The sequence below is a fragment of the Enoplosus armatus genome, chromosome 6 (assembly GCF_043641665.1).
Source record: "Enoplosus armatus isolate fEnoArm2 chromosome 6, fEnoArm2.hap1, whole genome shotgun sequence".
NCBI classification, from domain to species: Eukaryota; Metazoa; Chordata; class Actinopteri; order Centrarchiformes; family Enoplosidae; genus Enoplosus; species Enoplosus armatus.
Genome location: NC_092185.1, coordinates 19495045 through 19783402, shown reverse-complemented (window position 1 = coordinate 19783402; position 288358 = coordinate 19495045). Strand labels below are relative to the sequence as shown.

At 42.6% G+C, this 288358-nt stretch overlaps 4 protein-coding genes and 1 non-coding gene across 7 annotated transcripts; 2 read left to right on the top strand and 3 right to left on the bottom strand.

The window, feature by feature from the left end:
* Positions 1–50982: 50982 nt before the first annotated feature.
* On the bottom strand, positions 50983–51056 carry trnat-agu (transfer RNA threonine (anticodon AGU)). Its single transcript has one exon. It is a non-coding gene; the product is annotated as a tRNA-Thr (tRNA).
* Positions 51057–114080: 63024 nt separating this feature from the next.
* Positions 114081–175441, top strand: tspan9a (tetraspanin 9a). Its single transcript, XM_070907391.1, has 7 exons — positions 114081–114449; positions 159194–159385; positions 162073–162147; positions 169464–169565; positions 170018–170149; positions 171524–171607; positions 175370–175441. Exons 1-7 carry the CDS (start codon positions 114081–114083, stop codon positions 175439–175441), a joined length of 1026 nt encoding a protein of 341 aa, XP_070763492.1.
* A 7775-nt stretch (positions 175442–183216) lies between these two features.
* Positions 183217–195602, top strand: tspan33b (tetraspanin 33b). Its single transcript, XM_070907488.1, has 8 exons — positions 183217–183312; positions 187142–187199; positions 187837–187964; positions 188131–188205; positions 191654–191749; positions 192143–192275; positions 194114–194271; positions 195534–195602. Exons 1-8 carry the CDS (start codon positions 183217–183219, stop codon positions 195600–195602), a joined length of 813 nt encoding a protein of 270 aa, XP_070763589.1.
* A 589-nt stretch (positions 195603–196191) lies between these two features.
* On the bottom strand, positions 196192–206216 carry ttc38 (tetratricopeptide repeat domain 38). Its single transcript, XM_070907487.1, has 14 exons — positions 206187–206216; positions 205711–205788; positions 205494–205575; positions 204546–204717; positions 203391–203564; positions 200604–200679; positions 200100–200219; positions 199901–199960; positions 199630–199668; positions 199024–199105; positions 198446–198611; positions 197289–197448; positions 196736–196809; positions 196192–196364 (listed from the first exon to the last, which is right to left on the bottom strand). The coding sequence occupies exons 1-14, from the start codon at positions 206214–206216 to the stop codon at positions 196277–196279; spliced, it is 1401 nt and encodes a 466-aa protein (XP_070763588.1). The 3' UTR covers positions 196192–196276.
* Positions 206217–208278: 2062 nt separating this feature from the next.
* Positions 208279–251242, bottom strand: mical3a (microtubule associated monooxygenase, calponin and LIM domain containing 3a). Of its 3 annotated transcripts, XM_070906673.1 has the most exons (48): positions 250964–251242; positions 249738–249945; positions 249467–249583; positions 249219–249320; positions 248341–248496; positions 247909–248009; positions 246153–246410; positions 245859–245974; positions 245426–245552; positions 245149–245242; positions 244970–244999; positions 244240–244387; positions 241834–242030; positions 241580–241698; positions 241397–241459; positions 241081–241254; positions 240000–240101; positions 239523–239606; positions 237265–237366; positions 236732–236794; positions 236418–236531; positions 236169–236273; positions 235680–235793; positions 234819–234920; positions 233464–233571; positions 232846–233032; positions 231981–232075; positions 231662–231755; positions 228902–229097; positions 228202–228470; positions 227805–227897; positions 226972–227133; positions 226439–226501; positions 225101–225175; positions 224819–224932; positions 224649–224728; positions 222504–224559; positions 222307–222401; positions 221848–222024; positions 219767–219874; positions 218124–218217; positions 217204–217254; positions 216136–216186; positions 212798–212863; positions 211167–211208; positions 210032–210131; positions 208891–208964; positions 208279–208776 (listed from the first exon to the last, which is right to left on the bottom strand). In XM_070906673.1, exons 1-48 carry the CDS (start codon positions 251240–251242, stop codon positions 208592–208594), a joined length of 7710 nt encoding a protein of 2569 aa, XP_070762774.1. In that variant the 3' UTR covers positions 208279–208591. The 3 variants fall into 3 exon arrangements, with proteins under 3 accessions (XP_070762774.1, XP_070762775.1, XP_070762776.1); XM_070906674.1 differs by lacking the exons at positions 211167–211208; positions 239523–239606 and adding an exon at positions 220656–220706 and having other exon boundaries at positions 222504–224544; XM_070906675.1 differs by lacking the exons at positions 211167–211208; positions 221848–222024; positions 239523–239606 and adding an exon at positions 220656–220706 and having other exon boundaries at positions 222495–224559.
* Positions 251243–288358: the final 37116 nt, after the last annotated feature.

The following is a 288358-nucleotide window of genomic DNA, read 5'->3' as shown; positions in this document are numbered from 1 at the left end:
GAAAGGTTCAGCCCATGAATATTATTCATTTCTTTTCATTCCACCTGCTTATTGTGGTTCTTGCGCTGCAGCATTTTGGCCGCAGCAGCATCTGCCAGGTGCCACCGGGTAAGAAGGAGGCAGGTGGCTCGGAGGGCCCGGTGGTGGTGAACGCAATGTTCGTTGTGTCAACTCCATGTTGATGCATCGTTTCACAGGACGCAGCCGCCGTCTGCCAAGAGGAACAGTTAGGGCACTGCAGATGCTCTCTCATCTAGTCGAATGCTGTGGCCTGCCCTACACACACACACACACACACACACACTGTCACAAACACACAGATTTCCCACTGCTTTGATGGCTGCTGTTCCGATTACTCTTGCTAAGTTGAACAAATCCATCCGAAGTAAGTGAGGGAATGAAAGTGGCTCATTTGCTGCGACAGTCATGTCTGTTTTTCCAGAGTGGCACCATCACAGGTTGATTTCACAGTGCAGTCAACAGGAGACGATCAGGGACGCAGTCAGTTTATTTGAGAAAACACAGGACACCCTCAGCAACACCATCTGAATACAAAATGAACAAATGAAGATCTTTTACAGCTCAGTCCTCAAATAACAATAACAATATAGTTAACATTTAAATTCACAGTGTTCACAGCAAGTTGTTTATTATTTAAGGAGATTGCAACAGTTAACAGAAATGCCTTAACAACCGGACTTTAATGCAGCTTCCCAAAGACTGAGCATTTGTCACATTACTGACAATAAGGATCAACTCTTATCTTACGAGGGAGTGCTTTTTTATGTTCACCATCAAGAGGAGGAGGAGAAGGAGGAAGGAATCCAATTTCCATCTTCTGCATAAAGCTATTTCCAGGAGTTCTCAATCCTTTACTCCTCTAATTAATCTGAGTTTATTGCAATGTAAAAATAGAAAGTGTGTGTGTGTGTGTGTGTGTGTGTGTGTCATTGTACTTCTAACATGAACAGATTTGTTTAACCACATCTTATTGCCATGAGCTGCTCTCATTGTAACATATTGGATTTATTTGTCTTTGCTCTGCTGTCATGAGGTATTTGCTTCCACTGTGGTCACAGCCACCAGCGGTTTATGCAATAAAACTTCTCCCACTGACCCAAGACAGAAGTTAATGTGCTGGACTATGCTGGAGTGCTGCTACGCCAGAAAGCCTTTCCTTGGTATTTTCGGTGTGTGTGTGTGTGTGTGTGTGTGTGTGTGTGTGTGTGTGTGTGTGCGCATTTGTATGTATGTGTACTGGTGCGTTTTGTGTGTGTGTGTGTGTGTGTGTGTGTGTGTGTGTGTGCATCCATTTCTGTTGACACTGTGAAGATATGAAGGGTGTTAGATAGTCGCAGCATCATTAGAGACACTCAGATGACAGTTGTAATGAGTCAGCCATCACTCAGCGATTAGCATCATTAACCTCTGCTGCTGCTGTGGCTTCTCCAGGCTTCTGTGGTATTTCAGCCATGAACGGATTTTTGCATTGGAACGAAGCAGGGTTTTCACATTTGTTTTTCTTCCCATCTTTCCCTCTGTTTAATATATTTATCACACTCAACAATGAATGCTTTCTTTCAAAGCAGCTAGCATTATTTTACATACTTTACATACATTTTACTTTACATACATTTTACATACTTTACATACTCCAGGAAAAAAATGAAGGATAATTTACAGTTTAATAAAACTCGGGTCATATTTTTGACTTGGCCACCATTTGGAACCTAATTGGTGTTTGGGGTATGTTTACAGGCAACTTTTTTTCAAGTAGGTTACACATTATTGTGCCACACATACAGAGGTGGTCGGGGTGTTTAGTGCAGGACTTTGACTTTGACACTGAAGACTGGGATTTGTGTCCTCTGTCTGGCACATGGTTGCATTTAAGGTACAAAAAACATGTCGGTTAAGGTTAGGAAAAGATTGGAGTTTTGATTAAATATTGAAAAAACAAACACGTCCAGTGTCGTGATTCAAGGCATCAATCAAGGAACTGACTTTTTCGGTGTTTAACGAAGACGACAAAAAGCTGCTTAAACATGAAATGTCAATCCTGCTTGAGCTGCCAGGAGAGGATATGCAGCGTCATGTTCAGTATAAACATTTTGTGACTTCATTACTGTAATTAATAACGCATAAACAATACATAAACATATTTTTTTAGGAAAGAGGATTGATCATTGGTTATGATAATACTGTACTCACCAGTAGTGTAATAAAGTAATGGGAAAGAGATGGGAAACAGTTCAACCATACTGTCGCCAGTAAACCACTTTATTTGGAGATAGTACTGAAAGTGAGTGCACCCAAAATGTCAATAATAATATCTCATTGCACAGGAAAACTGCGCACACACCGCTACAGCAAGTACGGTAATGTTGTGTAAAATATGTATGAGCCTCTGTTTGTTTGCATCTGACTTCTTTTCTTCTCAGATATGATTTTAAATAGTTTAAATTGTAAATACTTTACCTGCCTTCCAGGATCTATTTTCATGTTTTCCCAGAGGACATGATAGATTCTATGTTATCTTTCCTTACTCATGCATCTGCCTGAGGCTTTCCTCCTCTGCTGTGTCTCATCCATTCTCACCTTGTGATATATTCTCTTAGAACAGTGTCTGCCGCCAGCTTTGCCCGAAGATTTAAGACCCCTGGTCTGACCAGTGGGTGATGTTCCCGGTGCCTACAGCTCCCCCATAAACACTGACCCCCTCATTCATTGTCACCCTGTCCCCCAAGCTTCATGGCCATATAGCAAGAACCATGACAGACAGACAGACAGACAGACAGACAGACAGTCTGGGGACAGGTCCCAGGCCCTCGGTCCCACAGCCTCAGCCGCTCATCCCTGATAGCACAGAGCTGCGCATGGGCTGCCAGCTGATAAATGAGCTGACAAGTCTTCTCCCCGTTACTCATTTCCCTCCTGAGGGAGGTACGGAAAAGAGAAAATATAGGAGCATTAGAAAGAGAGAAAGACTGAAAGAAAAAAAATGAATTGACTTTGCAGCAGGGCTATTTTTAGTACGCCCGTAATGTGCTCCATTAGTTTGAGAGGGTACAAGAGGGAGAAGAGGGCTGAGGGGGGTTAAGGAGGGGGACAGGTGGGAGAGAGGGATTGAGTTGAAGATAAAGGGATGGAAAAAAAGGTGAGGACCAGCATGAAAGAAGAGAAGAATGGGCTTGAGGCAGAAAGGTTAGAGATAAAAGGAATAATGAAGCAAAAAGGAAATAAAGCCATACACGAGGCATATCATTGAAAAAGCAGAGAGAGATAACCGTGCACATGACAAGAGAATACACTGCGTTTGCTTACAGTCATTTCTCAGACTAATTGCCTCTCTGCTGCTCCACAATGACTCCATCCAAACATCCACGCTGTTATTTTTCCTCTCTTGTTGAAGCAGAATTCTAATTCTGTCCCGCATTGTGCTGCTGTTGATGTACTGCATGTCTGAAGTGTGGTAAATAGATCTGACCGACACAAAAAAAAAGGTGTTAGGTGTGTTATCTTCCGCGACAGGTAATTACAAAAGACATCCTCTATACAAGGTCTTGTAAAGCGTTTTTCTTTTGGCAGTTGTCATCCCTACACCGTGTGTGATTTGGCTGCAAAAGCATTTTTCATCAAAAGAAAACTGATCTCTGAGATTAGGAGGCTGGTGTATCTTTCTCTTCACCACTAAGCCTTTGTTAGGTGACTATATATATATATAACTGACTCCCTTCACTGAGACATAGAAGAACATGTTTGGGGGGTCTGGGACCTATCAGACTCTACACAGACAGGACATGAGTGTATATAGGACAGCACAGACAGTGTTTGGAAATAAGGGTTTCTGTGTGTACCTTGGCTCATACAGGCTTGTTGTTCACAACAACACAATCTGCCCGATACTTTTCCGAGGTTGCTACTAGACGAGGCCCCAGTCAGCCATTTTGGGTCTGAGCAGCCTCAGATTTCCTGCCAACCCTGCGCTGAAGACACATTAGCAGTAAATAACGTGAAATGCTCTTCATCCTGGAGTTCCAGTCGGTCTTTAAATTGGAGTCTTCCTTGTCTAAGACAAGATATGGGTGATACAATCCTTTAAAAGGGCTTCTTATTGAAATAGGGAGAGGTCAGGGGAAATTTACGCTGGTATCGAGTGTACGTTAATGCTTCCTCAACATCTATCATACCGGCTTTTACAATACGATTTCGGACGAAGTCCAGTTTTCTAATCATGGTGAAAAGAGAGAGCTTCAATCTGTTGACAGAAGTCCCTGCCCCCTGCCCTCCTCGGACATGCTTCATCATCATAATTCATCTCACAATTATTGGATTTGGATGGTCAAAGACGGGATGTTGCACCAAAATATTTAGTGTCAGTTTTACCACCCTGGCCATGAATCTGCAGCTTTACTTGGATGTGTGTTAGAATAACTTGCTGTATTGTTTGACAAAAGCAGTGTGTTAAGCTGTTAACAGAGAGGCAGTGGGTTTGGGGTTAGAGAGAAATGTGTGTGTGTGAGGGGGGCTTGCATTAGATGTTCTCAGTTACAAACAGAACACACAAAGATGTGGTCTGCTGCCCACAAACACAACCCGGTAACCTGTCAAAGTGTCTCAAGCTGGATCCCAACAAACAACAAGTGGCCTCATGCTCTGATGAACCTGAATGAAACACAAACACATTTCTCAAAGCGTCTCTGTCATCTCTGCAGGAAGTATCAGGGTTCATTTTACAGCACAAGCAAAACAAATTTGAAAATGGTATTTGTACTTTTTTTTTTACAACATTTAAAGCTGCACTAATCAGTGTTTTCATATTAACAATTGGTCACATGACTGAGGAATATAAAAGGTGTCACTCTTGAAAGGAGCTGCTTGGAGTGACGAAGCTACACAGAATTATCGTCTGACTCTGCGGGTCCCCTTAGCACTACAGGGCATTTTAGCTTCTTTCAGCTCAGTGTTTTGGTTTCGCAGCCTGTCCTGCTCTCTTCGTGGTCATTTGACAGCAGTAGTATCAGTGCAGGGAACATCCCTCAGTATTAATGTGGCACGACACAATCCCAACTCATGATGTATTTTCAGCAGTGTATTTAATACACCACTAAGAAGGTGTGTGGTTTCACCATTGTAAATACATTAAATGACCGCACTTACATCGCACTTTTGTGCTTTAACGAACGAAATGCTTTACAATTGGCCTCTCATTCAACGATTCACACCTACACACTCACACACTGATGGTGGTCTGCCCAAGGATTCTTCAACATTTGGCCAGGAGGAGTCAGGGATTGGACAACCGCCTCTAACTCCTGAGCCATTTAATAAGATCGTTATCAAGTCAAGTGTTGACATGTTCATATTTTAAGATGTGAGTTCTCTTTGCTCCTGCCAGAAACTCTCACCAGAAACTCTCACCTCTCTCAACTTATCATCAATTATTGCAAACATTTCTGGTTTCAGAGAGTGTTTGACAGATTAAATGTTAACGCCTCGATTCATGTTTCTTCTTTAGCCAGCCAAGAAACACAGGCTTGCTTCATTTGTGGATATTATAACAGCATGTGTGTTGGTCCGATTACAATTGCTGTTGACATCTTGTTTATCCCTTGTTTCTGTAACCATGGACTTTCCTTTATTTTGGCTATAAACACACATCTAAAATGTGGGCGTAAAAAGAAGGTGTAAAAATGCAAAAAAAGAAAGGATGGAAAATTCGTGTAAGTATGTCTGTCTCACTAGCTGGGTGGAACTTGTGAGGCTGGTGTAGCAAAGGATAAAAGTAATTCAGGATCACAGATAAGCAGGGGACCCTGCAGGCCTTTTGTAAGAAGCTGCTTGTAAAAGCTGTTTGTACATCTCACCAGATGTTCTGCTGCTCTGCTTAAAGGTTGTAAATAACGTCTTCTTGTTGGTCTCTCCATACTTTGCAATGGTTCATCATCAGCGTCCTCTGATGAAACTGCCCTAAACACTAAATACTTTTGATGATTGGGTTTAACGGAAATTCCTTTGGTATCCTTTGGTATCAAATAAACAACATGTTGTTGTTCTCAAAAATCAATCGTTATGTAGCAGTGAAGTCAAATCCAGGACAGGAGGAATATTTTTCAAAAGAAAATTTGAATCAGAAACAGACTGAGACTTTCATCCCTCGCAGCCACTACAATACCCATCATCGACTCATCCCCGTTCCCTTTGGCACCACCTGGTAGCCAAGTGGAAACACATTGTGATTAAATCTGTCCTTTATCCTTTCTGTTTCCACTCTCATTGCCACTCCTGCCTCCCGCTCTCTCTGTTTCTCTCTCCATTTGCTGTTTATTTAGACTGTCTTCTCTCTGTCTGGCACGTTGGATGAAATACTAATCCAGCGGTCTGGATCTCTGGTCCCATTCTCTTTGTTAATGACAGTGCCATGTGTCACTTAGGGCGTCAGGGCAGAAGAGGGAGCAGGAAGATGTTTTCAAACACAGACAAGTCATTGTCTGGTCAGAGTTTCCACCTGAGACACACATACAAATATACCTGCATTAATACACACACTTAGTCATGCCTAAATAATATAAATGATGTCCTTTGTTGAGCTTGTACGTGGCGTTTCACACATTTTTAATGAGCAGGAGTACAAATGATGTTGGGCTGCTGGTTTATAGGCTGTGTTCATTTCCTGTGTGCTGGCTGGCTGCCTCTCTGCGGTTTTCTCAAAGGTTATCTGAAGTGGTGTCTAATGGAAACAAAAGTGGTGCTGGGAATTTTATAAACAACAAACTGTGGAAAATGAGACAATCTTCTTTGCATTGCCAGATGGCTCTTGAGACAAGCATTTACAATTGGATTCACAGTTGATTGCAGATTCAAGTCTGCTGCTGATTTCCACAAAATCCATACATACAGCATTTCTCAAGGCTCTTCACACCACAGGGAGATATTTCCAAAAAGTTGAAAAGAAGTTGAGAGTATACTGGAATGAGGAGAATCCAGCAGTGGGATTTGGATTGCAGATGCCCTGACTGAAGTACTAGCTTGAATGGAAGGCAGGTTCAGTCTGAAGATAGAATAATGCTCATCATTTTATAATCTACTTCATTTACAGCATGTTATGCAACTCCATTCATAGTGCCTTGCATTAATGTGCCCCCTGATATCCGTGCTGGAAGAATTCAAAGCATTGATAAGGCCTGTAATCTAGAGCTGGGCACCACAGCCAGATTTGAATTTGCTATTTTATGATGGCATCTTCAGAGTCTGTAGGAATAGCTGCATTATTTATAGCCATTCGTCAGCCATAGATGAAATGTTTTCTGTATTACAAAAAACTACATGAATAAGGGCATGACTCTGGGAATGGCAAATGTGCCACCATAATGTCACTGTTCATAAACATGACAACCTAGATATATATCAATTTTAAATTAAATCTACAGCATTTAAATAATAAGAGCAGGAGGAGAGTAGGAGTCTACCTGATGGTGCTAAATAAAATATTAAGGGGGTCACCATAGTTATCACAGTTCATCCTGATTTAATGACAATCCATTGAACAGTTTCAAATAAAAAAACACAAATGTCAACCTCATGGTGGCGCTACAGGAAAATTCAGAGGATCCCCAAAGTCTGTAGGAGTGTTCCTCTGGGGACCATTAATGACTGTACCAAATTCCATGTCAGTCCATCCAATAGTTGTTGAGATATTTCAATCTGGACCGAAGTGGTGGACCAACCGACTGACGCCATCCAGAGAGTTTGAATGCTTTTTTTCTGCTGTTAGAACTGGTCATTGTTAAAATACATTGTAATGTCTTGTATCCAAGCTGACCACAGCCTCTATTCTCCCTGAAGCCAACAGCCATCATTCAAGTCTACAAGGAGGGAGTGTTTCTCACTCAAAAGGCTGATTGTGGGCAGAGTATCACTTTAAACTCCAGTACAGTGAATCTTATGAGTAGAAATTGGGGTATTTGTCTTTCCTTCTAGTGTGCTGGGCAGCTGGCTCAACAGAAAAAGTCTCCCAAATCATACAGTTTGTGTTTATGCTTCTAGTTCGTCACACTGTTGGACTTGCCCCTGGGCTCGACTGGAACTGCTTGCTTTTCTGTGCACTCCAACATCATACAGCTGCTTGATAAATATAGCAGTTGGGAGTCCAATGGGTCACTGCAAGGGCAACTGCAGACAAGAAGCTGCAATGCCAAGCATCTTCCCCCAGCCTCTCCCTGTCTTTCCTGGTCTTCCGCTGCCCCCCCCCCCCCCCCCCCCCCCTGCGTCCGCTGGTCTATTACTGTCTCCACCTGCCTTTTCCCTCCCCTCCTCTCTCTGTTTCCTCTGGTCCATTGATGTCTCCCCCTGCCTCTCCTTGTTTCCATTCCTTCCCTCACTTCCCTTTGGCACTTTTTGGGCACCAGTGGCTGGATGCCGGTTCTTTTTACTGTTTCTAAACTGAATCTTCTGAAGCTTAAAATGCCATACTTTAGTTTGAAATGTTTGTTTACTTGCAAATCAAGGTTTAAAAGACTCTTCCTATTTCTGGGCTAGCTTTTATACACACTAACACAATAGACTAGTGTATACAGGTAAACACTTAAGCCAGAGAGCCACCAAGCCAGCCTTAATTTTGTATACAAAAAAATCTCAAAAGAAAACTGTTACTTTAAAGGTGGAATCAATTGTATGACGAGACTCCATTCATGTGCCTCTGAAGCAAGAATTGAATGAAATATTTATCAGCACAGTGATACTCAACAGACATCTCTGTAGCTCAAAGCTGAGCCTTTATCTAAAGCACTGTGATCCTTAAATGTATTCCACAGATTTTCCCACTCAGGCTGTGGGGAGAGCGATTATTTTAAATGGGAATGAAGTATCTTTATTATGAAGCAGGAGGATAAAGCTAAAGAGCACTGACCATGAAGAACCCTTGCTCCACATGTTTCACATATATCTTCAAGTTTAACTCGCACGTTTCTCTAATGAGCGCCAGAATCACTGCTTCACCACTAACACACCCGTAAACCAACTGTGTGCTCCACCACATATTGCCCATGAAACGTATTGTACTTAGGAAACAAAATATAGTGAAATAATCTGATATGTATTTATACATTAGGTTTAATATTGTTCACTGCAGTGAGCTCTAATATTGTGTAACAGATGATGTTAATGGCTTTGTAATTTATTTATTTATTTACATTACGCCTCATCAGCCTTAGAGACAAAGAGAGTCAATCTGGGAGTCCCCATGTGTAAACAAACCCTGTGTGTGCGTGTGTGCGTGTGTGTGTGTGTGTGTGTGTGTGCACATATGGAGTGCAGCTTGTATGTTTGAACAGTCATGTTCACTCGAAGACTAATGGAGGGCGACTTTATACAGTTCGTGGAGGAACTCCTGAGGCACTCTGTACATGGTACAACTTGTTAGAGTCACTTACACCCTCATAATGCACAGATTGAAATATCTCAACAACTGTTATATTACCATGAAATTTGGTACAGATATTCATGGTCCCCTACAGACTGACAAATGTCAGTGATCATTTGACGTTTACTGTAGTCCCACCAGATTTGTGGTTTTAAGTGAAATTTCCAAACATCTATTGCATGGATTGCCATCAAATTTGGTACCCACATTCATTTCTTCATCAGGATGAACTGTAATAACTTTGGTGACCCCTTAACGCTTTATTTAGCACCATCAATAGGTCAAAGTTTCAATTCATCCAATACTTTGCTTCATGACTAAATACTTGCAAAACTATGACATTCCCATCTGCATCAGTTTATGTTTAGTGCTAATCAGCAAATGTTAGCATGCTAATATGCTAAACTAAGATGGCGCACCCACTTAGCGTCAGCATGTTAGTATTGTCATCGTGAGTATGTTAGCATTAAGCTGAAAGCACTGCCTCACAGAGCTACCAGCATTGCCGTAGACTCTTCATGTTCTGTTATTTTGTACTTTTAGGGAATTTGAGAAAATTAAGTCTTACTGCAACTAAAAGGTGTATGCATACACAGGGACATATATCCACACAACAAGCTAAGGTAAGCCACACAGCCTCCTACATCTCCCCAGGAACTACTCCTGACATGCTGGGGGGGGTTTTTCTTTTAGAAAAGAGTTTTCGCTAGAGGTTATAACACTATTTCATCTCTAACAGACCTGAACTTCTGTTCAGCCCTTATTGGGCCCTGGAGGACCTTTCCCTTAGTTCTTTTAATGTCTGTCAGGTGATATGTCACTGAAACTATGTATGATTAGTTTTGCATTTCAAGTGCTCTATTTTTGCACCTTGATCTCCTTGTAGCCTGCACAGTTTCATTAAACTGATGGGAAGCAGTTGTCTACTGTAAATAGTGGTGAAGACAGACAGTTTTACTGTGGCTATTTGATTATTTCTATAATAGCTGTTTTCTCATTTAATTAATAATTTCTGAAAATATTCCTTGTATGTTCAATGATTTTATAGTCCAATATATTTTAGCTGGAATCAGATGGAAACATCAAATATGCCTGCCTCTAGCATTGCTGGATTATATACCTTTGTAGAGAAAAAACAAGACTTACATGTCTCAGTTTTGAACTTCGACTCTCTCGGCTGGTGTTGCAGTGTCTGCCCAAATCAGGGCAAAAGCCTCTGCTTGAGATTTCAGAAACACTTGAGTCTCTAAGCAGCCTGCCTCATAGCCTGTATTATTACCCAGGTGATATGAGTTAGACCGCTTGAAATAGGAGAGATTTAACCTCGCCCTCTCTCCCTGGCAAAGTCACTTCGCCTGCCAGTAACACTTTTTAATTTCAGGTCCAAATGACAATAGAAAGGGGTTTCTGGAAACATGCACTGTTTCAAGGTTGTTGTCCCACAGCCGGGTACGTTTCTGCACACAGCAGTCACCAGCATTCATGTCAGGAAATTAGAAAACCGGGACTGTCTCGCAGCATTGTGACTGAGAGAGAGCAGATTTCTTTCTATGGTTGATACTGTGTAAGGGAACCATAAATGTTGCAAGAAAGAAAAAGAGAGAGAGAAAGAAAGGCTGAAGACTGTGCACTGGGGGAAAAGCAGAGAGAGAGTTTGGTTACCAGTGCAGGGAATGAAGAGCTAGATGGTGTTGGGAAGATAACAGAGTGAGCTAGAGAGAGTAAAGCAGACATGGACCCAGAGAGCAGACAGAGCGAGAGACAGCTGTGGGCCCAGAAGTCTTTGTTATGAGGGACTCATAGAGCTGTAGTTCTGTCAGCACAGGCTGTCGAACCTGCCGGCCCACCAGCAGTTACAGCCCACACAGGGCTGGTGGTCCTCAACATGGCCGCGTTTTACTGCCACTCACACACATGCACAGCCGAACCTATAGGGTCCGGCAGGGAGAATAGGTTTCCTCATAAAGGAACATTCCTACCCTTTATATGCCATGTGTTAAATATTTAAAGGCAAGTGTCTATTTCTTTGATCACAGAAGTCATTAGGGAGGTAATACTGCGTTCACCTGCTCATGTTAGCTTGGTGAAAGACAGTGATACTGTGAGGAATTGAAATGCCTCATTTTTTTTTTCATTTCTTTGTGAGGCTGATCCCACTTCAAAAATCCAGGCCTATTTCATTGTCATGTTTAAAAATGTATTATTCTAGTAAAACAGTTATTTGTGTACTTAGAAGGTTTTGTTGGGCTTTAGTGAAAGATGCTGAATATTTAGCATAACAGTGGGAAAGATAACATTGTGGCTGATACATTGTCTTGTGCCAGGTTCTAAGTAGTCAAACATTTCTCGAGGGGAAGAAATGTTTGATCTTATGTGGTGGGGTGTTATGACCCCTGAGTCGCAATTTGTATTTGAGTGTGACTGTCCATTTCTGTGCCTTTCCCCCTCCCTGCCTGAGGGTGATGCTGTCTTGCTCTGCTTTCTCAGTAGGTTGTGTTGCAGGTGACTGATGGCACCTCCTTCAAAATGGCACCTGCTGATGCCGGCTTCACTCCGTCCTTTTCCCTGACTCCTAACCAGACCGTGCTGTGCTGCCAAAGGACAGAACCCTTAAATGTCACTAGACTGAGATCTGTTGTAGTCCATGGGATAATTGGGGAAATAGCAGCCCAGGTAGCTGTAGGGGGGGAAAGAACTTTTTCTTTATATTCCATTTTCTCCTGTTTATGTTAGGGATAAAGGTAAGAGCCCTGTGTTTTCTTTTGTTTCCTTTTGTTGACAATAGGTAAGTTAGGCTGTTTTGTTCTTTAACTTCCTGATGTCTCCATTTGTGCTGAACTAAGCTAACCGGCTGCTGACGGTAGCTTCATATTTAGCATGAGACTAATGTTGATCCTCCCATCTTACTCTCAGTAAGTGAGTGAATAAGTGTATTTCCTATGCGGGCTATCCATATCAGAGTGGATGGGCTTATGGTCGTGTTTGGATATGAGTGCACCATAAACAGGGAAAATGTTATATAACCCCATCCATGACAAAGCAGAAAACTGTACACTTCCTCATTTTATTTTGTATTTGTATCTACCCATTGTGTATTCATATTTATTTTTGGGAAAATAATGATAGTGGACTTCACCTATTATTTCTTCTGTCAAGGACATTCCAATAAAGCAAAACCTTCAGCCATCTGGGCTTCAGACCTTAACTGTGGGGCTGTCTGGTTTGACCGTGGAGCCGTGACACGTCAGGTACAGTCCTTCACACTACACTGCTGGATACTACGGGCTGGTTAGCAAAAACAACACACAGACGCTGATACAGATATGTACCTATCAAATCATCACATCAGTGGAGCTATTTTTACCAAAAAGTCTTCTGCATGTAAACAATGTCACTCTCATCAGCCAGTGTTTAAAGTGCTCAAAAGAAGAATAACGGCCGCCTGTAGTGTAGTAGGAACAAACTAGTCTCATTCTAGCTCTTAAAAGGATTATTTACTGCTCAGTTTTATCCTGCAGATGCTCTGTTACTCAACGTCATAAAATCTGGCTGTGGTCAGATGCTCTTTCTCTCCATAGTTTTACAATTCCACTACTGTACTTACGTGATTAAATGTATTATTCAGCAGACAGCAAAAGAACTTAGATTGAGCCATAAAATAGGCTTTTTATTAGGGAACATTTGTATGCAGACATGGCATTTAATGTCTTTTCACTAAGCTGACACCATTTACTGAATCATTATATGTAATTCGTTTTATTTTATGCTGTTAAAATGTCATTGTTACTGCTTATTGCTTTTAATTATTGCATTTTTGTAGCAATATTACAATTGCGTCACTGATGTAAGACCTCAAATGAAAACATACTGAAGCAGATTTGTTTAATTGGAATACTTTTGGCTTGATTTTTTTTTTTTAACACGCAAAACTTCTAATACTATGATGGGCATCTGTTACCTGTTTTATTGGAGTGAAGCCTTTGGCCAAATAGCCAAGTGAACAAAATTGAAGAAAAAGCGTTAATAGGGGTTACTCATGTCTTTGATTGTCATTTCAATAGTTTGACCCATTGACCCTATTCAAACCTGCTGGAGTTACACAAGGCCAGGTCAAAGCACTCGTGCTGTTTCCTTCACTGGATCAACCTACAAGCTCTGCCTGGTTAAACTCCAGAGGTTTAAAGAAAACTGCTTTTACACTAAAGCCACACTTGCATAACCGCTCCAAAAACTACTTTGTTTGGTGCACTATGTGAAGTTTTTCTGTACATCAATATGTTGACTTTGATTGAAGATGCAATACAATTGTCTGTTGGGCCCCTGAAATAAATAAATGTTTGAGATGCTTCTGAAGATGGATTGCGGTCGTTTATCCTTGCTGTAGTGTACCATCACCATTCACAACAACTCACACATCACAGACACGGCTAATGAATGAAGTTACAAAAAATTAACTACCGTCACATTTGCTGCTGCCAGCAGAGCAGCTAACAGCATTCTGGATGTTAATTGTCACTTGAAGCAAACAAGAAACTGTGTTTATGTCACTTGATAAACAGGAACATTTCTGTTCTGTGCAAGACAGAAAGACGACATCATGATTAAAAGAACACTGGTTATTTCATTCTGTATGCTCGTCTTGGTGCTCCCAAAAAGATTTGAGAAAGAAGCATTTCAAAATAAAAACTGTGGAACTATTATTATAAGATCTCTCACACTGCAGTACATGCTGAGTGACGTTGACCAGGACATGTTCCAACCCATCTCTGACGCCAGCTGTGAGTCTGCGGAAGTAGGGACAAGTCCATATATTAACCTTGCGGTGACTTTACCAGGAACAAATTATTTGATGGATATGCTGCTGCTGCTGCTGCTGCTGCTGCTGCTTGCGGCTTGGGACCAAAGATGTGGAGGAATATAAGGCAGCATCCTACATGCTGAGATGTTTCAACATATCCTGCAGAGTATGAAACCCCGCATATCACTTCATATATTGCAAAATATGAGTATGTGGCAAATAAATCCACAAATCTAGAATCTTAACTCTGAGCAAAAAAGGGAGTAAGCTTTTCGCAAAATGTCAAACTTAAGGTAACCTTTGTAGCACTGAACCATTTTTATTTATTATTTTTTAATATTAACCTCTTTCACTGAGACCTTCATATTTTATTCCACCAAGGTGAGCAGGCTGGCCTTTTTTGGCTGAAGATGCACACAAAAAAAGGCTGTCTTTGAAAGGAAAGCATTCCCATATGGTTCCATCCACACTGATTAATCAGGTTGATGTAGATAGTGTGTGCTCTGGCTGGCGCCCCTATTGTTTGTTACACATGGATCCATTTAAAGGCCACTCTGTTGCTCAGCCGGCTTAATGCTCTATTTAAACTTTTAACAAGCGACACTGTGGATATGGAACAGCTTGTCAATCAGAGCGTATTCCGAGGAGAGGGGCCAATAGCCCTTGAGGAAGAAACCAAGAAAAGTGGAATACATTTATTGATGATAATGCTAACCTGCTCCCAATCCTGTTCAAGGTCTCTTAGTCGTTTTAGTTTGTGTGTTTGTATTCTGATATAAGAGAGCATGTGGGATGACTAGAGCTGCGGGGGAAAGGAAGCCTGCTCTCCTCTGCTTGGCTCTCATCTTTCCGAACTGTCACCTTTTATCGCACAAACGCACACAAACCTGTGTGCGCACACACACGCAGCATCACTGTCACCAGCAGATGGGAGCTGAGCAGCTTCATTAATCCTACTCCAGAAGGATCAGATAATTAGATGCCTTAATTGGAGTTTAAAGACTTTAATAAGTAAAATGCCACTTTTCGTCTCCCACATTGTCCCCACTGAAGCAGTTCATGTACTCGGTTCATGTTCACTGTGAGTCTTAGACTCATCATGCAGGAGTGAACATCTAGCCACATTCACTAGTGGAGCATGAGAGGATTGTTTTTGTGTTGTATTTTATGTTAAATTTGCAATGCCCCCTTATAATGCTAGTTACCATTGTAAGGGGGCATTACAAATTTCCCAAAAGGCAATTGATGAGATTAACCTGGGTTTAATTGGATTTATTCAAGTGCTTGTTGTCATTGATAGAGACCCATAATTTGGCCGGAGCTCTTTTCTATCAGCCAGGGCATTGTAATCGTAATGAGTCAAGAAAAAAGGGCCAGATCACCCCTGGTGTCGTATTTGCATGCACCAGGGCAGAGATACAAATAATCAAATGAAGAGAAAAGTTAATAGGCAGCCAGAAAACACCAAAAGCTCATTAAACTTTCTTCCCTGCAGGCAGATGTTAATGCAGGAGAAAACATACTGTGGGCTCTATGTGTCAGCTAGCTATTGCCCCCACTGTATTGGCATGGGACCTGCAGGGACCTCGTTCTGCTTTCTGAAAATATCACAGCTTCTCAGCATGTAACACCATTAACTGGAACACACCTTGAACAACCGCGAGAGCAAAGTATAAAACTGGAGAACAGATGTTATTTGGTATGTGCATAATGATGAGGCTGAATACAGTTTTTACTCATTGATATAAATATCACTATCCACCATGTGTGTATGGCCGCTGACAAACTGACAATTATTGACATGGAAATATTATGTTTGAATTTTTTTATGTATTTCTGGTATTAGTTCATGCATTCATCACTGTTTGATGAATGGGATCTATTTACTCACACCAGTGATTGATGCTGTTGTCACTTGAGAGGACATGTAAACAGACCCTAGTTAGACAGTGAAGAATAGCGTCTCACATGCCTCCCGTGCACCTCTGTGTACACACCAGGTGATGGTTTCAAGCACCATACTTCGAGTAAGACCTGCATAATGGGGCAGTAATTGCAATTAAAAATTCTGTATAAAGTTAAATTAATTGATTGTAATCACAAAGTGGAGTTGTGACCTGAGATTTTTTTTAGACACTAATACCATTTAGCTTAGGTAGTCATTATTATATTTATTTACTTATATGAAGCTGTATTTGAAAGTGAATTTGGCACAATGCTTGACTACTGTGACAGTCCACCACTCTTAATAGCTTGTTTAGAGGCACACTGAGATGAGATGCATCTTTTATAAAGTAAATACTCTGTGTGGATAAGAATCCGGCCATTATAAATCCAGGTCTGCTCCCAGGTCCTCGTTTGTGTGCCTTGACTTGAATCCAGCTGACATCTGTTGTGTCCTGAGGTGAAAACTGCGCTCATGCAGTTGTTCTGTGTGAATTAACCGCAGTGTCCTGCTTATACAAATGTTATTGCTCACTTTTCTTTTCTGCTCTAATTAGCAATGGTGGAAAGGTTAACAGATACCAGAATACGATCACGTTTCCAGAATGGTTGCGTTTTTTACCCTCTGCATGAAGCTATTCACATATACACAAAAACTTGCACACACATACACAACTTCCCTATCAATTACTCGTTTCACAGCTGTGTACATTCAACTGTCTTCTTAGAGAAACTCACATGTATCTTGACTGCAGTGATTACAGTGTCTCACAGTGGTGTCCGGTTCTGCTCTAAATTCAATATACAGTTTACTCAAGCAGGAGCGGAAAATGCGCTGACATGAAATTGGCAAATGTAAGTAAATTGTTAATGATGTGTGTAATCAGCCGATCACTCAGTGTTGATCTTACTAATGACAGCGAACAAAGGAGTCTGGGAGATGGTTAGTTCATGGGATCATGCAGGTAATCACCAGCATTCACTATATCGTATCGGCGAGGTTCGTGTCGAGCCATGTGTCAGTATTTAGAATCTTTTTTCAAGCAGCTATGAATTTAGCAGCTATGAATTTACATACAGTAGAAGACACTTTTTGGCATGCTTCACTGTTACTGTTCACTGTTATTTTAATACAGTGTGTGATATAAATAGTGCAGCATGCTTAATGTGAAACATAACATGACCAGTACATTTTGAAATTGAGAACATCAGACACCAACGGAAGGTGTGGATTAACTGTTAGTTCCCGGACAGTGTAACCGGACATACAAGCTATAAATTGAATGTTTGATGAAAACTGAAAAAGGGATAAAAAAAAGCTTCTCTGTGAGAACCACGGAGATTTAATTTTAAATGTGTTGGATATTTGCATGAATCTGAACATCCAAATCAATTAAAAAAGGGTACAAGCGTTTGTTTAATGGTCATTTTACAAAGCAAGGTTGTTAATGAAATTAATCCCTTTGTGCCACACACACACAACATGACACAAAACATAACAAAAAACAACTATTCATTTTGATGGAGTGAGGGGGATGAATTGAAGAGTCTCACAGCCTGGGGAAACTAGCTGCTCTGGAGTCTTGTGGTACGGCACCAGATACTTTTATCGCCTGCCAGACGGCAGCAGGGTGAACAGGCTGTGGCTGGAGTGTCTGGGGTGTCTATTGTCTCTTGGTATCCTTCAGGCTCGACACAGGCAGCTCGCCTCACTGATATCCCTGATGCTCAGTAGATTGTTTTGGGCGCTTTTAGTCACCCGCTGCAGAGCCCTGCGGTCCTGGGCCGAGCACATGCCATGCCCGTTCGTAATGTTTCCAGTCAGTATGCTTTCTATTGCTCCTGTGTAAAAGTTGGCGAGAACTTGGCACAGGAATTTTGCCCTCTTAAGTTTCCTTTAAGAAGTACAGCCATTTCTGAGCTTTAGAGGACATAAATGTTGAGTCTGAGGGACAGCTGCAGGGGAAACGAGAGAGGACATGAAATGAGACCAAGAAAGCACAGAAAATAAAGAGATGTGGAGAAGTGACAGTTAAGGTAAGAGTGAGGGAGTGAGAGAGAGAGACAGCAAGGCAGCAATGTTGTGTGTTGTGTGTGTCTGTGACAGAGGGAGGGGGAGAGAGAGTGCAAAAATGTCATATCCATGCTGGAAAGACAGTTTTGATATTATAATAATAATAATAATAACAGTACATTTTATTTGTATAGCACCTTTCAAAACATAATTACGGTGCTTCACAACAGCAAAATAAAAACAGAGTCCAATAAAATGACCATAAAAGAAAAGCATTATAAAATGGAACATAAAAGTAAGAAATATATATTAAAAGGAAATTGAATTGATTATTAGACATACACAGCAAGGAACTGATGAAGTAAACACACATTTTAAAAACCGCTGATTCTTGGTCCCTGCGTCATCCAGGAAAATCATGGAACATAAAACCTGTTGGGTGTTGCTTGCTTACTTAATGTCTAACGCTCACCCATTCCTCGCATGTTGAACACAAACACAACGTAGAAAGAAGCAAATCTCCCAGCCATGTAGCCTTCAAGGTCACCTGCTTTAGTAAGACACTTTAGTTGTAACATCACTGCAAGTCATTCGAGTATAAACAAGTAAAGAACAGTGTTTCTGTTTTGGGTGGATGCCTTGTAAACACGCAAGTAGAAGCGCAATGCAGTGTGTAAGAGACCTTCACAAACAAAGAAGACAATGCAGGCTTCTTCTTCCTAGTTTATCAGACTTGTTCACAACATACTTGGCGATTTTCTCTCTGTCTACAGGTTTGATCCCCAGCCTGAAACCGTCTGAGCCTGACCTGGTCCAAATAGGTCAGGTTTGTTTTATTGTGCTACAAGTTACTGTAGTCTAACTGCACACAAATATTGTCTTTACTAATGTACATTGAAAACATGGTGACAGGGATTTCATTGTCGCCTGAAACAGTAATTCAACTTCAAAAGAGACATCACCCACGCTCGCCAAAATGTCTGAGTGCTGTGTATTTGCATATGTGGTTGTGTATATTTGTGCCTCTGGTACTCTACATGCCTGACAAGGACACTTTCTTATAGGAGAAACTGGCCTCTGGACTCGGCTGCTAGTCCATTAGTAAACTGCCAGTTTGTTATGGTGGGGAGGTGGACTGTTTCTAGAGGGGGTGAGAGGACCTGATTGGATTGGCCATTACTGAAGCCCACCTCAACTCTACCTGCTGATGGTGTATTGCTCTTTCTAACAGTGCATTCATCCTGCTCCAGTCTCATTTCCTGATTGCTCTGAGTTTGTGCTTTTGCCAAAATCAAGAAAGACCTCAGCTTCAGACAGAAAGGAAGAGGAAAAGAATAAAGCATCAGATGTACTTGTCATTAGGGAGAAAGCCTGAGGAATGAAGGAACTTTGACATTATTGCCGGTTGTGTGTGTGTGTGTTTTGTGGTCTTGAAAGTGCAAAAATCTGTTAATAAAGAGGTGGGGCTGTACAGCACTCCCATTGTATGCCATTGTATGTTTGAATTGGGTTCAAGTTAAGAAAAAAGTATTCCAGTTTATGTGAAAAAAGGCCTAAATGCTGGGTCACAGTAGGATTTAAAACAGAGAGATTTGGCAGTGAATCCAATTCATCCCAATGGAATCCTTGTAATTAGTGGATTCGAAGTATGTGAATCTTTTGCAGTGTTTTGCTTGGGTGACCTGTGCTGTTGACCAATAACAAGCCGTCTTGACATTGCTGACCTTTGAGAGTCAGAGAAGCTGTTTCACACCATCCACTTGATTTTAACCTCTGCAGCACCTCCACCCTCTGTTCCATATTAGATAGGAAGAAAGCTGGCAGCACTATTTTGCATGAACCTCAATGAGTAGTTGTAGTTTTCCATTTCCCTAAATTACATGTTTTTCCGACCCCAAACACCATTTCAAAAAGGTTCATGCCTTTTAGCAACCACCCTAAAATAGGAGCAGCCCCTATTTTACTTCAGTTTATTCTGATGGTGACTGCAAAGGGCTTCAATGACGGCATGTCAAGTGCTGACTTTGGCATCAGAATAAACGTGCCGGGAATGATTAATGACAAGATGGCCATCTAGGAAAGCCTGCAATGCAACAGCGATCACTCTGCAGCCTGTTTGTGAATGAAATCAGCTTCATCCTTAAAGCTAGAATTACTCTTTTACTCCTCAGTTCTGCTTTCATTAAACCTAATAAGATTTTTAGTTGAGCACCCCACATTCCTAATGTATTATACTAAATCAATATCTCTTTAGGTCATATTGCAGTGTATTGCCAGGCACCATGTAATGTATTTCTACCATTATAATGCTATTAGGAGTCTGTCTGTGCTCTAATATGATTAACTGGAAAGTCTTGACTTACTGGGGGTTCTGCAGTGTAAAAGGGGAAGGGATAGCTAACCCTGTCCTATGACGGAAGTTCAGAGCGGATGATTTGTTGCAGCCTGCGAACCTTTTATCATCAAGTCTAACTTCTGATCTGGACAAGTCATACATTACGTAATTCTTCCCTAAAAGTCTCAGGGCATCGCTCTTTTATTCCACCGAAGAGCTTTATGGCTGCGGCCCTCCAAGTACTTGGCTATGTGAGACCGTAATCTAAACAGCCGAGGCCCCTCCGGCGAGCTGTGACAACTTATTATCTAGCCATGCCATCTGTATCAAAGACAAGGAGAATGTACGCTGCCGTCCTCAGGCTGTAGCAACAGACTCATTACGGCTTACATATACACTACTGTATGTTTACAGAGGGTGATTAGTGGTGCATTGCTGCCAAGGTACCCCCCTGTGTTCCAGATGGCTGGGTTTCAGACGCTCCTTATCATGCACATTCAGACACTCGTGATTTGGGCCCCACAGACAGACAGACAGACAGACAGACAGACAACCAGGCAGCACTTTGACGATGTCAACCGCGAGGGACCCTTGTTAATGCTCGGTAGATAGTAGTAGTAGTTATAGTATTTGCATTATTCCCTCAAATTGCAGCACAAAGAGATGACGGTTTGGCAATAATGTCGGTAAATATTATCTGGAGAGTGAAAATTCTGCCTGTTAGCTTGTTTTGAAGATGGTATTATAATTATGATGGTCTCAGTTTTTAGTGTTAATTCAGGGTCAGTCTTAAAAATGCCATTCTGCAAGAAACATTTCACTCTCCTCAGTATTACAATAGACAGATGTTACCTTGAATTCAGAGGCATGATGTGCGGGAACTCTCCTGTCATTCTGAGTTCTCCCTGTGGTTAGATTAGCCTGCTCGCAGACGTTTAAGAAAGAAGACAGAGTTGAGATGCTCAGGTGAGTCATGAGAAGGCAGTAAATGAACAGTGGTGTGTAAACTGCAACAATCTGTCAAAACTCCTAATTAGCCCCACAGTGGGAAAGGCTGGTTCACCCTTCACCTGACCTCGTGCCATAATTGTTCTAGCACCTGAACACATATGCACCATACTGCTCACTTCTCCTTGTGTGTGTTCACCACCCTTTCTTTTCCCTCTAGTTTCTCTTTCTTAACAGCTAATTACTGCTCCACTGGAATAACCACAGAGTCCCAGTTCCCATAGTAACTATAATGTGCATGCTTTCACGCCATAAAAAGTCTCCCTGGTCATCCACCCACCTCATTTTATGGAGAACGCTGGCTTTCACGGCACTGTGACAGATATCAGATTTTACATGGGTTTCCTGGTGTGTTCTTCACAAAATACATGGAAATGTTTTTACAGTAGAGGACGCTTAAAGGGGGAAATGTGCAGGGCCTGGAACCAGGGAGCTTCAATACATGGGAGCCTTAAGATGCAGCAGGCTAAACCTTGTTGGATTTACACTTTGCCTCTTTTGGAAGTTGACAAAGTACAGACGTTTATAACTGACTATCTATAATCTCCTTTTGTCTTTTCAGACAATCGATCAGCTTAGTCAACATCCTGAGGGAGGCCACGTCCCGCTACAACACTGAGTCACTTTATCAAGTCATCTGTTGTACAACATAAGAAACGGTGTCTACAGATGATTGATGTGGATGACGCAGTGTAAATACATCAGTCATTAAGCTTCTCAGTGCATCTTCACATGGTCTCACACACTGAGAGCACAACCTCTGCTCTAATTGCACAAAGATGGTAGAGTGGATGTTGTTTATTTGAGGCTGTTGGTGGACTGTGATGGGTTTATTTGTTTTCAATCAACCTGTGTTTATATCTCTGCCATGTGTTAGAAATGCTGTACTTAAAATGTGGATCTGTCCTCCATTCATTACTGTGTCTTTGATGGCGTTAACTTGCGGCGCCAGCAGAAGCTTTGCTTAAGTCGTTTCACATCATAAAGTGATAGAGCAACAACAGAATCATTTTAAAGTTGTAAACCTCAAGACAGAAAGTGTTTTTAATACTACAGCAAACACTTATGCTGCTACTTTGTCAGTTAAGAATAACTGCAACCGTGATCTGAATTCATGGTGCGCACAGTGAGAGTAGTTTTCTACCCAACAGCAGGACACAGTAAAGCTGGTTACCTTACAGAGGAGCAGCCTGTTGCTTGCAGCACTTCATCTCAAAGCACACTGTGGTTGCTCCTTCTTGTTCCATTACTCCCTGTGATATTTAAAACCTGCCAAAAAAGATTGTTGTCTGGTTTTGTAGATACATTTTTGTTGAACAATTGCAGTCAGAGCTAACATTGTGGTTCCTGTGACTGCTTTACAATAAAGTTACCATGTGTTTGGCCAGCAGTAGGAAATGTCCGGTTTGCATTAGCAGTAACTTAACACAGCTCTGATACAGGGTTTAGAGAGTGCACACTAAACAGCAAGGCTGAAAGAAAATTAAAAACAGTAACACTGAATTTCTTGTGAATCCCACATGCGTAGGTTGGCAATTTCAATCCAGCACAGAAATGGGGGACCCCACCAGTAACAGTACAGATAATATAAAGAGGTAATTAAATAATGTAAATCATTGAATGGCTATTGCTGAAAAATGCCTTCCGTAAATAGTACCAAAAAGCTAAAACATTGTAAATGTATGTCAAAGTGGGATTGTCATAAATTGGGGTGTGAGGCTTTATTCCCAGCAGAATTGCTTTTGATGGTCACACCAGGAGGCTGGAAACTGGCTCATTGTCTATGTCACTTACACCACTGGCAAATTCTTGCACTTCATTCACAGGGCTATTGTTGAGAAATAGATATCTTGAGATGCTGCTGCCTTTCCCTCTGTTCAATCTCACTCACGGTCGGTCAATTTCATTCTGCTGTGTTTCAGTGCACCAATAACCCATGAAACAGACACCACTGTGGAATCACCTCAGAAATACGCAGAACAGAAAGTCATGGCTGTTCTGTTTCCCTGGCAGAAAATTGCAAAACAAGCATTCACGGAGGTCTCAGCTCTGTTATTGCAGTGTGCTGAGTAGTGTCTAACCACTCTATGATAGCCTGCAGAGGATTGTTATTAAGCAAACTGCTCTCCGCCTGTCACTTGCAGGTGTTTAACGGTGGCTTATGGCTTCTTGGGAGCTTCCCTCGAGGGAAAAGCCTGTTATCCCTCATCAAACTCTGCCACCAAATACGCATTTCATTCAGCCTGAAATCGATTTTGCATGTTATTTTCAAGGAAGTACATTTCAGGTTTACAGTTTAAAGAGTTTAAAGAGGAGGTGATCAGTAGGTGTCTAAAGCAGTTAAGTTGTTTTTCTTCTGCTGCATTTATGAAGCTGCATTAAGGGATTTTTCGTCATAGAGGACAGACAGAAGACTCCAAAACAAACTCACAACAACAAGGATACAGTACTGTATGCCAACTCAACTACGGTATGGCTAAGGTGAGAGAAAGATCGTGGTTATGGAACCAATGGTTAAGGTATGGGTAGGGGTAGGCAACTAAAACGTGGTAAAGGTTAGGGAAAGATCTTGATTACAGTTAATAATAAGGCAAAAAAGTTAATTGCAGGTCTGTGATGCAAAGCGAACATCAGTCCTCTACATGGACGTTTTTGGTGCTACACACCCATCCATCAACCTGACCTTCACACTTTTCACTTTGCTACATGAAGGTCAAACTGCTTCCTGCATTGGCACAGAACACTGGCCCTGGACGTAATTTGTGTAGTGCGAAATATCAATTAACATGCCTACTGAAACAATACAGCTCTCATTCTTTGACTGCTGCCAGTATCACATTTTTCATATTCAGTCTGTCCAGCTAAATTGGCACCCTAATGCAGGATCAGAGCAGGTGGCCGGTGCGATGATGAAAACCAACCAGCGGATGGAACGGGTCGATGGCAGAGGGAGGCCAGGAGCAGCTGCAGCAAATCTTTTTTGCCTAATCATGCGGCTGGTGAAGAATTTATCAGCAGTTTGCCACATCGGGATCCAAGTCCTTGACCTCTCCGCTGGTCTTCATGGCTGCCCATTACTGCTGCAAAATGAATGAAGTAGACACTCATTGCGAGTCATGTCATAGTTTTAGAAGAATGTCTTCAGGAGGTCTTGGGAAAACTGTTTGTCCCTGTTATAGTTACTGATTTACTGTTAATATGTCAGCCTTTACTGCCTGTATTAAGAACATTGGTTTGGTGGATGTCAATTACACATGTTTTGAAGCCCAAAGGCATATAAAGGGCCACAATTTTCACTTACCTCAGGGTTCATTTGTGACCAGGATGATTGATGCGTATTACTGTAATAGCTTTTAAAGTAGCTTCCCACAGAGGGAGTGTCAACTGCGAGCATATAGAGCCTCGTTGTTCACAAATTGCTGGATGTTAAAACCAGGGAAATGCTGTATGTAATATAATATGAGCAAAGCTGGAAATTATGTGAGCTGCCATGGTGAGGTCCCTGTTGAGATTTTGAGTCATAAAACCAAAGCCCTTTTCCACCCTGCAATCAACAGTTAGTGTTAAGGTTTAACTACTGAGGGAAAGCCTTGGGCCTTTGGTCCCCAGGACACTCCCAGAGAGGGGAGCAGTGGCATATGGACACAGAGGAGGCCAAGGATTTGCAGGAAAGAAAGGATGAAAGAAAACCCATCCCAACCCATATAATTTCTATGAATTGAAATTCTATACTACTGCATAGCTAGTTGAGAAAGTGATGGATCTGGTATTATTTGCCCCTGAGTTCATTTCTCACACAATGACACTGCTGGGATGCTCATTACCACACACTGTGTTGGAGACCTAAATGTGTCCTGAGCCCAGCTGCGATTCTGTGTCCATCTCCTTTTGGTCACTGCAGGAAATCTTCAGCGCTGAAGGTCCTGATTGACTATTGACCCACTGATTTGCACGCCACCCTGCAGTGACTGGTGAGGGCTGACAGCTCTTTTCTTGTTGAGCTGTGCTGTGCGAGACGCATGATACTGGGCTGCAAATACAAACGTGACGTCTGAAGGGCATTGGTTTAGACAGCCGAGGTGTAACAGTAGTGCAAGGCTCAGTGAATAATTAATGACAAGGTTTCACTGTGACTTTGATCCTTTGCAAGTCGCACAATGTCATGTCAAATAATAGTTATTTGAAAATAGTGTGGTGTTTATTGAAGTTTATGGTAATACCGTCTCACGCATCAAATATTGTTTACAGGTCTAGTACTACTGCATATGTGAAAGAAGTTATTTATGTCTCTTCAGTCTGCGTTGTTTGGGCCTGAAGACTACAAGTTTGAAATCTGGAGGCTGTGGAGATAGAAAGAAGGGAGCTTACCAGACCTCTGTAACCCGCTCCTCATCTCTGCTTGAGTCTAGAGACCGGAGGCTACATTAGCCGTTACTAGCATAACACACCCGAATCTCTGATGGAGATTCTGTTGACAGGTGAGTTGCATTGTGGGTAATGTATGCACTGGGCAAGAAGGAAGAGTGTTTGGAATAAAAAACACAATATATTCAGCTGTATGAATTTAGATGCTTTTTTTTTTTAAATCAGTGGAGTACTAACTAACTTTAGTCTTTAGTCTATTTAAACACATGATGCTCTAGATTTTGTAGTGCACACACCATTTTTATAGAACAAAACAAAGCGACCAAAAAAATATTTAGTGGTGGGAACAATAATTTAATACTTTGGCTAAACTGGACAATTGTTTCTACTTTAATTATTATGCATTATGTGCGATGTCTCTCCATCATTACAATTAATCCAACAATTGTTTGTGTGTTATGAAGCGTTTTGTTTTTTGACCTTTCGAAAAAATAATCAAGGGTGTCAGTTCTCCAATGCTTGTCTCAAGTACCTCAGGCATACACAGCATTAATCTACTACATAACCCTCACAGCTATAATCCACAAATGCTTTTCAGCCTAAAGCAGCCTGGTGTCCCTTAAACAGAAGCAAGACAAACAGTCAAGCATTCAGACAGGACTAAAGCCTGACTGAGAACTGGAGTGTCTGAGTTCACTTTGTTCAAGGACTGTCCACTCCTGTCTGTCCTCTGACAAAGCTGGAAAGACCATCTTACACCTGTGCCAGCCACCAGTCCACACAGAGGACCTGGCCGCTACAACGGCAAACACACCCTGATTGGACTTGGATTAAATAACAACAAGGACTTCAGGTTGGAGACCACCAAACTGATATTGCATGCAGCCATCTATCATTCATAACCTAATCATGATGATAAGCTCCATAATGGTAATAATATCTTACAACTGCTGTCCCTGCTGTTGTGCAAAGTGTTTTCCCACCTGTCTAATACTCCAAACTCAGGAAAGTGTTTAGATGTAGACGCACCTGTTTAATACACTATGATACTAGACTACATATTTGAAAAATTGCACTGTGAATCTTTTCATGATTGCAGTGATGAATGACTTTATGCCACTTGCTAGACTCTCCAATGACGCCTAAAGAGAAATCATCGCTCATAAGCTGACCACATGTCAGTTTTCTCAGAAGTCTGAATCCATTTTTTCCCCCAGCATGCTGTGCTGTGTGTGTTCATCTGTGCATTGTTCTTGGTGAGAGTGAAATGCACAACAGGCTTCACTGATTATCATGCGCGTGCAGGTACTGTAATTAGTACTGGCTCTCTTCCATGTGCGTCCCATGCTGGCTATTAAGTCATTAACCCAGCATGCTCCACCTGGGCTGCTCTCCCATGCTGTATATATTACTGCTGCTGAGAAGAGAGGCCAAATTAGCGTCATATTATGACCCTTGCTGTGATGCAAATTAGTGGTCATATCCAGATGTGCAGTATAGGTTGTTGTTGTTTTCTTTTTCTTTTTTTGACAGCCACCTGATACACACTGCTGTGTGTATCTCCCCTCATTCACTACAAGAAATGACTGGGGAATGCATGATGCATAACTCTGGGAATTGTCATTCCTGACCAAAACCCAGGCTGGGAATGTTTGTTAGCTGCAGTGATTCCAAATTCATTAGATGTCAGCAGATGAATTCTCATGCCAGCGGGAGAGAAGCAATTACCGCACACAATGGATAAAACCTATTAGAATAAAAACCCTTTGCATTTAAAAGACTCTATGCCACGTGTTAGCTTGTAGAAGAAAAATGGGGGCATAAATCCTTTTTTGGTGCAGAGGACACCATCACAACAATGTTACTGACATCCATATTAATAGCAAGTAATGTGTTTTGGTATTTACAGCTAATGGCTACCAAAACAGGAAGAAATAGTTTGACATCTTGGGACATACACTTATTCACTTTCTTTCTGAGAAAGACATGAGGAGATCGATACAACCCTTACATCTATTTGTGAAATATGAAGCTATAGCCAGCAGTCGGTTAGCTTAGCTTAGCACAAAGACTGGAAACAGGGGGAAACAGCTAGCCTGGCTCTGTCAAGTGTAAAAATGTCAACGTGCTGTTTTACGGAGGGTTTATGTGCCAAACTAGCTTTTGCTTGGGAGCTGTAACTTCCTGGAGTCTCCCCTGGTTGCCTGGCAACTGCTCCCAGGCCAAGAAATAGTCTGGCACATAACCCCATGTAAAACGGCAACTTGTCGTTAATTACACTTTGGTTTTTATATGGATTAAACAAACAAGGCATAGCGTGTTAGTTAGTGAGCTTTAGAGGTGCTGGTAGGTGGATTTTGTTACCTTTGGGCAGAGCTAGGCTAGCTGTTTCCCCCTGTTTCCAGTCTTTATACTAACATGTATACATACATACATACATACATACATCTATACATGTATGAGTTTGGTATTGAACTTCTCATCAAACTGTGTAAGTGTAAAATGTAGAACTATTGCTGGAACATTGTAGTATTACTACTGGTCTTAAGAAACACTGATGGGAGAGGCTGGTACAGAGAAGAGCTTTTAAGTGCACTGTCATTACATAAAGTTTAAACACATCAGGTCTGCTTTCAGTTCAAATGATCCCATCAGTCAGGGGACCAGCATGTGCATTTTAATGATTATGTCTTTTAAATGTATCTCAGTAACACTCTTGGTTAATAGCAGTGTAGCCATGACAACAGGGGAATCCACAGACACTCATGATGAGTGATGAGTTCAAGTTACCCACCCATACAATAGGCTTTCTCCAAGTGTCCTTATAGAAAAACAACATAAGATGAATATATTTTTGAAGGTTGCAGCGGTAGCTTAAGTAAGGAGCTTGAACTCAATGTACTTTCTCTTCCTGTTTGTGTTCTGATTATGGCAATCGAGGGACTACAGTAGCTCCAGCAGACACATGAAGGTGCAGTGAGGAGGGAAAACTGGATATTAATGGTTGGAATTTAAAATAATGGGCAAATTTCCTCTATCTGTTGTGTCATTCTCTTACTGCACGTACACCGTTCCCCATGTTTTGCTTTCTCCTAATAAATAAATTTGCTTGAACAGAGTGTGCTTATGTGCGTTTCCTCACCCCAGTTGCAGTATGTTCCCAGAGCAACAGTTTGGGCTAACATGTTGGCTTTGATGCCTTTAAATCTCCTCCTCATACTCTTTACTGGCTTTAATCTGTTAATTAAACACATGGCAGAGAGGAAGCCTGATGGCTGGGTAAACACCAGGCATGTTTGTGATATAGGCAAATGAACACTGTATGGACTTCTCCAAATAGACTTTCCTATCGATTCATGAAGTAATTAAATCAGACTCAAGGGAGTGGAAAAAAGCCCAAATGCTGCTTAAATGACGGATTTGTAGCTCATCTCTTTTGAAAGCAAACACTGGAGGCTTGCAACCAAATTGAAAAAAAAAAGAATCGTGTGTATATTATTATTATTTATTAGCAAGGAAATTACATTTACTCATTACATTTACATTACCGCGGCCCCTGTGGTCAGCTGCCAAAGATTTCTTTTTTCTATCTGCCAAATTAATGCAATATAGTTCGACCACAGGGACTCACTTCAATAAATCAAACTGGTATTAAGCTTTTTATGGGCTCCCCTGCCCCTGTAATTCTCACATGAAGCTCCGGGGCTCTGACGCGCCTGTAGGAGTCAGTAAAAGCCCCCTCTTCTTCCTCAAACTTCCTTTCCTCCTTGACCAACCAGACAACTCTGTTCCCAATTCATCATCAAACGGAGACACATAGCGGCCACCGAAAGTTGCCAGGAAGAGAGGTCCGATGCTGTGGAAATCCCTGACACTTTTTTTCTTTTTTCTTTTGGCAGGACAGACGCGGAATAAAACACTAAATATTTCCGACCGGGAAAGTTTTGGGCACGAGCTGCTGTGTAGAAGTTCGCGTGTCCAGTGACTCGTGTCTGTTCCCGGGCTGCGCGCTCCTGTCCCCTGTCTCCTGACAGGTTTGCAGCCTCTGAACCGGTGAAGAAACTTCGGGGGAGGTTTACCAGGTGAGACGCTGCTTTCTCTCAGGCTGTGTATTGACGGCGGTGTATTGTTTCAAGCCCATGTTCGGCTCAGCGTGCTGACATCGCAGCCCAGTGTGGCGTCCAACTTTACCGTGTGGCGTATGCGACGAGAACACGGTGCTCTCGGTGAGCTCTGAGCGGTGCCAGCCAGAGCGTTTTACATCTGCGTGACCGGTAAAAAAACAAAAAAAATGAAACAACCACAATATAATGTCGTTATAATGAGCAGGCGAATTGGAGTTTGTAGTGACCATATGGTATTTTTTAGCTGCTGTGGGAATATTACTGTCATAGTACTGCAACTGTAAGTTGTTATAGAGTGACTTATGAGTGTTAAGTGGTTTTAGAATCCTTTCAGAAGGACTATAATATCAGCCTAATATTATTTTATGACCCCAAGCTGCTTCTTTTTGGCAGGCAATCATGAGTTTGTCACATGCCAAGAAGCTTTGAAGAGTGACATAGGCCTCATACAGAAAAATCAGTTCACTTGTTCATTCTGTCTATTCTGCTGTGTGTTATGACAGCATCAAAGTCCTACATTTAAAAAAACAAGTTACTTTGCTCCTGTTATATGTGGTATGAATGAAACATTCTGCATGACACATTTTTCCGGTGTGAGTTACATTTTAAGTGGATCATGTAAGTCTGAAGGAATGTCAAGAATCAAAGCATAACTTCTGAGTCCTCTCAGAGGCAACAGCTGAATGAGGTGCTGCTCTGATCCATGAGAGCAGCACGCCTCTTTCAACAATATGCTCATCACTGGAGTTCCCCACTGATTGTCTCTTTCTTTTCAGCACTGTACAGCTTGTGTGTCTGTTTGACACTCTGGTGATGAGCCTAATCACTATAATTGTGTTTGCTGGTGACTCAGCATCACCTAGGGTGGCTTGGAAATGTGAATAAAGCTTCTTTTTTTTTTTTCCCCCATCTCCAGACCTCAGTGCTGCCCTGCCAGTGAGGTTGTTTCTAGTCCTGATTTCCTCTCAGTTGGCCTCAGTGGTTTAAGAGCTCCAGTAAAAGCAGAGCGGTGACTGAAAGTGAGAGGTTAATGACGCTTCGTGGTGCATCCCATTCATTGATGAATCTACCAGATGTGGAGAAAGCTCTGCATGCCTTGATGCACCTCAGCAGTTTACTTGTTTGCCACCGTATAGCTTGTTGACATCTATGGGTTGTAGCTGTAGTCTGGTTGTATTGTAGATGCTGCAAAGCTACAAGGTTTTATCCCTGGCTCAAGTGTCTTCACAGGAAAAAAAGGCAGTCTGTCTTTAATTCATCACATGCATTGGTTAAGATTGGATAACTCTGGGGCCATATCAAAACAGCAGCTCCTTTTTTACCTCAACCGCCATGGTGGTATGCTGTGGATCAGGTCTATTCTGGTGTATGGGAAGTCTTGCACCATCCGACCTCACATTCCTGCTTCTCTCATGGCATGGGGTCAGTGCCCCCCCCCCCCCCCCCCCCCAGCCCTCCTCCATGTTAATGACTCATGTTAATGTTGAGAGGAAATATGTTCATTTTCCACTTAATTTCACTCTTGTGGTTAATTTTTCACCAATTTTGAAGGGTGCATTTTCTTTTTGGCTGCCCTCCAACCATTTAAATCTACTACAATTTATTTCATTACAAACAAGGGCTTGCAGTGAATTAGATGTTGAAGTGTTGGATCCATTTCCCAGTCATATCTTACTTGCCATACCCACCAGTAAGCTACACTCAAAGGAGGGGGAAAATTAGTGGTTTGAGGACTCAGCTCTGTAGTGAGGCCTCGGTTTACATAATGAAACCAACATACAGTCACTGACATCAAAGGTTGCAATCAACAGCTAAGTCTCTCCATGACTATTTTGAATCGGCAACAATCATAACCTCTGTCAAGAGATTTTCCTCTGGGACCCACTGGCTGATTCTCTGCTGCTGGTAAACAAAAGCAGCAATGTGAGCCTCCAACTGTGTTTACTTCCTCAGCTTTCTCTGTCCCACACAGTCGCCACAGAGCTCGGCTCTCTGTTCCTGCCCCTTCATGAAAGTTCCTATTCTCTGGGACGAGGGGGGCAGGACTGTCCGTGCTTGGCCGATCTCATTCCACCCGGCCTCACAATGGATGAGCTGTGCTGCTATATCAACATTTATTTCTCTCTTGTCTCTCCCCTCCTTTTTTTTCTGCCACTTTAATCACTTCCCTCTGGGCCAATCAGCAACAGGAAGAGCAAGGCTGTGCATTGCTGTCTTTGTCTGTGTGAGATATCGCTGGTTGTGGGCTGCTGACCAGCGGGTGCCATGACTCACTCTGACTTTACATGTAGTGTCAGATAAGCCTGTGCTGTAGTCCTTATTTCAGGCTTGCAGGCGAGGCTACCCATCTTTTTATTTGTGCCCTGCTCAAGCTGTGCATTCATGAGATGCAGATCAGATATCTAACTCCCAGCCGTATACACACTGTGAGCAGCACATTCTGTGCCTATATTTTGACCTTGCCATGTAAATGGCAGGCGGTTGTTTACAGTCAAGTCTATTTCCGAGCCAGGATCCAGCCGGCTCGGGCTGAAGGTGCAGCAGATTCCTCTTACCAAAACTGAATTCTTGCCTGAATTTCAGATACACTTTCTGTGGGTGGGAGACATTTGATTGCCCAGCTTGGACTATTTCAGTCATTTTGTTTTATGTGTGTCATTGCCAAAACATCTCACCATGGAAGAGTTGATCTGTAAAACCTTATCAAGACATTAAAAGAGCCACTGACAAACTGCAGTAGGCCCTCCTGCTAGTTTGAACCTATCATAAGCTGTTGAATTTCACCACCATAAACTTGATGCATGTTAGAGTACATGCCATCCATACATGTCATCTTTGCAGTAAAGCACCATGTGGAAGTGAGGTCCGGACTGCTGCTGTCTGCTCTGCTTTCACACTGCACACACATCATGCAGTTTTGTTTGAGTGCAGAGTGGGATTTGTAATCACAAGTCAGACTTGTTGACTTTAGCTGGCAGGGCTTCCTCTCCTGACGGCCTGTGTAGCTTATAGCGTCGGCCACCTTTGTCTGTGTTGGTAAGCTGATGTGTGGGAATTTTATCTGATCTCTAAGTCAGGACCCACCAATAGTGGAGACATAAAGAGCTAAGATGATGTAGCCAGAGTAACCTGTTAATACTGCTTTTTGATGTTGGGGAAATGTTGATGTTGTTTGTCTGTCTTTTTTTTGGACAAAATGTGAACTTCCCCTTGTGGCAAACTTTTCCCCGTCCGTCTTATCAGATGATGTTGCACTGGGTCATTTGTGTTTTCAGTATTAAAGAAAGTAGCCGGGGGGAACACATTTCTCTTCACTACCAGCTTATTAATGCAAATGTTGAGCAACGGTGGAGCTCAGATTGCGAAAGCGAGCACCTGGTTGTAATTAATGACATTTTTGTGTCATTGAACCACATAACTTCCTGTAAATATGGCCCATGTTCTTACCCATGAATCAATTTCAGTCAAAAGCAGTGGTGTAAGTCATAATGTGACTGTCACAGCTGAGCTGAGAGCTGTAGTGTAGAGTTTCCTTTTGGGAAGAGTGGGTCATATTACTGTAGCCATACATTATGTGTGATGGGATGGTGTTGATTTTACTTGTCATTAGTTACTTTAAATTTGGAAAGGATGCCTGTTTCATGTGACTGGACATATACTGTATTTGACTCTTGTAGCCTGTTAAAAATACTTGTTAAGTCTGTGATTCTAGCCGGTCCAGGACTGGGCGGATCTCATTATCCTGCTCCAGACCATTTTGACCATTATGTGCGAGAGATGGCTCCAGTGACTATAAACCGGACTTTGATCATGGAATATATATAAATGTAATGTCTTGGCTTTCAGCTTTTTAACTGCACTGTGTAAAATGCGACAGCTTATTCAGTGCAAGTTATGTCATGCTCTGGAGAAAGGGACAAAGCAGCTGTTAACAATTCAGAACTTTTGCTATTTAGAATATATTACATTAGATTGCACACTATTGTTTTTGGAGATGTCTCTGGAATCTGTCACAGGCATCCTCTGTTTCACATAAGAGGGAATAAATATGCATCAAATAGTTTCTGAAATATAGAGATGCATGTCCACCAGCCTCCACCTCAGTGCGTTAGCTTTAAAACACATTTTAAGGCAGATTGAGGAAACTACTTGTTCTGTAGCCTGTAACATAACCTGTGGATCCCTCAACTGTCTGATAGAGGGCATGAAATAATAATGCCCAATAAAAATATATTTTAATTTAGAATGTATTCAAATATAACACCTCAAACTGCAGCCTTAAACGTGACCATTGAGCTAAAGCAACTTTTTGACAAAGGACCACAATTTATTGAAAGGCACTATTTATTACAGGACTTTTGTATAGTCAAAAGCAGCACTTTTTTTTTTAAAGAAAAGGTTTGTTTTGGAAGGATTACACTATTATTAGGTGTGACAGGGGCTGGCATCAATCATAGCCATTCAAATGTGCTACTCTAATCCTCTTTCAAGGCAACGCTCTCCTGTATACAACAGACTGTTTTGTAATGGAAATTACAAAGACTGGCTTATCACAAGTGGAACTCTGTTCTGAGATGCTAATGCTGTGTATGAGATTGCAGGTATGCCACCAAAGGCGAGCAATGTCCTTTTTTGTGTTGAATTGTCGTCTTCTGTGTGTAAACAACAATCCACACATTCAGCTGCACCCTATCACGTTGGCAATGTGAACTATAGGGCTCTCTCTGTTGCAGTACAGCAATGCTGCAGGTGCAATATTTCGAAGACAACCTGTTACAAGTCAGTGACAATGACAGTGTCATCCAGATGTTATGTTCCCAGCAACCTGACATTTTTTGAATGAGGATCTTTGGGAAGTTCAGTCCCGAAGTGGAGAGAAAACTTTTATATCCTGAAGGTCTTTCACAGGGCTGTGTGAACTGCTACGTGAGCTGTTGCTTGTTCCCCTGGAAACCGTATTCCGATGATTAGCAGTGTGGCTGTTTCGCATCGTGCTGTGTAAAATACCCTACCACTTTGGGCACAAAATCACTGACATTTGTGTAAATAGTCTTCTGTCCTTTTGATATTTGTGTGTAAGTATTGGGCTACATGCTGTACATTTAAAAGAAAAAGTAACAACTTTAACCACACCCCTCAAATTAAAGGCTACAAATGAAAGACCTACCTGTACGGCCACCCATGGACAGCCAACAAGATGTGGTCAAACCAGTATTCCTTGAAAGCAAAATTACTGCCTCACCTTTCTCTGTTCCTCCCCTGAACACTTAAGTCCACCTAAAGTGCGAAGGCGGTAAAGATGACATGCCATGATATGTACACTGTACAGTACTATTCCAGAAAGAAAAAAGAGTCTATGGACCTCGTATTAATACCAACCATTATTACCAACAATGATACATTTATTTTGCTGAATAATGACCCCATTAATTCATTATTACTGTAATATGACCTACTGTCAACCTGTTATAAGCCGCCAAACATCTTTGGATTTCACTTGGAGAAGCACTCTGAGTTGCAGCAACCTAAATGTTGTCTGAGAGAAAACAAGAGAGAAAAGAAAAAAACATTTCCTATTGAGCCACCTTTTGCTGGCACAGATTTTTTTTTGGGGGGCGGCCCCTCCTGTTCTGTCTTGTCTGGTCTCCTAAATGCTTGTTGGTACAATAAAAGAGATCCTGAAAGAGTAATTCGTTGCTGGCTTTGAACCTGCTGTGATTAATTGTACACAAGGGACCCTCATTGGCAGGGCAGAGCTGGCTCTCCCCCTGCCTCATGCCAGTGCTCTAATCAAAACTCACCTTTGTGAGTCACTACAGAGCCTGGTGCCGCTTGGATTCAAACCTCGCCATGGCAATTGCGCTCTTTAAACACGATCCTCTCTGCTTTAGATGCTTATTGGCCACTTCATTGGTGACACACTGTTTTTGAAACCCGGCTCTTCCATCAGCAATAAGCGACACATCCATTTGTTGCTAAACATGTCTGGAGCTCATTACATTTTTACAGCTTGTTTATGGGAATTCTGCCCCTTTTTGTTCTACATGCGATGAATTTGGGGAGGATGATGGATTGGACCGGCCCCACTCTTCATCCATTTATCAAGCTATTGCGGAGATGAGTGCAGAATCTTGAGTTAAATTAATTGTAAAACATGCCTGATTCGTAGACGTTTTTCCACAGAGGGTTGTAAGTAACTTTAAATCAAAGAGTACCATTAAAAGGAAAATCTTGTTGCCCTAAATTAGACATATTATCAAGCTCTATGCATGCTCAAATTTTTAGTAGGCTACTAAATGATGCTTTTGCAAAAGCAAGTACTGAAGTGAAATTCTTTGGTAAATAGCTGGTCTAAATTCAAGTTTGTGGTAAAAACCTTTATCATTACTCCTCTATATTAACCTGCCAACACACTGAACACTGGAGAAAACATTGCCGTCTGGTTTCAATGAAATATTTAAAGATCACAGATGGACATAAAATATTTTGGATGTAGTTATTTCAGAGCATCTGGAGCCACACAACATTAAAGGCTGCATTTCCTCTGGCCACACTATACCATCAGTGGAGCACAGGCTTCTGTGTCATGGGTCATTTGCTGTCCAATTTCACTTTGATTTGTATTCATGTCATGTTATGGTAAGCTGAACATGTGTTGAAATCATACATGCTTCTGCACCTTCTTGCCGGTTGACTGCCTGTGACATGTTAGTGGAATGGTGCAATCATCTAATCATCAAGGCTCTTTAGATCTGATCTCAAGAAAGCTTTTTTCTGTTAGTATGTTTTTAGCCATGCTAGCGGCATGGCTTTAGGGATGGCACTCTTGTCCAGACTGAAATATCTGTACAACTACAGGGTGGACTGCCATGAAATTTGATTAGGGATTGGTACCGGAACCAGTATTAAACGGGCCCCGGGGCTGAATTATTAAAGACTGTGGTATCTAAAAGCTCCAACATTATCGGTTCGGCTGTCGGTATTGGAGAAATTCAGAAAATAGATTTCCTATATATTTAGGCTACATAATGTTATCTTGTACCTTTTTTCTGAACAACTCCATTTCTAATTTGCAATAAGATTAAGACATTCATCTATCTCTCCCCTGTCATATGAGCGAGGGTCAGAGACCCTGCTCTTAGCGTCAGGGTCGGAGAACTAAATGCTCAAAAGTCTGGTTACACGAGTCGATGCTGACAATGCTCGTTGCCGCAAGTGCAACGAGACTTCCGTGTAAGGGCGGAAACACGAGCAATCTCTCCATGTCTCGCTTCATAAAAAGTAACCATTAGCCAGCTGATTATTTAGCTATAAATATGAGAGCGTTCATAACATCATAACTTCAGCACGATCGTCCCGGCTCTTCTTCAGGACAAGCTCTCCCAGCTGAACGTGCCTGACCCCACCTGCAGGTGGATCACAGATTTCCTGTCTGACAGGAAGCAGCACGTGAAGCTGGGGAAACACGTCTCAGACTCGCGGACGATCAGCACCGGCTCCCCTCAAGGCTGTGTTCTTTCTCCTCTACTCTTCTCCCTGTACACCAACAGCTGCACCTCCAGTCACCAGTCCGTCAAGCTCCTAAAGTTCGCGGACGACACCACCCTCATCGGACTCATCTCTGGAGAAGATGAGTCTGCCTACAGGTGGGAGATTGACCATCTGGTGACCTGGTGCAACAACAACAACCTGGAGCTTAACGCTTCAAAGACAGTGGAGATGGTTGTTGACTTCAGGAAGAGCGCAGCCCCACCCGCCCCCATCACCCTGTGTGACTCTCCAGTGGACACTGTGGAGTCCTTCCGTTTCCTGGGCTCCATCATCAGCCAGGACCTCCGGTGGGAGCTGAACATCAGCTCCCTCATCAAGAAAGCCCAACAGAGGATGTACTTCCTGAGGCAGCTGAGGAAGTTTAACCTGCCACAAACAATGCTGGTTGACTTCTACACTTCCATCATAGAGTCCATCCTCACCTCCTCCATCACCGTCTGGTACGCTGCTGCCTCCACCAAGGACAGACGCAGACTGCAGCGTATCATCCGCTCTGCAGAGAGGGTGATCGGCTTCAACCACCCATCTCTTCAGGACCTGTACTCCTCCAGGACTCTGAGGAGAGCAGGGAAGATCGCTGCCGACCCCTCCCACCCCGGACACCATCTGTTCGACCTCCTCCCCTCTGGCAGGAGGCTGCAGTCCATCAGGACCAAAACCTCCCGCCACAAAAACAGTTTCTTCCCCTCTGCAGTCAACCTGACGAACTTACATTGACCCCCCCCCCCCGAACACAAACACTACTTATACGTTACATCACCCCTGTCCCCCCTGCGTTACATTAACGCACCCACCCCCTACTGGACACTTTACCTGGACACTTTACTTTATTTTGGTCACTGCACTGTTGTTATTTATCTTATCTTATTTTTATTTTTATTCTTATTCTTATTTTAGCTTTTATATTCTACTTATCTGTTATCAAAACAATAGCACCTTCAGACCACAGCAAATTCCTTGTAATGTATGTTACTTGGCAATAAACAGTTTCTGATTCTGATTCTGATTCAAAAAGAACGATAAGAGTACCATTAAAGTACCGGATCGATCAGCAGTATCTGTAAGAGTTGTAGTAGGGTTAAAATCTTAATGATACCCATCCCTAAATTTGGTACAGGCATTAATGGTTCCCAGAGGACGAATCCTACTAACTTTGGTGATCCCCTTACTTTTCTTCTAGCCCCACCATCAGGTTGACATTTTTTTCTCTTAGTGAACTATCTTGACAATTATTGGAAAGTTTGCCATGACATTTGGTACAGATATCCATGATGCCAAGAAGATAAAGTCTAATGACTGGCAATCCTCTGACTTTTCATCAGAATTTCAATTTGTCCAATTCTTTGGTTTATGGCCAAATTCCTGCAAAACTAACGGCATTCCCATCAGCCTCAGCTGTAGTTTATGTTTTGTACTTATTAGCAATTGTTAGCATGCTAACGGGCTAAACTAAAATGGTGAACATGGTAAACATTATACCTGCTCAACATCAGCATGTCACTGTGAGCATTCTAGCATTGTCGACGTAAGCATGACTGTAGAAGCTGTCTTGTTAGTTGGTGTTTGGTTGTTTTTCTCTGACTTGCTCAGCTGAAAAATGGATGTCCTTGTATGACCCCTAAAAGTAGATGATTGGTGGTTGGGCTCAGTGTGTACTTGTAAGAAGTATTGTAACAGACTTGACTCCAATTTTTTGGCTACATGCATATGTTTTTATATAAAGTGACCCCAAAAGATTGCAAGCATGAAACGGAGAATCTGAGGCCGACAAACGGTGAAAGTGAAAGAATCTGAGAGTTCGATGAGTGACGTGTTTATTTACCCTGTGGCGGGCTGCAAGCAGATCCTTTGGCAAAGTTATTCCTGATCTCTCACATCCTGTAGCCTCTGACCTCAGGGACAGAGACACAGTTTGACAAGTGTGACGCTCCAAAGAGTCGGTGACAGTTTAACCTTTTGATGTTAAAGAACGGGGATGGGTGTGGATGTTTGATAGGTGTGATATTAACATTTGATATGTTTTGACATTTTCTGAAAGAAACTCCAGGGAATGAATACATTTCCCTAAAGATTACCTTCAGTTTAAATATATCTATGTCTTGTTATTTCAAGACAGTTACAATGGATTTCCAATTTCCTGCTCTGCGTTATTTTTATTTACACAAAAGCTACTCAAAGCATTTCATGTTTATATAAGAAGAGTGAAGTTATTTTTTGCTGTGGTCCACTAACTGCATAATAGGCCAAACGGGCAGTTTGGGGATTTTCTAGGCCTTGGCCTCCAAATGCTTTGAAAAACATTTAGTGAATGAGAGCAAACATGTATTTCAGCCCTACAGCTTAATTAGCGTGTCTCCTGACTGATTTTGGATTTGATGTGTTAATATTCTAGTATGTGTGTTTGGGTTTTGGATGTTGATGATGCCATTAAATGTTCTTGAAACAGTTTCAGCGCAGTGAGAGAAACTTGTCTTTGGAGAGAAGCAGTTAATTCCATGTAATTGACTGTCAAGTAGATTATTTTAAACCTCCAACAAGCCTTACCATCTTTTTGTAAATTAAGATTTAACACACTACGTCCTCCAGCTGCCACTTGGCTGGATGCCAGGTCCATCCCTGAGGTGTGGACACCAAACACTTGAAATGTCCTTAGTGGTTTCATGCCTGTAAATAGAAATAGTATTAAAGCTTAACACCAAATTTCAATAGTCACATGTTTCTGCATAAACATCGCAGTCTTTTCGATTGTTTACAGGCTGTATTGTTGATTTCTGTTCAGTATGAAGAAGTGGCTATCTCAGTTTATTTTATTTGGGGGAATGCATCCACATGTCAGTACTATTTTGAGAAGTAGTGAAGCCTTTCGATTGAGGGCAATGAACCAGAGTATTGTGTTGAATAACTGCCTCTTTCCCCACATTGTTGTTACAAAATAAGATTCTTCAACCAAGCATGCAGGGATACCGTGTAGAAAAACCAGACATAGCACAGCAAATTGCACTTTTAATGCTCAAGCTTGACAAGCTCTCAGTGTGTCGCTGTATTGAGTGGAATGGAAATGGCTGTTGGTGGACTCTGTTAAATTGTCATCCTATTAAAATCTGCTTGAGCCTTTTGCCTTTTTGCCAAGAACATTTAGAACATCTTTAGGCCACGCTCAGTTGCCCAGGATGTTTATAAATGGTTAGCTCTGAAAACAATGTTTCTCTCTCTCTCTCTCTCTCTCTCCCGCTCTCTAAAACAGGAACATTTTAGTGCATATTGTTGAAAGCTGCACTGAGCAACTTTGCACACTGTTGGCTGCAAAAACGCATTCACTGCCACTGTTGAAAAACCTGACTTTCAGTAGTGAAATAAATTCTAATCTGAAATAATTGGGTTCTGGACAAACTGTATAAATTCATGAAAAACTCCTTTGCGTGATTTGAGGTTAGAGTTGCACATGCTTGCAGGGTGCTGGTGATGCACACAGGAGGTTCTTGTTCTTCCAGTCCTGGCCCACAGACTGCTCTGCATTTGTTGAATTGACGCAGTCTGCTTGACCCATGAACCTCTTCCCTCCTCCTCTCTTTGCCTTCTCTCCAAACGCCACTGGAGGGCGGTAACAGGGGACCCCCCTGCCCTTGCTCTGAGCTTGTTTGACACCTGCATTCACATATTTTGAGAGATCCCAGATTAACATGCAAATCAGATGGACCGCGAGCAGGCCTGCTGAATAGACTGGCTTATTCTCAACTCCTTTCGAAAAGCAGTTTTCAGGTTCATGATTGGTGCTACAAAAGGGACAGCAGTGAACAGTGTGAATGTGCTCATTGTGGGTGTGAGGACACTTGATGAAGTGCAGGTGAGATTTTAAGATCCTTATTATCCTTTTTGGAGAGAAGACAAAATGGTAGCCACCAGTAGGTCACGCAGGCTGGCACTGGTTTCTGCCTGAACTGTGTGAAAGCTCTGGGAGGGTGTTTCCACGAGCATTGTTCTTCTTTTATGTCCCAAGTTTCTGACTGGCCACACTGTCTAAAGCCCTCAGCTGTGGGAGCGCTGCTGGTCCAAATTCTGACTGATACAGCTCATGTTGGATGAGATCCTCCTGCCACTGTCCGGCTCTTGTTAGTGTCTCAATGCAGCACACAGTGAAATACTGTATGTTGTCACTTTAACATCTTTCCTGCATTGTGTAACTTGGGTTTCTTCCCAGGAAGATGTAATTGTAACACAGCCTAATGTAGCTCTCTGAAGAATCTAGACGGACTGCTGCTCTCTGCGTTTGAGTTTTTGGGGATCGCTTGTAAGCATGAAATTGCCTCCATGCCAGGCAGGTCTGTCTAATTACATATCAGAGATATTTGACTTCCATTATGACCGTGAAGCCTGAGAAGAGATAACAATTACAGGAGTGTGTGCAGTGATTTTTTTATTTATTTTTTTAACTGCTCGACTGTCACACATAAAATTCTCCTCTTAATATTTCTCCCCATGTCTCATAGAATTTCCATGCTAATTATACACAGAGCACACATTGGTCCTTCCCCAGAAATAAGTGCATACGGACAAATGTTGTTCAAGGCCAAATCCAGCTTTGGCAAGGAAACTTGTGTGCTTTGACAGTAGCAGCTTCTCATGGCTAATTCACAGTAGGAGTACCGCTCATATACAGTAAGTGGATGTATGATGTTTGCAGATGTTTTCACGAAACTCCTACAAACGATCATAAGAACATCACTGGTGTCATGAAAGACGCAGTACTGGGCTGAATCACGTCCAGGTTTTGCAAAAAAAATAGTTCCCCTGTTAAACCCAGTTTCCACTGCTGACTGAGGTTTGTTTTGATAATTTGGTTTGTGGTAGAGTCAGGCTGCTGTTAGCCACAGGCAGTGGTTGAGGCGTAATACTGAGACACAGGCTTGTTACTGAGAGCTTTTTCAACAACCGCTCTGTCCCTCTTGGGTAGTCAGTGCGTCGTAATAACCCCCGAGGGACTCCAGACTTTGTTCTTCTTCACCCAGGGTAACTGTTAATGTCCTGCTAAATCAATTGCAGTTCTCGTCACTGTGTGCATACATGTTCCCATTTCACTGCTCAGACTCACTAGTATGCATGTAAAGCCATTTGGCTGCTTCGAATGCTCAATGCATTCATACTTATGTGATTTATTGGTCTGTGTGTATTTCCATGATACATCAAGTCAAGACATATTGAACTCTGAGGCGTCATCAGTTCCAGTCGTATTTTTCACAGGTTTTATTTTATAAACACACCAAAAACCATATGACACTTCTTATCACTTCTCTTATAACGAGCCTATACGTCTTTCAGAGACCCTGCGTGTCCAATGATAAATCAATAAATCATTGTCTGGATGAATATTTGGAAAGAAAAACAAAAGAAACTCTGTATCTAGATTATCAACTTTTTTCAATTTCAAATTTTTCTTTTTCACATAGGTCATATACCCAGGTGATTAGCCTTTGTCGACTGGTATTGCCTCTTCCTCTGTGCATTTTGTATATCAGTCAGGTTCCAGCATGGACAACTTTTGCAACAAACATTTCTTTTTCTAAACTGAATCAAATCATCAGTCAATCAATAACACATGGTTACTCTACTTACTGTTGAAATCCATATAGTAGTTTGTGTTTGGCATTTCGATCGGTTATAACTGATTGCAACGAGAGAACATTACCATTACATTTTTTGCTCTGCTCTAAAAAATATGACTTTGTGCATGGGTGACAAGTTTGAAAAGCAGTTTAATAGTCATGATAAACCACCAAAATGTGTAATCACTGAGCTTTGAACACATCAAAACAAATTTGTGGGTAAATTTCCAAGTTGTTGAGTCATGAGGTCATTTAGTAATGAAGTTGTGTTTGCAGATGACATTAAGGCAGCACAAGCTAATAAATAGCTCACAATAACAAAGATGCTAGCGACACGTTCAGGCAGAAAGATGCAGAAGAGGAGAGAACAGCACATATAGTTTATAGTACAGAATCTGTATATCTGTATGTGTAGTAACAGCTGGTAGTTCATTAATAAACCCTTTAAATTTCATGCTATCCCTGATTGATCCGCTCTGCTCAGTTCAAATTGCATTTTATTGTACAAAAAACTGTCTGGATATTTTATCTAAAATGTAAACCGGTACCAAATCATCCTTGCCCCCATTTGCACGGCAGCCTAGGGGATTTGAAATTGATGGTGTGTCACTATGCAGATGTCTAGACCAGCCAGTGAGCGCTCTAGGAGGCGCGTTGATCAGTAACAGCTGTGTGAGTCTTCTCTTTGTGCTGCACTTTCTTGTTGAGCAAAAGTCTGGTCCTGAAGGCCTTGATAGAAACATTGTGGTGTCACAGCAGGCCAATACAATGCCGAGTGACGCACCAGTATGACAGAGGGTTTTTACAGTGAGACGTTCAGATGGACCAACCAGGTCGCTGTTAATGTCAGTCTGCCTTGAGGCCGACAGGACTGTTGTTTCTTACAGAGGTCATGAGTGGCTTTGGGCATCAATTAGGTGTTTCCTGCTCAGCAGCCTGACCTGCTGTGACCCCCATCTTATGTTTTTCTTTCTCTCGCATACCCATGGCTGTATTTTAGACGAGCTGGGTGTGTAACTAAAGCCACAGCAGCGTGCAATCCTAAAGGCCATATGTTCTGAGATGCAAGTGCAGTTGCTAAAGTTAGTAATCTAATTTCTCCGGTTGCACTCTCGGCATCATGATCAATTATTTATGGAAAGAAAAAGTTCCCAGTAATTGATGTAAGTTGTATGCCGCGCGTGTGAGTGCTTGGAGCTGCCAAATCCTTTCTGTGATTGATCACAACCACATTTGTGTTGGTGTTCATCCAAAAGCTGTGTGTGTGTTGGTGCCTCTTGGCGTTGACTGTGTGTCATTAAAATGGAATGCCTGGCTACTTGAAAAAAGCTTTAACTGCTGCTTGAGTGTAAATCAATGTTTTGTGCTTCCTTTCATAGCTGTCCGTCTTGTGCGGAGGAACACACACCCTGTGATTGATATGGCTGAAGAGAATGCACTCACAAAGGAGACATGTAGCAGTGTGGTCGCACTGCAACTCTTTCACACATTGCATTCATGGCCTCTATGCTTGAAGTCACACAGCCCACACGGTAGCTCTCCATGTGATCATATTTGACAATCTGATCAGGATGCCTGCCTGGGAGAATATATATAGAGTTTTATCTCGCCTCACTCAGTCTTCCTGTTTGGAACGTGGACTTCTCCTGAGGCCACAGAGCTGTCTGGCTCAGTCTGGCCGCACTGCAGCACTTTCTCAGGGTAAAATTTCAGTCCTAATAACCTCAGATGTGCAGGCAGGGCCGGGGGCACACAGGGATTCAGGCGCTCGAATATATGTGTTCGAGCTGACGTCATCGAACGTCCTGTTTGTCCAACCAACCGTCCTGTGTCTCCCTCAGAATAAAACTGAATAAATAGGCAAAATAAAACTATATATATATATATATATATATATATATATATATATATACAGTCTCCAGGGTCTACAACTTTGGTTAGATAATAAACCTACATACACTTTACTCATTTTCTTCTATTTTGAAGTTTAAGTTCTTTTCTCAGGTCTGTGTATTGTTGTGTTTGGATAGTCAGAAAAATATAGTGATATTCAGTTTCATATTCCTCTCTGTTCTTTATGCAGCCTAAGTGTTGTGAAATCCCGCTGGCAGATTCCAGTGTCACAGAGAAATTGAAAAATAAAAGATTGATGGGCAAAGCCTTAAAAAAGAGGCGGGCCCCTGGGATCTAGAGACGGGAGAAAGAAGAGGCAAAAAGGCAGAGGCAGTACTAAGAATATACTGAAGGAGCTTCTCACGCTCTTGCCTTTATCACAAGAAGCCGAAACCTCGAGGGGATATCTCACAGATCTGCCCACTATACCCATTTATACTGAGAGCTAGGGGATCCAACTTTCACCCGGAGTGCTGTCAGTAGTATGAAATCAGTCCAGCTTTACAAGCATCCCTTGTCAAATGCTCCGTCAAATATTCAGCAGTAATTAGTAAAGGTGCAACTGGAAGTCGGGCATTGATATCCAGGTGGCTGAGGCTTGTCTGACGTGTGATTTGCAGACAGTGTAATTGTAGCAGGTTTTGACGTGACTCACAGTGAACCTTGAGTTGAAATGTAACGTAGCTCAGCAGACAGACTGTCAGGGTCACTCTTTGCGCATCACATGTCTATGTGAATGCCAAACTTCAAGTGAACATTTACAGCACACGGCCTGAGGGCAGGGTTTTCTCCTTTTTTTTTTTTTTCTTGTCATTATCTGAAGTGGCTGCTTCAGATGTTTGACTTCAGACATGTTTTCCTTTGATACGTCCATCCTCAATGTCAGATATCCACGATTCACAGAGAAGGGTGACTTTTAAAAGAGAAAATATCAGCTCGGGGCTCTGTGTGTTTTTAGAATGGCGTTCCGTTGACTTGAGCAGTAATTCAGATCTTTGATCAATTTTGCCCCGCAGCCCTTAATGAATCGGCCCACAGATTCTAGATTAGATGTTGTTCTCAAGACGTCTGCTAAGTACCAGCTCCAAAAACAAAAGCAGTGGAGTGTGATCCCCCGCTTTTGTTCTTCTTTCTTTTTTATCACACATGGAAGATTGAAAATTCATTTTCATTTTCCAACATTTACTTGCACCCCACAAGATTACAGTTTTGAAGCCACAACAGAGAATTAAAACGAATGACTTGTTGACTTTGTGCATTTGGCAAAAGCAACTGGAAAACTGAATAAATAAATGCCACATTCCAGCTAACATTTGATTCTTGTTTCATTTTTTCCCTTTGCCTTTGTATTTGGCTTGCCTCTCTCATCCTATGCTTCCCCTCCTGCCTGCTCCTTCTTCCTCCTTTTATTTTATTTTTGGTCCCTCCATAACTCTTTCCAGTCATCTGTCTCGCAGCAGAACCAGACAGCAAAATGTTAAGTGGAGCACCTTCCTCTGCCTTTTGTTGGTGGCATGTCTGCCTGACCAGAAATTCAATGAGTGCGGCAAGTGGAAAGCCTGCAGGTTGTAGACACGCTCTGCAGCTTCGGAGAGGCCAATGGCTCTGGTTTTGGACGGGCTGACGTCGCGTGGAAAAGAGTTCCACAAGAAAGCAGACTGAGTGGCTGTCTGGTGCAGAGCCTGTCGCAGCAGATGGTGGTCTGTGGTTTGGTGTGAGCTCATAGGACAGATTCTAGTCTCGCCTGTGCTGTCAACCTGCATTTTCCACATAGACACTGACTCATGAACGCAGCATCCTGCTATGCTCATTATGGGCCACCTAATGTATGAAACACTGTGATATACTCATCTTTAGCATGCTTAAAATAGTTGTCTGTGACTATGATTATCAGGACTATTTGATCTTGTGACAGTTAGTACCATAGTGGTCAGAAATGTGCTATGGCATGGACTATAATTTTCCTGACTATTCAGTGTGTGTATGGTCATCTGGTATTGTGTGCCATTTCTATGTGTTATTGTGGCATTGTGTTTGATGATGTTTTTTAATGGGAATGAAAGTGTACACATACTCGCACAAATATCCAAACGGCTGGTTTGTGGTCAGGGCTGCTGTTGTGTTGTATAGCGTTCACTATTCCACTCTGCCGCTCTGTCGTTCACAAGCTCACGTAACTGTGTATGACTGTCACTTAGCTCTGTCATTACCCACCTTTTAACAGCCCACTCCCTAGCTGTGTGTGCCATTACCAGCCTGTGAATTTTTTACAATTAGCAGTTGATTTTAATCTGAGGCGTCGTTTCTCAGCCCCTGTTTTTCTTCCTCTGTTTGACAGGCTGTCACAGGCGAGCCGGAGAGCCCACCGCTTCTGTTTCCGACCACATCTGAGCCGGTGAGAAAAGTACGCCATGCTACCCTCCGGCTTGGTTTGCAACTCCAGCCTCGGGATTCTGTCTTTACCCTATCAAACCGCAATCACTGCTAAGTGGCTGTTTGTTTGTAAAGAATTTCTCTCAAGTGATGCTGATGAACCCCTTTTCCTTTAGGTCACTTCATTTAACACAAGTTTTTGAGAATCAAGAACGGATGTGCTCATGAATAAGATTGAAGTCGGGCAAATTCAGGAAATGGAGACGTATTAAGGAATGAGATCAAGTGGGCAGAATCCCAGAGCCTTTGACCCCTATAGTGGGTTGTTGTGGGTATTTCCCAGTTTGCTTGAGGGTGTTGTAATAGAATAGACAATAGACCTTCCAGGAAACATGCTCCTGGGACTATATTACAGATTGTTCTGGTATGGGTGTGCTTCCTGTCCGCCTACCTCCAAACCTTGGGGTGGGTGACTGCAGGAAATAACCCCTTACGCACACACACACACACACACACACACACACACACACACACACACACACACATGCTCACACACAAGTCCTATGCCTTAAATTTTAGGGCCATAAACTGTGTGACTTTCAGCGTAGCCTGTACCAGTAATTGGTTACTGATTAATCAGTGTCATTTGTATTACTAATGTGTATCAAAGGGAAAATACCACATAGACTATAGCAAATATCAGTTAGGCTTGGGTAACACTTTGAAGCACCTAATCAGCACCTGAATATACATACAATACATTCCATTACAGCAACTCCACAGAATACACTGTAGGCCTGAGTCGACATAGAAACAACTAAAGTCGTCGTCTCAACAGTCACTGAGGGAGATGACAGAAGCTGACCTAACCTCTTTCACGCTGCCATCCTGAGGCTGAATGATGAGGTGTGCCAACATGAAGAAGGAGGCAATCTGGATCAGGACTATCCATGCAGGTGTCAGCCAGCGCAGAGTGTGAAAGCTGGATGCTGCTTTTCATTCTGGGTCACGCTGTTCAGGATGAAGAACCTCCGTCAGCTGCGAAGCCTCTAAGGGTCCTTTGCTCCAAAAAACCTGTTCCTTAAATGTTCCGAGCTCAGGTCAAACACCTTGATCGTAATCAGGCTCAGTGGCTTCCGCCTGGCTTGGTGATGGTAGTGGACTTGTGCAGAGTCTGTGCAGCGACTTCTGGCAGGTGCTGTGGGCTCTGCTGCAAGAGGCATTATGTCAGCCAACGTCTAGATGTGTTTTTGTTTTGTATTTAATTTGTGGCATAGTTGCAGAAGTGTTTTCGGTATTTAGTTGTTTCTAAGGGAGTCGTAAAGACCGCTCACATCAACCACGCAAAAAGCTTCATAGACGGCTGCAACTGTAGACTGTTGCTGTTTTCTATTCCAGTTCAGTGGCAGTAACATCTGGGCCCTCGGTTAGCTCTAAGTAATAAAGGAGGTCGTCCATGGAGACTGGCTGGTCTGGACAGGCTTTTTCTGGAGGGAGAAAAGGGGAATTAATAGCCCATGGTTGTCTCTGTAAATCCCTGTGAGGCTGGGTAGATGTTCGGCTTCAGGGGAAGCTTTTTTTTGGTCACGCTTATTCACTTTGCTTTTTTAAATTCGGCTCATCGCTTTCTCTGTAGAGGGGTCCAACAAGGACACAAGTTAGTAGTCTGGTCTTTATATTCAGGCTGAATTCCTTCACTCTGCTAAATTGGTTCACTTTTGGTGAAAAAGTCTAATAAAATATATAATAAGAATAATTGGTCTAATAAGAGAAATCCTTTTTATGTTGGTACTTTAGCTTGAATCAGTGTTTGTGTGTGCGTAGTTGTGTGTACTGCCAGGTGGTGTGATAGTGTGTTCACGCTGTGTGCCTCTGCTCTGCTCGAAGCTCAGGTTTCATTTTGTGCCTTTCACAAGTGAGACTTTGAACACATCAAGTCGTTATTCCAGAGTTGGCAACTGACAATATTGGTTAGACAAGGATAAAGGAAAATATGATTCATTTTGTGAAGGTTTAGCTTGTAGCCCACTCTGGATTAGTGACGTGGTTTATGAGAGGTTTTTCTGATCAATTGATCAATGACTGATTAAACCATTTGTGAAGAATATGATGATATTGGTACCTTCATTGATCGGAGCGTCTCTATATGGTGCACAGCTGGTTAGAGTCAGCTGTACATCGTCACATTCGTCTTGCCTTTCATCACTCTAGCTCAACATCAATCTTTTGCTTCTGTTACATCTGGTTCAGCTGTACTTTGTCAGCTTCAGTTGTTCTGTTCTTTGCCGTAACAGTGTCGCTGTAGTTGATAAACTAGCGCTTAAGAGGACCAACTAAACAGCTGAAAGTGAGAAAGTACAGCTGAACTTTGTGAAGAGCTAACACTGATTATAACAGAGCTAAAGGCAGCTGTCTAACCATAGTGAAAGTTCGTAACTGTTGGCTTCCATTCCATTCAATCACTAGCACAAAAACCTTTTTTGCTGAATTATACATGCATTTAACAGTTTTCTTTTATTCTAACATGAGCTGAATGTAGTCTGTGACATTGGTGAGGATGATTCCTGGCTTTCAGTTTGAAGAGTAACAGGTTCAGCTGAAATGGAAAGTGTTGAAGGGTTCAACCAGCACCACTCAGTACACAGTAAACCCTGAGAGGGGAAAGGGGGAGTGGGTGAAGGGGAGGATGAAGGAAGCGGAGGTTGAAGGAGAGGGAAAAGGGCACTGTATTTCGCAGCCACAGTAATGTTCTTTCTGTAAAAACATCAAGGCTTTGCTTCACTGCGCTTCACAGCACGGCTCCCCAGCCTCTGCGTTTGATGGCTGTGTTAGCAGACCACAACACAACACAACGCGCTTGCTTTTGCAGGGTCAAGCGGTTTCAAAGAGGATCCTGGCCTTTAATCAAACTATAAGGGAATGTTGACTTGTCTTTTGTAAAAAGGTGTTTTTTGTTGAACAATAGATGCATCTCTATATCATGAAGTCTGTTTGTAAGATAACATGTCAGTTTGATCTTTCAAAGTTGTTGTTTGCATCTGTCATGGTTCAGTGTCAGAGGTGGTAGTGTGATTGTAGTTGTTTAAGGCCTTGTGGATTTTTGGCCTGTAGAAGCTCATGTCGACCTTGAATGGAAGGGTGCATCTTTTATCCTGCTGGAAATGGACATTTACAGTTCAGTTATTTTTATTACTATGTATAGTTTGCCCCCTGAAATTATATAACCTTTGAACAATCACATTTTTTTTTTTTAAATGCACTGATGACACTTTGTTTTGATTCTCCATTTTGCTAAATATTTAACATGTCTTTCTTGCCAAAGTAAGGATTTCTTTGCATATATTGAGAAATGAAAGCTCACTCTTCCTAAATAATTCTGCTAAGTTTATGTCTACATATCAATGCTTGTAGATGTTATGATGATACTTCTTTTACTAGACTGTGGTTGTTTTTTGGTTTTAACATCAAACTGGGCCAAAGTAAGATTTCTTTGCACTCTTTTCAGAATCAGAATCAAAAATACTTAATTGATCCCCAGGAGGAGAAATTACACAAAAGGCACTGCTGAGATTCGAACTCAGGATCTCCTGTTTACTAGACAGGCGCTTTAACCAACTAAGCCACAGCACCCTTCCTTTCCTTTGTCCTTACATTAGACTTCGCACTGTCCTGTCTGCACACCTTCCTTTGAAATATTCACAGTGACTCTCTACCTGCAACTCTAGACGACGATATAATATATGGAAGCTAAGTTACAATTCCAAATATTCAAGCGTGCCTAATGAGCTCTCAGAACGGACACAGATGAGCAGGTATTAATCTCCCACAACTGCTTCAGCTAATATTGGTCTTATCAAATGACTGATTGTCTTCCTCTTCCTCTGCAGCAGGAATGGTTTGCCCTTGGAAGTGCCCTCTGCTGCTCTGACTCCAATTGGAAAGAGTGTTTGTGGTTATGTGTTTCAAAAACCATTTAGGGGAGAGGGGAGATTAAGGGCCTAAAGCAGTAGCAATAAAAGAAAACAAATATTAAACGTATAAGATAAGATAAATGGGATGCATTCAAATTGAGGAAACATAAAGATTATCATGGTTAATGGTGTCTCTGCCTGTAGATGAGTGTTTCACTATACAGTTTCTCAAACTTTTCAGAAACTTTTTAAAATTCATTATAGCTTGCATGAACTCACTGCAGCACCTGCTAGCCCAATGACCGGGCTTCATTCACTCTCTGTTGAATCAACTGAGCTAAAAGTGGTACCTCTTTCGATTTCTGCCACTCGAAACCTTCTCTCACTGCTTGTGTGCCGGTGGTGGTTGCTCAGCATTTAGGCTCGGCCTCCCTTGTGGACCTGAATAGCATATAAAAGCCCAGCAGAGTCACTGAGGAGTGACGTTTAAGTGGCAAGTGGAGAGCTCTTAACAATGCCTACGAGCATTTCTCTGCCACTTTCTCTCTCTCCGTCTCTATCTCACTGTGGTAGAGAGAGAGAGAGAGAGAGAGAGAGAATTAATATTCATGCCCACTGTGTCACCGAGCCTCCTGCATACTGTCTGACACAGTTTACTGTTGGGAGTTTTCCGAATCGTGACCTAATGGCTCTACTGTCTAGAACTGTGTGTCTCAACTTGTGATTAAACTGATTCATGTTAGAAGCCCCGTCATACCTGTCAAACGCACAGCATAACATGGTATAGCAGCACAGATTGAGATGCGTAGATTGTTGATGAAGTTTTGGATTGGCAACACTGCAGAAGTCAGTGTTGAATCCTAGTCATCTGACCAATTCATACCAATGACATGAGCTTAATTGAGGCTGACCTTGGAGAGAGGGTACCTCATAATCAAAAGCCCGTCTTATGTTTCGTGTTGCTCTAAGGCTTCACCCAGACAAATAGGGAAAACTGCCATATAAACAGTTAGATCAAATATGGATGCTGGAGAAGCACGTCTCATTAATCAGGGACATGCATAGTCATGCACCCTGTTATACGGCAGAGGAAGTTACTGCTCTGAATCATCCGACAAATCACTGTAACTTTGCCTCAGATCAGCACTCTCGTTCTGACATAATTATGCCCACATTTTCTGCTAGCTTTGATAGTAATAGGGCTGCAAGCAGAGGCGGGGGAGGGGGGAGACCGCCCTTCAGTCAGAGTACCATGACAACCATATCCCATATTCTGTGGCAGCCATGTCGATGTGTACCAGTCAAGGGACAATTTAAAACTCTAATCATGTCATGTTTCCATCCAAACCAGAGTCGAGATGTGAATTAGTTCATTGGATAAGTAACTACTTTGACATTTAGCCATATTAGCAATATTAATGTTGAAGGCACAACAGCACTGATGAACATGTTTCCTTGCAGTGTGCGCCATCTAGTGCATTTTGAGCAGTATAACATGAATGGATTTTTCCGAGCATAACTAATGGCCTATACTGCTGCTTTTCAGCGTACGTCTTTCACTTGATTACTAAACACTCTGCTATACTCCTGATTGAATAAGCTGTAGCCCCTGCACTAGAACACAGCCATAACTGGAAAGGTAACTGGACTGTGTGCGAATGGGCCGACCGTGCATGCAGCCTGTTACAGTCGCTCCTGTCTGTTTTCTTATTTTTTCTTACTTTTTTTCTTTATTCCTTTATCATAACTTCGTATTTATTGTGTAATTTCCCCCCAGGGATCAATAAAGTATTTCTGATTCTGATTCTGTAAAAACAGTTTGCAGTTAAATAAAGAAACTTACCTCATGAACAGCGCCTCCTGAAGAAATTCGATTTTAAGATGTTATCCAACCCTCGAAGCTCTTAAGTTGTTGTTGAGTGCCAAACCTCTAACTTCATTAAACAACACTAAGGAGAGGTCACACTTTGATCCCCCCCCACTGAACAGAGTGGCTCGAAGTTCTGTCAGATGTGTGTGGTAGGTGTAACCCACAAAATCAATAGTGTTCAAAATCAAAAATTCCCAAAAGGTATCTGAGGAGAGAGATAAAGAGACTGAGAGGGGGAGGGACAGAAAAAATAGAAAGACTGGGAGGGATGGAGCAAATGAGGGAGGAAGAGGGAGAGATTGTTCACTGGTGGATAATTGGAGGTTGGGACTGCAGTTCACATGGTGCTGAAACAAGCTGTTCCCAGCGGCCATTTTATCCAGATCACCTGAGAGGTACTAGACCAGTGTCACTGACTTAAAATCAATTTTCTGACAAAATTGCTTCAAGAACAAATTATCTCTCGGCCACGGCTGTTATGAGCCCTGTGTACTTGTCAATGCCACTAGAGGTCAGTGTGACCCTGACGTGTGCACATGAAGGAAGTGAAGATGTCATGTACTGCTTGGATGGGTAGGAGGGGAGTTTGCAGCACGCTTTATGGTCATGTCTGCAGAATGACTGCATGGTGCAAAACTGTGGCTGCTTTCTCTCACAAAACAAAATCACTTTCTCTCTTTTTTTCCCCCTCCTCTGGCTCTGTTTCTTTATCTCTTCCTTCCCTTGCATTTCAACCTGGGACGGGTTCAACCTGTTTATGCAATTTGCATAAGCTGGCTTCAGAAATCTGTGCTTACCCCTGTGTATTGCTCAGTCACAGTGAGCTGGCTGTTCAAACGGAATAGCTAATGACTCCATTGCCCTCATTGACGCATGTCAGTCTATTTCAGGCTCAACAACTAACACTCTCATACATGGCCAAGTAAGAACTGGTGATCTGCGTGCTGGATCGGCCGCGCAACGTCAGCCTGCCACTTAGGTTAGTCAGGAAAGTGGCAGGGCACTTTATCCTCAAGCCTATGAACCATCACGAAGTGTGTATTCTTGCCTCGTGTCATCCTGCTGACAGCACTCCGATGGAGGGACTGGAATATGAAACATGTGATCTGACCTGATGTGGCAGGAGTGGCCTTTCTTCACCCCCCCCATCCTCCACCATCTCTCTGCCCATAACGGGAGCCATTCTTCAGCCCCATCTCCTTATTGATCCCCATTTGGCCTGAGTTCATTCTCCCCTCTCCGTTACCCGCCATCGGTCTCAGCAGTCCCAGTCTCTAAGCTCGTCCACCGCTGACCCCTGTTCTCAGGATGAGAGGAGTCGTAATTGGAGGGGGAACGAGGTTGAGGAGGCGGTGGAGGTGGGGGAGGGGTTTGAGAGTCAAGCCATAGAAGGGGCGAGAACGAGCGAGGAAGCGTGGAAATAAAGAGACAGAGAAAGGGACTGGGCAGCTGGGTAGAGACGCATGGCATTAACTGGACTGAATGCTGAATGCAGGGGCAGGAAGGGCACTGCCAGCCGCGGAGGCTTGTGGCCGGCTTTCACATGACTATCTGTATGCTGGGACGCTGGGAGAGTAATAGAATCCCAACGTGATGTGCCGGGATGCTTGGGGAGGGGTAAATTTAGCCACAGCCGCAGGCAGGAAGGCAGCTCCGCAGGGCTGGGTGGGATGGTAGCAGCTCTGGGGCCTTCTCTGACTACCCCTCTGGAAGAGTCGCGGAGGGCACTGCTGCAATCACAATATGAATCACCTCCTTTCCATACCTTAGCAGGCTTAATAGCCAAATGGTGAGATGTATCGCATTGCAATGTCATGGCAGTGGGGGTGGGGGGTGGGGGGGTAAGTCAGCCACACTTTATTTCCAGGCTCTGTTAGGGGAGCATCTGTTGGTCTGTGCAGCTATTGGATTTCAAAAGCAATAGCGCATGTCATAAACCGATGTTCTATGAAAGAATAGATTCTTCATGATTGATATACAGATGTTTCTCTGATGTTAGTCATTCAGCCAGTTTAGCCACAATAAAGCATTTTTTTTGCCGGCAGGATGTAGCGTCTCTGAATGTCAGTGGTTTTGTCCTTAAATACATCACATATTTGTCCCTCTGCATTGAGTCCTATCTGAGCCCTGTTGCCTACCCCCATCCCATCTCCTTATATATATATATATTATTACTTCCTTAAACGATACAGGTGAAGATCAAAGGAGGGTGTCCTGACTTTGGAGTGCTTGTATTCAAGTCCATGCAAATCTGTTGTTCTGCACTTTGAAAAGATTACCTTTTCTCTTCACAGAGGGGTTGACAGTTTGTCATTGAATAAGGCTCTGCGCTCTCTCTAATGTTGTTATTGATGAAGGAAGTTGTTTTGATAGGTTTGATACTTAATGTGAAAAGGAATATGAAGCTATTGTTTTTATTTTTAGGAAATCTGTTTATACAGTATCTCTCTTGTTCAGGTGTGACATGCCAAAATAAAAGCCTGTCATCGTTCCCTTTCTTTTTAAAAGTGTTAGACCAGATTAAGGTGCGCTTGTAAACATCACATGTCAGATTATAGTAGTATTCATGTTTTGTTTTTTTATCCACTCAAACATTAGGGAAGTTAATACCGTCTTTTGTGCAGGAGTTTTAAAGGAGTCAAAGCATGTAACTCACTGATGCAGTAAACTAAAAAAAGAGCTCATAATTAGCTCAGAGAGGTTTGCTCCTCACCAGTTTGTAGTTTTTATGATCATTTATCTTCACGATTTAGCTTTAATTACTTTGCTGAAGATCAAGAACCACAGCAGGCCATTTCCCTCTGTGATAGTTGTTATCACATAAAGCTGGCATCTAAACAATCAAACATTTATCATTTCTTGCTATTTACTGCAGAAAAACATCCTTTAATCTATACAACATCTGACCATGGTATTATCAAGTCCTTTGAGCCAATTACCTTTGTGTTCGTACTCTATTAAGTCCAAACTGTCTCCATTTGTGGTCGATCATCCACATGGTATTCTTTTTCACTAACCGTTGTCAGACTCTAATGCTTGTTGTTTATAATTGCAGGTTTATGGTATAGCTGTAATATGTCAGATGACGGGCTGTGGTCCTGAATAACAAACACTGCCCATCTGTGCACTTTGTGGAAAACTATGGCACAAATGATTTAGCCATTCAAAGCGAATAGTACTTTGGCCATAAAAAGAATAATTCAGTGTTAACCAAATGTTCCCCACTTTTCTTTTGTTGAAAAAGCTAAGGATGCAGACTTTACAATAGCTGGAGGTTTAGATGAAACACACTGAGTGTTGTGTGAGTGAACGCAGTGTCAACAGCATGCCTTATTTATCTTCCTTGGTTCTTATTTGTCTTTGGCAGGAGTGAGTATTTGCCTCCTTGGCCTGAATCTTAATTTCAAATCTTTCTGACAGCCCTGAACAATAGCTGAGCCCGGCTATTGGCAGTCTCATTGTCATTTGAATATTGGCTCGTTCTTGCTGGAACTAAGTGATTATGATTTTGCTTTAAGAAATAATGGTTAAGATAAAAAAACAAGTAGAAAGTAAACCCTCCATCTGCATTTTGTGGTAATACATGGCCATGATTGTTTTGCTTTTGTAATGTCCTGTAATCCTGTTTTGTGATGAACAGATGATGCAAACACTTGGCACTTTTTTGCTTCATTACATGTGGATTGAAGTATCCAGGTGGGCTGAACGAACCCTCATATTCACAAGGAACACTTTTTGCAAATGCTGGATAGGAAAACAAATAGACGGGTTGTATTACTGCTAATCTACAATATGTTCACTCACCAGTTGTGTAATTTTTATTTTTTTTTGTCATTTTATTTGTCTTTAGAGGGTAGGATCAAAGTAATGTGGGGAAAAAATCCTATTATTTGGCTTTTTTTTAATAATCCACCACAAACGTCTTGCCCCTCAGGAAATAAATGTCACTTCTGCAATAATTCACATGCTGCCTTCCCCTGCGTTTGACACATTTTGACAAACATAAACAACAAGTTGAGTGAAAACAATGCATTACAGATGAAATGAATTCTATTTTGTGACGGTCGCATAGCAGGTAAAACCCTTTCTCCATCTTTGGTACAGGCTGAGCCAGGGAGATGTTGTTCTGCGGAGAACATGGGGCAGTTTTTGGTGTTTCCAAAGGCTATGAGGCTATTCAAATGTTCTGCATTATAAGTCACGCTAATGTGGAGCATCAAACAACAAGTATAAAACATTTTTTTTGTCACCTTTTATGATGTTATTATGTTGTTAAGAGCAGACATGCAAATTATACAGATATAGTGTAAACATACTATTATTACTGGAAACACATTTAGTCTCTGTCATTGATTTTCTGTTACCTCATCCTTGGCAGCCCAGAGTACGAAAGGTTTTTTTTATTTAACTAGTTGAATCAAGGCTTTTAGCCTTTTTAATGCTAATACTCATCAACATTTTATTCAATGTTGAATCTTTTATGCATATTTTTTATCAACAGTATAAAACATGTATTTTAAGCTCTTAGTATGTTCCTCATTTATTTGATGTGTTTTTAAACATTTGTAGGCTGCTGTGTTTTAGGACTAACAAGCTCTTAGTACATGATGCTTTTAGATGACAATACAGAACACCATTGTAATATTTATAAGATGGAAACAGTAACTCTTACTCTTCAAATGTGATGAAGCATCTATTTGAAGAAAGTGTCTGACTATTTTTGTAATTAGTTGTCATCAGTGAGAATCTAAAACTTAAATTCTTGTGTCTTAGCATGTGGCTTGTGCCCAGTTGAGTGATCCCACTTGTGTGGGTGTGGGGAGGGGGGCGGCTGTTGAAGAAGCCGTGATTGCATAGCTCATCATCAGCTGCCCTGTTTGTGCTTTTGTCCCTGCCATGACTACATGAGACTGGCCAATTCCTTTAATAACTCATTGTCTAGACTGACTCTTCCACACTGTGGATTCTGGCCTGTACAGCACTTGAGCCACAGGTGTAGAAAGACCTTTTTTTAGATGTCTCCAGCTCATTGTCTTGCCACTCAACACAACTGGTCAGCGCCTGGGTGGTCAGTGATGGACTGCAGCACTAAATGGTCAGGGATCAGGAGTTTTAGGACTCTCAAAGTAGCGCACTGTTGTTTATTATCTCAATGAAAGTTAAGTGTGCAAAGCCAGCATGTAACAGTCCACATGGACAAATCAGTGGGCGGTAGACAGGGAGCCAGCAAACCTACCTTAGTTTACAAGCTGAGAAATATTAAGGTTAATGAACAAGCCACCAAATGTACTTGGCTGAAAGATGCCACAAAATCATAGCTGAGTATTGATAGAGGGCATCAGTATGTAATACTGTTTTGACAACACAAACATGATGTGACTGAAAGTCACCCAGCCAGCATCTTAAATTTGTTGTTGTTATCAGCTAAATGTAAGCCTGTTTCACACAGGGATGAGGCTTCCGATGTAAAGCTCCCTCCCTTATTTTTAACAGTTTGGCCCTCAATCTCTGCCTGTGTTGTCAGTGCCAGACAGTGAATTAATATGCATTAAAAATAAGCGCTCAGGTGTGGAAGAAGAGGCCTGGTATTTTTTCGAAGAGCAGCGTGAGTGATGAGGGGTAGGACTGGTCTTGGCACTTTGAGTCAGCCTTTATTCAGTGTGCACCTTCTGTCATCATGCGCCCGCCACTTCCTTCATCTCTGTCACGCACAGAATGCCGTAACTCCGTTAGCGACACGCACAAAGAAATACAGACCGGTCTCCCTTCAAAACACACACACATGTGCTATACTGTGCGTACCTTTTCAATACAATTGCCTACCATCTGGGGCCACTATTGTGTGGCACTTTGATGGATATTAACACTGTGATTTATGCTCTGAATTCTGTGCTAAATTGCCATTCAGGAGATTCTCTAATAGCTTGTTCCTGGCCACACGCTAGACCTCTTAGAAGGTTTCTTGTCTCCATAAGTCATCTTTGCAGTCATATGTTTCTACTTCTTAGCAGCTGCAACAGGTATTTTTCCCCCAGAGGCTGTCTTTTACTATCACCTTAGAGAATTTGCAGGATACAATACTGAATGATGACTGTGACATGTGGCTTAAGAATTGAATCCTTTCCAATGAGAAAAGCAGACCTTCTCTATCCTTGGCCACAAGGTGTGTGTGTGTGTGTGGGACTAAGGATAGAGGGCGTCGTCTGCTGTGCAAATTGAAAAACCCCTTGAGGCCCGTATAGATAAAATCAACATGACACATAAACATGCGCACCTGGAGAAAGAATAGTCAACCCAGTCATAGACGTACAGTACAGTACAGTACTACATAGCACAGTGTGTCTCGAGCCCCCTCAAGAGCCCCCTGTGGAGCTCAGAGAGGCATTTTGGTCACCAGGACACCTAAAGGACAAACAGTGGCCAGGTGCCAGGGAGACGGCAAGGCGCCTAATTCATCACTACCCCATGCTGAGCGACAGATTGGAATGACACTCACACATAGTGTGCCGTACCCATGCCTTCTCTCTCTCTCTGTCTCTCTGTCTCTCTCTCTCTCTCTCTCTCTCTCTCTCTCTCTCTCTCTCATTACATGGAATAGCTTGGAAGAGGCTAACATGGCAATATCATAATTAGCGGGGCACATTAAAATTGGAGCCATGAAGCGTGTCATTACAAATCCTCTGCTGCAAGCCACCTTCGTCTCTCCAGACTCCCACATGAGAAAACTAAAAGTGCTAACAGCCTCACTGTGGATTTATCATGGCATCACTGCAAGCCTCTATCTGTTTTGCAGCCTGCTTTCTCTCTGTCTCTGCTGTCCTCCTCCTGCAGGGAGATGAATAAGCAGCAGGACTGACTCGGGCCCATCAGTCAATCTGTCAATCCTCGAGGGGTGATCAAAGCCGCCGGAGAGGACCTGTCCCATCCGCAACATGATTTAGCCATAAGAGGGAGAGGATCCAGACATGTCTGTTCTTCACTGTGTCTGTCAGTGCTCTGATAAATAAGAACCACACAGATGGGGGCGTTAAGAAAGGGGGCTTGAAATGCGGCGTCTCTGTGCAATTGTCTTCTGCTGTTATTCCTTTTGCGAATGCATAGTAAAAAGATGAAGGCAGAGAGAGCGTGCGGGACAGGTTGTGTGATGATGTGTGGACGTGCCTGAGAACTGGATCTCCCTCAGTCACAGAGCAGCTGCGGAAGTGGATGAATCTCCCTCTTGCTCTCTGGCTGCCTGCTCAACACTCATCATCAAATGATGTAGCTCTCAATCACCTGACCTTACTTGCGGGACTTTCCAATTTGCTGTTATCTACCAAACTTACTGCAGTGAATTCCCCTCTTATCTTCTTCTATCTCCTTCCCCTCCATCTTGTCCAATGAATCACAGCGTGTGTGTATATATATATATATATATATATTTTTTTTTTTTTTTCAATTTCCATTTTTGAAGTGTACCATCAGACTGCCCATGTATCCATCCAGCAGTGGCTCCAGTATTAATATCCCTGCCAAGACACGCTTCCTCAAGCTATATCTCATCTCAGCCCTTATCAACTGCAAGCCTAAATAATTCTGTGATGTTTCATGTGCGTCTGCAATTAATCATGCAGACGTTGTCCCTTTTTATACAAACAAACAGGCAGCAAGAAACAACAATGCCATTTCCAATGTGTCTTTGCTACGCAATCTGACTCCAGATTCTCTCATTTAGTGTAGCCTGCTGGTGGTCTGTGAGTTTATTGGAAGTCCAGTCGTCCATTTGTAGTGGAAGACTTACAGAGACAAGGTAGTCCCTGTGGAGCGTTCAGTTGATGTGTCTTTGTGTTTTTTTGAGAGGGTAGCAGACCAGTTAAAACCCTCTGGAGCTGGCTTTGGCGCATAGTGCAACCCATTACATGTCAAAGGTCACATACTTTTCCCATATGTACACTACACTACTTCCCATTGCTTCACCGCCACTTGCCCTCAATTTCCTCTTTTTTAAATCTCTCTCTCTGAGTCCATTTCTCACCTTACTTCCTCCTGGTTTGTGCTGTTTTTACCTCAATTTCACACTTTCCTCTCTCTTAAATTCCCTCCCTCTTAAATCCTTAGCGCTTGTCTGCGTGCACTTCATCTTTCCTGTCACATTCTCCCGTGTCTGCTGACACAGTGCCGAGCGGATGCCTGACACCTGGGGTTGGCAGCGTCTTCTTTCCTGCCTAGCATGGCCCGGAGAATGAAAGGCGAGAGGGGAAGGGGAAGGCGAGGGCGAGCCTCGTACCCCTGCCTCAGCTGGGAAGGACCAGTGGGGATTTGTTGAGATCTAAACACCTGCAGGGGGCTTGAGAACATTGCCAAAATGTTCACATACACACAAACATGGGAGCTGGCACGGTCACACATTGTCACAAGTTGGAATTCCTCTGCGTCTCAAACAAATGCACACACAGAAAGGATATCCATGATAGGAAAACATTTACATGCTATGTATCTCTTCTGCCTACCAACACCAGCTGTCAGTGAAGAGATGGTGAAGGTCGTTAATACCTTTCTGCAGCGCCCCCTGGTGTGTGGATGCCGGCGCTAGGCATTAAAAAACTCTTTTAACATTTTCTTTCACCACCAAAAAGTAATTGACTATCACAACAACAAGAACAAGCTGTTTTCACATAACCCAATTGAAAATTTTCCCTTCGACTTCCACTAAATGTAATTTGATCAGAACCCCCTTGCTCCATAACATGTCATGTGCTTTTTCAACATCAAAAAAACACTGCCTCCACTGTCTCTTTATTTACTTGAGCTTTCCTTATCTCATCCTCCAGATACAACGCTGAATGCACAGAGCCCCTTCCTCTTCTTAGTCTGCTTTGGTACTTTGCCACCATACCTCTTTTCCCAAAAAATTAGTCTCTCATTTACCATCCGTTCCATCAATCTATGGACATGTGATGTCAAGGCAATAGGTCTACAGTTTGCCGGCTTACTAGCATCTTTCCCAGATTCAATTATCATAATAAGTATCGCCTCTTCTTCCCTCTCCTCTCCAAATTATTGGAACGGTGTACTGTAACAAAAGTATTCACCATTAACTCAACCTTTTCCTTATTAGTTACTGCTACTTAATCCCCCCCCAAACCTCTTCTACCTGATTAGTCTTCCCAATGGAGTCCCAGTCCTCCTTACAACTGAGCTTGTTCGTACGGAGCCATATTCTTTGAAATGATGTGTTCTTTTTACTAGTTTAAATGCTGTATTTCTGATTCTCACTGCTACTTTACATTTGTTGTGGAACTGCTTTCCTCTTTGTTTTGCATTTACTTTTAGGAATGGACTTTAATTGATATTAGCTGATATTATACCATGTCTTATTTTATTATCAAATGAGTATATGTCCATATTATAATCAACCTGACTCAGGTATCTATCACTTTCTTACTGAAATTACCCAATTAGTATTCTCAAATATCCATTTACTACCTCTGTCTTCTGTAGTCAGTGATGTAGAAATATTCACTTTGTATAAGACTGCATCATTTCACTTTGGTTCCTTCTTGATATACCTTCTGATGTGGAAAAAACTTCAGTCGTTAGTCAGAGAAGATCTTGCTACGGCTTGTATACATATTACCTGTCCAACATTATCTGTTCCCTCACTCTCCCATAATGTGTTACGCACATTAAAAACCCCTCACCAGACAACATTATTTCTATTCTGTCCTTCTATTTCCTCAAGCTTGTTTAATTCTAATTCCTTCTACATGGGTTGTAGTAATTTATGCCTGCTAGTTTTTTCCTCTCACCTCACACTTCCGCTATCACGTACTCCTGTGAACTTCATACTCTGTAGGGACATGCCCTCCTCATCCTCCACCATCTTCCCTATTTTGCCTGTAAACCACATGACCTAACGACCTAAGTTAAGCAAATCTTGTCCATTCGCAATAAGGCGTCTGGTATTCCACTGAAGAATTTAAATGATTAGTACTATCAGCCCACAGATGCTCTTTCTTGACTTGATTGTACGCCGTAAGCTCATCCCTTACTTTTTCCCATTTCAAACCTATCGTATCCAAGTGGTGCGCTGCTGGATCTGGATCCTTTCAGTTTTAGATTTATTATCAGATATTGCATTTATCACCCCTGCTTGTTCTCTATTGATGCATTTTTACTGAACCTCCTTCTCTTTTGCTGCAATTTGTCATTTGTTACATTCTCCCCCGTTAATCTGTCCCGCCCTCTTAACTGCCTCTGCATAAGATACTTTTACTTCGCTCTCAGCTGTAGCACCCCTCGTCTCACCACTTCACAGCCCCCATAAGCAACATTGTGATCACCTCCACAGTTATAACACTTTGGTCTCACTCCCTCTCCACACTTAACATATACATGTTCCCCACCACACCTAGCACATCTTCACTTTCCTTAGTATACCTCACATGCCCAACTTCCTGGCAATTGTAACTCCTCAGAGGCTTTGGTATGTTCCCTCTTACAGTTATTCACAAATCCAAAGTGTAGCTCCTTTGGGAGAACCTTTGTCTCAAATTCTTACAAAATTGTTTCAGTCCTTTTTCTTGACTCTCCTCTTCAGCACTTTTAACTGAACTTCTCTTACCCTCAAGTTCTCCATTAATTCTGTCATATTAACACTGTGGGGTACTCCAGAAATCACTCCCTTGGGACCGCCGGACCTCTGCTTCCCCACTCTTGCTACTTTGACTTTTCCAACACTAATCATTTTCTTTGGCTTCTCCATCTGCACTTGAGTGTTACAAGCTATTAGCATGTTTCCATCTCCCAAAACTCTCGCATATTTCATTTCTCCAACTTGTCCTTTAATAATTTTGCTAGCTTTAGCAGATGGACTTTCTTTACTCTCCCCTCTCCCTCAAATGTTATCACTACATTAAGCAATCCTGCCTTTGAGTCCTTCTCTTCACGCATCTTCCCTCACCCTCCGTTCTACCTGAGCTATCTGTGTCCTTTTTTTTTTCCTCTTGTGGCTACTCGCCTTCATGGATCTACTCTTCCCACTCACTCTCCCTCCTCTCATTACTACAGTTTCCCTCTTCCTCACTAAACTCCATGCTATTGCTGTCAACATCTATCTCCCTCCCTGCCATCCTGTCAGAGTTAGTAAGGAACAGTGTAAGAACATTGTTCAGAACCTATACAGGCTGTCAGTCGATATCCCTACCCAATGTTCCCCACAATACCCAATCCTACATCTCCTGATGGTGGCAAATCCAAAGTCAAAGTCGTTTAATCCATCAGCAAAAAGTCAAAAACAGAAACGCACAACTATTCAAACCCCCGCAACGATGACCACTTGTAAAAATAGCCAATCACAATGCACCTAGATAACAAGATAACAACCGACCTTGATTGGCAACTTTTTCATTCAACACATATATAAGTATATATACATATATGTATGTATATGTATGTGTGTGTGTGTGTATATATATATATGTGTGTATATATATATATACACATACATATGTGTGTATATATGTATATATATATATATGTGTGTGTGTGTGTGTGTATATATATATATGGCATGCCTGATAGGTTGGTTTGGTCACTACCCTGAATATGTGCTGAATCCAAACTTCTATCTAAGTAAAAATCAGAGTATCTGTAGTGCTTATATATTTTCTAGCTTTTTGTTCACCAGAAGACATGGCAATATTAAGTTTAAGTTAAGTTTGTCTTGGTTGGGAGCGTTCGAGGAGATTTTTAGGAATTTGGATCTGATGGAGAAAGCATTGAAGGCTGAGGAGGACGCATTTATGGAGGGCAAAGCTGTCCTTGACATGTAATTAATCATGTTTAGGAGATAAACATATTATTCTTGTTAGTATATTTTGTGCATGTGGATTTAATGGTATACGTGTCTTTTAAGCATTTAACTATGGTTCTGTGATGTTTACACGAGAAGCCCAAAACAGCTGCTGCGGGAAGGATTTAAATGAAGGCAGCTCTGGAGTTTATTTGGACCACACGGATTTCATCAGCACAATGACAGAACTACACTCAGCAATGTGGGTATAAACATTTATCAATGTGAGTTGTTTTCTCTCAACACGTTGTCCATGCCCTGTAGTGGTGCTAAGAAACTGTGTGAAAGGTCCTTTTATAGCTACACTGTGTGCATAATCCCCTCTCAAGATGTATAGAGCTAAAAGAAACTGTTGGTTTGCTTTAGTATGCTGTATCTGTGTTTGACAGTCTGTAGTGGGGTTTTGTTCTCTGCACTGCAGAGGGATAGGAGTGTATGACAGCCATTTTTGCTAATTATGTTTTCCAAGCACATATTTCATCTGCTGCTCACTGGTCCCCATCCGCACTTATCACACTCCCCTCCTCCCTGTTCATTCGGCCCCTGCTTTACTTCTCTTAGACTGTGCCACCAGCTTCTCTATTACCTTAATTTAAAACTCGGTGAGAGAAATGAAATAATAGAGGTTTTATCAGCTATAAATCCAGTACAGCATTACTTAGACTTACTTAGAGCAGACGAACTCTCTGGAAATTGGCATGACGGATACGAGCCAGTAATACCACATCTCTTGTCTGATGTCTCTTTTTCGTTCATCAAGGATCCACTTACTCTGTTGCCCTGTCAGGAGAGGTAGGGCACAGGGTTTGAGGCTCTGCATGTCAAGCAGAAGAGGAACAACAGTGTAACACATGAAATCAGTTTATGCATTTAATGAAAAAAAAAATCAGTAAGTGAATAGGCTCATTCAAAAGTATAAAATGTCTTATCTGAGGCGAATTCAATCAATCATACCTCAAATGTCTCAGATTATTTTGAATCTCAGGCAGCCTTTGAAATCCTGAGTTGGGCAGAACAGAAGACTGTGAATTTTGCCAACTGGTGGTGATATGCCTTTGTCAATGATGAGATGGATTTTGTTTGGTCACGGGTAATGACCGCTCACTCCAGTAGCATTGGATGACTTGTTCCCCAGCCCCCTGTGCACAGTGATCTCTGGTGAGTGTGTTTCCAAAAATGTGTGTGTACCTGGGTTAATGGGTGCACAGCTGCACCTCTCCCTGGCATGAGTGTGTCCTAACAGATGCTGTAGCATATCTGTGTGCGTTTGGGGGAGATGGAAGAATTCTGGCAAAGTGGACACTACAGATGCCTGTGATTGCACGCTGGATCAGGAAGGAAATTCCTCCAGGACGAGGACAGAGGATCAACTACTAGAGCTGGCTGGGCCAATTTGGCATGGCTTCTGCGGTGAACACAGGCAAACCGTATCCACAGAGGCAACCTAGGCACGTAGGCACACACACACACACACACACACACACACACACACACACACACACACACACACACAAAGGGACATCAGACCTGGATCCAATCCAAACCTCTGGTGATGAGTGTACATGATGACCGCTGTTTATCTACTGGCTGAGGTGATAATCTGCTCTCATGACTCCCCTGAGACTCTAAACCTTCTCTTGTGCATTAGAGTCACGGTTGGCCAGGGCCACAGGGGACAGTGGTACGGGGGGTTTGCAAAGTGGAAAACTGAGAGATTAGTTGTTGAAGCAGGGCCTCCGGGGGAAGCTTGAGTACCTTGGGATTTGTCCAGCGTGCAGGAGATGTGCAGCCTTCAATATCTAGATGCAGTTGGGTGTGAGGATCAATAGGACCTGCATTCCAAGGAATCTTCTTCTTTTATGTAATTGCAGAAGTGTTTTTTGACGTACCGTAGGCCTTCATTGGTGCAAGTAAACTGGAGTCATCCAAATGTTTGTACCTTTTGCACAGATTAGGTGCCGTAGCTGCAGGGGAACATGGAACTGGCAACCAGTGATGCAATTGCTGGATAGGACCACAGGCTGGGGAGTGGATGCTGGGTCTATTATAGGACTGGATGTTTGTTGCTTCACAGTTGGCATTAAATGTGTGAACATAAAAGCAAAGTATCAGCCGTGCCAGCTAACACTGCGTAGGATGAATTGGCATTTGACACTGAAAACCTGGCAATGGCATAGCAGTAAAGAAAGAGGGTTTGAAACATAATTCACAGCTTCAGACAACCTAACATGGATGAGTGGTTACATACATTCACTGGGTTGTTAATTGATGAGTCAAGACGCATGTGGAATGAACATATGTCATATATATCTGGCATATGCAGTGTGCATGTGTTCCATACAAATGACTCCCGAGAATGGGATTCATGAATTTGGACCTCACCTCATTAAACTGTTTATTTCTACTGATACATTGACTTTTTCTGTTGTCATAACTCTGCATCTTTCTTTTGTGCTTCATTGTGGTGTTTATTTTGCATTCTGCATCCCTCCTCTGGAGTCCATCTGTTTATTTACCTCCCACACATAAACTCATCTCAGACACTGAGACCATGGAGAATTAAGAAAAGAGAGGATGGAAACTGCCTGAAAACATAAAAAATATATATTTATCTTACAAGATGTCATTATTGTAAACATACCTACATCATGGTTTTCAGCGTTTACAGCACAGATACTGACCCTGAGATATGCGGGGGCTAACTTGTGTGGTGTGCCTCATATTTTGAATATTTTCTACAAGATCAGCTTCTCTGACGTTGTCTCAACACAAATATGCAATTATAAGCTTCAGAATGCAGAAGACTGTTGGAGGGATATTGAATTGGATTGCATTGCCTACGCACCCCAAGTGTCCAAAAAAAGGAGAATGGAAAGCATGCAGCACTTAAGCTGCTCTTTCCGTCTTGATGACAAAGCAGAACCTTGCTACAGGCTGTACAGGCCACTTTTAATGTTTGGAGATTTGTTTCCCTTTCTTTGCCCAATGAGAGGCTAATCGTCGATAATCACAACAAGCCTGCCCGAGGAACTCCACATAGTATCTCCCTGCTTCTGTAACATTGTTCACTCTCTGCCACGTTTCCTAACGAGACAGCCATCTGTTCCATGGGCGCTACGTATTCTGCCGGAAACCTAGGACAATTTTGAAGGGCAAGTGTTCTCTTATAAACAAAAGGTTATTGTTCTGTTATGAGGAGAACTGTTGCAGATAAAGCGGTGAAATGTTTTTAACCAATTTGTCAAGCCAGTTAACCATAAAAGGCTCTGTTCAATTAAGTTTTATTCCCTGTCCTTGTTTGTGTCTTGTGCTTCTTTTTTTGTGGGAGTCTTGCTAGACAAGGAGTTTTTAATTGGCTCATTTTAATTTTAATCTGGCTCCTATGGCCCCATCCATCTCCAGTTCCTGGCTGTTTGAAGGAGCTCACATAAATTCTGCAATGCCACACACACACACACACACACACACACACACACCTCACAGAAAAAGGCAGATCTAATTAATAATACTTTGACCAGCTATATTATGAATGTTGGGTGGTGGCCCATACTTCATATCAGCTCAATTTGCGGCCTATCATACAGTCATTTCTCTGAAGCTTCAGTAGTAAAGTAGCGGAGCCGTGGTGGGTGATTTGCCCACCCGTGGCATTGTGTGTTCAACTGCGAGGCTTTCGCAGATAAATGATGCTGTGTGAGCTGACAGTCAGGCTGATGAGATGGAGCAGAGCTGTCGTAACTCTTCCTCGCCAGCACACGACGATCCTTGGCCCACAGCTGACCCCTGAACCCTTTCCAACAGCGACGGCATATGTGTGTGGTGTGCGCGTGTGTGGCAACATCACAGTGCACAGGGACTGAAAGTATAGAGGCAGTTACTGTCATCAAAATTGTCTGTTAAAGTAGAGCTGATAAATAGTGACTCAAGGTGAAATAATGAGCTGCTGAGGTCGATGAGTGCTTCCTTCATATGTGAAAACAGAGAATGGAAGCTAAATGGAAACAAGCCCATTATTACATTCACCTTGACAGCCCAAACTCTATTTCCTCTCTGTTCTACTTTCAATTCGAGATGTGCTCTCTACTGTATCCATGCCGACAGCTTTTTTCACTCTCCATGTAGAAAGTAATTGCATGGTAAAAGCTGTCCGCTGAATTCTGTCCTGCCTCTTATAATTCAGCATCTGCAGGAACCTCCAGGCGTGTGTCTCATCACTCAGCAATGCCACACAGCTTGGCCCACTGCCAGAGCCTACAGTAGCTCCCTCGCAGCCCCCCAACTCAACTTACACACACATCAGACTGCAATCAGAGCTCGGCCAAGCCGCCCACTATCTTGAATTACGCAGCAATTCACTCTCTCTGATAAGTACCTGCGTCTTAGTCATGCAGATTTCTGATGGAAGTCATCTGGTTTCCATACAGGGCTGGAAGTACAGGAAAGAAAAGTATAGCCAAAGCTAAGCCACATGCTTCAGCCCAAGATCCCCTTGTTTTCCGTTTTTTATTTTCACATCCCCGGGGTGCCAGAAGAACAGTGTGTGTGTGTGTGTGTGTGTGTGTGTGTGTGTGTGTGTGTGTGTGTGTGTGTGTGTGTGTGTGTGTGTTACATTGCCGTGCATGTTTGCCCAAGCATCATCTGGTTGTACACTCCATGGAAAGGGATCTGTTTTGGCTGATTTCCAGCATTCCTGGGCAGAGGCGTCATGCCCCTCATGCCCCCGTCCCTGCTGTGAGCGATGGCGTGAAGAGGCAAAACTGGGTGAGACCGAGGCACGACGGCAATGTAAAGAGACGAGGGACTGGGAGTCCGATCTTACAGATGCAGCTGTCGAGGATTTGGAAAGTGAAGTTTTCTCCCCTTCAGCGCTGTAGAGCAGGATTAAGCCAGGACAGCACTCTCTGTGGAGAGGCTTTGGCCTGAGAAACCTTGTCATGGGCAAAGGAGCGGGTACAGGGAGGGAACCGTGGTGGAAAAAGATTGATCTGAGCAGACAGATATGGAGGGACAGCTGTTGGGCACAAACGTCCTATGGAGGAAAAGAGAGGGGGGAGGGAGACAGAAAGAAGGGGAAGGAGGGGAGAGGTATGCAGAGTCATTTATGGAGATGATGGTCTTTTGCATTACCCTGAGGGGCTCTGTTAACACAGCAGAGTCAGCAGTATGGCAACTGCTGTACACAGTAGATATCTTATACCCACCTTCACACGGAGATGTGCACCGCACATGCAGGACTCTGAGGCAACGGTGAGACATGTATTTGAACCTCAAGGCGTAGCAAAGTAACAATGAACAGCCTGTCAGCTCTGTAAATGAAGGAGTGATAACTTCATTTTACCCGGATGCGCTCCGTTCCACGTCCTGTCATTTCAATTTCGCTGTCCCCGACCCAAACTGCACATGGAACAGAGATTAGGCATTGTAGTGTCTCAATTTGATGTGTTTGTGCAAGAGAAGCAGATTGAGTGTGGAATAGATGGCCCGCTTGCTTGCAGCATGTTGTTTATTATCCTTACAGGGTGTTAAACCTAGGCACACTAAAGCTCACAAACAGCCAAAACAGCCTGCTTCACACTAATTTCAGTAAATGGACTTTTGGGATCCCTTCCATTAAGAATTACTGAAATCGGTCCAATCATGTAAATGCTGCAGCATAGCCTCAAGTGCTATTGTCAGCTAATTGTTGTCCATTTTTATGACCGTATGATCTCTTTTAATAAACACTTTTTATACTTACACATCTCATCTTGAACATTATTAATATCCAGGGCCATTGTGCACAATAACTTTTACCTCTAGGCTTGTCCGGCGAACACTTCGCGTCCTCCTCAGTGAGAGGAAAGCCAGCCATTGTCAGCTGACTGGCCGATGTGTGCCAGCGCTGGCCGACGCCGCCTCATTCACAGCTGTGTGAGCTCTGTATACGCCACAGCTGCGGGGCTCCGCTCTCTCACTAGAGACAAATGATACCCCATTACCACACACAGCACAGCAGCGGCTTTTCAACGCCTCTCCCCCTGCTCTCTCTTAGTAAAACAACATTATTTGTTTTTGCAGTCGTCGTTGCAAGGTCATACATTGTACTACTTCCAGTCTGGAAAAAAAACGACCCTTTGAGAATGGTCCCCTGAGTTTAAAACTCTTTAGTTTCTTTAGATTCTTGATTTACCTCGGCCTCGAGAACAGAGGGCTGTGTGTGTGTGTTGGAATGCCAAGGTCAGCCTTCTTCTCCGGTCGTATCTTGAGGAATTGTGTTTGAATGCTAACATACAAACACCCACAAATCTGTGAGAAGGCTCCCTTGTGTCCGCAGTGGATACAGAATGCCATGTACGTCTCTCAAGATAAGTAGCTCTCATCGTGGCTGCGGCGTGACCTCACGGAGGCACACATCTGAGCACAGTCACTCGTACACAAATGCTCCACATGCTGTATACAGACACAAACAGGGTAAAGGGCCACAGATGGTAAATATAGCTCATAGGGATGATGAGTGATCATACCTCAAGCCAAATTACAGTCTGTTTATAGCTATAGGAACATTACTAATCCACTGTGCGATGCCTGATGACCAGAAACCGACATCCATCTCCTGAGCGTGACTGACTGTGGAAATGTTTTTCCAGCACTTTTGCTAAATGAATGCTGACAGCCATCTTGTTTTTTTCCACGGCCACTGTTTAGAGTTGGCTGTCCAGTTGGCTGTCCGCAGCCCCCCCGAGGGAACAGGAAGGAGGCAAGCTCGTAATGATGTAACGTAATTATATTTGTCTTGTTACACAGTGCGTCAATGGAGCCCTAATTAATTCTGCCTGCTAATGGGAGGAACAAACTGTCTTGTTTTCGCCTGCTGTGTCACTCTTTGGTGTTTTGTACAGCGGTTGGTGAGTTCTCGCTCTATTGATCACTCCGTTTTTTCCCCCCTCTTCCTCTTGTTATCTCTCTGTTTCCTCATTATCTGTCAGTCCTCACCTTCTGCCCCACTCACACACATGCATTATGCTCATTCTCCTCTCGCTGCTTCCCTTCTTTCTGTTCCTCTCTCCTGTTGTGCCTGCCCACCCAGCCACACAGTGCTTTTCGCTCTCGTCTGACCTTAGGTCCTTTGACGTTGTATCTTTTGATAGAAATTGAAAACCCAAGTCATTTCATTCTGTCTTGTCCTCGCCTTAAATCCTTTATATTAAATGTGTTTATAATGAAAAGAGGTCCTGAAAAGATGGGGGGGGTGGGGGTTGTAGATTAAGACAATTCTGACTAGCATAGCAACGTTCACACCTGACTGGTAGGATACAGTGTGTGCACTCATTGCTCCCTATCAATCAAGCTCAGAAGACTCAAACATTGTGCATGAATGGACATTGACTTTGCAATATGTCTCAAGGCCAAAACCTTTTCCTGTGTATGTATGCACATTTCAGCTTCTCTCAAATCTCAGAAAGACAAACCTTCAGTAGACTGTGCTGCAAACTGAAGACATATCGAACTACGATCCCTATCCTTGTAGAGAACATGACATTGCCATACAGAAATAGCCCTCTTGGCACAGGCAGTGGCCATTGTCCTTCAGTGAGCTCATGCAACAGCTTCTACGACACATAGAGGGAAACTTCAGCCGCCATTCCTCACAATAAAATGGAAATGAAAGCAGCGGCTATGCCCTCGTAAGTCATCCTGTGGGGATGTGTGTACGAGATTGAGGCGCTAAATCAGCCTGCAGACACCTCCTGCTCTTCTCATCTGAAGGTTCTCCTGGAGCACCATCATTCATGCTGGAGAGCAAGTGAAGCGTTTTGGTATTCAGTGTACCTTGCCTTGGCTGTGCAGCTCTTTGTGCCCGTGTATTCTTTTGTACACCTGAACGTGTTTGATCTCAGTAGTGTGCTTGACACAGACAGCACTGAAAAATAAAGAAAGAGAATTGCATATGTGCGCCGCTACATAGGTGAGACTGGACGGGCTCGTTTGCTTTCAAGACCGGCACGTTCCCCGCGACATGTCGCCTGCGTGCTCGCCTTGTGACTTGGCTTTCAGCTCTGAGGGCTTTATTGTCTTGAGTGAGGCTCAGACCAGCTGGCCGACCATTCTGTAAAATCACAGGGAGACAACTTTAGTGTACTGCTGTGTAACCTGCTGTAAACACACTCTGCCCGAGGTTGCGCTGTGGACGCTCTTCAAATTTTAATAACAACTCCAGGCTGTTGGGATACCATATATCCTCTTTTATTGTTTGCATAAGATTGTTTCTCTAGGACATTATAATTCATGGGATTGGGTGTAGTGGAAGTAGGGAGTACAAGCTTGCAGGTGAATGCTCGCTGGTTGGCTCATTTAATAAATGAAGAGGTGAATAAACAAAAAGAAATGAACCTAAGAATGATATTTCCAGGTTTCACTGACAGAAACTGACTCACACACTGTTTGTTTTTGCAGACTTTTGACCTCCCCAGCTTGACGAGCAGACAGTCTCTCTTCCTACTTCCTCTGAGGAAAGGTAAGGTTTCTGCTTTCACCTGCCACACCCATCCTCCATCTGCTGTGACAGTCTGTTACAGCGCAGCAAAATGAAACTGTGAGCCTCTAATTACCCAGGAGCATTCGATAGCACTCCTCCTCCAACTTCTCCTGTGTATTGCTCTGTTTATTCAACAAGCCCCCTCGGATGAAAAAGCACTTTAGCTCCCATTCAAACATTTCTATAGTTTCAGCCCACATCGTTGCACTTGGGGTTGCTCTGTGTGCTGATTAGGATACAGATGTAGCAAGGCGGATAATCTTGTCCAGATTACAGTAGACCTAGTCATAGACCTGAAAGTGTAGGGGCCACACTGATAACCACACACAACCCCCTGCTGCATGGTACCTGTGCTTCAAAGAGAAGCAAGGCTTAAAGGGGCTAACTAAAATTAGCCGGGCAACAGATAACCTGTGCCTTGAGATCAAAGCGGGACTGAACTGTCAGGCTCTTCGACGGCGCCTGTGGTGGCCGAGCTAGTAGAAGGAGGAATGTAGAGCGAGGGAGACACAGAGATGGGCAGAGAGTGAGCGAGCGAGGCTGCTATGCTATTCATGCGAGGGGATGAGTGTTCAAGAGGCCCCGTATCGAGGTGTAAAGTTCCACGGCAGGAGATTATTCTCGGGGGGGGGGGGGGGGTTGAAGAGGTCAAGGTTTTGTGTGTTGCACATCACGCTCTCACTCCCACAGTGCATTGCTGTTACCAATAGGCTTTACAGTCTGCAGGGTATGTATGTATATACTGCTGAATAGCTTAATCCATACAATCTATTATATTTATTTATTTGTCATATGTTTTGTTTGTAAAATCTTAATCTACAAAGATTAAGAAGCATTAAATGGAAATGCTCAAATATCACCCATATTTTATTCCTCAAAATTGTACTTTAGTACAGTATATGTTCTACTGCCAGGCCCCAGCTGCTCAATGCATCTGAACTCCACAAACACTTAAATGGTTGTAAGTATCCTCAATTTTAATAAATCCTTTTTATGATCAAGTGTATTTCTCATTGAAGGATCAATATACTGTTCATGACTCCATCTTGTCATTGTTAAATCTTCCCTGCTTTAATTAAGCATTGGAAGCAGATTACAGATACCGGTTTTTAATTAAATTAGTTAGTTAAATATAGCATTGTGATAATGTCAATTTCCTATTATTTTTAGCTTTAACTACGATTTCTTTTGTGAATCCAGGATTATTTTTATGATAATTTGTATGCAATTGAGGGGGCTCTTCCCGCCTCTCTATGCATATCAAAGCATATGTAGTATTTACACAGCAACACAAGATAATGCAAAATTAGATGTTAACATCAACGTCCTCCATGTTTGCAACGTTGTCTGCGGGGACACTGTTGTGTTTTCAGTTGTCTGTTGTTCACAGTGCTGTTTTGACTTTGACGTCTCCGGCTTTGCTGTGGCTTTTTTCTCTTTCGTACTGTCAGAGATTGAATCTGTATGTACATCTCTGGAACCAGCTGTATCCTGCTTGTCCCTCTCTCACCACGGAAGGTTTTAGAAAGTTTCTGTGCAGCATAAAAAGCCTGAGAGAGAAAAGAGGGACCAGGCCTGTGTGGTTAGTGTCCAACGTGATTAAATGTGCAATTAGGCAAAAAACAACAACAGAGCCTCTGGAAACAGGGTCGTTTAGTTGTGTATATGTTGTTTTACATCCATAATTATCGCAATTATGTTATATATGTGTGTGTGGCGAATTGATCTGCCCTTCAACTGGCAACAATCACTCAGTTATATTGACTGACAAGGACACACACGAGTACGTCTCACAGCCCTTCTGCCTGGGGTAACGGCTCCTTCGGGCCTCTCTGACCACTAGTGGCCTTGCAGCTCAGTAGCATACTGGGAGAGTATTGTGGGGTGTGTGTGTGTGTGTGGTGGGGGGTGGGGGGCTGTTATTGATATCCCTCCTGTTGTGCTTGCTGAAAGATACTGACTAATGCTCTTCCGCCAGTGAACCATTTACATATTTATTTCCTCGGCCAAACAGCGCCACATGCATTGGTGCCCACAGGAGACCTTATATGCCTGTCTTTAATTGGCTATTGATTGACTCTGCTATGGTAGTGGGAGACAATAAATTACCGCCTGCTTGAGAGAGGGAGGTGGCAGACAAGTTGAGTGTGGGGGTGTCAGTGTTATTCAATCTGCGGTTGCATTATTTATACATCTCTCATTTTTATTTATGTAGCAAGGATCAGTGACGCGATGCGTGATGTAACGATGGCAATACAGGCTCGGGCTTTGGACTCAGTTTGTTTGCATAGGTCGATGCACATTGGTTCAGTTTGGAAAGATGGCGTGAGCGTGCAGAACGAGGCATTGTATATTTGGAATAAATACATTTATATTTGGATAAGCAATTCAGTGTGGGGGTCTCCGAGGGCCTACATTTGACATGAAATAGCTTCCTCCGCCGCAGTCTTCATTGTCAAAATAAATAATGTAACATTATGTATGTTTTTGCAAGTGTTATGCAGAATAATTACCCACCTGGTCGGAGAAATTGGAAAATCTCCCTCCCTTCCTATTTGTTGGTGGAGCTTGATGTTGAGGAGCTCGAGAGGAGCCTTATTGCAAAGAAAGAGCATGTTAACCTTTTATTCAGTTTCCATATTAAATCCCCAAATCGTATTCTCCAAAAAGTTAACTCATAGGAGCATATGCTATGTGATTCTGTGTGACTTTTAATAAGAAATGAATAAAATGAACCCAGTGTTATACACATTTATACTCATCTTAAATTGAGATATATGGGAATACTGTGTGATTAAAACGTTTTACATTTAGTATATTTTGGTGAATCCTTACCTAAACCTTTAACTTGCATTGCACATCCTCAGCTAGTGGAGCCACACCAAAACCACAAATAGCACCAGAGCACAATGAGGTATCACTCACATATGACCACACACAAATTCTCCCACAAAGGTTAAACGGCCACCCTGCCACACACACACACACACACACACACACACACACACACACACACACACACAGCTCGCAGACACTTCAACCTCTTGATTATTTCTTCAACCTGTTTCTTTGTTCAGTCAGTCAGCCACTTCGTCCAAACTGCTTAATTTAACCAGCCGGCGGAGCCAGTGGAATCTGTGAACAGAATGCCATCAGCTCCGTCATCCTCCAACCACGCTGCTCCTCTAGTCTGGGAACTATCCCGGGAATGTCCCCTCCTGCTGTGTTGCACACATCCAGGTCCTGTTCCGGTAAATGCCAGCCTGATGAGCTTTGATGGTAGCCTTGCACGTGAATGCCCTTGTGTGTATGTGGGTGCGATGCGCGCTGTGCGAGCGAGTGTGCATGTTTGTGTGAATGGTGACAGGCAGCCAGCTCGGGTATTGATCTGTAGCCATTCCGACTGGAGCCCAAAGGGCAGGCTGTATCATCTGTCAGTCTACTGAGAAGGGCATTATAGCCGCGCTGATCTTAGATCACAAATCCCTCTCAGGGGTGCGGTGAGGAAGTCAGGGAGCTGGATAGAAAGATGCTGAAAGCATGAAATAAGAGTTGTGAAAGAAACAGCGTGTGTGCATGTATGTGTGTTAACATGAGTGGGGCTGTGCGCTGCCTCTTGAGTGGGAAAGCTGCCCTCCATTCACTCTTCCACGGTCTTTGTTGATTGAGACAAACAGATACTCTTTTAGGACCTGTGGGTGAGGACAACACTCAGCACTGGCCTTTTCACCTCCAAGACCACCCACGCACTTCAGCCCCCCCCCCCCCAACTCTGTGTCTCCCAGCAGCTCTCTCCACACCTCAGTGACAACACAATTACCCACCACTCAGACAGCATACAGCACTTATACACATCAACGACATTACACGTGCATATATACTCTATACACACATGCGCATAGCCCTAGGGACAAATAATAAATCATAATCATGTGTGGAACATATCGCAGCTCTGCTCATAATGACTGTAAAATTACTTCAAAGGTTATAGTATCTCTTGCTAAGATAAGGATGTGAATTTGGCTGATTTCAATGCTTTTTTCTTTCGTAAGACCTTAAGTCCCTCTGCTGTTTTGGTCTTTTTCTTAATGTTTTCTTTCTCCCTCTGTGTTATTGTCTTCATTCACAGGCCCCTGGTATAAAATCTATCCAGCTGTAATCGTCATTGTGATTGGTTTTGATTTCAAGTCTGTCTGTAAGGCAACAAGGCCCCGTGTTGTTTTGTAAGAGACAGACACAGTTGATTGTATTGATGAAATCCAAGGTCGCCACAACTAGTCTTGCATGACTCCGCTCTGCCGTGCTCCTTCACAGTGATTATTCCATTACCCTAAATCTTCTAAATCTGTTCCCACCACACATTTAACACGCCGATGGTTCTCTGTGTGGCTCCGGTTTAAGCGTTTCATGACACCAGCCTCAGAGTGTGGGAGCCGCTGAGACTCGTAAAGCAGGAGTGGCGATAATGAATAGACAGAGACCCATTTGTATTTGTTTGTCTGTTACCCTTTTTATCCCCGCTAATGGATAAATGACCTGTTTGTGCGCTGACACTTTGCTTTGTGTGCTCGACTTGGAGAACCACGGATGTTGATAAATGTGAATTGCCGTTTAAAGGAGGTATGTTGTTATGTTTGCTACCATCAGTACCACATTCAAAAATCCTATCTTCTGTTACCAGATAAAACTCCAGAAAATGCATTAGCTGAAGTCCTTTCAATACCTCTGAATTATTCGAGGCACAGTCTGCACCACTGTGATAATTTCAGCAAAAAATTATTCACGTTGCCGAGTATCCTGTTCCATTATGGGTTTTAATGTTGTGGTAGCAATCACTTGCAAGGTGGGTCTTTTTTTAATAATGGGTTTTGGATGAACACTCATTCCAACTTCAGATAGGGTTGTAAGAAGAAGCTGTTTCTTGTGAGTCATTGTTTTGCATTTCTCATGTAAATTATTCATCCAGTACATCCCCAGTGATGGATGAGGCTGTATACTGTAACTCAATCATTTCCCACTGTATATGCCCCCCCCTTAATAACACTTTACGTGATTACAACTGCATGCATATTAGCCTGCGAAGCCTATAATCACATTCATGTTGTGTTTTACGTGTTCATATTTCCACCTACGTGTCATCTTTCTCCAAGTGGTGTCAGCCTATAATTCCCGCTCCCCGCCGTCTTAGCTAATCAGCTAATTAGCTAAACACTGATAACAAAAGCTTACTTCCTTTTGAGACAGACAAGAACAAGATTTTTACACACCGAATCAAAACCATCTGTTGCAGGGAGGCATCGATCGAAAACGAGGGTGAGATGAGCAAGAGCCTTTTGGAAGAGCTTCAGTATCCACTGATGGATCAGCAGAGATGACACAGATAATCTTGTTTGTCACAGAAAAGCATGAATATTGATTGAAGAGCAGAATATACTGTAACTTATAACATTACTTTTAAACCTCACTCCATGGAAACCTTACGCAAGCTTCAGTATCGTACTATGAGGGATTTACCCCAGAGTGTGCTTCACTTGAAAAATGTCCATTTTAACACATCATTTTGTTTTATGATGTGTTTTGTAGTTAAAGAATGTGCATGTGGGTGGAATGAAGACCAATTTTTCAAATCCAGCTTCACTTTTTCAAGAATTTCAGAAGCAATCAGTAATGTCTCGAGGCAGAAGAAAGCTCACCATCAGTGTTGAGAAAATTACAACAGAAGGTACATAAAAGCACTTTATTTGAAGTCAAAGCGGGAAATTGTTTCACCTTAGTTTTAATATGTATTTGACTTTTCTTACGAAAAAATAACATCTCAAGATCTATGTAGTGGTCTCAGAGCCAGCCGACTGAAAGATTATAAGTGGAATCTAATCAGACACACTATGTCTAATGATAACACTGAAAGAAATCCTCTGATCCTCCAAATGAAGACATCACACTCCTTCTATGGTGGATTGTAACCTGTTTGCGACACGAGCCGAGTGTTTCTTCCCCGTTTAGTCCCCTTGTGTGTGATCTCGCTCTCGATTCCCAGTGGAGATCATTTAGAAACAGCGTTTTCAAACTGTGTGACTGGCGAGCGCTAATCTACTCATGCATTCCTTTGTCCATGTTAAAAGTGATTTTGTAAGCTTTGTAGCAGAGCGCAGTGCAGTCTTTTAAGTGTGTGTGTGTGTGTGTGTGTGTGTATGTGTGTAAGAGGAGGTGTGGGTGGAAGTTATGATTCTGCACGGTGTCTAAACAGATCTGTGTCGCCATGGTGAGGTGATAGGGCAGCCGCCATGGAGTCGCTGTGTGCTGTGGATTGTGTGTGTGTGGCAGAGTGGTGTTTAATGTGTAGGGCTGGAAGGGTGAGTAAGGATTAATGTGAGATTTCAACCCCCAATGATCCAGGGTATTTTTTCTGTAGAGGTGCCCTCTGTCAAGCCCAAATGGTGTGTGTGTGTGTGTGTGTGTGTGTGTGTGTGTGTGTGTGTGTGTGTGTTTGTGTGTTTGTGTGTTTGTGTGTGTGTGTGTGTGAGTGTGCGCCCCCGGTCGAATATCCGAACATGTGACATCTCTCGTCCATTCAGCTTAATTTATGCTCTAAAATTCATCCTTTACAATCTGATTTATGTCGCTGTAAGTTGTGTAGCTGCATCACTCCATGTTCCTTTTACCGTCTCTATGATTGCACGCACACCTCCACGCTAATCCTCTGACAATAGAGACCACGTTCACTTTTTTTTATCTTATTGGCACAAGCTTACCTGTATCACCATTGTGTATGTAAATGTAATATTCTGTGTTGAATAATAACCGATCTAATCTCTCTTGATTCTTTTCATGAAATGCCATCCTGGAGAGGATGTTGACACTCTTGTGATTTGAGATGCTGAAATTCTTTTAAACAAAGGATTATGTGTGATATAGGTCTGTCGCTGCTTTAATCTCACTGGGTTGAGTTGTGTGTGTGTGTGTGTGTGTGTGTGTGTGTGTGTGTGTGTGTGTTGGGGTAGACATGGGGGTGGGGGGGGGCTGGATAGATTTGAAGCGATCATACTCTGAATCCCAGAGGTCGGCGTACAGGCCATGTAGACAGACAGATGGGTTGTGTTTAGTGATGCAGTTGAATATTGCCACTAATGCCAGGGATCAAAGGAGATCAGAGGCAACCTTTCACCTCAGAGGCAAAGTCTATGACAAAAGGATGCTGACCTGGTTGCTGTATGTGTTGGGTTGCTATGCCTTTTTATTTACAATCAAATAAGCAACTGAGGTCTGCATACCTCGACTGGCTCAAGCTCTAGCACCCTGATGATTCTGAAAACCCCCAGAAAACACAGTTTCTTTTACATTCAGTGCCAGCATTTTGTTTAATTCTGTCTTTCTATATCATGTGGGCATGGCAGCTAGGTATGGTTATGGTTAGGGAAAGACTGAGGTTATGAATAATGACAAGGCAAATGTTAATTGCAGGTCTGTGGCGGGACTTCAACTCCGGTCTCCTGCCATGAAAGTCAAACATGTCACACGCTCATTCACCACCCAAACTCATATATACGGCACAGCACTTCCTGCATTGGCACAGAACGTCTGAATTGGAATTGGACGTGCACACACACACACACACACACACACACACACACACACACACACACACACACACATACACGTATACACACAAAGAGTTGAGTGCATTTTTCATATATATTTTCTAAGTCGAAATATGATGATGAGAACTGAGAGCTCCTTGACTGCGTCCATCTGAGGCCAGATGTAGGTTCACATAGTGAGACTTTCTCTCAGGCCCCACCCATAGGTGTTTGTCAGGCCCTTTCAGCACCTCAAGGGATTTACAGTCTGTTTATGAATAGGGAGATTATGTTTGGGGGTAGGGTTGGTGTCCTCCATCCCTGCACACTACCTACTACTAGTTTGTGCACATGCTTACAGTACATATTAATGTTTTGTGTGTTGTGTTATTTCGGTGTTGCCCCCATCAGAGGGAAAGACTTCCAGTGATGGGGATAAGGTACAGTGGGCTTTGCTTTGTCCCTTGCAAGGCTCCCTTTGTCTGGAGATCATCTACTATCCCAGCCTTAAGAGGATTACCGCATGTTATGACATTAAACTGGAAGCACAGTTATCGTCTCCTTCTGACAACAAGCCTTTCGCCACGTAAGCGGACTACAAGCGGCTATGCATTACAAAGCACATATATCAGAAGAAGTGGGTGCTTACAGTTCACTGCAGCCTCACCTTACCTGTGATGCTTGATTTATATTATGTAAACAGCTTTCTGTGCTACGCAATCAGTGCCAGTCATGTGTTTAGCATTCCTTATGCTTGCATACCTTCTAAAATACTACCATGTAGTGATTTAGATTTATGATGTGCATCCACTGCTCTGTCTCTCCAGTGCCGCACACATCAAGGTTCTTCCATCGCCTCCTGTCCCTGGTCAAAGCATCACGCAAACCGGCATGCTTGTTTGTGTTCAAATCCCCTTAGAGTTGATGGAAAAGGAGAGACGGGGGAGACATGAAAGGGGGGGTGTGTGTGCAGGAATAAGAGAGGCAGAAGAGGAAAAACCAATTGGCAAGTTGCAGACTTTTTGTAGTTTGGAGCGCTTGCTTTATATTGCCATGAGCTTCCCCATACATTGTAATTGAAACGCCAGCTGGCCATGAGAAATCCATTGTGATTTCTTTTTTTCTCCAACCTTTTTCAAATCATGTATTCCTGTCTTCCAGGTGGACTTATTATTTTCTTCCTTCATGTTACACCACTATGAAAAGTCCTCCCCCTCCTCCCCCTTCGCCCTTTTTTTTTCTAAATATGTGTGAATGTTTGGCTTCTGGCTTGCTAAAGAATGAATGAAAAATAAATAAAAGGTCCTTCTGGTATTTCTATAAATAATGGTTTGGCTTCTCCTTTGCAACCTTCGAGGCTGAGCGCCTGGCATACAGCACCCCCTAAAGTGTCTTCAGAATTTATCTGGTCTTGCACCCAACAGTATTCATCACAATGTAAAATGCAGCACCTCTGCAATACATCACAATCTGGCCACAGGGCCACCGTAAATCAAAACTACAATGCCCTTGACGTCTGCATTAGGCCCATAAACCTAAATCTATTCAGGCCCAGTGGACAGTACTAGATCCTTGTTGACCACAGCATCCTGTATGAGTGTGAATGTACCGCACATGTGTGTGTGTGTGTGTGTGTGTGTGTAAAACTGTAGGCAGTTATGGGGGGAGTTCTGGGTAGTGTGATGGCAGGCGGAGGCTGTCTGTGTCCGCGTCTGTCCCTGACTGAACAGTGATTTATGGCCTCTACCTGCTCCGTGGCTTTGGTCCAGGCTTGGTGTGGTCTCTGCACTGCACAGCCAGACATCGTGAGAGTCACGTCTCCTCTGTTACAGCGTTCTACCAGGCCCTCATACACATGCACACGGTAACGCACGGTGACGGCCACACCTGTGTATGTAGTGATTTGGGCATGTGCACAGACGCTGCAAAGCGCATTGTGGATGCAGCGTGAGGGAATAGTTTCAACAGAGGACCCTTGCTTTATTGGTATTTAAGAGCGAGGAATGAGTGTGTTTGACTTTTAGATTGGCTTAGCAGCTAGAGATCAGTGGTGGGGCTCAGATGTGTCCAGCTGGTTTCCACATATGCACCGGCTCTGTCTGCGGCACGCCCGTCTCCCCTAGTCTCCTACACCGTCGAGATATCTGGAGTGAAACTAATGTTTTATGAATTGACGTTTTAACACAGCAAGTCCTTCACCTCCCAAGGAGAACGGAGGGTTTCTTTCTTTTTTTGTGCTGTTTAAAAAGCAATGAGGATGAGTTCTTTACATAAAAAAAGATTATTCTCGCTCTCACGTCATTTGTATGCTTGATGGGAGTTTGTTCTCTCTCGGGGGATTACAGAATAACCTCCACAACAACCCTGTGGCGGTTGTTAGCCTGCTGAACAGCCTACAGAGGTACAAGCAGCCGAAAAACCTGCAACAAGCGCAGGGTGCAGCAGCTTTGGCAGTGGATTAAATACAAAGCCTTGGGCGTATGGAATAAAATGCTCTAAATTGATTTGGCCAGTGCTGTTTAAATGGGGAATGCTGCTAATAACTTTTCATTAACACAGGTCCATTGCCTGCATACTTGGTGATACTTCAGTAGACCCCCATTAGACAGATGGCAGATGCATTCACTTTAAAAGAGTGTAATATTGATGCAAGTTAACAGGGGTTGTGTATATATTTTATTTGTATTGCTTTCTAAGTTTGAAACTGTTGGGCTGTTTGCTCTAATGTTTTTGGATGGCTTTTGTCCCGTTTGTGTAGTTCAGAATCACAACAAAACATGGACAGAGTTTTAAAGAATATATTGTGGTGTTATAGACATCAACAGCAGTATGAAAACATCAATATATACATATATGTATTTCCTGTAGGGTTACTCATACAAGTCTCTCCATGTTGGATTAACCAAATTCTCTTAACTGCCTGAACTTGGCTTGGATTGCTTGATTCAACCTGATAACTCCTGAGTGCCGCCTGTTCGTGAGGAAGTGAATGTTAGATTTGATCATTAGCATGTATCGACACTCCCAAATGCCTCCCAAGATGTGACGCTGTCTGTTTTTCTCCATTTATGGTTAAGTTTCATTCACAAAGATGTTACTTTGAGTAAAAAGGAGAAGAATTCCACGCTGTGGATCTTCAAGTCCTGCTGTCGTAAATAAAACGAATTTAGCGATGTCAGTTGTCCTATGGGACCTGAAGAATATTAATACAGCTGCCAGCAAACGTGTCACCAGAGCAGCGCCGTGCTATGACAGAAATAAAGGGGGAATAGTTTGACGTGAAGTGATGAAGTGATCACCTGCAGCGACTTTCATAAGGACCCTGAGGCAGCTGTTGGTTTGAAAAACAATTCGTAGCAACAACAGAACTGTAGAAGTTGACATGTCGAAATATGCCAAAAAAAAAAACAGAATTTGGCAAGCTGTGATGATGGTGATATGGTGAATGAAGTTAATTAGTCATTTATTTTTATTTTACTTGATTTCAGTAACAACTCCAAATTCATTTAGATGAAGTCATTATTTCCAGTGATGTAGTGAGTCATCTTTAAAGAGGATCCTAAGAGTCTACGACCAGGCTAGCAGCTCTCTGTCAACACATTTCACTGAAAAGCTCATGGCTGCCGCTAAAGGGACAGTCGGGGGCTCACCAGAGTCATTAGAATTCATCCTCTGGAGACCGTGAATGTCTGCGCTCATGTTCATCAACCCATCCCACAGTTGTTTCCGTCTGGACCAAAGTGACCTGCCGCTAGCATGGCTACAAAAGAAGTCAAAATGGAAGCAGCAGAGGCTGAAATATCCTGACTATTAGTCTCTAGTTTGAAGCTTAAAAAACACTGGAAATGCCTACAGTTCCCATAATGCAACTCAATAGGATCTTTCATTAGCCCCTGCCTGTTAAAAGCCCTCATCTCAAACTCCTCTCCTTCAGTTTATTAATGTTTTTGAAGTCTCAAGGTAACATCATCAGGGTTGCGTTCTCAGACTTTAGAGAGCTCCTCCAGAGCCACAGAAGACATTATACAACAGTTTTCACGGCTTTAGTAGCACTCCTAATGACGAGTCAACTGACCTTCATGTGTAAAATCAGTGGAGTGCACCATAATGCATTATATTGCCTCTGTATGAGAAAATTGTTGACTGCAACAAGTTCTCTTAATGGTACGTGCCAACAAACGAGAATGCTGTGTGTACTTCTCTGCCATGACAGTATCTGCTACAGTTCCTGCTTGTTTATCTGCCACACAAACACAGAGCCTCTGTGTTCAGAGCTCGAGCTCTTATGATTCCACACAGGGTTTTCTATCATCTCGACCACCTATCAGCACCACACACGCACTGAACTTACACACCAGCCACACACACACCTGCTCTCCTCTCAGTGCTCTCAGCAGGCCTGCTGCCAGTCTCCTCAGCAGTCAGCCAATCAGTCACCGCTCTGTAGTTTAGATCAGACGATGTTCCCCTCATTGGCTGACTCAGAAGCAGACAGCCAGGCTCGCGGCAACGTTTTGGGAGAGCTGCTCTCGATTGTTTTGTTGCAGAATCAGACATCCCGTATTCAGGGCAGGGCTGTTTCATTAGTTTAATGCCTCAGCAGGTTAGAGGTTTCATTAGCTAAATGCTCCCTTTCTTCTCTAATCAGATCAGCAAAATCAGATCAGTCTGTATCATCAGCTACCCTTTTCACATGAGGGGATCTCCTGCTGTACCAAGTATTGGAAGTACAATTGTTGTCCCATGAGGTTTTATCAAACTCTCTCTCTCTGACTCCCTTTTTTACCTCCCTCCCTCCCTCTCTCCTTCCCTCTCTTCTTCTCATTCAAAGACAGTTATTGCTTTCTCCCACAACGATTGCACATGCCAAATATGTCAACTGCTTTTTCACTCCGTTTTTTCCTCCGTTCACTTTGCATTCTGTACGCCACCACTTCTGCCTGTGTGTGTGTTTCCTCTTCTCTGTTTTCTCATTCATTCTTACCCAATGCTGCAGTCATGGTGAGGGATGAATCCACAATTGGCCCTCAGTGTTTCTCAGGGGACTAACTTCAAGCAGAAAACTCAATCTTCTAAAATGTTTCATTCTAAAAAGGCGGCTCAGGACTGACATGATTGTAGCCGGCAAAAAGTAAGGCCTTGAATTCAGCAAATGGAAATAAATTCTACACTGAACACAATAGATAACCGTTTCCTGCATCACTCTAGAGTTTGGACACTGCAGGGTGACTCCTGATAGGTGGACATTGTGCAGCAAAAATGAAAGAAATTGCTCAACATTGTCACCAAAAAAAAAGTCTTGACAGATTGAAAAGTGCCAGCAGCTGACTCTCATTTTAGCCTCTCTTTATCTCGCTAATGTTGAGCCCATGGGTATTCTTCTTACCTCTGACCTCACTCTCCTCGGTCCATGCTTTTGTTTTGACATGCCGCCTCCCTCCTCTGGGGGAAAGATAGCGGTGAAGCAAATTGATGAGATGCTCTGATAGATAATTTTTGTAATGTTGCTAGCTCTTCATTTTTTTCCCTCCAGAGCAGGAGCAGCTCTCTGAGACTTTCATCGCTTGCCTCTCTGTCTTTGTCGCCAGGCTCACAGACGAGTGATGCAGTGCAGATTCCACTGTGTGTTTTTCATGTGTGTAGGTGTTTTTTTTGTGTCCACGAGGATATTATTAAGTTATCATATCAGCATTTTTCCTTTGCTCGGACTATCACAACAGTTGCAGATTTAAAAGGCTCAGTGCTGGTATTTACTCTTTCCTTTGATCAGTCCAGACATGAAATTGTCTTCTGTGTTTCTCGCTGTCCCAGGAATGGTGAACTGTTTTTTAGGCCTGTTATTATCCAGAGTAATTGATACACATGAGAGAGTGGACTCTAAGCTTTCAAAGTGGATGTGGTACAGTTACATAAACACCAGAGTAAACTACATAAAAAGGGAGGAAACATTGCATTCTATTTGCATAGTAATTCATTTTTGGCCCTCTTATGTGTTCATAAACCCCACATGAGTGCATCTGCAAAAGCAGAGAGTAATAAATAAGAAATATGCTAAGCTAAGCCTGCTTTTCCTCTGCCCTTTCGGGAAGTGGGTGCTTTTGTGTGTTTCATGAAGTGAACATGTCAGGAGGCTCTAATTTACCTTTTCATACACAAATACGTGTGAAAACCCTTCAAAATAAAAATTAATCTTATACCTTGACACATCCAGTGCATTTACATACAGTGCAGTCAGAAAGTGTTAGGACAGTGATATGTTTGTCTTTATTTTGGCTCTACTCCACCACATTGGATTTACAATGAAACTATGACTTTGAAAAGTGCTGACTTTTAGCTTTAGAAGTGTTTGGTAGGTTGTTGTCACTGGGTGGGAAATGTAAGAATCTGTATATAGTCCCCTAACTCTATGACAATGTAGCAGGACACTTACTGTAAACATGTAAACATGTACATTAAGCAGCCATGGAGCATTTTTATGGTCAAACAGTGAAATGTTCTTGACTGGCCACATCAGTCATCTAATTCAGTTAAGCATGTATTTCACTTGCTAAAGACCAGACTGTAGGCCAGAAGCACCAGAAACAAGCAAGAAGTGAGGCTGAATTCAGTACAGGTTAGGCAGAGCTGCATCATGGAAAATACCAAGTGTCCGTGGATGTATGTGGGTCGAGTTCGCTAAGCCCTACCTCTCTTAGTATCTGTTGCTACGCCTGTCAAGCTTTCCGTTCTCACGCAGCATGTATGCACTTCTACAATGATAACCGTGGCAGGATTACCACCTGAAGTTTTTAAAATAATGAGTCCTTCATTTCAGACAGAGGCAGACAAAAGCAAGCTTCTTATTTTGTCCATTTTGTCGTCTGATATAAATGCCGCTGGCAGATCTTATCAGGTGTAGATAGCTAGCTAATTAAGCGAAAGTTAGCCCCACGATTTGGTTGAAAACACTGTGTCCAGCTGACTTTTTAATGTTTCTAGCTGACTAGTTTCAAAACGATAAGCCTGTAAAATTACAACTTGATGGCTACATACAAGCCCTGGGCAAAATGTCAGCATCCTCATCAGCTGATGATACATGTAGAAGACATGAAAATAAAGTAGTGTTGTTCTTGTATTGCAGTGTACAGCTTGTTAGTCCTATAGGACATAACATCCATTCCATTATCTATAACCCCTTATCCTTAGAGGGTCACTGGGGGCTCGAGCTGATCCCAGCTGACTCCAATGGCATCCAGCACCAGCTGGAGTGACACTGCTTGTGTATGGGAACGGAAATGCTTTTTGGGCCAGTGTGCATCACGTGATGAACACAGAAGTTTCAATTCCTCGTGCGACCACTATGCCAAAATTACTTCACAGCCCAATTCCATTCATGGGGGCTATAATTGGACAATCACTCGTTTGGGGAGGGGTTTGACCAACAGTCTACTTATGCCCCCTGTAACAGGGGTTATAGGGGGCATAAGTAGGGCTATTTATACAAAGGACTACATTTCCTATACTGTCATATGATGTGAATGTAAACGCCATCAAACCTAAAGCTGAAGGTCAGCACCTCCTCATAGTCATAGTTTCATTTTAAACCAGTGCACTGCAGTACAAAGCAAACACAATGAAAAATGCGTCACTATCCTTACACTTTGTAACTGTAACATTGTTATCCACAACATGGTCTGCATAACTATTGAACATCAGAATGCCTGTACACCAATGCAACTCACAACATATTGTGATTACAGCGCCTGTACAACAGACTAACTAATACTAAGTAAAAGGAATGTGCTGAGAAAAATCCTTTTGCTGGATGTTTTAACATGTTTGCTGACACCAGTCACTAGTAGTTATAGCTCCATGGAGCGATCTTTCTGTTTTAAAGGAAATTACAGGGTCACTTACAGTTAGTTTTACCAGCCATAATTTATAATATAGTTATTCTGTCAAACTGCTTTCCGGATTCTGCGAAAATGAGACGACATGCACATAAAAATAAGACCGTAAGGTGTCATATGTCTGAGGGATTAATTCCTGGCAGAGACTCGCACTTTCTCCCATTCTCAGGCGACTGACAGCGAGCAGAGTGTAATGTAATGCACGCACTGATGTGAGACCATTCCATTCTGGGAACAGCGAGGAAACCAAACCTTTGACAAATCCGAATGAAGGATGCATGTTTACGGCGATAGATTGTCAAAGTGGCCATCTGCAAGCCTATGTATGTTGTTTTTCATGTTGTACAAGAATTAATGGAGCCAAATAGATTTCCAAATATGTTGACTATGCAGATGCAGTGCAGACTGGGAGTGAAATTTCAGTCTCAGACTAACCTATTTCAGACTATCATGAGCTGGCATTGGTCCCATCTGAACTCATCAGATCTGGTTCATTGATAACCAATCTTTTTCAGAATCATAATGACCGCCATATATTACATTACTACTACTACTTGGCATCACAGAATGTAAAGTTTTTAGGGGGTCTTTCCTATGCTTGGACTGCTGGTGTCGAGGTATATTTGGTAAGATATGTAGTTAATGTTTACTTAATCATATGAAACTTTCTAGAAAAACAATGTATATGGAGGCATTTTGCTTTTTTAAAAAGACCTGTTTAAACAGTAGGTTTTCATTGCTGGACCCTCATCTGCATCACAAAATGATCAGTCCAAAGGGATGAAATGCAACTTCCTCAGCTCCAAGGTCTGGGCCCCTTTGCTCCACCTCAGGCTCGGACAAGTTAGTGGAAGCTCAACAGAAATCCTACTTCATCTTGGCTAATGGGAGCAAATTACCCTCCTCCCTGCCGAAGGACTTTGTTGTCATTTCAAGAACCAGATCACTGCCGTTTCTGTGAGTGAAATGGCAATGGTTGTATTATGTGGCCACAGCTGACTTGGAGAGGTATTTAACTACAGAGACATCAGAGTGGGTCACTTTGAGTGGCCCTCTTGAGGCAATGTAGCAGAGCTCGTTCTCTTGCATGGTATTTACCTTTGGACCACAAGGTGAAACTGACTGCCAATCTGAGTCACTGCAGGACAAATGAGAGGACCCCGCAGTGAGGCATAATGTTAGGATTGCAGGAGTGCCAGTGCCCAGAGAGCCGGTCCACAGCCTCTATTTACACACTGCTGGAGTGAGTATTCAACCTGGATGAGGTCCCACTACTGGACAGGTCTCACGCGGCACCGTAGCCCAGCAGCTGAGCAGGGAGACCCACTGTGTGCCGCCGGAACTGGGGCTGCCTTTAGTACTGCCATCATCCAGTACCTCAAGTGTAGACATCAACAGAATGAAAGTGGTGGTTAAAACAGGGAGAAATACTAGTCAAACAATGATACCATGTGACTAACCCACTCTGTGTGTAGGCAGATGGGGTCACATCCAAATAAACTGCTAATTAATTCTGGTAATGAATTATTGCTGAATATGTGTTTCAATAAACAATGAATCTTCATTTATGTATGAAAAGGAGTGCTGTCAGCATGCATGAGAGGAAGTGGTTTTTATAGCCTGTTAGCAAACTGAGAGTAGGTTCATGTTCCTCCACCATGAGAAACACTGACAAGCTGGTGGTTTGTTGACTGCCAGTGTTTTCCGGGGGGGTTGGGGGGGGGGTCGTCTCTAATTTGTAAATGCCAAGTACTAACTTGTCAATAATCATAACCATTCATGCACAAGGACGAGTTCAACATTTCGAAAGTCTGCTGTAGCACGTCAACCTTTTTTTTAATGTCCCACCCCATCCAGGCTGTGATGGGTCAGGTCATGAAAAAGTGACAATGATGATCGACTTTATGAAAAGCTGAACATATTTCAATATTTCAACAAAAAGTACCCGTTATAATGTTCGCTAAATAACCAGATAAACCCAAACCTTACGTTTCTAATTCCTGTTGTCTTCTGTCTTACGGCTTCAGCTGCAGAACCCTGACTAACAGTTGACCCGGTGTTGAGGATCTTGAGGAGGAGGATGTCGACTTGTGCATAATCAAAGTGGGCTGACGATTAATTTGCGTCAACTATTACTGTGCGAGGGTATAATTAATTTTAAAACTCTGATTGATGTGAGTTCTCACATGGTTGAAACACATGGTTAAAATTACAGTGTGAAACACTGGAAACAGAGTGAACTGTACTTCTCTCCAATTCATTTTCACTGTTCGTTCAACACATTTCTCATCACAAGTCCCACTTTCACCTTACCGAACTGAGATGTTCTAACTGAGAGCTGGGGTGGATACAATGCTTTATGTAATTACAGTGTGTACCGGTGGTGTGCTGTGTGACATTTTAGTGGCAAGGACATCTCTTTGCTCCAAGGGCGGATGTTGATAACAGGGGACAAGTCTGTCATTTTTATGTTGGTGGCAAAAAGTCCAAAAGAATTGCATATAATAATTGCATACAATCTAAAGTGTAATGATACAAGCAAAAACCTAAGCAAACCCAAAGGTGGAGGGAGCAACAGAGAGAGAAAGACTTAAATAACGTCTTCAACTCTATCCATCAGATATTGGCTGCATCTTATTAACTCGTTTAATTAGGATCAGTGATTGATTAAACGGGAGCCGAAAGGGAATTCATCTTCTTTTTCATTTGAAAAGATTGAAAGCATACCAATTACTGTCTGTCTGCATGACACCCCCCAGGTTTCTTTAGTATTTCAATCTTTATTTTTCTTCCCCCTCTGCAATGTAACTTGTTTAAGAATCCATGTCCCAAGTTTTCCCCAAGGTCCATTTGTACTGCCTCCTGAAAGGGCTGAGCCAGGACTAAAGGGAGGGAGATGTTTGCCCTTTGAACAGTGTCTCACCTTAAAGTATGGGAGTCACTTAGAAGTAAAGTGCATAGCCAACTGTGGTTTTCTTAACTCACAGCTTTAAAGCTTTTAAAGGTTTTTTGATACCAGGTAGAACGCTTCCATGCCATCACTTTTTTTGGAAAATCCAATCTTCTTTTTTCTTTTACTATTTCACTATAGTCCATAGTTTTCTAGTGTCGCAGGCAATTTAATTTCATAAATAGCTGACTCAGCCTCCTAATATGATAGCAATTACAGAACATGTGGACTCTGTTTTAGCCTGGGTTACCCTTGCTGATTGCAGGGTTTATTTTACATTGCAGCTCACATCATTCAGAGTAATGGGCCTGTAGATGAGATTTGGCACTTGGACAGAGTGGTAGTGAATCTATCCTTCCACCCAGGCCTGCCCCTGCGAGCATGAAGCACTGCAATGTGATGGGGGAGAGCAGAGGGGGAGGGGAAGGAATGTGTAATAGTGGCAGAAGCACATTCCTGTTTCCTAAAAGCTCCATCCCAAGTTGCTTTACTCCACGTCTTACCCTGTGATTGTGCCAGCTCGATAAAGTGGATTCTCTGCCCCGGGATGACCACAGAGGAAATTTTAGCACAAGTGCCACCAGGCCTTCCCGAGTCTGAGATACAAAGTGTCACAATTACATGGCCCCTTATGTCACAAGCTATCAGTCGTCATGTTATGTAAAACCATTTTGCCATCAGGAAGAATAGATGTTCCTGCTCTTTCACCTTGTATCAAAAAATCTCAGTCCCAGGCAAGCTGAGACTGACATGACCACACACATGTGCACATTTGAATGTGTGCATGGGCATCAATGGATGTCTGTGTCTCCTTCCAAGTCTGGAAATGGACTCGGGTAACCTTTCCAGCGGACGAGCTTCGGTGAAGACTTGCTGCAGCATATCCTGTCTCTTCAACTCTACGTCCTGGTGTCGCACCAGCCCTGAAGACTACTGTCACTTCTCATTTGTCACCACCTAAATAAGAACATGATTATCCTTCACATTGACTTTTTCCTAATTTATTGACTACCCACCCTTAAGCTGCTGCCCATGTCCTATAAAAAGTGCGTCCTGTGACAAGCAAGTGTCATGTGTCTAGCTTTCGTCAAGACTTAATGTATTATGTCATCTAGCTGGTAGGGTACTATATGTCTGCTGTTTGTAACCATAACAGTGCATGTGCCCACACATACTACCCGGCTCCGCAACCCTTTTCCTCAACCTGAGTTGAACTCAGCTTTGGTGAACAGGCATTTGTTTCTGTTAGGGATGTGATTTTAATTTTTGTGTTATGGTCTTCAAACAACATTTGCTCTCCGACTCATCTAAAAAAAGAGTCTGAGGGAAACAGAGAGAGAGAGAGAGAGAGAGAGAGAGAGAGAGAGAGCGTGCAGACTGCTGAGAGAACTGAGGCTGAAACTTAACTTTGTTTGGGACTTATGTAATGTAATTCTGTGTAATACTGTGGTTTAGCAGTGATGTGTTTGGAACTCCGGTGTCAGACTGGAGTCTGTGTGAACGCTGACTGAGTCTCATATGAAAGAGTCCAGCCTTCAGTGGACCCATATCATATGCACATGGACACACACACACACACACACACACACACACACACACACACAGGCATGCATACAGTATCTTTGCTCTTTGGTATTGCATTTTATTACTGCATTTGTAATGAAGACACTGGGGAAGCGGAAGAAGCCTGCATTAAATGGTAGTCTATGCAATAGAGGGGAAAAAGGGAGATTTAGCCATAAGCCCCTTTCACTGTATCAAATTTACCAAGCCTAGTACATCCCTTGTCAAGTGAGCTTAGTTCTTAACCCAGATATTAAAATGCATCTAGTCAGAGAGCACGTGTATGACACATTGGTCATTGCTGGATGATATAGATATGCAAATTGAGAGAAAATGGCATTTTGGCAAAAAAAGAGAGACAGCCTTTGTGTTCATGTCTGTGCATTTCTAGAGGCTCATGCAGATTTCTGTATACTCGACACCCTCTCAAGAGACGTGACACAGGCTGAAAGCATGACCGATCATTTTTCATTGGTGCGGGGTACCAGTGTGCAGGCCAGGGAACAGGTGCTGTTGTTAATGTTAGCAGGTGATTTGGGTCTAGTTTTGTGTCACCGTATTCATTCAATTCATCCCCCCGATGTCTCTTTGAGGAATAAAAACACCTCCAGGGGAAATCCTGAATGTTAAGATGATTCAGTGTTGAATAAAATCTCCGGCACTACATACTCTTATAGGTGAGTAAGGCCAAGTCATACACTAAACACGTATACACAAAAGCAGGATTTCAAGATGAAATGTTTTCATTAATCACGACTGATAATGTCCTCATTTAAAGCTAACTGGAGAATTACACTGTTAATCTTCCCTGCAAGACATTAAGACTCGCTGCCATCTCAGAACTGTTAGGAAGAAAATTTAACTAATTAGACCAAACATGTCTGCAGCGGAAATGCAAGAAACGTTGATGTTGCAGCCCTTCTGAAAGGCATATTTGGCTCTGATGCAAAGCAAGCAGTGCCAGTAACACCTTAAAGCCAATAGCTGGAAATCACAGGAGGGGTGAGGGGGAGGATACTTCCCCCTCGTCTTCCTACCCTCTAACCTTTAGGGCTTCATTGTTCCCAAGGAATCGTATGTAGGTGTCAGAGTCCTGCGATGTGCCAAATGTTTTTTTTTTATTATTATTCTTCCTCTGGCTGCAGATTCATTGTGATTGTTATTCTCTGTCTGCAGAGATGGCAGACAGCATGCGTGACTTGCTGTGGTGCAGGGAAGGCAAGAGTTTTTGTTTACAGAGTACACAGGAAGCAGGCAAAGTGAGCCTTCCAAATGTGACAGTATGGGACCTTCCAGGCACAGACAGACAAAAAAGGAAAATCCACATGGATGCACATGCAAATCCATGAACACACAGTTGTTCTACAAAAAGAGTAAAAAATGTACAGTATACACAAGGAGTTACAAGCAGGCCGGTGTTTCTCTTCCTCTCTTACATGCACTCTCATACACACACACACACACACACACACACACACACACACACACACACACACAGCATGACATGCTGTTTGTTTAGCAAGGAATTCACATAGGAATAATTAAAATGAGTGGAGTTATGGCAACACAGAATAATGAATCATTAAGTGTAAGCCAGAGCGACTTACATCTTGCAGTGTTGTGCACTCACTTTTCACATTAGCAGCCTTTTACAAGCTGTCAGACAGCAGGACCACCATTTTTCATCTCCAAGCAGAGAGGACACCAACAGAGCTGGCTGGAGGGGGAGAGAGGGATGTCAGGAGAGAAATTGGGATGCTGAACGCATTCGGAGGAGATGAGAAAGAGGGTCGACATAGATGATATATTTTGTGGAGAAACTGGGTTATACACAAAGTTAGATTAAAGAGGGAAAGATGGAGAAAGCACAAAGGACAGGAGAGAAGGAATTAGGAGAAGAGGGTATAGACACAGATGCAGGGATGGGATGTGATTTAGGCAGCAATGATTTGTTTAGCTTGCTGCAAGTGAATGCCAGCAATGGCGGCGTCTTCATTGGCCTCGTGAGCATGTCTGACAGCCATCCACTTAACTCACTGACCTGCATCACAGCGCCGGGTTGCAGCCACGCAGTCCTGTAATCGTGTGGAGAAAAAAAAGTTACTCATCAGCAGGAGCACTGTACCTCATCCAACACACTTACAGCTCTCTTCTTCACTGGCCAAAATCTGCAGAGTGGCTGGCTATAATCACAAGGTCATACCTCTGTTTGACTCATTCCTGAGTGGCGAGCATGGGGAGATAGTTAAAGATGGAAGGGTAAAAAAACAACAAACAGACATAGTTATAGAGAGTGCAGATATAGTTGTAGCTGGTGTCATACTAACAGAAAGGTTTCCAGGTTCACTTTTTATTGAGTCTCAACATTTTCAACAGTTTAGTCTTTCATCATTTAGCAAAATTGTACGTCTGTTTGTCTGTTTCTTTTACATACTTAAGGGTTCATAACTGTGACAGTCATTTTCTTTGCCTGTCTATAACTCACCAACAATTTACTTGCTAGTTGCAAAAGATCGCCACTGCCTTTTCCTTTGTAGTTCACTGTTGTAAAGTAGGTGCTGCTTCCAGTGCTGCTGCTGTTGTGGACTGTAAAGGGCAATAGACGCCATCAACAGAGTATCTCTTCAAAGATATGATCAAGTCATTGCAAATTCTTCTTTCTAAATTTCTATTTCCCACCCAAGCCATCATAAATTTATGGAGCTCATATCATTCGTTCTCCAGTAGCTTCCTCAAATGACCCTTGCTCTGAACCTCATATCACCAAAAGCCACAGTCAAATGGCAAGGCAAGTGAGAATGGCAGCACTTCAGACACCCATGGGTAACACAGAGGGAAGTCACGAAATTGTTGTGTCCATCTAAGACACATATTGAGTTATCTATTTTAACCGGCAGTATGATGCTTTATTGAGAGGGTAGCTGAGGGTATTGGGAAGAAGGAAGAGGATGGAGAGGCTAAGTGACAGAGCGGAGCAGCTGGATGTGAACTATTGAGCCACTCTAAAAAGCTGCTAGCAGTCGGCCACTTAACAGATGCCCTCCCCTTGTCAGTAGTTGATTTTTGAAGTAAAGTAGTGCAGCAGTGTTCAACTCGGTTAACCTTTGCCACAAAGTGTACATCAACGCACAACTTAGCTCAATGGCAATAGCCATGGGTTAAATTGGGATTTGTTACGTTTATTTGATTTAGGGAAGTTTACGCTCCAGTAACCAACTTATTACACAAGTTACACTAGAGATCAGTTAGTCCTCATCTCAAGTCTTTTGTCTTTTAATAGTGTGACATACTGTTTGACAGTAAATCCTTCCTTACTGTACACAGTAAGTACACACGTAATACAAGACCTAACTTGCTAACCTTGCAATACGAGAACATACTTCCATCTCCTCAACATGGATCATCTGCTAGTGAGGATGTTGACAGAGGACCTGTTGGCTTTGTCCTCAGTCTTTTGGCAAGATATCATGTATAGCCATCAGGTGCATATTTAAGACCTTTTTACAGAGTTCTCATCATTGAAATGAGTCAGAGAAGTGGGGAATTTTCAACCCACATGGAGTCCATGTTCATAATGCTAGCTAGCTAGCTACAGCTGATAAAAATCTGCTGACGACAGTTGTCATTTCAGCTAGTAAAATCAGTCACCAGCTATAAATGAGAGGCCTGCATTTGTCTACCTTTGTCTAAAATAATGGACCTATTGTTTCAAAAACTACGAAGACTTTCAAGTGGTAAATCTGCCACAGATATAGTAAACTGCATATGTTCCATGTGAGACCATTGAGCAAAAGGCGTACCCAACAGGAACTAAAGGAAGCAGGGCTCAGCGAATGGTCAATTATGCACAAAGAAATTGACTTGAAGCATTAAAACTATTCTTTGTGTAATATTGGCTTGTGGAATAGAGCTGGCGAGCCTGTGATACAAGTTAGTTGATTAGTGCTGGAGGATAGCGATATGGTTAACTGGGCAAACAAAGACTATTGTAAGCACAGTGACCAGTGAGCCAGAGGCACCAGTAGACAGCAAGCTAAAATAGCTAGAGACTCAGAATTGGTTTGTTGAACCCCAAGCTAAATTTCAAGGAAAATGAGATTGTAGTGAGCTAGCTGAACAGGATGTCAGCTGATAGCTGCATTTAACCTATTAGTAATCTGTGGCCACACAGACACCCCTCTGGTAGGTAGGTGAAGAAATCTCTTTTGGAATGAAGCAACAGCTGCTGCGTATCCACTGCCTAATATCATATGGTAGTGGGTACAACCATCAAACGAGTATTTAAGAGGTAAATTGTCAAAGAAATGAGGCCACCTCAGGGCAATATTCCCTCTTAACATGCTGCACAATCCTTTCTGCTTTGTAGGCTGTGACTGAAGGAGAAGATTATTTATATCCTCAGCCATAGTGTATTTAAGACAACATCATAGAAATTTAATAATGGAAATTGACATTTTCTGTTTTGTCTGTACCATTTTCTTGACATACTTTCTGGTGAAACGCTTGACTGTCTAAATTGAGATACTTTGCAATATTTAGTTGTCTCTCTTTCATGCCATGACAAAAACGGTGCGTCTCAATTATTTTATACTACGATTCACCAGTGTACTGGTTTGGGTATTTTGTGTGGTGGCACTCTGGGGGGTAATACCAAATACCGTATTGCAGTATTATACAGGAGTTGCGGTATATTATCCTGTCATCTTGCATTTGCCCTGCTGATGTTGTCGATACCCGGGTCTTGGCCTGGCCTGGGATCTGCGTGCCAGCCTTGTAATGAGTATCCCTTGGGCCTGGACCTGAGCCTGCGCTCAAGGCTGCATTAAGCGTGGATGGGGAGTGCCCAGCTAAATGAAGGTCCTGGCAGAGAGCTTTCGTCCACACTGTAATCACAACTCTATCTGGCTCTGCATGGGCAGTGCTGAGCTCAGATTTCTCTTATCAGGGAAAGGCATAGTCCAGAGGGCAGTCAGCTCACACTCATGCATTAATCCTCTCCCATGTGGAGTAGGGCTCAATCTCCAGAGATGACACTTGCGCGCTGTGATCCCTCTTAGTTTGCTGTGTGCATTTTGGATTATCCTGCTTCAAACATTTACCTTTGGCCACAGTGTCCTCATAGACAGCTTTGGATGTCAAAGTTTTGCTTAATCTAAAATAATGAGGGCTTCTAACACTGTTTTGTATTTCATGCAATTTTCAATCTGGCAGGCCATTGTGTATCAACAGATACCTGCAAGTAATGAGTTACACTAAAAGTTAAGCAATCACTCACTTAACCAACCTTGCAACGGAGTACAAAATATACTGTAACTTTATACTTAAGTACAGATTTGTGGTATTTATGTTCATGATTATAACATATTAGTTGAAGAATCACCAGCTTCTGCTTATTTCACAAATTTATTTTTGTATTTACTGCTGCAAGTGTCATCACAGATCAAAAGGCTTTTATTTAGTGTGAGTTACTTAAAAACTGTTGTCTTTTGTAACAGCTGTTTAAGTCTAAACTAATTTATCATTCCTTAGCTTGCCAAATGTCCTGTTGTACATGTTGTCAACTGAATAAACAGGAAGTCACAAGCGAGTATTTGTTTGTGAAATTACAATTTTTTAATTTTTTTTATCTCCAATCAGGGCTGAGTAATCACTTTCCTACATTTCCCAGTATGAGCCATATCAAATCAGTGTCACATTGAGTATCTTCCACATTTGTTTTACTAAGCAAATAACTATGCCCTGCAGCTATGTTTCCCCCTCTTGAAGCACTGCATAAAAAAAACCCCATGAGCTGGAGGGGGGGAAAATGTGTATAAGCAATCCTTTTGAAAAAAATTTACTAATTACCCACTCGGCATCCTATTACATACAGTAGATGACTCTGGACTCCCACAGTGCACTTGGTTATTTCAATAGCCATTTCTGCAAAAAAATAAACAACGCAAGAGCACTCAATGAAGACATTTCATTACCAAGAGATGCTGTCAACATCACGCGATTTCATTATCCCAGATGCTTCTATCATACCAGCGCCCATTTCTGTCTTATCACATGGTCTCTGCCTTTGTTTCTTCTTCATGCTCTATCTCTATGTTATCTGTTGTGATTGGTGTGTCAAACCCACTGCAGATGGAGAACATTGTAAGGCCCTTCCGTTTCCACATCCTTGTCAGCACAGTTCAAAGCTAATTTAATTTGCTCTATTTGATATGTTCCTCACACTCTGTACTATAGCCCGTCAAATTCAGTCAGCTTTTGAAAAGGTGCAGCAATAAGCAGAAATATTGTGGTGGGGTTGGGCAAGAGCTCCTTCCAGAATTCAAAATGGAAGTGTGGGACGTAAAGCTGCAGGCAGTTGTGGATCCGACAGGGAAGACCTCTGACCCTGATTTCCAGGCTGTCGCAGATGTTGACACCCTGCGGATGCAGCTTGTCATTGTAAGGCCGACACTCAAACCCTCAATGTCACTCCGTCCCGCCTGCGGCTTAGAACGCACCTAAATCTAGACACAGATCAGGAATGCATTAAATATCTTACAGTGGAGCTAACATGGTCACGTGACCCAAACAGTGATCCCGGATCAGTTCTTCTATTCCGAGTGGCTTCATGAATACGAGTGTTTAATAGCGTGTATCACATATCCATTAAAGCCCCGAGTCTGAATGTGTCAGCTTTACTGTGATTTGTGGAGACAATCACAGCTGACAGAGGCTGCCTTTTGATGATTTCTTGGAAAAAGCTGAAACCATTACAACAACAACAGCAACAAAAAGGCAGAGAGAAAACCTTGGTGATTGAAGGCAAAAATAGCATCTAATAACGAGGCAACTAATGATAGACAAATCATAATTAGAATGCAGGCAGTAATATTTTTTCCAGTGTAGCTGTGGAGCCATTTTCTGCATTTTTTCAATTCCTTGGTTTGGTGGTTAGGGATACATAAAGTATGAAGCATTATGTTTACCAGCATAAGCTATTACAGCACATTAAATTTCATTTAACCCTACATTGTAGCAGAAGGTTGAGAGTGTCGTGTTGTGCATATTTGCTCAAACATTATCCTCAAATGTATGTTTGCACATTCCCTTCCCTCCGCAGTCACCTTGAGTAACAAAATGCTAGGGTGTAATGAATTGCAGTATGAAATTTGAGCTGATATTATGAATATTAATGTGGATGCAGCGCAGAGCCTAGAGAGAGAGTAGAGTGGAATTGTTGAACCTGAAAGTCTCGTATCTGCCGTCCCTGGTACCAGAAATGTAGTTTAAAATAAAGGGCAGCGAGACCTTTAACTACAGTCCTATTTGTTCTGCTGCCTCTTTATAAACTGGCATGAGTCATAATGCTGGGGCTGCTTCCTTGTGTGTGAGAACGGCCCGTGTCTCACCTTGTGGTTTTATCAGGAATACCAAATTATTATGTGTGTGGTGCCTTATCGGAGAGAAATCTGGACAATTGAAAAGTGCCTTTCCACAAAATTTGTTAAACTGATGGACTCCTCAGCTGTCAAAAACTGGCGTTCACTTGTCATTATGCGAGGTGCAGGCTTGTTAAAATGGATGATGACCGTGTGTTATGTTGAAAGAGTGAAAATGAAGGACAGTCCCCTTCCCCCTAATGCTTTCCTCCGCTTTAACATTCTGTGCGGTGTGCAGTTGCTCTTTGCCTCCACCTGTGATGTGGCAGGAATACCACAGTGGAGACAGACTGGAGCCGAGCACGCTCTGAACAGGAAATAAAACTCCTGACGGACGGAATTAGGAGCGGCTGGCCCAGCTCGCCCAGATTCCACCTTTTTTTTACGTCAGCACATAGACAGATAACCCCCCCCCCATGCAAAAAGACACAGGGCCACACATGGACACACAGACAGAGTGACATTAAGTGCACTCTGACAGGTTGATATGAAGGTCACGGTGTGACAATGGTGGGTTATGCCAAAAGAAAATCATAACACTTGACCTGCCAGTCAGACAGCTAAAGGCAGAGCATGGGTGTCAGTGGTTGAATCATGCTGAATTCTGATACTTAACACTTGGCTCTCTTTGGCCACACTGAAGCTTGACCATTATTTTCCCCTCATTCTGACCATTTTATAACCTCCCATTGAGTTGTAGATGCAGTATTAATGGCTTTACGGGTATGCATGATAATTAGCTTACCATCACTGCAGAGTAAACAGCGCCGTGTCCCTGGAAGGACAATGTCAGATTTTTTATTTATACGTGAATGTGAATCAGTGGAGTAAAGAAGCTACTGAGGCTGTTTTCTCACTCAGCTGAAGGTCAGTGTGTGGATAGGGAACAAGGGAGAGAGCAAGTGTGTGTGTGTGTGTGTGTGTGTGTGTGTGTGTGTGTGTGTGTGTGTGTGTGTGTGTGTGTGTGTTGAGAGAGGGACCGAGAGAGCTGAATGCATAAAATATACAGTTTTGTGCACTGAGAAGTGAGAGAGGGGGAGGAGAGAGTCACTGCATTAAATGTAGTGTAACTCTGCAGGCGGACAGGCTGTGCCTTAGCCTCGTTTCTGGCTTCTTATGTGGAGACATAGAGTTAAAGATCTCCTCCGTTCCTGCCGTGCTGCGTGTGTAACAGGAGAGCTGCGCTTTGGGAGTGATGGAGTCTTTATGTGAGGTCCACCGTCACCCCTGTGCAACAGCTGCAGAGTATTGGTTTTTAACCTGGCTGAGTCTGAGAAATGGTAATGTTGGTAGTGTGTTCATATGTACATAGAAGTTGATGCACTTTAACACATCTTTGCAAGTATATAAGATGTGACTATTTTTCACTTGAAAATGAGATCTGTGGCCTCCTGCAATAGCATAAGCAGGTGCCCTCAGCAAGCTGTTTTCCATGCAAAACCTCCCATTACATGAAGTAACGTAACTGTTTGAAGTGTGCAGATTATGATTTCAACACTCGGGAATGGAAGCCGGCATTATAATCCATTGCCATGGGTGAGAGGTCAGAGGAAAGCTATTTTCTGGCCTTAAATCATTTTTAGGGAGACCTCACGCTCTTCAGAGTGATGTAAAATTGATGACTGAGTGGCAGAGTGGCTCACATTTCCTTCCCAGCGGCCCCTCTGCCTCTGAAGTTTTTGGGGCATGTCATGGCTAATCTTGTTAGGATTCATATTCAATCATGTCCTTGGAGAAAATACATTCATTTACACTGCTTATTTACATAGCATATATTTATATGTATAAGCGCACAATGAATAATGTTAAACTCATTAATGCTCCGCATAAATTGCTTTTGCCTCCTTCATTATGTTTTGGGATTTGTGGCGAAACAAATTTTTTTCATTTAAATCATCTACAGGCAATTTTGTTCCAGTATCATGCTGCCAAAAGCATGACATGGGGTGCGAGAACGTTGAGTTAATTTATAATCATCAGTCCTCAAAGGGAATGTGCAGAATTGGGAGCCATCAGCACGAAATGTGTAAGTAGGTGAAATCAGAAAAGTAGCCGGAGCCAATTTCAGCTTGGACTCTGGGGAGACTCACTGTCTGCAGACTTTAATTAAGAATATGTGGGAGCTAAGCAAATGCTCTCTGTCTATGTGCGTAACAGATGTTTTGGTACGTTGCAGATGCTTAAAGTTCCTACAGTGGTATGTTTGAGCTTCACTGTACAGAAGGATGTATGTGCAGAGTTTGACACTAGAAGGACGTTTTCACATTCATCTGCTGAAAGTAGAACATTTCTATGTGCTCACTGAAAATCCCATTTTTCAGGGGCAGGCCTACAAGCATGATTTGTGACATAATAAATACTTTGGAAGCCAACCCTGGTCCAATAATCAACTTGCAAAAGTGTGACATGGAAACTTACACGCACATACGCTGAGAATGGACTTTACAGTGAAGTAGGAAACACCTGTTGTCCAGCAGTTCAACTTATATTCACAGATTCTGGATCATTTGGTGAACATTCAAATTGAATTGATTTATTAAAGGATAATTCCTGTATTTTTAAACCTGGGTCTAAATGACTACAAAAAGTTTTGGAATTGGTCCAGTAGATCGCTGCAGCCTGCAACATAATCCATGGGGGAAACTGAGCCTGTCAAACGTACGTCCACTAAAAGTGCTTGTTTTTGCCAGTGACAGGCTCAGATTGTTATTCCAAGTGTCCAAGTTCCAAATTCTAGAAAGAGATAGGCGTTTTTGTTCAAGAGTAAGAACCTTTTTTTACCTATTAGTCTTTTAGACCCCAAAATGTGTTCATCCACCGACTTATTGGATGTTGTTTTGGCAAGTAACGTTATGTTTAAGATGATCAGACGGTGTCGTTCAGCATTTAGCAGAAAGAGACTCCTCTTGGCTTGTTCCATGCCATTTATGCAGCTCTGTAGACATCTGCTGTTTTCATTCCCCCGGCCACGGAGGTGAAGAGGCTTTGTGCGTCGCTTTGCGTTGTTTACATGAAACATCCATCAACTCCAGTTTGTTCTCCGCTCCCAGTCTGCTCAGACAGGAGCGATTACTAAGATGCTCTGTCTGTGCAGACCTTGGTATGTCTCACAAGTGTTGGGATTTTATGTGGCGTGATCCTGTTGCTTTATCAGCAGTTGTTGATACATATCTGCAGATTGCCCCACAAACACAAAGGCATGGCAGCTGCTCCTTTAGAGGAGGGCATTAATCCGCGGCAGGGCAGTTCCTGTTAAAAGTGAAGGGATCCAGGGCATTTTGCCACAGTCAGCTACCTTTATCTTTCCTCTCCTCTCCTCTGTGACATGACTCTTTGCTGGTCTGTTGCCCCGGCTCTCCCTGGACGGCAGTGACAGAGCGGCTGCTCATGAATGACCACAGCCATATTGACAGTGTCTGCGCCAGGGGCCAGACCTCATGTCCCTAGTTCAAACACACACACACACTCACACATGGACTAGCCAGGGCTCGCCATATTGTGGGGAGGTGCAACCCAGCTGGTCGGATTGGATCATACTCTTGAAGGCCATCTTCTCCTCTCTGCAGTTTTCCACCGTACTTGGTTAGATCTTTTTGTTCTTTTTTTTTCAATTCAATTTCTCTCCCCACCCACTCTGTCCCTCTCTCTTTTTCTTTCATGTCATATGTGGGTGTGCAAATATCGTCTTGTGATGAGATTATGTTAATGGGAAAATGGTATATGTCACATGCAGCTGAAGATCATGCAGTGATCAATACCCCTGAGCAACAAACAACAGTCTGGAAGACGGAGATGAGATGTCTTTGTGGCGCACACAATGATAAAGCTCCTCAGGCATTCTGCCGTGCCTTTAATCCGTCATTGCCTTTGAATCCTCAGCCAGGAGCCGTGTCGCAGAGTAGGACACATAGTAGAGAGATGGATACTTTGCCATTCCATGCTCCGCCTTTCCTCTCGCATCTTGTATCTTGCATTGCCTCTTGTCCAACTCCAGCTCTCTCCATCTTCGTCGCAGCACAGCGGTGCAGCCTTCCTGCCCTTTGTTTGCGTTTCAGCAACAGTGAACTCAAATATTAATGAACCCCATCCGACCATTCATAGCTGTGTCAGCAGCTTCTTTCACGCTCCTCCAGAGAGGCACTGCACTCATTTGTGTATTAACTGGCGCTCCTGTTGGACAAACTTCACACAATGAAGACATGCTGTGCGTGGCGCCAGCTGTTTCCCGCTCTTGTGGTTTACATGAAGCTGGGATGTTGATCTTACTTACCGCAGAGGCTGACCCTTTAATCCCACTTCATGGACACACAGTGATGATACGCTGATTTGAGCTGGTGATTGATTTACAGCAGACAACATAAAGTCATACCCTCCGCATTCATGCTGAGAACACATCTCTACTGCCACATAAAGCAGGCCCAGGGAAGTTTTGAAAACACCACATGCCGCATTCCTGCTTGTCTCTAATGGTCTGTATGTTTGTCCTCCTCCCACTCATTCATTTTTGTACGTTTCATCTCACCCTGTCCAACCCCTTAAGTACCCGAAGGACATATTTGCCTTTGAACTCTCCAGCATGCCCTCTAACCTGTTTCCCCTGAAGCACGGAAGGAGATTTAAATATGAGTTGGGTTGCTTATGGAGTGTCACACTTCCACAGCTCACACACGGGGCTTTGGGGTTCCAGAGAAAAGAAACGTCCGATCACCATGTATTCTTGCTCCTCCACAGCCTTAAATAGTTTTAAATAGTTAGCATCCACAGGTTATGGAAACTTGAGCTGAGTGGCATCGCTTCCGTTGCGGTTGCCATTTTTTCCATATGACTTGGACTCGGAGTGATAACTACATCCTGTTTATCCCATCTCTCTTTCACTTCTTACAGCACATAAAAGATCCTTCACCTGCTGCCTTTTTTTCTGTCTTGGCGCTTGGGGTTAGTAATCCAACCCATGCCACAGCAGAAGAGCTGCTAATATAAGCATGCAGCAGAAGTTATGTGTTTTTTTAGTTTAATGTGTGCTATTATAACCTCTTTCGAAATGACAGCAAAATCAATTTCTTCACATTTTCACTGTCATATTTTTAACAGCATATGTATTTGCTTATCATGTGTGTGATCTAGCCTAACCTCACAGGCTCTCTTGCACATTGAATGTGTTGTTTTTGACGGCAGATGGCAAAAACTGTTAGCGTTATTTGACACCTTGTATGATGCTGTTTTCCCACCACTCAGTGGATGTGTGTTTATATAATCTGGGTACATACCAAGTCAGTAATGATCTGCATTATCTTTTAAATATTGTTAGAACAGCTGCTACAATTCTACAATATTTGATGTACCACCTCAAATCTAGCACTGAAGAAGACATTCAGCATACTTTTCAAAGACCCCCCCCAGTCAAGTTTAATTAACTTGGAGCCAGTAAATCGATAACCGAGCCCTGAATTCAGTGGCTCGCTCCGCACATTTCCCAGTGAACTGGATAAGATTCATATTGCTGACGTTCCATCTTTTTCACGCAGTTATGGCTCTCTTAAATATTACATAAAGCTTAGGACACTGGTGGACTTGGCTATTCCACTCCTTTGATCAACATTATCAGAAGACTGTGTCGGTCCTGATTTATCTGTAAGGCTATGAGGAGATTCACATATCGTACTGCTACAGACATCACAGGCATTTGACCTCTCTGCAACGGCCTTTATTGAACTGGACTTTACTGCACTGTGATACTACGTTGCATTTCAATAGCGAGAGGCACTTTCTGATCTAAATGCTAATGTAGTATCCTGTAGTCGGAGTATACTTACTTTACTTGTAAAGCCCTGCCTGTCTCTTGTGTCCTACCTTATCTCCCACAGCACTGACGGACGTGCCTGCAGGAATTAAGTTTAGATTGTGGTTTGGCTGCAGGACTGGCTGCTGGGGCTTTAATTTTAAATGTGTGTGTGTGCGCGTGTGTGTGTGGGTGCCCTGTGTGCACCTCTGTGTCTGTCTGTAAGTCTACGGTTATGTCATAACTGCTGCCTTTTCAGCCAAATCCTGACAAGAGCAGCAAACATGTGCCTCCACTTCTCAGCAGTTGGTTCCCTCCTCACGATGTGACTGTCAGTGGGTTTTCCCCGCTCGAGCGGACAAATAAACAAACACAAAACTGTTTACGCAAGAGCGTGAAATGTGTCTGATAGAACAGTGTCTAGCTTTGGTCAACGGTCAGCCAACTCCGACTTTGTGTCGAGCATTTGACTTTAAGAGACAGCGCTTGATCTCTCCCAGCTTTAGTGCCGTTATCTGGAGTCCTCACGCGCTATCACAATTGGATCTTCAGGGGAGTGTGATGTCATAAATCCCTAATTAACACTCTTTCCAGACACCTTTATTGACTTTTTGGTTGCAAATCACCCAAGAATGACTGAAGAATGTCGGTGCTGTCTGGCCAGCCTCATCTCAGAGGGTAATATTCAGAGCATCATAAAAGGGCAAGATTGAACCATAAATATCAAATCAGATTGACATCTGATTTTAATTTGATTTGGGAGACGAGGCAGATGTCCGAATGAATAGCTTGTTAGCGCATCTCTACATCACTGCATATTCTCTGACCAGACGTCAATGCAAATATGTCCTCATCTTATGTTTTACTGTTTATGTTCCACAAAGTATATGGTCCATGTAGGACATGTCATGTTGTCCGTGATGTCTGTTTGCATCCACAGCAACAGATTTGGCTCTAAGGGCCACTGGCAGGGACATACTGTGGGGGAGGAAACCCTTTGTAGTTTTAATCCTCCCCTTATGCTCAGGCCTTGATCATACATTCACACCAGGATCATGTGCTGTCGCATGTCATATTCTCTATGTCTGCAGGGATGTGGTTTCAGATTGTCCAGTGAGAGGTATGCAGCACTAATTCCTTGTGTAATATGAGCAAAGAGAAATTATCGTAATCTTAATAGATATATAGTAATTATCTAGTGGACATTCTTTTTTATCTTTGTTGCACATGTAAAAAAGCAGCACCCCCCCCCCCCCTTTTTGAATGCTTAAATAAATGTACTGTAGAGGACACCACTCACATTCCTCCACAGTTACGCCCTTGTGCTGTCACTTTCTTAAATAACATTATCTTAAAGTTTATGCGATTGACAGAGCCAGTGTTTTATTTTTGGGATGCTGTCATGTGTGAGATGACCTTGTGACTGTGGCTGTGATTGTCACGATTAAATTCCAGTCAGTAAATCAGAGACATTCGGTGGCAGGATATCAAAGACATCAAAAATAAGTGAATACTGACATTTTCCCCATGAAAGACACAATTCTGTTCATTAATTTGGCTAAAAATAGTTAATCTCAGTTTGAATTTCTCCTAGAGTCATCTTGAAAGGTTTCGGATCCTGGTAGGTGATTGAAGGTAATTTATATATCAAATTAAAAAGATAACTTGATTGAATCTTTCTTGTGCTAAAAACAAACTGCTCAGGTCACGAACACTGAATCAGCCACCAGAACACCAGATTTGAAACAGATTTCATCAACAGGGAGGTAAATCTTTAGTTTAATCTAGGTAAAATTCAGCTTAATTTACTTTAGATTTCCTCCACATTCAGACTGTACACATTTCCATAAGTAGATCACCTCATCTCATATGACCATGTGTTATCATCTCAGCCACCACAGTCTTTCATCCCCTGACCTTCTAGGGAAATGGAGTTTGATAGATGAGAAGAGCCGCATTTAATGATTTCACAATAGATAATTCTGTCAGTTACGCTTTGATTAATAGACTGATAAGTCATGCAGTCCTTTTAAAACGTCAAAAACAATGACAAAAGATTATTGCAAGCAACCAGAGTCTTGTCAAATCTTGAAATAGCCAACAACAAACTGAAGTAAAAAGTATTCATTTTTAGAATATATAAAATGAGAGAAAAGCAAGCGCCAAGGAATAAAATCTACCAAAACTTCTGAAGCAACAGCTGAAGCGTTCAAAAAGACACACACACACACACACACACACACACACACACACGCGCACACTCACACACATATACAGTATTATTTTATGGCATCAAAAAACATTTTCTCAAGCAAACTCGGCTTTCATACAAACAAACTACATTTTTCATTTTTCTCCAGGCTTCACAGATAAAGTGCAGTATATTCAGCTCATAAAATAAATAATTTTAGCTTTCCTCTATTCACATTCTGTCCATCCATCTCCTTCCGTTGTACGCACTAACTGAACCTTCCTCCTGCTGCAGCTGATGGTGAGCAGATTGTGATTGTGATTGTCAGGTTTACTGTGCAGTTATTGTGTTTTCTTTAAAGGACTGAGTTGTTGTTAATATGCTGGATATCACGCTGCAGTAGATTCCTGTAAACTGGACTTGTATGCAGATGAAGAATTCCTCTAGTTTAACAGTGGTACTAAAATGAATAAAATCCCACAATATTCAGGCTGTAGCAAAATGTTCTATTGGTGCCAGATGTGTTGGCCCAGTGTTTTTGGGTTACTCCACCATGAAGATTGGTATGCTTTCTATGAGGAGTACTACTCAGCCTCTGAAAACGGTTGTATGATGTATGTTGGGCGGCTGTGGCAGGTTTGACGGTTCGATCCTCATATCCTTCTGTCCACATGTCTCGGGCAAGACACTTGAACCCCAAATATCCTCCGATGCTCGGATCAGCACCTTGCATGGTAGCTCGCTGCCATCGCTGTTTTAGTTGGTGAAGAAGAGGCAAAATTATAAAATGCTTTGGATAAAAGCACTGTATATTATTTATAATTTATTTATGTCTTCTGTGACTCTGCAGGGAACTTTTCTGAAATCTGAGAAAATAACCCTGATGATCTACTAGTGATGTGATGATCAGAGACTATGAATTTCCAACAGAAAGCCTACGTTACAAAGTGGAGTTTGAAGAACGTGGGTGTTTACTGGTCAGGGAGAGTTTAATGAAAGCCTGTGATTTGCATTATGGGAAATGTAGGATCCATTATTTTAGGAGCTCAAGCCATACCAGGAAGTAAAAGTCAGAATGTCTTTATATCACACTGATACTGCCATACATACCATAAAAAAACTAAAATCCACTGTTGAGTTGCTACAACAGAACTGTATTATATATGATAATAAAGACATGAGATATGAAGAAACAAATCACAATTCCTATAAATAAACTCTAAAAACAAAAACCCTAAATTAAATAAAGAATAGAAAACTGTAACTAAACCCTGCCAGATCTAATGTTTCTAATGTGTAGGAAGGCTTGAAATGATAATGTAAGTGAACACAGTGCTCTGGCAAATACATCTGTTTTTTCATGTTACAATATTTGTTTATTGCATTTCCCACCAACATAATGCTCATCTAACACAAACATATATTTATAACTTTTATTTAGTTTCTATAAAAACCTCTGCTTTATATCCCTGATGTATAATACAGATAACAGGGACACGACTGTTGACAGTCTGTGGGTCATTGATGGGGAGCCAAATTACATTTTTAATCTATTTCTGATTTAATTATAGAATCATAACTATAGTATCTATGCTATTCTATAGTCATCTATAAACATGTAAGGTTCAGTTATTGTTTGTGGGCAGATAAAATATTGTTAAAGAACCAATTTGTAGATGCAGGAGAAACTTTTTTCAAGATGATATTGGAGTCATTTAGATGCAGTTTAAATCTAATGAAGGGTTTCATTGCACAGGCATTTTATTATGTAATTAGACAGCAACAGACTTTTAGTACATTTCACTTTACCCCCTACAGTTTGTGGGCTGGGATACACATACTATGCAGTTCTTGCATACTAATACTGCCCACCATACAAAGATAACAAATCAAACTCATAGAAATCTATTTCTCTATTTATCTTCTTCTTGAATGGAGACACGTACTCCTGACACCACTCACGTGTCACTGTTTATTCATAGTCCCAGTGCCCTGACTCAGGGTCAGGGTTAAGTGTTTGCGTTCCATCACCTTCTGTGAGTCATCGTGTGAAGAGCTCTGGGAGAGTTCCTGTTGGTTCCCTCTGAACTCTAAGCTCGTCGGTCCTCTCTGGCTTTGCAACGTACATATGTTGAAGGAGCTGCCAGATTTACTCAGCATCATAGAGAATGTTTGAATACAATCTCATCCCACTCCTCACCCCTCTCCATCTCAGCCCAGGCTCTCTGCTCTGGTCAGCTCTGCTGTGCTTTTCATCTCCTCTCCAAGCCTCAGCTCCTCTGTGTCATCCTACAGACGTCCATTTCTCCTGAGTCTCACTTTGTATCTTTCTCTCTTGCTTTAGCCCTCCACCTAACGCTGGTGTGCAGAGCCCCGTTGCCCCGAGTCGATGGATGGGTCTTTGCGTGGCTCAGGAGGGAATGGGCTCGGATGTGTCCTTCAGGCTAGTTGAGGAATCAGTAACAAGCACACTAAGAGCCCCACTGTGCTCTGATACATGTGGGTAACTATCAGAGAGAGCAGCACTGACGTAGATTGTATTGAATTTGGAGTTAAGGACCTGAAAGCTCACCGGGCAGGAAAGCGCCTGGATTCTGACAGTCTTTGCAGCTTCTCACATGTACTCAAAGAGGCTGATGGGAAACCTTGTCGCTTGTAACTTATGAGCAGCTATTTTCATCATGTGACATTCCTACCTTTGGCAGCCGTATTAATGAAGAATTCGCTTTAATCGTTTGGAGTTGCTACCTTCTGCAGATAATAGATCTGTCCCTGGAGCTGCAAACATGTTAAAGTTAAAGACACGTGAGGCTTTGTGGAGGCTAAAGCAAATGATCTGTGAAAATACTTGTGTCAGATTAAAGTCTGCTAACTTCAATGTGTGAGATTCTCAACATTCTGTAGTCTTTCAGTGAATAAAAGCTTTTCAAAGCCACATAATGATAGAACTTCCCCCTGTTTCCAGTCTTGGTGCTAAGCTAAGCTAACTGGCTGTTGACTGTAGTCTTATATTTAGCTGACAGACTTGACAGTGGTATCAACAATTTTAAATGAACACTGCAGGACCCAATATTTAGTCATTCTTAAACCACCATACTTTGAATTGTGCTTTAGTAGATTTTTCCATCATTTCTGTGCATTACAACCACAGTAGATGCACTTCCTCAAGGTTGTCTTTTCCTCTACAATGGCGAAACACAAGAGGGTTGGATTAGCTTGTCTGTGTCGATTGGGTATTACTGGATTTACCTTTAAGACCATTCAGTTGGAACTCTCCCTCCATCTGTCTGGAGGCTGAGCCATCACCGGCACTCAGCTGACAGGAGACCATTACCACAGCTGAACAATGTGCAGTCTGGCGCTAGACCTGCTTTTGCTGGGCAGTCCTTGAGGAAAAAGTTGTTTCTGGGAGACAATAAGGGTAATTGTATTGTTATTCCAACTGTCACGGTCACCTGAAGTTATTATTAAGCTCTGACATGCTCACACAGTTGCCACCCTCGCAGTCGCTACCTTTACCGTTCAGCCTTTGTTCTCTGATGATATGCACATGTAGCTATTTGGGGAGCTAGATAAGTTTAAAATCAAAGCTCTAAGATATCTTGTCAGCTTGGTGTGTGAATCAGCAGGGCTATACAGTGTTTGACCCAGGCTTTGCATTGGAGAGTGTCCAGCATCTTAAAGCCACTATCCCCTTTCCGTGCCTCAGATGGTGCCATAATTCCAAAGCCTGGACGCTGCCAGTTAATTGGGTCCCCTTACATGGATGTGGGCAGTGCAGTGATGAATAACACAGAGCAACAGCGTGACCAAACTGCAGCTCAGCACTGTCGCCACCACCCACATCAGATGCAGTAATCACTCCAGTGATAGTCGGCTGATGTGTCAGGCTGCTTTTCAGAAATATATAATAAATCACCTGCTGTCAAGAGCCGACCATGCTTTATTTATGGCAACGTTAATCACGGAAATTACAGATTACAAATTAAAACAGTGTCAGAAGCTATACTGGCATGTGTGAAATTGCAGGTGAAGGTGTCATCAGCAGACTGACAGTGAAAGCTCTTCATGTGCAAAACAGCCAGCCAGCAATTTCCATCTCACACACGCCCCCTCCAACCCTGCTACTCCACACACAGCCCTGCACTCATTTACAATTACCTTGACACTTGACAAATTTTTGTTTGTTTGTTTGATATTCATCTCTGGCCTCTCAATTCCCCTGACAGCAAAGATGAAATTGCTGAACATGTATAGTCAAAGCAAACACAGTGATGGGCTTATTAAAGACACGGGGAGTCGGGAGGAGGAGCTCGGGTCTGGCTGCAGCTGCTGCATTGGCTGTCTGCTCAGCAAGCGGGGAGGGGCTGAGGGAGAGAGAGGGAGAGAGTTGGAGGAGGAGGGCAGTGCTCTTGTTGGGAGATAGGGAATGCCCGTTAGTTGCGACTGCCGATAATAGCACATCAGCCAGAGCGCTGCTATTGGGAGAGCAGAGCACAGGCAGTGCGGAGGACTGAGCTGCTGAGCGCAGAATGGTACACTAGACAAGACAGGCACACTCAGAGAGAGACAGAGTGAGGGAAAGAGAGCGCGCATCAGAGCACATTGAGAAGAGGAGGGCAGAGAGGGAGAAGAGCAGTGGAGAGAGGAGAGGAGAGTGAGGAGGGGAGAAAAGTTACCAGGTCAGCAAGAGAACGTGGAAGTGGAGCAGCTGAGGCTCACTGGGGTCTCTCAGCCCGGCACAGCAGTAAGCAGCGCAGGAGGAGAGTGATATCACAAGAGGGGATAGAGGGAGTGCTGTAACTTCTTCCTGGAAAGACAGCCCTGTCATAAGGCGAGGGTAATGCTCCTCACAGGACCCTTCTGCTCAGCTACTTCAGGACTATCACAGCAAGACAGCAGCAGCAAGCAGAAGACACTTAAGACTGGCAGAGGTGTCTAAACAGTGCAGCTCTACTCACTTCTACACTGGAGACTTTCTTATTCAGCTGTGTGCTTTTGAGGTGGATGTAGTTGTGAGTCTGTGAGGCTTTTATCTTTTTTTTTTGTGTGTGAAGCAGTGGAGATTTGGAGGGTGAGTTGTTCTGCCCTGTCATCTCTGAGACTATGGTAGACTGTGCGTCAGGGAGCCCTTCATCAGCAGCTGCAGCCTTAGAGCATGGAGAAGTCCAGCAGTGAGGAGTCAGCCATTCACCGTAGCCCATCCGTAGATAGCCGCGACTCGGATTTTGCTCAAGCCTCCACGTCTGGCCGGCCGTTTGGCGGCCGCGGCTTCACTGCTGGCGCATTCTACGGCTCCACGGGGCCGCGCAAAAACGCACAGCAGGGGCAGGCTGGAGCGGCAGCTGACGCCAGCGCAGGAGACAAGACCAACAACAAGTACAGCTCCCCCAAAAGCAGCAAATACGTAGTCTTTTACCTGGATCTATCCTTTGTGTTCCTTTTAGAATTCAAGAAGTGCAACATGGCAAGAGGCTGCCTCTGCTGCTTGAAGTATATGATGTTCATCTTCAATCTCATCTTCTGGGTAAGTGGCTCATCATTGTCTTAATGTGTTTTCTCATCACACTTGTTCACATTGATCTAGCTGATGTTAATTGTACAAATGTGTAGATGTGGCTTAAAGGGTGATGCCAGTAAATCTGGCTTGAGTAACTCAGCATTAATCATTATCCATATCTGTGGCGACAAATGTGAAGGCTCAATGTGTGATAAGTTTTTTAAAATGTTAATCAGGAAACATTATGGCAAAGAGATGGTTGTCAGTGCAATCATGCATTTCTAATTATTACATCAGGCTGTTTATGCCTGTTCCTCCCTGTGCATGTTGCTATTCCTGGATCTCATGACAGAGTCAGTGGCATTGCACCAGGTTTTGTATGTGACTGGGGGGGTGGAGGGGGTTGGATTGGGGTGGTAAGGGGGACATGGGTTCAAACAGTTATATGATTTACAGTGAACATGAAGTTCAAAATGCTGCTTGTGGCATGCAAGTGAAAGAGTATATGCCTCTACAGTACAGCTCCATTGATGAGCAACACAATATGCACCAAGGGAATATGAGCTGAGATGGTCAGCAGGAACTCCAAGTGATTCCGGAGGAGATGATCTCATTTGTGTCCTTAATTTTATTGTAAGCTCTTTTAATGAGATGTCTTTGCTCTTGTGTAAAGCTACAATCAATAAGGGACAACATTTGAGTTCAGAATTGCTGCACCGGGACATTTGGCTCGTTCTGAGTAATTAAAAAATGTTGTAATTATGCATATATGTGGTGTTTACAGTAACAATAGGGGGAAAAAAGAATCATGCTCTCCATGCCAAATTTACTCACAAATAGATTTCACCCAGAGAAACATGGCCAGCGAGTGGCAGGCTCTGCAGTGTACCCATGCATGGGCATTTGTTGTAAAAGTGGGCAACCCTTGAATGTTTACAGAATGGATTAGAGGGCTTATGGGTTATGGGGCCATGTCTTTTGTGTGGATGCAGTGAAGCGTGAAGCGTGAAAACATCCCAACACTGGGGACTCTACAACCCCAGCCCACCATGTCACTGGGTTGTGAGCCCAGCTAACTAGGGCACATTGGAGGCAACAGAGTGGGCATTAGCTCGAGCCAAGCTGTGAACAGGGCAGCGTTGAAAACACACATACACATGTGCCACACAAACCGAGCTCCATCCCATTGTCCGCTCTATATACTGAAACACTGCTAGTGGCCAGGCTCAGGCCTGAAGCTATGGACCTCTCTGCTGCTTTAGGGCAACATCTCCATATCATTCTCATATCATTACCCAGCCCACAGAGGCGAGAGCGAGCGTGATTGGCAAAGACATACAAATGGCTCAGGGGCTCTTCAGTGTGCCTCGCCTTGATGTAAATGTTTGTTTAAGGGAATGAAAGGGTCAGAAAAGCTTATCTTGGATTCATTAATGCAGACTACAGTGCAAGTGAGATCCAGGCCTCGACATCATTACTGTTTGAATTAGAGATGGAAATTTTAAGCAATTTCCTAAATCGATTGCTGGCCACATAAATGATCAATGCAATGCAAATGTTTTCCCCAGTTCTTACTGAAAGCTTAATTTAAACAGATGATATGGATTACTTTTAAAGCACAACCTAAGTAAATAAAGTATTTGAATCAAAAATGAAATAAGCACAAGTAGATCATTTTAATCATGAACTGAATAAGATCAAATAATGCCATAAGAATTGCTGCTCTTGCTCCGTTTACATCTGTTGTTAATTAATGGCCAAACAAAACTCAAATGACTAAACATAATAATTCAGTGCAACGCAAAGGCTACAGATTAGATGAGACTAAACATGCACAGCATTTCAAGCCTAACCTGTTCTTGTATCTACACAAAGGGCTATAAATCCCTATCGAAATGGGCTGCCCTGAAGATGAAGAGCTGTAGGGGGCGAGTGCTCACTAGTTCAGGTGAAGTCAGACCTCCAACACATCATTAGTGTCAGCACCACCTGTTCCCATACTGTTCTGTCAAATTAAAAAACACGTGCTATGCTGTCGCAGGTTCTGAACACGGTTGCTTAAAGAAATTCCAGCCATTAAAACATTTGACAATTCAGTCAAATAATCATAATGGAGATTTAATCATTAACTGATGAATTAAGACTGCCCATCATTATTCTTCCTTTGAGCTGTGAGGGAAAGATGATAGATCAAAGCCTTATTAGACTCTGCATTAAGAGAGTGACTGACTGGCTCGTTCAATAGATCAGAGGCTGCCTCGGTGCTCTGGTATAGGTTAACGTTTGTCAGAGGTCGTGAGGTCGTTATTATCCGCTCTCTTCTTGAGGGGCAGTAGTAGAGGATTTGCGTGAAGGCTTTTACTTCCCAGGTTCTTTTCCAGGCTGAATTTGCTTAACCCTTTTCAGTGACAAAACCTCGCCACCAATAACTGGCTGCTACACAGCACTAATAGGTGGGTAGAAAAGAGGCTTTGGATTTCAAGGCTGGTGGCCTCATTCATGCGGAGCCTAGCTTGTTGGCCTCCATGGAAACACATTGCAACCATCCTGAGAGTGTGCAGAAGCTCTCCCTTTAGTGTGAGATTTGAGGACTCTCTCTGTCATTATGTGTGTGTGTGTGTGAGTGTGTGTGCGTGTGTGTGTGTGCGTGTGCGTGTGCGTGTGCGTAGGGACAGAGGGACCTTAAGTGGCTATGGACTTTTCCCCAGTGCAGTGCATCCCCTGCTGTGCAATAATTGAATTTTTACTCTGGTAATGTTCGTTTAATGAACACCCACCATGCATATTCCTTTCTATTCTGGCAGATTGATACTCTTGTTTTTTCCCACCACTAGATAATTTTAATGACAGTTTAATCAGCATCCCATGGGAAAAGAGTGGGGTGATGAGGGGGGTGAGGATGCATGTGGCTGGTGGGTCCGTCCATCCTAATGTGACAGCTCGAGGCTCGTGGCCGGCTGACTGGCACTCTGGATTCTGGGGCAGCAGTGTGCCCAGTTGAAGGTTAGAGGAGCGGGAAATAAAAGGTTCGCTCGACAGCGAGGGGTCAGGACAGGGTGCCTGAGCACTCCGGGATATAGAGAAGGGAGGGTGAGAGGCAAGTTGTATCTTGACACCCCTGGGACGGCACTGCTCTGACACTGACACTCTAGGAATCACAAGGTTACTGCGGCTGGTAGGTTCGCTTCTGAAGCTCTGACATCTCATCTCAGGACTGAAGGGGGAATGGTGGTACAGCAGGGTCTCTTCTTTCTGACTGTGCGCACATGCACGAGTACACTTGCAGTATATACACAGTCGCACAGCCATCCTTAAAGGTGCATTCACCACGACACACCATCTCTCCGGTTGGGGGCTTACACTGGTAACTTGAAGCACAAGGTAAACAGCGGCAGGCACTCCAGGCATCTCCATACATGCGCTCATCCTCAGGCCCCCCCAGCAGTTGTTCATGACCATCTGGCTCCTCTTTCTTATAAGGGATTAGAGGAGTCTGAGCTGTAGGGGGAGTTTCAGGCAGATTAGAGCAGTATTGGGTGGTGTGGTTAGGATTGAGAGCACGGCTCCTTGGGACAGCTCAATGCTAAAGCCAACAATCATCAAAGCAAATGGCCTTTGTGCTGTGACAAGGGAGGGGGGGATCTGTTGTGCCCTCACACACACACACACACACACACACACACACATGGTGACTGTTTGACCAGCCTGATAGGGTGATTGATGTTAAGTCCTATTGGTGTCAGCCTTGTGAGCACATCGGTGTTGGCGTGCTTGCTGGGAGCAAGGATTTCAGCCTCTTACTCTGCAGTGTGTCCTCCGTTAATCTCTTCCATTCAAGATTCAATTTATTGTCCACCGCTGCACTTTTTTATCTTGTCCTGTGATACTGCACACCTTTGAAAAGTTAAAAAAAAAAAACAAGAAAACACAACACAAGGATTTATTCTGCCAAATCTCAAGCAACATCACACACAAGCCCATTTCCTTTGTACAGTAGCGAAATAGACCCATCCCAGCTGTGTCATTATTGTGCCATATCAAAAGCTAAAGCCTCATTTGATATTCATATTTAAAAGAAAAGTGTCAGCTCAGCAGTCTTGTCCTACAAGCACAAGAGGGGTGGTAGTATCAAAGCCGCCCCCCTTGTTGGAGTCGAGAAAACCAAATGTGTTTAGCATTCATGAATTCCGGTGCTTACTTATGGGATCGCTGCAGGATTTATAAACCATTTGGTCTGAGGCAACACCGATTTAATCACTGAATTTGACATTTAAGGTTTCAAATGTACCTGTGCTCTGAAGCTACAAAGAGTAGAGCTGTCGACAGACTCAAGGTGGTTTTGTAAGGAGTGTGCGAACATCTGTGTCTGGTTGAGTGGAATTCCATAAAGCATTTCACACGAGTTGTCCCCTTTCCACCGGGATTTTCGATATAAGGTGCTGAAGCAATTTGCCTGTTTTTCATTCTCCATATTGGCACATGAAAAGTTCAGTCATCTTTTATGGCTCAAGAGAGCGTGTATTGTAACAAACTTTTCTCTTTTTTTTCTTCTTCTTCTTTTTCACAAGAGGCACAGCCGAATTCCCATCAGTCACTGCCAGGTGAAACAAGGATTGGGGCACAGGAAAATAGATGAGGGTTGAGTGCGCTCCGTGAGATGATGAAACAAGCTGTATATGCTGTGCTGTCACATGCATTTAATTCCATCCATCTAGCGTGAACGGCCGGCTCTTGAATTGGCTTTGAGTCTGAAATGGCAGAATGGAGCATCAAGCTCATCCAATCTGTCTCCCGAGATTTTACGCCTCCAACTATGATAGGATAGGCAGTCAGCGGATTTAATCAATGGTCAGTGCAACCAGTCACAGATTATATGTCTTCAGAATCATCCATATCAAGTGCTTATACTGTATAATATGCTCTAATGTCCTTAAATTTATAGTAACAACTTTGTAGCCTGAGAGCTTTAACATTTACATAGAGAACATCACTATGTTTATCTGCATTTTCATCATTTGAAGTCTCGTAATTAGCATCCCCTATAGTCTGCTGGGCCTTGATTCAGATTGGCTAACCTGCATGGTAAATATCTCCATATGCCTTTATCCGGCAGATCGTCTGGGGAGATCACTCTAATTTACACCTCTCTCTCTCTCTCTCTCTCTCTCTCTCTCTCTCTCTCTCTCTCTCTCTCTCTCTCTCTCTCTCTCTCTCTCTCTCTGGCTGCTTCGATTTCCCGGCCGTGTTGTGTAGCGCCGCTGAGCTCATTAGCTCATGTTGCAGATCAACTGGGATACTGAGCTGCTGTGTTTCACTCTAGGGGGTGGAGGTAATAGAACAGGAGAATTGGAGGTGCATTTTTCGCTTGGACGCAGTAGGTAGATGGTACTCTTGAAATGGGCTGGGCTTCAGACTTGATTGAGTTGTTGTTCGGGTCTGCAGAAGGGTGATTATGACACCCACGAATAGCTGAAAACTGCAACATTTTATTACAATGAGTTAATAACTTACTGAGGCAGAGATTAAATGAGGCTTCCTCACAAAACAGGTATACAGTACAAGAGTGAAGTTATTACTAGTCACATAAATCCTCAGAGAGACTTTTGACATAAAGTTTGATGTTTTTTACTAAGTTAGCAAAAAGCAACAGTGCTGCAGGTGCAGTTTTAGCCCAGTTGTTACCGTGTCAGCTGTGTGGTACTGACTTGTAGTGACAGGCGAACAACCCGAGAACAGATGAAATAACAGTAGCTGCTAGGTACAGGAATTACAGTACAGGAATTACACATACAAAACATCAGTCTGTGCATGCCATTCATTCACTTATTTGTTCCCTTCCTCATTCACATTACACACCAGGGTCTCTCACTTTAGAAGGCGCAGATAGAGCACAGGGATGCCTGTATCTATTGTCTGTCATATCTGAAGGTCTCCTTATTGCCAGATGAGAAAAACATATATTCACAATGGCCAAGTTTGTTGTCATCGTGGTGTTAGTTGGTAACATATCTCATCTGGAACGACTACACTGTAGATCAACCATAAGATTTATCTTTGCTCCAGTGCGTGAAACACAGAGATCTTGCTTTTCTAAAAATAGGCCAGGGTAGTTCAGAGTAGAGAGAATGGGAGAACGGTGCAAAAAGATGAGTGTCATTAGTTCTGCATACATAAGCAGGATCTTTTGTAATGACTATGTACCAAATTGTGTACCTCAAGCAAATAGCAAAGGCAGAATCACTGTTGTGTGGTCAATAATGTGTTTATATTACGGAACAGAAAAGCTGACATTATTGTCATAGCCATGTATTTGGGTTATTGATCAATCCAGCATTTTTTGTATTTTGTTGTATATTTGATAACAGCCAAAGCAAGGCATCCATTCAGAGGCTATTAGAAAAAAAATGTCCACAAAAACGAGCTTTTCTGTGTAGCCTCACAGCTGAAGATTATTTCTTTTTTCATAATCGTATTCAGTTTGGTGCAAATTGATTGGCATTATCAAGCAAACTGTTGTACAGAAATGCAGTCGCCGGCTATATCCACGATAGAAAATGAGTGCAGTTACACTAGCTTTTCAGCCGCCTTTGAACATTTCACGTATCGTGTTGTGACACTTTGTAGCGCCTGTGGACTTGTAGGGCTTCAGTATAGCTGTGAGTCGATAAAACAGACACACTGGGCTCTGTGGTTTGGTCAGCTCAAGCGCTTGAAGTACTGCTGCAGTCTCCGTCTGTGACAAATATCTCTTGAATGGACACTGCTTTGTTAGGCTTTTTCAGTGATTCCCACAAAACATTGTTTTCAATATCGATGCAGCAAAACATGTTGGAGCTTTCACCCGAGCAGCGGTACAGATGAAAAATATATCGTATGCTACGTGTGTCTGTGACAGCAAACTACTGTGTCTATCTATCTGTCCTCACATTATCTTTCTACCCCAGGAAGACTGCATCTAAGCAGTGAATTAATGTAGAATGTTAGAACAGCTTGCTAGTTCAACTACTCAGCATTTTTCCTGACACCTAAAGGCAAATTACAGTGAAATCAATGTTTCCCAGTCAGTCTCCACCTCCGAGCCCTGCAGAGGAGGCTTAGAGAATATCATTTTCTTGGTCTTCAGAGAGCAAATGAAATTCCATTTAGATTACCCTGCTCATGTTTAATTAACAGTATATGAGATGTATATATATATGAACTAACTGCAGGTCCTTAAGCTGTGCACACGCTGTGTTTTAAATAGTTGTTTTAGCAATGCACAGGTTGTGATTTCCTGCTGAAACGGTCTTTGTTTCCCTGGAAATACTATACGTCTTAGAAAGCTGCAGTGAAGTCCATCAGAAGCTTTGGTGTCCTGGGTCCTAAATTCTCCAGAGGTTATCAGCTATAGGCTGAGGATGCATCATTGACTGACTCTATATCCCCAGGGCCACTACCTCTATTGATTCAATTGGGCCGATTCTTTTCCCACCATGAACCCACTCAAACAACCCACATACCATCCCTGAGAGCTTGTTTCTACTCATCTATCTCCGTACCTTCTCTGAACAACATTAGAGACCCAGGGCACACTACACTGGGCAACGGCACTACAATGTATTGAAAGTATGAGCAGCAGATTGACTTGGAGTCTGTGTATTTTACATGTCATCTTGAATTTGGGTCAGGGACTCAGGCATTCGCTGCTCGATGGTAATGAGCCCAGGACACATCTCCAGCAGGGCTCCAACGCGCAATGAGGCACTTACTCGTCCACGTTGTTAGCGATGACAAATGAGAGACAGATTTATGCCTTAAATATCAGAGCATGCATTGATTCATTTAGCCAAACCGCCTCAGATTACTGCTGCGTTATAACTCAGCCGTGAAATGCAACATATTGCAGCTTTCTAGCTGGAAACGCATCAGTACATACGCTGACTAGATGATCATCTGTGAACGCCTGACATGTTTTTATTGCTATTTTTAAAAGGGGCAATTTCACATACTATGTGCACTATGCTGTACCATTCAGACCATCAGCCAATGCATTAGACTGTTTGTTGTGATTTGAAACGGGTGCCTATCTTGTTGTTTTCAGAGCGAAACCCAGATCCTCATCAGAGCAGGTTGTTGCAGTGCTCTCGTTATGTCTGATCCAATTTGAGCTCGACTCTTATTTGATGTGCATGAGGTGTGCTCACAACCTGCTCTGATATTCTCCCTGAAGAGGAAAACGCAGTAACTAGTCAGGATCCTTCACTGCTACAGTCGCAAGATAACTGACTGGCTGACAGACTGTGTAAACCTAATAGGGATTATTGCCGTTCTTCCTGCATGCAGATTCGCCCTCTTCCTTATCAGCCGAGGTTTTAAACTGTCCCCTTGACTTTGCCCCCAGTCTTATCACACGACTAAAGCAAATGGTTCTGCTTGTTTATTTTACACCAATTTGCAATTACCAGTCTTATTGCCAGACATGAAAGGGCGTTCACTTTGTGCGTCTGTTCTGTTCCAGAAGATATCGGGACTTTACGTATCCTGAAAAATCGTAAATCTGCAGTCTGCTTGCCTGCAGCATGCAAAGTCTTACATAAAAAGGAAGCATGTAAAACCAGCCTCGTTCCATCACTTTAGTAATCTATCTGGGGCATGGAGGGATGTCTCAGATCCTACTTTTTAGAGAGGACTTGACAGTTTTATTGCATAGGAATAATTGCTGATATTCATCTGAAAGGATGAATGATCATGTTCACGTCTGTGTCATAACTTCCATATGTCACAAAATATGACTTATTTCAATAGTGCAAACAAAAAAAATGGGAGTATTTGCCTTGGGCCTATATTCATTAACCTTTACCTACACTAATTCAATTAATAAAATATTGCCGCTGTTATGTACGCTATATTTCATTTAATTTCATTTAATTTCATTTAATGCATTTAGCATGTTTTCTTTAACATTGTAACATGACTAATAAGAATATTTTTTTATAAACTGTATATGTACATGATTTTGTTCGTTTGTTGTATGGAATTCTTAATTAAAGATCAAATGAAAAGAGAAATAAAGAGACCCCCCCACACACACACACACACACACACACACACACACACTCGCCATGTGCCATTTCAGTCACTTGTGATTTTTTCTGCACAGATGTCTCCATTTCTCTTATTAAGCCACCCAGGCTTCAGTAATGGGTGACTTGGGATGGCGGTGGAATACAAAAGAGTGAGTAAGAGTGGAGCTCACAGTGGGCAGACCCAGGTTGTGGGGAAAAGGAGTCATTTGAGAAGTCGATATTGAGCTCACTGCCACCCTCATTGAATGATCTCATTCATCCATCGTGAGCCAGAATAATTATTAACATACACCTTTTTGCCTGTGTATGCACTCATCAGTGCAGTGTGGTGAGACAAATCCCCCATCACTGTGTTTTGTCCAGTGATAATTTCAGCAATGGACACGGCGGCAGTGTTTGAGGTCAGCCCATTAATGCCCCCTTCCATTTTATACACATTTCCACTATTTCAGGGTTCGGCTTGGGTCATCATTTTAGATCTCCATCATGACAACGTTTTGGTTTCGCTCGCACTGGTTGCGCGGCCTATATTCTGTGAACTGGGACAGATGGGGTTGGCCAGATTTTCCTCCCCAGTCCCCTTCTGAGAGGACAGACTGGCAGACCCAGAATGCTGTCCTTCTCCTGGGTGGGAAGAAGCGAAGCATGAAGGCAGGGAGGGAGGGGAGGGACCTCTTCCCAAGAGCAATGGAGGTGAGCACACTGATGTTTGATGACAGCTCCCCGAGAGGCAAGTCACCGTCTCTCTCTCTCTCTCTCTCTCTCCCAGGCATCCACATCATGTCATTCTTTTTTTTCCTCCTGAGGACAAACTTGAAAAATCATTTGGTCTATTCCTGGAAAAGAAATCAAATTCAGTTTAAATGGTGGAAATAGTGATTGAAATATTTTAGCAAAACAACAGACAATAATGTGGATTTACGGCTGAGTTTTCCTGACTTGATGAATTGCCACTGATTAGCCCATAATTTGCTGCATTCCATTAATGATGTGTTTTCATCAGGTAAATGCTCACACTTGATTAAAGAGCAACTCCTCAGTAAATCTTTCATGAAGAAAGAGCGCTGTTGAGCTGACCTCTATGGATCAGTTGAGCGTAATCAGATACGTTGTGCTGTACTTGTACTCGTACTCGTACCCGTGCTTTTCAGACCCGACCTGACTGAACCCACCCGGTACTGCTGAATTTGAGACCTGAACCTGACCCGAGACTGAGGCTACATTTCCTCTTTAAAGACAAAGTTATATGCTTGCTTTGGAAAGGCTTTCTAACAAATACCAAAAAAAACTGATGGCAAATAAACCAACACAGAATATGGCAGACATATATAACTTCTACTAGCTGATAAGCCATGGGTTCTGTGGTAGTACACACATTGCAGTATCTCAAAACAATAAATTATCTGTTGTCACAACAAAGTTTCCACAATACAATAGTCTTCCCCAAATCATTGGGGATTTTAAATTGCACCCCTTCTGCCGTTTGTGCTTTATTTCATTCATTACTGGCCGCTAGCTCAGCAGGCTGATACAACACACTGGCCATACTCAATCTCTTCCCAGGAACTGCCTACCTACTTGCAACAGATGACACGCAGTGACGTAGACGATTGGCAGAAAATCAGAAAAAGAGAGAGAGAATATTCTTAGTGAGTTCCATATGAAAATAATCCAACCCGAGTCCTAAGTGCTAAATGTCAGCACAAACAGGACTGTGTGTAGTTACTCCTTAACAATATATATATATATATGAGTTGTGGAGTAATTAGCATTAGTGAGATACCCAGTGATTATACAGCTGCAGTAATATTATTTATTATTCAGTTTTTAAAAAGAGGGGTAAATAAGCATTTGATGAACGGATGAAAAGTGAACGGAGGTGTACCTAGAGAGACGCAGTCAGACAGTAGAATTAAACTCTCACTAAATACGTAAGTTGCTTTTTCCTTTCGACAGCTCTGGACTCCCCAGCCTGATAAGCTGTGCTAACACAGAACATACAGCGCCGTTTAGGTTAATTTTCTGCATTATTCATCCTATAACACGTGGGCTTTAAGATTCTGTAATGCTGTGCTGGGCTTTATGAGAGTAATTAGCCCAATCATAATTGAACAAACAGACGTCCTTCATTTTTTCATTAATTCATTGAGTATGTATCAAACGCTGTCTGTGTGCTCATGTGTACATAGACAATTAATGTCCAGCCAGCGGGCCTCTAAATATTCTGCATGTATGTACATGCTGTAGCTGTATTATGCAGGATGTAGGAAACCTGCAGTTTATGTGAGCAGCAGGCATAAACAGTGATTTCAGAACTCAAGCTCGGGACAGGACTCTAATTGAGTTGCAAATGCAGATTATGATGATCTTGAAATGTCCATGTGATAAAGACAAGGACAGTGGCAGCCATCCTCTCACATGTGAAGGCTGAAATGTCTGTTTGCTGGCCTCTGTCGATATTATTGAGAGTTCAGTAATTGGCACATGAAAGCATATCTGTTTGCTTTAGTTGGAAAGCGTTCTTCCATCTTCAAAAGCCCCCCCCCCCTCCACAGTTCATTTTTCATTGAAGTGCTTACCTTGCAAAAGAGATGTGAGGGGGAAAGAAATATTGTCCTGCAGCATGTTCTCACTCTGTCTTTAATTCTTTCATAGCCGGTTAGAGAGATGAAGGGATTTCTCTGTAGTCCTGCCATTTTTTATCCCAAATTGGCTGGTAGGGTCCACGAGTTTCTCATATGGATCATCGTAGACACCTGTAATAGGTGAAAACGACGAGCAAATGATTATAACATTGAGAACAACTACGCCAAATCAACCATTTCTCATTTCATGTCACCCCATCTTTTTAATTTATAAAATCCGAATAAGCAAACATTTAATGTGGATGAGTCACAAGAGGGCGGTGGCTGTGATTATAGTGAGAAATCTTCCTCAAAAGCAATCACATTTCACGCTGGCCTACATCAGAATGGCTTTATTAGCCTGGTTTAGTGGCTGATCCAATATCGCCTCAGAAAACGCACTCCGCCTGAGCAATCTGGCTGTTTTTCATATTAACTGTGGTGGGCGGTCAGCTTTATCGCCCGTAGAATTCCTTTGTGATCAGCAGTTTCCATTTTCATTGGTGAGACAAGAATAACTTCATTCAAAGACATTTGTTTGCAGAGGATGTGCTCTGGTAAGACGGAAAAACAAAACATCAATATTCTTTGAAACGGCTTCACTCTGCATCAGCGCTGGTTACGGGGGAAGACGGAGAGTGCAGCTGCAGGAATCCAGATCCTCATTATGTCAGAGTCCATCTCAGATGCAGGCGGCTGTGTCTGGAGAGATTCACAGTGCTCTGTGCTAGCGAAGATGGTGAGCGTGGAAGCATTGCAGGAGAGTATAAGCGCAGAGCTGCCTGCAGTTTGCTGTCAACAATTTTGTGTGTCTGCATAATGCATCCACTTGACTTCCAGTGTACTAAGATGGTAGTCAAGGTCAGGAAAGCGTAGCCCATGTATATTCATACCCATGGCCTGGAATTCATGTACATTTAAATGCTGCATTTGCTTTTTGTGCTTCCCAACATGAATAGAAGTTCCCAGGAAAATGGCTTTGCTTTGGTGCTGTCAGTCACTGACAGATCTCACCCACTCTCGCCTGGCTGACTGCGCATCTAATCATTTATTATAGTGATTCTGATAATACGTCTCAGCTGGCTCGCTGATCTCACATTGTTCTTTTTAGTGCGTGATTGTCAGCACAGCGTGTCAAAGAGAGGATGAGTGATAGGAGGAAGGTGAAGAAAGTAGGTTGCCTTTTGTCACGGTGCAGTGCGTTTCTCTTATACAATTTGGACCTTTTTTCTCCACCTCACCTGTAACGTGACCTGTTCTTTATAGGCACAGGGGACATAAAGCGGCCACAGCTCAGAGACACAGTGAAATGCACCTTTGTTTTCTCCAAAAAGGCAATGGGCTGCATGGATAAACTGGGTGAGTGGTCTGTGTAAAAGCAATTGTCAGGGCTTTCTTGTAAGGACATGCATCTTCTATTGAGTTGTTCTTTTCCTTCTTTTAGTTTTTACTCATTCATTTTTCCGTCGTCCTCCAGTTAGCATAAGCTGACATCTGGCTGTTCTTTTGGGGACTGCTCCAAGTAATATGTGATTAAAACTGGCAAGGGCTGTGGGGCCTCTACAAGTGAATTAGCGTCACATTGTTCATACAAATCTGGTCATTTATGGTGAGCAACTAACAGATAAGGTAATATGAGGTAAGATAAGACGAAGAATGTCAAGGTAAGGTGAGGTGACATAATTGTCGAAGATTTGAATGCAAATGGGACCCTTGAAAAAAAAGCTCCGCAAGTCATTTCATTTGCCTGTTAGAGATCAATGTTGAACTTTGTCACCTCTATCGATCAGAGTGCCCTCATCTTATTCTGTCCCCTTGTCGTGTTGATTACCCAGGAGGCCTCCTTGCCTCCAGCAGACCAGTGGCTGCACACTAGAGAGCCTGGGTTTGTGGCATCTACAACCACACTCCTCCTGAGCCGGCTTTTTCCATGTCGTAAACACTAACTCATTATGCTGCCGATACCCAATCACACATGGGTCGTGCAGTGCACACAGGGGGTAACTCAAGCAGCTCAAGAGGAACAAATGGCCCCCATCAGCAGCTGTACTAATAATACCCTCTCTTCATGTTCTCTGATGTTAGCTCATAGAAATGCAGAGAAACCAGAGTCTAATCATACATGCTTTCAGGCAGTATTTTTTATATATATTTAAATAATGGAGAAGTAAACATTTCAACATGTACACATGAGGCACAAATATTGCCACAGAAGCAGCTAGTATAATCAGCAGACCTCCAGTCTGAAATGGCCTCTGGACACAGCGATAAGTCCTGATGGCACAGATCAGCTTTAGCTCTATCTTCTGCCTCATTTGTTCCTGTCTAAACGAGATAGGTCCGCTATCTGCTGGCAGCCGTCCTGCGGTGACACGGTGACAAAACGACAGGCTCTTTAGATGCATCACCTGTTTGTGGTACGTGTGGCGGAGTACAGCAGACTTGTCACTCCACCATTATCCAGCCCAAACTCCCAGGATGGAGGACAATTAGAGGACAAAGCAGACGGGAGACAGGCTATGCTAGAAGCATGTCAAGACAGCGGGGAGCCACGGAGCAAATTAGCTGAGCCGACACCTCTGATGTTGTTACGGTGGTTCGACAGGTGGACAGGCAGATAGTCTTCCTCTTGAAAATGTCCCTGTCACTTTGGCAACTGCCGGGGGAAGCGCGTAAGATGGAGCAGAATGTTTATCGCTGCTGCCTTTCAGCGAGGAAGTGCCCTCCAAGCGCTCATTGTATCTGGATCCATCTGAGGTGGCCTTCTTGAGAGACGCCCTGCACAGCACTTCTTTAAATGCGTGTGTAATATGGAGACGTTCCTTGGTAAACAAGCCCACTCCGAAGAGGGTTATTTGCATGCTAAAGCAGAAGAAAAGGGAGGAGCGAGACACCTGTTGCAATAGTGGCTGGTGGATGTCTGTGATGTGCTTTGATTTATGAGGGAAAGCAGTCTGGCTCAATCTCTCCTCCTGAGATTTGAGTGTTTTTTCATCGACTTTCAAAAAGAGTTTTTACTGTTTCTTTCTTTCTTTCACATTGGCTGTGTTTAGTGAGTGCAACAAAGCACAGACAAAGCTGAGTCTGAGCAACTAACGAGTACATGTATAATTAAGACAAAACCACAATTCTTCCGCTTATGTTTATGTTTTTATTTCGCACTTGCTTTGGCAATGTGAACGTCTGTTTCCCATGCCAACAAAGCCTCTTTGAATTGAATTGAATTGTGTGCACCGTCAATGTGTCTTACTTTCCAATGATTCCAACCATTAGGCAGAGCTTTGCATTTCACCAAACCCTTTTCACTCCAACTATCAAACCTACAGGTGAAATCTCTTCAAATGCCATGTCATAATGGGAACATTGGTACTAAGCACCGTCTTTACACTGTAGTTCCATGTAGCGGGTAACCTTTGCCATAGTTTTTTAAAACCTTTGTAGCTGTGGCTCAAAGTAGACTGTTTCTTAATCTGTCAAATTCTACCGGAGCGCAGTGTTGGTGGTTGAGTATTAATAGCATGAGCGAAGTGATATTTTCTGTGCCGCCCTGCGTGCAGCAGCCCGGGTTATCGGCTCCAGTGGCCGCATGCTGTAGCAGGACTAGACTCAGCAGTGGCGGCAAATCTTCTGATATTATCCACATCTCTGCACAATCTCCCCACCGCAGGCTGTTCCATTACACTTGAAATGAAGAGTGAGAGAGGTCAGGGCAGTCAAATAAACAATTTTAGGTGGAGAATTTCATTATGTGTAGACCGAAGAGAATGGTTTTGCTGAGAGATTTGTTTCCTCAATTAACTGCTGCCTGTGGCTGCAGATGGGATCTTTTTGTTTCCCGACTGCAGTGATTAGCAAGCCGGAGAACATTCTTCGCTATCAGGGAACCTCTGCTTTGTTCTTGAACTTTTAACTTTACTTTTCCGCTCAGTAGGCGTGCTGCTCCGTGAACAAGGATTAAGCGAAACAAAATATTTGTTCATTCGCTCGTACTGTGGCTTGTGCTGCGTTTGTCCTCCTTCGTGCTCTTGTTAGCTTTGCAGTCTCTGGATCAGCACTTCCTCGCCACAGGAGTTCTTCCTCAGTGTATGTTTGTTTGCAGTGTGATTGCTCTGTTGTATGTCGTTTAACAATGTTCTGTGGGTGACAGATCAGACTGTACCTTGGAAGTGTTCAGATCAAGTTTTGCTTGACTCGAAATAAGTGTGAAAACATCGGCGCCAAGCTACACTCTAACAAGGAGACAGACAAACACACTTGTATACTGTATACACCCACAAGCACACACTCAAGTGTTGTATAGCCTGCAGGCATATTGAAGGCCTATTTGGAAGCTCATCTTATACTGTAGAAATGCAATATTCAAATAACTATGTCGTCTTTAAGAGACATGTTTGAACTAAGAACATCCATCTAAATGCAAATTTTATCCATGCATTATGTGTCAACTGTATATTTTCTAGACGTCCTCATCAATCATTTAAAAAAAAAATAGAGTTGCATAATTAATCAAGCAAAAAAAATCTGTGTTGGTATTATTGCATTAAACCACGAGAGGCTACATATCAGCAGCAGGACTAATTTTGGAAATACTTCTTAAACTGCAGCCTCGGTCGGTCTGCCACTTTGGTCTCAACAACTGTTGAATGGATTGCCATGACATGTTTAATGTCAGTTCATGTCCCCCCTCAGGATCAATTGATCAATACTTTTTGTGATCCCCTGATCTTTCATCTAGCACCACCATCAGGTCAAAATTGAATATTGTCATTTATGACCAAAGACCTGCAAAACTAATGACATTTCCATTAACCTCAGCTGTACTTACTGCTAATTAGCAAATGTTTGCCTGCTAACACACTAAACTAAGATGATGAACAGTGAACATCAATATATTAACATTGTCACTGTGAGCATGTTATCGTGCTAAAGTTAGCATTTAGCTCAGTACAACCTCTTAGGGACTTACAGACTCTTGTTATAAGAAGTGTGGCTCCATTTATAGCTGCAATGATTAGTTGATTAATCGATTGTTTGATCAATAGGAAATTAAAACTATTACTATTTTGATAATCAATTAATTGTTAAATTAGTGTTAAACTTCAAACATTTTTGGACTGTTGGTTAGACAAAACAAGACATTTGATGACGTCACCTTGTGCTCCATGACATTGGGCATTTGTCAGTTTTCTGATGTTTTATAGACCAGACCAAACCAAACAGTCCACAGTGAAAATAATCATTAGTTGCAGCCCTACCTGTATGTTAACCATGCAAAACACAGTTACAACTTACATTTGATTTCTAAGATTTTGCAGCACATTTTATCAAAACTCTGCATCGTATGTAGCCAGCAATCTTAAATCAATCAAAAACAATGAATCCCAGTGCCTTGTGTGACAGGAGATCGAGCTGAAATGTCAGATGTTGTTTACCCAGGTCAGACACATGAAGCCTGGGTTTACCTTGTGTCTGAATGGAAGATGAAATGTAGCCAGAGCTGATAACTACTGTAGCAGAGAAGCCTGCACTGGATGATGAGCTGTCGCTGTATGGAGCGAGTCAAGGGAGGAGTCGACTGGAGAAGAGACAGGTGTTTACAATATAAATGTGGAGGGGAAGCGAAAGAGCTACGTGAGCAGCCGTTGGGGAAATAGTGTTTACAGCAGCCTCATTCTCGGTCAGATCTATTACCAGTCATCCCTCTGCTTCGCCTGTATTCCTCTCTGATGTGCGCCACAGTATTGGTTAAACACTGCTGACCTCGCCGTGATGGAGCACGGAGAACCTGGACCGGATCAGCGGCTGCTTGGAAATCAGCAAACATCAGCGTCATATTTGTTACAATTACTATTATCATTACCTCCTTGTGACTTTTTCCACCCCATTTGTTAGTCAGATTCCAGCTGAGTGATTGCACATAATGGAGAAAAAAAAGTATTAATTTGGGATACCACCATGCAGGCTTTCACCGAAGGCCAAATGTGGAGTTGGCGTTCCTCTTTGGTGTTGATTTATACCTCTTTATCCAACAGACACACCCTCATGTGTTATTCCCATGAGGACATTCCTCAACAGGATGACACGGATCTTAAAGAAAGATTCATCCTGAATCATTTAAAAACTCTTTAAACATCTATTTGCTGTTTGCTGTTGTTGAACCTTGCATATCTGATTTCATTTTCTCATCTGGTCATTTTTCATATTTACTCGGTCAAAGTTGACATAAGGAGATGTCTGCAGCTGCAAATTAATTTAATAGAATCTTTTATATATTTTTTGTTACACCTTTTAGAGCTATTGCTTTAACACTTCTACTTTTGTTCTCTTCACCTCCAAATAAACACCAGATGGAAATTAGCCTGATAGTCAAGATTTATTTCCCCACTGGCTTATAAAAATAGCAAAGGAAAACGTTAGGATGTATAAATAGTGTATATAATCCTTCAAATTTCTGTGGCTTGTTTCCCATGTTAGCTGTTTTATAAGGAAATATTGGCAAAAGAGAATTTAAATTGTTCATCCTCCTGCAAGTAAACTTTATACTCCTGTCATGCACACACTATTCCAGCTAACAGAACTGACGTTCAAGGGCATTCTGAGAAATTACAAAATAATTAAAAGTAAAAGCACAAAGAGAGGAAATTGCGGGAAAATGGTTGTACCGAAAAAAAGTAAATTACAGCTTTTTATCACAGAATAACTTTCATTCTATGGTAATATTCATAGACTGATGATGACTAATAATGTGCAGTATGAGAAAAGACTTTTCCTAGTTTCCTTGAATGCCACAAAGAATGGCACCGAGTTCACAGCAGCTCATGGGGAGCTGAACAAAGCTTTTTAGCCCCCCTCAGGGTTTAACATGAAAGCTAACCTATCATTTTCATGTCTCCTGTAACTTAGACTCGATCACGACTAGTTCTAGAAACATTTTTGTTTCAGAAATGGATCCAAGCTTATTTTATATTTGTTAATGAACCCCTAAAGGGCGGATGCCCAACTGTAACACAGAGTCTGAGTCATGTCACCGACCCGAACTTCTTTCTCTGTGACTCAGTCATCCTGTGGTTTTAGCTACCATACCTTATCCTCCCTGCTTCACAGCGTTTGCTCTTATCACGCAGCGCAGCCCTCCATGTCATTCGGTGACTCAGACACACACACACAGACATAAGTGGATGCATATATTCAAAAGATGATGTCTGCAGCCAAGTATCCTATTAACCTTCCAGAGAAATTAGCATTGTCGACGTTTTACAGCCCTTGAAATTTTGATTTTGACACCCATTTCATTTAAACCGTATCAGAAATGGTTTAATCCTTGTACAAATTCACACCAAAATGGGTTTTGATAAAGACGATGATATGTAATTGAGAGAAATCCAAAGTATTTGGCATTCCCTTTTCCTAGGCAGTTTGCAGGCTGTCTAGAATAGAAAATGTGCTCTGACAGAGGGATAATTGAATTGACCACCTTCACCGCCCACTGCTATCCGCCTTCGCTTCACACCTCCTCTGTGTCGGTGCAGCGGATAGTGATTTCTTTGAGATGGGAGTGTATTGATCATTCTTCTCGAGAGTGGAGCTTCACAGATCACTGAGTTTCCTAGGCAGCCAACATTTTTGCACTAGAAGGGATGCTCTTCACATCCAGCCTCTGGTTATCTCTCGCCGAGAGCGGGGGCCGCTAAGAGGCTTTACCTTATCATTGTCCGGAATATAAATCACCTTTTATATACCCATCCTCTTCTGAATAAACAAAACGGCGAGATATCAGCCACCAGGCGTCTGCTGCTCTTGTTCTTGCAGCCTCATCACTCCAGTGGAAACAAGGATAATGAAATATTATGGTAGACACAAAGTTTCAAAACAAAAATGGAGCACTCTAGGCATCCGTTTCCTGTAGTCCTTATAGTAGTTATCCTGCAGTGGAACATAACTATGCAGGGGCAGAGGCACGAACATTAATTATTGATACCCATGCAGGCAGACTATTGACGCAGGTGAGATCTGCAAGAAAAGTTCTGGTAAATTGATATTTTCTGTTTGTACAGGAATAGTCTAGGATTATTAGTAATGACCTGTACATTTCAAGATGAGACCGATCTGGCAGAACAACAAAGAAATGTTTATATTTCAGACATTTTACATGACATCACAATCAGGCTGCCGGGTTAACTTCCTGCAGGGCTTCACTGTATCACACAATTTAGATTCAAGAGCCTGAAATCGGCAGCCTGCACTCTGGCCCACAGTTTGTTTACCAGTTCTGGCCACTCGCTGACACTTACAGTACAGACTCGTGCATCTGAGAATATGTAAATGTATGTGCAGTCATGTTTTTGTCCCTGTTGATAAGGCAGGTGTTGTTTATTTTATTTAATCTCAGTAATGATGCGTGTTGTCATTTCTGTGCACAGATGAAGAAGAACTTTGAGTGCAGAAAAATATGGGGACATAATTCTTAACTTGCCTTTCTGTCCCTTTTCAGCACTTTCTCGAGTTAGCAACATACAATGGATGCTAGCCTTAATATTTCAGAAGTGAGCAGCTTGGCAAGGCGCCATCTCCCTTAGGGCAGAATGTGGAAACCAAACTCAGTGATGTGTCAACAGCCCACTAACAGAAGGATCTGTGTGTGTGTGTGTGTGTGTGTGTGTGTGTGTGTGTGTGTGTGTGTGTGTGTGTGTGTGTGTGTCCATGTACGCATACGTCTGTGTATGTTTTTGGCGTGTTTAGTTCGACTATCCTCGACAGGCGATCATGCACAACAGCTACAGTGTAGTGCTTTTTTTCTCGTAGCCCATTTCCAGCGGCAGTACGCCGGCTTCAACACAACATGACCTCCTATGGTGTGTTCTCATCCAATTACAACCCAATTATCTACATTGTGCAGCTGTGATCAGTCTTGACATGTTGACACAGATTCTTTTATATGCACCGCATCTTCTGGAGAGTGCGTGTGTGTAAGTTTTTATAAATGCCTACTTGACAGTAATAATGGCTTAGTATGAGAAGAGAGAGCAAACAGGGTTGCTGGGTCAGATGTACAGATTAGAAGTAGCATTAGACTTGGGGGTGTTTGTGTGTTTTAATTCTAATCAGGTGCTAACAAATGCACAATGGGGGTGCCGGCCGCCTGTTGATTCGTCAGCTGTAATTTTCATTTTCATCCTCCATGGCTAGTCCAAACATTTAATTCTCATTGTTGTGTCCCAGAGGACCTGATTTGGTACTGATTACTGGGGATCTCATTATAACAAAAGACAAAGACAAACCACCACAGTAATGATGAGGGGAGCTCACACCCACCCCCCACATCAAACCAATTATTTGCACATTGAAACTATTTCTTCCCATCTTTACTTGCTCCTTCTTCTGCTACCGCAGCCTGCATTATCCTCGGCCTCAGTCCAGCCTGCAGACTCACATATCAGCTCTGTAATGCTGAATCTTCTTCCAGGAACCCCCCAGCCCGGCATGATGAAGAGATACGAGAAGCACAGGAACATTGCAAGGCTGTGCACCAGAAAACAGCCCAAAGATGCCAATTTAGATGTCACTTTGTCTTGTTTTGAAGTCCAGCTTGTCTAATAGCAGCAGAGGAGATGTAGCAGAGAGCAGTTATTGCCTCCAGTGCCTTATCATTCACCAGTACCTTACTGCTGAACGTGGTGGATCCAGGGTTCGGAGGGACTGTTGTAGTATCAGCAGGTGATTCTTCAGCGGGCCACACTGTCTGCTCGCTGTTTGGCACGCAGGCAGACAGGCGGACCTGCAGTTATCCAGCAGAATCCTAATGTGCATGCATCTGCAGCACAGAGGCAGAAATGAAACTGCCTCCTGCAGCACAGCTTGGCCTCAGTCGGGTCCTCATGATAATCATGATAAGGTACACTGCATGTTTTATTCATAACCGTAAAGTTTTCTTCCCAATAAAGAAACCAAAAATCATTTCAAACATACTGTTAATTAACTGCGAGCTGAAGTGTTCGCCCCGCCCCAGAGGCTTGGCTTTGCGTGCGATCTTGTTTTTTGTTTTTTTTGTTTTTTTGTGCATTTTCCTCAGCAATCCTCTGTCCCTGGTGAGCAGTACTGAGGTTGGAAAGCACTAATAGGCAGGCTCAATCAAGAGGAAAATTAAGTGTGCACAACAATGCCAAATGGAGTGTTTCACTCCCGTAATGACTTTATAAGTCAAGACGAAATGACAGGGCATGCGACTAATGGACAGTGGGATGGTCGCAATGCATTTCAATATTCTAGTCACCCTGAATGGGATTTGTTTTTATTACATTTTCTTTTAATTATCAGGGTGTGATTGCATGTTTCAGACATGTGCACATCTGTGGAATGAATCCATTATTTGATCTCTTAATGCATTTACCAGCAATCTTGCCATAACCCTGACCCATTTATTAATCAGAACACTTCAGTGTGAGCACAGGCCAAATGCGTAAAGCTTAAAGGCCTCGTGAAGTAGGAATGAGTGAAATAAAAAATGCATCATTAGTGTGAGAGTTGTGATGGCGACATTGTTAGCCAAATTCCAAAGCACACTAAGTGTTTACACATTGAGATAGAGGAGCTATGATTTTGTTGTGCTGGAGCAGATTTTTCATGCCCTACTTGTTTTACCTGTCTCACAAGAAGTATTGACAGTCATTCATTATTCATCAGCCAAATTGCCGGCTCAACTGTCTGTTGGGAAGATGAATGGGAAAGGAGAAGGGAGCGTGTGGTAATGTGCGGGAGGGCCCGGGCTGGATTAGAAGATAGAAAGTGACGTGGCCATCTGAGGAGTTTTCCTGACAGAAGTCACAAGGTTTCATTTATCCCATGTGGTGTCTCTAAACTAAGAGTCTTTATTTTTATCCATCCCTTCATCTTCCCTCGCCGAATCATAATTGCTCCTCCTTTTCTCTAAGCAGTCGGCGCGTGAGCTACGACCCAAACACCCAGCCGGAGGCAGGAGATGCCATCTCAAATTGGATTTGGAAAAACCCTAAGAAAATATATTGTTCAGGTGGTGACGAATACGGAGGGAGCTTTCCGTATATACTGCAGGGGCTTTTTAGCCGAGTTCGTTTGAGGATAGAGACACATTACAACCCCTCTCTCTCTCTCTCTCTCTCTCTCTCTCTCTCTCTCTCTCTCTCTCTCTCTCTCTCTCTCTCTCTCTCTCTCTCTCTCCCCCTGTGTGTGTGTGTACCCTTCCTCACTCACTCTCTCTCTACTTCCATTGGGAGACTGACTCTGCAGATTTTCAATTAGCCAGGGCAAAGTTGTCCTCATTAATTACACTACATTAAGATGATGCAGGAGGATTTTAACAGAGGAAATTATGCAAGAGAATTATGCAAGGGTCCCCAGAGTGGACCTTTTTCCTGTTGCTTGGCTGAATGTCCCTCATGTTGCACTTAGCAGAAGCTTTCACTAAATATGAGAAGTGTTAGCATGCCTAAGCTGGGTTTTACAGCTGCCTGGTTCTTAATGTCAATCCATAAAACATCACTTAAGACCTCGTAGCTCCTCGCTCCAGTACATAACATAGCTTATTCCGCGGCCATGTTTGAATTCATGGTGTCTTATTTCCTGTGTTTTCTGTTAGCCCAGCTGTAGCTATATCTAGATATAATAAGTATAGTTTAGTGTCGTAGTAATCTGTGAATTTCTATTGAATGTTTGGCTGATGATGTCAGATTCCCATAGCTGTTTAAATACAGACACCTGTCTTGTGATATGTTTTAATTGCAGGTTCAAGGTGAGCTGCGCACGCTGCAGCTTTTTTTTTTTTTCAGTCCTGACCTGAATGTAAAGCAGCATTATGTTTTTTTTTCTCCTGTTATTCATGACTTCCCACTGTGTGAAGAGGCTCTTTCGCATCTCTAGACTCCCAAGTTTAAGGAGGAAAAACCTATTTCAACAGCCGAGCTGCTCTCTGCCTTCGCTTGCTTATGGGTTTTAATTAAAATTACAGCATGGATCAACAGCCAAGTACACTCTAATGAAGACGAAGACAGGCTGGGGAAGTAAACAGGCTAGACAACGCTCATCAGACGAATAACGACTCCCATAAAACAACTTCCATGACTCCAACAATATGGGCATCTCCCCCTCCCCTGTCGGCCATTTTATATGGACTCTTATATTTTCAGTTTTTCATCAATATCCTAAAAACTCCCAGTGGCTCTCTTATTTCTGTGTTGCAGAGCATCAAAATGGATACAAATTACAGTATCTCTTGTTAAACAGCACCACAAATAATTAAAGATTTGAAAAGTAAGGGGAATACCCAAAATACAAGTGAGAAATGTTTGACTGTTTATATCTTATGCATAATGTCAACTTTGTACTAAATTATTGACGGGAAACAGGAATTAAATCAGTAGCCTCAGCTCCTGGCCTGTATATTAAATATGTTCTAGTGTATATTTATCACTTTTCCCAAATGTGCTGTATGTGCATGATGTGTGAACCACCTGGAGGCTGTGAAAGTGTGGAGAACCGTAGCTGTTATGCATTAAATTGCTCTTACTCCCTAGAATTTGGGAAGCCATCACATGCTGTAATGTAGAAGCCGCTGTAATGAAGTAGCACAGGATAGGGTAGCCATAGATTTGCAGCGTCATGGAAGAAGAGAGAGAGGGAGGGGGAGAGAGAGAGAGGGAGGGAAGGAGGGGGGGGGGGGGGCTTAGATAGTTGGGGAAGAGCAAGGCATTAATGTCAGCCAGCAAATATAGCTCAGGGTTGTAGCAGTCCAGGCCACATGGGAGGGATATGGCGGTGTCAGGCCTCTGTGTGCCAGGCCTGATGGATGAAGTGGAGCAACTCGTCAATCACGAGGGCTCCCGTTTCCCCTAATAGATCCGGCCTCACATTGGGAGAAGCAGCCCTCCGCCGCTGCCTCCACCTGACATCCACCGGGTTAACAAACGGGCAGCCTCTCTGACTTCAGAGCACAAATCCCATCTTCAAAAAAACAACCAGCTCTGACACAGAATCAGTATTTTGACTGTCAACTACATGTCCTTAAGGTCATGTGCATATTTTACCGCAATAATCACTTTTCCAAAGGCCTGTTTCTGAAGAGCCCTGGTTTCATCAGCCGCAGAGTACGGCTCCACTTGCACTAGCATTTTGACACCATAGCAAAGGCCAGCGCAATTAACCCGTTTCCAAAGGGTAATGAGAGTCTGTTTCTTAATTCAGATCAGCCGCTGTCCAATGAACAACACAGGACCTCCACATCAGACAATGGTGTTAATTCTGCTTTCAAAGCAAATATCACGGCTCACTCGAGGTCCAACACGGCCAAATGAATCCCCCACATCTGCATCACGTAATTAAAGTTACTCCCTCATCACCTTTAGTGGTTCCTTTTCATGCAAGGTAATATTTTGTAAACATACAGCTCAAGTCTTTCCTAAGCTTGATATTGTTTACACTTTCTAGTGGTACTTTTACAAAGTGACCTGTTATTGACTGGCAATGTCAAATAAGGTGAGGCACTCGAGGCAGAGTCTTCCACCACGAGTGCGCTCCCCGTACCTGGACAGCATGCTGTAATACACTCAAAATGATCTTCTCTGAGCAGGAGTTTGAGTTGAGTCCATAAGCAGTGACTTCCTGCCGGGTTTGCCCAAGCCGCTGCATTAAGCTTCATCATCCACACACACACATATCGAAGTGCCACAGTAGTGCTCAGGTTCCACAGTAATTCCACATGTTAAGTGCATCTCCTTGTGTAATTTCCGTCCTCTGCCCTCAGCACTTGCACCACACAAATCCAATTTTGAAGCCTCTTTATTATGATGGAGAATTGTTTTTGTTTTTTGTAGCTTTTCTTTTCACAGAAGGGAATAGTTTCACTGGGAATGTGCACATTTGCAAATGAATTTTCCTTACTTTTATCTATAGTCTCCAGAAATGGGCTGGAGTTAAAACAATGACATAAAAGCATTCTCATTTTTTTCAGCACTCCTCATTCTCCCTCCACTGTGTCGCTGTCTTTGCCCAAACAGGCTTCAAGGGTTAACACAGGGCCGACTCAGTGGTAGCGTCTCAGGAAACCTTTGTTTTAATGGAGCTAGAGAGAGTCATGTGTCAATGGGGTTAGATTGTGCACACACTGACAAAACATCACAGCATGCATTCATTCAGCAGCACTGCGGGAATGAGAGCGAAAGCGCATGTGTTCTGCACACAGATCTGCTCTTTATTTCCTTTAAACATTTGTTCCTTTGTGCCTCATTAGGTTCCTTTTGTGTTTTTAATTTTCAGAAACCAATGACATAACACAACACTGCCATAGCTTACATTAAAGCATTGTTCACTTTGAAGGAAGTCAACGAAATTAATCTTCAAAGTCAGTGCCAGCATTGTTAAAGTATGACGTGTGTGCTTTGAATTATTCAGCAACATCTGTCATGCTGCAGATGTTTATTTAAATGTGTTATTAATTGTATTAGCAAAGGCTTAAGTAGCTGTAGCCTTGTAAACTGGTATAAAATAAATTGTGCCTTGCAAGACTTTAACGAGACCTGTGCTGTCGTGAGAGAAACACCCAGCTCAGTGAAGCCAATTGAATTTTCTGGCAGTAAAAAAACCTGAGACGGCAGTATTTGCTTTGCATTATTTTGTCTTGTGTTCTTGGTGAATAAACAAACACCCAACCGCGTATTGATCTGATTTAATGAGAACCCTCTCTGACACCACTCTAAACCTCAGGGACACATAGAGATAGAGATGCTCGACTAATCACCATCTGATATCTGAAATTCTTACATTTTTATTTCCACACGCTGTACACTCTCTCTCAGACTCTTTCATTGTGTCCGTCTCTTCTGTCAGTCAGCGGGAGAAACTGATCAAACTGCTATTTAAAAGCCCTCCTGCCAGTGTTGAGTTCATGCCAGATTACGTGGATTGGCAACATGAAGAGCACAGAGACAATCAGATGATTTGAAAGGCCTGCTCTGTCGTAATAGCAGCTCTCTCTCGTGAGATGACACAGGGGATGCAGCTTAACCTTTCAAGGAGGATCATAATGGAGAGCACTGCAGAATGAAGTGATTACTGCCTTTGGAGGAGGGTTTCAGCAACTTCGGAGAAAGGAAAGCAGGGCGAGACTGCTGGGGAACATAGTGTGGAACCACTCTACTTAATTAAGCATTATTTCTTCATAATTTAGCAAAGAGGTCAAATCAGTCATTTCCCCTCGTGGTGCAGTCTTTCAGCTCCAGTTTTTATGTTTCTCACTGATGAAAGGAGTAAAGTACAGTGGAAAATCGTCTTTTCTTCATAATTTTGTAAAATTTGCATTCTCATTGTGGTCTTTCTGAGATTCTGCAAAAAGCATATTAGCTTGTTTGGTCTAAAGCTCTGTTTTGCAGTACATGTTTTTTCTCTTTAACTCCAAATGATGAAGGATGCCTGCATGTTTCTATGGGGAGAGCAGAGCAGGTTTGGTGTTTGGGTGGAAAAGATAACCTAGAAGGCCTTTCATCACACCAGGCTGCCTACCAATATCTTTATCTGTGACAGCACAAAAGACCAGAGAGGACATGGGAAAAGGCGACATTTTTTTTTTTTTTATCTTCTTTTGATCTAAGTTTAAATAAGAAGTTAAATCAGGAAATGTGCAGTTTGTGCTCATGAGAAAATCAGCAGAAAAGGCATGATTACAAAAATGCCTCTCTCTGGCCTTCAAACAAATTGAAGATGCTCAACTTTTCAAAACAAATCCATTGAGCTTTACTTCCTCCTCACCGAAACTTCACTCGCTTTCTCATCCTTATTCATTCTGAATAGAGACCCATCAGCCACGTGTGAAACCTTCACAACATGAAAGGCTTCCCTTTGCCCTCCCATTCGACTGACATATAAAAGTAGATATTCCGGGGGAGGTTGTCAACTGCTTGGTCATGTACAGTAATGCCCTTATTTGCCCTCCAGTCCAGCCACAGTCAAGGATTTATCCAGGGAGCGTGTGGACTCTGAGTATACTGACTGCATACTGACCAGTCTGCTCCAGATCTCATATAAAAGGAATAAAAAAAGTTAAGGCCAGGTCTTTTTTAGCTGTATGATACCTTTTCTATACGTAGCCTGCCCAGTTATACTCAATCCAGACCATAAAAGTAATGATTCATGGTAAATACTTAGATTTTATTTAGTTGCAGTCAGAGTCATTAAACTGTAAGAAGTCTATTCAGTCAGTCTGTCTTAACTCCCAAGTCAGATTTAATCGTTTGGCGAGCTGCCGCAAAGGTCTTCATTTCCTCAATCCCTCCTATTTGTGCTCAGCTAACGGGGATTACCACTGAAAGTCTGTTTACTAAGCTAACTCTGAGCAGCATGGATGACAGATGTAGCTTAAGTTAATTAATCATCCCTGACATTTAGAGAGATACACCTCTGTTCCACCTCCTCTGTTGCTCTGCCAGCCCTTGTATACAGTATACACAACACACACACACACACACACACACACACGTTCATTATATTATTAATTTTTTGATTGATTAGTTATTTGTTTATATATTTATGCATCTTGCACATTTAACAATTGATTGTGTGTATGTGTGTGTGTCTGTGGCCATAGTGGTCCATACAGTATCTGGCAAGTGGTGTGTAATGGACTCAATAATTAATGTTAGAGATGGATGGTTTTTTCATCCCCGGCTGATTTTTACTTCATTTAGATGGCAGGGGAAAAAAATGACCGCCTGTCTAAAGTCTTCACTGCTTATGCGCTGATGTTTCCCTCTCTTTCTACTTTCATTTTCATTCATGAGTCGTGCATGAATGGATTTTTCTTCCTTTTTTTTTTACGCACTCACTCGCGAGTGATGAGTGTGTGTCCAGGGTCTGAAGATCAAGCTTAATGAATGTCTTTCCATTTTTATTATCAGGAAGCCCATCAATCAAGACAGAAAGTGTCCCCTTGTGAAGGAAACTGTCAAGAAAGAATTAGGCGAGACTTAAGCTAAGTAGTAAAAAGATATACCCTGCACTTATTTCCATCTAGGCTGAAAAATGCATTTTCTATTAAAATGTTGCCCAAAAAAATATGCCCTATACAGTAGTCTTTTAAACTATAGTGTCTCCACTCATCTTGTCTCATTTCATGTGACTCAAAAGTTTTTTTCCACATCAGGACAGAAACAGTCAGGAGTACTGTAGATCACAAAGTGCAGATTTCTGTTTTTCATGTAGCATGTGTCTGACTTAAGGCTCACACACATTTTACTTATGGTCTGTATTTCGTGATTGTATGCAGAGGAAGATCGTGTTATTTCTTCCTTCAAAAGTTACATAGTGTAGCTTTGAATTAAAGTGAATGAGACTGAAAGATCAAGAGACTAAGCTTAAAGGTGTCTTCAGAGAGAAAGCAAAGGCAATTTTCACCAAATTTGACCACTGAACTGTTTGTGTAATTTGTGTTTGTTCATGTGTTAGCTCATGTGCCAACTGTACAGACGTTAGCTGTAAGCTAGCGAGCAACCGCTGCACCGACTGTGTGTGTGGGACTGTGCCTATGTGTGTGTTTGTGTTCAGCTCAGCCTTTGACTGAACTCTCCGGAAACTCCAGTTCTGTCTGTTATTTCCCTCCAGTCTCTCTCCTTTGTCCTCTCATCTCTGTACATTTATGAAGCAGATTCATAAAGCGCCGGGGTAAGTGCAAATTATTTTCAAGTGAAACATTTTGAACGCAAGCATCTTCGTGTCAATTAGTGCCGCCCTTGGAGGGCATTTTGTATGCAGTCGTGCTGCCTCTAAATTTCGCCTTGGTTCTGTCTGAGCGCACAGTTACAGTTGAAAAGTTTAATTCATAAATAATAAAACTGACCCTTGCTTCAGTACACTTAGGGGTTTTGTTACAACAGCCTTCCTTGGTCTGGTATGACTTAGCTTATGGTAGCTAACGTTAGCTAACTTTAGCAAACTTTACTTTATTTCTTTTATTACTTGTGCTTTTGTTACGCTGCATTTTAGCATTTACCAGCTGATTACCAGCATTTACATTTTGACTTAATCTACTATAACTAACTAATAACCTATGCGTCTCGGCAAGAATAAGACTTTGCTGCCTTGGTGTGAGTGATATTTTGCTCCGCCTGCGACATTGAAAAGATGGCCATACAGCCCCTCTCCACTGGAAACCCTCTGCCCACATACACTGCATAGCCCCACACACATTAACATCTTCCAAAATACTGGGCTATTCAGATCATGTACCCTGGATCCCACAGGCATGTTCCCTTTGAGTCACAGAGGTAAAGGGTTGACCCCCCCCTCGTCATGCCTCCCTGCTGCCCTGCTTTTGAGATCTGCCCCTTCAACTCTCTGCTGCCCTCCTCTAGTGCACCCACAATTAATGTCTCATCATCCCACATTTATTTTGAATTGATTCACTTCATCTCCTTAACCCACGCGGGAAATATTTTTCTGGTTTGAGTCATGGAAAAGGGTCCGGCTCCATTACGCCATTGGCTGATTTTAGATTAAAGATCTTAGACTAAATCACCGCAGGCCTTGTGACAGAGCCCCAACCTGGTCCCCTGTATGAGTTAGCTTGCCAGTGCTATCTATATATAACCACCTCAATCAGCTCAGCGGCTGGTTGGACTTCAGCTGACCTTACTGCATTATATGGGCCAGAGGGACTCATGGTTTTACTGACACGGCATGTAGACCTAATGCTCTTTCTGATGAGTGGGAATTCAGGTCCTCATGTAGAAACACTGGCAAATGGCCGCCTACAGTTTCTACAGAAGTGCATAACACAACTGTCCTTGAAAAATGTGTAAAACCCTCGACAACAAAGGGAGAAACGCAGTAAAGCTTGTTAGTCAACCTGCCCCTCTACTGAAATGTATGCATGTATACATTTTTAATAAATGTTGAGGTTGCCATTTTTTAAATCCAAGATGGCTGCCAAGTTCTGATTTGTTATTCTCTGGTTCACAAATCTCCACAAAAACACCAGCAACCCGACTGAAAGGTTACTAAAACACCCTTCCTTTGATCAATGCTTATGCCTCTTTTACTGTTTCCAGAGGGTTGTGTCCTTGCTACATGGCCTTGGCTGAGATATATGAAATGCTAGGGAATCTTTGAAAATAACTCCTTTTGAAATTCAAGGTGGACAACCCAGTAGTGCAAGGGTCAACCCGTCCCTGGAACACCCCATGTGAACACAGCATTCCTTTAGCATCGTCTTTGCCTGACTGGGTATAATAACTTGGGTCAACTTCTCTTGGAACCCTGTGTACCTTTTTTTGGTTATAAAGAGAAAAATAACATCTTTTCCTGACTCCTCCAAACTTAAAGGCTGTTCTCAAGGTATTTATTTATAACTGCTATTCTGAGGGGACTCTCAACAAATGATGAACCCGTCAGCTGTCAACTCCCACATAAAACCTACAGCCTGCAGCTTCTCCTCCTCCTCCCCCATTTACTTTGCATTTAAATGACTGGGTGTCACTGCGAAAGATGAACTTGGCGTGACAGGAAACAATACAGAGGGTTTTGCTTACTTGTGTCATTTTCCTTCCTGGGACCTGACCTAGCTTAGCCCCCCTGACACTGACCTGGACCACAGGCGTGCTTGACAGGTCTCTAAATCAGCCGGGGGCCACCGTGTTCCCACGAGGACACAGTTAACAAAAGCAATGAACGAACCCTGATAGTCACATACACCTTTCTATTCCAGGAAGCAGCAGCGGCCGAGAGGCATTTTTACACATTCAGACACACACGCATGCACACACACACATCCGCAAAGAGTAGAGAATGAGCAGTAAATGGATCTGAAGATTAGCTGCCCTGCTACCACTACATGTGAGGTAAGAGTTAAATGTGACCTCTCCGGCAGTTCTCCTACATGAACCCTCACCCCTGCATACTCCTGCTTTGACACCAGAGAGTGACGGGGGGGTAGAGGTTGAGAGAGCCTGAGAAATACAGTAGTTATAGGTACCATACATGAAGCCCAACAAGGTTCAGTTTGTGAAAAAATTACATTGATAATCCAAAGAAAAGCCTCCAGATGTATACTCGCTTACATTTTTCCGCTGGTGATGAACTCTTTCTCCCTCATACACAGGCAGGGAATGGGAAACTGATTGCTGAAGATACAGTGGTGACTGGGATTTGTAAAGGATTTGTAACTCGCCGTGTTACTCTGTAATCATGTTTTTTTGGGGATGTAGTAGAGGTTTGTCCGCCTGTGTGAAATCCCCTGTTTGCCAGCAAGAGTTTGCCCACATGAGAGCCCGCTCAGCCTCCCTCTCAAATTCATCACCACAACATTTTGAGAGGCTGAGTAAACAAAATCATCTCATTTTATCTCATCTCATGTAATCTCATGACATCTTATCTCGAAAAAACTCCCCTCTGGATTGAATAATCAACCTCCGACTAGTAAATTAAAGTGAATTTCTGCTGCTTCACAGTTTGTGCTGCAAATACAGAAAAGTGAATTTGGTCGACAAAATTAGGATACCGCGTCTTGTACTTTATTGAAGCTCTTACATATTTGAAGACTTTGATGTTGAAAAGGCTTCTTCCCACTTCTGGCTCCTTTGCGTCCGTGCTTTGAGCCTTTTGGCTGCCTTGATTTTAAATAGTTTTGCTTAAAAGTGGATCTGTGATCATGCAAGATATTTTAAGCAAGATGGCAGCGTTTGTGCACAGTTACGCTGACTGAAAATGGGAAAGGTTAAAGTCTTTTAGGATCGCCATTACCATGTTTCATATTTGAGGGCTCTTGACAAAATGTTACACTCTCCCAGCGTGACTCATGCTTTGGCTGTCGACCAAGCTGGCTGCCAGTGTGACGGCGTGGCGATCACGTACAGAAATTACACACAATATTCTGTTGAAACTAATCCCCCTGTTAGCTTTGTCTTTGAACTCGTGTCTGATGACAGGCTGGCCTCCACTGCAGGCGCTAGAATTCTTCAAGTTATGACTGGAGGTCACTAGTGGCAAGTGGAAAGTGAAATACGCGTACATGCAATCAGCACATAAGCGCACACGTGGCCTTGTGTGCATTAAGCTGATCATTAATTTGATTCAGTCCACAGTATATATGATGTACCTTGATTTTAACAACATGCTCTGCAGTGATTGAGCCCATGATTTGATTGAAGGGTCTTTTTGCTCCGCAATTCTGCGCCTAATGGACGAATTACAGTAATTCACTGAAATCTTTAAGTCTCCCTCTCTAGTTACTTACATTTTGTCTTTTCCAAACTGTAGCTACACTTTACAAGTCTTGCACATACTTTACTAACTGTTTCAGACACTTTACTCAAAGCATGGCAATGCATTACCAAAGTGAACAGTGCTGGCTTTGTTGAATAGAAAGGTCTAATCTAATAAAGCGGTTCAAGGACAGTGATAAAGCCGCCGGAGCACATATTCTTGTTTTTCTAATCCACCAGAGGTTGTGCTAGCAGGGAATAGATATAGAATCTCAGAGAATGAGCCAAAAAACTCAATGAAATGTCAGAAATGTATAAGACAACAGTTAGGATAAGAAATCGGGACTATAAAAGAAGATGATGTAAGTTGTCATTAAATTGAATGACTGTGGTTCTTTTCATGCACATATTAACTGTCCCCACAGGACATTTTGGAGTCATCCATAGATATGTGTGATAAAGTATGCACACTTGTGGGGTGTGGGGAGACCACTGAGTGTGTGGAGTTACTGTAGATGCACATGCTGAAGGGGGCTGGGGGGGGGTGTAACATTAAAGCACCAACTGAAACAACTGAAACCCCACCCTACTCTCCACCAGCTGACCAAGAGTTCTCGGATTGCTCGAGCATGAAACAGGCTCCTTATCATTCACACGCTCACTGGGGAAAAACACATATGAATGTTGAAAGGGTTACTATGACAAGCTCAAGGCAAGTTCATACAGTACAGAGTATTGCTTTTCTGACAGATCTAAGTCTTGATTTATTCCAATTCATTTATTCTCTGAGCAGGCGTTGATCCATAAGTTTCAAGCTAGTCACCCTGTCCCCCGAAAACAAGAACAGAGTAATGCTGTTTAACCTCATTGTATTGATGCTTACAACCACACATCCTTTATGTACTGACTCAGCATTTACTCAGGGTAGGAAGTGGAGTTGTGGGAGGTGATGTGGGTTGATGTCCAGTGGAGGTCAACGATGGAGTCGTATTACAGCATCCTCAATGCAACATTATAGCCTGAATGAAGCCTCGTTTATTCTCCCTCTCCCTGCTTTCTCTCTCCTCGTCTCCTTCTCATACACCCTGGGGTGGCTTACAGTGAATAATACAGCTTACGATTATATCACAACATTAATACAGGGATTGATGCTGTTATTATTTAGTGATATGTCTCTTTGTGCGGTCCAGTGCGTCGAGATGAGGGGCTGATGGGGATTCAGGGGGTTGGCTGACCAGAAAGGAGTAGTTACACAGTCCATTTCCCCGCCGCGCTAATTAGCATGTCAACTGTAAAGGCGCCTTCAATGAGCCGTTTAGGGGTGAAGAGAGGAGGCAGGGAACAGGGGCAGAGCCCGTCAAGGAAGCTTTTTCTGTGCCATCAGACTGCGACTAAAATCTGACCTTTACACCGGGCAAAAAGGGAAGACTGCATTCACTAGCGCCGTGTGTTTGGTGGTGGGGGGGTTGTCATGTTGTGCCCAGACCTCAAATGTACATGGGTTTGCGGCGTGGAGTGTGCTGAGTGGAAACTGCCAGGAAGATTTTTACTACTCTCAAGTGCTGACTGAAGGTCATTCCTTTAGGGAGCCCTCAGTGACAAGTTTCCTATCCTCTTGGAGCCCGAGACACACACACAATACCGCGCCATGCCACTTGAGCTGTTTTCGAATGAATAGAGAGAAGCAATGGGATTCGGAGAGAGAGGAGAGAGGTATAAAGGGAGATAGCTCCTGCAACAACCACAGGGAACACTGGTTAGGGCTTCACCATATGGCAATAGAAGGCAATTTGAGGCACATTAAAAGTTAGAAGTTCAAGTTTTCTTTCCTAAAATTAAAAAGAAGTTTCATTGTGATTTAAGCTGAAGTATTTCAAGAATGTCATTTTTGTTAATGCTGCAGCTGTCAAGGCTTTATCTTGCATCAATAGCGTTTTTGTTTTTTGTTTTTTTTTGTCTAAATCAAGAGTGAGTTTTTCATAATGATGGATGAGCAGAGATTTTTGGCCTTTAGACAAGACTCAGGTGCTGTGACTGCCATGCCAGAGGTGAAATGGAATCACTTCCCCCTCTCTCTTCCCCTCCGGAGGTGGAGCACATGTGGACAGAGCGCCATCAACTTTCAAACAGGCGCCCACAGACACACGGCACCTCCATGAATACAGATTGCCTCTCTGTATTGGTTAATGTGAGGTCTTGTTTTCACTACGTGTTCTCTCACACTCTAAATTTATTATCTCCAAAATGAAGTCGGCTGTGGCACACATTCACGGAATAAGGTCAATTTTCCAGGATTTGTGGCGCTGCAAACCTCGTGATGAACAGAGGGAGATGCTGTGTTCTGCAGAATTCCCTTATTCCAGCTGCAAAATATTCCCAATGCGCCGTAATACAGCTTGAATTATGGCATGAATTATAGGGTGTGCTGCAACGTGCTCGGGTAGAAATGAGAAGAAAGAGAACTGTTCCCTACAACAAGAAGCAACAGGGGGGCAAATAAGAAACAAGGAGATGGGGAACAGGGCCAATAATAAGAGCTCCAGTGCTGCACTGTCAGGCTACATTATCACGTCATACTGTAGCATGTAATAACATAAGCAAACCTTTCCCCTACAGTATCTTCCCTTAGGTCTGCTTTAAATATGTGGTGAATAATTTACAGTATGAAGAGAAAGGGGTATTAAAGCCCTTTATACAGTAAGTGCAGGAGTATAGTCATTTACCCTGTGGCATGGCATACAGAGTGACTATTGATTATATGTCTTTCAATCTGAATATCCTCTTTTCTCGCTAGGCATCCGCCTGGTGCTCTGGTTTTCACTTAAGCTGATGTGCATATTTTGCGTCTTCATCTTCCCTCTGTCCCTCCAGGGATGCATAATGCCTCGCATTGCATAACAGGAATGTTTCCATTCACAGTACCGCCGCTCCAGGAATAAACATATGCTTAGTTGTTCACAATTTTACTCTTTTGCATTTGTTAAAAATTTGTTCCACCCTTCTGCAAACCTGAAAGCACAAATACTGAATAGGCACGGCATGCTTTTGCACAGCTTCAGAGCTAGGCTTCGCTTCACCCCCTCATATTCGTTTTTGGGTTCTAGCCACCACTCCTGTTGGCAAGTAAACCCCGCCCCCTGTTCATTAGGAGTGTGGGTAAGCCTTCATTACATTGTGTTGAAATGTTTGGCCATGTGCTTGCGTCATTGTCTCTAATGGATGTTGTGTTCCAGCAGCTGCAGCAGCAGCAGCAGGTCAGATCTTGATGCACTGTGCAGTACTCAGACCATCCCTGCAGCAAGGCCGTGCGCCCACTCCATCTTTTGTTCCTGCTGAAATGAGATAATAAACCACCTTATACACACACATCTGCATGCACACACACACGCACTGGCACACTAACAGATGCACACTAAGTATCACCTTTCTCCCCTGGCAGCTCACAGTGAACCCAGTAGCCTGCTTGTTTTTTTGCACAAGGTCAGGCAGACTGACCATGTAGATAAAACCATAACAATGCCCCTCTGACGCCCAAGTTCTTCGCTCATTTCCAGGGAGAAATCCCAAGGCTGCTTTTCACCTCATTTTAGGCCCACCGATAGTCAGCCACTTGAAATACATTCGTAACGACATGTTTTGCTCTCCTGGCAACACAGCTAGCCAAGGTCACCTTAGTTCATCCCACAAAGTCCCTATGCCTGTTAGGAAAAAGAAATGATGCTGCAGTTGTTGATGTTGTTGGTGGAGGATGTTGTTGTTTTGTTTGTGGTTCCCTGAAATGGGGACACAAGTGGAGAGATATGGGTGTACTGAGCATATGGGCAGCTCTGTTGGGGAACTCTCTGTAGCAGATGCCCCCGTACAAGTCCATTTAGCTGATGCCCTCAACAGTGACATTGAGTCTTGGGCTCATTCTTACGCTGTAAGGGGTGAAGAGGAGCCGAGAAATGTGCTGAGTGTAACACTCTGCGCTCTCTTTTACTTACAGCACACTATAGCTGCCATATAGTGCATTAGGGATTTTCCCATTTCCTTGAGATCTTTGGACCTCTGCTCCAGGTACTGTGTGCGGGGAACAGGTCGAGTGTCCAATCTGTCTAATGCACAAGTCTCTGGCCATGCTCTACCTCTGCTGAGCCAGCACACTCATTAAGCGCTTCAACTAGTGAAACTCAATGGGAGACTGTCCAACCGTCTGCCCGCCTCTGAGGATTTTCGGCATGGCTGCACTGGCAGACCAGAGTGAGATATTTATAAGAGACAAATGTTTGTGTGCCTCTGCAGGCGAGGCACTTTATGTGGTGGAAAACAGGCACTCGTAAAAAAAAGAAAAAAAGAAAAAGCACTGCCTTCACATAAATAGATATTTATTTTTCTTAACGCGTTGACTTTATTGTACGCAAATGCCTCGTAAGATATCTTCATAACCACCTTTGATGTCAACAGCAAGCAGCAATATTCACATTTAATTAGCGCCTTGTGGAGGAACGTCTCCCTCTGTTATCAGCTCCGTTTATGTATTTATATCTCATTGTCCTCATTAGAACATCACTGGGATTTTTATGGTCCTTCATCTCTTTAAAGGACTGAGTACACTCGGTTTCTAAGCGTTGGCTGTGAGCTGACTAGTTTGAGATCGCAGTAAGACGGGGCAGCTGCCATCCATGCAGCCCTCCCGCATCCGCAGCATGAAGAAGCAAAAGGAGCTTTGCTCTCCGGTGGCAGTGTTTGTCTGTATTTGGACCAGGGCTTTGGTCTTTGGCACTGTGCTTTGCACTCTGCGCTTGGTTCGCAGGCCCCATTGGCCTGCGCATCTCTCCGAGTCTCCATCCACGCTCTTACTCCCTCTGACTTTGGCAACTGGGGCTTCCTCGCTCTCTGGCTCCAATCATGTGATGACTTTCCCCTTCCTGGTGCTCTCCCACTTGTTCTCTATGCATAATTGAAGCGCCTGTGGGTTCTTAGGCTGATTGAAGAGTCTTGTTGGGATGGTAGAGATCTAACGGTAGAATTAGTCAGGGATGTCTAATAGTGTCTCTTCTGCCATTCTCCTAGCTTTCTTTCCTTCCGTGTCTTGTCCTCTAAGGGTAGAGGCTGTTGTCAGGTGTGAAAGAGTGTGGCTGCGTCAGCGCAGACAGCAGGGATAGCTCTGGACAGGCAGAGAAAGGCTTGTCTGTCTTTAATCCTTCCTGGTGCGATTGATTTAAAGTCACTTTGCGGTGAATAGGGCTTTCAGCTCGGGAGTGAGAGAGAGAGAGAGCGAGAGGGAGGGAGGGAGACATGGCAAGCCCTGCATCATTGATAGGTGCGTCACTGAAGACCCCTAAACAGGGCTGTCTCAGCTCCCTCTTCAAAGTGCCAGTTAAGGCATCCGACCATAACCACCACAGAATTGCACCATTCTGGATGCTTGACTAAGCATGTGATGGATGGTGGCAACATATGAGCACAGAATGGAAAAGACATGTCTTTTTGTCTGCCATGTGTTTAGAGGACTCGGACAGGTGCTGAAAGTCAATTGAGATGCGTAGACAATATGCACTTGACCCCATAAACGCTCAATTGTCGTCAAATGAAAGCGTACATGTTCATAGAAAGCGGCGTGCTGTGTTATCAGTGGGTCCGTCAGTCAGCGCGACTTCCTAAGTAATCACATTGTGTGAATCCGCCAGGACTCCTCTGGGTGAATGAAACTTTAACCAGGCAGATATAGCTTTTTAATCTTACACTCTGCATCTGTCCCGGCCCTTTGAATTCATGCAGTGTTTATTCTGAGCCTGAAAGCACTGTTCCCTCAGCCGCCATCACAGACTCTGTGAATAATTTACTTGTTATACAACTCACATCAGCTATATGCTATTCACTGGGGAATGACTAGGATGCCCCTAGGAAGCCTGGGAGAGGGGGTGGGGAGTTTTACTGGAAAGCTGTGTTTTGCCTACAGCGTAGCTTGTCTATCATCATCAGGATAAATATTTTGCAAAGGTATCTAGTTAAACACACAAGCCTTATAATGGAAAGGTTAGGGAGTCTGATGAATGAAAGATGTCCATCTTGACAAGTCTGTTTTTATTCATAAATGTGTTTTTTTGAAGCAGCCTCAATCACCCCAAGTATCTTATCCATCTGGATATTTTGTTTTTTTTTTGCATGTTTTGCATAAGAAAAGCAAGATTTCAATGATAGTCATTAGGAATACTCCACTGAAATCCTGTGTTTTACCACCATGTAGGCTTGAAACATTTGTAGCTTACGCCTCAGTGAAAATCTAAATATCCATAGAAACTTAAACCACAACTGCAGCACAATCCACTTCTCTGTAGTCCATCCGGATGCTCAGTATGTTACAAACACTTATATTTTCTCACGGCTTTATGCACAGCTTCTGTTAGCTTCCACTCATGCAGTTAGCTTACAACCGTGGGAAGCTAACCATGCTAACAGCAAAGCAAAGAGTATTTAGCTGTAATGCTGAAATGAAGATATTTGTTCATTATAGAAATGTTTGTTCTTGAATCCAACAAAGAGCTGTGTCAGAAGTCAGGTACGGTTTCTACTATGGACATATTGTCTAACAACAATGAAGGAACTAAAACCAAGGTTTCTAAAGGCTTGTCAAGAAAGACGTGAGTGAAAAGAATAAATCTAGATTGATAATGTGAAAAATAATGTACTGTTCTCCTGTGGCACCTGGGCTATTTGTTTTGTTTGCTCGTGTGTGCACACCATGGAGGATAAGGGCGGTAAAAGTACTTATTTATCAGGAAGATATCTTAAAAAAAATAACCTTTTGTGACAGGCACACACAAACACTCTCTGGAGAGTCTACTCTTAAAATGACTCCTTTTTCTTTCACAGCATGCCTCAAAGAAGACCTTTTCCACTTGCTGGGTAGGAAATACAAATAGCCTAGTCTTTACTTTTAGGCTTTTTCTTTCGCTCTTATTTGATGTTTAGTAGCTTTATTACGGTTGTTGTTGTGTGATGCTGTTTCCCTCACGCTGTTGGCAGGCCACTTAGTTCTTATATGGTAACATGAATCACAGGCTTGCGGGATCACATGGCGAGAAATGAAAAATCTTCTTTTATCTGAGGTGAATATCCTCTGTCTTCATTTCAGTGCAAAATCAATGCCGGCTAAAGCAGAGGATGTTGTGTGTGCCGCAAGACAAAAAAAGAATAAGAAATGTTTTTTCCCAATAAAAAGAAAGATGGAGTTGCAGTAAAGGGCAGAAGGGATCGTAAAGTGATAAAGTGGCTCCATCATCAAGCAGTGCAGGCAGGTTGGCCTTTTCTCCAATTTTATGGTTTATTGTGCTGTAATGGAAGAAGTGCTTTCTAATTACCTAAACAAAAGGTTAGTTTTCAGTACGACACTGCAGATGTCTATAGAAGACTGTTATTTTTGTGGAAAAAGACGGTGTCTTTGTTGAACAATTATTTACTATTAATTACTCTCAGCTGTAAAGCCTTTAGTAAACTGAACACACACACACACACACTTCACATACTCACTCAAACTTTACAAACTCAGGTGGTGGAGGAGGTGACGTCTCTGAGAGCTCACAGTGTGAAAAGGTCAATCTCCTCCAACTTACACACACACACACACACACACACACCACTCTCAGACCCCCTTCCTCTGGGGGAGATTGAAGTGGGGTCCTGTGTTGGGTGGCTCCGTGTCACTGAGCCAGTTACCGCAGTAACTGATAATTCTCGGAGCCAGCCACTCGGATGAAGGGTCAGCCTGTATTTTCTTCTTCTTCTCTCCCGTTTAAGCTCAATATCTCTTCTCTCCTACACCCTTCTCATGTGTGCGTCCAATCTTTCTGGCTTTAATGCCTTCCATCCCTCTTTCACACACCTTATGGCCGACCCCCTCCACCTCTCCTTCCTGGTTGGAAAGTTGCCTCACAGTTGCTTCACACAGTATTATCGCAGTTATTTTCACCCTGAGCTTGTTACAGGGCCGCAAAACAGTAGGACCCCATTTATCCAGAGAGATAGAGTCACATCTCATGTCCTCTAATTTCCTCCACCAAGAAAGTTAATGTTGCTCTGCTCCGCTCCTCTTCGCTGGGTGCATTTTGTCACTTCTTCCACAAATGACATTTAGACACCGGACTCCATTCTGTCTTGCCATGGAGGTGCTCTCAAAATATTGCCTAGCACGGATGAAAAGGTCACATATTCTCTCAGTCCGCTCTTACCCTTTTTCATCGATTTAAAAAATAAATAAATAAATAAATAAAACGACTCCCTATCAACCACAATTACACGCGCCCAGCATCCCTCCCTCCTGTCAGAAGTGCTGTTAACTTTCTGAACTCAATTCGGTGCTAAGAGCAGCAAGTTTTGTGTATCCAGGCGGCAAAGGATTTTTCATTATCACGGCTGGAGGTTGTGTTCCTATCAGCCTCAAATATGAAAGTAAGTGATAAACAGGGTGGAAGCATCTCTGCGCGGCGTGTATGCATGGCAACGTCAGACAAAACAGAACATCCACGAGACAAAACAGTCAAGTTGTTTTGACAGCGTTTTTCAAGCAACTAAACCAGAAATTGTTCTGGAAATTGATACATATTTGACAAGCTGGAGTGCCACAGGAACCTCGCTGAAGCTTGTTAAAATTGAAATAGTAGTGGACCTGGCAAGCTGTCATGCGTCGCCCTCAGTTGTTTAATGATGGCTCGGTGCCCTGCAAAGTTACATGCATGGAGCCTGAAAGCAGAGCATCAGCCCAGAGCGTCCGTGCTGGTTGCCTCTGTCTGTGCAGATAATTGGTGTAGAATCACACTGGGTCAAGTTGCAAGTTACAGATAGGGACCCTGACAACAAATAATCTTATATACACATTGGTAACGTTAGTGGGACATTTGTATAGCAGATCGTGTGTGAGAGCTAGTCTCAGAAAAGATCAGAGAAGTCATTGCATCAGTCGGCATATTGACTTACATCATTCAGACCACAAGCGGGTTGAAACATCCTTGCGTAAACTGTTATTTTTGTATTTCCACGTCCCTAGAAAATATGGTAATACGCCAATGTATTGCTCCAGCCCAAATGTTAATCACAACCCTGCAGCATCTACCACTCTGATTGATGCAATAACAATGACTGCCTTAATAGGAAGCCTCCTCCGTGACTGTTTACAAGCTTCTCCAGTATTTGGGGATTCCTTAATCCTTCCTCCGCAGATGGGATATCAAAACATGACCGTCCCACAATTAAAAGTAGATAAGGAGCTCAGCGAAGAGGCTCGAGGTCAAACTCAGACGCACACACACACACACACACACACACACACGCACACACACCAAGGTCAGATAACCAAGGAGATCAGAGCTTATACTGGAGGTATTTCCTGTGGCACCGACACAGAGGTCTGATGGCAGCGTGCTGTTGTTGTTGTTGTAGTAGTAGTAGAGGTAGTAGAAGCAGGGCAGAGATTAGCTCGTGCTCCTGGTAGGCTCAGATCAGACAGATTGAGCGGGGGCTGGGTGGTTTCACAGTCGCTTAAGAGAGCGACACACTTGGACAAGCTCCCTTAGCTGGGCATTAAACACAATTAAGTGAAGGCCCTGTATCCCTCTCCACCTGGGCTCTTAAACCTCCCGGTGCTCCCCCCGCTCGCTGTAAATCCGCTCTATCTAGGGTGGCCTCTTAAACTTACCATTCACTGCTCCCTCGAACCTTTCCTCGCGCTCTATATAATCTGGCCTTCTGAAGAGTGTCGGCTGTGATTCCGTAGCCGCTCTGCATAGGGGCCGTGGCCTTTACCAGCATTTTCAATTGACGTTTCATTCTCCTGTTTTTAATCAGGGTAGCATAAAGGGCCAGTGGGTGCCTCCCAGCAAATACAGTTGCCTCTGAATTATTTAGACGATAGATGATTGAAAGTCTGCACCTCTCTCTCTCTCTCTCTCTCTCTCTCTCTCTCTCTCTCTCTCTCTCTCTCTCTCTCTCTCTCTCTCTCTCTCTCTCTATCTAAGGGGTCTCACTAGGACCACTCGTTCATTTCTGGTGAGAAATAAAATGCGACTTTACTGTCGTCCATGTGTGACTAAACAAGTCTCAGAGTCTGCTGGGCGGGCTCTGTTCACCCCCCCACCCCTCGCCTTCGACCTTGACAGCAGCACTCAGACTTTGACTTTGTTTGTTAGCAGCGACTCCAAATCTTTCATAAATTCACACCGCGGGCAGCACAGTCAATCAGCACTGGAATTGGAGCACACTTAAATGGGGCTTTTATCTAACCTGAGTCATTTACGTACAGTCCTCATTCTCGCTCTCTGTGTCCTCACTTTTAATTGCTTTTAGTCCTTTCGTAGTCCTCTGGAGAGAATGTGTATCATTCATCCACCTGAGTGTGCTGCTGAACACTTACTGAAGAAGCCCCCCCATCCTCGGGGGTTGCGACTGCACAAAGTCAGACCTCACTGCTCAAAGGTCACAGGTTAAGGAGAGTGGAGCCGTGCTCACCTGACACTGGAGAGGGGGGTTGCTTGGACTCGGTTTATGTATAAACAGATTCTATAGGACTCATTAGACCCGAGGCGTCTCTCACCACCTCATCAGGGCTGCATTTGAAACCCCCAAAGTTTGTCTTACACGTCATCACCCAACATCTCTGAGAGACACTTTTGAGTTTAGTGGACTTGTAATGTAGCTCTCAGTCACTTTGTTTGCCACATAGCTGATCAACAGACTTGTGCCATTCGTCACACTGAAGCCACGGTTGTTTGTTGTGAAAGTGCTGCCGGCTTATTATCAGTTGTTGTGCTACTGGTCAGTTAAACCAAGAAAAATGTGCGTCGTGTTTGGTGGAGTCATTATTTTAGAAAAAGGAAACAGTTGAGATGTGTCCATAATTCCCACCTGATGATGACTGTGTGTGTAAACTGTATATGAATGTGTTTGCGTGTGTGTGTGTGTGTGTGTTGTACATATTGCTGACAGGCATTAAAGTGAGCAGTGGTGCGAAGATGAGAAAGGAGGAGGGGAGCGCCGTGAATAGGAGGGCGGCAGCGCGGTGATTTACCGTGGTGCCTTTCCATATTTTACCTCATTTGGGATTTTTTTTTTATTCATGGCAAGATTGCCCTGGGTATATCATTCTATTAGGTGAAGGTAAAAATGTCACCACTTACCTCCCAGAGTGGTGGGCATGTTGTTCGGCTCTTATCTCTGATAAATGGACCAACACATCAGCGGGTGGGGACACTCAACTTTTGCCAATCAAAGCCTTCCATAAACACATTCTTGCATTGATGGACTCGTGTTGCAGACCTCACATCACACACTCACAGGGGGCCTGACAGGATGGCAGAGAGGAATTAGGGAATTGCTCCCCCTAGGTGAAGTTCAAGTCCACTGCAGGTGGCTTTGGAAAGCTTGGAAGTTTTCATTTTAGGGGGTGGCAGTAATTACAAATCTGTTTGTTCTGGATTTAACCGTAATCTGCTCAAACATGCAAAACCAGCACGGCCCAAGTCCAATTTTTGCTCTAATCTCTTGCAGAGCTGTTATTGGTTTATCTTAGTTGTAATTGGTGTAAACCCTCTTGTTTTTTGAGTGGTGTTGGGTGATGGATGACTGCGTGGGCAATTCCTCGGGCAACCAGAGGGAAACAGCCTGTTGCACTCGGCTTTTTGAGCTGGGATTTGTGTTCATTTAAACCTAATGTCACTGTGTAGATTACTATATTGTTTGTTGTATATTGTGCAGTCTGTCATTATGAGCAAAATCCGCCAGGGGAGAGAGAGCTGAAAATGATGGCTGTCAATAATTTCTGTTGCTAACCCTGAAAAGTGACTGCTGCTTGTTTTCTCACCTTGTCATCTGTCTTATCTCTCGCCTTGCAGTTGTGCGGCTGTGGGCTGCTCGGCGTGGGCATCTGGCTCTCGGTGTCCCAGGGCAGCTTCGCCACCTTCTCGCCCTCATTCCCCTCTCTGTCGGCTGCCAACATGGTCATCGCCATCGGCGCCATCGTCATGGTAACGGGCTTTCTCGGTTGCCTGGGTGCCATCAAGGAGAACAAGTGCCTGCTTCTGAGCGTGAGTTAAATCTACATACCTACTCTTTCTCTCCTACTTTAGATGGGTTTTTTTCTCACCTTCCCCCATATCACCCATGCAAATATTGACAGAAATGTCTTGTGGAGACAGCCTCTCACATATACGTCTATACACCTACACACACTGGTCACAGGCCAGCGAGAACTCAGCAGTATATTTGTATTTGTCTTCCAGCCGGAATCTCAGCGGAGGTAGGCGACTGACAGGAGAAGCTCGCTCTGCATTGTATCAAACCTCAGGGGCTCACAGAGGAAAATTAAAGCCGAGCAGTGGGATTCTCCCCTTCTGCAAATTAACACCAACGCATTCATGTCATTTCCACGGCTTTGGTCACAGCCCAGTGAAAGAGCTGTCAGTCATGAGGCCTTTTGTGTCACCAATGTGGTTGAATTACTGTATGTACATAGCAACACTGAAGACACTAAAAAATTGAGGATGTTCTATTATTCGTTACAAAGAACTCCTCTGTCTTGACGTTGAACTGTTTTACCAAAGTTGTACAAGTGTTTTATCTTAAGCACAAGTTAATTACAAAAGTTCACCCAGTGGAATGAGGTTGACGTGGATCCGCTGAGAAGAAAGGAAAAAAAAACTTTCATGTATAGAAACTTTAAATAGGAAGTGGAGTTGGGGCTCTGGGTACTTAACATCACAAACAGCTCAATCCCTTGAAGCTCTTGCATCAGTCAAAAGCCCCACCAAATCCTTAGTGTTCGACATGGCTTCCTTCACCTGCCTAACAACTGTGAAGCAGAGAGAGGAAGAGAACGGAGTGCAGGGAGGAAGGAGGTGGGGGTGGGGGTGGGGAGCAGAAAGTGGCTGGAATGAGAAAAAAGAGAGACTTAATGGAAAATCTAGCAGTTCTGATGTTTCTCATTAAGTCTCCTGCCACATCTGCCTGTAGCAACATTTCATATTTGGCCACGATAATTCAGTTTAGTGCAGAGTCGCCGTTGATAGTTGTTGTTGTTGTTGTTGTTTCTTACTCTGCCTGTCCGGCTCAGAACACCCAAGGGTGACGTGGAAACATCAGAGTGGGTTTAGATCTCCCGGAGCAAACAGATCCGAGCGTCTACCTTGACATATTATCTCTGAAGTAACTCTGAGGACAGCTCTCTCTGGATTAGAAATATTCACAGCCCAAACATCCTTTGCAGTACATTTTCAGTCTCTGTTTTTTGCTGCCAAAAATAGTTTACTGAGACAAATTTAATAAAAAAATTAAAAAAAACAGAAAACAAAGTGGGAGCCAAAACAATGAAATATCTGGCTGAAACGTCAAATCTTTAAAACCTTGAAAGTGTGAACCGCTGGCAAATGAGAACATACGCCCACGAAGCTGTGTTTGCATGTGAATACGTATACACACATACTCGCACAGAGCCATCAGAGCGCCACTAATTTAGTGTACAGAAGCTGATCCTTCTGTCAGCACCAGGAAAATGTGACAAACCGACTGTGAAGGCGCAACACTGATACACTAAACTGGCAACCCAGATTCTCCAACCAACAACAAACTGTCTTAACTTTCATTTGGGCCTTGACACAAATCTACCCCCCTTCCTCCCAAATGAGTATGGGGTTTTCTAAAATCTAGGTTCGTGTGCCTCCTCCCATGCTGTGCAGAAGAGATTGGTAAATATTGAGCTGAAGGGGAGTCAAGTAGGGAGAGGTGCATACTAGATGAGATCCAAGGCTGTGCTGGAAATTAATCTAGGGAGGTATTAAACCATCTTCCCCTCCTCTCACACGTTCACAAGCCCTCCGGCACTTAGATTCTCCTTTCTTTCCTCCCTCTGTCATTCCCACCTCCTCCTTCATCTCCTTTTCTGTCTTTCCTTATCCTGTTTGAGTGTTTTTGTGTTGAGTATGTGCTTTATTGTATTATTGATGAATCTGGGTTGCTGTGTATTCTGCTCACAAACCGAGATCATTGACTGTAGCCCTTAAAAAAAATAGTCTTGCAAAATAGCTTATTTTCTTTCTTTCAGAGAGTTAGATGAGAAGATTGATACCACTCTCATGTCTGTATGTTAAAAATATCAAGCTACTGCCAGCCGTCAGTTAGCTTAGCTTAGCACAAACACTGGAAACAGCTGGCCTAGCTCTGTCCAAAGACAACAAAATCTGCCTACCAGCACCTGTAAAGCTCACTAATTAGCAGGTTATATCTTGTTTGATTAAGTGCTTTTTCTTAGCTAGCGTGCAAAGTAGGCTTTCGGTGAAGTTTCCAGGCAACCAGCGGAGACTCTGAGCCTAGCTGTTTCCCTCTGTTTTCAGTGTTAATGCTAAGATAAGTTAACAGGCTGCTGGAGAGCAAATAAGCATATTTCACAAAACTATTCCTGTAACCCAAATTGACTTGTTTCCATGCACAGACATAGAATCACATTGCATTTGAGGGTAGAATCAAAAGCAGTAAAAATCACAGATGTTATTTATTATAAAGTGTGTAAAAACTGTCACGTATGTAATCTACGGTCATGTAGTCATGTCACGGCTGTTTTTTCTCACATCCTGTAGCACTCAGAGAAAAAAATGACCGCAAAGGAGGCCTCATATCTCAGTTTTATATTCAACATGTTTTCATCGGCATGACAAGGCAGATTTACAATACTGCCAAAGCAGTTTTTAAAACAAGCGCTCTCCCCCCTTCTCTCTGACAGTTCTTCATTGTCCTGCTGATAATTCTCCTGGCAGAGCTGATATTACTCATCCTGTTCTTTGTGTACTCAGATAAGGTAAGTTAATTTTGTTTTCCACATTATGTCTGAATGTTAAAGCCAAACGTCTGTTATTGTTCCGGTTAACTTGACATTTCCTTTACGCGGTCTAACACTTTGCCACAGCTTATACATGCCCAGGCTATGAGGCGTGCATTACAGTTTGTACGCCCTAGACTTAGAAAATGAATGTCTCAAAGCTTGCACACACACACACACACGCAGGACCACACACAACTGCACAAAGCAATAAAAAGTGTTAGTGTGATTATCCATGTTCCAGTTGCTTCCGGGGATCCGAATCTTTTTATATTTGGTTGTTCCTCATGCAGGGGGTTGAATGTCTTCACTCTGCCATTAACCCAGCAGTCAAAGGTTAGGCCACAAAATGCAGCCCAATCCCCACCAGTTGGCTCCCTGTAATTGCTCCCAAGCACATTTCCCATGACCCCTGCATGGGCTCGAGTCAGGTGTATGTCTACGTGGTGACGACAGATGACGATATGTAAAGCTCTGGAGATTATTGACCATCCATGCGCAGGCTAGATCCTTCTTCATGTTTAATTAAATCGCCCCACAACCGTTTCATCCCAAAGATGACAAATGTCTTGCGCAAGAAAAGCAATGAAGACTTCTATCTGTTTTCAAGGACACGCCGTCTATTTATACATTCAAAGTCTCCATGTCACGCGGCCCTCGGGATGCTGGCTAATTCTCACTCTTTGTTCTGAGGTTATTGCTCAAACTTAGTCTCTCAGGCAGATAAAGGAATTCATTTAGCAGCCAATCCATTCTCAGATTTGGATCAGGTCTCGGAGGCACACCCTGTCAGGAGTAAATATGTCTGCGGCCTTATCTCCAAAATATTACCGGCTTAACTTCGAGAAGAAAAAAAAAGAAACCTCCAAACCCTGATCCCTCCGGTAGTATTTTAATAGAGAGCCTCTTGACTTCACTGCAGCACCTTCCCATGACCTGTGAAGTCAGGAAAAGATAGCCAAGTAGGGCTGAGGATTTCTTAAATGTGAAATCAAATGAGTCGGCATTAGTAAAGGATGGGGCGTTAGTTGAACAGTCTCATTCACACAAGTTCCAGTGAATAGCAACCGTATTTTGTGTTTGTCCCATTTTGCCACATTACAAGTGTGTTTACCCTGGTTTAGACCTAATGAGATGTGAGACCATGATAATGCTGATCGCTGCCAAATTTATTTCCCCTTTATTAGTCTTCAAATGTCATTGGAAAGCAAGGCCGTCACAGCGAATTAAATGTTATTGGAGATGGCATTTTCAGACTGCCTCCAAATAAGACGTCCTGCAAATTTGAAGAAATTGTGCGGTGCTATTACTCAGATGGCATTTTATGATAAAGAACGTGAGGATTAGATTAAGAACAATCAGTGTCCATCACACAAGGTCTTCAGTTGTTGCTCTGTTGTTTTTCTCACTCCTCTTGGCTTGTGTCTCTCCAGTGAGATCTAGTATGCCATGTGAGGCTCTCCTCATCCTCTGCTACAGGCTGTGATCAGAGGAATCACTAATTCACTTCTCCTATTTGATCTTCTAATCACAAGGCATTTATTAACAAGTCTGGAAGACATATAGTTGTTGGCAGCTTTTAAATGTATATCGACAGAGGCCTGCAAAACAGATATTTTAGTCTTTCAAATAGGTCATCTTTAAGTCATGAGTGACGCCCCTGTGATCCTTCCGGGTGACAAGCTGTCGACGAGATGTGGGGAAGAAACCGAACACATAGTATCTGGTTTTTGCTGGAGGAACACATTTTTTTCCGTTGCTTTCATTCAGGCGTCCTGCCTTCCCCCCCATCACTTTCACATTCCCACAAATTTAATCCTGCTTAAGAGGTAATGCTCTTTCTTCTTAAACGGAGAATTTCTCCTTCTTCCTCACCCCAGCAGTCTTGCCTCCAGGTATGGCTTATGTGTAGGTACCCCCTCTTTCCCTCCACAGCCTAGTGGTATTAAGCTCTGTGATTAAATGCCATGTAGAAGCCGTAGTATAATAAAGGCTGGCCCTGCATTTAGAAAGCAGCTGACTACAGCAGATGGCTGGGCCACAAACCAGATTACAGCCATCCGTCTTTAACGCTGTGACCTCATTGTGCCTCCGTTGACCCAACATGCCGAGCTGAACGCCAGTGAAGGTTTATTAGCTCCGAATCAGGAAGCAGAACCTGGCAAGCGGAGAAGGGAAGCATGTGCATGGGGATGTAGGGAGAAAGGTGGGGGGGTGGGGGGGTGGGGGTGCAGAGGGAAGGGAAAAGCAGGTGGACACAGGTGAGAGAGAAAGGGAGGTGAGATATCTAAAGCAGAGAAGGGAAGGAAGATGAATGTTTTTAGGGAGGGAAATTGTTAGAGAGAGGCAGAAGTTCTTAAAAATAGTCTGAAGAGAGGATGAAAGAGGAGAGGTGTCACTGTAGAGTTTTAAAAAGAGAGTCGGGAGAAAAGGCAATGGTGTCATGAAGGAGGAAGGAAGGTTTTAGTCACATAAAAGACAAGCTCAGAGAGCAGAGAGGGCCATACAACATCCCTGATTTATCTTACTAACAGCCCAACAAACCAGCAGACACGTCTAGTCATGTGTTGTATTTGTGTATAGGCAGAATTATGTTCAGTCCCCGGCCGTGCTTTTACTTTTTTTCCAGACCAATTACAGAGAAGTAGTCAGGGCCTTCCCCTCGCTCCGTCGAGTGCCCTGGCCTCAGGGTTCCCGGCACAGGCTTGCAGAGCAACCGAGGGAATTAAGTATCCTGTTTAATGATGTGCTGTTAGGGACCTCTGGCTGGGATCCTCTCTCTACATCATTTATTACACTTTTCCAGGCAGTTAGCTAACGCACATGTCCAGAGCTGCGTAATCAGAGCAACTGTAAAATATTGTTAGCTGCAGTTCTTAGGGTCCTACGGAGTCAAAGGATGTGATGATTAGAGCCAGTGGGCCCTGTGTACATGTGACCCAAGAATGATTGTGGAACACAGTAAAAGAGCACTTTTGAAAGAGGTGCCTTAGAGTGAATGTAACAAATTAGATGTGAAAAGGGAAGATGCTATGGGTTGACTGTGAAAAGTGTGCAGCTAATGATGGAGGATGGGAGTGTGGCTGTCACTTTAATGTTTGGTTATGAGGTGTAACGCTCTTTCAGCACTGCTGTACGACTGGAGTCAAGCCAACAGTGTCTCTGTGATCTGACAATACAGAAAAAGACTTTTTTTCATTTGAAGAAACAGTCAAATAAGTGACAATTTGTTCTGTTTAAGACTTCATAGAATGAGTCATGTTTAAAGACTGGAGATGAGGTGGTGGGGGGTGGTTAGTTGAACAGGGAATAGAAATTTGAAGAATAGTCCTGCGAAATGGAGATTTGGTCCACCTAGAGTCATCTCTTTTGCAGTAAAGGGTTGGTGCCCATTTTCTGTTTGCCGTTGCCCTGATTCTGAAGCCTGCTCTAATGGAAAATTCCAGGTTATAGTTTGGAAGTCTTGCACCTTAATTCATCGAGTATTATCATGAAATCATCATCAAAATTCAACTTCAACCATGACCACAATAACTTGACCTAAATGTGACCAAGGCAAATCTGTAGCTATGGAACAATAAGCCATCATTTTTCATACCAGAACATGTGCTTTCAGTGTGGTTTCACTGTCGCGCATTGTTTTCCGCAGCTGTTTTAAGCAAAAAAGCCCTAAAAATCACTTGGCTACCTGGCCAGCTTCAAACGACAGACAGACAAACTTAGTAACTTGCTGGTGAACATAGTGGAGGATTTAGGAACCAGATATGTCTCTCTGGAGTGAGTGGAAAGTAAAGCAGAGCTAAAAGGAGAGTGAATATTGGACTCACATGGCTAGAAACAAGCAGCATAAACTTGTTAGTCATATAAACTTAAAAAAAGATAACATGTTGGTGTTTTGTTCACATCTTGTGTCTGCTGCCCCAAGTGGCCAAAAAGATTTGATTAACGTTAAGATCATTTTCAATGAGAAGTTAATGTTAACGTCACTTACTTTCTTTGACCAATGCCTTGGTTCTGCTTCAGTTATGCTTGGCCGAATGTATCAGACAATGAAAAACTTTCACTTATATCTGGCTACATTTTCACATACTGTACTACTTGTCGTGTTTCACAGATGGGTTGTTTTTCCATCTAGTTGGCCTCTTTCTCAGAGTGGTAATGTCGTGTTTTTTTGTGAAATTGTACTGCAGAGACTGTGATTCATTTGGAATTAAACACTGTAACATCGTTTGAAGATTGTAATCACTCAAAATTATAAATAGCAGTTGGGTAAATGTGAATAAAAGCTCACACAATACACTAATTGCTCTTTTATGCACTCATCACACCACCTACTGTAAATAAGCAATACTTTTCTTGTGTTTTGTGAGGAACTCAAACTGCCCTCTGAGACACTTAGCCAGTCGTCCTCAGAGGCAAAACTAATAAGAAAGAAATACAAGGGAATCAACACTCGCACATCTCTAAATGTGTTCCTCCATGGCAGGATGACAACATGGCACAGATGTGACCTTTGCTGTCTGAACAGGAAAATTGGATTTGAGGTTCATATTCAACATCATAACACCAACGCAAAGATCAGATTTATCATATTTATGAAAATTGGAGCAGTCAGCTCGGTCATGGCTGTGTACCCTGCTGTGGCTCCATGTCTGCACGGTGACAGGTCCCAGTGTACCTGGTCCCCAAGGTGTTTACATGTCACCAGATCTGGGGCCCAATTCTGGCAGTAAGGAGTCCTTGCACTGGAATTATTAATGTCTCTGCACTGGAAAAAAAAAACTAAAGAAGTTTGCTTTTGAGACTTTGGTAAAGTTGAAAAATAGCATTGTATAAAGCATAAAACAAAATGAAACAAAGAATACCTCTAATACCTTATCATATACTGTATTTGTACAGGATGTTTCTATGTGTGTATGTATGCATGGATGTCTCTGTTTATTTGCATGTTTTTGCTGTTTTATCTTGTTTTTATATAAAGCACTCTGAACTGCTTTTGTATGATCTGGTGCTACACAAATACATGAAATACTGAACTGAACTTGGTAATTTCAGTACTGGCTTGGATGTATTGTGTTATTGCAGCATCTCAAGTGACAGACAGGTGTTTATTAGACAAACCGCCACCCACTCTCTGTTCTCCGCTTTTGTGCACAGTGACAGAAAACACACACACACCAATTTGGATAGAAAGTTTATTCCTTCCTCCGTCCTGTCAACATGTATATCTGTTTTCTCTGTTTTCTGTGATTTGTGTGTGTGTTCACCCGGTTGGCTGAGCTGAACCCTTTAGATTTCTGTGATGAATGTGCTGCCCTGTATTGCTGAGCATGGACTTGGTCAGCCCAGAGGAAGCCACACTCTTATCTATTTAATGAGAAGTATGAGCATTGTCTCAGGGTTTTGTCAATATGCCACACTTGAGGTATTGCAGAGATGCCCGGGGCCAACTCTCAGGAAAAAACTTAGCAGGAGTTAGGTGTAGCCAGAGTATGATGTTGGACCGTCGTTTGTGAACAATTTCCAGTACCAGCAACATGAACTTCAGTCAAGAAGTTAATTTTCCTTATCAGAAAAAAATGATCTAATGCAACAAAGATGTGTTTGTATGTGCTCCTTTTTGCAAGGAAAAAGGGGCAGAGCGTTGCATGATAAAATGCCTGTTTGTTCTGCAGCCATTTGTCTGCCTATCGTTGGTGGTAAATCTGGATCATTAAGTTTCATTTCACGCTGTGACAAAGATGTCCCCACACGAAATGGAAGCTGTACAGAGACTTATTGGAGACCCAGAAGATGATTTTTATTGTAGTAGGGGGCCTCCTGCTCTCTAGTGACTGTGTTAGTGAGGAGTCAGTAATGAGCGAGCAGCGTCACATACAGCCTAGATGGAGAGGAGAAGATAGAGGATAGAAACAAAGTACGAGGCAGAGATTGATGATGCTGCTCTTCATCTCATTTTCCCGCACAAGGACAGATATGGTAGGGCCTGCAGCCCGAGGTGCAGTACACAGATGCGCTCCTCTGCATCAGCGAAGTTGCAGAGCGAGAGAGAGAAGAATGTGATTTGAAATGATGCTAATCTTATTTCAAAGGTTTTAGAGGATGTTATAAATGGGTTTTGCATGATTAATGATTACTAAAGCATTTTATTGCCAGGCGAACTTTAATTGCTCAGTAAAAAATCAGTTTCACTTTTATGTTTAATTCAGCAAATAGTTTTCTTGTGCCTTGCAGCTCAGAAAACATGGGTTTGAGGGGTTTTCTTCCCACCAATAAATTGCTGAACCACATAATTAAAAGCTACATGTAGTTTTCTGTACGATCAAAGGAAGGTTTGGTCTGTCTCTTATATACAGTGCAGTGTACAGAATACAGGTCTCTGCTGAGCTACACAGGTAATTAGTCAAGTGATATTAAACTTGTACTTCTTTTATAAAAACAGACATTATCTACAAGGCTGCTTCAATTTTCCTGCTTCTATTATTTTTTTAACTGGGGATTTATTACTTAATGGTGCAGATTTTTTTTCCCAGGCACATTTTATGAGGCCTTAAGCTTTAACTGTTAAAGCAAGCGCGTTCCTTTTGTTGTGATGTAACTTGTATTGCCTGTGAAGACGTACAGCATGGTTCTGGCAGTGCATGTCATTTTTCCCGTAATAATTACCCCTTATCTGAAGCGCCTCTCAATCTGTCCTGGCAGTTAGCAAATCCCTGCGGGCAAAGCAAACTGCAGGAGAACTAAAGCTCTGATTTTGTATCTCATTAACACATCCAATGAGATATTAATCTCCATCAGACATGGCACAACCCTGAGCACATTGTTGGGGTTCAGTCAAGAGGAAAATGATTTGCTAGCTCTGCTGAAGGGCATGTTGAAGCTGTGTGTGTGTGGCGCGAAGCGACACATGACAAGTGTCAGATCTGCAGTCATCATTCAAAAGTCCAAGTCACTGCAGTGGTTATTTTTAGATGGCATGAAAAAGAGGTTACCTGTAACTGAGCTGCTTCCGCTGGTATTTTCTGGTTGTTGCCGTCAGCTGTCTATGTACTCTTTTTATCATGATTAGTTAGTTGACAATCTGTGATCAATCATACACAATCCTCTAAAAACACTAAAAAGCACTGCACACCATGGAAAGACATTGTCAGTTTTAAAAGAGCAGAATAATATGAATTCAGCCTTACAAACACTCAGCTATTTCAAAATAAAGACTATAGTGAATTCCATGAACTCCATTAACCGTTCTTGCCAAGGTCTCTAACCAAAGCTGGTGTTGTGTTTTTCGTCTCCAGGTGAGTGAGAACGCCAAGCAGGATCTGAAGGACGGCCTGGCACTCTACAACTCAGAAAACAACATAGGCTTGCGAAATGCCTGGAACATCATCCAGGCAGAGGTAGGCAGACTTCACATTACTAATATTTAATGCATTACATCAAATATTAGAAACATTAGCGTGGATGTTCACTCACAACGCTAGAAGTGATACATAAATGCAAAGGTTTACTGAAATATTCCAGCTAATGTATTTCCTGGCTTCTAGCTGTGGTATTAATGTAACATTAAAAGTCAAAACGGGCTGTTGAAGTATGCTTCATTCACTCCATTATTGCAGTCCTCTAAAGCAACGGGAAGACCTCAAACTAACTTTAATGTAACAAGTATCATAACTAGACTTGTTACATTAAAGTTAGTTTGAGGTCTCCCCGGACTGACAGGAAGCATTAACTAATCTTATATCTGGTGTGTGTGTGTGTGTGTGTGTGTGTGTGTGTGTGTGTGTGTGTGTGTGTGTGTGTGTGTGTGTGTGTGTGTGTGTGTGTGTGTGTGTGTGTATGGCATTCACAGTGGAAGTGCTGTGGTGTGATAGCGTACACCGACTGGCATGACGCCCTGAAGGAGAAGGTCGTTCCTGACCGCTGCTGCCAGGAGCATTACCAGAACTGTGGGCGTAACTCCACCAACATGTTCTGGAACAGGGTGAGTTCACATTGCATCTAATGTAAATGATAACATGTTTTTTGTTATACATATGATGTAACCATGGAAGATTACTGAAATGGCCCACCTGGCATGGGGGGCCCATGGGGTTATAAGGCCTGACTCTTAACATTTCTTGTTGGAAAGTCAATTAAACATCTACAAAGAGACTCAAAGTGACTACGAAGAGATGCAAAATTACCACAAGGAGACACAAAACTACTTCAAAGAGAAACACAATGACTACAAAGAGACTCAAAACCACTACAAAGATAGACAGGATGACCACAAAGAAATGCAGAACAACTACAAAGAGGCACAAAACAACTACAAAGAGTTATCATGTGTTGTGTCTTGCTTCTATGTAGGAGGAGTGGGGAGCCTTTTACACGTTTGTGCCCAGGGGCGCATTGTCTCATAATCTGGCCATGGATACAACACTACTGGGATCATCAGCCAGATCCATATGGTCTTTCACATCAAGTTGTGTTTGAATACATGTGGTTTCAAATAATAATTATTTAGATCTAGGAGACTGACTGATATTAGTACGGGATTCACAGCGGACATAAAAATCATAAATCTTATATATTTGAAATCAGTTCATCTGTTCAGCAGTTGCTTTTACAACCCTCTGTGTGTGTAGTGAAAGCAGCTTTAAAGTTTTCGTCTTGCTGAATTCTGATCACGCCGGATTTTTTTTCCATTATGCATGAGACAACAGCCCTTTTTTTCTCAAAACCCCTTGCAGCACAATGTTCACCAATCTCCCCCCATTACAAGTCTAATCTGCTATTGGTCTGGCATGTGGTTTGTTAGCAGTTCCAAAGTAGAGGATTAAAAGCTGTAATATAATTGCCAAAGTGAGAATAGGCAGACATTGAGCTGGCCCATTGGGAAAGCGCAGCACTAAAAGCTTGTGTGTAATCCTGCCCAGAGGAGACGGCCGCACACTATATAGTTAAGCCTTACATGCTGCCTCCCACACTCAAGAAGGGGCACCACTTTGCAGGTGAAACCACCATTAAGTCCTTCACCCCACCCCCCTGCCAGTGAGTGACCTCTAAATGAACCCAGGTTGGAATACATTAAAGAGTGAGTGCACACGTCTGTCCATACGGCCCATACGTCTGCATATAAAAGCCATTACTCATTTGTAATTCATTAGTTTTAACACCTCACCTGGTAGCTCATTCACCCGAGGATACATCTCATATGTAAGAGATGCATTTTTTTCTGTAAAAGCGTGAACTGGATGGTTTTTCTAGGTGACCAAACGGGCTACGTGCAACACTGCAAGTAAAGTGACATGGTTCCTCTGCCACACTGAAAATTTCTTCAGTAGTATCTTGACAAGCTTTTGTTCCATTTCAGGGCTGCTTCGAGAAAGTGGAGGAATGGCTGGATAACAACAAGCACCTGCTGGGAACCATAGGCATGGTCATCTTGGTAGTGCAGGTAGGAGGCTTAGTGATAAATTGTTCTTTACTTCTCCATTTGTTTTTTTTGGGGGGGGGGGGTCATTTATTCTCCTTCTCTGTTTCTTCTTAATGTGTTTATAAAAAAACATGTGCATCTAGTGGCCTCAGTGCCACCACCATCTACTGAGGAAGTTATGAGGCCTGTGCTCAGTGGGCGTTCTGGGCACCCACATATCTTGAAATATTGAAGTCACTGTCTTCTGCACCCTGATCCTGTCTGGGAGAATCAAAGCCACCTGGCTTTGTGCCAAGCAGGCTGTAGTCATGAATAAGGAGCCATCAGAGGAGCAGGTATAGAGTTGCAGATTAAAGGCACTGTAGGGAGGAGTGAAAGATATTCCTCCGAAGATACCGTTTCTCTTTGGCCCTAAACTCTTCTTTACATCTATCCCTCTTTGTACAATGAGTGTCTCACTGTCGTTGCAGTAGTTTTTCCATTTGCTTGGAGGTTGTGTCCTAAAAGTGTCTTCAGACTGAACAAAGCAAAAAGTATTTTTGCCTTGCGTTTGCACAATTTTGTGTATTCGTTCCAGACAGCCATGGTACTGACTGTACAGGCGTTAGCTGTATCTAGCTAGCAATGCACCGACCGTGTGTGTGTGCAGAGACAGCCTGTGCTGTGTTTGTGTGACAACTCAGACTCATTTCAGAACTCATTAGGAACTCCAGTTCTTTCTGTGACCCTCCTCTATGTCTCTCGTTTTTTCGTGTAGTCTGTATGTTAATGAAATGCAGTCATAAAGCCCTGCGATGAGCGTTTTTGCTCAAGTTGAAATATTTTTAGCTCACGCGGACCTGACTTTTTTTATGGGCAAGCACACTGAGCAGCAGGACAGAAACAGCCAGCTGAGGCCTTGGAGTCTGCAGTTTCTCCATGTGGGTCGAAAGACATGCATGTTGATGACAATTTGAGACTCTAAATTGCGCATTGGAATGAGTGGGAATGATTGTCAATCGATATGTGCCCCCCTGTGATAGACTGGTAACCTGTCCAGGGTACCCTGGCTCATGCCTAATGTAAATAGATGGACTGACATGTCTTTGCCTTGAGCAAATCTTTTCCCACCTACCTGACTTAGTATGCAGTCACGGTTTGTCTGAGATTCACTTTGCGTTCAGTCTGAACACACCTCAGGAGTAATGGTGTCCCTGGATTAACCTTTCTAATAATGGCTATCTGTGCTGCACCTTTTTCTCCAGTCTATTTGATTTTTTCTTGCACCTCCCTAACATTCTTGGCTACATTTCGCCTTGCAAGTCTTACAAGTCACTCCTTCAGTCCCTCGTCTAGCACATACAGCACACATTAAGATACAGATCTATTGTCTGTGTAACTTCCACACGCTCTCCTTGCAACCTTTAGGTATTATACCTTTATATCACTCACTTGTCAATAGTCAACTTTCCATCCAAATGTAGCACAAATTTTAACAGAATTTACAGAAAAATCTACACTAGAAAATGCAGAAACGATGCAGAACGTGATGGAAATAGGTCTTTTGTGTTTGTTTCACATATCAATTCATCAGCCCACACAAATCTGATGTGTTCATCTGCTTCTGCTTCACGTATGTCATGATTTATTCGCCAAGTCTGTTTCCATTGCACATTACGTCATGCGATGGAAACACTTTAAATTCCTGTTCATTCAATGTATCATCTCCTGCATTCCGCTTTTTTGCTTTCAGCATTCCCTCTTGCTTTATTTTCTCTGCCCTCCCTGTGCTCATGCAAGTCAAGCCTTCAGTTTGCTAATGCATGGATCCATGGTTCATTCAGAGCAAGGTGGCCTCACTATGAAATCTCCATGTTGAGTTTTGTAAGATTGGGGAAGTTGGCGCTTGAACTCCGGTGCAAGTTCACAGCCTCACTGAGGGAAAGTCAGCATTATATATTGGCCAACTTCAGATCACTATGTATTCATGACAAGATCACACTCTTCTTACATGCTCGCTTGCAGTTATTCAAACTCACAGACTCTTTTTCTCTCTGCCTGACACCATCTCTTTGCTCTCTGATCATCCCTCTGCACATGCAGAACAGAGAAATAAATATCCGTCCTGTTTGGAGACTGATAACGTCTTCATGCAAAATGGAACCCCACAACAGACTGGGCTGACATTGATTGTAATCATCTCTCTCCCTCTCTCTCTCTCTCTCTCTACACACACACACACACACACACACACTCCTCACTCTGATTCAGGTGAGGGTTGGGAGAGTCGAGAAACAGACCTTGAGCTGTCAGATTAGCAGACTGGAAAGGCAAGGTGGAGGATGTGAGAGTGATGCGCATCATGAAAAGCCCCCACGACTCTGCTTTGTTACATAATAGCCAGAGGCACGGAGAAGTGGCTTATGAATGATTTAGACCAGCAGCATATATGACTGACTTTGTCGAAAGCCTATATGTCTTGACTTCACCCACAATGGTTTCAGAAATCTCAGCCGTCTTTATATATGGATGATGTCTGAGCTTTGGGGAGTCTTGTAGGAGCGACTGCCATGCTGTCTCACTCAGACTGAATGAAGCAGACAGCAAGAACTTTGAGCCACATGTACATAATTGGGTTCTCTTTGAAGCTCTAAGACAGTTTTTCATTGGTCCTAACTCCCTCTAAGCTGGATGTTTACCTCAAATGGCACTTCATGTTTTGACTGACAGCTGCTTAAACCTTTTGTACCAACACATTTAACGCACAAGGACTACCGGCTAAACTACTGTAAGAAACAACCTTCATGGCAAAACATTTCTTCTCAAAACATTTATGTAATTAATGTCATCTGAAAAAAACAAACAGATTATTATTATTTTAGCAAAGTTACATTTTCATATTATGTAATTTCTGACTTTGAGCATCATCTTACCCATCTAAGCACAAAGAAATCTGTCAGAGTGCCCCTACTACCCCTGATAGTGTGTGACGCTTTAAATTAGGACCAATGGCAAACATGAACTCAATAAATAGTTCCATCTATTCAAACTGCATAGGCAGTATTTTTAAAAAGCACTAATTAAAACAAAGCGATGACATGAACTAATTAGGAACAAACTGATTGACACAGTCGTGAAACATAGAATAAAGATAGAATGATAGAACAAAGCACCTGTGAGATAAGACAAAAACTGCGGATACCCCAGTCGAGGGTTTAAGGATGCATTTTCCCTGAAGCAGCCCTATGAATTAGGTTTTGAGTGAAACTAAAAGAAGAGAATCAGCAGCTTTCCCTGGCATAATCACATCCCGTTGGAATCCCAAGCGGAGGCTGTTTGCAGGAAGTCCACCTTGCCTTTTTTAATAAAGACTATGCACCATACAGCGCTTTGCAGTTTCCCTGCCATCCGAACTTTGCCAGATAATGGTTTTAGGATCAGCCTTATGACTGTGTTTGATGTAGAAGTATCAGGGGTAATGGAAACTTCAAAGAGATAGCTGGCTACTTTGATTCAGTGGCATCTCAATTTACTTCATTGACTTAATGCTTGTGCATGCCGTACATTTTTTTCCATCACAAAGATTCCAGATCTCGCGTTTGAAGGCCATCTGAGAAAAAGAGAGTGAGCGAAAATGTGCTTGTGCTTCACCACAGGATTTATTGTGCATCAAAACACGTGGCGGCCCGAGGCATCAACATCAAAAAGACCACACAGAGACACACATATATCACACATAAACACATGCATATGCACGATACATGCTGACACAAATTCACTATCTCCTTCTGGTTTCCTCCACAGCTCCTGGGCATGGCGTTCTCCATGACGCTGTTCCACCACATCCACAGAACAGGGAAGAAGTACGACGCTTAGCCTCGGGGGGAGGCACCCAATGGAGAGGAGCCCCACTGCCTGATGGGATAAGACTCTGATTTAAACACCCCTGCTTTCCCCCTCACTTTACAACCTCTTTAGAGCACCATTTGCCCCCCCCCCCCCCCCCCCCCTCCAGACCTTCTGTACAGATTCCAGCTGTGTCCCCACTGCGTTCCGCTCTCTCCTCTCACCATTCATTTTGCCAAAGAGTAACACAACTGGAAGAGAAGGGACACCTACTTTTGGCAAGGAAGAGAATCCCATTGGTTGTCACTCCTCTTGAGTACATTTCTATTTTATTTTTGTCTTTTCTTTTGCTTGGACTAACAATTTGCTGGAAAGGAAGGACGGACTTTGAGACAATGAAGACTTTACTAATGCCCACACACCCCACTCTGAGGCAAAGAGAACATATGAAACTGATGATACCCTTTTTTCCTCATGTTGACTTAAGTCAAGCCCCCTTTTCACTTGTAAATGAAAAAAAAGTTCCAACATGGCATGCTAGTTTTCTACTTTACCTTACCTTTGTCGTCAAAATGTCAAACGTCTTCATTTTGTCTTGTTTTTTTTGTACGAGTGTCATCGACGCTCCTGTGGAATGTAAGTGTTGGACAGATCAGTGCAATTAGCTCTCAGACATGCAGTGTGTGTGTGTGTGGGGTTGGATTTGGCGTGACGTTGCTGCAGAGGGGAACAGACATGTCGGAGTGGTGTTTAATGTAATCCATGATTCATATGTTTTTCATTTGACTGTAGAGATTTGGGTAAAGCGAGCGTGATGGAGGAGCGTCATATAAGCGTGAGGAATCATCAGTGGATTTATTTTATATCAAACTCTGTAGTATCCTCTGAATAATAATTTGTAATGCACAAATCTGCCTGTGAACACACATACACACACACACACACACACACACTTTGTACTGCCACACAGCAGCAGTATTCCCATTCCCTGTGAGACAATACAAATGGTGTAAAATGGCTGTTTATTAGGGCTCCAACAGGACTGTCAAGTGAAGAGATCTGGGTGATGAAGTTCCCCTTTGAGAATACAGACTGAATTGTGTGTGTCTGTGTGTGTGTGTGTGTGTGTGTGTAGCTTTGTGGGTGTGTTTTATCACATTGTCCAAGCTGCAGAGAAAAAAAAGCACATAGAAACACGGAGAAGCAAGGGCACAAGGGGCAAAAACATACGAGACATGTTGTCTCCCTGCTGCCATCAATTGTGCTAGCGGAGGCGGCTAGAGCCTCTCTCTTCTGTATTCTTGAGCTCTCATCCATTTGCTCTGCCCTCCTCGTTCTTTCTCTCTCTGGCTGTCAACTCTCCCCTGCCTCCATTTTCCCCCCCAAATGTTTTTCCCAGATGTCAGAAAGCACCGAGCTTTATGCTCCATACGTACACACTATACCTCTGCTGACATTCCTGCTCATCACGCAGTCACACCTCTGGTTTGCAACTACACCGGTTTTACGTAAGCATCCCTTTCTTTTCTCTGTCTTCTAGCTCAGAGAAGGGGGTGGCGGGAGTGTAGGCAGATCAAAGCGAGAGACAGATAGGTATGGCAACATGCCCTGTAGGACATGTCTGTTTAGGTCTGATTCGCTGCAGGAGGCCTCAGCGTCAGTCTGCCTCCTTAAGACTGAAAATACTTCTTCATCTGCTGTGGCGACTTAAAGCAAATGCCCTCCAGTGTGTCGGCTTCAGGCTTCAACATTTCTGAGCGTGTGAGAGGCGGTGGTGAAAAAGGATTACCTCATTGTTAAAGGATCATTTTAGTTCAGGCCGTCATTTGGTTATGATTGTTTGTCATCAGTTCTGATCAACACTGTAGTCACCAAAGGAAATGCTGAGGTCTGAGAACATGGCTGCAACGTGTCAACAACGTCCAACAGGGCAAGAAACAAGCTGTCAGACGATCAGACAGGTTGTAAACAAGCCAGCAGTTTAACCAGATTAGCTACCACTTTATTCAGAAAACACAAAGTGGGTGCTCTCCAAATGTCAGTAATAATCCCTCATTGCACATCTACAGCCAGTGCAACAGGTCAAAGCTGAACCTGAATATAACGTCTGTCATATCTGATGTTTTCAACAGACAGTTCAAGTAAGAATTTTACTCTCTTCCAAATAAATATGGCTAATCTTGGAGTTTGTTTAAAACCAATGATGGTCCGACTGCTCTTGTTCCTTAGGCTGATTACCAGACTGATGGAGGGGGGGGGGGGTTGCTGATTTTGCTTTCAATAAGCAGTGACTTGTGATCTGTGTGTATGTGACGATGTCATTTTCAGCCACAATTGAGAGGAGCTGTCGGTGTCCTTCACAATGGTCAAAGAAATAAGCCGATAAAAAAGCCCTGCACACCCACTCAGGTGTCTTCAATTACTCTGGCTGATTCATCCATTGTGAGAATGTTGGAGGGCACTGTGTGGTGCATACGTTTCACACACACAATTCAGATACTGAGAATGTGGGACAGTAAAAAATGGCGCACTGTATAGCAAATAGGGAGTGATTTTGGACACAGCCTATTTTTGTGGTTCTGGCACAGTGGCGAAGTCCTCGTTGCTCTGATCTGGCTTGGTTGTTTCTTTAACAACCAAAAAATAGCCATCAATGAGTCCGAGACCAGACCTAAATCAATTGGTGGAAACAAGGCTATGTGTTTCAGATCTCAGCATAGAACTTACTTTTTACTATTTGATAGGGATGACGGCCGAAACTACAGAAATAAGACCAAGTCGTAGTAAACTGGAATTATCCTTTTAACAGGAGAAGACAGGTGATCATTTGTTCGCTGCTGTTGGGAAACCGAGTAGATAAATCATGGGGACCAGACATGGCTGCGTTCTAATCTGTATCCAAGGTTGACAGGAGAGTTTGCAGTTTTGGATGAAGCCTTGGAGCTCAGACACTGTGCATCATTGCTGCTACATGGACAAAAATGACCCATTAAGATTCATTCATTAGACATTCTTCCATTCTGGCAGCCTGTATGCCTCAGAGTATCACCTGAAGTCATTCTTAACTTGTTTTTTTTTTAAATTGGTGTTATTATGACTTAATCTGAGAGACAGTTTTGGGGGGGGGGGGGGGGGGGGGGGGGGGGGGGGGTTGCGCATCAGGAAGCCACAGATTTGGGCTGCGATGTGCAGCGACCCTGCTGGCTGTGATTCACTGCCTGCCCCCATATGCTCCAACTCCTCTTGCTGTGTCCACGGGGGGAACATGACAGCTGCTGATGTACAGCGCAGGCACGAGTGGTCACATCTCCTCTGCTTGGATGCTTGCACAAACTCTCTACACATCCCTTATTTACTGCCTCTTGCTGCAGACACCTGGCGCTACATTTACGCTTGCTGGCAGCACTGACACTGTAGAAATACAGCTGTGCTCCTCTTTGGCCACGTTGAAGCAGCTGTGAGGTATATCCGGCACCTGGGAGGGGTAATGGGAGAAATAGCCGGAACTAGTTCTGTAAATCAGACTGAATGAGGCAAAGACGTCGACTAGAACTCCAGGATAAAAATGTTGTTGTGTTGCGTAGTCTTGCATGGGTTGGAAAAGTGTCCCAGTAAAAAATGTGAGTGTGGAAATAAGACAAATCCATGGTCTGTCTCCGAATCTGACGTCATACTTCAGAGTTGCAGCCTGCAAACTGTGTAACTCTTTGCCCCCGACTGATCTGACTGTGCTGACATTCTGACATTTTTCTGCTCTGTGTGAACTCCCCCTCAGCTCTGCCACTGTCACCTAGTTTTTTCGTGGTTTTGTCATAAAATGTTCCTCCATGTTTTTAGAATGCAGGGATGAATGCCATTTTAACAAAAGCTGTTTGATGATGTTATTTTTGTACATTGGTTGTCGCTGTTTTAACGTTTGTTTTTATACGATATACTGTTATTTTTCTTGTAGACTGTTTTTACTGGCTTTTTTTTTTTTTCATTCTTGACAGAAGCTCATTGTCGCTCATTGAACATTAAGCATTTGTTTCTTTGAGGATTAGTCTCTGCGATGTTCCTCTACAAGGTGCAAAAACGCCTTTCTGTCTTAACATTGCTACAGGCAGTTAAAGCAATTAAGTCAGAATTGATAGAGTGGAAAATTTGCCATATAGCATCGGGTGAAGCCCACAAAAGACATACTGCACGCTTGTCGTCGTGCTTCTCTGTATTAGGACCTTCTGTAGTTTAATTAAATTAGGACGTGCTGGTATAATCTGCAGTATGTCTTTTCAAACTGCCAGTGCAAGGCCCATTATGTATTTCTAGAGCATGATCTATTAGATGACGCCGCACCATCACAGAGCTCATGTCACTACAGTGTATCAGCCCTGTAGGTTTGCCCCGGATGTAAATATGCTCATTTTACATTTTACAACTGATGTAACTTACTTTCATACTTTACCACTTGTAATCACATTTACATTGATGGTTGAATTGCCATTTACTAATTCTGAATTGCCTAACAACCCATGCTCTTTTGACATACCACCCATATCCATTTTCCATGTTTAATGTTTTTTTCTGCCTCTGTTCTTCTTCTTGCAGGAGCAGTGTACATTTGATGTAAATTTCTGTCAGAATGGCTTTCATATTTTATTTGACTTGCATTTGCATCTTGTAGTAAAACATATTTTTCCATATGTTGGTTTTTTTTTTTTTTTTAAGTTTAAATGAAAGTACTCCCAACAAGCCACAGACAATTTTGAGACAGAAACTGTTTTTTTTTTTTTTTTGCCACCTTTGACATATTATTTCTGTAATCTCCTCCTAATCCTTTCCCCCGTGCTAGCGCTGAATATCTGAGCAGTGGAAATGTATGCTCTAGAAATGGTGTGTTTGATGTTGTGTTCTGCTGGGTGGCACTATCTGAAACTTGCCAGCCTTGTCCTGTGGAGTTTTTCTGCTACATGTGAAAGCACTCTGAATATCTATACTAGGTGGTGCACTACCTTCTCTTTATTCTCTAAATCAACTATTTTTTAAATAAAGAAAAGAGTGTCACAAAATCCCACGATACCGTACGCTCATTGCCTTTCATGTTTAATGACTCGATGCTCCTGATGTATTCCCTTTTTATGTCACTGTCAATTATGTATGCAGCATTTAAACAGTGTTTGATGCTGGATTCTTTTTTTGGGGGGGTTGGAAGACAGGACTTGGCATGAAGAGCAAAGTGAAGCAGTGTCGCAGCAGATCCCATGGTGTATTGAATGAAAGAGAGTGGCATCGCCGCCTTAAAATGGCCTCTTTTTTAAAAAAATAACAAAACCTGAGGGACTGTTGTCCTAAAGACGCTGAGATGAGCTAATGGTAGTCAGCCGGTCGAGCAGAGGGTTTCTTTAAAGAACAAAAGGGAGATGATGAAAGTGGGAACCATCACCAATTTGTCTCGTGTTTCTGCAGCTTGGCAGTGAGCAGCAGAGTATTTTTGTACGGAGCTTTATCCCCTTTTTTTTTTTTTACCTAATTGTTATCAGGCCCATGTGTGATAGTGAGTGGAGTTTATTGTGCCATTCCATCCTGGCTTTTTGTTTTACATCACTGTTCCTTCTATGCAAAAATATGACCTATTTTAGCCTTTGTACAGATTATTTTGTATGAGTAACATGTACTGAAATAAAGTGAACAGAATCAACCGTGGATACTTTTTTTTCCCCTAATTGTTATGACAGCATTTCACATTTTTTTCCACCTCATCCTCAGCAGAACTCATTTCATTAACCTGAATTGGGAAGGCTTTCATTTGGATGAGGCTGTTTAGTCTGTCCCCACACAGCATTACTCAGCTTGTTAACCTGCAGTGGAGGTGATATGCAGGTTGTTTCTGCTGCTATCTGTTCTCAATCTGTCATGTTTCTCCGAGTAAACTCGCTGCCTTGTTAACTGCACGGAAGTGAGGCTTTTTGGTCTTTGTCATGCTGTTTTGACATGACTTCACACGCAGAAACAGCATGACTATTACTGCTGCAGGCTTACTGTAGCATCACTATTTGTTCTTGAAAAGGTCTATTTAAATGTCCTGTCGGAAGTACGCTAGATTTTATATTTACAATGTTTATATAAATGCAATTTATTTGTAAAACCTTTTCAAGCTGTGGGTTTTTTAGTTTAGTAATACATTTTGCGAAATACTCTTATGTGCTTTCTTGCATGAGAAGATTGATACCACTCTCATTTGGGTATGGTAAATATTAAGCTACAGCTAGCAGCTGGTTAGCTTAGCTTAGCTTAGCTTAGCTTAGTATAAAAACTGGAAACGGGGAAACCTTCTAACCTGACTGTCCAGAGATAAGATAAGATGTTAGATTTTGTTAATCGGTACAAGCTTAGCACAAAAAATGGAAGCTGGCCTGGCTCTGTCCAAAGGTAACAAAAGCTCTCTAATTAGAAAATCCATACAAAAACTGACTTATGGTTTTATGGGGGTTATGTGCCGTTATGTTACATAAAAACATAACGTGACGTTTTTACACTCTGGTTTCCCCTCGTTTCCAGTCTTCACACTAAGCCAGCAACTGCGAGCAGTAGCTTGAAAGACATGACAGTGGTATCAATCCTCTCATCTAACTGAACAAAAGTTGAACTCTTCCTTTAAACATTACAAAAGGTAAAGCAAAACGTTGCCTGATTAGGAAGGGCAAACTCCTCCCAATTAAGCGCCTGTCGGACTCAAAAAACCTGTCAAAAAAACGAGACATCAATCTCATTAAGTCCTCATGTACCTCTATAGCAAGGCACCGACGTACCTGAGGGACCTTGTGTCCTTCTGTCACTCCACCGGAGACACTTGATGTAATGATTAAACAAAAAAACCCAACCCTGTGATTAAGTATTCACTTACAGTATTCCTATTTCCAAGGACAGTTACAGACTACACTTATGAATTATGAGCTAGAGTTAGAAGAGAGCCGGTAGTGAATCTTTTATACATTCACATTAAATTTATAGTTGTGTGATTTTTTTTTTCCTGTACTCTATCCTCAGATAATCCCTCTGGTCAGTCTGACAGATGATCTATTTTGCCAGACGATTATCAGTTGAGTTTTACATCTAAATCTCATTACAGAATAAATGGCCTGACATGTTTGCTTCTTGATTCCTTTAAGTGTTATTTGGCTGAAACTCGGCATATTCACTCTCAAGCACAAAAGGACACAGCACAACGGAAACATCAGAACAAACAGCCTGATGTCATTTAACTGCATTAGATGTCCTTCCTCTCAGAGATATCATTGTCCAGCCTTTGTCAACTGTCATTCTGCCCTAGTCTTTGCAGGAGAGCGTCTGTCTTTGAAGCTGTAATTTGTAGACGAGAACACAAGCCTTTCAGAAGCAATAAACATTGATACTGAAAAAAGAGGGCGGTTTGTATGACTATAACACAGGATCTCGACACTTTGAGGTGACAGACAGCAAGACAGAGGGTGCATGGAGGGGAAAGAAGGTCCACAATCTAGCAGCGGGCTGACAATACTCCAAAGCTTGTAGGCCATTCAGCTGCAGTCAGCCAGAGATATTTTTTTTGTAATCTGACCCGCCTGTCTACATAGACAGTTCTGGGCCCTACCAGCATGGCGGGGCAGCGTCACAGCCCCATGCCCCCTTTTTTAGCCAGCCTGACACCCCCACAGCCGGCACACGACCCCCCTCCTCACAGATTCACATGGCGGCTGAGTATCTGCGGGGTGGGGCTGGATCTGGGGACTGTTTTGAAGTAAAACTCACTGCAGAGCTCTACGTGACTGTAAAAACACCAACAGACAATGGAACCCAAACCGAATCTGAACCGAGCTGAGACGTTCTCCTTCGTCAACCCCTGGATCAGATATTTTCTCTTCTTCTTCAGCTTCTTATTTTGGGTGAGTAGAGTTGCACCGTTGAAGGATTTCTCTTTGTGTAGACACACCATAACACAGCTGTTATGGCATCCTTGTACACCATATATTCTTAATATTTATGAGCATACAAATCACCAGCTAACAGGGAGCTTTCCGAAAAAAAGTCAGATCTGCTAGAAAAGGAAGCCAAACTAAAAAAAAAAGCTTATAAATAATAAATGAAGGAATACAATTCAGATAGTATCCAGAGCTGCAAACAGCAGAAGCACATAGACTCCCCGCTGCCACCTATTTTAAGTTTACTACAGCTATATATGGACACTCAGATCACTCCTACATCACTGTAGCAAATGTTGAATGGTGCAGTCTTATCAAATCAGTTCAACACTGACTCATACTGAACTACAAAACACCTGGCAACTGTGTGAGCCTGCTGGTAGTCTGTAGCTGAATGTTTCTATTTTCTGTTAAGTACTGTTACTTGACAGCCCTTGTTGAATATATTGCAGGCTGCATTGTTTCGCAACATGACTGCACAAATTTGGAGTCCGTATTATATACAGCAGTGATTCCTAAACAAGGGTACTTGTACCACAGGGGGGTAAATGACAATTTAAAAAACAAAGAAACTAAAATCCACATATCATATAGCAATCACAACACTAGATTGGGAATGGGTGAAAAGCAGAGATAAGTCTAAAGTTTGATACAATTTGGATAACAAATACACAGTTGAAAGAATTAATAGTTAGCTAAAAGTAATGGATAAATGGTTAAAATAGATAGCTAAGAGTAACTGATGAACAGTTAAAATAGTTAGCTTAAACATGATGGATAAACAGTAGAAACAGCTTAAAGTATTGGATAAATGGTTGAAAAAGCTAAAGGTAATGGGTGTGAGGTTAGAACTTCAGATGTTTATCCATTACTTTTAGCTAATAATTATTAGTAAGCTAATAGTAACAGATAAATGGTTAAAATAGATGGCTGATAAACAGTTGAAATGGCTTAAAGTATTGGATATATGGTTGAAGCAAAGAACTTGTGCCACTACAAGAGTTACATTTGTATTGAAAAATATGGCACATGACGAGAGAAAACTATTGTAAATAATCGGTTTAACTATGAGAATCACAGTTAAAAGGTAGAAAGGATAATAACATAATCAAAGTACTGTGCATCTCAATGGATCAAAAGAAAAACAAGCCATACGTTCTGCCTTTTTAAAGAGTTAAATAACTTCCAGTTTAAAATCAACTCGAATGAACACATTTGGAAGATGACGGGGGGTGTCATTAAGGGTTCATCTGACAGAGCTGTGGGGATACAGTATATAACAAGGCTACAAACTCTCAAATGATTCAAGCTCCACTGCTGATTGTTAGTGTAACCAAGAGGCCAGGTTAAGAGAAAGAGGAAGGTATAGGAGACACTTTGATGCTGCCAATAAACCATCCATCAGGCCCTTTGTCCCTCAGCAGTTGCTTTCACACAGACAAACACACACCGTTTATTATATTACTACTCGGATCACATCTGTAGCACTAGTGTCCCTACACATCCTTCATATCCCTGTATATCCAATCCTACACAAACACAGCGAGGGGGCAAACACTGTACCGCACACTTACTGTGTTTAGAGCCAATCAGCAATAACTGCAGCCACACAGCCCAGCCTGTGTTGACTTTGTTTATCAGACACGGGCTCAGAAGTGAACACTGCAGCCCTAATCCATCAGGCCTTTGTCCCCGCGTCCCCATGGCTCAGTTCAGCTGGCTTTCACCTCCGCACACAATCCGCCGGGAGAAGCCTGATTCATCCCTTTGAAAAGCCTGAAAACAGAGCTGGAATACATTCACTGTGTGTGTGTGTGTGTGTGTGTGTGTGTGTGTGTGTGTGTGTGTGTGTGTCTCCTGTTGCAAATGCACACTGTCACCCGTGTTCACATAAGCACACACAGTGGCAAACTGACAAATGGAGCTGCAGGTGCACACACTCCAACACAACAGAGAATATATCTGAGAAGAAGAAAAAAAAAAAAAAGCAAAAGACTAACTGTGCTTTCAAAGATCTTTTAAACACTTCAGTCCCAAAGAAAATGTGCACCATCGATGTCTTGTGTTTTGTCAGCTATTGTCTCACAAAGGCAGATTATTGATTCAAAAATGTGAAGGAGATAAAACGTCCCATTTCAAAGTAACAATTTACTTCTCCAAAGCACATGGAAAAATTGGGTTGTACGTGAAGGCTGCCAAATAAAAATTACACCTCTTACACAGCAAATTATGCCATGGACCGTGGATCCCCCTGACCTCCAGAGATCCAATGCAGGCTTTTCAGAGAGAAACCAAACAAATCCATGTTAATACACACTGAACAAAAGGCATTCTGTATACTCACAGGCACACACACACATTGACACATACACAATTAGTAATCAGGAGACTGTCTGAATCTGGAGGCTGGAAGTGAAAGCCAAACCATGCAGATTGTTATTCAAGGTGAGAAAAACAATCAGAGAAAGGATGGAAATTAATGTTGACAATGCAATCAACAGGAAGCTCTAATTCCACCTATTTTCCACCCTGCTCGCTGTTTTATTGTGCAGCTTCTGTTAGGGTGAACACACAGCCATAGCAGCTTTACAACAAGTTCTCAAGTGACACCATTACTCACAGCTCACACACGCCTGTGCCTGAATGTTGTCACTGTTTTGAGACCTCATTAAAGGAGGTATTCTTCCCTTCATCCGCTGCATGCAGTGTGGGCTGCCGCCGTCTCTTTTGTGTTCAATATTTTACACAGCAGGAGCCTTTTTTTTTGCTACTGTAATGTTTTTTTTTGTGTGTTTTTTTTTTTTGTAGAAACGCACAGAGCCGGTCTCAGACAGATCAACGCCCTGAACTCCTCAAACACACACACCTTCTCTCCCTTCTCTCTGAGTTCTCCTCTCTGTCTCTGCTGTTGTAGTTCAAGACACTGAAGACAAAAAGCATTATCTATAGTCCACTCGACAGGTTCTACTCGACAGGGAGATTCATACAGAAATACTCTTGTGTAAAAGCTGAAAGAAAGAAGTTTCGAATTCTGAAGGATCGTCTTTTGAAATCACAGGTGGACTGAGCTTGTCAGAAAAAATGAATCCTCCACCTCGATGTTCCACATTAAAGCCCAGATCCATATGTTTGTTGTTGTTGTTTTTTCGCTGACATCCATCTGTCTGTTTATCGTAAACACATCATCGGGCTCAGTTGCCACGGTTACAGGCATTCTGTATACTCAGCATCTGAGGAAAGGCTCATCACCGCTAATCTGATCACACCTGTCCTGGTCGACAGTGCAAACAAAGTCTCTTCAAAACAGGAGCCACCACGAGATAAAGCGTACACCCAGAAGAATTACGCATCAATTACTGGTGCATTTTCTAGGTTTTGCAATGGCTACTTATACAGGTGTTCTTATGGATGAAGGCCATTTTTTATACCACTTTGGCAAGCTGTTTCCCCCTGCATCTTTATGCTAACCTAAGCTAACGCCTCCTGGCTGTGGCTTCATGTTGAACGGACAGATATGAGAGTGGATCGATCTTCTCATCTAACTCTCTGCAAGAAAGGGAAATAAGCGTATTTCCTAAAAATGTCCAAGTCTTTATTTAACCACGGCAAAACCCTCGCCCATGTGTGGTTTTCCATCATCATCATCATCATCATCATCATAACAAGTGATTGCAGCACTACTTGGCAGCCAATCTGAAACTACCAGATGACGTGAAGCACAATCAGAACTGAGCATTTGATTCATGTCTTTTTTGTGGTTGAACCTTTACAATTTCCCTCTTTTTCCCCCCAGGTTTTCTCCTTGTTGATTGTTGCCATTGGGGTGTATGCTAAAGTCCAGAAGGCTACAGGTATATTCATGACACACTTTTTCCACATTCAGGTACAAGCGAAGACACTTCTCAAACTCTACAGAAATTGCCTGTTATCCTATGTCACAACTATAGGAAGTGAACATTTATTATATATTATGTCAATTCAGCTCCTGCTTTGTGTTCACAGTGAATAAAAGAACTGGGATAAACTGTTCCTCCATACATTGCAGCCTCTCAAGCTGTGCTGGTGTAAGATGGCGGCCTCTTTTAGTTGTACACCTGTTGAGCTTCCCCAGACACAAAGCAATAGTCTGTCACGTTTAATGGGTCAGCAGGTTTTAGCTTTATCCTCATTTTACCTTGTGTCATTATTTTCCCATTTAAATTACAATACATAGTAGATGGACAACAAAAAGGATTAACCATGGTTCATTCCACTGATTACGCCTCTGTGTCCTGCATAATCACAGATCATTGATGCTTTAAGAGAATGAAGGCTGTCAGTTTAGGGAGGGAGGGTGGGAAAAGAAAAAAAAAGTGTGAGGGAGGGAATAAAGGTTAGAAACGATGATAGAAATATAGAAATACAAACAGAGAGGAAAAGATGAAAAGGTAGGAGTGGAGGAGGAAAGATATCTAAACAGGGGCGGTTGTGCTCCTGTCTTTCTGCCAGACACGGTGCGGGACACGTTCCTGATCGACCCAGCTGTCATCCTAATTGTGGTGGGGGTGGTCATGTTCTTCATCACTTTCTGCGGTTGCATTGGAGCCCTCCGAGAGAACATTCGCCTCCTCAAGACAGTAATAGACATAATAGACACATTACTAATACTGCTGCTTTGGTGGCTCACATTGCATTTAATCCAAAGCCAAGTCTTACATCTCATGTGTAACAACACATCTGACAGCTATGATTATGTCTCAGTCAGACTATGTTTTTTAATATTTGTGTCTTTTCTTACTCTAGTTCTCCTTCAGCCTGACATTGGTCTTCCTCACCCAGCTGGCCATAGCAATTCTGGGCTTCTTCTACTCCGATCAGGTACTCGAGTCTCTATTACTGACAATTCTGTGCACTAGCTTAGTTATTCTATCATACAAAGTCACTATAAAAGGTCACACTTTGTCTCCAGCTCTCTTCCTCAGTGTCACCAACATTGACCATGAATGCCCCAGAGCTCCATTGATTTTGTGTATTCTTTCCCGGCTTTTGGAGATTCTGTGCACTTGTAAGCAGAAGTGTATAAAACTTAATAAGGTGTGGCATCTGAAGACACAGATGGGCCCACTGAGCCCACAGGGGGAAGGTCTTGTCAATGTCGGAGCCACACAGCATACACAGAAAAAAAACCACATACACACCAATACTAAAGTGGAAATCAGTGTTTGTGTCTTTAAGCCGTGAGACTGCCAGAAAAGAGAGGAAAACACTTTAATTCTCTCTCTGGGATGCATCGACTTAAAGTGGCTTGACTGGAAAATACTTAAAGGATAATTCCAGTTAATTGCAACTTGGGGTCAGACAATCAAGCAGTTTTTAAACAAACCTTTGGTGGAGAAAATGAAGACTAAAATGACTACCAATACTGTCCATCACGGTTTACACACCCACCTTCTGGTTCAACTTTGACCTACCGCACTTGCCATAGCTCTGCATGCACGCAGTTTTTCTCTGATATTAGGGATTATTACATTCTTTTTGGGTGCGTTCATTTTCGGTTTTACCTCCAAATTAAATAGTTTACATGAAGATTTTTGTGAATAACTCTGGCAAATATAACCGAAATGATGTGTACTGTTATTGAACATTAATATCCCACAGCGCAATGCCCAAAGGAAATGGAGCTACTCACAAGAGCAAACATGAGCTGTGTCCCACATCGAAACTACAGTATGAAAAGTGACAAAATTACTCAAAAATTGGGCTGAATGATATGCAAAAAGGTGATTTTGCGAATATTTTAGCAGATATTGTGATTGCGATATGAGTCAAGATTTTAGTGGGAATGGTAATTTTTGCATTTCATTTTCACTGAAAAAAAATATAAAAATGATGATGACACGACATTTGCTGGGGTCTGTACCAAACAAGCATGTTCCCTTACGTCTAGGGAATATGATGTGTAGGCCGAAGCATCTCTGTAGCACCACAATGCTTCATTTATAATGGTGTGTTGTGACACATTTTACATTTATCAAAAAATTACAGCTCCTGGATAATATTTCGACCAATTGTTCAGCATTACTCAAAAAAGTCATATATGCATATACAAAAAAACACAATTTTCAGGAAAATTATAAATATTCATGTACACAGTGCATTGTATTGATTGATGTCCAGCCGAACACTACACTGTATTATTTCCTGGTAGTGTGAAACGGTAAAGTGTGATGATTTCTTGTATACTACTTGCATAAACAGTACACCCTATAAATTAGTGTATATTACATACTGTATACAATTAGTATGGAATTGGGACACTTTGACTTGAGAGCAGATCAATCAAAAAGCAATATTGCATTCTCAGATTGTTTCATATGACTCAATTTTCAGAATCATACAGTGTTTAAAATAAAAAGTTTAGAGCAAGCCAGAAGAATAAACATAAATTTTGTGTGGAGGATTATTTTCTATCCATTTAGAAAATAATAATAATGTATGTGTGAGAACAGGTGACCCGCTCAGTGAGTGTATATGTATCCGTTTGCACCCCGTATATGACCCCAGTGATTGATTTGGAGGCTAGGGGGAAGCGACTGATCCCCCCTCTAGTATTCCCTGACATCAGTGTCTGGTGGCGAGGAGCCTCGTGCCCGATGATACCTCTGCTCTCCTCTCCCTTGTGTTCTCTGTCAGCGCTCGGACTGCCTGCTGCTAAACAGAGCAGTTTAACAACCCTCCCAGCATCCTTCCTCTCTAAATGATTCAAATGCTTCGGCACTTCAAAGTGGAACCAAATGTTCCATTTCAACAGATCCCTTGAAGGAGACTTTGCCGCTAATGACGTGGGGAGGTGTGACGGTGGGCTCCGAAGCCCACGAGCATACTGTACCACGTGGAAGCACGAGAAACAGAGGGAAGGGTGGGGGGACACTGTAGAAATGCTAACACAATTTAGTAAAACTAATTCAGGAGAAGGATTTTGGGCTATTTTGATACAGCTCACAGTATTTATCAACATAACCTGCTCTAACGCGGGCTGTAATACGAACAATTCAGAAAGCCTTCAGCAAACTGCTCACAGAAGTTCTTTTCCAGCTTAATGAAATTTTAAAGTTCAGCAGCTTATTAGCATGCAGCACTCCTATTAGCATATATTACATCTGAACTCAGTCTGTATAACTATGGCCCTCCTTGTTTTCAAATTTTTAAAGGATGGAGATTTGCATTAAATACCTTTTCAAACATTCTATTTATATGTGAGAATAGAAAAAGTAAATGTGAACAATGCAAAGCCTCATTAATACTCAGAAAAGGAATATAATGGACAATGAAAGCTAACAAAATAAAGTAGCACACAATTTTAATGTCTGAATCAACCTCATTTAGTTTGAAATCCTCATTACAGATTATTCAAACAAATCAATGTATTTCATTTATATTTCATCGGAGTTTTGTTTATTCAGCACAAGTGGAGCTGATGAAAATTACCACATTATAATAACAAATGAGTAAGTTCAAGCAATTATCTACCGCAGCTGAAATAGCGTAAAGACTGCGTGTGTGCTCTGCATTTGGTATGCACTGTGTGTATTGATATCAGAGGCATGAGTGGTTTTATTATCATCGTTCTGCTGCACTCCTGCAGCCATCACACTGCTGCAGCAGCGCCTGCTCCGCTGCTGTCTGGTCGAGATACATCCCACAGGATGCTCATACATCGCAAACAAGAGGATGTTTACCATTTATGTTTATTTCCATATGGACGGATACGTGAGCATGAAATATTGAACGAGGAGACTAATGCCACATATCAAGGCACTTATTGTTTAAAAGCTCTTCCTCGATGGCATTTTATAAAAAAAATTACATTTGCAGGGCAATATAACAACATGCATGTAAATACGTTATATGCAAATTACAATAAAGGTACTGTAGAAGTAGATGAAATCCAAAGACAGTCACCTGATCAACCATGACTACATATATAATCACTCCTCAGATGCAGTTTTGACTTGGATTTGAAAAGATCCCAGATATGATCCATTTTGAGTCGTGTGAGGATTTCCACAGCGTCTGTCCAAAGGAGGTTTCACAGAAAGCAACTTTGCAATCCTCCATAGACGCAAACAAAGTAATTAACTGAGGCACAAAACCTGAGAGGTTTCATCATGTTACTGAGCACCTTAGGAGCCTGAGAGACATTTGTGGATAAGTTCACCTCTGGCAAATTTAATGAAGTTATTAAAACTAATTTCTTTAGAACACGGCAATGTTGATATTAAAGCTATTATTCTGTGTTTAAACTCTCTCGTGTCCCCTCTCTTAGACTCGGGATGCTTTAGGAAAGTTTGTGAAGAAAGCCATCGTGCACTACAGGGATGACCTGGATCTGCAGAACCTGATGGATTACATCCAGAAAGAGGTGCCCTGGCCAATTCCACTTAGCTAGAGTGGCTGTGTTTGTTGTCTGTAACTATCCACATCACACAAGCCTTTAAATTGATCACAGCTAGTGGTTTATTGAATACGTCTGAGCACTAAACCAGGAAACCACAACCAGAGACCTCAGAGCTGTATGTCTCATGTTAAAGAGGGTTTTCCACATGAGAGGCCACGTTACATACAGTTCCTGCACTCTGTGGGTCTTCCTCATGTGATATTCCTCCTCCATCTGTACAAACTGGCACACTTGAGAGCCTGGGTTCTCCCATGGGAGAAGCCCAGACTGGCAGGATGTACAGTACAGAGCATGACCATGTTTCTAAATATATACCTGCACTGTGCTCTCCTCTCTCTCTCTCTCTCTTTCACTCAGTTCAAGTGCTGTGGGTGGAACAACTACACAGACTGGTCTTGGAACTTGTACTTTAATTGCACACATGAGAACCCCAGCTCCGAGCGCTGTGCTGTGCCTTACTCCTGCTGCACCCCTGTTCCTGGAGAGGTGCGTGCTTTTCTGCGTGGCCTCATACCATACACTGTGTGGACAAACCGATGTAAAAGCTTCATGGAAAACTGTAAAGTAGTAACTTTACTTGGTGTTGCGCTAAGAGACACAACTGACCAATCAGACCTTATTACACGGGATTAAGACTAGGGACACCATCTTAGCTAGCTAGCTACCAAGCTACATTCATGAAAAATAGTGACGGAAAAATGACGACAAGCGTGGAGGAGATCAACGCAGCTGTACAAGCTGTTGTAAGTCGCAAAGATAACAACTCTTAAATCCACACATTCCTTTGAATCATGCTTTGAAAAAGTTAACTGCTCCACAGCTTCCATGTCAAATGAAAAGAACAACGGCCAGCTAGGGACAGATACGCCACTCCCTACTGATTGGTTGGGGCAAAACAAAACAACCTCCCAACGAGGGGGCTAACATGAACACTGTGTCAGGCTGAATGACTAAAGTGAAATGAAATGGCAATTTCCTGATTATGAGGTTTAATGAGACTTTTTCCAGGTGTTACAGCCCTCCACCCCACACACACTGACTGGCTGCTATTAATTAGAAAATAAAGAAGTGAAGCATATAACATACCTTACCGTTAGTGGCCTGTGGACACTGAAATGTAGCCAGAGTTTCTTGACAGTGACAAACAGTATTAGCATTATTTTGACATTGGATGAGTACACAAGTGTGTCAAAACTGCAGAAGCTATTTATTTCTTTGCCTAGGGGCAACGTCAACATGTCTACATCTGCAGGTATAAACTGCTGCTGGTATTACTTTCCTTCCCCTTGGGGGAAGTAAGTTGTCGTGCAAAGAAAAGGTCTGATAATGAGCAACCACTTTCACCCTATAGCAGCTTGCATGAATGATGTGTGCGACTTGAGTGTCTTAGTAAGTCATGAGCCAGCTCCATTTGTTCGGACCAATATAATAATCGAGGGAAAAGTCCCTAAAATTAAGCCAGACAAACTGCATCAACAGAGTTACACAAGCAACATCTAGAGCGTTGACATGCAGTCTGATATGCAGCCTACAGTAACACGACCAACCACTGGCAGCATTGGCAGCTGTTAATTTTTAACAGTGTTTTAAATTTGAGCCCCTTTTCATGAAGGTTTTATATTTTGTCTACACAGAATCAACACACACAGCTGCCTGCACATGCATAAGAAATTAAATGTGTGCAGAATAAGGATACATGCTAGCACACGTCCAGCATGTATGTAAATGCTGTACTCACACATGCATGAATACACACATTTGCAGCCACACAAAGGCAAGTGCAAAATGCTTGTGTACGCTCACACACAGCGGCACAGCTTACAGGCCACCGATGACAATTCCTTCTGGTTTGTGTGAAGACAGAAGACTAAAGAGTGCATGTAGATCCATCACACTAATATTGATTATACATCATGCTACACGGCAAACAGATCACAGCAACCTTTTTCTACATGGGTGAAAAATCAATTAATTAAACACGAGAGGAGCCGATGCAGTGCTGCAACCTGCTGTTCATAGCCTGTAACTGCATGGCCACACCAAGTGCTGAGTAGCCGTCCTTGTCACATCAAATGTTTGTGGTTGTATCGCTCTATTGCTGCTTTCTTTCCTCTTTTTATTCCAAGTCTCTACAGTCAACAGGCTTCTGCAAAACTCTCCCATGGCTGTCACAATAGTTGCAAAATAATACAAGAGATGTGAAACAGCAGCATCTTCTGAATACTACTTCCAGTGTTTCAGGTTTAATCGGTGAGGACAAAAAGATAATATTTATTGAAAATTTGTCATGTCTCTGTCTTTGCCTTTGTCCATGTGGCGTACAGGCAGTGATCAACACTATGTGCGGTTTTGGGGTTCAAACCCAGAACTACCTGGAGGCAAACAAGTCAATCTACCCAGTAGGCTGTGCGGACAGAGCAGTGATGTGGATCGAGTCTCATCTGCTGCTGGTGGGCGCTCTCGCCCTGGGTCTGGCCTTGCCTCAGGTATCCTCACACATGCACTCACTTAAAGCAGGCTGGCAACAGTCCTTTGCCATTGGTAACGTCAGACTATTCTGGGCTGAAATTACTCTAGTCTTGTCTTAGATAAGCTCTCTCTCTCACACACACACGCACACATTCACAAATGTCAATAGAGGCATCAACTGGCAGCTCACGACATTGAGCTTGTAGCAATCAACATATTGACGGGCCCTGCTCCCTCAAAAGCAGACTCGCATGCTGCATTTGGACAGGGCTGCGAAATAGAGCAACACTTCATCAATCAGGACCCTTCACCTAGTAGAAGCACAAATCAATCAGAGAGCTTCCAACAACTTCCCTGCACAAGCACAGAGTGTCTCACGTAGAATAACGTCGTCCAGGCACAAGGGGGAAAAAATCAAATAAAAATCTTACTCTAAAAGAAACCAACAGGGTGTAGGGTTAATGGGAGGCCACCGGAATAGAGCTGATTCAAAATGGAGGATTATACCTAGACAGCAATAACTAGGCGCAATGGGACAATGAAATTTTAACTGCACATTATTCATTTATTACACTGTTCGAGACTGAAAGCGCGGTTGCAGTCTGCGTGTGATAACGTAAGAATATCTGCCTAAGAAAGGAGGATACTGACGATCCCCGCGTACTCGCTGAGCACCACTGCACAACACACCTCAAATCCCACAGCATCAAGTACTGTTAATAACTCAAGTCAATATGTTAGATTGGCCATGAAATCAACTTAGCACTTATCAAAAGCAGCCTCAAAATAATTACTTATCAAATGGATTCAGGTACTGTCACATTGCGTTCTCACACAGCTTTGCTGCTGGATCTTTAGCCTGATCTCTCTCTCACTCTCATATCTGGCTGATTGGGTCCCCAAAGATTCTGCTAAGAGGGAAGCATGTGAATTACCCATGAGTCCTGTCAAAACAATTGCATTAGTATTCCAGTTGCTTTGATGTGCGGTAAATCTGATGATGAAGTTCTCTTACTTAACACCCTTGCTGGATTTGTCTGCATAACAAGCCGCATTTTAATCAAACTGTTAATTATTGAAAAGCTCTGTTAAAAGCTGCGTTTGTGTGTGCTCGCTTTGAGAAACACTTTGTGAACAGCTCTATAGGAAGTGATATGTATAAAGTGTTATAATTCCATAAATATGGAATTATAACACCCCCCCCCACCGTCATGATCGGCGCAGGCTGTACAGTTACAGAGAGTCTGTTCTGCAATCTAAAGTGACTGCTGTCCTCTAGATTGCAGGCATTGTGCTGTCCCAGATGCTGATCTCTCAGATCCAAGATGAGATTACCTCAGTGTTGTGAGAGCGGGTCGAGACAGAGGAAGAAAAAGAACGTACAGTACTCCGATCAGCTCCTCCGACATGTGCAAGGACATATTTTTTACTGCTACTGTTTCACTACTTCTTATTCTAAACGTGCTGTTGTCTACCGGCATAAAAAGTGTGGTGCACTTCATTGTGTTACTCAAAAAGTCATCACATGCAAAGTGAAAGTGTATATTTATTGGTTTTGAACATGATTTTTGTATTGCTCCTGACATGCAGATTTTATTTCTGAAAAGAATTTATATTTAAATGTGATGTTTGCTAATAAAATTCCAAAGAAGAAAGTTGCACTGCTCTGTATTGATTAAAGACGTCAGTTTTATAAGCTAAATTAATCAACTCATATTAAGCATGTGATTATGTATTATTCTTACACTATTTATCATGCATTGGCAACCTGTGGTTAATATTAGCTCATAATCTTGAGAAATGTGCAAATATGTCCACTTACAAAGCTTAACAGGTCAGCAATCTAAAAGGGCACTGAGCTCTACATTTAAAAGAGTGCTGCATAAAAAGTTTCAGATGTCTTGACAACAGTGCCCGCCGGTTTGTAAAGGAGTCTCCCAAAGCCAAACAGCAGCACATCAGGTTATGGTGTTGCTTTGATGTTTTTTGCATGGGAACTGCTCTGCACACCTTACAGTCAGCCTAGTCGTGAAGAGCCAGGGCTCTCTGCATCAGACGATCAGTCAGGGGGGAGTTTGGCCTCACGGCATTGCGCTCCGCCAGAAGACATCTGCAGGAATTCAGCCCAGCACAAAGTGATGAACACAGATTCAGACAGAGTGCAAGCTGAGAGGCTAACTTGATCAATAATGAAAATATGACATGGTGTACAGATAGGGGATGTCTGTTACATAATGGGAGCATACAGCTTGTGTTTTATGTGCACATGGAAAGACAGCAACTAAAGACAACTCGAGTGGACAGCAGCCCCGACAGCAACCATACGGTATCATGATGAAAGATGAGATCTTTCTTTTTTTCTCCCACAATCTCTCAACAGATTTTCACACACTGTAAAACATGGATGGCAAAGATGCACAGCACTGAAATTAGAAAAGAGTACAGCTTTCAGTTTGGCCAGAGATCCCTGTTGTGCATTACCTTCCCAGTTTCTGGTGGTGCTTACTCTCTGATTTCATGGCCGCATGAATAAGCAGTTGATTGAAGACATCCCTCTGTAAACAACAGTGGACAAACCCATTAGTAAAAATAGACCTGCTCCAACACTGTATATAGTTTTTTCTGCACTTTTGTCTTATACTGTATGCATGTACACTGTTGCACCTTGGGGAACAGTTTTTCTGAACACAAAGAACATAAAATGCCATCAGCATCCATCACTGAGATTCATTATTCATACGTTGTAGCACTGTGCTCCACATTCTCACACTATGTAGTGTGTTCATGGACTGAAAGGCTTTAGCTCTTATGCAGAGCGTTCTTCAACTCTTGCCTGTTTCACAACAACAGGGATTTCTGTTACACTAAAGAAAACAAAATACAGAATGATCAATGGTATCCAAAGAAAGTAAAGCCAGGCTGTACGCTTTTCAAATGAGTCAAAGAGAACTGGAGTTTGGCTTGGACTTGATTTTGTTTCATGTTTCTTGTTTGCTTTGAGTTTGCCACAGTTACCCATGTCTGTGGACCTCACCTGTGCATCACTGCCACCTATATTTGCCATGCGGTAGCGTAAAGGGTACAGTAGGTCCACAACTCGACTGTAGTTGCCCTGGTCGTAGTCCATCATGGCCTGACACATTGGTAAACCAATAGTCCCAGCCTGCTGATGTTGCTGATTGTCCCCAGGCTCTCTGTGATGTAAGGAAAGGAGCGGTTTACAACAAACAAAATATTTTCATTGGTACAGCTGGAAGGAATGGCAAGCATATAATGTTTATTCTGTTTATTACTTAATATGTTTTATCTATACTGCTCAAGTAACTGTTTCACCAATGAGGAAAAGAGATAAAGCAACATGTTTCATATTTATTAAATTCATCCCTTAATTATAGGGATTTTCAACAAACAGAAAACTGTTTAAATAAACAGGACGTTCACAACCTGCTTTTCAAACAATAAGTGAGATAAAGGTAAGGTTTTATAGGTAACTTCACTCTACTGAACTGTGAAAGACATAAACATCAGTTTAAGTGGGATTCACTTCACTGTAAGGCAGAGGATTCCATACCGTTGTGAGGCTTAGCTAATGCTTAGAGTCACGGCCTGCAACTGTAACAGGAAGTATGTAAAATGTCATTATGGCAAAATATGGATTATGTAAAACTGTGCAATCCTTCCAAAACAAGGTAATAAAAGTAAAGGAATGAAATAAATGCAAAGCTCAAATATGCCCTCATGGCTCGCCTGAGTTCAAAGTAGAGCCTTGTTGAGGAGAAGAAGTAAGACACAGAGTGTCCCCCCACCCCCCGAAGGCGCATTATTCCCAAACTCTTGTGACTTGCATTATATTATGTAACACTAAAAAACAAGACAATTAAAGAACTGGTTTTAAATGGCAGCTTTTCTGTGGGTTGTGGGCAGTCTAAATGGAGAGCACAGGCTGTCCATGGTTGGGGATGCCAGAACACATTATAACCACAAAACTCCACAGAGGCAGCAGCTGCTGGTACATCTGCTGCAGAGGGAAGACCCTGGTCTTCTCTTTCTGACTGCATCCGCTCTTTATCTCGCCGTCCTACGCTCAGCCTGGTTTCTGTCTCAGCTTTACATAAGGCTTGTGTGGCTCTTATGTAAGGCTGACAGAGTGGTGAGGTGTGCAGTGAAGAGAAGAAATGGTGCAGAACTTACTTAGCCAATTCCTGGAGGCCCTCCAGCAGACGCTGAGAAGTCCCGCTCTCTTTAGCTCCCAGCGACACCATCAGGAAGTGGAGGTCGTTAAACAAGGTCACGTGATCATCGGTGTGAGGCTGCGTCACCTGGAGCAGCTCTCGCCAGCGGTCCTTCACGCACACACCTGACACATGCACCAACACAATGAATATAGTAACAAATATGGGTAAAGGTTCTGCAAATTATACCTTCAGTTTCAGATTAATGAGGTATGATAACTGAGATTATCTCACCTCATTAGCAGTTTCACTTAAGACTATTTTAAATTGTCTCAAATTAGACATTGCAGTCGCCCTTCAGCCCATTAGCAACACATTAACAAATGTTGCAGCACTTACATCAGGCCAATCAGTGTAATTCTGAACATTTCCAACAGTGCAGTGACTCGCATCATTTCCAGAATTTTAATCAAACTCTGATCAGTTTGATACTGTATGTGATAGACGGACGGGGAGATCAAAACTCCCTTCCCAATTTCCTTAATGCAGCCATCGCTAACGATGCCCTGTGAATTCCCTTATTAGCCCGTATCTTACCCTCCATTTCCAGTCTACAGAGCATTGAACTGGCATCTACAGTGTCCAACATGGATCCTGTGGCCTTACAACGTCTGAATACCTTAGGAAAATGGGACAAACTTTTATTATGATTCAACCTAAACACTCAAGGATGTAACATGTAACTGCCCCCACACAATGACATTTTTCAGAGAAATAAAAGTTTTGCTTGTCTTGCTGGGTTCCCCTGACATGAGGGGTTAAACATTCATGAATTTCAGCTAATTTGATGTAAGAATGTCTGTTGTGTTCAGACTTTTAGCAGTGGTAAGTAGCATCATGCAATGTTCTTGTAAAGGTACAGGACATCACAGGGCTTTCCTTTAAAATAGTGGCTCCTATTTTTAGAGTGAATAAAAGCTTTGGCAGTTGACACTGAAGGAGGGGGCGGGGGGGGGTCTCATCTTCACATGGATTTGACTTCCATTTGCTCACACTTGTCTTCTTGACTCACAACAAGCACAACACATTACTTTTAGTCTGCATCCCCCCACACATGGCTCTTGAAAAGGACTCAGTGTGTATGTATGTACTCAGATAGATATACCATTAAAGTTTTGACACAAACTCTCAACACAAACCAACCTGAGAATCGTAGATTTGCAGAGCGGCTTCATATTGCCCCTGTGGAGAAGGAGGAGGAGGTGAGAAAGATGAATTTGAATAACGGCAGACTTGAGAGATAAGCGAGGTTGATAAGGCTGTGTTGCACAGATGCAAACACAAATTAATCTTGAAATATAATCAACTCCTGACTTCAAATTACCCAGGGGAAAGGATATCATAAATACAAGTTCCACAAACACTCCTACTGCCAACTACTCGCTTGACTGAGAAAACTCATTATAATCTTTACCTTCTCGATGAAATATAGAGCCCAGTGCCAATAGTTATGACTGGCCAGCACGTCACACACCTGGAATTAAACAATACAATTTGAAATATTTTCCCTGGGGCTATTTCAATTTGTAATTTAATTCAGGGGACTCTGACAAACTGTCCAGATCAACAAGGTTGCTGAGATGAGATTCATCAGAAAAAGCTAAAGGTTGTACCTGCCAGTCATTCTCTCTTCCCTCCATGAACTTCAAGCCTTTGTCCACCTCTGCTTTCATCTCACAAACATGGGCTACAGAGTGGACAGCCCAACCATCATCTGGAGTCAGAGCGAGGCCCTGCAGAAGAGAGTTTAACCGTTTGAAGTAAAGAGAAGCAATACAGATGCAGTAAAAAATGCTGTATTTGTTACACCAGAATAAAATGACAATTCAAAAATAATGGCATGCTCAACTCTCAGTTACTATCTTTCGTTTCATCTATGATGTTCCTCAATCTTTTTTTCAAGTGACCCTCCATGTCCCAACTACTTTGTATGCATTACGCATTCAGACCCAGAAGAGTCTTACAGAAGAGAGCTGCTTATTATTGGTGTTCCGACAGCAAATTACCTGCTGTACAGAACTGACACAATCAGCGCAGGGACAGACAGCCTGTACCACGCAGCCAGGATAATGACAGCAGCGTATAAAACAAACTATAATGGAGAAGAAAAATCTCACCTCCATGGCTACTTTCTCAGCCTGGTCATAGAAGTGAGTCTCCAGGAGACCAAAGGAATACAGTCCTTTCAGATAGCTGAGGGCACAAACAACCACACAAGACATCTCTCATTACAAAGTACAAGGCAGAAATAACTTTATCTCACCTATTTAATTTATCCAGCATGAAAAGTAAAAGACACTGGCTTTGTGAATAACATGCCTCGAGCAATAGCAACGACAGCTTAGGGTCATGAATGAGAGGGATTTGAAGTGACCCCAATTTGCTTTAAAAAAAAGTCAACATGATCATTACATTGATGTCAACTTTTCTGTGCCATCACCAACTTTTGATCATGCTGATAACTGCCTTCACATTATTGCTATGTGGGGATACAGGCTTTTATTTTCACTGGGGTAATGTTGTGACAGCATATTGAGGATTTGTCTCCGTAATACAGACATAGCTTGAAGATATCGCTGTTGTGAGGCATGAGGTTTACCATTAAATGTTAAAATATGAAATGGATTTTGTCTGGTCTGACTCATCTATATACTTTGACTATGTGTTGCTGAAGGAATATGTGGAAGAAAACAAGAATTTGTACGCTTCAAGGTGTCACCCACAAACGGCGCGCAAAATTGCAGGGTGAAAGCGGAGGCTACCCCCGTGTGAGAAATTACCCTCTGCAGGACAGTATGGTTCAATCACACCGACAGACTCTCTCTTCTCAGTAAGAACCGCTTTCCTTACGACCACCCGCTAACTAGCCACACAACTGCACTAAACAGGCACATTAGTATCTACACGATGTGTTTGCACATCCTTGTGTGATCCTTGTATAAACTGCGTACTTCCTTGCATACTTATTTTTCTTTCATGCCTTTCTTTGCTCACCTTACGACTAAAAAATACCAAAACATTTATGCTACATATACTGTTCATTTTATGCAGTTTCCTGTGTTTTCATTTAATTTGCATATTTGATTATATGTCAGTGTTGTGTTATTAACGGTTATTTACACAACCAGCAGTTAAGGACCAACATTTACATTCATTTGGAGTCGTGTGTCTGACCACCTGACAAATGTATGCCCAATATTCACTCTTTTTTTAGCTCTGTTTTTGGTCTCTTCACCAACTCCTGAGGGAAATATCTGTCTCCTTAACTGCTAAATGCTCCACGATGTTCACCAGCTAGTCGCTAACTGTGTCTGCTGTTTGGTGTGAGCAGGTGGTGTGCAGTTGTTTTTGTAGAGCTTTTTTGCTGAAAACAGCTGCAGCCGAAAAAGAACCGATGAGAGCAGTGAGTGAACCAAAAGGGTGAAGATGTGGGCCAGACAGCTAAACTATGAGCTGAAACTCAGTCACATTGTTTTCATGTTGTCATTTGATTTACATTGCTATTGTAAAAATATTGATTGTAGCTGCTTTAAAAGACACCTCTTCTTTGTATGTCCTCCTACAGTTTAAATTCTCCCGAGATGATACTAAATTGTGTGTATTTCTTTGTTGATGGGTGCTATGATTTTGCTTATTGATAACTGTTACATAATAATAATAATACTTATTTAAGTTATAGAATTATTAAGATATAAAAACAGTAGACATTCATAGTATTTATATCACAGCTACTGTATGTAGTTCTTTTTTCATTAGCTCATGATGATGACATGTCTAGCCTACGGATGCCCATTAAGGCCCATTGTATTTATACAATAAGTCAGCACCTTAACAGTACAAACTCCATTAAAATAGTAAAATGCTGCACACTGATCAACTGTACACATTAGCCCATTGTGATGACATGCACAGTTTGAGTTATACAATACAATAAAACCTTTGGAGGCCCATTCAGTGTTGCGATGTGTGACGGCATGGCGGCGGTAGTCAGAGTACCCTTATAAGTTAAAATAACATGTGTAACATTAACATTAACACATTAAATACGACAAGGTATTCTTTTTTAGGCATCCAATACTAGAGGTGTAACGGTACCTCGGTTTTGGGGTCATGGTTTGTTGTGTTTTCGGTACAGCATGGAAAACAAAAAATGCCATGTCATTTATTTTGAAAAATGTAAACATTCAACAGTGACTCATTGGCCATAATTCTTTCTGAAACAGTTAATACACTCAAATACTGACCTATTGTCAATAAAAAAAAATTAATAATAACACAAATGTCAGTAATGCTCCATCATAAGACTCTGACCTGTTGATAATTACTGAACTGCAGCTTGTGCTGGTTTATACAAGGCAGGAACAACAACTGACATATATGCACACTGATGGCACATTGCAGCTCAAGCCCTTTCACCAGATGTTTAAATTCTGCATTCTCTATGGCCGAGTACTGTTGCATATCTGCAGCGATAAACACTCCTGTGGCATTAGTTACTGTGGTCTGAATCTGCAGTGAGAAGCTGCCTTAACGCTGTGGGGAGAAGGACTTGCATCTATGTATGGGAAACACTGACATATTAGCCCATTGTGATGACATGTACAGTTTGAGTTATATAATGCATTAAAGCCTATGGAGGTCCATTCAGTGCCATTGTATTTATAACTCAGCACGTGTATACAGTACAAACACCCATCATTTTCAAAATGCTCAGTATCAAATAATAATCATGATGACGTATACAGTTTATGTGTTACATATTGTATGTATTAAAGCCTGATGCAGAAGTGTTTTAAAGCCCCCCTTCACTCCCATTGCTTCTATAACTAAGCCAATACATTGAGGTCAATGAGTTTTCATATGATTATAAGGTTATCTCTTGGAATGTGTGCTGTCTTCTGTACCTGGACAAAGGCATATGTGGTTTCCAGTGGGGCAGCACCCTGGCCACAGAGTCCCTCATCTGGGTTTGCTCTCCCATGTAGAAGTACGCATCATGAGCAAACTTGAGAGCCAGCATATCAGTAGGGTGATCGACCAGAATGTCTTCCCATGCATCGCAGGCCTTTGGGAAATTTCTACAAGAAACATGAGTCACTGTTAAAGACTGTGAAGCAAAGAAGGACACACATCACAATGAGTGTACCATGAGAGTGGCAAAGACGTCAATATGCTTTGTGTTGAATGGAGGGAATTAGAGGCCCTTGAAAAACAGAGGTATCCTGTTTTTCCCAACATCACAGTATATCCCACTACACCATGGGGAAAAAAGACACAGCAGATAAAACAGAAATATTACTTGCCAGACTGTGACTGGAATTTACAGAAGACAAAATACGACACACAAATGCTGAGGATCTGAAGCATGACTACATCACGAGGAGGAGACACAGTGGAAGTTAGGGAGAAATGAATCTTGCCTGATAGATAAAACACATTCTTCAGTCCTTAGTGTCGAGATTCTTTCACAGGAAACCTGTTTCATCTGGTGCTCCTTCTGTTCACTAAATGCACTTTAGCTCTCACTACAAAGCATGTTACATTAAATCAGTGGAGGTGTTATTAAACAGCTTCATATTTTTTTTTTCAGTCGTAAGCACGTTTTCCTTTCAGTTCCTTGAAATTGAATTTACATTTAAGAACATTATCGGTTTGATTGACAGACAAATCATCTTATCAAATCATATGCCGTTCAGTTTTTCTGTCAGAAAGATTCACAGACAGCTTTGGACTGTCCACAACCCAAAGTAAGTAGTAAGTGCTTATCTATTTTAAGTTTGAAAGTGTATTTAGTTTCTATGGAATGGCACTTTATTTTAAACTTAAATATATTATTACTTAATAATAATATTTGTTTATTCTCATTTGTTATTTACTTTATGTTTACTTGGTATTTTATTCCTCTCCTGCACTTTGGTCAACTGTGGTTGTTTTAAATTGTTTTAAAACTTTGACCTTGACCTCTTTGGTAACCACTGGCCCTTGTATGAACAAAGTCTTTTTTATCCCTCTGTTTTGACTGTATTTCCAGTGGCAAGAAACCTGGCTCTGGATCTTACCCACATGAGAAGAGCTCCATGGCCTTGACATGGAGCCTCTCTCTGGGAGAGATGTCCTGGCTGTTGGCCAGCTCCACCGTTCGCCTCACAGCACTGGCTAGACGCTCATTCAGACGGGTGGAGCTTGTCGTTGCCGCCAGCTCCAGCCCCGTACTGATCACATGGCCCATAACTACAGGGAAAGCAGATAACACTGGTCTCTTCTTCTGGACTTTGTTATTGCAATTTTGCATGACGAATCACGTGTTTGTAAATGTTCTTCCTTTTGATGGGAAGCCAGATATGTAAAAGGGCCAGTTTTAAGTGAGTGCCTTTACTTCTTAAGCAAAACCTCTCAATTTCTGTTCATGTTCAATAAGAGTTGAAGTTAACGTAAAGGTTTTCATCCCCACTGTGTGCCCTCTGAGGTGAGGTGGCTCTCTGGTAACTCACAGTGTATTCACCTATATGGATTGTAGTCATTAGTAATGTTATCACTAACATAATAACATTTTTTTTGTCTGCTGTTAAAAAGTCTATTTGGAAAGTGTCTGTTTGTTTAGCTGAGCGCCTTTAACAGATCACCCTCCCTTCTATTTATGTGCTTAGATTACTCAGTATGTTTAGCCTAATTTTACACTGTTGAATGGCCCTAAATCATGAGAGATGACAAGAAAGCTTTTGTGACTGTTGCTCCCGTCACCCTAGCACTCCCTACAAAAGCACTTTGAGGAACCGACCTCTTCCTTATTACAAGTATAGAGGTCATTTCAAATAAAGTTATATTGCAGTGGCTAAAATTAGCACCGTTACCTTCATTATTTTTTTATTCCTTTTATATGTTTTCCCTCTGCTGCTGTTTCGTGGCCAGGTGTACTTTGAGAGTTTCCATGTGTCATCAGGACTTACCTGGTTAGGTACATGGTTAAACACAATTAATAAGCAATGTTTGACCACATGTCTATTTACCGAAGTTAGGGTCAGCTGCCTGGATAGCAGAAATGCATCCTTCAAATCCTCCCAAGGTTTCATCATTTCGCCATTTCACATACTGGGAGCCGAACAAAGTTGAGATGTTAAATTATAATTTCATTGATATGTAAAGCAGTGTGTAGACACAGTGTGTGTGTGTGTGAGAGAGAGAGAGAGACAGAGAGAGAGAGAGTGTGTGTGTTAAGTAGGCTACCTGAGTGAGTATGGCGTCATATAGTTTGCAAGCCTCATTACTGCTGGTGGACAATTGGAGACCCTCTGCCCTCCATGCCTGTCAGGGACAGAAGTAATAGCATGTAGATATGATTACTGTAAATCAGTTTAAATTTTGTATTCATACACACAAATTGCCACCGAGCAGGTTATTTCTGCCTTTCAAGTCACCTTGGAGACAGAAAATCAAAACCTACAATGTAAAGATGTAGAAGGCTGAATCAGCCCACTCACGCGGTTTTCAATGTTACTCTGAATGTGCATTGTTAATACCAACCCATCGCCAAATCTTCGCTTTACTTTGCCGTCAGTGCTAGCATAACTGCAACATGTATCAATCCCGTGGTCGCCACTTTTTGTTTATTTCACACCAAATAAACAGTGCTATTCTTTGCCAAAATGTTTTTTTTTTCTTTTTCTGATGTAGCTACGTCTTTCTTAAGCCCAGTCACTAACCTTGCAGTCCCTGAAACTTGAAGCAGTCATTTTTAATAGTGCAACTTCTCCAAACTTCCACCTCTACAGTGAACCAATAAAAAAAAAAGACCGGAAGTTAACTATACTCGGCTTGCTTTCAAAATAAGTGCATGAACAAAACCCGTATAATACATATTGTATAGAAGGAAAATGTACTTCCGACAATAAACTTTTTATGTGTACATTTTTTTGACGGTAGTGGGGGGAATGGACAAAATCCGCGCTGTAAACTGCGGGTTTTATTTACTGCTTTTATTTAATTAAATTCCCTCATTAATTAGCACACAGCGGGGTGGGGGGGCAGCCAAATATGATTATCTTACAATTGTGGTTCATAAGCTAAAACTTGTTCATAATAATAACCCATATTATTAAAAAGTGAGATTTTAGTGGACAAACATTTAAAAGAACAACTGCATTGTTTTATTGCCGTTTTTCAGCATACATCCAACATCCCTATGCATTTTAGCTACATGAAGCATTTACATTACAAGTCATGTGTCAACAGAACAGTTTAAAAATTAGGATTCATTTTCTTTACATATAATACAGTTTGCACACGTTAATAAATATCAATACAATCAAACGTATGACACACCATCTAAAACAACAACCCTTAAAATTATGTAACTTTTTTTTATTCACAGCTCATACCAAGTCATAAATATAGCCTCTAGTGTTTCTGTGCTGTAAAACAGTGACCACCTGGATTTTTACAGTTGTCAAAAAAGGGCTATTAGATTTGACTGCCTACCGGATAAACCATAATGTTCCTATGTGATACAAGTTGCTCATAAAGCACTTTGCATTTCTTCAGCACCCCATTTAAAATCATCTATCTGTTTGTTTGGGGACCTGCTGGATAAAAGTATTTGAAGTAAAAATCTCGAGTTCCAGTGGGATACACAGATGTGACTACCTCCAAAACAAGTAAACTCAGAAAAATAAAATATAACTTAAGTATAGAGAATGAAAACGAAAAAGGCATCTTGTTCAAGGGTAAAGTATTAACACTGCCGTATACTGATGCAAGTGTAGTGTAGTGTGTAAGTTCTTGTGGTGTACTCCTCAGATATTGCAGCATATCCACCAACACAGACAGTCCTGCGGCACAAAATGAGTAATGTGAGCTACGCTGATCATCCATTAACAACAGTGAAATCGGCTTCATTAATGATAACAACCTAATGTTAACACATATGGTAGGAAACGTATCTGAACTTGAAGAGACAATTCCTTCCGAGACAAATCCTTATAACGCTGGTTTACCTCACTACTGTTGACCATAGTAGGAAACAAACATCCAATCTTTAATATGGACAAGGTTTTGTAAACGTTAACCGTCAGTGTGATATACAGTGAACGGCATGTCACGGAGAGGCCCATCATTATCGCGTCATGTGAAATGCTTAAGTGTTCATTTATAGTCAGTATTCGATGTCCTCGCTATCAAAGACAAGGTTAAGTTCTTCTATTTGCCTGCAGCCTTCATTCCTGACATGCAATGGCTTATGGGTGCATGGGAGTTATGCACAAGTGCAAGATAATGAGATTCTGGGCACTCTCCTGTGAATACAAAAAAGAAAAAAAATGCTAATCTGTTAAAAGCAAAACAAAGATAATAAATACATAAAAACATGGCCTTATTTAATGGATTCTTAGTGTTGACCCACTAAACGATCTGCAAGGGGAAAAAAGGGGGGAAAAATAGCCTTTCATGGTGTCGTTGTAGTTCATTAGGATGCGGAAGTCAGTTTGTCACTGGATAGAAAGGCAGCTTCAGCAGAGGATGTCCCTCCTACAGTCAGGCTGAAAGGGAGAATCTGGAGATTTGACACTGGAGACGTCACTCCAGCATTTAAACACACCTCTGAGGCAGTCCTTTTCAGAAAAGAGACGACCCTCCATTGAAAATGTGACTTGTTCTAAACAACTATACACAAAAACACAATTCTTTACAATTCCTTTACATCAGCAGGACCACACTGCATTCTTCCCTTTAGATAATCAAGAATGAAACAAGTCTTTAAACATTCTCCCAAAGACCCCCCCCCCTCCCCGTTTAAGCGGATCCACTTCAAGGCTGGGATGATAAAGCTGTGAATGTACTCGCCTCTCCACCCACAGAGAGAGAGAGCAAGCGAAACTGCAAAGTGATTAACTAGGGACTGCCTTTGGGCAGAGGATATGTAAACGTTGCAGACTGCCCCAAAGTCAGAGGCAGCCGTAGTGTTTGTGTGAGTGTCGGGGGAATCTTTACACATTCACTGCTGCAGGTGTTCAGCAGACTATTCTGATCAAAAGATGACCAATGCGAGGCAGAGTCCGCCTATCGCAAGTCAACTCTTTTCCCAGGACTCGATGAGCAATTATTTCACTCTTTCTTAAGCCCAGTTGAGGTTGAAGCCTTTTGAGAGCATGACAGATTCCAGGTCCTTGTCCTCCTCCTTCTCCCGAAGCCTCTGCTCCTCCAAGAGGGCCACCAGGGAATCACGCTGCTCCACCACCTCCAACATCTCATTCAGGATCTGCTTCTCTTGAGCGAGCTCCTTCTCCGTCTTCAGGTGGTCTGAGGGAGGCCCGGGAAAACAAGGAGTTAAAGAGAGAAAGAGCAGATTATACAAATATAGACATTTAGAGCCAAAGGGACCAGCTGTTAGTTAATGACCACTCCCGCATTCACCTTCCACAGCCATTCGCTCCCTGAGTTCCTGCTGCAGTCGGCTCTGTCGGTCCTCCAGCTCCAGCTCTCTGGCACTTGGGGACAGAAAGAAAAAAGATGGACAAGCTAAGTTTGTTTCACTGATGAATTATAGCTTTCAATATTTCTGGGGTTTTTTGGCTGTATCTTCATTTATCTAAGCAGGATATCTCTTTAATTATTACTTTGTTCCAAAAAAGATGAATACTTGGTCAAATGTTTTACTTTTAGTAACTGATAATGAGATAACACTGGTCAATTAAATGACTTGTCAGAATGTAATAAAGTTCAAATCATTATTATCATATCATTATGTTGAAAATGATTACGACTTCATAAGGGCTAACAAACTTTTGAAATTCATGATATAATAATAATAATAATCATAAAACCAATGAGGTAATAAGTCAATATTGTTCTATCGTCCGTATACTCTGAATCAGGTTATAATTGCCATGTACATAAATGATGAAATAGTGTTACATCATCAGGCAATTAGGGATGACAATGTCGTTCAATAATCCGTTTGGTTCAGAGAGAAATGTCTCAACAATTCACAATCAGTCTTCATAACTTTGGTGGTCCTTCGACATGTCAAATGTTCCACGGCTCGAGTTCATGGCAGGATACCTTTAAAATGTACCACCCAATCATCTCATCAGCCTCAGCTGTACTTTGAGAGTGATGCTAAAAAAGCATGTGAGACAGTATCACATTACTAAGCTAACTGTATGCATGTTATAAAGATAAAATTAGCTCTAAGCTCAAGGCACAGCTGAGCCTAACTACAGCCTGACAAAGAGCAGCTGAAGGTGATGAATATTAGTCTTGAGAAAGTAGACCAATTTATAGCCATGTCTACTACATTGATAGTTATAACACAACAGGTTATAACATAACTCAGATATTCTGAGTGTTTGATAAATACAAGTGTATCTACATGAGAATATAAAAAATTAAATAAAACAGAAAACATTTCCAACTGGCTGCCTGGTTACTTCAAGAGTTGGCATAGCAACCAATATTACACAGCTAAGCTATGCTTCGTGGAAATGAAGAGCACCTTTGATGAATCAGTTCATCCATTAACTTATCTATCTCAACAGTCAAGTAATGTACTCACAATATCATGAGTTCTGACTCATAGCGGACCAGAGCATTTTTCTCCTGCACCAGCTTGAACCACTCTTGCATTAGCTTGGGATCGTCCTTCTTGCCCATGCCTGCGGGGAGTGGAGGAAGCACAGAGTGGGAGTTAGAAGCCAGATGGCTGGGAGATGACACTGATGCCACACAGACAGGGATTGACACAGGCAATGCAATGACAGCCAAGCCAGGATGTCCTCGCTGAGGGATGGTGAGGTGGAATAACGGACTCGACACCAACAAGGTCAGGCACGCCATACTTAACGATGGCGAACAGAAGATGGCGTGGAGCTACAGGTTTCAACTTTGGCAGACTTTTGCACACACGCAGACACACGCAGACACACACACACACACACACACACACACACACACACACACAGGCACACAGGCACACAGGCACGCACGCACAAACAGACAATACCTATTGTTGCAAAGTTGAGAATTTATGTTACCCAGTTTGGATTTTGTGTCAGACGTAGCTGCTCCTTGGGAGCAACTACCTCCTCCTATCAGCTTTTATCAGAGTGGGTGGGTAATGAGAAAAAACACACCAGTCAGTGGCCTAGACATTTCAGACAAATAAACCCAAGGACCTATGGAAATTCTTCATCCTCCCCAGCCCACATATTGACCCACGAGCAGAAATAAAATTCTTTTTAGATCCCATTCATGCCGAAAAGTTTCAGGATCGAGGAAAAATGCATGAATTATTCTGCGGTCTTCGCATATTCAATTACAAGGTCAACTGTTCATAGGATGGCTTATCATTGAGGCCAATTGCCAAGTTCACACTCCACTATTAAGTCTGCCTCAGGGTAAAGCATGTTCGTTGCTGCTGGCATCATGCACTGCAGTTGTGTAGTTTTCATTATCAGCACAATCAGTCAGAGCGCAGAACAGCTGTGCACTTCTGCTGCAGTCCCAGCTCGGTCTATGTGGCATGCTCAGAAAAGGTCTGCTGAGGAAGAGCATCCTCCTCATTTATCTGTCTGCAGCAGGTGGAGCCAAGCGATTTCAATGAAACACCAGGAGGCAAACCTCGATGCAGCGTGACATACTTAGCCGGGGAAGAGGAAGTTCTTGCAAAACGAGAAGGAAAAACAGTGTACACACATAAATCGCATGGCTGTGGTCTCGGGGGCAGGCTTTCGCTAATTAACAGACAAGGGACAGAGAGAGGCAAAGCCGGAGAAGTGCTGCTCACACTGGAGAGGAAACCAGCATGTGGAGACAAAGGAGGAATTATAAAAGCATGGCTGAGTTTCCAAACTTGTTCCTACGAATGAGCGTGTTTTCTTTTTTTCTCCTAAACTATTTCAACACCTGTTCCACCGCCGCCACCCCTCAGCCCAAGGCTCCGAACACAAAGGACAGAAGAGCCACCGGTACAAGGCAGTAACAGCAATAAAAAGGAACAAAAAACCAGATCGCACACAAACACAAAAGCATGTTTCTTTACATGGATTAGGAGCTCAGGCAAAATTTCCACTGACAGGTGTTAGACACGGGAACAAACCAGATGATCCATGAATTTTTTAAGACTTGTTTTGTGCGAGACTTGAATATTTATAACAAATCACACCATGCAAGTTTCTCACTCCTTGAACCACAAACGTGCCCGCGAGCTAGCCGCGTTTCAGGTGTTCACCGCTCGCTTTCATTATCATTTTATCATTACATGACACTTTTAACATTTATTCAAGGGGGAAGAGGCAGAATTCCCAAAGACTAGAGCAACAATGGACACTGCAAAGGACTATAAAGCTTCATGATTAATTTTAGCTAAACAGAAAACAGAACACATGCTGTTGATTAAAAGACACACGACAGCAGAGTAGTTTCCCCTTTGAGTGGATGTAGCTTCTAATATCTTTTCTACACCTGCATTTTCTGAGACACTATGCTTGTGTGGTTAAATGAAAATATTATAACTGCATTACAACTACAACATACAGTATATGCATCAGTATGAATTCCGATGCTCTCTTTAGTGTATTGCCTGTCTACAATTGCTAAACCTAAGGCGATTGGCCAATCATGTAATTTTTAGCCGCCCAATTAAATATATAGACCTGTCAAACTTTGGATTTCTTGTGATGTTGAAACTGTGTGTATTACGCTCTAGTAAGAGCTACACTATACCAAGTTTGGATGGCAGTGCCTTTTTCTAGCCTTTACAAAACAACACAAACACCAAGAGCCAACATGTAAAGAATGGATTACAGTGTGTTTGTTCCAACATAAGCTGCAAACGTTAACATGCCCAGCTAACTGGCTTACTACCTACAGAAGTAACCTACTACCTTCTAAGTCAAAGGGCATGTCATAAGCCAACTAAATCATTTTGTGGGGTTTCAGGTTACGTAACTCTATAAAATACCTGTTCTGGCCTGGAACGTCTACCCTGTGGGAGCCAAGATGCTAGCACATGAGAGTTTATCATAGCAGCACTGTCCTGCTCCAACTGACGAATACCTTTAACAGCTGCTGCAGCTTTTTTCAACATTTCTAATCACTTTCCTCATGATAAGTGCCTTAATACTTCACTGAGTTTTGGGAAGATTCTGGGGAAATCTACTGAGCCTGATCAAACACAAACGGTGAGGACAGGAAGAGGAGGAGGACTGGTTGGGAGGATGATGGGGAGGAGCGCAAAAGGGGGTAGCCCAGTTCTGGAGGTCCGTACGGTTGCCATGGTAACCCGCCACAACCGTCAGCAGAGGCGGCAAGGTTACGTTACCTTCAGGGGAACAGCAGGGGCAGAAGGAGAGAGGTCTTCGGCGTGGCATCCCCACAAAGGGCTCCACTTCCACAAGACAGAGGGAAAGAAAGCGAGGGGGTGACATAGGTGGGTGCGTTGGTGGGTGAGAGAGAGAGGGATGGCGGAAAATAATGCAAGAGGAAGAGCAGAGGACGTTACAGAAAGAAAAGGAGTAAAGGACACAGAGTGTGGGTGGAGCGGGAAGGAGAAGGGCGAGGAGGGCAAAGAGGGGTGTGATGAGGGAGAAAGAACATCGAGGAGAAAATCAAAAGAGGGCAGGAGCACTGTGATAGGGAGAAGACAAATCACCTAGAGAGAGGAGGTGGGAGAGATCAGCTGTGTGGTGTGAGGGATGAAAAAAGGGGTAAAAATAGGAAACAGAAACAAGAGAAGACAGAAAACTTGGAGCACAGAGAGGGAGAATAATCCTCCTGTTTGATCTTGCATCTGTAGTTCTTCAGATAATCTTCAGTTAGGCAACAGCACCCTATGTGAGTTATGAAACTGGAACAGCCTACACATATGGCCAGTGTTTATCAGAGTACACAGCAGGATTTAATCCCATTATTAAAGCCATTACTGATCACCAGGAGATCCATCTCCCTCACAGACACAGATAATTGCTTCATCTTTGAAGATGTTTCAGCCTCTCCTTGTAAACACTATTTAAACTTGTTTAGACCACCCGGCTCAATTTGTTGCCAGTGTGGCGACTTTTGAAGTGTAGCTACTATTGAAGTGCAAATTAGGACTTTTTCTAATATGCACCCGGTAAACTGATTTTCTCTCTCACAAAAGTAAGATCATAGATAGTGGATGCTACCTTAACATACCCCCATGCTACCTTAACATACCCCCATGCTACCTTAACATACCCCCAGATAAAGTCCAACTAAAGTTAAGAAGATGCAGATAACTGGGGGAAACAGATCTTTAGGTTCCAGTGCTCTTAGGCTGGTGGGTGAAGGAGCTGGGAGACACAAGGGACTATCACAGAGAAAAAAAAATCTAATTCTGTTGGGAAAACTGCAGTTTAGAATATCTGTTTTGGACAGATTGGAGCCCTAATACATTTTTTATGGCTCAGACAAATCATGCAAGTATGGTTATGAAATGCATCGTTAGTAAACACTCAGTAAACCCTTAACTGTATAATCATAACAGTAGAGGAATAAAATGATAATATATATATATTTATATATATGATAATAAATTCAGAGTAGAGACATATTGATCCTGGCTTTAGTTTTGGAGCCCGCAGCAGGGCTCAAGTACAGCCTGGTATTCAGTCAAAAACGTTATAATTCCCCATCACGCAAACACGGCAAAAAAGGCAAAGAGGACTAATAGAAAGCTATCAGCACGCAGGAAACCCATAACACATTCAGAATGCTACAGGCACACCGCGTCCAGTTGCAAAAATTAAAAGTGAGACACCAAAGAACAGCTTTTATCATTCACACATACTACATGGAATGAATCACCTCTATCAACTCAAAAATATAAAAACAAGTTGGATTCGAGCTGATGAAATGCCCCTGTAAGAAGAGCCCTGGTCAACCGGTTAGGTTGGAAATCTCCTTTTATGTATGTTTTTTCATCTTTACGTCAAAAACTCCACGCAATCTCCTGTCTGATGAGTGACAACAACCAGCAGGACAAAACCACAGAGAAGCACAGGCCCTGCTCAAATTATGAGGAAATGCCTCACATTTTCCTCACTCCTATTGAGGGATTCCACTGACACAGAGTAACTACAAAGCAAACATGGCTTTCTAACAAAAGCTTGCTTACTTTACAGGAGACACGAGCAGGAAAAAGATGCATTCCACTCATATTCAAACAGGGCCACAGTCTACAAGATGGCAACAGATACCACGAGACGTCCCACCCAGACACGGTGGACATTGTTATTGACCATTCACAGCTTAGACATAGCAGCTAAGGGTCAATGGTTGCAACACTACACACACACACACACACACACACACTTGAGGGGGTTATGCAACTGAGCAGGTATGAGAGAGGGTAGCCATTGCTGGGACTACAGGACAGATCTGCAGCAGCACAGAACTCTGAGGGGAAGCTAAGAGCCATGCCAGCAGTTTAGTGTGAGTCAGTCCAGGGCAGGTTATACAATACTTTTACACTGTGTATGTGTGTAGGGGGGCTGGGGTTCTGTGTTTTTAAATGTGTGTGCTGCAAGATGAGTCTCTTTTGTATGTTAATGTACCTTTTCTTCATCTATGATACTTTTGGTACAATAAGAATTACAATATCAATATATTTCAGCTTTACTGCACAAACTTATATTCATCTACGTGAGATGAGACAAACCCAAAAATGTCGGATCACATAATCTCACATTCAGCTGCAGCAGAATACCATGTCGAGACAGAGATAGAATTTAAATATGGTGTCATACAATTAGCACAACAAACACATCCATAGATGTAATATTACCGCTGCTGATTGACAGTTTTGTCTTCTTTGTATAATAATTCCTTTGAAGGATAAGGCTGGTGATGTTCTGTAGCTTTCTTATTCTCAACAAATGAAAAGACCAATCCAACAGTATGTTAGTCAGGACACTTTTGGACGCCCTCAGTCTCTAGCCCATTGGCTCCAACTTAAGACTAACTATTAAAAACTTAAAAACTACATCATTTTTTCATAATTTTTGGTAGCAAACATTACTAAAACACGAGAAACAGTGCATTTGGTGAGGTCTTTGTTTTAGCTGTAAATAGTATGAAATTCAACAATGCCTTATTTACTTTTGTTTCATTGTGTTACCATGTTTTATTTTGTTGTCTCTGTTGGAGTAGTCCTCTGTGTTTCTGTGCACAGGGTTTTCTTTGAATGTCAGAATGCATACTGCTGTTTCTGCGTCTGCAATATGTTGCTGTTTGTATCTCGGCTGCAGTTTGTATTGTGCAGACTGCGTACGGAGGAGTGACAAATAAAAGTTACTCATTAATTCATTCATTTATCATTCATAAGTTTATAGAGATCAAAGACGATCTTAAGAGGACAGCATGAGGCCAAGTGTCTGATCTCTGTTTGATGTAAAGAGTGTCTGAACTAGAAACCCAGGGAGGGAGGAGGGAGAACGGGGGGGGGGGGGGGGGGGTATGAGCAGAAAGTATTGCAATGAGGCTAAAAGCCAGCCAGCCAGTCAGCCAGCCAATATACAGTAGATATGAGGGGTACAAAGCTCAAGTAGTAAAAAGAAAAAAAAAAAAGGGGGGGGGGGGGGGGGGACAGATTGGGTTAGCCATTAGGTTAGTTTAAAGCGACAGATTTGAAATACATACCGCCCAGATGCAAGTCCAGGATTTCACTGTAATTAGAATCTCCCCAATAGTCTACAATGACAGGGATATATTAAAGATAGGAGTTATTTCACACAGCCCCAAACTGGGCACACAAACACACACACACAATACTCCAACAACAGCAAGTCATGCACGTTCTTGCAAACGCACAAGACACACACACGGACACATACACACCGCAGCAACACTCAGAACAAAGAGAGTCCGTCGGTACTCACCACAGTACATAATGCAGTCAAGCTTGTGCAATAGTACATGGCACTTTCCAAAATAATAAGAGACTGCAACATAGATTTGCTGCATTGCTGTTTACTGGCTCAGTCTGCTTAATATCACACAGCACCTGTGTTGTGTGCTGACATGTCGAGGTAATTGTTTTTTTTTTTTCTTTTTTATTGAGTGCATTTAATTTGTACTCAAATTGCGAGAAAAGCTTTAATGTCCTCCAGTTATGTACTATCCAATCCGTGTGCACCAACGTTTGATTAATAATTTCAGATTGAAAGAGCAGCTGAGTGTTCAGTGTGATGTTTGAGTACAACAGATGAAGTCAGAAACAACTCTGGATTGCTGTTACTCATCAAGATACAAATAAAAAAAATAGATAATAGATAAGATCTCGACAAATATCTGTATCAAGTCACTCAGCCACAGCAAAATATTTGCAGAGAATATTCTAATAAAAAAGCTGTCAGCCTGCAAACCAATTTATCTTTGATTTCTTTACGTTCTGATTGCATTTATAAAAATGTGACGTGATCTGAGTCTTGATCAGAGTACAGAAACTCTCCTCATTGAGAGGCAGTGAAGGAGACACAAAAAAATAAAACACATCCAGAATGAGCACACACAAATCTATGTCGGGACACACATTCTCCTGATCGCATGCAGCTCGGACGGACGATGGCGGACATGTCATGAACGGACAAAGATCAACATGTTCAGAGATGGAGGACTGTTGCAGTGTGTCACCACAGATGGAGCCTACATAACAGTGTCACATGTCATTAATAAAAGGAAGGAAGGAAACTACAGTAAATCTAATACCTGATCTTCTTTTGTGCTGTTTGGGTAATGTATAAGTACCTTTATACAATCCTTTAAGAGAGTAGAGTAGTAAACAAGTTAAAACATACTCAAAACATTGGACTGGAGAAACAGCTTGTGGGAAAAGTAAATAGTTATTCGGTTGGTGGGGAAAACGGCCAAATCTATGTGAAGCATCTGCATGATAAAAGCTTCTATTTCTCTCTGTTGCCATCACCATTAAGTAAATTAGGATGGAATACACTGTCAGCTCTATAAAGGACAACCTCGCTACCTCACTCGCATACAAAACTCACATCACGTAAATATTGTGTTATTGCTACTGAGCACTATTCATGCTTCAAACTGCACCAAAATAATGAACTGTGCTGCTCCCTAACAAACAATGTATTCTTCATCTCACAAGTATATTGTCTGTGATAGTCCCTTGTCAAGAACAATTTAGCCTTATTACTTTGGAGAAATAAAAATGTCTTTCTGCACACAAATCTACGCGCTTCAGTACGACTGAATAAAAGGTTAATGCAGAGTGCGATTTCAACACAGTTGAAATGATCACAGAGGGACAGCTTTTCTGAGGTAATGCAATTCTAGGTTACATCATCCTAATCATCAATATTATTATTATTCCCTCTAGAGCGCTAGAAAAGGCTGAACTCATATTATATTAAGATAAAACATGGTCTCAGGGAGCCAGCGCCGCCACAAACACAAGATTTAATTGTCGTACATATAGTAAATCACTGGTAAAATGTTAATAATAAGAGAGTTATATGCGCTATGAAACGTACTACACCCTTTAGTTCGCTGAATACGGGCATTATGTGTATCTGCAGTTGCATTATTGATACACCACGCCACATGAGATGGCCAGATTAATTAAAAAATGTTTTATGAAGGTATAAGTGACAAGCTGTTACCTGCTTCTCCTCTCAAAGCTTTCTCCACAGCGACGCCCCTCTCTTCCAACTGCCTCTGCTTCTCCTCCACCTGCTCCAGCTGTCTCTGGATGATCTGAGTGGACAAGCAGGTTAGAGTCACATTATTAATGAACTTGAGTTACCTCACATTGGGTGCACAAAATAATAACATCTACCACTAATTACTGATTACAAGTGATTTGTCCCACAAGTTTCTAAGGGAGGCGGCTGCAGAGGTTACCTCTAACACTCAATTGATGCAACAGTTTACCCTCATTAAAAATAAATGTCTCCAGGCGCACAGGGAGTACTGCTAATTAGCACTGTATTGATGTCTACAAGTACGTGAGCCTGTTCCGACGAGCAAATATTATTTCATAATTTTCACGGGGAAATATTTCATAGTTGTCCCCTCTGCAGCCCACTCCAGACTCTCTCTTGTTTTTGGCCTGGTTCACCCTAGCCTTGGGCGCCCATTTTAAACTCAGATTTCCATTTACAAATACAGCTAGGGGCAGCCAAAGTGTCCAGCCTTTCAAACATTTAAATCAAAATCAATTAGTGTGAAGAGTGGAGGGCACTTGATCTATATCACCAGATGAGTGGCAACTATCAAAATAACAGTTGGTTTAATGTGGGTAACATTTTGTAAAGGGTAATACGGCTTAATTTAAAAGTTGTATTTTCCCCTCAGACTCCAACTTCTTCTGTCAGTGCTGAACTTTATCAGTGCCGTGCAGCAACAGGAGCTGAACAAGAAGCGAAAATAGCCACTAAGAGGAAGCAAAATTCAGGCCAGCTAACCGCCGCTCCAGGAGAAGAGACTTTAGCTGTGGCTTAGCGCTGAGTCAGTGCACTGGGAGCCTAACTGCAGAGTTACAACATCAATCACAGTGGATTTCTTAACTCAAGGATGAATTTGGCCTCACTCCAAGAGGGTTGAGTCACGTCAGAGTGACCATATGGTAAGTTAAAAATGAAAAAACAACAGGACAACACTGAGTTACAGTGCCAGCAATACTAATGTAGCCTATCTCCAGTGCACCACTAACAATACAGACGTATATGTAACCCATTTTATTAAAGAATTTCAAGTTTCACATGCATGGCATGAATAATTATCAAATAGTTTGATGAAAAGACCCTTGACTGTTTGAACGAGCTATTCGGCACACAAACAGTAAACACAAATGAAAGCATTAAACCTACTTTAAACACAATGAAAGAACAAGAATTTGCAACCATGCTAGCAGCTCTGTGCTTAGCTGTGCTTGACAATGCTAACATGCTGATGTTTAGCAGGTATAATGTTTGCCATGTTCATCATCTTAGTTTAGCACGTATGCTAATTAATTAGCACTAAGAAAAAAGTACAGTTAAGGTTGATGGGGATTTCTCAAATTTGCAGGTATTTGGTCAGATTCCAAAGTGTTGGACAAACTGAAATCTTGTCCTGATGATGGTGCTGAATGAAAGTGAAAATTTAAGGGATCGTCAAACTCGTTACAATTCATCCAGAGGACATGGATATCTGTACCAAATTTCATGGCAATCCATCCAATAGTTGCAGAGACATTTCCCTCAAACCCACACGTCCACCTCACCGTGGAGATAGAGGAAAAGGATCACCAAAGGTCCGTTACCTGGGCTCTGTGCAGCCTCTTGAGTTCCTCCTGCTTGGCTTGTCGTCGCGCAGCTTTCTGGACCCTTCGTGTCAGCTTGGCATTCAGCTCTTCTTCTGTGTAGGTTTTCTGGTGCAATAAAAAGAACATGGGGAAGTCTCATTCACAAGCTGCTCATATGTGGAGTTGACTCCATGGGCTCCTGGGCCTTCAGAAAAAAACTGAACGGGAGAGGAGGGGAAAACTCTGACTGGATCTTGCAGAAGGCGAGGGACAACATTGACTAGCACAATGTAACCTAGCTGGGAAACTTCCCTTCACATCTACAGGTTTCTATAAATTGCAATCTCAAGGTATGGTAACATCTCAGAACACAATGTGTCAACTTCACTGCAGCTCTCACAGTTATAATCCCTCTTCACATTATGAAATCTTCCATAATTATAGGCAATATATTATGTGAATAAAGCAGGGACGTTTCCCCCTATTAGCTGACTTGTGAGGATGTAAAAAGCTGGCATAAATTAAGAGGAAGAGAGAATAGTACTGAAGAAAGACGTGTCAAAGTTATTCCAGTGGCCAGACTGGAGTAAAAAAAAAGTGCCACAGTGACAGATAGGCAGGTTAATATCATACCAGTGGGAGAGGAACAGCCCCCAATATCAAGAGAGGCAGAGGTACCATGGTGACCAGAAAAGTGAGCCATGAGAGGTCATGTTTTAACAGAGTGGATATCCAGCAGTGAGTGAGCAGGCGCTGCGCTCCGACTGCCACATGCAGCCAGAGAGGACGGTTAGTTTTAAGCCAGACGCACATAAGGTGTTATGGCAGTAAATCCGGCACATGCGCAGAGGGGTGGAGCGGGGGGTGGAGGTGGTGGGGTTATCAATGGGAACATATGTAATACTACCTTTGTGGCGTACGATCTCTTGAACGCCAGTGCGTGAGGGACATAAACAGACTTGGGGAAGACAAAACAAAAAAAGGGAGGAAACAAACATGATACAGATGATATGATTAAATGGGTTAATGATTATGTTAAATTGGTCAAAATAAAAATTAATCATTTAGCTGGTACAATCAGAACAGGCAATGTTAATATCCCACACCAGAACAAAAAATGGCAGGGTGCAGCGACATTTTACACATCTATGTTAATCAGAAATTAGTCAAACAAAACAACAGTTACAAATCACATTATAAGAAACAAGAATTTTAGAGACCTGTCTTACCCTAAAACAGGTCTTTTATTTTCAATGCTATGTCTACAACGATCTCTACGAGAATATATCTAACACACTCACAGATCTGGAAAACTATAAACACCACAACAGTCACTAAAGACGAGTCAACACGACTCCTGCAGGCTCTTATTGAATTGCACATATGGCCTGGCGGGCATGATCAGCGTTAACCTCCTTTTACTGTGGCTGTATATACATATATTCAGATCGATATTATTATTATAAGAATAACAAAATGTCAATTCATTCTATGTCGCCAAAGTTTTTTGAAAAAGTGTTTACAATGGTTATTGAATTCATGCCTCTGGCCCTTAACTCAGCTGTATCTATCTAAACCACCAGAAACACACACACAGAGACTGAGCAGCAGCAGAGACAATGATTTTGAATTTCAGCCAAACATAATGAATGCAAATGGATTCAAATAAGAGAACTTGTGTTATAGAAATTGGGTTTTGGGCGCTGAATTTCTGCATAGTCCTAATAAGATCTATGCGACCGGCATATTCAATGAGTCCAGCCTTTTGAAGAATTCACTCGTTTATTCATTTTGCTATATTATATCATTATGATGTGCATTTAACATGTCATATTGTGGTGTTGGAGACCTTGAAAATGTTTATCATGATTCGGTTGCATGATTTGTTCCGAGATCACCTGAGGAAACCGTCTTCATTCTAACACTACTTTAAAAATGGATAAATTAAGTATTAAAGCTTAATTTGAGGTCAGTGTAAAAGCCAGAAGCAAGCTTTGTGAACTTAAGGTGAGTAAAATATTATAAATATTATATTTGCCCATTTACCAAATTATGTATATATAAAATTCAAAATCATTTCACCCCCTTCTGCACAATACCTCCTCATCGTCTTTCTCCTTTTCTCGATCAACCTCTCTTTCCCGCTCCCTTTCTTTATGCCTCTCTTTCACCCTCTTTCTCTCCTTTAACTCCCTCCTTTTCTCCTTCTCCAGTTTCTCCTCCTTTATCGCTTCCTTCTGCATGCCTGACACAAGGTCAAAGATGTCCATATGCCGCTGGGAGTGGAAGAAATTATTTAAAGGAAAGTGTTTTTTTGTTTTTTTTTAAAGGAAGTAAAACAGAAATGGATGCAATAGATGGTGAGGACATGTCTAGCCTCGCTAAGCCTGACAAGCCTGCAAATGTTTCATTCACTCTGGTCTGGAAAGGCTAAACAGGCTTACTTTTGCAGATGTCTTATCAAATGCCTCATCAAAAAGGGGCTCAGACAGGCTTTGCGAGGCTATACGTGTCTAAATGCCTAATGACAAAGATGTGACGTGTTACTCGTTACTCACATCTGCCTTTGACTTCTGAGAGGACCTCTCCAGAACATCATCACAGGACAGGTCTGAGTCCTCCGAGAAGCTCAAGTTTCTGCGCGATTTCAAGTCTGCAAACAATAAGCAAAGACAGAAATTAGTTTGTTACTTTTCCCAGAAATACAACAATAGAAATATCATATTCAAGAACTACACTGGGTCACCTTTCCCACCTGATGATCTCCCAAGAGGCGACGTTTTCTTCTTCCCAGACTCCTGAGTGGTGGAACTTGAGGACGGCGTGCTCGGACATGATTTATCGTCCTTCTTCTTTTTGTCCTTCTTGTACCCTGAGAAGACAGCCTTCCACAGTGACTTGTGTTTGGGCGGTGTCTCGTCTGTGCCAGAGAGCCTGCTGCTGTCGTTCTTGGCTTTTTTCTCCTTCTTGTTCTTGCGCGGAGAGAAGAGGGAACTACGTTTCTTGCTTTTACTCGTGGAGGAGCCGTCTGAGGAAGCCACCGAGCTGTCCAGACTCTTGTTGCTGCTGAAGAAGCGCTCGGGTATTGTCTCGGCCTTCTTCGACTCCAGAGCTTTCACTGCGGACGCCTTCGGAGATCCAGCTGACTTTTTACCTTTTCCAGCAGCGTCTGGGGTTACACTCCAGGCCACTTTAGGTGAGGCACCCTTGTCTATGTCCGATTCTTTCATTTTGTTCAGCTGTTTGGCCATGGCGTCTTTCAGAGCCTGGCTCTTCACAGACTTTTCTCTGGCCCTTATTCTCTCCTCAGCGATCTCCTTGGCCTCTGGGGAGAACTGAGTTGCCCTTTGGTTCTTAGAGGTTGGGTTGACAGGGATATTGGGTTTACCGTTTTCCATTGCTAGAGCCAGATGCAGGGGAGGTTTGTTCCTGCTGGGCTTGCTAGTGGGTGGAGTATAGTACCTGTTCATGCTTGTTTCTGGTGTCCGCTCATCGTAGCTTTCCTCCACGTCATCAGCAAACGGAATCTCCTCCACCGTCTCCACAAACGACTTCCTCACCTCCTCCGGCCGTGGTTTCTTCTTCTTCTCCCTCATGACAACCACTGGAGTTGTTTCTGGATTTGCCTGAGGTGAGGAGACTTTCCTGGGTGCGGGTTTGGGTGCAGACACAGGGCTCAGCTGGGTCCTCGGTGCAGCAACGGGACTCTTGGTTTTTGCTGGCTCTTTTGCACGCTCAGAGGGAGGTTTTTCTGTTCCGTTGCTCCAGGACACCTGGTGTCTCTGCTGCCTGAGCACGGCCGGAGACTGATTAGCAGGCACAGGTGGCGGTGGGCTGGAGGGCGGGGTGAGCATGGCGGAGTCAGACGTGTTGTAGCTGTCACTGTTTGCCGTCTGGCTCGTGGCCATGCTCCCATTCAACCCCAAGCCGGAGCTGCTGCTGAGGTCCCTCTTATCAGAGCCATTACTCTTGGGCTCAGCAGGAGCAATGGGGGTAATGACTTGACCCTCAAGAGTGATGTTGAGTCTACGAATGACAGCGCGGCCAGTAAAAGCAGGCTTCTGTTCCTCAGAAACCTCTGGAGACTGTGTCTTAACAGGGGTGGAGTCCTGTGTTGGAGCCTTAACAACACTCTTCTCCAAGATTTTACTACTGCGGTCCAAAGGAGTCAGACCGAGGCTCTTCCTGATCTCAGCACTCTTTAACCAAAATTCCTCAATGATATCTGCCTTTTTTTCCTCTGTTGAGGAATCTGTGGACATCGAGAGCTCAGGCGCACCTTTGTCTGTTTTGGTCATGGGCGTCGAAGTGACTGCAGGGACAGGCTGAGTTCTGACGGGCGAGTCAGAGGTGAGGGGTGACGAGGGTTCCTGGCAGGGCAAAGGCTGAGCACAGATTGGGGAGAGGGGGTTGCCCGTGAGAGGGCAAATTGAGCGGTGAGGGTAGACAGGAGATTTAGGCCTGCGGGTCTCCGGCAGGGGGGTGGGCTGAGAGCAGATTGGGGAGCTAACAGGTGACTTGACAGGCGATCTGACGGGTGACCTGACGGGTGACTCGATGGTTGGCTGGACTGGAGAGCTGATGGGTGATTTGGTGGGTGAAATGGGGGGAGGTGAGGCAGGGACACTGACAGGGGACACAGCAGCAGCAGCAGCAAGAGTAGGAGAAGGGACAGAGGAAGGATCCTGGACTGGAACAGGTGAAGGGCAGAGTGGGCTCTTGGCGACTGGAGGAGGAGATGGAGACTTCATTTCCTCATGTACGAACGGTTCTGGGAAGAAGCGAATGCCAGGAGACTTTACCGGAGTTATCTGGAAAAGAAACAGAGAAGATTGGGATTTAGATTTAGTCAAAACTAACATCACAAACGTTCAAACTGAGGGGTGTGGAATTATCTCACCTGTGTTTCAGGCTCTGGAGAAGGTTTGAGTGGGGAAAGAACAACATCTTCTTTCTGCATGGGGCTGATGCTGGAGGCTTCTGAATACAACAAAAATGGTGCTGCTTTTTATTCATGTAAAAAATATATATCTGAGTGATCAATTTTGAGGAGTTATTAGTGACATCTACCAATACTGGAGGTCATCCTCAGACTTTCTGATTTCTTGTCTTCCTCAGGAAGCACTTCATCACGCTCTGACTGATGGAAACGAGCCTCAGCTTCTGCATCTGAAGGGATGTCATCTGGAATTTAAACACAACATTATGAAATATTGAACTGTTACACAGCTTTACAACTTGAATTATTTATTTCCTTTGTATCCTTTTAATGGAGCAGAGCTCTTTGTGAACCAAAAACGTTGTGAAAGAATCGATGGATTCATTATGATTTGTATGATTTTGACTGCTCACCCTGATCCATCTCTGTGCCGGGCTCCATATCTGGACTGTCTGCCTCTGCTTCCAGATCTTCATCCTCACAGGGCTCTGGCATGATAAAGACATGGCAAAATGAGTCACCTGGTTATACATTCTCTCTCTATTCAGTCAATAACAGAGCAAGAACTTTTTCAGCTTCCTAACGACCTAACCTTAACTGAACTGTTCTCGCTGAAGGCTAAATAAAAAGGAGCACCAGAGTAGCAAGATAACTTAATGAAAAAATATATCAAGACCAATTTTGAAGAGTAGAGCCCAGCTACAGCAAAAAAAATTAAAGGCTGAAAAGGGATGAATAGCCTTAAAAATCAATATCATTTTTTAATCCCTGAGGGCAGCTTTAAGGAAAGTTTTCTGGCAAGTAAAATACATTAGTTTTGCACACAAATGAAATCATGTCCAGTAGGTCTGTGAATAAATATGAACAAAGGGTGGACACAGGGTAGCATTAGTAAATGGATACATGCAGCTTTCCATTTTTCAAATTAGCAAAATTTCAAAATTAGTGACATTTGAACCAAGCAAAAGCACAACCAAAATGTTAATGACATTGGTTAAGAGACGAGCAGCAGCGCCTCGTGTAAACAAAATTTGTTGGGAGAGACAAATTTTCTAACAAAACGAAAACGGGGATGACCCACACACATGAATTCATGCTTTTTTGAAATAATATAATAATAACCTTAAAAGTCACCTCTGCTAAATGTATTAAATAGGCCATTGCTCGGGCACATACTGAAAGAACTAGCGGTTCTGAACACAAGGACATCTCCTCTAAGCTTTTAAACCACAACACAACTGCTGCCTATGAATTCAAATAGTATGTGTAGGACTCTCATTTTATTCATTCAAGGTTTTAAAAAGTTGATGAAGTACCTCGACAGCCTCATTATCTGAACTTTGTGCAAGTACAAGTGCCATTCAAGGGTTAGTCCAAAAATGTAATAACACATTACCCATCAGGGCAAGAAACACCGTGGTGTTAAGTGTTTTCAAGCCTTGATAGCCTCATCTGTCTCTGGAATACATTACATGGCAGCACAATATACTATGTGAGTAAAGAGAAAATGAATACTTTGGAAGTTGGAAGGGTTGGATGAGAGGTTGGGAAGTGAAAGGTGAGATTCAGGTGTTGATCTGACCCCAAGAGAGCAGAACTCTGTGAGAGCGACAGCCTTACAGCGGGCATGCTTGTGAGTTCACTGGTCTCTGCATGTGTTTCTGCATGCTCCAGGAGAAAGGCCAGCCGATAGACAGATAGAGTACGAGTCTAAGGCGGGATGTCATGATCCCTTTTTAAGTCTGTGCTACCTCCAGACATGGACTCCAACCAGACCCTCACTGCCTCGTGTCGGGCGGATGTGTGGGCGGGGGCTACGTTCAAACCACGAAGATACAGAACAACGAGGGATAGATGGCAGGGAAATAACAGTAAAGTAATTAGACACATGGGAAAGAACATAGCAGAACATAATAGAACAAAGCAGAACAAAATCAAAAGAGTTGACAAGGAGGTTAAATGGCGCGCTGGGATGTGGTTGAAGAACTTTAAATTCACCCCAGAGGACCAACAGCGACTCTGGACGACAAATTAAAAGATTGAACACAAAATTAGACATTCCAAGAACAAAAAAAAGCAATGTGACTAAACTGTACAAAATCAGAGATGATTATAAACAACAGGGGGGTTAGTTGGGGGAGGGAGCTCCTCCTGACACACAAACAGAACAGCAGCAGCCACACTGGTGAAATGAGACACCCTGATCCTTAACCCTGTGAGGCCTACAGCTTGGGACTCGCCCAGCAAAGCCTCCCCAGGTGTTCAGCTCCTCTGGGTGGGTTACCTGTGGAGGAGGGCTGCATGAGCTCAGAGGGTTGGGAGAGTTGGGAGGCTGAGGCCGGCTGGCCATCCTTGTCTCCCTCAGAGTCCAGGTGTGTTTTCACCAAACCTGGAATGGTCTGGGGATCCACGGGCTGCAGGACTTGTTGGATCTGCAGGTTCCTGGCTAAATGAGGGAGTCAGCATATGGTGTGGTGTTGTGTTTTTTGGGGTTGTGGTGAAGTTGTGTGTTATCGGAGACAGAGAAAGAGAGATGAAAGCAGGTGTGCAGGAAAGGTAGAGAAACATAGCGGCAGAAGAAGAAGAGAGGAGGGAATAAACAGGACAAAAATGAAAGAGAGAAAGCAGAGACAGTTAGAATACAGTGGCAAAAAAAAAAATCATCAGAGGGGCGAGGTAGAGGGAGGCTGCATGCACTAGACAGCAAAGAAGTCAAACCATATAGTGAGCTTCAAAGGTATAACTGGCTACAGAAAGAAATAATATCCATTTGTTGAACAGAAAAAGTCTGCCACTCAATACCAAACCATAACTGCAGAGCCTGGGGGGTAAACACAAACGTCTCTGACGTTTATCAGGTTAGTGTATTAAAGCCATATACAAAAACAGAGGTATTAAACAGCAGGTTAAAGTGGGAGGAGACTCACAGTGAAACACACTTATGAACACAAAAATCCAAACACAACTGCAACCAACAAACCAAAAAACAAAGACAACACAAAAGTAACAGCCACACTCTTATTGAAGAAATCCTTGAAAAAGAAACCCAAACCAGCCATTATTATACATCACGCTCAAAGTTACTGCAAACGCATCCACAGGCACTTCTGCTGCTACCTTTAAATGTACCAACATCCTCTTCATCTGTGAGGTGCTTCTCCAGCCAAAGGCCTGACTGGAGCTCTCTATTCCAGGGGCAGTAATCCCCCTCTGCCAGCAGGGGGAGACAGAGGCCCAAAAAAAAAAAAAACATACAGATACACACATACATGCGCACATACACAAACAGTGGTCAATGGGGGGGGAGGGGGGGTAATGAAGAGGAGGGGATGGAAAAGAAGGAAAGAAGCACAGGATGAGGACAGAAATGTCTGAGACAGTGACACTTCGACAGATTTTGATAAAAAGCAATTGGAGTTTTGAACAGTGGGGGTCTGAAGTGGGTGTTAACATACACCAAAGGAAACACAGGAACCATGTTGTAACCACACCAAGAGTGAAAAAACAAATTTACCATCGCTTGACTCCTCATCCTCTTCATCCTCATCTTCATCCTCCTCCTCGTCCTCTTCCTCCTCTTCATCTACTTCCCCGTCTCTGCTGACTGCATCGGCCAGAGCTTCATCCTCTCCCTCCTCGCCCCTCAGCTTGGCGTGGAGCTCTACCGCCTCCTTCCAGGGAACGCCACCGAGGTCTGAGGGGCTTTGAGCTTGCTGTTCCACCTCCTGATCCTGATCCTGATCCTCCTGCTCATCCTCCTCCTCCATGTCTGACTCTGAGCTACTGTTGGAGAGGGAAAAACAGACAGTATGCAACATCAGTGAAGGAATGAATGTCAACTTGTTCCTATTGTACAGTGTTTGACTTTCCATTTTGTGTAGGACTGTAAGAATAAGTACTTTCCATAACGTTTCTTACATCAGGTGTTAAAGCCAAAAATTACAGTAGGGCCCCAACTAGCAATTATTTTCATCATTGGTCTCTATTTTGATTAATTTATTGATATTTTGATTAAATCTTTAAAATGTCAGAGCCACACAGGAACACTTTGCTTGATTGCTTCTAGTGGGCCAAATAAATAGCAAAGGGTCAGCTTCAACAAACAATATCTTCATTTCAGCAAATTATAAATCCAAACATTCAGCATGCTTAAGACATTCAAAAACAGTGCCATGTAAAAAAAACACATATCCAAATCGTTTTTATGCTCTTACCTGGAGCCCAGGTCAGCGTCTGTGGCCTTGTCCAGCACACTGCTGAGATTGTGTTCTGCAAGTGTCTCCTCTGGCACCTCCTCCAGCTCCTCCTCCCTCTGCAGGGACAGACGGTAGTTCTCCAACTCGATGCGCTCTGGAGTTCCCCGCAGACGTTTGGCTAGGCTGGGCTCCTGCAGGCCGTTGACCTCCGGTACTGCGGTTGAGTTGAGCGGGCATAAGGTGGAGACAGCGGGTGAAATGATGACATCAGGGTGGGCAGCAGGTTGGAGGTAAGAAGGCAGAGGAAAGAGAGCACAAAAGAAAATGCAACTGAGAATCAGGTATGTACAACAGTAGAGAGGAGAGGAGCAAAGGGGAACACAACCCTCTGCAGTGCAGGAGCCATGCGGGACACGTTTAAGCCTTTAACTGTATTTATTGTGTCGCCATTTGTGAAAATCACTGCGATTATGGCTACAACATATCAGCCTAGTAGCATCAAATCCATCACACATCCAACAATGAAACTAGTGCATTTCCATACACAGTTGTTGTTAAATGACTTATTCCCATTTACTGCAAGTGTTGTAACACAGCAACTCTGTATTTTAAAAAGGACAAAGTGACAAGGACACACCAATTTAAGATCTATAACTGAATTTATTGCATTAGATTATATTCCTACAGCAAATAGTATCAACAAACACAGATAAGTTTAACACTCTAAAAATAGTTCTGCCATACTACAGTTATAGGTACAAGGTTGGTGCCTTGCCTTTTTCCCATCCTGAGAGGCAAATCTTAAAACTGTATCTTTTTCTGAAATGTACATTTCAAATTGACTTGGGTGTCAGCGAATGGAAGTGGAATGGATCAAAGTGTTTTACACACATTTCCACTCACTTAAGCAGAGAGAGGACTCCAACCCTCTAATTAGGACGAAATGACAGACAATTCCAAAAGCAAAGGCCCTCGTGTAAATCCCACTAAAAAAGGACGGGTGGGACAATGAATGTGTGATATTTGATACGGCAGCATATGTTATGTTAGGAATGTGGTCAAGCGACTGCAATGGTTTCCTTTAGGTTGGTTCACCTTTCCATCAAAACCAACCCTGACATTAAAAGGGATAAAGCGACCCACGACCTAACAAATTCCAAATATATTCATATTTATCTTCAATATTTAAAATAACGAACACTATTAATTGTATCAGGGAATTACTAAAATATTAGGAATAGTGATAAAAAAAATAATGAATAATGAATAAATAATGAATAATAAAGATGTAGATTTTACTTTGACTTCCCATCACCATGTAGTAGACTGACTTCATATACAATGTGACATAATCTGATACCTAAACAGATATAATGATGTGTATCTATCAGTTATTGTAATACTATTATTCACCCATTAAAGTAATTATTTAATATTACATATGGTAATGGTATTACAACAGTATTTATGAGTAACCATTTTAATTCATAAAACTACACTTGCCACACAATGCAGCAGGCCTAAACTTCAGTTATTCAAATTCCAATTGTTCTTTTTACCAGCCGGTTCTGTCCAGCCCTTTCTAGCCACATGGATTTTATTTTACTATAATATGCTATGCAATTAATGTAGCAAAGATGTACTATTTTGAGCAAACAAACAAGGTCTTAGCAGCAATCTGTCAGGGGGTGAGAGGTTGAGGGATGCAGGGGGACAGGGCAGCCGAGAAAGTCCGACAGAGGAGTGAAAATCACAGGAGAACCAATCACAGGCACTAATTCAAGCACTAGTAGAGCTCTCAGTTTTAAGCTGCTCTGATAGGAGGGGGAAAGGTAAAGCTCACAAAAGCACTGATACAGGCACTTCATCACAATGTGGTGAGTTTCAGTAAGCGGTAGGATACTGTAGGTGCAGAATAGCTTACAGTGAGAAAGAAACACATCACAGAGCAGGCTCTAAAAGAAACACATCACACAGGAGGAGGTAGACTAAAAGAGAGCAGTCACAGGCCACTAGCGGTTACAATCACAAAGGAATAAAGCTTGGCTCTTCATTAAAACACAGGCAGGCAAAAATCACATTTAAGTAATTCATTTGGGAGGTAAGAATGTATTGTTGAATGTCAAATTTGAACTGATATTTTTAGCTGAGAAAGTGGGCACATTACTGCCACGTCTCATGATAAAATCAAAACAGGAAGCTGTTAAACAAATAGTTAATAATGCTGCCTGGAGAGGAACTCTGTCCAACTGTTTTTTAATTTCCAAGCCAAGAAAGATAAATGAATTTAAGATGCACCATTCACTTCTAAAAGTAAGCTGCCAGAGCGCTGCTTAACTGCCTCGGCCAATCACAAGCAATAAAATGGCTGCTAACAGAAACAGAAAGAATGCTGCATCTTCAAGACATAAATCAATCACTGAGACGAAGAATCACAAGATTTACATGAACACTCCGCAGGCTCAGTGAGTCAACACAATCAGCTAAATCTATACAGTCCCACTGACATTAGTTGGCAAAGAGTAAAAGGAAGTAAAGAGGGGGGAAAAAAAGGAGGGACAAGAGAGTCATGCTAGAGGAGGTTGAGCAGGACATTGATGGTGAAACAGCAGAAGAGGTAGATGCAGTAGGTACACAGGAAGGGAGAGTCTAGGGGGTTGTGTGCCACCTGGTGGCAGGTCCAGGAGAGTGTGCGGCAGAGGGTACGCAGCGGGACTCCCACGCCCATGGCCAGACGGCAGGGCGCAGCCACCACAGCAAGAGAGGAAAGTGGGGTACCTGAGGGCTGGAGCTCGGCTGAGGGGGCTGCCGCTGCCATCGCCCTTCCGGGGGCATCCACGGTCGCCGTAGGAGTTTGGGGCGAATGGTTCTCCTGCAGAAGGTAGAGAGACAGATGATGTCAACCACGGCAAAGTGTTGGGAGACACATGTGCTCTTGGAAGTTCAGAGCACAAGAACAAAAGGTTCCCTCCCTAAGGGCTTACACGTGGGAAACATGCTAACCTCTACCTAAGCACTGCATGCTGAAGATAAACCAAACAATTAATTTCTTCATTATTTGCCGGCCGATCCTGATTTCCACCAGGATTTCAGGTACCTTAGCAGTGATTGGGGCAGGGGAGGGAGCAGGCCTCTTTCTCTGCGCATAGCCAGACAGACGGTAACAGTAGTGGGGCTTGCAGTAAAATTTCCCTGCAGGATAAAAGAGACAGACAGCACATAAACAAATAAATTCAATACATAAACAAATATGTGCACTGAATATTCTGCAAATTTCACCTCACAGAGTCCATAGGCTTCGTCTGTTCTGCAGAAGTAGACTGTGTTTGTCATTTAGAATTTAAAAGAAAAAAAAAATCCTCCTCTCTGTTTCACTTTAGATGTTGAGTGGGTTTTAGTCCCACGGCGAACTCCGAAAAACAGCTACTCTGTGTCAATGAACAATCTGCTGCCTGTCCTTGAGCACAATAGACACCTCCCAGAGAGCAAAAATATGGGACCATGAGACTGCACTCGACTCTGGGGTCGATGTAATGTAATGTAACGATAAAAGCCAGGAAGTGCTGAAATTTCATAGCATCTTTGGAATTATTCTGGTGGCATTACGTTTCAGTTTGTACAAAAATGAGACAAGCCTGGGGAGATTTGGTGCCGTCTATGTGTTGCTTGAGCTCATTCATCTCAGTGTCTCTGGGTTGTATCCATGGGTGGAGGAGGAGATTGTGGTGCGCATTGTCTGTCGGCCACAGTCTCTTTTTTTGATACAACCAGTAGAGAGCGCCAAAGTCTAAAAATGGTGGTTTTAAGATGCATCGACTGATGTAATACTTTTCTAGCGTACATTAGCCCAAGCTTTATTCTGGTGTTGTGATAAGTTTAGCAGCTGATGTTTAAGAGCTTCATGACGGAGGGGACACCATTGGAACAATCACAAAGAAAAGCTATCTTAATGTTACTCTCACCATCCTCCACATCGAAGGCGTAGGAGGACAGTCGCAGTGTGGTGCCACAGTATTCACACTTGAAGCAGCTGCGATGGAAGAACTTCCCCTCTGCACTCAGCCTCTCCATCACGTACACGCGCTTTCGGCAGAAGAAGCACACATCGCTGCCGCCAATGTTGACAGGAAACTCTTTTCTGAGAGAGCCCTGTGGAAGGATAGAGCATCGATCAGTCCTTAGAAAAAAAACATACGGAGGGGAGGGGAGAGGAGAGGCTGAAATACATCAAAGATTTAGTGGACATCAAGCCACAAGCTCACACACCAGGCCACTGTCGATGTATGCTGAGTATTAAGCTACTTTATAACCTAATAACAAGACCACAACAGAGCGAGTCAAAGGTTATTTATCAGTAAGAGTGGGGATCATCGAGCAAGTGATCTACAAACACAACGGTATCCCAAACTGCAGTTACTTGCTGAGCAAACACACACTCTACAGCTAAAAGGAGATGGATCGAGGTTAAACGCTGACTAACATGCAAACAATGTATCAACAGCATATCGTTGTATAAAACAACACTCTCTGGCAAGTGAGGCTTTTATCTATCCACATGCCTTCTGCCCCTGCATGCTTACCAAATCCCTCTTTTCAGGTAGGGGCTTAGGATCTTCCTGAGACTGAAGCTGATTGGCTATCTGCTCAGCCAATGTGCTAACTCCGCCTGTGTACTTCCTTACATAGCGCTATCAACAGCATTAAGTGGGGGGAAAAAAAAGACAGGTGGACAAACATTAGAAAATGATGGATGTAAAAGAAAGATAAGATGAATACAGAGGGAAGAGGTGGGAGGAGGAGATCACTCGGCATAGCAGCATGAGCTTCAACACAGGGGGCGTTCACAAACAATAACGTCTGACAGGAGAATTAGACATGACAAAGCAATGTTTCCATGCTTGATTGAGCAAGTGTTTAGATGCTCTGGCAGCTCCACCTAGCTGCAAAACCAAATATAGCTCATAAAAAAAAAAAACTGCCCTCAGTCAAAGAAATGATTCCACTGGTCAGTTACTTACCAACAAAGAGCACTTTTGGATTTGGGACGTCAGAAAAAGAGATAAACTATTTCAACATTTTGAAAGACATCAGCTACTAAATGGACCTGTGCTTCAGTAACATCACTGTACGTGCTTACATACTCAAGTAAAGCAGTCATGCATTTTTCATTCACATGCACACACACTCACACTCACACTGCACTGCTGTATTACTAATCAAACAATTAATATGAACAAAAGAAAATGCTGGAAGGGACAAACTGGTTTGTTATTATCTGAACTCAGAGATCAGTCAGCAGATGAAACCGTCTTTAGTTTAAATTCTGAATTAATCTACACCAGGATTAGGTTTCAATCTATTAAAACTAAAAAAAAATTTTAAAAAAAGCTATCTTATCCTCTATATAGGGGAAGAATTTAGGTCACATGTAACATGAGGCAAACCTAAGTCATGCACACTACTACTGTGGATGAGATCTGAGCACGCTTTGCTGCTTTGCAAAGTTGTTGCTCCGCCACAGTTGGAACTGTGCTTGTCAACATGGGAATTACAGTAGATGAGGTTTTTGCTGCCAAGCCGCTCTTCCTATCAAAGACAACTACTCGGGACTCCCGTGGCAACATAACTGTGGGAGTTATAATTTAGTTCAAACACGCCCCAGCTAAGAATATTTTGATATCTGTTCAGATAGAGTCACAGTCACGAGGACCGTTTACTCGTCCACATACTAATCACAACAAACACTGTAAACAATTAACAACTTGCAAATGAGTTTCTTAATATTTCACAACAAGCAGCTTTTTCCAGCCGTGTCAGGTGAGCTTAAGTGGTGTTCAGCAACTTCTGTAACTGAGTGAGACAATGCGACTTCCAAGAGCAGGTGTAGCGTGTTAGTGTCACCACACTGCAGTCTTTCCAGGAGTGACGTGACTACCTGTCTCAAGGTGTCAGAGGAGGAGGGGGGAGAACTGGGGGCAGCCTGGGCTCGGGCCAGGTGCCATTGTTCCATAACAAAACGTGAGGGTTTTTTCTGAGGCTCCAAAAAAAAAAAAAAGGAGGGAGAGAAATTAAAAGTTACAAAAATGTTAATTCAACAATTTAACTATGACATTTTATTTAGAAATGTCCTGTTTCACACCAACCTTCATGCTCTTTATGTTTCTCCTGTCTAATAATATTCACGTCTGCACATGTGCAAATGGCAAATAAACTCACTTTCACTTGACTGAAACATCAAAATTGTGTGTTTTCCGTTAGCTGTCATTCCCGCTCGTGTTCTATGCTAAGTCATTAGCATAAATTGCTGAGTAAGAGGAGGCAGGTGAGCACTATTGAAATAAACAACTCTTAGTTCTTCTTCTGTTTTTACTAGCTGTACTTTCATACAGCTTAAAGATAAAAATGTAATGAATCCTACAGTTGATTTCTTCCCGGAAAAAAACTTTATAGTCATCTCCTCTGCTGTCAAGGTTAGCCATGATACCTTTGTCTATTTAATACATAAACAGAGACTTATTTTAACCATCACCTTCACAAAACCATAAATCATTTTTTCTCACTTACCATTTATTTTTACTGCTATTGTGAGTTCTTATTTACATGCTGCCCACTTGCAATCACTAGTTTAACCTAACGGTGCATGTTGACGTGCACAACTAACAGCGCCAACAGCCTCCTGGGGATACATGGATGATGTCGGTGTGTACTCTTAAAAAGGCAAGTCTCCCAAATACTTGTGTTCATTCATAAATATCAGCCTGATATTCAACTTTCTGTGTTAATAAGGAAATTTCACCTTTGGTGCGGCTGGCTTGCCCTCAAACTGAGAGGCAAGCTGCTCAGCCCTCTCCTGAATACTAAGCACATATAAGGGCATTTGGTCATCAGAGTGCAGAGGGCTTGCTGGCTCCTGCAGAGAAATAGATGATTCAATCACAAAAGGGATGTACATGGAGGAAAATGTAGTTATTGTCTGCCTTTTTTACTAGTTTCCAAAAACAATCTCCTTTCCAAAAAGCTTGTCATTGTGGTTAAGACCATAGATGGTTTGTAAGCCACTTTAATTTATACAGTAATGTAGGCCTGAGTGAGGAAACTATGACAGCAATGCCCTGCAGTTAGTAAGGCTATGTAGCAGAAACACAACAGCCTGCATTTGAGATAAATTAAACATGAATTGAACAAGCTTGAGTGAGCCTTCAAGTAAGGTCTTGTTCTCAAAAAGTAAAACCTTCCACAGAGGGTGGTGTGTTAGAGTCTCAGTCCACTGCACGAACAACCTAACCTGTCTGGAAGAGTCAGTGGAGGATAGTGGTGAACCAGGGCTCTCAGTCAGGTCGCGGGACAAGTTCCACTGCTCTAAAAAGAAACGGGACGGCTTTTTCTTAGGCTCCAGGGAGAAAAGAGGAATGGTTGGAAGAGGGAATTAGACTCAGGAGGATGCGAAGACAGGCTAAGAAATGCGCCCAATAAAACCTGATGACGCAACATCGGAAATCACGTCCTCATAAAAATGTCCATGCATGGTGTTCACCTTTGGTGGCCTGTCAGGTTTGCCCTTAAACTTGGAGATTAGGCGGTCAGCCCTCTCCTGTATACCAGGTATGTGAATGGGTCCTGGGTCTGTCAGGTGCAGTGGCTTCCACTCCTGCCAAGGAAGCTCTGTTGAGACTTAGTGATGATTTTGGGTGTAGCTTATATAAAGAAAAGCCAGATTTGGCTGCTTGTTCCATAAATAAATAACTAAAAGGTCAGTGTACACCAACTCCAACCATTATCTCGTAAAAAAAAAAAAAAGCCAACCACAAACAAGTTGAACACATCCATGCAATCACTCATTTACTCTACCCCGCATTTCAGAGGCATCTCGTAGTATTCAAGCTCCTCTTCCTCCGGACTTTGACGCAAATGCTTGAAGGCAGAAATGATCAGACACACATACTGTATTAACTTTTGGTTTGCATCGAGCAACAAATTCTTCCAAAAAGGAGTTGCTGACTATTGTGTTAGAGAGCAGCTTGTTATGCAGAATCTCTGACAATAAGTGCAAACTACCCCAGGTCCCCCGAGCCTACATTAATTTACAAGCCGTCACATCTCAACAACATACCCTTCAGCATGAAAACAGCTCCTCTGATGCCACGCACTTCCCACTCACAGGGAAGCAAACAAGACTGTAACCTCTCTAGGAAGTTCATTTGGGGAAATGCAGCGTTTTGTTTTTATTTACACTGCACACTGCAGAGGACATAATTAGACAGGATGCTTTTAGAGAACAAAAAGGGGAGTAGAGGTTAAGGGACACTAGATGGGTTTGCCATGGATTTGTGGCAGAGAGAGAGACAGACACAAACAGACAGATACAGCAGACTGTGTGTCACCTCTGAGTGAAGACAGAGCGAGGAAGTGGAGGAGGAAGAAGGGAGCAGAATGGTTTTCTTTGGGCAGCTCCGAGAGGACAGTTGGTCTGCGCCACTTCTGGCCTTGAGAGATGAGGGACAGGAACAGCAGATTCAGCAGGAGATGATGAGAATGATGATGAGAATGATGATGAGAATGATGAGCTATCGCGAAGAGTAAATGTGCTTCATACTCCTAATTGCTTTCATTCATAGTAGGGTAATACATTTGAATGTTTTCAAGAGGTGAAATGATATTTGATGATATAAATATTTGTGTATATTCTCAGCATACATTTCGTAATCCATGTGGTTAACAGAATTAGTGTGGTGTCCTGACACACTGGCACACACACATTTCCATACAAAGGACCCACAAAACAGACCACGCATAATGTATCGCAAACTCACTTTGTAAATAGAGTTTAATGGCTGTCAGCGAGAAATTTCCAAAAGGGGATTTAATTCACTGGTGCTGTAATTAACTTTGATATAAAGTTTAAAGGCTAGTGTATAGAAACTTTCCTTTGTTGGTCATGAAAACATAAAGCAAAGCACAGAAAATGAGTGCAAGAAAATCATAAAAACAAGGCATGAAGGGAGATTTCCTTCATGAAAAAAAGACAAATAACATTTTGCCAATACACAAGAATGAGCACTGAATATAAGAGTGGCTTAAAATATTCTATCCTAAACATTCTGTGTAGACAAGCACTCGGGATTATCAAGATTATTTCCAGTCTTTACAATGGACTTTCAGCTAATTTGCTCAGCAGCTAGAGACTTACTGTGCAATGAGGGGACAATTAAGAACAGCAGTGAATTAAACCCCATTTAAGAGGAGGGTTTGAAGCTTTAAATCAATGTCTGTGATGTGAATGCTTAATCTAGTGACAAGACAAAAAAAAAACAACTTTCTAAGCATCAGCAGGAGAGAACTGGTGCTGGCACATAACTGAGCCGACACTGTTATTCGCATGAGAGAACAGCAAAGCAGCACGATAATCAAGCAGACTTCTACTGTGGCTGGAGGAGTGAATGTAGCACTGGATCTTGTTTCTCAGTAAGCAACATTTCGACACACCTACGGGTCGGGTTGGTGGCTATCAACTTATCAGCTTAACTGTATCTACTTCCATGGTGAGGGCAGGGAAACCTTGACATGGAGCTCTCAGGTCATAGAACAAGTAAGAGAGGGAAGGTAGACATCGAAGAAGGAGACTACCCATTCTGTTTCTGTATTCCTTATCTCAAATATACACACATGCCCAACACTTAAAATACACTCATCCTACACAGCAGAAATATATAATGTACTCTGTAAAGTTTTTTGGAGCTATGGAGCTGTGTTTTGATGAGTGTGTCCCTGTTATGTTTGTATCTTACGCATGCCCACGCAAGTGACATGATATTACTGCCAATGCTTCCACACTATTCCACTGATCGACAGGTGGCCTTGACTCACCTGCAAAACGCAGGGATGAAGAAGACTCCAAGCTAGCAAACATGGATGTAAACCATGCCGAAGTCAAATAAAAAAGAAGGCAAACTGGCTTTGCCAATGTTTTATGTGGAAGAAAATGCATTCGACAGGTTTGTTAGGCCTCAAGGGTACACATAAAGCTTTTTGGTGAGAAAAAATGAATCGAAACAGAACTTTGTCTGTTTGGAAGAAATCTACACAGGGTACCTTTAATTGTCCAACTACTGCTAACAAAAGCTGACTGCACGTTATTATGTCAATCTTGTTATCATTTTGTGTTTTAAACATTGCCACTCAGTAACAGTCCCTGGCCTGTTAGCATTGTGTCATTTTTACAGCTGTATTTCTAACTTCAACCCTATATGTGTCTAAACAAACCCACCATTCGATGGGCTGTCACTGCCTACAAATGTGAATTTGTTTACTGCTGACCTGTTTCAATGCAGTTGCTGAATAACATTTCCTTTTATATTGGAAAAAAGAAAACTTTGTTTAAACAGGTTTTGACAAGGTTTTGGAGTCATGAAACACTCCCCACTGGGGCTCATTTGGTTCTCAGTGGATGTTTTCCAGGATGTTGTATTCTGTAATGAGCTCAGGAGATGTTGTATGGCTTAATGAAGCTACCTTCCCTTCCCCTTGCTTCCCCTTGGATTGAAAGGCCAATCCATTTCCATCTGTAAGGGGGGGTGAATCTGGACTTAATGGGATGTGAAAGGAGTTGGGAGGACTACCAGGCCAGCGTAGCTAACCATACCTGCTCCCCTCTGTTGGGCAGTGTCTGACACTTGATCATTTCTTTGTAGCGAATGCTCAGCTGCTCCTGCTGCTGTGTGCGTCTCTGAACCAGGACGGGGGAAGCAAGGAGGAGAAACCATGATGGTGTCGCACTCTCATGTGTCTCTGACACACACACACACACACACACACACACACACACACACACACACACACACACACAGACACACACACAAAGCTGCATAGCTACTTGATTGACAGGTTAAAAGCACTCACACAGTTTTGTGAACCACACGACAGGAGCTATTGAGTTAATTCCTCCGAATCTCACACAACAGATCTGCGGACTGTCTACAGAGAAGGTGAGGCTCAGACTAGTACTAGGTCAACACAAAGCAGCTCTCCCCATTATGACACAGCACAGGGACATATGGTTAGATGGTCAGTCTAGTTGTTAGTCTCTAGGGGGACAAGGTGGGGCGTTTCCACTCTTTACCTTTCTCCATGCTGGGACCGGTGCCAGGCGCACTGGCTCATTCACAGGGGTTTGGGGCGGGGTAGGGGGCAAAAGGCGGTCCAGATTGGGCAGAGACTCCCCCTTTGCAGCCAGATGAAGATGAGTGACAGGGAGTGTGGCCAGTAACAGGCCCGAATAACCATGCAAGGCATCATGAAATAGTCCATGATGGGAGGTGTAAACAAGGAGAGAGAAAAACAGACAGAAGGAAGTGAATCATGAGTGGATGGAGTCACAGTGGTTGGAAAATATGTGTTTAAAACTAATAAGGAAGTGACAAAGAGTCATAAGAAGATCATGCTGAGATAGTTGTGTACTATTTATTATAGCACTTCGGAGATATTAAATAGTAAATGTGATGCAGAATGTACATCACAACAGATGACAAGAGAGGAAATATCTTTGGCCAAGCAACTGCTACACTATAAATCCTCAAAGCCTGTCATTATACAAACCGTCAAATTACTCGTTATTAAGTTTTGTACTAACACAATCATATAATCTGCTACTTCCATAGACGTCTGATGGCCAAATCAATACACAAACAGAAGCTTTTACATAAAAAAAAAAAAAACATAAAATCAGAAGCAGCTATTTCAAGACACACACGACACACAGTACCAAGACATTTTCTCCAACAGCAACAGTTGAGAGTCGTCTTTCTCTCCATCAACAATGCTGTCTAGTGTTCGTGTGGCCCACTCCTCCCTCCCACTCTCAGTGGCAAGAAAACAGAAAGCTCTGCGAACCAATTCACCCGAGCCCTGCAAGCCCAGTCAGCATTGTGAGGCCACCTACACGATCCAGGAACAATGACCCAGCCTGACCAATATTAGCATAATACAGTGGCCTACAGCTCGTCAATCATGAGACCAGAGGCCCAGTCACACAGCGTGAAATCTACATGTTCATCAAAATATTCATTGTGAGGACAAACAAATCACAAGGAGTGTTCAAAAATACGACGTTCAGAAACTCTGAACATCTATTCCCTGTGGCTTAATCTTTTTCCATCCTTCTTTCAGCTGTAACACCACAACATAAACCACTTCCTCCATACCTGTCGTTTGAGTCCCGTAGGCTGCGGAGCGTTCTCCTCAAACTTGGCGAGCAGCTGGTTGGCCATGACCTTGACTTTGTTGTGGTTCCCCACAGCGGAGGAGTCAGTTTTTCTCTCCGACAGGATCGCTGGGACAGAGGGCCTGTCGTCACGGCCGGCCCTGGATACCTCCTCCTGTGAGAAAGTAGAAAAACAGAAAAGAACAGTTTGCACGTTGCTGTCAGTCTAGTGGGATTAATTAGTCTGTTCTGGTTGGATAGGCAGCTCGACCAACAATCACAAGCTCAGCATCTGAGACGCTGTCGGAACTACTCACATCTTCAGACTGGCTGGTTTTCCTTCTCTTCCCCAAACCGTCCACATCCTTCTCTTTTTTGTCCTGTTGAAGACACGTCATGAGTTCTTTTCACTCCTACTATAACAATGAAGTGATGAAATGCCATTTTTGAGGTTCCAAGACGGATCAAGGCGTGCTGACACGCAGTTCTCAGACACTGACCTTCGGATTTCGTTTCCTGGATATTGCTATGCTCTGACCAAGTTTGCTGAGGAAGGAGATGGGAGATTTGGTGCTGGCTATCAGTGCTGCCTTCTCCTCAGGACTCAAGTTGTGGTTATCTGAAGATTAAAAAAAAAGATTATGAGTAATTATGTTTTCACAGAATCTGTCAGAAGATTACACATATGTAATTACAGACACCTCCCAAAACCAGATCACAGAAGAAGAAGCCCTACTGTATCACCCACTCTCACCTCCGGGTGGCACTGTGTCCTTAAACATCTCGTAGAACTGGCTGAGGTACATGACCATAGAGAGCTTGTCTGGCTCTACCACAGAAGACATCTCCTTGCCAGTCATGCAGGGCGAGATGCCAAATTCCCTCTCCGCCACGTCAAAACCCAACTGGTTGTTCTTCTCCTGGTCCCGCTCGTCCAGAGAATCAAAGTCACTGAGGGCAGGAGGGAGAGACCAAAAGACAAAGAGAGAATGAGATGGGACAGGAAAGATGTGGAGGATGCACAAAGCTTATCATAAAGCGATAAGCATTCGTCTCAATAATCTTAATCTCTGCTGTTCCTGTAAATGTAACATGAATACGTACAGATAGGCGACACATTCACTGCTGAATTTTGCAGTTTGTTGACATTAAATTAGGTTGCGATTGTTTATTGTATTACTGGAATCTAAAAAAACTAAATTACATTAATATTTTTCTGTATACAAAATAATAGAGAATAACAAATATGTGACTTTTGCATCAGCACTGACTATGACACTGCCATACTGAAACCGGAAACCAAGTGAACTCTTCACCACATTTGTGTATAGTAAATGAGAGTTGATTATATTATATTTGAACTCCATGACTGTATTACACAATATATAATGTGTTTGAATATTGTTATAAAGCATTAGTAAGTAATCAATATTAACCCACATTGTAAAAAAATCAATGCTGTATAAACCTGCATTAACTGATTCTTTTGGCCACTTGGGGGCAGCAAAAACAAGCTGTAAACACAACGTAGACTTGGTGTCATCCAGTTGATCTGGTAATTGTGTTAACAAACAGATGCTTATTTATAAATCCAACAAACACAGAGCAACATTATCATTCATTTGGAGTCCTGTTTCTGGCCACCTGATGAAGTCCAACATCCACTCTCCTTTGAGCCCTGTTTTGCTCTTTGCCAACTCCTGAGGAAAATATCAGGATATTTAGCTGCAATTAGAGCAATTACTCCATCGAAAGAAAATTAATTGCCAACTATTTTGATAACTGATTAATCGTTTCAGTCATTTTTCAAGCAAAATGCTGGTTCAAGCTTCTTAAATGTAAGGATTTTCTTGCTTTTCTTTGTCATTTACGATTGTAAATGAAGAGTCTTTGGGTTTTGGATTGTTGGTTGGACTAAAGAAGCAATCTGAATATGTCACTTTGTGATGAGCATTTTTCACAATATATTGACATTTTATAGACTAAACGATTAATCATGAACAATCTGCAGATTAATCGATAATGAAAATAATCGTTAGTTACAGCCCTGCTTTAAAGCGGTGGTTATTCTCGGTAGGTTTGTTACTACGAGCAACCCCTTTCACATTACACAGTCATTCGATCCATCATCCAACATAAAAATATTGATTAATACAATCCAAACATCATAGTTGGTGATCTCCTGATGTGCAATGTGATTTGAAATGAGGGTTTGCATACAATAATAATAATAATAATAATAATAATAATAACAACCTATTTGACATAGACACTAACGTACCCAATATCTTCAGGGAAAAAGTCTATATTTTCCAGCAGCTTTGGTTCTAATGGAAATGAACTGACAGTGAGCCTCCATTAAACACTAATGAAGAAGCATTTCTTTGCAGCAGGCTGCTGTACACGTTGTGGAAAGCATTACTGTAAATGTCATTATACTGCAGCTGAAAATACCATTACCATTGGTCATCAATACATCTCCACTGCACATGTAGTCCATTTAAAGGCATTAGCTTAAGAACATCACATCAGGCACAGAGAGGATGCTCCACTCAGTTCCCTCTTAACAGTCCATCTTGTACATGCGTGCACCTTCACGCACTTTTCCCATGGTACCTCCACTCATCCCTCTCCCTCCCCTCCTCCCATCATCTGGCCTATCAAAGGCAGCAGAGCACAACTGCTACACTACTTGGTAAAGTTCAGGCAGGACACAGACACTAATAGCTTATAATGTTAATTGCCACGTTGCCTCCAGAGGGTCACAAACTACATTAGACAATGAGGATGGAGACTGTGTTTATAGAGTGTGGGAGGGGAAGGAGAGTGTTTGTGTGTGTGTGTGTGTGTGTGTGTGGGGGGGGGGGGAAGCAGGGATATGAGGACTCCCTTAAGGGACCCAAGAGGCCATTATGACTGCTAGCTGTCACCTCATTTACAGTGATATACAACTCAAAACCAAGGTCCCAGCCAGACAATAAACAGAATTTGCAACCAACAAAAGCACATAAACACAGCAGGCCCATCGTTCCAGGCATTGCAGCAGTTTTAACCCTTTCATTCTGACCATGATGGGATACACTTGGCACAGTGTGTAAATGTCTTGCCAACGGTGCCCCCTGTGGTGTGTGTTCCACATGTATTTCTTTAAACTACTCACATGAGATCTGGTCTGTATCGGTCAATGAGGGCACAGAGGGCCAGACCGCTCTTCCAAGACATGGTAAGGTCTGTTACATTAACGTTCCTGTATCCCTCCGTTTGTCTCTGGCACCAGTTCAGCAGTTTACTGGATCGAGCTATGGATTCTGGTGTGGCAAAGAGGGAAAATAAAAGGCTTAATGTTAAATCAGTGGGCTGAACAGAATCTGGATTAAACATGAAAAGAAATATGAACTGTTTCTGGGCAGTGCTACACATCTCTTGCTGGGCAATCTCATGGCCTTAGTAAGGCAAGGCTGATCATAGGATCATAAAGTTTTGTCATCCGTGGCGTCATCATCATCATCATCCATGTTAGTACCAGTTTTAAACAGCCAATGAGGAAGTATTATGTAACGTGAGCTGTAAAAATGTACCAATGTTAAGGAGGAAAAGGATGCAAATGAGAGGTTAGGAAAGGATGCAGAACTCACAGGAAACCTTTAAAACAGCTGGAATGAACATTTAATGTTGAAAATAACCAGGGAGCTGGAATGAGAGACTCAATGGCCGAGGTAATACACGCCAAAATAATTTCAGAGGCTGCAATCAGTCCATCCACAAGCTCCATCATTCCACAATTCATTTTGCATGATTAATTTGTGAGTATATAGCAGGTAGACTTCAAAACTGTTAAAACTATTAGGAATCCCTGAAAAGCAACACCATGCATTTGGACTTTGTGTTACCTTGCAATTGCTTGTCAAGCAGGCAATTGTCTAGAGTGAAAATAGTCCATTATTACATTTCAGCAACAGTGATTGCAGCAAAATCCTACACTGATCAATCAGCACATTAAGGAATGTCTTTTTCCACACCACTGAAACAGTTTGCAGTCTCTTTTTTAAGCACGTAAAAAGATACAAACCATTCCTGGCCAACTTGGGTGTCGACGAGTTGATCACATTCTCCATTTCAATGCGCATTTCCCTGGACTCCCCTGTGTCCAAGAAGTGCCTCACCTGCAACACACACATAATTACTACATATCTTAAATCCCAAACATACTGTATCGCATGAACAAAACTTGTGTCTCTTGCCTGTAGAAATATTGACTGTTTATCGTTTACTGATATTATGAATCTATTGTGAAGCAACAGTAGAGACAAAGATGGCGGCTGCAGTTTGTTAGCTCTCACACTCACCTGGCTGGGCTTGAGGAAGTTAAGGCTTATGTTGGGGTAACGTGTGGTAGGATCCACGCTGTATTGACTGAAGTTCTTACTGACGTTTTCTGGTGTGGTTTGGGGCAGTAGACGGTATATACTCTCCCTAAAGCAAAGAGGAAAAAATTAAATAACATTGTTCTTTAAAAGCACAGAGAGTTACTGCAGAACAGAGGAGTCACATTCCATTCAGTTCTTATAAGAGCCTCTTATCCCGTTAGTACTAGCAGAGGTGGGACTGATGCTTGATATCACATACAGGCACATTTCCTAGTAAAGCACTTAGAGATAAAAGGGTGTGTTTGAAGAAACAGAACATGTGTGTGTGGCTGTGTGTGCATGAGTGTGTGAATGTCAGTATAAGAGCAGGGAGAGTCTCGGTGTGTATGCAGCAGTGTTTCCACACCCTCACCTCTCAGCCAGAACCTCAAGAGGGGTTTTTCCCTGAGCCCAGCTCCTCACCATCCAGCCTGAGTCCATGGCTGCCAGGAAACCTCGGGCGATGCCAGTGCCCATGGGCCAGAAGGGCTGGAGACAACAGCGGACACCACATTCAACAACCAAATATGGCCACAGAAGAATATAAAAAACCAAAAGGGGTAGAACTCTGACACAAGATTTAAAGAACAACTTGAACTTGTAGAGCTGTAGAGCTGTAAACGTGATCTCCTGGAAAGCTTTAAAAACCTCTGCCTGTCTCTCTCACCTCCAACAGGCTGTCGCCCACGAGCGCCACCAGCAGCTTGTGGCCGTTGCGTTGGCGCACCAGGGCGGCGTTCTCTGACGCATACATGCACGTGAAGTCGAACATGGCTACGTCGGGCTGGCCGTAGTGGTTGATGGCAAAGTCCAGCGTGGGCAGCTGGTGGTTGGTGGAGAAATCCGCAGCCTCACAGGCATAAGACAGCAGGGCAGCCTGGTCCACATTAGCCCTGGATAGCAGCAGCTCTGTGTCTGCATAGTCCTACAGGAGAGATAAGAGAGATGAGATTAGAAGTGGCATCTAGATGAAAACTCAAAAAAAAAAAAAGCAGACGTCCAGAGAAATGTGATCAAACTGTTACAACTTAAACAATCAGCAATTCTGGAAGCAGCAAGAATTTGGAGGAGGTTGTGATGCAATCTGTACAGTTATTATCATACTGCCTCCATGTATTCAGACTATGTTAGGTATTCTACTGTACGTGGAAGAGCAATTAAAATCTCATGAAATAAGTGACAATATGACATTTGGCGATAATGACATTGTAACAGAAAAAACAAAGCATCAAGCAAAGAATAACCAAATATCATATCAAAAACTAATAGATACAAAATAAATCAAGAATCCTATACATCTGTGAACTAAGGAACAGTTTGAAGTTGAAGCTATAAAGAGGCCCTAGCACTTGCAGTGGAATGAACTGTGCCGTTCACAAGTCTCTCCAACATGTAGCATCAAATCACTGCATGCTTTCAAAGTGACATGTTTTCCTAGAGGGCGGTGAGAGGCACATTCCTCCACCTTCAAGCTCCCTGGTTGTCCAATGCCAGGCTGATGGTGGTGATGCTGGGTGAGGGGAAGGGCAGGGTAGTGGAAGATATGATTGAGGGTGGCTTTCTGATTTTGCGTTGCTGCCTTGAACTGTGTGGACTCGCCGCCCTTCCTCCTTCCAAGGGGGGAAGGACTGAGTCAATTTCATTGCTATAAAAGGATCTGTCTAGGACTTTGTATTAAAAAGGGAACTTCCAGCCTTTTCATTAACATGTGCCTACATACTCCAAATGCCCTCTGGCTTCAGACCTCAGTGTACACCAAAACCTCATTAATGTCATCAGCTCGCCATGAAAACACACACAGACTTGCACACACATGCGCAGGGGGCCAGCTTATACCCGCCGAAATATGACTATGCCTACGTCAGACAGCTAAAATGATATAAAGAGTGATGACTGAGAATAGGTTTGCAAAAAACGCTAATTTAAAGAGACTTTGGAGGGAATTTAAAATCCAAAAGCAACCACACAATCATAATGCACCTTCAGTTATGTTTGTACATGAAGACAGACATGTAAAAAAGGTCTTTCCGGTTTCCTGTGGAAAGTGGCCAGGGAAAGGAAACTACCATGTGTAGTGAGGACACAAACACTCAGTAAGTGTGCTTGAGTTGGCAGTTTGTTCCTGAACACTGTTGGCTTGGTTAGACCATTAGACCGATACTGGGCAAAGACAGAAAGAGAATAAAAGACTGGAAGAATGAAAGAGAGTGAGCTTTGGGAGGGACAGACTTCTGATTTTGTCGACAGAGAAACAGGATGAGATTCAACAATTGTCCCTCAAACACACGCACACACACACACACACACACACACACACACACACACACACACACACACACACACACACACACACACACACACACACACACACACACACACACACACACACACATTGAGCTGAGCTCCGGGCTTTGATCACTCACATGTAGAATGACTCCTTTCTCCAGCAGGCTCTGTTTTTTGGCAGTCATCACAAAGTAGTGCGTGTCATCCTTGTAGTAGACAATGTTTTCCAGGTCAATACCTACAAAGACCAAGAGAAAGATGTATTGTCACATACCAAACACAATCATTTTCCTTATTGCTATAGCTGGCTGTCATGTCGTCATTAGGAGAAATTTACACGACTCAGAGCACATAAAGCAAAGCCCCGGGGACATCGTCATGTCAGCAATAAATTGTGGCAGGCTTGGCATCAGACCTAATGTTAAGCATTTTAATTGGATGAGCTGACAAATTCGTAATGTCATCCTAGGACAGACTATTTCACCAAAACATCCTTTGGCATCCACTCCTTACAGGAACCCTTCCAGGGATATCCTAAAGCAATGGAGCAGAACAGAGCTGTGACAGACCTGTTGCTTCTCGGAGGTCTTGAAAGAACTTCTGGTTGAAGATGAAGGCCACCCCGCTGATCTCCTCGACCTTTGCCTCCGCTGTTGTGTTCCTGTTGATGAAGTTAGCAGTGATGGCGATGGCAAGCTTGCCCCGGAACTCCTTACGCCGAAACCCTGGGAAAGATTACATGATGAGGAAGCAGACCTCGAGGTCAGGAATCAGTGCGAGCAGACCTGAACTGTGGCATCATTAATTAATTCCCAAACAGAGAGCAAATCCACAATCCCAAAATCACATAACAAGGTTTTTAACCTCTCATGTGCTCATGTTTGCTTTTATAACAACATATAAAATCCTGCACATGCATACTGTACGCTAAATGCAAACAGGTGTTCTGCATCATGACAACGTAAACAGATTTCTAGCTTTTCAAGCTGTGTGACTGTAGTTCATGGTTATCCCAGAGGGAGCCTGCTGCTTCCATTCATTGATGCAGCAGTCAGTAGTGCAGAGAGGGGTCATGGTACTCTGCTCCACAGGGGTTCCCTTTGCCTGTGTGGCTGTGTGTGAGGCTCAGCCAATTCAACAATTCCTATTCTGCTCTGCTGGGAGAGCAGTCAGAAATACGGTTTGAAGCAGCCAGACACAAACAAACACACACACACACACACACACACACACACACACACACACACACAGATGTGCACAAGTGTTCATTCATACGTGATGAACAAAGTGAGGTCAGGCACCCGACCACAGCAGCACACAAGTGAGATCATAATCGCTCTGACTAACCTCCAATTTCACTTAGTAAACAAATAGTGCTTTGTCTTGTTTAGTCAAGTAAAAACTGCACTACTAACGTATTTCTACCAGTCAGAACATGAAGACTTGCCTGGTAGTGTGTTTCTCCTTCCGTCCGCTCCAATGATGACATCGAACTCCAGCTCGTTGACAGGGTGTGTCCTGGGGTGGACCTCGGCCCTCCAACCGATCCCTAAGAAAACACAGCATGTGTAATCAGACAGAAATGCATCAACAGAGCCAGCTTAGAGCCACTGACAGAGAGTTCTCTGACGAAATACATGTTCAGTTTCCATTCATTTTTCTTCAGCTTGTCTGGCAGCAGTTTGACTCACTTACTTTCAGTCTCTTGATCTTCAGGGGGCTCAATAAGACCCTTGAACTCGACGTTGACATGGATCTCAATGCCCAGCAGGAGAGCCACTTTGAGCAGCATTAGCTGAAGCTGACGAATACCTACAATACAACACAGAGAAGGAAAGAACATTTGAATGACATCAGAACTACTAAACCCAACAAATGTAACTTCCTAATTCATACAACACATGTGTCATACAGAGTATATTACTAGTGTATGCACAGGAGAGGAAAATTTCTCATGTGTACTCACTGATATGATCGATAGCACCAGCACAGAACTTTCCATAGAACTTCTTGGCCCCGAGACCCCTGAGGTCCTGGATGGTGAAGGGCCAGAGGTGCAGCACATTGTTCCTAGAGAAGGCATCTCTCTTCTCCAGCAGCACCACTTTGGCCCCAAGGAAAGCCAGCTCGATGGCTGTGCGTAAGCCGCATGGTCCCGCACCAATGATCAGACACTAAATACAGAGACACGCAGATGTTACAGACGAGCTATAAGAAAGATCAACCATACACATGGAAAACCAAGTCAGGACAGCAGACTCACTGCTCATCTTTCGCCGCAGGCTACAAATGGCACTTGTATCTCACATCTCACTTCTTTAAAAAAAAAAAAAAAAAAAAGCACCTGCGATGTAGCTCTCTAACACGCTTTTAGTTGTTTATTTGGGAGGGCTGCACTTCCAATTTTTGATAACATCTAGCTCTGGTTCTTTTTGAGTTTGAACGCACTTATTGTCGTTTCGGACAAAAGCATCTGCCAAATAATGAGGTGAATAACGGGATGCATTTGAAGAGACTAGAAATCAATTTAGGCAGTAATAGTTGATGAGCTAAGATAAGTAAAGCAAAGCCAACTTAAGCGGAGATAAGTCAAGCTAAAATGAGCTAACATAGCTAAGATAAGATAATAACTGTAAGTAAGAGAACATAATATAAGCTAACATAGGCTAAGCTAAGATAACATAAACTAAGCTAAGATAAGTTAACATACCATAAGCTAACATAGTCTAGGCTAAGCTAAGTTAAGGTACAACTTTATTCATCCCAAAGGAAATTGTTTTATTTAGTTAACTGACGTTATTTGTGAATCATAGTTCAAAGCTGCACTAGTCTTTCAATTCAACAGTTGTGTTCAACAGTAGTTCAACTTTTCAACAAGAATACAGCAGGTTTATCAGCCTCAACCCTTATTTTGGGGTCAGCTACATATACACTGCAAACCAGAGGAGCTGACAAATCAGATTTCTAAGACTGAATTGAAGTAAACGGTCTCCTCTACAGAAATGAAAAAGTGTCCCAGCAGTGTCCTTTCATGTAGAGCAATCACACACCAGTCTGGCTGGTAAACATGAGCGTCACATTACATGATTCCTTGACATCGAGGATCAAATTTTAGCTCTCAATGAACTGAAGCCACCACCAAGCAAAGCCGCCCTTAAATGAATCATGGATTTTGTAATCATCCAGGCTTACCTTTGAGTTGGCACATGCACGGCCCTTCTTGTACTCCTTCTGGCCGGCCCTCTTGTCTAACTTTGCCCAGAGTGCCTTGGCCTTCCAATAGTTGAGTTTGGACTTGAGCTTGTGGTAGAAAATCCTGGACTCGATGGGCTTGACTTCCAGGTGGTCACACAGCTCCTGGAAGGCCTTGAGCGTGCCCTTACACGTGGTCGCCTGGACGAAGTTGTCAAACAGGACATGGGACCGGTTCACCCCATCTCCTCCAGTTGCACCGGCGCCTCCATCCCCCATGATCCAGACTCACACAGGGCTGCGAGGGCCCCTCACCCCCCAGGCAGGGGTCTCTGGGTCCAGCCCCTGCCCTGGAACACGCTCTCTCTGGTGGAGGGTTCTAACTCCCAGCCTCAGGCATCTTCATTCTGCAAGCAGGAGAGAGAAAAATAAAACTTGTGATTCATAGAAGATAATTCAACCTTCTGCATCAAAGTTCAGTGCTGTATAAAACATTACCACATGTTGAAATTGGGCAGAAAAGCAGACTTACATGATTACAGCTTTCAGTGCTCAAATGATATCAACACTGTCCAATCCAATGTAAACAAAGACTTTAATTAGACACAAGGAACCAAGTTTAGATTGCCCACGACTACTTGCCTCTTTTGTCGCCCTCTTAATGAAATGAGCCCAGACCTTCTCTAATTAGACAATCCTACGTATGACGGCTGGTCAGACAAGAAATCAAAGCACCAATTGAGGATAAAGACCCAAGTCATTTAAGGTTGCGCTGTCATTCTTCTGCAGCGACATGACCTCAAACAGCCTCTTATCTGTGTAGGAATGAGTCTGCCGGACACAGGAAGAGTCCTGAACCCACACAAAGCTAAACAGGAAACACACGGGGCACAAGTGTGTAGACATGTCTGTGTGGCACGAATCACAGACAGACTCCAGACACAGGAAATAGCCAGTTTATAACCAACACACTATGAAACAAAACACACAATCCAAGTCATTCAAGAAAATGATTTTGCAATAGATAGCACCGACCATTTTGTCCACTGTACATGCCCCCTCGTTTGCTATAGCTTCCTGAGTAAATACTGAGTGAGAGTTGACTTTCGCTGTTGATTTACCTGCTATGACTTGCAGCAGTGCGACTTTAATGTATTCCGCCTTTTCACCCCCAAAGGGACGAGATCATTCATGTTGTTTGGCGTCTGTGGCTCAGCTGTCACGGCTGGAATGTCTTGATGGGCTCTATGTCTTTAACTCTGACTGTATTTAGCAGCATGAGCAGCCTTTAAAAAGGTCAGCGTTACTCAACATCAGTGCAAGTATGAAAAGAAAGATAATGCAGAAGGGAAGGATGAAAGAAATGCCACAAAGCGCTATGACAAAAGTGGTAATGATGCCTGCGGAAAAAAAAGAACCTTGTTTGATCCAGTCTATTTGCTGAATAATACGCTTTCAGCCAAGCAGTGGCTCTGGTTTGCATTAGCGCCGCAGGGCAACGATGCAGAAACTTGCTTTGCTTGTTAAGAGGTTCACAATGGCTCAGCAAATAGGATACATAACTCACTGCCATTCAACATGTAGACTGACTATCCCAAGAATTTGCATCAGTTAGGAAAACAAAAAAATATTAAATGAATAGTTTGACATTTTGGGAAACACACACTTATATTATGATATGAAGCTACCGCCAGGAGACTGTTAAAAAGACTAGATACGAGGGGGGGAACCTGCCAATCAGCACCTATAAAGCTCACTAATAATATGTGCAGTTTTGTACAGAGTAAACAAACAAGATGCAACATGTTAATTAGCTTTAGAGGTGCTGGTAGGCAGATTTTATTACTTTTGGACAAAGCTAGGCTAGCTGTTTCCTCCTGTTTCCAGTCTTTACGCTAGGCTAAGTATCATATTTACTGTACAGACATAAGAGTGGTATCAATCCTCTCATCTAACCCTTAGCAAGAAAGTAAATAAGCATTTCCCAAAATGTCAAACTATTCTTTTAAGATTATACAGTATGTGTGTGGCGAAGAAACTCATCTGTTAAGTCAGTGTCAAGACTCCAGGGACCTAGTCTTTTGCTCTAAGAACAAAGTCACCAATCAGGTGAAGACAGGACTCCCGAGAAATCCTGAGGAACACACATGAATATTTACAATGTCAGCCACTTTCTCTGTAAAAGCTTGAGCTTTGTACTCCACTGTCCCGGACATTGATCTAGTTCATGAAAACCAATGTAGTCCCAGTCCCAGTGGCAACACATGATGAAAGGGAGGCAGGTACAGGGGTCAGCTGGCCTCCTTTACACAACGTGCCAACTCCTCACTGCAGTGAAAACAGCGGGCTCTGCGTTTGGCTCTGCCTCAGTCAGTCAGGATCAGGGCTGAAGGGTGCAGTGCCAACACAAGCAATTAGATCACATGCTGCATCATTTCCTCCTGAGTGAACATCCATGGTTTGACTATCACCTCAAAAAATGTAAAAATAACAGCACAAGCTATAAGGTCCACCCACACCTGCAGCAGTTGTGGTCTGTGGTTATTTATGTGCACACACATACACACACCTGTACTCGATAAATCATCTGTGACAGCCCCCCCCGGTATCATTTTAGTAGCTTATATGCAAAATACTGTCAAGCACTAGTCCCTCTGTATGACAGTCAAGATCAGACGGCATCAAACAAACAAAATAGGGATCCTCTGATCAATTGGGTGTCATAGGAAACAGCCAATGTTCATTACAAATGACTCCTTAATTCACTAGTCAATAATAATGACTGTGGGATGGACAATAGGAAAGGCAAGTAAATAACCGTCACTCAAATAGTTATCAGGCATCTGAAGCCTGTTCCTGTTTATCTCCACAAGGACTCATGACGCTGCGGTTGATTGCAGAGCAGACTGAGATGCAGTCAGGCTTGCAGTTTCTTAAGTGTGTAGCAAGTGAGGGGGCCTGTGATAGCACGCTGCGGACAAACATAGATATAAGAGAGCTTCAAGTTTATTTTCTACAAAGAAATGGGCCACTGTATTAGTGTCAGATTCTGGCATCACATCCATGCAGTGTACATGCAAGAACAATCCAGATAAGTTAAGGTGCAAAAAGTGTAGCATCAGTGCCGATAGGCTAATCTATGAATTGACATCAGCTGACAACTTGTAATCTAATCAAAAAGCCTGACAGGAGCATCTGAAAACAAAACAAGTCTGAAATGTCTGCCCTGAATTCTTACCCTCTGCTCTTTGACCCTGCTGATAGTTTTCAACTTAATGACAGAAGACAAGCAAAGAGATCACAATTCATCAGCACTGAGACCATTTTATGAGGGAGAGTAAAGGAAAGCAGGGCATCTGAAACTCATGAAACCATAGTAGGAAAGAAGACACATCAAACTGAACAGGAACTTGGGAGGATGGTCTCAGAGGGGCAATATCTCACTACATGGCTTTGCGCCTCTTGCTATGCTACTCTCCCCATTCATAGCAGGGGCAAAAGTGATTCCCTCTGTGGGCTTTTCATTTTACTGCGAAGACACGCGGTTTATGGCAACGCATCAAAAGCCAAGCACGGGAGCTGAAAAGATACTGTAACCTTTATGACACATCTGAGAAAGCTAGCAGTAAACATCTAACACACTTTGAGGTCTTTGAAGAAAACGGGGTTGCAACTACTGACTGACATGCTGTGTCACAGTACGTGTATGTCAAAAGATGATACAGCTCAAGCAGGTCCGCTGTGACATGCTACACCCTGACCCAGCTTTATGACAAGACACCTGGCCTATAATTTGAATAATAGTAGCCTCCTGCAGAGACCCGTATGCCCACTCAACAGGAAATGTTGCACCACGTCTTTCTGTTTGGGAGAGAATGGTGACGGAGAGAGCAAACACATGACGGATTATCACATTGATATTACTGGCCAGAGTAGCAACGTGACATTAAAAGTATCAAGAAAGGATGTTTATGAAGTAAGCAATTTATTTCCTATTTCCTTCTACAATGCTAAAATTCCAACCAAACCCTTTAAAGTGGATAATAAAACGAAGAAAAATCTAAACAGCTTTGGCTCAGCACGCACTCAACATCTCCTGACATCTGGATGAGCTGCAGGATTTCACACATTCACAGAATTCACACAAGAATTACACACATGCATGCAAACCCTTACACACATAACACCCCCCCCCCCCAGTATACACATACACACACACAGCATGCCTTTGCTTTTGGCTGGTTGCATTACATCATCCTCTAATCTAAAAATAGAGCCAGAGATTAGGCCACTGGGCTACATGTTTGACAGCAGTGCTGTTGACACTGTCACTACCAGCAGCAATAAATAACAGACTGGACTTTAAATAGGAACTGATTTCTAAGTATATTGTAAATTAATATTCATCAAAACTTGTGGCTTGTATGTTTTGCTTTGTTGTTTGTTTTTCCTAGTTTGGTCACAGTGGAAAAACAATCTGGGATGCCACATTATTCCATGTTTTTATTTTGCCTGCATCTAATTTCATTTTCATTCCAGGAGCAAAGCCACAGACCTAAAAAAGCAACACATAACAGCAACAGAGAATAGAGAATAATATGGTGTCCAAAACATATTTTTCTGTCGATATAACAGAGAACAGAATACCAAGGAGAATCAGAGGAGTTTGGTGAGGTGCTCTCTCACTGTAGACAAGGTCAGCAAAAGAAAAACAATCCAGAAGCTTTGAGGTAAACAAACAAATTGCTTACCAGCCATAACGGTACTGAATAACAGGGATGACCGTGTGTCTGTGTCAGTGTGCATCCTGAAATAGTGTTTGGTCCTCCTTCAGTCTCCAGCTCAGGGATGACCGATGCTCAGAGGACACCCTGGAGATGAAAGTAACATCCCGTGCCGTCTCCTCCTCTCATCCATCAGGAGACTTGGCAGAGAGCAGGAGAGTGCAGGATGCAATGCGATCCTTCTCCATGAGCAGTGGATATCTTCACAATAATGGAAGTACAAGCAGAACATTTAGTCCATCGAACTTGTAGAAGACCACACCCGATTTACCAGTTCTTAAAAACCCTGTAATAATAGCTGGATTTAACAGTTTTATGTCTCCGCTTATTTCTACCTGTTTGCCTTAAGACAACTGCGGTTTCGTCTTTGTTCTTGACAGTTAATGATCACCTTTACATCCCCTGTGTACTCATTATGATAGTCACTGGAGGTGGCTATATTACAGTGTGACTATAATGCTAATTACAAAGAAATGCAGCAGCAGCAGCAGGTGTGGTCTATTCAGGGGTGAATGGATCATACTGACAACAAAAGCATTTCTCCATTATTTATCGGGCGTTGTGTGCACAACATTTAGGCTAAGACAAGTACACATCTATCATCACGTAAATGAAAACACAGAACATTTTAGGAAATTCAATCTGTATGCTATGTTCATCTAACTCTCGACAAGAAAGCACACTATTCCTTTAAAAACTAAAATATATCAAATCAAAATTAATAGAAGTTCAATCAATTAAATGTTATGCTCAAACAATTTTAGTCAATTGATGGGAAATGTATCTGCAACTATTTTGGCAAACTTTTAATCATTTAAGTCAAGCATTTAGCAAAAATGCCAAACCTACGTTTGTTGAAGCTTGGGTTTTGGTGCAGCCCTGTACTCAAACAGCTTACCATCTAACAAATCTACACATGATAAACCCTTAAGCATTCTCATCATACCCTTTGTCCTTTGGCATTTATTTTTCTCCCTAGTTCACTCTAAACATCACAGCTGTCTGTCTCCGTCTGGCTGACAGAAACACATCAACATCATGCTGTCTGTCCATTCTGAAATGTTTAACCAAAGAAAAAGTAAGCATTCAAATTTTATGACTATGTGGGTAACCCAATTATGATAAAAAGTCTGAACCATATCCAGTAATTTCCACATTGATTAAGGAACCAAACGGTGATGCCTTCAACTAGAATTTCCTCATGAAAGGAGTGTGTGTGTGTGTGTGTGTGTGTGTGTGTGTGTGTGTGTGTGTCTGCCCTCTGCACAGCTGTGCATAACAATTAAGGTGCAAGCAAGATGCAGGAGTCCATTCATAAAATTGGGTTTTCCCTCGAACATAAAAAGCATCAGACTGTAATTTCTTCAAGCGTATTCTTTTATTCATATTTCAAAAGAACTGGAGCTTTGTGAGGGATGCCCATCATTACTGTCTGCCTGTAAACAAAAGAAGGGAATTCAAAGCCTCAGGTCAAACTCGACTGCGAGCTAAGTCTGAGAGGTATCATCCAGAATGGAGTCTATAAACACCAGTGTAGAGAGCCTGTTAGTCTAAACCAGAACATCAAAAACTGGTAGAAATATAATTACCCAAAATGACAGTAATAATGGATTGTCACTCCAAACAAACAGAATGATAACACATGTGAAGCTTAAGTCAACAAGGTGAATGAATAGCTGTGTTACGCTCTTTGATATCTTATACTGTACAGATATATTCATTATGCCCCTATGCAAACTACTATTCTGCTTTTCATATACACTGGATCAGGCCACAGGAGCGGAGACAGTTTTGTGTCTATTCACATCAGCAGACAAAGCCTCGAAGCTGTGTACCCTACACAAACATTTGTTGACGGAAACTCGACTTGCTGCTGGCAGAGGCCATCTCCAAACCATCTGGCTTTTGAATCACTTCTGCTTCTGACAGTCAGGCCGCACAGTGCGGCTGAGCACTTCATGTTAGCTCCTGCAACTGGTACAAATTTTCATCAACTCCAGCAACGGATCAGCCTCTGAGCCAATAAACATAAGAATTCCATGTTGTCCTCTCTTAAACGCTGAACAGACTGACACATTAATATTCAGCACAGTAGAAAAACATCATGTTCTCAGTCAAATTCATCATGTCTCTGGTGTCCTGGGACTCAGTGAACTGAGGTTTAAAGCACAACATGTGCAAGCAGGATCCTCCGTTTGTCCCGGCTTCATCACTGTCTGACCAGTAAGCCATCCATTGCTTAATGCAGTTGGGTATTTGATGCCCTTTTCATCTGAATTCTTTCCATCTGACAAGATAAGCACCATTTTTCAAAAGCAAGAACCTTCCAGGTGAATAAATAACCTGGATAATATGTGCCTCATTGTGCAGTACATGAATAGAAGTAAAGTCAGTAGTTTTCAGTACCTGGCCGGCACCACTTAACCTCCTCAAATTATGTAATCTAAAAGGCTAAAGTGATTGTAGGTGAGACGTTGTACTCCAAGATAAACACTGGTCCCAGTCTGCTCAGTTGTGCTGCCAAGGTAACCCTCCATTCTGCCCTAAAAAGAGAGAGCTTAACTGAATCTGAGCCCCATTACATTTCTGAATCTACTAGCCTATATTAGATCCATTCCAACCATGACAGGGGATTTCAAATGGATTGGTTTCAAAGTGCAAAATAGCACAGCCAATGAAAAAATTAACTCTCTCTGAGACGACTCAGGGGAATATTTACTGACGACAAAGGGTCTTTCTTAGGAAATCCATATTAGTAACGGCTTGGGGGGGGGGGTTTATGAGCCTGTGCCCAGACTGCATGCATATGGGTGTCAAACATGGTCGATTAGAGCTGCCTGCCAGCACTTGCCGCAGCTATTTGATTTAGGAAACCTCTCAAATCCCAACTCAAATGCCACTTCTCCCACCTTCATGCCTTTCATAACAAGAGTATAGCAGCCACCACAGCTATGCAGCCATAAACACAGTGAACCACAAGGGGGATGGAGGAAAATGCAAAAACACTGTAAAGCAAAGCTATCAATAGCACTGTTCATAAAAATCTTCATGGATTTTTTTACATTTGGTTATCTCTGTTGTTGATTTGCATATTTCACACCAGCATGCGTAGTGAGATTGAGGCATGTGTCTGGTTATTCATATACCCAGATCCATCCTTCCCAGCAAACTAGGAAGTGTAATCTGAGAGCGGTAGGCAAACACAGTCACCACAGACTAGTCTCCAAGGCTTAGTCATGACCGGTGTGGAATGGAGGCATGCAGGAGAGAAGGAGAGGATGCCTCAGACCGGCTACAGGACATGTTTAACTGTTTGGTTTTTTCGATTGATCTCACACTTCAATCAGAGTGGTTCTACTTTTTTCCTGATAAACCAAAGTCTCAAATTGACTCTTTTGTCTCTCTATGTGTTCAGACATGAAGGATGATGGACAGGAACATAAACAGCTGGGCCAAGACCTAAAAAATGACCTTCGGGGCCTCATAACTAGATCACACATTAATACACAAAGGGTAACCCAAGGTATGTTTCTCATTCTGGCAGGCCATGGGAAACTACCGTACAACTCTCTATTCTCTACAAGTCTCTCTCCTCTCTTTCCCATATTAATTACAAAGATAATAGTTAAACTTTGAAGAGGGCTCAGCAAACGGCCAGAATTCCTGTCTTTATGGAGCGCCTCTGAATGTAACAACCAGGCAGACTGGAAATAAGCAAAGAACGAATGAGGAATTATATTCCCGCTACGGACATGGTGTGATTTCTTGCCAGGGTTGACTGAACTGAGAGGGTGAAATTGTGGTTATGATACTATTATTTCTATTATGTTATGATAATAGTTGTTATAATGGCGGGAGATTTCTCCTCTGATATTTGTCAGAGGGAGAAATTTCGTAATAAAGAAAAGTGACACATGTCAGTGAGCAAATGTCTCTGTCAAAATGCAGAAAAGATAGAAAAAGCATAAAAAGCTGCTATATTCTGATGTTAAATGTTAATCCAAAATAAGCAATGGAAGAGCAAGAAAAAAAATATTTCATTGAAAAACAAAAACAACAATGTCCCGGGTGTAGTCTACCACGTGGACCTGGACCTTCATTCAAGATTTATTCTTTCCAGATTTACCAACATCAGTGTCTCATTTGAAATAATTTTATGACCGTCTGACAAGACCAGAGAAACCAATGGCTGCCTTGCAAAGCCTTGATGGGACATGCAACACAGTGACACGCAGCCAGCACAAACCATAATCCTGTCATACCCTACACTTGCTTTCTCTAATCTCAGCGCGTGGGCGCAGTTGTGAGGAGTTCAGATGGTAAACAAGTCGCGGGATGTGTGGGGATTGTAAGATGAGGGAATCAGCAGAATGAGCTACCGACAGTCCTCTCTGCACCAACACTGACTAGCCAACACCCATACCTTGACCTGCATGCCTTGACCTTTCTCCAGGGCTCAAACATCCTCAGACTTTGACTTGTGACAGCCTGTCAGAGTGCTGTAATGCAATCCTGAGGGCTCCAGTTGAGAACTAGGTTATATTCTCACTGAATCAACTACAAGAGTGAAGACCAGGATACCTAATAGGTCGACTGTAAGTTAAGGACTGTGGAGAGCAGGTATACAAATATCCGCTGGGCCAAGACCTACCCTCCTTGGTATGAGGTTAGCCAGTGAGTGCATACTCCTAAAACTCATTATTCAGTGTTGGCTTTCACTCAGGCAGTAACAGAAGCCTCATTTACATTACTGCTGCATTTGACCAACTCTTCAATTCACTGTTTAGTCACATAACTAAGCAATGATACATAAAGTATATAGTATGTATGCATTATTAGTATGTAAAGCGTATTTTCCTATGTGCAAGTCAAACCCACCAAGAAAACCTATAAATGTGCCCCAAAGTGAACTCAAATATAGTCTAGATCGCACACACATGCACATCAAACAGACAGCGGCGTGAGAATATGTAAGAGTGGCTTTCTTCCCAGCCCCACATTGCTCAATCGTTTCGTCTCCCTTGTGCCAGTTCCACTAAATAATCCAGCACACCCAGGACCAGAGGAAGGTCGGCCTTCCTGTGTGAACTGTGCAGAGCTGCTGGCTGATCCAGTAGGAGGGTAACTGAACACCCACACAGAGCCACGAAGCACGCTGATAGCTTCACAGAAGAAAGTATGAAAACAGATTCCTCCCAAATTACACTTTAATCCCTGTCACATATTACAAGATGCAGGCGGTAGTCAGATCAAGTGTTTGACAGGTGCAGCACAGATTACATTCAAACACTGGATGAAAACTTTAAGGACTTGGCTGTAAGTCACGATTCAATAAATAAACAGAAAAGAGGGAGGAGGGATGGATTAACTGGAAAGGAGGGGGCGCAGATAGAGCACAGAAGCAGAGTCCCAATGAATTAATTCCAATGTGAGGAGTCACACAGGAAGGTCACAAGCTTTAATGAGTAAAATCCTGCGTATTTTGCTGTCAAAGAACCAAGAGGCTAATTGATTAAATCAGAGCTACATTTCTTTTAGACAACACTTACAACACAAACCCGCTCTTTTTCCTACCAAAGGTTACCCCAAGTTTAAGTAACGGTATTTTAAAGGAACGGTTCATCTGTACAGCTCTGTACAGATGTTAGATTGATACTGATCTTCTCATCTCACTCTCACATAGAAAGGAAATAAATATATTTCTCAAAATGTTGAACTATGCCTCCTACTTCATCACACAGCTACTGTTGCATCCCTGAAGCAGATGCACACAAAACAAGCCCTCCAATTCGCTTCCCATACTGGTGTTTGAGTGATACAGAACTAACTTTCTGCCTGTCACAGCATCAGTTGCTAAGGAAGCGTAGTCCATTTGGAAGTGCACCCCTGAGCGTGTGCATCAACGAGATTCTCAAGTTACGCACGGGGTAAAAGGGTAGCTATGGTCGATATGCCAAAATCTCCAGCCCCACTCTGGTGGATAAAAGACCAGGAGAGACAAGGCCCATGCAGGCTTCTTCACTCTCTTCTGGGAAAGAACATTTAGTGGGCTTGTTTCTCCATCAGGCCTGCCAGAGAAGAATTCGTCTCTTGTCCAGATAGGCAGATAACAAGGCCTCGCGGCTCCTCCACACACAAGCAGAGAGTGAATGTGAAATATGATGTGGTCTCTAGAGGGAAGAACAGTTTACTGGAGTGAAAAGGCCTGAGAGGGAGGTTAACGGCTATAGGCTGAGCAGCTGTCAGATGCTTCCTGACGCCCGAAAAGGACAAGCTGTCCTGTAGGTTTCAGAATATAAAGATGTGTCAGAATAAGACCTGACTGGTTACAGTAAGGCTTAAGACTTTCAGGCCACACCAGCCTGATGCTTGGTAACAGCAGGTGTCAGTGCCCTCTCACCTACTGGAGTACAGAGACATTTATCGTGTGGATCCCAGAGTTGGGGCTTCAACAGGTGGTGTAGTTAATGGTGTCTAATTTCTAACTTCCAAATACCAGCATAGGTAGCAGAGGCAGACTGATCCTCTGTTCCTCGATAACTATCAGACAGTATTAACACTTTGAAATGTTATTTTAAAACAGCAAAAACAGCTTAGCCGATAAGTCTGCGATAAATGCTGCTATGTTGTGTGATAGTTGGTGAAATTGGCCCTGAATGTCAGGAGTCTCCACCAGTGTGATATTAAACAAACCTTTGAGAAGAATACAGTGTTGACAACAAGCTACACTGCAGCGGACCTAGAAGAAAAACGCTGACCTCCATGTGATTCAGCACCCTCTAAGCATGATCATCAGCAGTTAGCACACACATAACTGAGAGAAATATGACAAAGTCACATAACCAACGGTTGTATTTGAGTTACAAAGGTCTTTGTGTGCAAAGTGGGGTGGTTATGTTTAGATATTACTTTTTAAGTTGATGTATGGGGTAAAACGTTGGTGTTTAAGTAAGAAATGGTAAGGTTTAGGTGTAAACCTAGAAATGGTGACAACACGTTCACGTATTAGGTTGGAGATGGCTAACTTTGGGTATGGATTAGAGTAAAGACCTGAGAAAACACACAAAAGCAAAAAAGTGAAAACAGAGAGTCTTGGTAGCATAGTGATTAAGACACCTCCCATGTAACCGCAGCATCTCCAGTTTGATCCAGCCAGGGAGCACGAATGTAAGTCTCCTTGTACCTTTGTTTTGGTCTCCTCCAACTCCCTACTCGCTCTTTAGCTGCTAAAGTCTCTGCTGCAGGGCACGTAGTGTACAGTACAGTTGTTAACACTGTTTAGCAAACAATGTGGGTTATTCAAGCAGTACCTTTCACATTACACATAGTCATTAATCAATTAGTGACAAAAGATATTGATAAAATCCCACATTGGTCAGCAGCTAAAAGGTAGCAGCCTGCTTAATGAGACAGGCATAAGCAACAGGTTGCAATAAAGCAAGTTACATTTAACAAGACCATAAAGCTACAATAATTTGGAAAGTGTTCATTGGAACTTTGATGGGAATAATTTGAGACATGACAGATATCACGTACAGGATGTACTTCATGAGTCACGTAGCATGACAACCTATGAGCCGCGACAACACGGTTTTACAGCCACAAGAGACAAACTGTTTGATATTGCTAAGCTAGAAACAATAACTTCAGGAGTCCTCTGTACACCTGTGTTTCAAAATCATTCTTCACACACAGAGGGAAAAGTAAGATTGCGCGTCTCCTGCTGTAATGTTCAAGGGTCAGCAGACTGGCAGAATGTAAACAGTCTCATTGGCCTGGCCTCAGGAATGCATTTGTCATACTGGCCTACTTCTTCAAGAAACAGCAGAAGAAGTAAGTCTTTAATCCGGAGCTGTGAGAAATCACCAAAGCAAATGGACTGGGGCTATACTTAGTAGTCATACACACAACTTCAGCCTGTGACTTTTCTGCTAGTCTTTACAGGACCTCAAAACTTTAGGAAATGGGACGGGAATTATATCTTGACATCGGTTGAGTTTATCCTCTAGAGCTTTCAGATATATTCTATTCTGAAGACAGTAACATAATAACCTTAATGGTATCTTAATGACTTCTACCGGGCTGTTTGGTTTTACAATGTCTGTCTGACTCAACGCTCAGGAATACACTGATGACCTCATCCAGTAAAGGACACAGTTGAGGGGGTAACATGGTAAATGTCCTTCAACACACTGATTTCCTTACAGTAAGTGCTTGCTGGAGAACATTACCATCAAACAGTTAACAACACGCCATTAGCATCTAGTTACAGTTACATCTCTCCTTGTAAGGACTTACTGCAGACTAGACCTGCTGCAATATGCATGTCAGTTTGACATCAGCGGGGGCCAGCCAGCTTCTGATGAGTCAACCACAGCAACAGACCTCTGGGCAAAAACCTGACAGTTGGGATGCATCTAGCCGCTCATGACACAGCAGGAGCTGCCTTCAGAGGACTTCCTTCCTTCAGTCCTTTCATCTAGCAGTGTGTTTCCAAATCCGTGGTACTTTGTAGGGTCGTGGGGGGTCAGAGCTAGACAGGAACTCACTCTCTCCCTCTGAGAGACAGAGCAGTGAGGGGTCAGAGTGACTCAGTTTTACTTTTCCCTCTACGCATCCACACCACCTTCCCCGGATGCAGCACGTGGCGTTAATGGTGTTGATAAAACGTGCTCCAACGTCAAATCTGCCTCATTAATTCTATGCCGGGCAGTTTCAGTGCATTTATGAAAACAGTGTGTGAGTCGACTTTGTCACAAGGACACAGCATTTTAATGGTGTTTTGCCTTCGTAACATGACTCATCTCCAAACAGGATAAAAGGGTGGGACAAAACACAGGGTTGGACTATACTGAACATGGACTAATACAGAAAGAGAGCTGACTCTTCATTATGAATTAATTGCAGCGTCCAGAACTTCATCCATGTATATTTTTAGTGGAAATAAATAAATAACTAAATAAATAAAGTGGACAAGGTGGACATAATCTTTCATCGCAGTAGACTGACACACAACTGTCTTTAAGTCTAATTTAACGACCAATGTAGCAGGGGACGATGCACACCAGGGGTATACAAGTCCAACCCAGCTCCCCTCCAGAAAACCAGACTACAGCCTTCACCAGTTCTTCCTTGCGCCAAGTCAGCCACCAAGCAAACATCCTCCTCCTTCTCTGCTCCACATCCTGATCTCTTAAGAGGGAAACTCTGAATTGTGAGAACACATGCAGCTTAACAGAGGTAGCACATCTCAGTTAGCGTCTGCCTGCCCTGCAGCACCCTGTGACCTCAGAGAAGATGTCCAAAGTCTAGCATTGAAAGCTGCTACAGCCTAAAAAGGAGGTGGGTTAAATGCAACAAAAGGTCAGTATCACTGATCAATAGAACAAATGCTCCATCACTCGACTGAGACAGGATAAGAGCATTTGTCCAGACGGCTGTCAGGTCAGGACCTCACAGCTCCATTTAGCCACAGTCTGACTCTTGTTGCTTTGTGTCGAGGTACGGTCCAATCTGGGTCAGCTGGAGTAATACAGTATTGTTGTTGTTGTTGTTGTGGAGGACAGTGTGCGGTCAGTCAACAAGACCAAAAACAGAGGCATCAAATAAAAGCATGCATCATTAAGAGAATTTGAGTGACTTGGGAATCACAACATAATGCATACATAGTGTTGGTTATACAGTTGTACCCCTCAAACTCTTTAAGCAACAACATCATCAAAAGACACTGTCAAGGTCACACAGTTTGCCTTCATCAGTACATGTTACACTGCCTCTAATAGGTACAGCGCAGATACAAACTTCTATTGTACTTTAGTGGCTTCCTTATTATTATGCAACAAATATTAGTAAAATATAAAAAGGTTTATGTGAAAAGAAATGTATAGGATTGCAGAAATGTTCCACACAAAAAACACTACCATAACAACAGGTATTCTCTCCTGAGAGTCACATCAAGTGCACGTAATTAAGAGATTCTTTCCAGTGCAGTTGTGACTGTTACTACAAAAAAAAAAACATGGTGTCAAAAGTAGTCCAGCCTCTTCAAACTCAGATGTCAAGCTGTTGATATGAATAAGGCAGATCTGTATTATTATATGTCCTTGCCAATTCAATAAAAAGAAACGTCAATACAATAAAGACAGCTTTTAGGCCAAGAAGAGGATATTTCAACATAACTGACTAGGAGTGAGTATTGCCACCATCCACCACATTCCACAGGCTATCCCTTCAGACCTGGGACAGGCTGATAGCTAACCTGAATTAAAAACGGGGTTGGCACATGACCGTGGATGCACCATTCCAGCAATGTGCATGTACTATGCAGATATAAAGGTGGGATTTATTACAGGACCGCGTAGTTACATCGTTAGTTGCTCTATTAAAACCACCAGACCGTGACATTCCCAAACGTGCAGAGGTGCAGTCCGCGGATCCCTGGGCAACGTTTCAAAATGCACCGTGTTTGTCAAGCGAGCGGGAGGAACATTACCTTTGAATCCTGTTTGTTTATTATCCACTCATATATGGCGGGGATGAATCCATGTCCGTGTGTAGATCCAGATTTCACGGTAAAATCCACAGTCTCGGTGTATTATTCAAGTGGGTAATGCTTGTTAAGGCCAGAGCAGGGAGCCACACAGCAGAGGAGAAGGCGCAACTTGAAACTGACAGAGAGGGATCGGTCGAAACCATAACCACGATAAGGAGGGGGGCGTTAGCAAGTCTATAAATAACAACACGTTACGGAAACATCGTAAGCTTATTAATTTCACTGTATTTGGTGCTGAGATAAGACTTCAGTAGAATACCCCCTTGTATAGAGACCAAACTATGTTATGTTAGAATATATCTGGATTTATTTGAAAATTTAAGGTGAGAAACCCCCACCACGACTTGGAGTGAGCCTGCGTGTTTTAACTCAGTTTAATCCGATTGGTCTCTTCCAATGTGACGCAGCAGTACTGTTGCCTTCACATGGTGTCAGAAACATAAGAACTGGTTTACACAACACGGAAAGGCGGGCGGGATTTTACCTTATAGCCGAAACGAAGAGCTTTTATTAAAATCCTCATTTACTGTTAAATATTCCTTTCTGCCTTGTGTGTGATTGTGCACCCTTAAATAAATACTTGACATGAGACTTTTAGACAGGTTATTGTCAACAACTGATGGCCCTAAAGAAAGCTTAATGATACACTATTATCACTAATAATAATAATTGCCCAGAGCAATGAGTGACAGTATCATTGTATATTGAGATGATGTCATTCTCAAAATAAAATTCTATGAAAACTGAGTGGCAGCATTGAAAGAAGGGATACATCTTTTAATTGGTTGCGTGGCATAAAGCAATGGATGTAATTCCTCAGTGTCTGTCTGCAAATGTCTTTTCCACTGTAAGGAATCTTGAATCTTTCAAAGCCCATTTGTTTGTTTTCTAACAAAGCATAGACATGGATTGTGCTGTGGTTTTAGACTGGCTGACGTTTGCCTTGGTGGAAAACCACTTAAGATTACAACTTAGGAAAATTATACATTTCAAACAGCATAGTGAGTCGTTGGCTGCTTCCCACAGGCAGAAATATGCATCACTGATACCCTGCATTGTTCTGTCTCAATCACAACACAATCCAAGACTTATACTACAAAAACATATTGTATACATAAACAGCCGAGCAATCCTGACTGCAAGTCCAAAGAACCTATCAAAAGCTGTAATGATTATCGTAAGTGTCTTGGTGATTCAAAGGAAAAGGTCAATGACATGCAGGCCCTTCGTCAAACCCACTCAACGATCAAAGTCACTGCTGCTTCAACTGCACCACTGACAACAACCGGATCACAGGCTGGCAAAAACAGTGAAATCTCCAAATGTGACACCTTAAGATAAAGTTCATCCACTTTGATCAGAAACAAGCTTTTATCTATATTCTCTACTGAGCACAATGCTATGCTGAGCCCATGCCAGGCTGGAAGGAGGAACCCTTCTGCTACTATCAGCTCGCTGCACACTACAGAGTCGGTCTCTCCCTCTCGAGCATCCAGCAAGGCGGATACCTTCCTGTTACCTCCTGTCACCGGACAGATAGGCCTGTGTGGCTGCTTTTTGAGAGCACACAGAGACACAAGGCATTTGTTATCCCTCACAAAGACGCTGTGTAAACTTCAACTTGAATACAGCCACGTGGAAGGATCAGTTTATTATTCTTACAACATTATTTTTGTCCATTCAACAGACTGTATATCACTTGGCAAGTGACTTGACAAGTCTTCAGCACATCTGTTCTGACTACATATTTGTATAAGAGGGAGGAGGACAAAGTGCAGAGATATTTAATGGAATTATTGATAAGAGAAGAGATACAGGGATATGTATTGAATTAGGTACAATATAATGCCAGATACTACCCAGATTAGCTCATTCACAGGCAATGTCTCTCTTTGATAGAAAATGAAATAATCATTAGTGTAGCTCCAGACTTATGACGAGGGTTACGTAATGCTTTCTTTTAGTGTGGTAAAACAAAGACATCAAACTCCTCACTTCCTCCTGTAGCACATGGTGAGTCAGGCTCTGTACGGCTGCATACCTGTGTAAGTGCATGATAGCTCTATAATTGTTTTGTAACTCAAAACAAGGATTTCTTAAAAATGTATAAATCTTTCTTATGTAACTGAAAACATTAACACTGCATCACATCTCTCACGTCATTGCGATACTAATATGAGCTTCAAACCTAAGCTAATTAAAAGCAGCAACATTATGACTGTGAGAGGACTTGCAGCCAGGAAAGCTTACTGTCTCCACCACCACAAGGACATTACACATATGAGGTCTCCAATCAGAACAAGCTGCCCTAGTTGGATTTGCACGGATTTGCTAATTAAACAAACCACACAGGGGACGCATGATGTCAACCGGGTCTGCTTGTGTGACAATGAGAGGGAGAGAAAAAGGAAGACGGACTTGGAGGAGTAACAATGAAGACAAAAAAAAAAGGACAGAGATTAGGAGTCAGAAGCAGAATGGCTCGCTGCCGGATCACAATACATCAGAGAGAGTTTCGCCATTATGAAATCGCCTCTAATTGCACTGAGCACCTTGGTTCCCACCACGCCTCTGTTCACTGACTGTCATCAGCCAGCTGACTGAAGCATGCAGACAAAGGGTTGTCTACCTAAGGTGAGGCCGGCTGCCCACATTACCAACATAACAAAGGAATTACACATGATGTTATCCCAGAAATCTTCATAGGCATCTGCCATATCACATTATCACACACAGATGACAATGGACTGCATCGAATCTCCATTCATTCAAAGAGGGTAATAAAGGTAAAGTACTCACAGTGCAGAGGGAGGACAGGCATAAGATGAAGGTCCAAAAGGTATTCCTCCGGCTGGGATTTGCTCTCTTTCTATTTTCCTCCCTCCCTCTCCTCGTCTCTTTCTGCCTCTCCTCCCGCCTTCTCTCCCCCCCTTCTCTTCTCACCACAGCAAGATGCTGCCTGGACCAGTGCTCGTTGCCATGGTAACCAAGACTGGGGGGATTCTCACGTGACTGTATCTCCCTGGGCACTGATTGGTCTGACGCATGAAAGTAAGGAGGGAGGGATGTGGGGGTGATGTCACACGCCCACCGGTTCCCAAAAGGGAGGGATCCTCGCTCAGCCCGCCTGCAAGCACACACAGACACAATGGGCGTCTTTTTAAGGTGGGGTTGAGCTGAAGGGCAGCTATTAGACAGCCACGGATGATTCTACTTTACTGACTTAAGATTGACTTATAGCCCTTCTGCCTTGCTGATCTGAGATGTCGGACTCGGCTCTGGCTCAGCTGTCCCGCCACCGTACTCGCTCTCATCTGCGATGCTGCTGCTGCCACTAAAATGCACTCCAAACTGCACGAGGACATAACACAAGTGTTGCAAGACATACGAGAGCACCCATGTATGGAAGCTTGACCTGCTGGCCTACCACACTTCAACCTCTCCTACAGGGGCCGCAGGGAGCTATTTATAACACTGCAGAAACCAGACAGATGCATAACTGCTACTATTCAGTCTTAGACTCATTAATAATCATACTGCACGCAAAGGCAAACATTCAAAAAGTAAAACGATGGAACTTTTGGTCCCTGACACAAACAATCCAGAGGCAGACTGCTGTTTCTGCTCCTGCTGAAGTAAATAACCTAAACGTATTTCCTGAATTAAAAGATTACATTAATACTGCACAATTAGCTTCATGTGCAGCCTCAATAGAGATAGAAATTCAAAAAACTAACACAGCACCATGGGCTTGTGCTGACCAGCCTATGTGCCATAATTGCATAATGATAAGCCCCCTGCTGTCATACATTTTACAAGCGTTTTACAGACTCGAAAGCTGAGGAAAAACTTGGCACAAGAACAGCAGCAATGAAAGCAGCATTGAGCTGTTGAGTGAAAGAGAGACAAAAAAAGCTTTCCATGTTCATTGAGGCAATAAAAGATTTCAGAGAAGAGAGCTTGGGTGTTTTACATCCCATTTGAGGGAAAGTAGGTCTCTGTCAACTTCACGCTTATTCCCAACGATAACATGAGTAATCACGGTCCAGGCTTGTTGACCAGACTGTTGTGTAATGGCCTGGGATTGGTCCAGTTCTGCCAGAGATGAGAAATGTTCTTGTTCTGGGAGAATCTGATGATGTTTTTTTTTTTTGAGCTGATGTCATGTGTTGCCTTTGCAAGGCATTGAGCAACTCAAAAATAGGTCTAATTTATTAGTAGTTCTTAAAGTTGGTGGCAATCTAGGTTGTTTTTTCTTTATTTGCTTTTGCCCATTTAACTTTACAACGCAAATGTACAGAGGCGTTTTTGTGTGTGTACCCTTCATTTCCTGGTGGACAAAAATAGATACTGTCATCTGGATATTTTGCTCTGTTGGACATGGACAAAAATCCACACACCTGCCATATTCAGGGCGTGTCATTACATTCAAAGTACACAGCAATTATACACACCAGTTAAGAGACACACACTTTCCTTCCTATATAAACAGATTTTTCAATTAAATAAAAAAAAATTCAAAAGGGATTAAAATGAAAACTGAATGAAAAATCCCTCTTCTCTATGCTAAATATGTTTTTTTTTTTTTGTTTTAAAACCTACAAAGAGGATCTAATGCATATTTCCACTGTGGGCCTAAAACAAGTAGTAAGTGTTTTGCTGTCTTTAATGTGTGTTTTCAAGAATTCCACTTGATTCTTCTCTTATCCCCATCTACTGTAAATGCAGCTCAAACATCACACACCAAAGGCAACCATGCAGGGCTATGCATTATGCAGCCTTTTCTCTCCTAATGCTATAACTGGGCAGTGAGCTTTATAAATAAAACATGCACCGCTGTCTCCATAGCCTTCTGTTTCTCTGCACCCAGCAGACACTGCACACATAAAAGTGTTATTCACTCTAATCAAAAACATTTTCTTTCATAGAATTCAATAATGTAAGACTTTCTTTAGGTCACAAGTTGCTTTCCCAAGGCTTCCGTCCTGTCCATGTAAGTCATAGGACATTTTATACTTGCTGTGTCGAGCTTTGTCTTACAAACGGATTTCAAACAGTGAAGCACTTTTAAACCACATTTAGTGAATCGACTCAATCAAATGAAGCTGTGAAACTAAAAAACAAATATACTAGTATATAATAATACAAACAGTTTTATACATGCAGTATTCATGCAGTAAATACTAGGTCTTGGTGGAGCAGAACAGTGTCTATGGCTACATGTTTGTGCCTGCATGTGTGCATGGGGGTCTGAGTTATGACAAACTGTAGGCTTATGCAGGTTAAACCAAGTTCTCTGACACAACATGACGGCAGGCCACAGTTAATGAATCCCAGACACAGAGAATGTCATGTCAGCGAATGTACCATATAGAGGCTGTCACTGGCTTTCCCCCCCAGTTCCATCAAGTCTTATATATACATACTCTCTCTCTCTGCCTTCTCACTCCTCCTGTGAATAGGCGGAGGTGATGATGAGAGCAGTGATACTAATAGGCGATCTCATCATGTTCATGGCTCCGTCATCAGGAACCTGTTACGGGCCAGCGAGCACTGGGCAGCAGAGGAGGAGGAGGAGGAGGAGGAGAGAGAGAGAGAGACATAGATTGAGAGAGCAGAGGTACTACAGCGTCTGACACTTCGCAAACATTATTCCTCCTCAAAAAATGTCTGACAGTGAGATAATAGGATGGTATTTGCAAAAAGAGAGTCAAACAAAACCCTCTAATGAAGAAATGTGCTTCACCACACCACACCACACAATTTGAAAATAATCTTGATACTGAGTAGAAACAAACGAAGTTAATCTCACTTTATTCCCAGTATTAGTAAAACAAGATAGTAAGATGAATTGGAGACTAATCTACATAGGGTGGGTGCAATGTATAAGCATCAAGATACAATTTCATTCTTATTTGTTGTATTGTAGCGAGAAAAACAACGCTACCTGGAAACCATTTCAATGCTAAAACAATGTGAACAAAAGTGGAAAAGAAAACCATGAACACTGTCTTGCTTACTGCGGCCATTTTTATTTACAATGTTCCAGTCTACATAACCTTCATCAGGCACTGTACGGTATGTGACAAACATCACAGCAGTTGCTTATATACACACATATACTGCAGATGCTGAGTAAAGTCACAGTCAAAAGGTTAGAAAAGCACAAAAGGAAAAAACGGAAAATTAAACTTTTGTCATACATAAATAGAGCAGTACAACAACATCCACTTAACAACACCTGAATGTCCACAAGTCAACAAGACAAAAAGTCTGCAGCCATGCCAGCAGCTCTGTGAGGCTGTACTTGGGCACCGCAGTGCTTTGAGCTAAATGCTAATGTCAGTTAACATGGCGCTAACATGCTTATAATGACAATGCTAACATGCATGTATGTTTAGCATACACATAACGGTTTATCATGTCCATCATCTCATAACAAATGTTAGCCTTCTAATATTGAGATAACATGCTAACATTTGCTAATTAGCACTAAACACCAAGTATAGCGGAGGCTGATGGACAATTCACAGGATAAGAGAGAACTTTGACCTGCTGGTGGCACTAGAGGAAGAGTCAGGAGATCACCAACGTCATTAGGATTCATTCTCTGGGGACCATAAATGTCTACACAGAATTTCACTGCAATCCATCCAATAGTTGTAAAGATATTTCAGTCTGGACCAAAGTCTAATCGACCAGCTAAACTTGCCAACAACTGAATATTGTGATCACCCTGTTTTCTTGCTGCTTAGTCATTAGTGTAAGAAACAGACATGAGAGGATAAGTGGATGATGCAAGGTGACCATCTTGCACTGTAACACATACACACACAGTAGCACTAACCGAACCCAACAAATGCCCACAAATCTATAAATATGATGTCTGAATTCCCAGGAAGCACACAGCAAAAGCTTTCACATAATTGTTTAAACCCACAGATGAACACAACATGAACCCTCCCAGTCCAAACAAGTGATACTGAAAAAGGTCTTCCCAGAATCACATCAGTATTTTTGGTAACAAGAATCCAGCCAGTGCTGTAACTTGAACATTTCATTTCCTCCACAGCGATGAGCACTAACCCTGTGCAAACACTACGTAAATCAGCTCCAGTCAGCTTCCCCTGAGCATGATGGGTAGAGGGAGAAATGAAGAGGGAGAGAGGTGTTTGTGTGTGTGGTGGCAGGGGGGTCCAACAGAAGAATCAGAGACGTTGAACAAAAGCTACAGGGTGAAAAAACACAACGACCGACAGAGGCGGAGGAGAGGAAGGGCAGACACTGAGGTCAGATTTCAGGAGGTCTGGCTGTGTCTGTGGTCAGTCTGAGCCAGGCTAAATTTAACTGTATGTGTTCAGGAGACCTCAGACCAGGCCTGTGTGAGGACTGAAACAGCAGCCGTGGTCAGGGTGCGGCCACACTGGACCCATTTCTCACACTGCTGGCTGTTTACTGTGTCCGTGAACCGCTCGCATGGCAGGCTATAAATCTAACCTTTCCTAGAAGTTAAAAGGATCAAAAGTCACGGCTGTGACCCCGACCCCTTCCTCCTCCTCAGCAACACACATGCTCCTGGCCTAAGTTTGGCTGTGACTGCAATGACTCCGGGTGTTTCAGGGTTAAAGGTAAACTGCTGTAGATGTCTGTATTGGATTGGCTCTGAGTGGTTCCCATGAGTCAAGACGCTAGTTACCAATTCTTAGGAAACAATAGAGAAGAAATATGTGAAATGTTCAGTTCACCCAAATTACAAAAAACAAATCTCATTTATGCCATGCAGATAGCTTTGGTTTAACTTGCCAGAGGTTTGAGACATTTGTTATGTTTTCCTGCTTCTATACCAATACAATAGGGGTAAATTCAATTTGTTTTTGTTACTCACAGCACTGAAAATGATATTCAAACAAGACTTAGAGTCTAGGTACAATTTCTAACATTAGCATGCTGATATGCTCACAATAACAATGCTGACACACTGATGTTTAGCAGGTAATTGTTTTCCATAGACACCATCTTGGTTTGGTAAATGATAACATTTGTTTTTAGTTTTTAACTGAACCGAGCCATTAATATATTCTATTCAGTTTGTCATTCATACGGGATTCATTTTTCATCTAAAAGCTGTAGTTCTGCACCCAGAGAAAACAGACATGTCTTGACTATCACAGTCACTGCAGTGCACGCATCAGGAGAGTGGGTCTTTCCATAGGTCAGCTGGAAGACAAACAGGATGTACAGACTCTAATTCACTAATCAAATCTCTGTCTCGCAGTGAACACAGCAAGAGCAGGCCGTCCTTGAGTGGTTTTTGTAGGATGCGCTCTCTCAGTACCTCTATAAACAAGCTGCACTCAACGTGCAACATACTAAAGAGCACTCAACTTTCTATTTTAATAAATCATTACAACATCAACTACGCAGCACTGTTTGGTTTGTGTCTTTGAGTGTCTGTGACTTTGTTTTTATCAAAATTTAAGCCAGTTTTCATAACTCCTAAGTTCCGAGGACTCACCTTAACTAACCAATCCCTGACTGGCAGCCTGCCTCAGATCACTGCACTTACCCTTGGGCTGGCACAAACAAGGCTTTAAACATGATCAGTTACCGTGGCAACAAGACTTTCTTCCTGTCCTGGCCAATATGAGAATCCAGAGCCCTGTTAGCTAAGATATTGCCAAGTACGTCACATCTTTAGGCGGGAGAACAACACAGCTTTGTGGGAAAATGTACTATATTATACACATTTAGAATTTACAGAAAGGTTTAGGCTTCCACTGTCTGCTCGGAGACCACCTTCATTTCCAGTTGAGTTCTGTGTTTATGTATACACCCAAATATGCATTGAAATAGCCAACACAGACCATAAAACACATTTTCTGGCTTTACAGGGCCTATAACCCTGCACCCAACAGCCCATGACGTCATCTCACACATGCACAGGAAAAAGCAGTCAGCAAAGGTGTTAGCTCTGCTCATTTAGGCCCTTATCAAAGATTAAACATATACTGTTTATTCATGCCAATGGCTGGTAAAGTATGGCTGGATTCCTATTTAACTCATACTGTTTTCCCCTTCCACAAACAGTAATCTTAATATAAACTTAATCTTAACTTAATAGGATCAACCATTAAGCCTGCTGCACTGAAGTCAATACGCTGGCAGAGAAAAAACACAGCAGACACAACGGAGCATGAAAATGGGTAATTGCATCTAAATCCATGGAATTACATGGTTTAATAAGTTGAATTACATCATACCACAAGCTTATACTCTGTCCAGGCATGAATGTTTACTTGATGGTTCAGTTCATTTCCTTTATGTACAGCACAAAAAATGGCTGGGATGAAATTTACATGCTGTGCAACAGAGAACCTCTCCAGTCTACATGAAGCACATGCTGCTCACCACAAAACTTCATTAGTTATGATAATGGATTTGTTTTAGACATGTCACGGCTCCAGTTATGTAATAGTTACACTCAACTGATTAAACTCAAACTCACATGCTTTCCTTAAGGGAAATGTGTGTTATCTTATAGTCATGAGTAAGATATTTTCTGCACTTCATTACTGCACATTTGTCTGGTCATATAGAGCGGCTGTCACACTAGCTGACACTCTCCTGCCCAAAATATAAACATACTGAAGTGATTTATTTCTCAATAATCTTGCTTAAAAAAAGCCAAAGAAAGAGTTTGAGCAAGTTTGTGTCATGTTGAGTGAAAATAGAAAAACACTACAAACCCCCACGGATCATGTAAATATAGTATCTTTGAATGTGAACTCATCAGTGTTACCTGCCAAGCATGGTAAAGAGAGTGGAGTTAAGTAGTTCCCAAATAGAGACTCCAAACAGAGTGTGCTTGTGACCAGACCAGAATTTTAATTGTACCCTGCTCCGCACTGCCAAGGTGCCCTCTCTCTCTCTCTCTGCCCCATTTTCCATGTGCTCCATCCCTCCCCTCTCTTCCCAGAGCGACTATGAAGCTGCTGTATACTTACTAGCCTGATCAGACCATTTCCCTGTCAGCGGGCGCTGACTGTAATCTGTAGTCAGTAAACACAGTCCTGAGCGCAGCTTTTTCATCACAGCCAGAGACAATGCAGAGCTCAGCTGCAGTTTACACCATGACCTCAAAGCTCAGTACAAATCACCGCACACAGACAGCACAGACATGAGAGGTCTGCATTATAGGTGGACCTGTAATCAAAAACTTGAGCTTATCACAGAAGACAACATAAGCTGAGCTGAAGTGCTGTCTTCTCATTCTGCATCAAAGCTGAAATGTGCTTGACCCCAACTTGACCTTGACTTATAATGTGAAAACAGACCCAGATGGTGCTGTTTGTCTAACAAGTTTTGAGTTTTTCAGCTCCCAACTTCGCATTTTAATTGCAACTCATATGGGCTGAGGTCATGGTTTCAGTCGAGTCTCGATAACTTGATACAAAGTGGCCATGATGGTCACGCTCTGCAGCTTTCACAATGAGTCTGTGCACAAACACAGCCCAAGGACAGAAACCAAACACCCCCTGTCTTTACATTGAGACCACAGACAAACACATGTAGACACACACATGCACAACCAATACCTCATCACACGCTGCACACACAAAAACACACATTCCCCTACTTGGTGCCCACGATTATCAATGATCCCTGTTGTTGCAGGAGGCTGAATATTACAACAATAGCAAGTCTTGTCTCGCAGCTTTCAAGAGACAAGAGATTCACACAGAGACAAGAGATTTACACAGTGTTTTACCTTCTGTAGCTCTTTTTGACTGTTCAATAGCTGTGACCTACATCAGAGACAAGCTCGTCAGTTGTACAATGTTCAGATGCTTGAGAAACACTGGGATCGTACCAGTATTACCTCCTGTAATGAAGGCTTTCTCTGAGCTGCATGTCAACAGCGCTGCCTTCTGTTTTCAACCCTCAGGCTCCGAGTCAGTTTCTGGGAGTTAATAACACAACAGGACATGTCTGCGAGACGGAGGTGGCTGGTGGGTTCAGGTATTTAACATTTAAAGTACATGTGAAGACAAAAACAGGCAAATTCTTTCTGCCTTGGGTAGATTGTAACCCTTAAACTGAATGTCCTGTGGCTACCACCACACTGATGCTCTCTATACTACATTTTACAGCACTGTTTATATTAGTATTACACATTTAAATGCTTTTACTGATGGTCAATAAGGTAAAATAAACAAGATTTAAAGTTTTACAGGTGTACCACACACCCAACACAGTACGAGCATGCAGTAGAAGTGCAGACGTCATGATGTCCCATGCTCTAATATTGACAGGTTTAGGTTAATGGAGTAAGTGAGAAGTGACAGCACGGATGGAGCTGTCAATGACTCTCCTAACAGGGTTTCTAACACAATCCATTACTGGTGTCTTATAACAACAAACTGATCTGTTGCTCTGGGGCAGATTCTCAGATGTCACTCTGTTTGATGGTTTATAATTGTGAGCATATTAATCTTGTATTTGATCGTACTGTGCTGGTAATATATTAGTCTGTGGCGTAAATGGATTATGACAATATTACAATGAATTTTCAGACAGTAAAATGGTAAAGGAAGAGAAGACGGTCCCAAACCATAGAATCTTTTTCTCTTTCTCTCACTGCTCAGCTCTCCAAATTCTCACATTCCATCTTATCAAACCAGATCTCTGCCCTCTGTGACGATGGAGAAGAGCAAACATGCACAACTATCGTCTGCAGCTGTTCAAATATTGTGACATGTGATCTCTGGCTGGCACAAAGAGCGCTTGTAATGAATGACTGGGATGCAAAGACTGGGAGAACAGGGAGCTCATCTCTGCGGACTATCCCCACCTCTCCACCAAAACAAACGCACAGCGTTGTATTTGTTGTGCATTCTGCGGCGCTTCATGCAGCACTTTGCACTCTGAGAAATAGCCACACATGCAGAAACTGCTACTGTGGCCACTTTACAGCCCACAATCATGTGAGGCAAACACGGCAATCAGGAAATCTGAGGAGAAGCATTATCTGCATAAACCATGTGTTGAATAAACATGACATTGAGCGGTGGTTTTTAAACAGAAATCTTATCAAAGGGAACGCAGAGTAATTGAATTCCTTATCTTCTGAAAGAACAAAACTGCTTTTGTTCTGCTGTTTGCCCTGCCTCGTCACTCCTTGACAAGATGTTCAGAGCCATTCATTCATCCCACTGTCAACACTTCTGTATTGTGCACTTTGTAGCTTCTACCACAACCACAGATGGGGAGCAAACGAACAAAGCCTCGGCCTCTCCTGGCACATTTTTTTTTTTAAATCAGACATTAAGTCCTTCCTCTCATCGCTTACAACTGATACTATGCTGAGATCAGAGGGGATTATCTGGGGCTAAATGATAGAAACATTCAACTAATCACTGAGAGCAAGACTGGGTGGTTAACAGGATCAGCGATTAGAGTTTTTAGGGTTGAGTAGACCAAAGAAAGACCCCAACAGAAAGTCGCTGCTAACATGCAGGTGTTATGTTCATCTTAGATAAGCATGCAACATTTGCTAATTAGTGCTAAACCGCTATGTACACTTGAGGCTGACAGGAATGTAATTTGGTCATGAAACAAATAAAAGTTGCATAAAAGAGAACGAAAAGAGACCTTAGAAAGGTCTAAACGCTACTGTTTCTTTTTCCAAGTCCTGAAAAAGAAAAACATGTTCTAAATGAAGATAAATACTATTTACACGTCTACATTTTCATTAAAAACCTTGTGGCAGGATCTCAACATTAACACCTTTGTTTGGAGTTAAGGGATCCTGTAGACTTGAAATGATTCTTTATGCAGTTTAAGTGTTATGAGAACGTCATCCCAGCCAAATGTATCTAATTGTGAAATGAAAAACAGATCGGCAGACAATGCAGCTTTTCAATTACAGTAAAAGAGAAGAGAGGATCACGTCAGAGTCCAGCTATTCTGATAATCCCAGAGTTGAGGCATGACCTCACTGAAGGGGCCTTGTACGGTGTATGTCATGTCCGCTTTTCTCCTTGGCCTGATGAAGCTCTGCAGACTTGGCTCCTCATGAGGCACGAAGGTATGAAATAATACTTTGATCTGAGGGGCCTCTGGCACATTTGGGTTGCTGCAGTGTGCCTGGATACATAAATACTGAACATGAGGTTATAAAACAAGCATGTTTATAATGAGAGAAGGCTCGTTAAAACCTCGTAGAGATAATATACTGTATATCCACGTAGGCTTCCTTTGTTTCTTTTCACTCTCAAAAACATGAGACGATCATGGTCATCATCTTCACATGAAAGAGGAAGAGTTCAGAAAATGATTCACAGAAATATTTTGTATCGTGATCGACTTTCAGTAATCTTCTAGTTATATTGTGTTGCTGTTGAAATGCATTTCTGTAACTGTGTTACTGTGTGTGTGAAAGCAGGATACTATCCAGTTGGTGGACATACAACACAAAAGTACAAGGAGTTTCATCCACAAATGAGCTATCCTGAATTACGATGGATTTAATTAGAAATATGTGATGCTCGCTCTTCTGAAATGATTGCTGGCAGGAACGTAAAGCAAATGATAAGTCATATTTACAGTTATGAGTCATCTTGAAATAGGGTCTTTGAAGGTTGAGCCAATTTACCTTTTGAAATAAAGGTTTTTGGTAATAAATCCACTTGATATTTTCTGCCCTGCAAAAATGATTAGCATTAAGTACAAAAGTAGTGAAGCTGAAAAAAAAGGCCGGTCGACTGCTTACCAAAGAAAGGTCGTAATGTCTTCATTTCAAGCCTTTTTTTATGCTGATCATTTTACACAAATAAATCATTGCCATGGAACCAACATAATACCTAAAAAATGCAGATACTGCACTCTACTATACTCACACTGATAACCTTATTTAGTTATATGGGACAACAAAATTAAACTAACTAAATCAGGGAGTAAATTTAATTTTAACTTTAGCTAAGGCTAGCCGCGGCTATCCTATCAGCTAGCTTCCTCATTTCTGTAGCTTAATATATATGTAGTTACTGCATTTTGGCTTTGAAGGGAAGTATACGAAATTTCGAGTGAAACTCATCTAGCAAAAATAAAGCAAAATCTGGCACTGCAATCAGATGCAAATGAACAACTGTATCAAGGCAAACTGATGAAAAATATTATTTTAGCACACATTTTTAGTGGGTGGACAGTATGTTGGAATTGCTTGTCATTTTTCCTGGCTGTGAATTTGTGTTTAATAAGGGCTGAGCTTTTGTAAGCCCCTGAAGACATGCTGGTGTGCGTGTGTGTGTGTGCGTGTGTGTGAATCACATTTGGCTCGCAGCTCTCGTCCTGACATCAGCTCTGATCTGTGACCTCATGTTTTCTCTCCCTCGCGCGCCCTCGTCTCAGTGAACTGCAGAGCTTATCATTAAGAGAGGAGGGGAAAGGTTACCATTATCACCGCTTAAAAAAACTACGCCTGAATGAGAAAAGTGATTCCACTGAGTCATTGTGACATTCACTGCACGTGTCAGTCTGTAGAAAAACCAAAATTACTTCCTTCACCTATCAAACACTGCTAAGCTACACTGGTCTGCAGTTAGATGAACGCACTGGAACTTAATTACAGTGCACGTGTCCTGAATACAAGCTGGATGTCACCCAAAAGAACAACACTCATCTCAGCCGGAGCAGGCATCCCATAATTTGGTTATCCAGTGAGGGTGTGGAGCAGCACGTTGGGTAACTCAAAATCCTGTAGTCAGCCTTACTGTGGTGTAATTTAATGGGTTACCGTGGTAACCTCGCACTCTCGGACAGTGGCCCTGTCAGCGGCTCGTCTCCATGTGGCTGTTTTTTCAGGAGCTGTGGCTGCGAGGGTCTCACTGTAATGTGTGACACAGTGTTTGTTCTTCTTCTCGTCTCCTTTAGAGAGACTAAATGTAGCCTAAGACAGGCAGGTTTCAGTGAGGCAGTGTGGCACCCTGTTATAACTTAAGAACCAATGTGGGACAAGCAGACGCAGGTAAGGTTGTATTGGTGCAGACGGTTAAGTGCTGTAGCCTAAAATGAACCCTCTCACCCCTTGCTGAGGAAAAAAATCTGCTAAAGCCAAGAATAAAACAGAGTCCAACCACACCCAGAATACCCAACCACACTCAATAGGACTTTACGCAGAATACATCTGGGGCAAAGAAGATTCCCACAATCCATGTGGCAGGTTGGCCGGAGCTCAACCGGTTCAAGGAAGTACAAGTACAGAGATGTGGATTATGAAAATGGCATGAATGTTATTATCTGCACAATCCCTGCTGAGGGCTGCTCACGCTCAGCTCTCCGCCTGTCCCTCGGGTGTTGAACCTGCATGACTGCCCAGCTGGAATCCCAGCCCTGTCAGACAGGCTTTCTTTAATACAGTATTCAGTCAGGACTCTTCATCACTACTGTCTACATTTTCACAACAGCGCTGTCCCCTGCCAAGCGCATGCACGAGTCCACAGGTCCATTGTGTCCTTTGGGATGGTTACTAGGTTACGTGAGTGCTTGTTTAGTGCTGTTGTGATGAAGAAGCTCAGTCCAAGATGAGAAAAGTGTACTTCTCAGACAGAGAGGGACACACAAGTCAGCCAATAGTGAAAATAAGACTTGACTTATTTGGATAAAAAGTCACTATAGGGATAAATATTTGAAGGCAATAAAATAAACGGATACAAATGACTTCATTTTTGACATTCTTTGGTTGCTTTTCAAAAGTCACTTTAAAAACACTCCGGGCTCTGCGCGTAAGGACAGTCGACCAATATAAATGTGATCAAATATGTGGTTGCTAATTTCTTTGTGTATAAGATGAAGGTACTTGGGTGTTGATGCGTTGGCAGGAGAACTTGCTTACAACCTGCTTATGTGACTGTTACAGTAAAGTGATGACTCATGCCAGGTTCCCTCATTGACCATGTAACGTTACATTTAAGTGGGGTACATTATTATCATATTTAAGAGTTTGCTAGTGGCGACATGCTGATGTTTTAAAATGTCAGAGCCCATGGAAGTTACTTTTCACATTTTTTCAAGTTTTTTTTTGTGTGTTTCTGTTTGTCATTCCTAAACATGACATTATGATGCAAGAATAAGATTAAATAGTTGACAAGGGAACAATGCAACTTCCATTTTTGTTGTTGATTGGCTGGCTATTATGTTCTCAAGATTTCAACCACATGTATGCAATGTGTACTTAGAATTCCCAAAAACACAACCTCACGAGTTGCATTTGAAGGCAGCATCAGTGACATTCAACTCTTAACATTCACCAATTATCAACTGTGAATGTGTCAGGACATACACATAGCATCATTGGTATGACGGTGTCAAAACCACCAATGTTACTGCTCAGTGGCTCTGTGAGAGCTCTCTCAATGCCTAGAAATATCGATCGATCTCATTATTGCTACAATATCACTGCAGAAAGTTTGTTTCATAACTTGGTGACTCTGGCTGTTGTGTGACTGACACGCCGCCTGTCTGAAAGTTGATCCTGGTGGGATTGGGAAGAAGAAGCAGGGAGACAGCTGCAGTGAAGACTTAAGTCCAGCTTGGACTCTATCTCCCCTCTCTGGGCATTCATGTGTGGACATGAATCATATGTCCAAATGTGTGTTGCATCTATTTATGAACCTCTGACCTCTGACCTCATGCCGACGACCCCCCCGGCCTATGTATGTGTTGAGGCGCGTAACTCGCTCCATCACACCCTTCTCAAAGTTCAGCGCTGCTGTGTCCTGTTTTCTGCTTCTCTGCCCCGTAAGCCTCTGATCTTTACTCCCTGCTGACTTACTTCACACACGAGCACAATCACACACACACACACACACACACACACACACATATACATACACCTGTACTCACATAATGATGCAACACACAGTCAGTAATATACACACATGGTACATACATATGGTGCTTCATACACACATTAGCAAACACTTTTTATGAAGCAGGCAACATCTGAAAGCAGGACTACTAATGTTTTGGAAACAAATAGCTTTACGTCATTACATTTTTCGCTGTGTTTTGGGCCATCTCCTGAGAAAATTATTCAGCTCTTTAGCTCTGCTGTTTTGTGCTGGGACAGTAACGTATCAGAGGTTGTTTTTTTTTTTATTGAAAACAGCTGCCTTCTACAACCAAAACAGTTTATTTGGGGGCCGTAAAAACCAAAACAATGAGCTGAATTACATTAAAATGCCCCATAGAGCTGAAGGAAACTGCTGAGTCGGGTGATAATTCTCTGAGGGTTTGTTACTGTGAGCAATCCCTTTTATATTACAGGTAGTCACTGATCCATTGTTAATATAAAAATATTGATTAGTGCAGCTTTAATGAGTACATTTAAACAGGTAATATCAATAATTCAGCCTGTAGCCTGGTTAATTTGTTGTTCACACTGATTTAAATGTATGCACAGTCTCATCAATGCCAACCAAATGTACTTACTAAATAAACAACAACAGCAGTCTGCAGCGGTTTAATACAGAACTTTCTTTTTATACCAAAATGAAATGAATGTTGGTGTGGTCGGCTGTGGGACCAAATGTGAGCTGTCACACTGCCAGTCTGCTTCCCCTTCTTCTTTCTCCATGTGTTTCCTGTGGTGCTGCCTGTCGTGGTGGGGTTAGCGTTATGGTTAAGGGTCACATCGACAATTGATTGGGGTTAGGGTCAGGTTAGGTTGAAGGTGGGAAGAGAACTGATTGGGGTTGGGGCCACGGTTGGGCTCTTGTTAAGATGGGGGGGGGGGGGGGGGTGAACTACTTAAGGACCAGTGAGAGCTGCTGTTCTCATCTCACACTGGGTAACATAGTGTATGTTACAAAGTCTGCATGGAGGTCAGATGAAATGATCTCCTAGGGACTAATGGATTACTTTGTCAATGTTTTCATAACTTCATAAATATTCTGACAAATGTGCCCAAACCTGTCATACTGTTCAAGCCATAGGGCCCTCTGACCTCTCTCTTGCCATAGGTCACCCACATCTGAAACAGGTTAGTGTGCTGAGATGTAAACAAAGGACATGCGGGCAGCAGACAACACATCTGACAAGAAGAAGATCTGTTGGAACTGCATCTCTCCAACAGTCATGACTGCAATCTAAACCACAACAGATGTGTCTATTAGAAACACCACAGCCTCTGAGAGGAAAACTCTTAGTAGCTTTTTTATTTTTGTCTCTGTTGACTTTGTTTACTGACATGCACAATCGTTCCCACACGAGGCGCCGTATAAAGTCACCGCCATGGTTAATGGATTCGAAAATCACAAAATATTTGTCATATCAAAGATGTTGCATATGTATTCAAACAGAAATCTGATACAGAAGTCAGCGGTGTCATCACATGATCATATAGCGCCCATGTGTTCCCAGTGCTGTCCAGTGAGGACACACCTCATAATTAAACATCAGGCCACTGTTTTATTTGAATGGCAAGCTGTTTGTTTTGAGAAAAATTGTCAATTTCTTAAAAAACTGGTTCTCAAAATGACTCCAGTTGTTATGGCTCTTCTTTTTTGCCCTTCATCTTAGACTATGTAGCTCAGTCGGCAAAGGTCTCGTTCTCTTTCAGCGTGTCCTTAACAAGTGTCAATTCCCCGAAGACTAACAACATTCAAAGGATGAAAGTGGAGCACCTCAACTCAAGTCCTGTAGAGTCAAATAAACATCCAACAAGAGTCATGACTGGCTTAGTGGGGGAGGGTATGAAAACAACAATGACTGACTGTCCCTATAGAGATGAGCTCATGGTCATTTGTTATAGTGAATGAGTCTGTACATCTGTTTAAAGGGTAAATGAATCATTGTATTGAGCTAATTTGTAGTTTTTTATAGTTTGATTTGTTAGGAATTTTCATTTTATGCTATTTATCTTTACATATTCATTTATGTAAATATATACAAACTGAAGACTGTGGAGAGCTCTGTGTAATGTTTGGTGGTTGCTAAATTCATTCACTTGATTGAGGTGGTCTTGACCTCAACTCTGCCTGCTGACAGCTCATAAAACTGTGAGCTTTCTGTTCTTTCAGACAGAAACCCAAACAGACTTTGATTCGTTTTTTTTCCCCAAAATGGGCTCATGTCCAAAATCAAATCACAGAAAAGCAGAAGAAAACGGGGAAACAAGATCTGCCGGGGGCTTTCAGCAAGACAAAACAAAACGACAAATGTTGACAAATGAGGCGAAGTAGTGTTAAATCTGGGCGGCAGTCGGAGGACATAGGCACAGAAAACAGAGCTCAGTCCAAAGATCTCAACCCCTTCTGTTTTCCTTTCTGCTCTTTTTTTGGTAATCCAGTGGTCCTTTATTGTATGCTGACCACAGCACACTGCATTTCGCTGATGTCTGCTGATGAGGTTAGCTAAACTCGCAGCTCAGGAGGAACAGGAAGGCAATGCCAGTAACAAGCTGTTAAACTGGATGGAGTTGTCATAAACCATGCACATACCCAACATAATCGACTTCAGATGAGAACAACATGCTCAGTTTTGTATTCCAGTTGAGGCTGGTGCAGTTGTTCATGATGGGTAGCAAGTTGTCTGGTGAAATGGAAAAGATGGAGGGGGATGCTGTGACTGTTTCAAAGTGGACTCCCGGTGGTGCTCGGGGCAACGGTGGCCATCCCGTGGTTGTTCCATAGATCGTCAGATACAGACACAGGTCCTGAGACTATTTATAGAGCAATGTTTAGTCACAGCCTGTCCACACTAAGTTCACAGTAATCATACTTTGTGCTCCAACAGTACAAACCTCACCCATCTTCTTCCCCAAGTAAAGAAATCTTCAACAAACCCTACATTTTTAGAATACGGACTAAAAGACAAATTACATTAAATTACATTTACTGTGCAGGTCGGTCGTGCTGTCAACACTGATCTACAAAAGAAGAGTCAGACCAGACAAAATACACCCCTGCAGTGTCCATCTGCTGACCAAAAACAAAGCTTTTAGAGAAATAATAGCTTAACAGGATTATCTGCTGATCATCCTCCAGATAGTTCACAAACTAAACACCAATTCTGAAGCTCTTTGAAATGTAAAAGAGGGCTGTACACGCGCAGAAAAACATTATGATGATGCTCCCTCACTCCCTCTACTACTTTTTGCCCTTTTCAGCCCTTTCTCATTCACTCCCTCTCTGTGCTGCTGTTGTGCTAGTGGACACTTCCAAGAGCAATTAATCAAAAATGTACAGTTCTGGCGCAGGAAGCAGGTAAAATGCACTTGGGTGAAATGGTTTCACTGTACATCCTGCAGAAGTCTCCCCTGTCCCATGTACACACTCACACCAGCAGTCTGATTCCTGCCAGAGCTGCATTCTGCTGCTGCTGCTGACTGCTCTGAAAAGTGTCCAGAGGCTGGGGTCTGCAGGACAGCAGCGCAGAGAGATCCAGTGTCTGCCAACAGGGATTAACGCTGTCAGATGATCAGCTGTGGCATACCGTACTGTGCCGTACCTCACTGCCGTATTTTAAGTGTAGAGCAGTACATTTTACTAAATGACGTATGTGGAATGATTCTGCTGATTGCATTGAATTTCAATAACATTTGCTGATATCCAGAGCATAGTGATTAACTTTCCCCATACATCTCATTGTTCACAGATACACGTTTGCTGGAGAAATAAAGGCTAAAAAAAAAACACAAAAAGCTCAGTGATCGTGCATAAATTGTGATTTCTGTTCAGTTATTTTGAGTTATAACACTGTAAGAGCCTATGCTCCCTCCATCAACTGGATTGAATCCCATTTGTCACTCCGCCACACCTCTTATCAAGCACAATAAACATGCTTAATGTGTCAACACCCTCTGGACGAGGGGACAACAGTTCGGCTGTGGAAGAAGCCCGGCAGCAGCTGACAGGCAGGATCGGTGTCTGAAGTCAGAGCAGAGGGCAGCTGCCGAGCAAGCGGGCGCTCTCTTATGAATGACAGCTATTCACCTCCCCCTTGAACATCACATGAGCGCTGCCTCCTACTCAGCACAGCGCAGCACAATATCACACTGTGTGTTCTGATACAGTAGAGCCCAGTGGAGGGGGGGGGGGGCAAGAGATAACCTGCGCTGTGACCTTGAGGACAGAGATCGCCCACTGGCGAAAAGAGTTTGTGTAAGCAAGCGTTACCTGACCTGACACGCCACGGTGTAATGGTGCAATGAAAGCAGCTACTTTTGGCTCTAACCTCAGAGGAAAAATAATTCTGTGTCACGCAGCAGCAAGTAGGTCAGCACCAGCCACCAGCAAAAACATCATATTCTTTCTTTAACCTTCATTCCTCTCTCCCACAGCTGCTTGTTCATCTGTTATGAAAACACACGGTGCCGGGGGTCCGTGCCTCCTCTCTATTACATCACACGTGTCTGCTTGTGGCACACTCATGTGTGCGCAAGATGTAACCTTTTCCTTACAACCTTTTGTTTCGGCACCTCTAGCTCGGGAATCAAAAACCTCTCACAAAACCCCGCCTCCACCCTCTCGCTGTGTTTCCTGACACCAACATCAGACAGAGGAAAAATAAGAAAATGACCCAATTACAGAGTAAAGATAACCAGCACTGGGGGGGCTGGTGGAGAGGGAGCAGAGGAGATGATGATGGGAAAAGAGAAGAGGGAGGGGAGGATGGGAGGGTTCAGCGTTTAGACAGTAAAAGGAGCTGCAGTGACATCATCACTACTGGACTTTAAAAGAGAGAAGAAAAAGATGATAGAAACAGCAGAAACTGGTTGAAAAGGGTGTTGTGTTTGGGTAAACTGCTCAATTCCCCTGTCAAAATCCACACACACACACACACACACACACACACACACACACACACGTGAGACTCTGAAAGTGAAAACAGTGACATCCCTCGGTGGCAGCAGCAGCGGCGGCACATAGCTGGATGCTGCAGTGTCTCTGCTGCCACTGATTCATAGGCAGCAGCTCTGATGCTACTGCATGTAACGGCATGCAGAGCGTTGCATAATAAAAAAAAGCCATGCTGGTAAACAAGGAGGGGGCGAGGACG

Excerpts from the sequence above, each read along its gene's own strand:
- ttc38 (XM_070907487.1), bottom strand. The coding sequence starts at position 206,216 with ATGACTGCTTCAAGTTTCAGGGACTGCAAG. Across the intron at positions 205,789-206,186 it reads CAAGTTTCAGGGACTGCAAG|GCATGGAGGGCAGAGGGTCT; the intron begins GTTAGTGACTGG and ends TGTCCCTGACAG. Across the intron at positions 197,449-198,445 it reads GGCCTCCAGGAATTGGCTAA|AGAGCCTGGGGACAATCAGC; the intron begins GTAAGTTCTGCA and ends CTTACATCACAG.
- tspan33b (XM_070907488.1), top strand. The coding sequence starts at position 183,217 with ATGGAACCCAAACCGAATCTGAACCGAGCTGAGACGTTCTCCTTCGTC. Across the intron at positions 187,200-187,836 it reads TAAAGTCCAGAAGGCTACAG|ACACGGTGCGGGACACGTTC; the intron begins GTATATTCATGA and ends TCTTTCTGCCAG. Across the intron at positions 188,206-191,653 it reads GCTTCTTCTACTCCGATCAG|ACTCGGGATGCTTTAGGAAA; the intron begins GTACTCGAGTCT and ends CCCCTCTCTTAG.
- tspan9a (XM_070907391.1), top strand. The coding sequence starts at position 114,081 with ATGGAGAAGTCCAGCAGTGAGGAGTCAGCCATTCACCGTAGCCCATCC. Across the intron at positions 169,566-170,017 it reads GGAACATCATCCAGGCAGAG|TGGAAGTGCTGTGGTGTGAT; the intron begins GTAGGCAGACTT and ends TGGCATTCACAG. Across the intron at positions 170,150-171,523 it reads CCAACATGTTCTGGAACAGG|GGCTGCTTCGAGAAAGTGGA; the intron begins GTGAGTTCACAT and ends GTTCCATTTCAG.
- mical3a (XM_070906673.1), bottom strand. The coding sequence starts at position 251,242 with ATGGGGGATGGAGGCGCCGGTGCAACTGGAGGAGATGGGGTGAACCGG. Across the intron at positions 225,176-226,438 it reads GTTGGAGTCCATGTCTGGAG|AGCCCTGTGAGGATGAAGAT; the intron begins GTAGCACAGACT and ends TTATCATGCCAG. Across the intron at positions 222,025-222,306 it reads CTCAGAAGTCAAAGGCAGAT|CGGCATATGGACATCTTTGA; the intron begins GTGAGTAACGAG and ends TTCCACTCCCAG.